Source organism: Lissotriton vulgaris, chromosome 3_1 (genome assembly GCF_964263255.1).
Source record: "Lissotriton vulgaris chromosome 3_1, aLisVul1.2, whole genome shotgun sequence".
Lineage (NCBI taxonomy): Eukaryota > Metazoa > Chordata > Amphibia > Caudata > Salamandridae > Lissotriton > Lissotriton vulgaris.
The window spans coordinates 78,962,567-79,250,924 of record NC_141689.1 but is presented as its reverse complement, the minus strand read 5'-3'; positions in this window follow the sequence as shown (position 1 = coordinate 79,250,924).

The window sequence follows — 288,358 nt, the reverse complement described above, 5'->3', positions numbered from 1 at the left end:
ATTATTTATTATTCTTTTAAATTCTCTGCCGAAAGTCATCCAACTCCACTTGAAGGATCATAAAGTTGAATGTAAATTAAAATATACATTAAAAATATGATCCCTCTGTGGAAATGAAAGATAAACTCAAGATGATACCATTTCTCCTAATCATTCCCTTGCACATAGTAATTCCTTAATTAACCTATATTTCTTGTAATGGTTCTATCGTCAACTCGTTACTATATTCCATTTAAACTTAAACAGACTACATTCTGTACAAAAACACAAAGAGAATGGGTTTGCTCATTTGATCCGCACATCTACTAACATTCTAAATCCATCGCAAGATTGTCTAAATTCCACTTGGTAAGAGGTGCTCACAAATGGTGTTTTACACCCACCCACTGGGGTGTCAATCAATCTGTAGATCTAAAAGATCCAGACCTAATATTATGTACACTACACCGAGCACACCCAATCATTATTTCTATGATCCAATCAAAGCATATTACACATGTTAGTGGATTACAAGGAGAATTTTTTTTCATCATAGTACAGTTTCCAAAAAGTCCTTGGTCCAGTTTTCTGAGAGTCAAACTCCAAAAAGTACTCTGATCACACTTCCAAAATAAGGTCTTGTGTATTTTATTTTCAGACATAAGTGTAGAGACAGCAGCAGCTGACGCGCGTTTCGCCCGCAGGGCTTTTTCAAGGCTGCAGAAAGATATTTATCCAGTACTTTTTAAGAATATTGTCTAAATTAACAATATCTTAGATACAGACATACAGTTTTACTGTCTCAACCCCTCCATGTGTGTGTTACAACAACACATGATTACAACCAACCTTAGGTTTTTAATATTTACAAAACATTTGTGACTTATTAGGTGAGACTCTTCATGGTCAACAACTCATGGAGAACAATCCAAGTCATGTTAGTAGAGTGAACCTTAATCTATATGTATCATCAATATATCGAATCCAATGTGAAACTCTATTTTGAGGTCAGAAAAAGTAACTATTCACCTATAGCTGAAAATACTTGATCAGTTTGATCTGAATAAATTTAAAAACATCTATGAGCATTTGGTTGTATGAAAAATCATTTTTAGGGCAGAATGTAAGTCCCACAGAAAGTAGCTGTTCCTCAGCCGTTGATAGTATGACATCAGTCAGGTTTACAACTGTGTTTTCCATCGTGGTGGTTATTTTTTCCAGTTTCTCCATGCATTGCCTCGCGATGTACCTCTGTTTGTGTTTGCGCCTCCTATCGCGCCGGCTCTTGTTGGTACTTTTCCTTGCTTCGCCAGAGGTTGGCGGGGGCGCAGGGAGTACCTCCGGTCCTCGCTCACAAAATTCAATTCATCTACCACTGAAAAATTCATCATGTCCAACTGACCCGTTGATTTACTTGGCCTGAGATCATCAGAATCGCTATTTGATGTTAGAGAAGCAGCTTCTGTGTCGATTTCACCTGGTGCAGCAGTGCTCCCAATTGCCGCGCCAGTGCTTTGTTTTTTTGTGACCTGTGAGAGCTTGGCGCTTGTAGTTGTTGCATTTTCTAGCGAATGTAAATATGTGGCCAGTAGCATAGTCATTTTGGTCATGGGCAAATTTGAATATTTTGCGCTCTTTTATAGTTTTCTCATACTTCGAAATGCGTGCTTCAATTTCTTTCTTGCTTTTAGTAATGAGGTCCACTTCGCCAGTCGCATCTAACAAGCCATTGATTCGTTCAATTTCAAGCAACAATGCCTCCCGATCTGATTCAGCAAATTTAATCAAGATATGTACATATATATATATATAAATCCAAGCAAACGATCTCAAACCTCCAACCAGTGGCAAACAAAGACCAGCGAATCCCAAGGTAAGGCAAGATGCTTTATTGCACCAGTTTCAAAAAGTACGCAGCGGACTGACGCGTTTCGGGAAGATGCCCTTGATCACAGTTATGTGTATATATGTATATATATATATATATATATATATATATATATATATATATATATATATATATATATATATATATATATATATATATATTTATATATATATTCACTTAAAAAACCATAGGTTTCAGGCCTTATATAGTTAGGAATTAGCATTTAAAAAACCATTGAAATTGCTCCTATATAGTTAGTTGTACTAACTATATTTCGCGCACCCGCAATCCACTGCTGATGATGTCACATATTACATCATTCATGACATGGTCAGTGACATCACTGATGACATCTCAAATGACATCAATGATGACATCACTGATGACATCTCATTACACCAAACTTGGCAAAATGGTAGTGCCTTTTCTATATTTGATGAAAATCCCTAACTATATAGAAGCAATTTCAATGGTTTTTTAAATGCTAATTCCTAACTATATGAGGCCTAAAACCTATGGTTTTTTAAGTGAATTTGCAAGGAGTACAGGGGTATTTTAAGGGTTTAGGGCTAGGTTTGGGTTTTGGGGTACAGAGGTATTTTAGGGTTCAGGGGTAGGTTTGGGTTTTGGGGTACAGTGGTATTTTTAGGGTTCAGGGCTAGGTTTGGGTTTTGGGCTACAGGGGTATTTTTAGGGTTCAGCTGTAGGTTTGGGTTTTGAAGTACAGGGGTATTTATAGGGTTCAGGGCTAGGTTTGGGTTTTGGGGTACAGGGGTATTTTTAGGGTTTAGGGATAGGTTTGGGTTTTGGGGCACAGGGGTATTTTAGGGTTCAGGGCTAGGTTTGGGTTTTGGGGTACAGGGGTATTTTTAGGGTTTAGGGGTAGGTTTGGGTTTTGGGGTACAGGGTAAGCATGAGCGAATTTTGCGGATCTCGCGTTCGCGAATTTGCGGATTTTTGAACTCGCAATCCGCAAAATCCGCGAATTCTTGCGAATTTGCGGATTTTTTTTTTTTTTTGTGTTCGCAAGGATTTCTGCCAGTTCGCGAGGGTTTCGTACCAGTTCGCAATTGCGAACTTACATTTCGTCGCGCAACGGTCGCGAATTATGTTGTTTCTACGTCTGGTTCATCATCACAGGTTCCCAGCACCCTCTGTTTCACCACTGCAACCCTCTGTTACATCAATGCCACCCTCTGGTTCATCATTACTGTAGATTATGGGGGGGAAAAGCAAGCACACCATCCCTGCTTCAACTCAGATGAATTAATTTGGGGTTAGTTTATTAATGTGTCACTGTTTTAAAATTCCAGTCTGGCACCTGCTTCCTTATCTGTAATTTTGCTTTCTGTTGCAGTGCATTTTTTTTCCCCAGGACCTTCTTTGTGGCCTACTTGTAGCTATTGTATGAGCCTGCTGTGAGGGTCAGAGCAGGGTCATACAATTGTTGCAACTAGCAACTGAATTCTGGAGGGGCCCCAGTCAGGAAGCACTACCGGGAATTGTTACTAATGATGAGTTTGAACTCTTGCCCCTGCCGAGTGCTTTCACTTTTGAAAAACTCGTTTTTCTGCAATTTCGCGGGGTTCGCGGGGTGCGAACACGCGCAAGATCGGATTCGGAAGCCGCAAATTCGTGCGAATATGCAATTTGTTTTTTTTGCAGCGTGTTAGTTGGCAAGGTTTTGTGCGTTTTTGCGAGCCGCTCGTAGCGCAAGACGCGAAGTTACCCTCGCGGTCGTGCAAGGGCGCAGCCATCTTGTTTGCCTGACGTATTTCCGTTTCCGGGCGCGAAGTGTAATCTCGCAAAGTCCGCGGTTTGCTAGTACAGTCTCGCGCGTGTTCGCAAGGAAAATCTCGCGCGAACTTACCCGCGCGGTCGTGAACGGGCGCGGCCATCTTGTTTCTCATTCATTGCTATGGTTCTGGGCATGGTCTTTGTATCCTCTGTCAATCTCTGCCATCCTTTGCTTGTTTGAAGTTTTTTTTTATCTATTTTACTTATTATCTATCCCTCTATTTTTCTAGCCCTATATTTTTGTGTTTACTGCTACTTTTGGTTAATTTTAAACTACTTTTGTAAACTCTTTTCTTTTCTTCTCTTCCCTATTCTATTTTCTTTATTCCTTTCCGCCCAGACCATGGTGAAGGGAGCCGGGAAGCATCCCGAGAAGGGGAAGGGTCCCGCACCCCGTGTCCGGCTCCCGTGCGGGCGTTTGAGGGGGGAGCTAGTGATGCCACGGGAGATCTTTACCCCGGAGGAGGTGGGCCAGCTCATTTTTTATGTTCAGCGCCGCCTCCCCAGGACCATCATGGGAGGCGGCAAGATCAGTGCCGGGTACGGGGCCCGGGAGCGCCGGAAGCGGTGGGAGAAGGTGTGCCAGGCCATTTACCACCACTCTCGGGTCTGGCGCACCTACAACCAGGCCACCCACCGCTGGACGGATGTCCTGACCCGTGAGCGAGATCTGCTCGACCTCCTTGGCCTTGAGATCCCCGGGCTTGGTGAGTAGTAGTAGCTATGTCTTTACTACTATGTTTTCTCCTGCTGTGTTATTATATTGCAAATTTTTGTTTTTTTTACAAGAGCAATAATGCTGCTCATTACATTGTAGGTACATTTTATTTCAAAATCTTCTGTGCATTTCAGGTACACTGCTCTCCTTCTCAGTAGTGTTGCTACTATGCTTATTTGTTTTAGATTTTGTGTTCATTTCATTGGCCTGTGAAATTATGTATGAGTGTAGTTGAAAGAACTGCGCAATGCTACACACTAAGGTTCAGATTTTTAATTACCGGCGCATCCCTGCAAAGTTGCAGGGATGCGCCAGTAATTGTGCGTCACGCCACCATCACCCATGGTGCGCCGTATTACAATGCGGCGCGCCATGGGCCCAAAACGTCACCAAAGCGTTACGCATCTGTGCCGTAAAGGTGGCGCATTGCTGGAGTTGCGTCGCAACGATGGTGCAGCTCCATCAATTCTCTGGGGTGCCCTATCTCCCCAATGCTGCGTCAAGCCGTACGTCTGCTTCAAGCAGGCGCAGGGTTTGAGTCACGCATCATTGTCCTCAAAGTGACTGATTGAAATCTTGTAGATTTCCCTCAGCCACTTTTAGGATGCGTTCCTGCGCAGGAACGCCCTCCCTTGCGCCGGAACACCCCTATTGGCGCAGGGCTTTACAACGTGATGCATCTCCCAGATGCGTCACGTTGTTAATATACGCCGCACCATTGCGCCTCTTATGTGCTGTCGCTGCGTCACAAAAGTCACGCAACAATGGAGCAAAAGAGCCGCAAGGGCCTTATAAATCAGCCCCTACAGACTCAAGTCCAGTCCTTCCTTTGTACACATGGCGATAAGAAGAAATAGTGGTGGTGGATTAATAGTTTGAGTATTTTAATGACTGGTGAATGTAGTAGGAAACTTTAGTGTTGTCGCTGATCTTCAATCACAATGGACTTTGGCTGTCACTTTGCGTGCTGCGGACTGCTGCCTGCCAATCCTAGGCAAACCTTTTTAGTACTTTGTTTAGTGAGTTACATAGGGTAGTTTCCAATTCGACGGTCCGCAAATCAAGCAATACTAAAGTAATGACGTAGTCGACCACATGAGATTGGTCAATAATATATCCCGTGGAGTCGTTCCCTATTTGCTATTTCGCAAAAATATTTTGTTACTTTGTTAGTTCTTTTTTAAATGTTTGATTTGGTTGAGAAATAAATATCATCCATGTTTTCTGTTTTTCTTTCTTTCATGTTGTACATCAGCTTCCCCCAGGGGCAAGAGGAGGACACAGGAGGAGGAGGAGGAGGGTGCTGTTGTCGATGCAGGCCAGGACCGGGCAGTCGAGGGCTCCTTTGCTGGCCCCAGTAAGTTTTAATTTTAATATAGAGTACTTATTTTTTCCTAGCGTTCCTCATTCGATTTTTTCTAAATCGTCTTTGATCTTCTTGTAGACAGGATCTAAATTCTTATCCCTATGACTCCGTGTGGTATTACTAGATTATTCTTATTAGTCTGTCTGTGTAGCTAACTAAGATTGCACATTTGGCATTTCCATTGGACTCCCATTCTAGTCAGCAATGGCTCTATGCACTGAGTGTAGTCCTCTGGGATTGTCCATATTGTCTTTTCAAGTATTCTAAATGTTTATGCTTTGACCATTGCCAACAATAAAAAGGTGAATGACCACCACCAAGAAATAATAAGATACTACTTTACTTTTGGTTTGGATAGGACAATCCATTCTACTACTGTTGCAGGGACAAATCTGCACAAACAGAACTATGGACACTAAATAATGCATCGCTTAGCTTATCAATTATAATAGGTGCTGTAACTGTTAGACTTTCCACATACCTCAGTGATAACAGACTTTGTAGTTGAACCCCGGCCCCAATCTCCTTACTGACTAGATAGTGTGGCAGAGTCATTTAGCTCCCAAAGTCACCGATGGCAGAGGCACGGACTCATGCTTGCAAAAATTCGAAAACCTTTAGCTCATCCACTCTAGTCTGGAGGACCAAAAACCACAGACTCTATTTAAGTTTAAAAGCTTTATTAAAAGTAAACACATTTATTAAATTCAAGTTTGTCATAAAAGTGAACGTGTAACTGAAAATGGAAAAGTGCTTAGTGCTGACGATTAATTGGACACATTTCTTGTGGTCGAGCCGAGCTCTCACCTGGTTTGAACTTGATCCTGCTCGTGTTCTTAGAAGTCAAGGTTCTGTCTGTTAGGAGAAAAAGTGGTGCGTGTTAAAAAGTAAAAAGCAAACATTCATCAGTTGTGCCAAAAAGTGCAGCAAGACAACAGCCTTCCCTGGAAAAAGGGACCTTTTTACTCTAGAGTAGACAGTCAAAAATTATTAAATTGTACACTTTTTTTCACATTTCTTTCTTCCTCCTAGACCAAATATTATATAGTAGTGAGTGGTGTATTCTAACATTATTAAATGTACTTTGTAGGTGGAACATCTGGAGACGGGGCCAGCGCGGAGGTGGTGGCATTGGACGAGGAGGACAACTCTGGGGAGGAGGCGGTGCAAGTGCCGGAAAAGGACATGCCTGTGAGGGTTCACACGGTGGTGGCGGGCAGAGGTAAGCTATACATTCCTTAGTCATTGAGATTGAAGACTGCAGAGTGTGCTTTCTGCACGGGTGTATTATAAAAAAAGCAGGTAGTAGCCTCCTCTAAATGTACTTCGACTTAGCTGTGAAGTTTTTGGCGAGAAGAATCCCAATCAGATCTGAGGTGAACTTGATGGATGGGATGAACGAAAAGCGAAAGAAGGGTGTAAGTAAGTGTGGAAGCACGAGAAATGTAATGATGACTGGCAAAGAAGAATGATATGTGTTTGCTTGGTCCCCGAGGTGGCTGGGAAGGTAAGAAAATGGTATGGTGCATGGCTGGGTGAATGATGAAGCAAGGATGGGTGGAAGGAGAACAGCCTGGGTGGGTGAGACAGAAACTGTATGTGTGCAATATACTTTGAATGGATGGATGCCTGGATCATTCATGGTACTATCTGACTCTTAGATAGCATATGTGAATCTAGAGAGAGTAGACGGTCACTGGATGAACTAAGTGTTACTTTGAAGAGCATGTAACACCGCACCCGCACGTCCGTTCCAGTGTAGGAAAGGCAAGGAAAAGAAGTTGTAACGTTGTCCAAAGACTACCATGAATAGTAGCAGTAGTTTGTATTGCAACTGCAAGCACAGCATATATCCAGTTATTACGGTGGGCACTCCCTACCTCCCTTAATAACTTTAGTTTAGTAGTAGTACGTCATTCATGTGTGGGGGTATCACTGTTCACTCAATAATAAGCAAAGCACCTAAAGTCATCCCATATGTCATCAAATACATCCCATGTGAAGTGATAGATAATCAGATAATTTAGCTTCTTCATTTTCCTTTTCTAATACTCATTTGCACTGTAGGGTGAAAGCTAAATTAATTAAGCAGTAGCCCTTTTAACAGAGTATTCTCAGTGCCACCCGTAATAGAAAAGTAAGAGCTTCACCACCTGCATGTACTGGACCGGTACAGTAACGCAAGTCTGTCTCACTCACCATGGTGTGCGTCTGTTTTTCTCGGGTGCAAGTTCACTGCGCTGGCATTATGCCGGCTTGCATAAGATAACGTACCAATTGTCCTAAACAAGAGAGAAGAAGAAGAATAAGAGTGGTGTACTGTCATAGTCGACTGTAATAGAAGTCCATAGTGCTCGTAGAATTTGTTCCTTAAACTCCCACTAATGTTAGAGCAAGGATGAAGAAGTCGGAGGTTACATAGATACTGTCCTCAATAGTTATGCACTGTGCTTTCAATTTGCTACTTGTACTGTGACAACTTTCTGCTCAATCATTTTGTGTTAATCTTAAGGAGCATTGGTTACAGACTATGTCTTTCTTTTTTCATGTAGTTGCTCCTTCCAAATCCAAGACACCATCAAGGAGGAAGGAGCAGGCTCGAATGGCCCGGCAACGGAGGCTGGATGCCACTGTTGCTGAATATCGGCGGCTGGTGGCCCTGGAGGAGGAGGAGACGCAGTCTGGAACAACAACAACGTCCACTGGGACAGCTGCCTCCTCCTCCGTGCGGGCTGCCAGCCAGCGCAGTGCTCCAGCGGTACGGAGCCGGGCTACCAAAGCCAAACGCCACCGCCCAGCAGCAAAGAAAGCAGCTGCCCCTCACAGGAATTGCAAGGCACACCGGCGCCGCTTATCCCTCAGACTGTCCTACCTGGAGCAGGAGGTCCATAATTATAAGAACGTGGTGGAGGGCCTCCGCTTCGAACTTGCCACCCTCCGCAAGGAGCATGATGCCCTGGCTGCTAATTCCAACAGCACCCTGCCATAGTGTCCCTTGCCCCTTTTTTAGAGACTTTTGGGGGGTGGGAATTGGGAGTTGTGATTTTTGGGGACTTTTGAAGGACAATCGTTGGGGTTAGGGAGGGTCTTGCGGGAGATTCTTTTGTTAGGGCTATAAAAATATACTTTTTGAAACTTTATCTGACCATACCTGTTTTTTACTGCTTTTGAGTCTGGTGGGTGGGGGTTTAACATAACAGTAAGTTTGTTTTCCTGAATAGTCCTAGGACTTTAGTAGTACTACCGTCAATCAAATCTCTCGTCTCTCCTAATACTCCATTATACTACCTCCAACCAAACGCCTATCTTACCTGTAATTTCTGTTTGCAAGTAGGGCTAGGCCCAGGGCTGGCTCCACGGGAAACAGCAAATAAGGTTGGCAATCCTGGGCGGATAAAATTTCCTCATAGCGGTGGTACTAGTGGTGTGACACAGTGGCAGTTGCTTGCCTATGAAAAAAAGAAAATGAAATCTGGTTTGTGCTCCTGAGCAATACAAAGGTACAATACAGAATATAGCAGGTGACAGAAGTACACTAGAACAGTGCCACGTTGTAGCCTAACAAATGTTAAAGTATAACTAATTCGGTTGAAGTTCTTTGACATTAGCCATGGGTCTTTGTCAAGCAGAGTAAGAATATATCATCGGATTTCTTCACCAGCCTGTTGCTATCACCTTATCCTCCCCAGCAAGTGTGTGGATTTATTGCTGTAATTTAGTCACACATCAATCAAAACCACACAGCCCGGGGGAAGAGGGTTAGGGTTTGAAAAATGGATGGGTACGGGGGTTTTTGGGAAAGGTTTTGGGAGACAAGAAAAAGTAGCACAGCATGGACGAACAATTGTGAACATAAACAAATCTTTGGGTACAAACCTATCCATCAATCTTTGAAAGTGCATACACTACTGTAACTGCATGCATGTCAGTTAAAAGTAATTAGTACTTTCGACAACTGTGGAAGAAAGAATGCGACAGTACAGGGCGTGGGTGGAAATATTGATAACTATATTCAACATAAGGTCTCTGTAGCCAGATACCTGAGAGCCTTGCTGGTCACTATAAATCCATTCACAACAACACTCAATGGGGTTGGTCTGGAAGGTGTCAGGTTTACTCCCCGTGATCCAGTCGATGCAAATATGGTTCCACTTCCAAATGTCACCAACACCCAGAAGTGTAAACACAGGGTGTTCGAGGCATTAGGCGGGGGAGAAAAATAACAAACTAAAATAAAAAATGTGGGATGGGTAAAGGTAGGGTCAGCAGGGAAAGGATACCTGTAACAGAAGACAAGACAGGCATCAGTGAAGTGCTGTCCTAACATACAAGGGTACTCTCATATAGTCTCACTAAATAGTCTGCAAGTCTCCCGCCTACTCATGGGAAATGTAGTTTCATAGTACGGTAGGCGCTTAGGGGCTGCGTAACCTGACAGAAGGTATAGTAGATAGAAAAGGAGAAATTGCTTTTTTTCTAGGTGTCCCCTCACTCACCAGGGTTGCCCCTTGGTGACATGCTTCATCATTGGGGCCATCCCAGTCCTCTACGGCCTGGGGCGTGCTGCGACTTGCGAATTACGTAGGAGCACTTACAAATGACTATGTGTGGTGCAGATGTGATAGTGGAGTGGACTAAGTGATGTGTTAAGGGATCAATGTAGAAGCAGAGAGAGAGCCAAGAAATGCAGTCACAGTCAGAGAAAAAGGCAAGGGATACTGTATCTATGTGGTTGTAGTGGTCCTGTTGGAAGTGGTAAGTAAGTTGCCCGCAGAAAAAAAATCCTCCTATTAGCGGCACTCCTCCATTGCAGCCGACGCTTCGTCCATCGATGTTGGTCACCAGAAGACACCCTGTCCACTGCCTGCCTGATGCTGAATTGTGGCTCGCTACTGTGAAGCCTGACTCCATCCTTTTTTCCCCATTGCAGAGACTGAAACCCGGCCTGTAATTATTCAACGAAAAACAGGAAGTGATATAATATTACAACACCACTGATAAATAAATATAAGGCATGTAGGCTGTGGAGTGCAAAAAGTCACAATTTGTTTTTCCTAGTAGACAGTACAATGTTTTTGAAAGTGCGTACTCTGAGTCACCTTTTGAAGGATGTATGGGCAAATTAATGTATCGGATCTTGCCCCTCAAGCTAGGTGTACTGTAAACTGTGTTTTAGAACAAAATTAGATCTTCCTAGCAGTGCTCCCACCCAGACCCTTACTAAAGCCAGTCGCAAAAATGTAGAAGACCCCCAATCAAATCTCAAAAAACGAGGCCTAGCAGAAAACTGGTGACAAAACTTACTTTGAAAGTAAAAGTAGGCCGAAGTACCCTAATTACCCATTACCCACCGTGGATTGCATTCAAACCACTTGCAAGCAACCAAGCAAAAGTAGCCATAGCCAGCATCGCTCCAAGACTCGAAATCCCCCCCACTCAAACACATGCAATAGAAATACTGCTAACCCTAACGAACCCTAAGTTAAGAATAGTGGCAAAGGCTTTCTTTAACTATGCCAAATCCCCCCTTTCCCACCATGGATTTTCTTCAAATGACTTGCAACCAAAATTACACATTCTCACGAGTGCTCTAAGACCCCAGAACTCAGTTTGAAAAATCTAGAACACCCCGAAACACATGCAATCCTGCTGCTAGGGCTAACCCTAACGAACCCTAAGTTACAAAAAGTGCCAAAACTAAAGGCTTTTCCGCGCGGATTTTGTCCCAACCACTTCTACCCGGTATTAGACCTTCCCAGGAATGCCCCAAGACCCGGCAACCCACCCGCCAAGAAGCGTAACACCCCCAAACAGGCCAAAAGCAAAATCTCATACTTGCAATATTTCTGGGCCTTCGGTCCAAACGCGCTGCGTAGCTAGGCCATAAGTCGGGGTTGGCACGACGGATTTCCTGAAAAGCAAATGCAATCAAGATTAGAGTGTCCCAGCAGTGCTCCCAGACCACGAAACTCACCCGCAAACAGACGGAACCCCCCCTAAGAGCACCTCAAAGGCAAGCAAGTCATCAAAAACACAAAAAAAATTCCGCCTGGGATTTGGTCCAAAACACTTTTATCCGGTATTAGAGCGTCCCAGCAATGGCCCCAGAGCCGTCAACCCAGGAGAAAACGAGTAGAAGACCCCCAAACAGCCAAAGAGCAAAAGTACAAAAATGGGGACTTAGTCACTTTTTCACAAATTTCCCAAATCACTCCGCGCGCGCTCTGCAGCTAGGCCCTAAGTCCCCTCAGCCACCATGGATTTGCTTCAAACCTCTTGCAAAGTAAAGTATATATAGCCAGCAGTGCTCCCACACCACGAAACTCACCCGCAAACACCAGGAAGCCCCCCAAACAGGCCCCCGAAAACGCTACATAGAGCAAAATGTCAGAAATAGCCCAAAAAAAAATCGGCCTGGATTTTGTCCCAACCACTTCTACCCGGTATTAGACCTTCCCAGGAATGCCCCAAGACCCGGCAACCCACCCGCCAAGAAGCATAACACCCCCAAACAGGCCAAAAGCAAAATCTCATACTTGCAATATTTCTGGGCCTTCGGTCCAAACGCGCTGCGTAGCTAGGCCATAAGTCGGGGTTGGCACGACGGATTTCCTGAAAAGCAAATGCAATCAAGATTAGAGTGTCCCAGCAGTGCTCCCAGACCACGAAACTCACCCGCAAACACCAGGAAGCCCCCCAAACAGGCCCCCGAAAACGCTACATAGAGCAAAATGTCTGAAATAGCCCAAAAAAAATCGGCCTGGATTTTGTCCCAACCACTTCTACCCGGTATTAGACCTTCCCAGGAATGCCCCAAGACCCGGCAACCCACCCGCCAAGAAGCATAACACCCCCAAACAGGCCAAAAGCAAAATCTCATACTTGCAATATTTCTGGGCCTTCGGTCCAAACGCGCTGCGTAGCTAGGCCATAAGTCGGGGTTGGCACGACGGATTTCCTGAAAAGCAAATGCAATCAAGATTAGAGTGTCCCAGCAGTGCTCCCAGACCACGAAACTCACCCGCAAACACCAGGAAGCCCCCCAAACAGGCCCCCGAAAACGCTACATAGAGCAAAATGTCTGAAATAGCCCAAAAAAAATCGGCCTGGATTTTGTCCCAACCACTTCTACCCGGTATTAGACCTTCCCAGGAATGCCCCAAGACCCGGCAACCCACCCGCCAAGAAGCATAACACCCCCAAACAGGCCAAAAGCAAAATCTCATACTTGCAATATTTCTGGGCCTTCGGTCCAAACGCGCTGCGTAGCTAGGCCATAAGTCGGGGTTGGCACGACGGATTTCCTGAAAAGCAAATGCAATCAAGATTAGAGTGTCCCAGCAGTGCTCCCAGACCACGAAACTCACCCAGAAACACCAGGAAGCCCCCCAAACAGGCCCCCGAAAACGCTACATAGAGCAAAATGTCAGAAATAGCCCAAAAAAAAATCGGCCTGGATTTTGTCCCAACCACTTCTACCCGGTATTAGACCTTCCCAGGAATGCCCCAAGACCCGGCAACCCACCCGCCAAGAAGTATAACACCCCCAAACAGGCCAAAAGCAAACTCTCATACTTGCAATATTTCTGGGCCTTCGGTCCAAACGCGCTGCGTAGCTGGGCCATAAGTCGGGGTTGGCACGACGGATTTCCTGAAAAGCAAATGCAATCAAGATTAGAGTGTCCCAGCAGTGCTCCCAGACCACGAAACTCACCCGCAAACACCAGGAAGCCCCCCAAACAGGCCCCCGAAAACGCTACATAGAGCAAAATGTCAGAAATAGCCCAAAAGAAAATCGGCCTGGATTTTGTCCCAACCACTTCTACCCGGTATTAGACCTTCCCAGGAATGCCCCAAGACCCGGCAACCCACCCGCCAAGAAGTATAACACCCCCAAACAGGCCAAAAGCAAACTCTCATACTTGCAATATTTCTGGGCCTTCGGTCCAAACGCGCTGCGTAGCTGGGCCATAAGTCGGGGTTGGCACGACGGATTTCCTGAAAAGCAAATGCAATCAAGATTAGAGTGTCCCAGCAGTGCTCCCAGACCACGAAACTCACCCGCAAACACCAGGAAGCCCCCCAAACAGGCCCCCGAAAACGCTACATAGAGCAAAATGTCAGAAATAGCCCAAAAGAAAATCGGCCTGGATTTTGTCCCAACCACTTCTACCCGGTATTAGACCTTCCCAGGAATGCCCCAAGACCCGGCAACCCACCCGCCAAGAAGTATAACACCCCCAAACAGGCCAAAAGCAAACTCTCATACTTGCAATATTTCTGGGCCTTCAGTCCAAACGCGCTGCGTAGCTGGGCCATAAGTCGGGGTTGGCACGACGGATTTCCTGAAAAGCAAATGCAATCAAGATTAGAGTGTCCCAGCAGTGCTCCCAGACCACGAAACTCACCCGCAAACACCAGGAAGCCCCCCAAACAGGCCCCCGAAAACGCTACATAGAGCAAAATGTCAGAAATAGCCCCAAAAAAAATCGGCCTGGATTTAGTCCCAACCACTTCTACCCGGTATTAGACCTTCCCAGGAATGCCCCAAGACCCGGCAACCCACCCGCCAAGAAGTATAACACCCCCAAACAGGCCAAAAGCAAACTCTCATACTTGCAATATTTCTGGGCCTTCGGTCCAAACGCGCTGCGTAGCTGGGCCATAAGTCGGGGTTGGCACGACGGATTTCCTGAAAAGCAAATGCAATCAAGATTAGAGTGTCCCAGCAATGCTCTCAGACCATGAAACTCACCCACAAACAGACGGAACCCCCCCTAAGAGCACCTCAAAGGCAAGCAAGTCATCAAAAACACAAAAAAATTTCCGCCTCGGATTTGGCACAAACCACTTTTAGTGCTTCCCAGCAATGGCCCCAGACCCGTCAACTCACCTGCAAAGAGGTAGAACAACACCCCCACAAGTGCTGAGTCTTTCTTCATTGGGCGTAAACCAGCCCTCTGCTTTGATGGAAATAGGAGTCTGGAGGAGGAGGATAGAGGAGCATGTTCTTCTGAACTTGTGAACCTGAGGAATGCAGACTGCGGCACCTTCAAATAAATTAGCAAACAAGTGAAGACAGTTCTGCTGATGGGCTTGTCTTTGTGATTATCTGATTAAAGTTTGAATTATATTAACTGTGCACAACAAAGAAAGACAGACACACAGGAATAAAAGTGAATAAGGATGAAAAAGAAAGTTATTGATTCGTTGTCTCATTTTCAGGGCTCGAAGTCGGAATCACGGTCCAGGAATAAGAATAAGGCTTCGTCATCATACTCTGCGAATTCAGCCCGGGTGAGGTCAGTGCCACCTGACAGAGTAGAAATTCCCTCATCTATGGTGCTGGCCACCTCCTCTTCATCCGGCACGCTCTCTCGTACTCTTATATCTGGTGGTATGAGGTGCTGATTCATCTTGATCATTGTTAACCTCTCCACATTTTTGGGCGAGAGGCGGCTCCGTTTGGGAGTTACAATCCCACCAGCCGCACTGAAAACCCGTTCAGAAGACACACTTGCGAGTGGGCAAGACAAGTAGTTTAAAGCCAGGTTGGTGAGCTGTGGCCACAATTCTTTTTTCCCATGCCAATACGCCAATGGGTCAGAATTAACATAGACCTCTGTGGAGTCATTCAGATAGTCCTTCACCATCGACTCAAGGTCCTCCTCCAAGGTTCCTCCACTTTGCGTAGCTCTTGCTGTGCCTCTGGCCTTTTGAGAACCAAACCCACGCAGAGCTAGCCAATCCTCTTCAGCCTCCAATGTTTCTGCTGTCTTTCGTGCAGATGATGCGGTTGCCGGTGTCTTTAACGGCTGAGAGGTCACTTGTGCCACAGCCACAGGTGCAGAAGTGGATTGTTTTGACTGGGGATGGCCTGCTGATGTACTGCCATTTCCTTCAATTTCCAGCCGTTCTGTTTCAAACTTCTTGGCTGACAAGGCTAGCCAACGTTTGTACTTTGTAACATCTTCATCAGCAAAAGGAAAGAATGCTCTGCCTGCCAGCGCCTTTTTGTAGCGTGGATCCAGAATAGTAGCACAAATGTAATGCTGTTCTGAGTGGATCTTTTGAAGACGTTCATCACCTTGTAGGAGCTCTAATAATGTCTCAGCCAGAAGCAAAGAGTCTTTCTTTTTGTCATCTTTTCGAAACACAGAACACACCTCCTTCAGTTGGTCCTCCAGCATGTACAACAATGGGATAGCTTTTCCCAAATTAGAGTCCTCCTTGCTGACTGCACGTGTGAAGACCTCAAAAGGACGAAGCATGCGTGTTAGGCTTTCAACTATGTTCCATTGCGGCCCACCCATCCTCAGCTCCTCTATACCCTCTTTCAAGAAAAATTGATCGAGTTGCGTATACTGCTCATACAGACGCTCAAGCATGTAGAAGGTTGAGTTCCAACGTGTTACCACCTCCTGGATGAGTGCTTTCACTGGCATTTGACTTTGATATAGCATGCTCCTCAGCTGCTTGCGGGCCTTAAAAGAATGCCTGAAATGCTTGCAAATTTTTCGGCAGTTCTCCAATACACTGTACGCTGCACTGCGTTTATTACCCAAGAATTTTTGGACAACCAGGTTTATACAGTGCGCCAAACACGGCACTCTGAAATAGTAACCGTCCCTCATGGCCTTAACTATATTGGAGCCATTGTCTGTGGAAACATAACCAACCTTGCGTTTTAGTGGGGACAGACAGTTAAGGACCTTTGTGTTAAAGACATCCAAAATGTTTTCTGCTGTGTGACGTTTCTCCAAACCAAACATGGCTAGTGTTGCATGTTTCCGAGCACCTTTAAAAACAATGTTAGTGTCAACACCTGAGTTTAGCTTTGCTTTAGCCCCTGAAAAAGAGACCCAGTGTGCAGTGATGCACATGTAATCAGCGCCTGCGCCACTGGTCCACATGTCTGTTGTCAGATGTATAGTGTGAACAGCACTCTTCTGCAAAGCTGCCCCAATCACCTTCAGAACATCTTCATGTAGTGCTGGAACCGCAACTCGGGCAAAATAGAACCGGCTAGGAACCTTCCATTTAGGGCAGAGCACTGTCACTAATTCTAGAAAACCAACCCCTTCTACAAAAGAAAAAGGGAGAAGGTCCAGAGCTAGCATTTTAGCCAGCTTAGTGTTATACAGACGGGTCATTGGGTGGTTGCGTTCATATTGCGCTTCTGTAAACAACATCTTTTTAATGTTGCCCTGGACCAATGATTTACGGGATGATGATGATCTCTTCGACCCAGTTACGCTCGCTGATGAACTTTTCCGCATTGATGTCTCACTCTCTCCCACACTCTTAGTGTGGCTCCCATGGGGTGTGCTGCTGACATGGGAACTGGGTGTAAGTGAAGTGTTTGAATCGTCTTCTACCTCCTCGTCATCAGCAGATGACAAATCAACGTTTTCATTACGTGCAATTCCGGCTTTCTTGACCGCCTCTAGGTGCGGAAACCATTCGACAGGGTGCCTTCTCTCAAGATGACCTCTCTGGCCTCCGGTACCATAGTTAGAACCAAGCTTACCACGACTAAATCGAAGCTTACAAAGGCTACAAATGGCTACGTTTTCCTTTTTTGGGCAAACACTAAAGAAGTCCCAAACTGGAGACTTGAAATGTCTTCGGGGGCCGGAGGAGGCGGCGATACTGGTGGTGGTGGTCCTGCTGCTAATGACAGATGAAGTGGAGGATGTGGATTGCCGAACTTCAGTACGTTTTGCACTTTCACCACCACGAATTGAGGTCGAGGACGAGGTGGGTACCTTCTTGCGAGGAAGAAATATGGAAGCGGTAGGTTTTGGTGTACTACTTAACTCCAAATCTAATGATTCCATTTCCATTGCCTCCTCGCCGACATCATCATCACGCTCAGCAGCTTCTCGGGATAGGGTCAAAATGTCTCTTTGCTGCATGCCCGGTGGGGCTGCAGTGACCTTTGTGATGACTGCCTCGTCGTCATCGTGAGAGGCTTCATCACCAGCAGTATCTGTCACTTCTTGTTGAGCCTCATCACACTCCATAGGTTTGAGTTTTTGGACGACCTTCCTTTTACGCTTAGGTACCGGTGGCAGATCATGGTGTGCCTCTGCCTCACTGTCAGACCGCAGTTGTCGTGGTTCCCAAGACAGATCACTTGCACCAGAACGAGGTGGGCTTGAAGAAGATGTAGACACCCCCCTTGATCTTTTCCTTGCTAGGGATGTGGAAGACAATGAATGATCATCAGGAGGAGTGGCTTCCAATGATACCTCAGCTTCATTGTCGATTTCCAAATGTGCCCCTACTTCGGGAGGAACAACTATTGTGGGCACTTGTGAACGTCCATGCACCTTTGCTTGCGCATCTCCTTTTGCTGCCTCTCCTTCCACATGTACTTGGGCGTGTACTTGCACATGGTGTTGTTGTTGCGGCTGTGGTTGTTCAACACTTGTCAGATGAGTTACAACAACCTGTGTTGATTCAGGGACATTGCTGCTACTTTCTTGCGATGAGCCAACATCACTGGTCGATGGTGATTGGAGAAGTACACTGACTGCCTCTGAAGCACTCAAGGGCTTTGACTTAAGTTGGCGTGGTGGTGGAGGCACTGAACCCAATGGAGCAGGGGTGCTGCTCTCAGGTTGGTCCCCAGCAGATCCTGCTGCTGCAGGCGTACTTTTTTTTTTGCTCCCAAAAAAAGTGGCGGGTGGCACACCAGCCTCCTTGGTAACTTGCTTCTTCTGCTCCTTACTAGCAACTTTCTTGCTAGAGGAGCTACGGAGAACTTTCTTTGGGGCCATCTTCTTCAGAGCAGGTCAGACAGCAGGCCGCAGTTGCACGAATTGTAGAGTTGTCTGAGGCCAGACGTGACGTCGCGTGACGTTATGCTGCACACACACACCGCTGCAGGACTTCTTCCTGGCACTGGTGGTTCTCTTGAGTCTTGTGCACCTAAAAAAAATGGAAGACAGAGGAACATCAGTTCAGTTATAGAGCACAAAAAAATCGAAAAACACTGCAAAATCAGCACAATCCCAATCCATCCATGCCCTCCATAATGTTTAAATTCAAGACAACCCACAGAAAGACTAGGCCCATGCAAGACTCACTACCCCTGGGCATAAATAAAGGTTGAAAAGTAGGCAAAATGGTTGGAGGCCTAACAACAAAGCCTGCATTCAAAATGGCCACTTGCCTGCCAAGCACATGGCCAGTGCCTGTAGCTGCACTCAAAATGGCCACCAGCCACATGGCATGTCCCTCCCCATGAACACCCCCAAAAATCGAAAAACACTGCAAAATCAGCACAATCCCATTCCATCCATGATGTTTAAATTCAAGACAGCCCACAGAAAGACTAGGCCCCATGCACCACTCACTACCCCTGGTCAAGGCCCCAACAACAGGTCAAAAATCGAAAAACACAAAATTTTACAAAAAAAAAAAATCGAAAAACACAGAAAAATCAGCACAATCCCAATTCATCTATGGCCTCCATGATGTTTAAATTCAAGACAACCCACAGAAATACTAGGCCCATGCAAGACTCACTACCCCTGGCATAAATAAAGGTTGAAAAGTAGGCAAAATGGTTGGAGGCCTAACAACAAAGCCTGCATTCAAAATGGCCACTTGCCTGCCAGCACATGGCCAGTGCCTGTAGCTGCACTCAAAATGGCCACCAGCCACATGGCATGTCCCTCCCCATGAACACCCCCAAAAATCGAAAAACACTGCAAAATCAGCACAATCCCATTCCATCCATGATGTTTAAATTCAAGACAGCCCACAGAAAGACTAGGCCCAATGCACCACTCACTACCCCTGGTCAAGGCCCCAACAACAGGTCAAAAATCGAAAAACACAAAATTTTACAAAAAAAAAAAATCGAAAAACACAGAAAAATCAGCACAATCCCAATTCATCTATGGCCTCCATGATGTTTAAATTCAAGACAACCCACAGAAATACTAGGCCCATGCAAGACTCACTACCCCTGGCATAAATAAAGGTTGAAAAGTAGGCAAAATGGTTGGAGGCCTAACAACAAAGCCTGCATTCAAAATGGCCACTTGCCTGCCAGCACATGGCAAGTGCCTGTAGCTGCACTCAAAATGGCCACCAGCCACATGGCATGTCCCTCCCCATGAACACCCCCAAAAATCGAAAAACACTGCAAAATCAGCACAATCCCATTCCATCCATGATGTTTAAATTCAAGACAGCCCACAGAAAGACTAGGCCCCATGCACCACTCACTACCCCTGGTCAAGGCCCCAACAACAGGTCAAAAATCGAAAAACACAAAATTTTACAAAAAAATCGAAAAACACAGAAAAATCAGCACAATCCCAATTCATCTATGGCCTCCATGATGTTTAAATTCAAGACAACCCACAGAAATACTAGGCCCATGCAAGACTCACTACCCCTGGCATAAATAAAGGTTGAAAAGTAGGCAAAATGGTTGGAGGCCTAACAACAAAGCCTGCATTCAAAATGGCCACTTGCCTGCCAGCACATGGCAAGTGCCTGTAGCTGCACTCAAAATGGCCACCAGCCACATGGCATGTCCCTCCCCATGAACACCCCCAAAAATCGAAAAACACTGCAAAATCAGCACAATCCCATTCCATCCATGATGTTTAAATTCAAGACAGCCCACAGAAAGACTAGGCCCCATGCACCACTCACTACCCCTGGTCAAGGCCCCAACAACAGGTCAAAAATCGAAAAACACAAAATTTTACAAAAAAAAAAAATCGAAAAACACAGAAAAATCAGCACAATCCCATTCCATCCATGGCCTCCATGATGTTTAAATTCAAGACAACCCACAGAAATACTAGGCCCATGCAAGACTCACTACCCCTGGCATAAATAAAGGTTGAAAAGTAGGCAAAATGGTTGGAGGCCTAACAACAAAGCCTGCATTCAAAATGGCCACTTGCCTGCCAGCACATGGCAAGTGCCTGTAGCTGCACTCAAAATGGCCACCAGCCACATGGCATGTCCCTCCCCATGAACACCCCCAAAAATCGAAAAACACTGCAAAATCAGCACAATCCCATTCCATCCATGGCCTCCATGATGTTTAAATTCAAGACAACCCACAGAAATACTAGGCCCATGCAAGACTCACTACCCCTGGCATAAATAAAGGTTGAAAAGTAGGCAAAATGGTTGGAGGCCTAACAACAAAGCCTGCATTCAAAATGGCCACTTGCCTGCCAGCACATGGCCAGTGCCTGTAGCTGCACTCAAAATGGCCACCAGCCACATGGCATGTCCCTCCCCATGAACACCCCCAAAAATCGAAAAACACTGCAAAATCAGCACAATCCCATTCCATCCATGATGTTTAAATTCAAGACAGCCCACAGAAAGACTAGGCCCCATGCACCACTCACTACCCCTGGTCAAGGCCCCAACAACAGGTCAAAAATCGAAAAACACAAAATTTTACAAAAAAAAAAAATCGAAAAACACAGAAAAATCAGCACAATCCCAATTCATCTATGGCCTCCATGATGTTTAAATTCAAGACAACCCACAGAAAGAATCAGTCCACCCACCACTGAGTACCCCTGGGAAAAGGCCCCAAAACAGCCCAAAAATCGAAAATCCCAAAATTTTAGTTGCAGCAACTGTAATGCCCCAAACAAACTTACTTGTAAAATTTCTAATCCAACAGTGATCCAAAGAAAGTCAAAAAGGCCTCAAATCCAAAGATCCAGCAGCATCCACAAAAGGTAATCCTTCCAGGTCCACATCCGAATGAAAAGTGACCAGGAGATGGACAAAGCACTGGGAGGAGCCTGCTGAACAGGAACAGGAAGTTGAAGACTATGGGGCACTTCCTTCCTCCCACCCCCCTGCCCCCCTCCCCAAAATGGACTCCTCGCTAAAAAAGTGCAGGCAAATGTCAAACTAAGGAGTTATTCACATAAAAATCATCATTTCTAGAAGGTTTATGCTGCTTGCTGGTGGATTTCTTGTGCAGAATTGCAAATTTATATTTTCGCGCGCCGCATCTCAAATCTCGCAATTGCGAAGTACCGCGAGACGTGATCTCGTCGTACTCGCGTTGACAAACTATCGCTGGCAAGCCGCGATGACGTAATCGCGCTCGCCAATTCCCGCGGGATCACACAGCAAGATCCAAAATGGCGCAGCACTCGCAAACTATCGAAAAAAACAACTCGGCAAACGATGATAAACGCCGCGCGCCGCAAAAATTGTATCACCAACGCCGCGCGCCGCCAAAAAAATCCGCTGCGTGCGAATTTGCGGATTTTGCGGGAAATCCGCAAATCTCGCGGATTGCGGATTTCCCGAAAATCCGCAAAATCCGCGAGCGGAACGGATTTTCCGCCCACGCTTAGTACAGGGTATATTTATAGGGTTAAGATAGGTTAGTGTTTAAGGGTGTTGGGGTATTTTAAGGAGTGAGGGTTGGTTATGCTTATGGGGTGCAGGGGAATTTACAGGGAGCAGGGTGGGATTAGCACACAATATGAGAAATGGCATGAAGGGTGGAACGTACCACATGCCCCCAGCGTTTGTCACGCCCCCCAGCACATGCCCACAGCACAACACAGACACGGCCACAAGGGACTACTTTGCTGGCATGGTTCTTTTACCTTTTAAATGTATATGGTGGGCATCTGTATAGCCTATGTCCTTCTGCTGCAAATGCCCTTTCCAACGCTGTATTGGGTGTTCTGATTGGTGCTGTGGTTCCTGAGATTACCCGCCTCAAAGGTTTGGGCTCTCTCTTTATTATATTAGTATTGATAATTTTGTAAATTCATTATATATATGCTTTTTAAAGGTAGAACAAAATAAAACAATGCTGCAGCATTATTAAACTAAGTTTGAATGAAAACTTTAAAAATGGAAATATATTAAATTAAATAAAAATGATGTTTCTAATGTTTAAATATAAATGTCTTGCATAAGAAAATAAAACATCAATGCTCTCCCTACCAAAGTTCACCTCATGTACCACCCACCAGGAAGCAATCAATACTTTGTTGAACAGGTTACTGGGCTTATCTAAGAGGAAAGCACTGCCTTTTCCAAGATATTTTTCTAAGTAATTTCAATTTATACTGGGGTGCGAAACAATGAGCAATGTCTCACAACTCTATGGATTCCTTCTAAGAAACAGGTGTATTCATCACTCCAATCACCAAACTGAAAAAAAGGTTTCACCATTGACCTCCTGATTGCTAAAGCTGAATCTGACCAAGGTTCCCAACCGACTGATCGAACCATTTCTTAGTCCAAATCTCCTACATCTCCTCCAGAATAATAACCAAAGGCAAACAAACAAAGCCGAAACATATCAACCTAGTTGCCCTATCAGATTAAATGTCCTCATCACTATGTGCCATAGGTATGTCCCAACTGGTTGATCATTCGACCAGACTTTCCTATACAACATGTCCTAGATCAGGGATGAAGGTGCCTCTAAAAAATCAACGTGGAATAATCCCAAATTATTTGCACAAAGGTTCTTGAAATAACTGTACCTGAGCGGAAAAGCCTTCAGAGCATTATAATGGAAGAGACGGCCACACACTTCCGTAGATGACTGTCATAATCTTTACAATGAAACAAACAAGCATTTACAATGCGATGGCCTCGGCTTTGTTAAAGTTAGAGCTATTGGCATTGCAAATGGCATTTTTTTCATTTTTTTTAAAACATAAATAAATGGTATTGTCATTTACAATGGCAATAGGTGAGCATTAGAGAGTAGTAGAGAGTATTATCAGGCACAGAGCCCCCCGACACACACAGAGCACAACACACACACAGAGCCCAACACACACACAAGCACACACACACACAGAGCCCAGAACACAAAGAGAGCTCCCCCCAACAAACACACAGAGCCACACACACAGAGCCCAACACGCATTAACACACACAGAGAGCCCAACACAAGCACAGACACAGAGCCCCCCACACACACACAGAGCCCCCCACACACAGAGCCCCCCCCCACACACAGAGCCCCACACAGACACACAGAGCCACCCCACACACACAGAGCCACACACACACACAGAGAGCCACACACACACAAAGCCACACACACACACAGAGCCACACACACACACACAGAGCCACACACACACACAGCCACACACACACACACAGAGCCACACACACACAGACAGAGCCACACACACACACACAGACCCACACACAGAGACCCACACACACACAGACCCACACACACACAGACCCACACAAACACACAGACCCACACACACACACAGACCCACACACACACACACAGGCACACACACAGACACACACAGAGGCACACACAAACACACACACAGACCCCCAAACACACACACAGAGACCACAAAAAAAACACACAGAGACCCACACACACACACACAGAGGCCCACACACACACACACACACAGACGCACACACACACAGACCCACACACACATACAAAGACCCCCCCTACACACACACACAGACCCACACACACAGAGACACAGAGCCACACACACACACACAGACCCCAACACACACACACAGAGCCACACATACACACAGAGCCACACACACACACACAGAGCCACACACACACACAGAGCCACACACACACAGAGCCGCACACATACACACACACAGAGCCACACACACACACACACAGAGCCACACAGAACCAGGACAACTTGCAGCAGAGGACACACAAGGACTGAACCTCCAACACAGACAACTATCTGCAAGAAGCGCCCAAAGCTGCTGCCAGAGGGAGCCCAGGCCAGACCCCCCTCCTCCAAGCATGCCCAGAGACAACAACCAAAATGTGATATTGCACCTCCAAGAAGGGAGACCAATCCGGCGAACACACACACCATCAGCAGCGTACACCCCACTATTCCTGAAGCCTCTTCCCTTCAAAGCCCAATCACCCGCCTAGATAGAACCCAGAACCTGCACATTCCCTGTACACAGCCAGAGCCGGCGATCCTCGAGTGGAAGGTGCGGCGCTAGCCCACAGAGGGGCCCACAGCTGACCATCTCAAAGCAATGGCCCAAAGGAACCTCAAGGAGCAACCTCGGGCCAGTGCATCACCAATCAGCAGCCCAACTCCTAGGCACCCCAAGCAGCGACTCAGAGCCGGAGCATCCACACCCTGTGGAACGTGGCAAATCATCAAAACGCCGGCACCAATAAATACAGGACATCCTTCTGGACTGGATTGCACCTCCAGCAGGGAACAAGGGAAGGACAAAACTTCTAAAAGCCAGGCTGAGAGAATACCAATTGGAGGAGCTAGAGAAAGACACTCCATGTGCAAGAAGTAGAGGCAGAACAGCTGCCACCACCGACACCCCTCGTCCCCCAAAAAGGAGCCATCGTCAGCAAGAAGGAATGGCAAAAATAACCCCCCTCAAGCAAAGAGGCAGGGCACGGCAACTCACCTACAAGAAGCTAGGGTAGGACAACCCTCCATGACAGAGCTGGAAACTCGGAGCCAGAGCAGGCAATGCCCCATCAGGAGCCAAGCTGGACCACCCCCGGCAGGGTGGAATGGCCTGGACATCTCCCAGCAAAGACCCGGGGCAAGAGCACCACCAACCAAGGCCAAGATCAGCAGCCCCATCCGGGTGCTGCTGCAGCCCCCAGCGGGGGCCCAGATCCGAAGCCGGCAAGACCCCAGACCTCGAAGCCCCCCTGCAACCCCAGGGGCATCAGGGTAAAGCACCCCAGCCACGGGCCCAGGGCTGGGGCATGTCACAGCAACACAGCACCGCCAGCGGGGGCACAGGACACCCCCGTCAGAGCCCCTGGGGCTACAGGAGCGCCCTCGACTGAGCACTCCATGTCTCACCCTACACCCCCCGGTGCAGTTCCACCCACCCCACCGCACCCCAACACCTCCCATCTGAGCAACACCCAGCAGCCGATCCGAGAGGCGGGGCCAGGGCAGGCAGAGGCGAGGAGGAGGGAGATAGGCGCAGGCGCCATCATAGAAATGGGACGGCCCTCCTCAGGACTCCAGGCGAGCCGGCGGCCATCTGCCAATGGTGCCATCTGTAGTGAATGACAAGCGCACCAATGAAGATACCAAAACACTTTCTACAAGATACCATAACCCATCAGATAGACCAAAAACGAATATACTTCCGCATCGCAAGAAAGGTGATGACCATCTAAACTTTTAAACTCTCATATTTCAGAACCTCAACCGATTGCAAAACCACCATATCCAGCATCACACAACAGAACATTTTTAACACTTTGACAATCTCGTAAGAGAGCAAAGTAGACACAAGACCGTGTGAATGTGACCGCCGCTCCCCTGAAACCCAAGATGCAGCCAGAATGACATTCCACTGCGATCATGTTACGAATCACTCGAGTGCCCGGGGTGTAGTCAGAGCCCAGCAGCAGCGGCAGCCAGGGAGTGCATCGGCCAAGACAGGAGGGAGAGAGCCCAGGAGAAAGGAGAGGAGAAAGGCGAGAAGAGGGGTGGGGGAGAGGAGGCAACGTCATTTTTGGAAGCTAAGCCCCGTCCTTTTCGGATTGAGGGGCGTGTTTTCTCGAGGAGAGAAAGAAAGGAAAAAATACGCCCCTCAATCCGAAACGGACGGGGCTTAGCCTCCAAAAATGACGTCACAGAACCCTCTTCTCCATGGCTGGCCGCCGTTTAGGCAGCCAGCCAATGGAGAAGAGGGGCAGGTTCAAGCTTTGCTACTCTGGAGACATAAGAGCTCGCCAGCGAGACTGCGCATGCGCAGCCTACACTAGCCGAGACCTAAAAAGTGCAAACATGAACTGAGAAACATTGCTGCCCCTGTCCTGATGACAGTGCTGTTAATATATTACTAAAGCATGATGTGGTAACACATTGTAATTTAAAGTCAGAACATTTTCCACTGAAATGGCCACAACATTTCTCACCGACATGCAGTTTTACTGATAAAATTAGACAGCATACAAATAATAGTGTCTTGAAAACGGATCTCTGCAAATTTGTATCATTTGCACATCACCAAGTAATGTTACAATCTGTTATAATCCAAATAAAATCATTGCTCCCATCCCACTTACAAAAAAACAGTGCTTTCCAATTTGCCCCTTATTTTAAATATTTGCACTGTTCATTTATAAGCCTTTTAAATGTATCCGTTTCACAACGACTGACACCAATCTCCAGGATAAAACAAGCAGCAATTTGCAAGAAGACAGAAGCTGACATTTGACCACTGCCTTTGAATGCACAGCAAATATTATAAAAGCAAGATTTAAAGGCCTCTTTATTAGTCATTCACTTTGTGAAGGAGCAGGACCCCTGTTAATTGTCATCTCGAGCTCTCTCCTTAGGCCCTAAAATAGCTCTCCCTTGAATCATCGACTCTGCATAGTGAGTCGGCGAGTAGATTTTTCGAGTCCTGATGTAGATTTTTTGCTTTTGGACCACCAAGTTTTTGCTGCAAGTCTCATAAACTGATACTCTTCAGCTATAAACTCTTGCAAAATGCTTTGAGTCCAAATTATCAGTGGCCATCTTTTAAAGTAAGGTCTGCTGCTGCACAGCTTAGTAAGGGGTACAAAGCTGGTTACATGTGATCATGTGTGCACACGCGCGTACACTCAAATGTAAGCTGAATCAGTGGGGTTACTGTATTACTCAGCCCTGCATCAGAGCACAGGTAGCCTTTTCACTGATGGAACCTTTAATGAATTATTAATGGCCTATGCAGGCCTCATAATTGAATTGGGCCTTAAAAAGAAGTATCCCCATTGTCATCATGGTGTGAGGTGCAGTGCTACATCTGTATTGCCTTTCTGTTTTTCCAGGGTAGGTAAAAACTGCCCCAAAATAACAATTACACATTTAGTTGACTTAGAGAGAAGTTCAACATGTGCTTTCCCTGGTTAAAAAAGGCCCAGAGTGGAAATATAACATTAATTTGGCAATGGTTGAACTCCTTACCATAGTGTGGGGTTGCTCATGTTTCTCTGAGTCACCTCTTAATTGGATTCAGGCTTTAACCTACCCTGCTAGGCCAACTTGATTACTCTACTGGCCAGCAGGCAGTCAAAGCTTTCCCCACACAATAGGTCCATTTGGAGGGGATTTGTTATGTCCTGGGAGAGGATGAGGATGAGAGCAGATTCTGTATCGGTTAATTGATTTCACCCTGTTTGACAAGCCTGGGCTTACCCTTCCCAAACAAACAACAGGGGAGCTGACAGATTTCTATCTCCATTCTCTCAAGGAGACCACTTTGATGTTTTGGTGGGAAGGGGCCAGTTTGGCAGTGGCGCTGGGTGCAGGCCTTAAGCTCTCCGAGAGCTGTGGCCATTGGCCACTTGAAGTTAACTATTTTGAGCAGTCCCAAGAGAATGTATGACGTTACAACGCCTACTTTTACAACGCATACCTTTACAATGTATTTTTTACAACGCAACATCCATTACAACGCATTCCATTACAATGCAAGCCATTACAATTAATTTTTAAAAACTACCTTTACTAAGTCTTCAGGATCCCAGGAGGAAATTACCAAGGTTACAAGCACCATTTGAGCTTAGATGTCTAACTTTATGGGTCTACCAGTACAGGGGCCTTTGTTTCTAGGTTCTGTGGCTGCTCTAAAGCAGTTTTAAAGTTAGAAGAAATACTTATATACTCCATTATATTGAACATTGAACACTTTATTGATAGTAACAGTATTGAATTATTGCACATGGTCAATGTTACAGGATGTTGGTATCATCACAAAAATATTCTTAATACTAATTGCACTGTTTCTGATCTTATAATGCTGCCTTTAACTATTGTGGTGACACCAAGACAAACCCAGTAGACCTGGCTTTTATTAACTATACCCGCCATGTTGTGATAGCTTCATGGGGTTTTTCTGTTTTTGGATTCAAGGTTCTATCAGAATTTAGCTCTATCTTCCTGGATATAGTTTTTTAGATTCTAAGTGCTACTAAATCTGGGGTACCAGATGATCCTTGTCTTGCTCGTATTTTCTGTTGCTCCTTCAATCTGTCAGCTTATTAACTCTGTTCTTTGAACTGGATCATTAGCCTGAGAGGAAAAATGCTTGCTTTGTCGCCTTACTAAGGAAATTATCCGTCGATCCTGTAATTCCAAGTAAATATTGTCTCATTTCAATGTTTACCCTCTGTGCCAAAGTAGCCGAACAGATGGTTAAAAAGCAGCTTTTTGGAGTTTATCACCACTAATTCTCCCATCAATCCACATTTACAGTCTTTTCATGGCAGCATTAATTGCAGTGCACAGCGAACGGCACATTATACTAGATCAGGGTTGTACTGTTACCATCATCCTTCTCGGCACCATGCAGCTTTTCATACCATATGCCATACCATGAGCACACTTACCTCAGAATAGAGCATCCCAGATACCCATGTCTTTATACCCTACCAAAGGTACGTCACTGCTCTTTATACGAGCATCCAATATGACTTGGTTTTGCAGGCATTAAGACGCATGCACAGCTCTCGCCCGGCTAGCCTCTGGGAACACATAGGCATGTTACTGGAAATTACAATGTGTTCCTATTCAAAGGGACATGGTACAGACAGATACCTGGAGTGGCCATGAGTTCTACATTTTCCCCATCATACGCCAATCTATTCATGGGGTGGTTGGAGGAGAACTGGATATGGGGCACTAAGGGCAGTGAATGGAATGACTCTATCCTTTTTTGGGGCAGGTACATTGATGACTGCCTACTTCTCTGGATGGGCAACAATGACAAGCTGACTAGATTCATAACATATCTCAATAGCAATGACACCAATATTAGATTCACCTACACCTATAGAAAGACCTCCCTCATCTTTTTGGATGTGGAACTCTTTGTTTCTTATGATAAAATCAAAAGTAGACTATACAGGAAGACCACGGAGTGCAATAGTGTGTTACATGCCACTAGCCCGCATCCTAAACACCAGATCAATGCTGTCCCCTATGGGGAATTTGTACGTGCTCAACGAAATTGCAGCATTGATGATGACTTTATGGGTTGTCTCAAAAGCATGGGGGACAGATTTAAGCGCAGGGGCTACAGCCAGAGAACGCTACATAATGTACTGAGCAGGATTTCATGAGTAGAAAGACAACAAACACTTCAAGATAGAGGCAAGCGAGGGGCCCTAAAACTATTTGGCTTGTCACAGATTACAATGTGGGCAATATGACACTCACCAAGAGCATGCGAAAACATTAGCACCTACTGTGTGATGATGAAACATTGGAACCTTTTATCTCTTCTAGACCAGAGGTGACATTTCGTAAGGGCAAAAGCCTTAGGAATCTATTGAGTCCCAGTTACCCGAAAGCGAGTACTCAGATACATTCGATATCGACATATGGTCTGGGTTTTTACAAGTGTGGATGCTGCTCTGCATGTAGATGGGTCTCAGATATAAAAAAGGAGTTTTCTGGCCCCATTCAGCACACTTACAAAATAAACACTAACATCAACTTTCAGACCAACCATGTGGTTTACGCAATGGTATGCAAATGTCAACAAAGATATATTGGCAGCACTATCAGGGCCCTGAAGGGCGGTCAAACAGGCCGACATAAGATACACCCTGGCAATGCACATAGTGAATATCCTGCTCAGGAGAGCCACAAATCCTTCTCTTTTTACGGATTTGACACTGTACCCAAATATGTGAGGGGTGGGAATAGAGAACTTATGTTGAGAAGGAGGTAAGCAACTTGGATCATGCGATTGAGAAGTGTAGAGATGGGCCTAAACACAGACAATGAATTACATTACTTTTTGGGGGACTGGCACTCATGGTCCAATTGTGTGGATCATATCACCAGGACCCAATATGTATCAGCTACTGTATACCACACTACTTATGTGGGCACGTAACTATCCCCAATGTTTTTCCTTTTCCAACTTGGCTCTCTTATGCTGACCTTTCTTTCACTTACTTTCAATTTTTTGCTGTTGTAAATGTTACCAGAAAATTGGCAACCTGCTCTCTTGCTCACACGTGTAGACAATTTTAAGAAATGAGGTACTATTCAACTATGTTATATATGTTACAACCTTATTCCTAATATAAATTTGGTTCTCCTATGTTGATCGACCTCTCTTTTACTTTCAACTCCCTACTGTTATCATTATTGAAAAAGATTGGCAACCTGCTATCTCCTTCACACATGTAGCTCTTTTAAAAAAATTGTCGCACTATATGAATATGTAATGTGTTACACGTGTTACAACCCTTTGCTTTTATTCAGGCACCAATGCAGATTTTTATTGAAGTACGTTCTGAAGGCAACTCACAGAACTGTGTCTGTAGGTCCTGTGAGGGCCTAATATGTGGAAATGCCATCATATGACTACTACTGCTTGCACTTTTTGCCCTAGAACATTTTTGACACACTCTCACGAGATTTGAAATGTATTCCCTCGACTAAGTTTCAATGTTGCCTCAGTTAAAGCACCGGTTCCGAACTCAAATTTTTAAACTACTCTTTTACTCAATACTGCTTTGGTATGAATAAGATATGTGGAGCTTCACTATTCCAAGATGGCCGACGGTTTCTGTATACTGTTTCGCTTCGGTTTCAATGCACACAAATTGGTCGTTAGACAAAATAGCCCCTCACACTATTTCTTCTGACCATGCAGGAACCCCAGGACGCCTTAACATGATCTTTCATATACGTTGGGATCAATGGGCTGCCCTGTCCACTGAGTCTTTTGGAGAAAGTGGTGCAACAAACATTAACTCTATTTCATTTCACGATGGCCGACGTCATCTCTAGCATCTACACGAGAGGGCGGGTTGGAGTCCTATGACTATGTCCGCTGTCCGCCGGCATTTAGGCGGGCTTTTCAGAGGGCCAAACTTAGTTCCTTCTGTGGACACGCCAGAGGTGGCCCTGCTACAGAACAGAGGTAAGCACCCATGTTAGGATACCCGTAGTACTCAGCAGTGGTACACTATACACTCCTGAGACACATCCCCTTACATGGGGAGACGCTCTTCATTAATTGTACTTTGAGAATGTTTGCATTGTCATTGTGACAAAGTACCTATCTTCCCTTTATTGTGTTTACGGCTTATTTACACGCCAGCAAACACTTGGTTGCAGGTACGAGGGACATACTTAGCCCCCAAGAGTGAGTTTACTACACCACGTAGCTGTTCTTCTAGATGGATTAATGACTTACACACACCAGATCCTATTTAAGGTACGTGGGGTTTCCTAACGACATCTATGAATGAGGCGAGAACATGCCCTTGCTCTAGTAAGGTGTATTAATAATTGTAATTGGCCCTGTTCCGTCTTTCTTTTTCGTTAATCCCCAGAAAAGACTTCTGGAATACACAACATTTTTGGACACAGTATACCCTGATGCATGTTACTGTGTAAGTATCACTGGAGCTCTAGAACCCATTCCGGGTCGGAAATACAACCGGAATTAAGGTTGGTTTCCTTGCAGTATATGGTCAGAACTATCACTATCCACCATTCCTGGTTGATTTGAAATTCTAAATAGTATGTTTCTTTTTTTCTTCTTTTTGACCCTTTCTCCATTTAGGGTCCATACAAAGAGAGTATAGATATTTTAAATTGCAAATGTGCCTTTTCTTAATTTCAGGCAACATTGAGGGGTGCCGTTTTTTCTTAAATCCACCTTAGAAAAGTCACTGGTAACTGTTCGGTGATTGAATGTCACAAAATAGGTCATCAACCAGAAATAGACTTATCTTGCATTGTGGTCGATTCTGTATGGATTAGCACTCATTTTAACTGTATAAGTGTGTCCTTTGACAGCATTGGTTATATGTTTTCTAAAAAAAACAGCATGGGTTTCCACAGGCTCGAGGATTAGGATTCAATCAATCAATCAATCAAGGCATTTATAGAGCGCACTACTCACCCGGAGGGTACCAAGGCGCTTGGGGGGGGGGGGGGGGGCGCTACTGCTCGAACAGCAAGGTCTTGAGCTTCTTCCTGAAGGAGAGGTGGTCTTGGGTCAGGCGAGGGTCGGTCGGGAGGGTGTTCCATGTCTTGGCGGCCAGGTAGGAGAAGGACCTTCCTCCTGTTCTCGCTCTTCGGATGCGGGGGACGGCGGCGAGGGCGTGGTTGGTCGATCGGAGGTGGCGTTTGGGAGCGTAGAAGTTGAGGCGGTTGTTGAGGTAGCTCGGGCCTTGGTCGTGTAGGGCTTTGTGTGCGTGGGTGAGGAGACGGAAGGTGATTCTCTTGTTGACGGGGAGCCAGTGCAGGTCTCTCAGATGTCCGGAGATGTGGCTGCGTCGGGGGATGTCGAGGATGAGTCTGGCTGAGGCGCTCTGGATCCGCTGGAGTCTCTTCTAGAGCTTGGCGGTGGTTCCGGCGTAGAGGGCGTTGCCGTAGTCCAGTCGGCTGGGGACGATGGCCTGGGTGACCGTCTTCCTGGTCTCGGTGGGGATCCACCGGAAGATCTTCCGTAGCATGCGCAGGATGTTGAAACAGGACGCGGAGACGGCGTTGACTTGTCTGGTCATGGAGAGGGAGGAGTCCAGGATGAAGCCCAGGTTGCGTGCGTGGTCTGTCGGTTTGGGTGCGGTGCCCAGGGCGGGGGGCCACCAGGAGTCGTCCCAGGCGGAGGGCGAGGAACCCAGGATGAGGACTTCCGTCTTGTCTGAGTTCAGTTTCAGGCGGCTGGTCGTCATCCACTCGGCTACGTCTTTCATCCCTTCGTGGAGGTTGGTTCTGGCGGCGGCGGGGTCGTTGGTCAGGGAGAGGATCAGCTGGGTGTCGTCGGCGTAGGAGATGATGTTGAGGTTGTGTTGGCGTGCGATGGCCGCAAGGGGGCTCATGTAGACGTTGAAGAGGGTGGGGCTGAGCGAGGAGCCCTGAGGAACGCCGCAGATGACTTCCGTGGCTGCAGATCTGAACGGTGGTAGGCGGACTCTCTGTGTCCTTCCAGCGAGGAAGGAGATGATCCACTCCAGTGCCTTCTCCTGGATTCCGATGTTGCTGAGGCGCTGCACTAGGGTGCGGTGGCAGACAGTGTCGAACGCCGCGGAGAGGTCTAGGAGGATGAGGGCCGCTGTTTCACCGTTGTCCAGCAGGGCTCGGATGTCATCGGTGGCAGCGATGAGGGCGGTCTCGGTGCTGTGGTTGGCTCTGAAGCCAGACTGTGAGGGGTCGAGGGATCCATTTGTCTCGAGGAAGGCGGCCAGCTGCTTGTTGACGGTCTTCTCGATGACTTTGGCTGGGAACGGGAGGAGCAAGATGGGGCGGTAATTCTTGAGTTCGGTGGGGTCCGCTGTTGGTTTCTTTAGTAGAGCGCTGAGTTCGGCGTGCTTCCAGCTCTCAGGGAAGGTGGCGGTGTCGAAGGAGGTGTTGATGATGTCCCGCAGGTGGGGTGCGATGGCAGCGTCGGCTTTGTTGAAGACGTGGTGGGGGCAGGGGTCGGTTGGAGATCCGGAGTGGATAGAGTTCATCGTGCAGATGGTGTCTTCTGTGTTGATCTGGGTCCAGGCGCTGAGGGTGGTGGTAGGGGGCGTTGGTGCGGTCGTGGGGAGCGTTGTTTGCGGGCTGAAGCTGTTGTGTATGTCAGCGATCTTGTTGTGGAAGTAGGAGGCGAGGGAGTTGCAGAGGTCTTGCGACGGGGTGATGTCGTTGTTTCCGGCGTTGGGGTTGCAGAGCTCTTTCACGATGTTGAAGAGTTCCTTGCAGTTGTGTGCATTGTTGTCCAGCCGGTCCTTGAATGCTGTTTTCTTGGTGGCACGGATCAGTTGATGGTGCTTCCGGGTGGCGAGCTTGAGGGTGGTCATGTTGTCTGGTGTTGGCTCCCTTCTCCAGGCTTTCTTGAGGGCTCGGCAGTTCTTCTTGGAGTTCTTGAGTTTGTCGGTGAACCAGGGGGCCTTCTTGCTGCCGGGTCTGCTAGGCGGGGTCCTCAGTGGGGCGAGGTCGTCTGCGCAGTTGCTGATCCACTTCGTGAGGTTGTCGGCGGCCTGGCTGGGGTTCGCTGAGCTGGCGGGAGGGTGCTGGCTCAGGGAAGCGGCGAGCTGGTCTGCTGTGATCTTGTTCCAGTTTCTTCGAGCAACCTGTTGCTGGTGGTGGTGGATCGTGGATCTTCTGAAGGTGAAGTGGACGCAGCTGTGGTCCGTCCAGGTTAGTCCGGTGGCGTGGCTGAAGGCGATGTCCTTGCTGGAAGAGAAGACAGCGTCGAGTGTTTGTCCGGCGAGGTGGGTGGGGGTGGTCACCAGCTGCTTGAGTAGCTCTTTGCAATAGACACACTGTCACAAAAGGTAACTGACATCATATGCAAAGTTATAGATATCTTTTACTTCCAACTTCTATACACTTGTTTGTTTCATATCTCTGAAGAAGTCGCTGCGCACAACCATTAAGCGCAACGAAGCACGTGGTGGCTAAGGATTTCAAGATTAAACTGAAGTGACTGTTTCAGCGGAGGAACAAGCATGTTTTTTGTTACTGTTAATGAAATATATAACATACACTGTTGGCGTGTGCAAGGGATTGCTGCTTTAAAAAAGCATTTAGGAGTGAAGGTGACAGGACAGGCTTTGTTGGCTTCTGTTCTTCCATAGATAATATAGTCAGGCACTCTTGTCGCCTCCATTCCGATCCTCAACCAAACCTCTGTTCTCCAGTGTCCCTTAAGAGTGATCTCTGAGTAATCTTCAAGTGGCCTCTTTAGGCCAATCTCATTAAGAAATTTCAATTTTCATGCATGTGCTGTGGGGCCTACACAAATATAATCCTGAGAACAGATGGTAAAGGGAATTCTGTACGGATTACTTTTCTTACGGGTCTGAGAGCCATAGGCTACAGTGTGTCTACCAAATGCCTAAAGTTAAATTTGGGCAAAACAGAAGTGCTGATACTGGGAGACTCTTCTTCTCTCTGAAATCCTGACTGGTGGTCTGAAGCTTTTAGCATGGTGCAGGTTGTGAAAAACACAGGAGTTATATTTGATAAGACATTCTTTTTCTCCTCAAATCGAGAACATTTCTTCCACTAGTTTTCAACATATGAAGATCTTAAAGAAAGTTCTTATGAACCTCCCCAATTGGTGCACTACTCTACCATCCGAGCCATGGTGAGAGCTGACTTGCTTATTCTGAAGCCCTTTATCTCAGACTCCCAGCATATTTGATTCAACTTCTCCACTTGATGCCGAACAATGATGCTTGTATGCTTCTCAACTTACTTGGCCTTGTACTGATTTCAAATCACTTGTGGATTCTACACTGGCTTTCTATTGATAAATGACCCAAGACCACCTCTCCTTCAGGAAGCAACTCAAGACCTGGCTGTTGGAGCAGTAGAGGACCCCCTTCCTTCAGCGCCTTGAGACCCTACGGGTGAGTAGCACGCTATACAAATGCTTTGATTGATTGATTTGAAAGTCTTTGTATTTTGTTAAGGCACTGCATATTTGTGGCCCTAGGCCACAGGTATTCCATCGTGTCATTCTACATATATTTGTAAATTTGTTTGTAGTAGTTAAAAGTGTGTGTATTTAAGTACTTTTCCTTTTCATAGGAAATAGCACTTGCTGGACAGTGGTTTATTAAGTACTGTTCATAGCACTGGAGAGTGCTGATTCTCTAGACCACAGCACCTGCACCTGAGTAAGCCTTGAAATGCTCTGCCTCGCACATCGAAAAAGGGATACACAGTTCCACTTAAGGAATCCACAGTACTGGGGTCCCAGGACACCTGTGGCCTAGTTGTTACAATTACAAGTAATGGAGACAGACACACTCTTCTTTATCTCCTCCAAAGCACACCCTGAAATCCAACCGGGCGCTCCTTTGTTGCTGTGAAAATGTAACATTACCAGTATTTAGGTCTAGCTTGAAAGCACTGTTGTCTCATTATCACACATTCAGGTTGGTAGCTCATCCATGCATTGAATACTGAAGGTAATCAATGTAAAATGTTTTCACTGCAGACTTTTTGAATGTTTATTCCACCACCGTTAACACCACCACCATTGTCCCTACCTCCACCACTATTGCTACAAGCATTATCACAAAGACTACCCCCACCAAAGCAGAGGTGCATGCCTGTGTTTGTATAAAATCTAGACCTATTGGCTTTGTCAACATTGTAATTTCTGAAATGTATTTTCACCGCCAGGTGTAGCAAATAAATGAACCATCTGGTGGTCTCTGGTTACTAGATTTGACACCTTGCATCGTGCTGGCTCTGATTAATTAACTAAACCATACTGGTACCAGAGCAGCCATTTTAGGTGCAGTAAAACCAATTCAAGACTCGAAACGTTCGTTACAATAAACAATAATGTATCTGATTGAATACATCTGACAGGTATAACAGGCTTACAACAGGCTGTTTCAGAGTTTGGCAGGTAGTCTGCTTGTCACAAAAGTGACGTATATCCTGGTATCACATGTGCCTTTGGATATAATCAAGACCACTGGAATTATGTGGTAGAAGAGGGCCAAATTATGCGGCAGGGTTAAGTAAATTATGCAGCAAGAAAAGGCAAATTAAGCGGCATAATGCAGCACATTTTGCAATAGTATCACTTCATTATTTTGTCATTTTAAACTTGGTAATACTATCTGGGCATTGGTTGCCCTTCATTAGTGTCATTTTAATAACCAAATATAGCAATAAGCTAGAAAACAAGCATTTGCAATGCAATAGGTCTCGCATTTATGAGAGTTTGAGCCATTGGCATTGCAAATGATAATGCCATTTATTTATGTGTTGGTTTTCAAAACCGATAAAAAAGGCATGGTCATGAACAATGCCAATAGCTTAAACTTTCGCAAATGCAAGACCTATTGCATTGCAAATGCTTGTTTTATATAAAGTTTAATGCATTTAAATAGCCTTTTTACCTGTGCTGTATAGAAAGATACAAAAACATATGTACTCTCTGAAGATATGTTTGTGCATTCCTTTTGTAAGGTATATACAGGACACTGGAATTATGCGATTCTGCAGCTCTTTTCACACAAGTTTGGTTTTGTCGCATTTTCCACAAAATCCATAATCTGCTGCATAATCTGTAGATATTAACAAAAAAATCGTGTCTAGCCCAAAGGGATCAAAAGTTACTAAAAACATGAGAAATGCTTTTACACGCAGTGGAAGGCCCGTCACAAAGAGTTAATGGTCATTTTTCAGATATTTATTTCTGTATTTGATTGCTAAACTGGTACTAATGGTGAAGTCTTTACCCAGATAGTATTATTGTGTGTAAAAATATCAAAATATTGAATTATTCCTCTCATAAGGTGTGCCGCATAATGTGTCCTTTCCTGCTGGATAATTTAGTCAACCCTGCCGCATAATTTGGTTCTCCCCTGCCGCATAATGCCATTGGCCCTGGTTATATAGCATAAGACATATTTAGGAGTGGGTCACTTTTTGTTTTGGGCTAGTGGCTCCTAGATTTGTTGATATGAAGATAGAACAAAATATTGAAATGAAATACAACTCATAGAGAAATAGAAATGAACAATGAAAAGAGTGAAGGGTAGAGGAAAGTAGGCATTCATGACGTAAGATAAAACACAGATAGAAATATAAGGAAAACAAAGGACATAATCAGTGAGGAATGAGTGTTTGTATGCATGAGGTGTAAAACATGGAGGTCCCTGCAAAATAAACTGGAAACAAAAAGTAATAAGATGGCATAGGAGGACAAAGGTTGAGAGAAAGAGCACTATATAAAGTATGAAAGATAGAAAACAGAAATTGATAGAAACACAAAGAGGAAAATGACATTGTCTACATAAAATAAAAATGGGCACACAGTGATATCGAAGGTGTGAAGTAAAGAGTAGTTAATAAGAATAAAGATCTGAAAATATTGAGAAAGAAGTGATAACAAGAGAATAAGAGAAAAGAATGAAGAGTGAAAAAGGCAAAAAGGCAAAAATAAACAAGAGCATGGAGAAGAAAGAGAAAAGAAGGAAAGAAACAAAGAATGAAAAAGTGAAGTATTTAAGAAAGTGCGGGATGAAAGCGAATTAAATAGAAAGAGCAAGAAAATAGAGTGAATCAGCTTGAGGGAAGTATTCAAAAAGACAGTGGAAAACAACAACACTTGAAAGAGGATTCTAGTGAAGAAAGGACAAACTAGTGGAAATGAAAGAGGGGTACAGGATGGAAGTACAATAAAGCAAGTGAAGAACGGGAGAAGAAAGGAAGGAAGAAAACCAAACGATAAAAGTGGATTCAGAAAACAGATGAAAGAGAAATGGACTTGAGGCTATAGAAGGGATAGAAATGAATGGCTGGATAATCTAGAAGAGAGACATGCAAGACGAAAGAAAGGAAATGGAAAGAAAGATACACATGATGAATAAAAGCTGAATGAGGAAACTTCAAAAGAGAAAATCAAAGAAGAAAGCAATTACCAACAGGGACGGGCAGTGGAAGTACTGAAAGAGAAATATGATTGAAATAAGACAAAATATTAACGAGAGAAGGTAAGGGGTGCAGCGATAAGTAATTTAAAACAGAATACAAAAGAGTGGAAAGGGAGAAGGAATATTGAAGCAAGGGAAAGGAATTTAAGAAAAGGAGAGGAAAAACAGGTCGAAAAAGCAGAAGGAGAAATTAGAGAGAGTAAAACATAAAGGGAAAAAAAGAATAAAAAGAGTGAAGGTGGAGTGAAACGAGAACGTTAGCAATCATTGACTTCATAAAGCCGCTTAACACCAAATAAGCCCTGTATTTATTTATTATAAAGCGCTGCGAGCCGCTAATACGTGACATTGCGGTGCTCTATAATGTGCTTCTTGTGCAAGCCTGTCAGAGACCTGCTCCCTTATCACCTTTGGAAAAAAACTGTCAAAATCCAGTTTATACTTCCTGTGCACCTTTTTCTCCAAGTCAGAAGGCACCTTGAGACCCCCACCCGGCCCACTCCAGGAGCTGAGCTCCCAGAGGCGAGAAATGTAAAACACAAACCTGAAATGAAACACCCAAAATACAACTAAACGCAGCGCGTCTTCTATTCAGGGATAAAGTTGTTGTGTTCCCAGTTAGCTAATGAACTGGCCCACGTGGAGCAGTCACCCTGATGCCCACTCCTCACCCATCTGTGTTATTGGTGAGGCAACGCGATGGTGGTCTCGAGTACATTTTTCTTTAAAAAAAAAACTGCCTCTGCAGCCGCTCCCGCCCCGTCCAGTCTCCCATTAAAAATCCGGTTGCAATACTTCCGAGAATAACTTTCTGAGTATTATGATAACCTGTGGAATTTGGAGAAACAAGACGAAAACACGTACTAAGAAAAATAACACATTATTGACATGGCAAAGAAACGTGGTAAAATGTTTTAATTTAAGAGCGTTAACTAAGCACACATTGGAAACATATGTAGATCATGTAAAGGAAGAGAAGAATCTACAATAGCAGGAGAAAGAGAGTCATACATGGCACGTAAAACAGCAAAAGGAAATATGCAAAGAAAGCAGTGGAAAAGACAGGACTATGAGAAAGAAAATAGCGAGTATTCATGAGGAAGGACAAACAAGAAAGAAAGAGGGAGAGAGACTAAAAGGAAGAGATAGAGAAGCAAATAAAAAAAGCAGAGGAGAAAAGAAAGTGTGAGGCGCAAAAAGAGGAATGAAAAGAAATGAGACCTCGAAGAGTGAACAGATGCGAGTTTGTCAAAGTGGTGCACACAGCGCATTGAAGCTACCTGTTTCGGAGTTGCTGGGCCTGTTACCAAGAGCACGCCGTGGGCTGTGGGGCATCTTCAGTCACAAGTCCTAGAGTTTACTTTCGCTTTTAATGATCCACTGTGTTTCTGGCTATTTCCAAGTACTCGCCATGAATACACATCGGCAGAAAAACACAGAGAAACAAGCTGTCTCCGTGGAGCCGACGGGGGGAGATAAAGTGAAAGCGAGCTGTGTAACGCCAGCCGATGGGGACAGGAGATGTGCACGCGTACGGAGTGCACATCTCCTGTCTGCGCGTGCCACCTCCGGTCTCCCTTCGGAAGAGAAACCTGTGACTATAGGTCTCACCAAGGCAAATAGCGCATGCGCTACATCGCTAGGCGAGACCAAAAAAGATAATAAGTCCAGTTTTGCGAAGGGTCTTTCTCTGCGTGGCAACATGTGTTGCTGCATTTTTAGTAATTTTTAAAGCGTTTGAGCTAGAATCTACATTTTCTTGGGTAAATATCTGCAGATGATGTATTATGTGACAAGTGTAGGCAATCTATATTTATGAGAAAATCATGGCCCTGGATATAATGCACTTGTAATATGGTGGACTGTATATCCGTCATGTTTGTGACAGAGTAACCTATCCGTAAAACTCTAAATCAGCCCATAGCTTTCTATGTCAGAACTCAATTGTCAGTTCTCATTTTAGTTTGAGTGTAGCTGAATTATTCTGACATAAAGCCTGTAGAGCAAGCTAACCATCCTCAATTTTGCCAACCTTGGTAGGCCGCTCACAAATGGTCTCCTTGTACACTGTGTGATACATAAGGATCTGGTGGCGGACTGCATTCAAGAGCTAACACATAAAGAACAGCATCAGCTCCCATGAACTCCATGCGTCAGCGACATCCATCATCTCACGAGAACATGCCGCGAGACAACAGCCAAAGCTTGAGGTTCGTACAGCTTTATCATTGGCTGAGCATTGCAAATTAACTGCGATGGCCCAGACTTTTCAACATCTGTCCCTGCAATTGTCCTAGTTTTCTGAAAGGGTTGACTGAACACAGAGGGAGGCAAGTTTCTGTATGTTCTAGAGCAGAATCAATCACCAGCAGAAAGAACTTTTGTTAGCAGAGTTAATAGTTCAAAAGCTGCATGTAATTCCCTTTAGTGCCTAAAAATCATTTTTTCTGTATTGATGAGTGTAACACAGGCCCCTTCCCCCAAACCTTTCAGAGGGAGCTGGTCTGCCCAAGGACAAGTAATATCTGTGAGATATGGGAGACTAAGGGCCTCCACTTCAGATTCTGCGGGGCAGTTCCCACCATTTTACCTTACCCCACTGGGCAGTCAGCCTTTTGACCCTGTATTAAAGGCCGATGCCTATTTTTGGACTGTACTCCTTGTGTTGTAGGCTGGTTTTACATGTTCCTGTACGGTGGGGGAGGGGCCCAGAGATATGCAGGGGTTTGCAGTCCTTCCCGTCTCTTTTAGGGGACTACTTGAGAATGAGAGGTTTTTAGGCGAGGGCAGGGCCACCTTCATGATTAGGTTGCTTGTTATATCCAGGGTAGAGTCACTTTGTATCCAGCCAGACCTGGCTCTTCAGACAAGCGTATGATAGGTTTTTGCCTACAGTGTGTTGTCTATGTTACCCAGCGCCCAGAAACCGGTCATGTGATCGAGCGCTGTATTAAACCCTGTAACATAACATAACATTCTGGCCCAGTGCATGTGCCACCTTCTGCCTCGTCAGCACCATCTTTTTCACATTGCCAAGAAAGAGCACTGCCTCCTAAGGCATGCACACTGGCCTGAGATAGAATAGCAAGAGCACAGCACAGTGGGTGCAGCGCGTGCAGAGAGCACTACAGCGACATCAGAGTTTCGGGTCGGTACTGGAGCACAGAGGGTAAAGGTGGACGCCACAGAGACCGCGAGTGCTGTTTAACCCTCATCTCTCCCTTGTACATGATGATACAACCCTACTCAATGCCCTTCTGTGCAGAGTCCAGACAGGCCCTACCCCGTAGATTTACACATCCATTACGGTAACACAGAGATGGTGGGAAATGAAGAACTCTATTACAACTGGGCAGGTAAAACTCACCTCTTTAACTTCCAAGGTGTCACTAAGCAGCCAACAACAGAGCTCTCACGTTTTTCAGGCCCGTGCTCACTCATATTTTCACAGGTTTTCTTTTTTTTCTTTTAGTATACCAGTACAAAGTTCAGTTCTTTTTTTATTATATGTTATTTATTTGTTAATTTTTAGGAGTATTGATACAAGTGTTATACAATCTATTCATCATTTACTTTCACTTATTTGCTGATGATATTAATATATAACTGTATACTTGTATTTCCATCTGAACGGAATATTATATTTGTATTCCTGTGTTATTTATCTCTAATAAAAATCATTTAACTAAAAAAAAGAAATAAAGAATCCACAAATGAATTTTCCCTCTGAAAAGGACAAAAAAATAATAATAGGGGAATGAGGGCAAAAATGCACACAGGAGTGATGACCACAAAGAAAAAAAATTATTTTCCCGGTGATGAAGGAAAATATGCACACACAGTGATCGATGACGACAGTGAAAAAACAAAAGAACAAATGCGTTGTGACATATCTTTCTCTCAAAGTCCCTGACAATACTACGATAATCATCAAGCACAAATTAAATGTATACTGTGATCTAAAATCACACAAATATTACAGCACTACTATTTAAAAAAAAAATCTGGAGATAGAAAAATAATTCCGACCGATATTTCTGACCGAATGCCTCTTTCCGATGCCCCACTCCTCAAACTCCACCACCTCTGACACCCCCAAACCCCACCCTACACATCCAAAAACACATGTATTTCTGGCTACGGCCCTAGGGACGATAGAAAATATAATAAGGACCCACAAAAGGGTATTGATAGCTCACAATTAGCATTGCCTAAGAGGCAGATTGCCATCTGAGTCCAGCCTATTAGAACTTCAGGATGGATAGAAGCTCCTGTCTCTTGAGCTTAGAGGGCCAGTTCCAACATTTTAGCTAAGGGTCCAGGAACATCAAGGAGTTTATCCTGGCAAGCACGAAGTGCTCTATCAATACCCTTTTTTGTTAATTGGAATATGAGCGGCGAAGCTGCAGGCATACATACAGAAAACAGTCCAAGAAAGCATTAGAATTATGTATTATCTACAAAATAGAGAGCCACTTATCTTGACTGTGGCGCACCAAAGAATGCCGGACCCCGGGGGAAGCACAGTCGCATACTAGTTTTCCCCCGGGGTCTTTTGCGCAGGATAAGACAGGCAGGGGAAGGGGAGGAGTTTAGGGGGTGGGTATAAGACGCAGGGGAGGAAGGGAACTTCCTCTTCCTGTGCCTGGCACCATCGGGAGGGTAGCAAGAAAGGCCTCCCACCCACCCGGCAGTTGGAGGTGCGGTTTGGGGCAGTCTATGGCATTGCCAGTTTAGGCGAGAGCTGCTTTTAGGTGGTACTTTGAAGGGACAGGGGGGTCAAGAGCGGGCACACCCATCCCTGGGGGGGGGAGTTCGAATGGCGGATAGAGGCATGACTGGAAGGACACAAGGAGCGGGCTGGATGACAGGTGATTGCTGGGTATGAATAAGGTATGGTATGGGGCATGTAGGGGTTTGTGATGAGGTGGAACGGGTGAAACGAATGAGAGGGGAGTGTGAGTGGGGGTTTGATGTTATTTACCTGTTGATGTTTATTGTTTTGTAAAGATTACGCAGCCTGGTCTAATAAAATGGCCTTTTACGCTGACACACTGCGTGGTCTGTTCATTGCGCGAAGAGGCAGGAAGATGGTGCCCCACTATTTTGTAGAGTATAACCACTGTTGATTGGTGGGTTTGATAGACGCGCGTTTCAAAGTCTCATGGGAAATGTAGTATTTTGTGTTTACTGTTTTTTACTGGCTGCTGTTTTTTACGAATAGTAAAGATTGATAAGAATAATCGGAGCCTCCGGTCCTGCCATAGAATTTGCGATGCAATGAGTCTGTGATTACGGAGAGTGATGTGGACGCACCCGTGCCGCATGTTCGGCAAACGCTGTTGGCACATGAATCGAACACTAACAGGATGTGGCACAGTGGGAACCCCCTTATTGTGACCGCAGCTGCAGTCAGACTGGAAAGAGTTACTAAAATGCTAATTACCCCACCCCCCTCATTTGCAGGGACAATGTTTTTACCAATAAATTATTTGGGTGTTCAAGGGTCAGGCAATATTCACAGGGATGCGAAACTGACCGTGCACGATAATGCACTTTTCCACAGTGTGCCATAAACTAGTTTTATTATATGACAGTGTCAATGGAGTGCCGTAAAAGCGCAATGGCTGCAACCAATGACTTTTGTAGGTGTTGCTCTGTAGTCATGAAACAATAAGCAATTTGTGGGCCGCTTTCAGTGCTTCCGATTGGTGCTTGCTAAATGGAATTAATTCTGATTTGTCAATGGGCTTAAGGGAAATATGAATATCAATTTAATTGTTAGCCCCTGTTACAAAATGCTTTGCTGTGGTTTCCACACACATACAGGAACTACGAAGTAAATCAGAGTGAGGCATACAAAAGTTTGCACCAGTGCATGGGGGGAACAGGGGAGCAAACAAATTCACAGGAAGAGCTGAGCCAAGGGTCTGCTCTGGCGCATACAGCCCCTGCATGAGTTCGAGTCCTGAAAACATTTGGCACGGCAATCATGCAACAAACATATTGGAAAATGATATGCAGCCACATGCATCTCACTCCACGGGCGCCATATTGGAAGGGGGATTGGACAGCGCTCTAGTGGCTGGGCGACTTCGCCCCAACCACTACAAAATGAAGTCCTCATTTCGTCCGCGCAGCGGGCGGGCGCAGCGGGCGCGCCGATGGCGCGCCAGAGGCGCGCCAGAGGCAAGCCCGTCTGGGCCCGTCCGGGCCAGGCCGGGCACAGGGCCATCCACTATGCCCAATTTCCATCAAGTTCGAATTGTCCACTCTCGGGATTACCTCTTACAATTCGACACAGCCACACCTACTGTTACCCCTTCACCCCCGACATCGTGCCAACCTCCCCAGACAGTCACTTGCTACTCTCCTTACACTGTGAGCCTTGCCCTTCTTAATTGTAGATCTGCCTGTAAACACTCCCTAGAAATTAATATCCTAATCCAAGAAATTAACTTGGACATACTTTTCCTCACGGAAACTTGGTTTACTCCCCACTCTGATTCTGACATGGTGAATATGCTACCCAATGGCTATCTCATTCTACATATTAACAGACCTAAGGGAAAAGGAGGCGGGATAGCGATTATCTACCGTAACTCCATTAATTGCAGAATACAAGACGGAGGAATCGATGACTGCGAAAGCACACTCTTTTCCCTCCAAATTACTCCTAACAAATCCCTTTCGGGCTTCCTCATTTACCGACCACCTAGTAATTTAGGTAATTTTGCAGGCTCTCTTCTTGAGGCTATGACATCATCCTGCATCTCAACCCCTAATTTTATCATGCTGGGTGACCTGAATCTCCACTTTGAGGACAGTTCAGACAGCACCGTAAAGGATATTATCTCCGAACTCAAATCACTGGACATACACCTCTTAAATTCTGAGGTAACCCACATTAAAGGTCATCTGTTAGACCCGATTTTCTCTAACCTGCCGAAAATAGAAATACGACCAACTCTTCCACTACCTTGGTCAGATCACTTCCTTATCCCGTTTACCTGGCAAATTGACCCTAATACCCCTCCAACGTCATCAGTCAGAGAATGTGACAGAATCTGGTCCAAACTCTCTTTTGAACGTTGGACTCAAGAGTTGATCAGCTCGGCCCCCTCTGCTCTTCCCGATCCCATAAAAGCTGATGAAAACTTTACTAAATGGCTCATATCTACTCTGGACACAGTTGCCCCCAAAAAAATCATCACAAAAAAAACCATCACCTTCAAATCCCCATGGTACTCTCAAGAATTGAAAAATCTTAAAAAAATCTGTAAGATCAAGGAGCGGAATTGGAGGAAAAATTGGGATCCTATCATTAAAGACGAATATAAAAAAGCTATGAGAACCTACAAAGTAGCACGAAAATCAGCACAATCATCCTTCTTTAATGAAAAAATAAAAAATGCATCCAACTCTTCTAGAGAGACCTATAAAATCTTTAAAGAGTTACTCAAAACCCCGAACCCACCTCCCTCTGAACAACCCACAATCTCCAGATGCAATCAAATTGCATCCTTCTTTCAGAATAAAATCATCAACATCTTACAATCCCTCCCACCCATAACAAACCATGATCCCCCGGAGGATAAGGTGCCCCCCACAACTGGTCCAACCTTAGATAGTTTTCATCCACTGTCTAATGAAGACTTCTTGAAAACTCTGTCTAGCATGAAAAGTGGCTCACCCATTGATCCTGCCCCCATCCGTATCCTTAAACAAATTGGCCCTGTTATTTCACACCTAGCAACAAATCTTATCAATGCCTCCCTCACCCAAGGAATTGTCCCCCCAAACTGGAAACATGCGATCGTCAAAGCCCTTCAAAAAAAGCCAGGCCAGGACCCTTCAGATTTCTCGAACCTGCGCCCAATCTCTCTCTTACCAGGTGTGAGTAAGATTACAGAGAAACTAGTCAACCAGCAACTATCTAAATATCTTGAAAGCAACAATCTCCTACGCGCTTCACAAACAGGTTTTCGTCCCGGCCAGGGGACAGAGACCGCCCTGTTAAAGGTAGTCGAGGAAGCCAGATGCATCTTGGATTCAGGGGGATCGGTTTTACTGATCCTCCTGGATCTAAGCGCTGCATTTGACACGGTGGACCATAAGATCTTGATCCAGCGACTACTCAACCTGGGAGTGAGAGACAAAGCACTCAGCTGGTTTTCTTCGTTCCTGAAGGACAGAACTTTCCAGGTCTGTGAAGGCAATATAAAATCTGACCCTTTTTTCCTCCAGTGTGGGGTTCCACAGGGCTCTTCATTGAGCCCTACATTGTTTAACACCTACATGGCCCCCCTGGAGGATGTGGTAACCCCCTTTGGGATAAAAGCGGTAACATATGCCGACGACACCCAAATGGTGGTGTCTTTTTCCCTTGAAGGCGAGAAAATAAAAAACCTCCATGACTGTCTTGAGGGAATCTACAAGTGGATGTCCAAATCAAGGTTAAAACTCAATGGCTCCAAGACCGAGCTTATGCTGCTGGGTCACCAATCGTCACCTCTTCCGTCCGCCATGTGGCCCTCCTGCCTAGGTCCCCTTCCTCAGCCCAAGACGGAACTAAAGAGTTTAGGCTTCTGGATAGAACAGGACCTATCTATGAAGACACAGGCCAAAAAAACTGCTGGCACCTGTGTCGGCATACTCCGCTCAGCCAGGAAAATCCTCCCTCTACTCCCTGTACAATCTCAAAAACTACTTATACAGGGACTAATACTATCGAGGTTAGATTATAGCAACGCCCTTTTCCTGGCAGCCCCAGAGGCCACTTTTAATGTCCTCCAAAGAGCACAAAATGCCGCTGCTCGGATGCTGACAGGAACATCTCGGAGACTCTCGGCCAAACCAGCACTAAAAGTACTCCATTGGCTGCCGATTCGAGAAAGAGTTACATTTAAGGCCCTATGTACCACCCATAGGGCCCTGCAAAACCTAGGTCCACCAATGCTGAAGACCATGATATACCCTTACAAACCCAACAGGTCCCTCCGCTCCTCTCAAAGAAACCTGGCTACGGTCCACAGAGTAAAGAAAGCCCGCACTGGAGGACGCCGATTCTCGGTTACAGCCGCTACCCTTTGGAATGCGCTTCCAACTCAGCTCCGGGCCGAACCCAACCACATGAAGTTCCGAAAATTGCTTAAGACGCACCTCTTCCCACAATAATATTTCCCTTCTTTCTTTCTTTGCACTCCTCTTTTTCCTCACCTCAGTTATAGTTGCAATCTCAGCGCTGGGACGCTCACGGGCAGCCATGCGCTATATAAATCCTGCTTTCATTTCATTTCATTTCATTCATTTCATTTCATTTATTTAGGAAGTGCAAACGGTGCGAATCGCTAAATTCGGCCGTTTGCGTTTCCTAAATAGGTTTTTGGGATGCATCAAGCATTTTTGGCAAAATCGCTATTTTTAGCGAATTCCAAAAATGCGATTGCTTTTAAGGAATCGCAAATTTGCGATTCCTTAAAAGCAATGCATGATTACTTTTAAAATTGCGAATTCTTAATTAGGGGTTGCAAATTACCACGAGGTTGAACCTTGTGGCAATTTGCGAAAATGTGTTAAAATGCTCAAAATTGCATTTTCACACACTGTCATGTTACAGACACACATGTCCTTAGGACATGTGTGTGTGAAACATGCACTTCAAAATACATTTCAGGGGTGCAGGGGGGGTCCTTTGGACCCCCCCTGCACCCATGGAATGTATTAACATTTTGCGAATTCTAATTTGCGATTTCGCAATTCCCATTGATTCCTATGGGCCTTTTGGCCCATAGGAATCAATGGGAATTGCGAAATCGCAAATTGGAATTCGCATAATATTTGGGATTCGGTAAAAATTGCGATTTTTACCGAATCGCAAATTTTATGCGATTTAAATCATGCATCCCGTTTTGCCATTCCTTATTTGCGATTCCCTAAAAATCGCAAAATAGGAATCGCAAAACCGGACTTTGATGCATTGGTCTCTTCAAAATTCAAGAAAGTGTATTTCTTTTCCATATAGAAGCGCTTCACCATAATACATCAGATTATTTGAGAACTATTTATTAAAAGTGAGAGTTTTGAAACATTCCGGCCTCTGCACTGATGAGAATACTAGTAGTGAACTAAGAGGCAAGTAATGGTCATGTGTACTCTGTATGTAGACTAGATTTATATTACAGATCAAGCAGCATTAGAGATTAATAAATCAAACACAAGATTTTGGCACAGCATCCACCCTGAAGTCGATTGTTTGCAGTTAGTCTCATAAATGACAGGGCCACTGGAAGTATGCAACAAGGGAGGGCCAAACTATCAGCAATGGTTGAGTAAATTATGCAGCAATAAAAAGCAAATTATGCAGCGTAATGCAGTACACTTTGTATTGGTAATACTTAAGTATTATTTCCATTTTTAGGTGTCGCCTGCACTGTGTGAAATTGCTTGTATTTATCTCAGAAAAATGGCTCTTATCAGTTCCCGCAGCCGAATTACTGTGTTCATTCGCTTCAGACGGTGGGAGCAATGCAAGAAGTCCTCCAGTAACCCGCCGCCAGAGACGAATTACCCAGGAAGCAAAAAGGTAAGTATAAACAATCGCAGGATTTGGTCATTTTCACAGACGTGGCTTTTGTAAACTGCGGTGTCCGAAAATGCCCGCCATTCACTTGAGAGCACCCTCTTCCGCAGCAATGCAATCTCCCAGTAAGTGCAGCAACACACTGGATGCGGCCCAATGCACAAGCCTGGATCCACCCCGTGTGTCATAATGAGTTCTGTAAGGCCCCATGGATCAGCGCAGTCTGTGTGTGGCAGGGGGGCACTATCGACAGAACTTCTATATCAAGCAGTTACTGGTTATCTTTGGGGCAATCCTGCCAAACACCGTGATGGTCAATTGGAGATGGTGAGATCCTACCAGTAGTGGCTCGTGGAGGGAGTGCCGTGGGGCGGTGCGGCGGCAGAGGGGCGGCAGAGGGGCGGGGTGGGTGGAAGTAAACTCCGGCTCACAGCCGAACGGAATAATGGAAATAAATAAATAAATAACACTAATTTCATTGCGCGCGCTGAAACGCCAAACTAGAAAAACTCAGCCATTTCTCCCTTTTTTACTGATAAAGATTGGAGCAATCCCAGTTCCCTAGATGCCGTTTTAAGTATATAGTAAACAGGGCGCAAAATGTGTTCCATTTTTACACAGGTGCAAAATGTATACGCATTAATATTTTTCTCTTGAATATCAGCGGTTGAGCAATAGCACATGTTACATAAAGTTTTGCACAAAAGCCAAGGCTCAAGCTATTCTGGAAAAATATCAACCACTGTGGGGGGTTTGACTGGAGGGGGGGTGGGGGTAGCTCAGGCTCCACCTTCCAAAACGAGAAGGAACCTGTGGAAGTCACAAAGCACCACTACTGCATGCAGATATGTGCTACCCTCCTCCAAGCACACTACTATCAGCCCTAACTTCACCCAAGTGCACACCAATATATTCCACTTGTAATTGGCGGAAGAGACAGAACACACATAATGCCAGATTAGACTTGACAGTATATATCGGGGCTTATTTACAACCCCCTTGCCCCACCCATACATCCCTTTTCCTATATTACAAATGATGCAAAAGTGGCACAAGGGGCTTGCAAATAAACGCGTTTTATCAAGGAAGAGAGAGAGGACTAGGTAGCTAGTCTGTATCCCCAGGGATTTATATGTAATCAAAGAGGACTAGCCTATTGTGAGAATTTACAGGACTCAGAGCTGTATGACAAAGTGCAAACCATTAGGTTTTTTCATGAAGCCCTCACCCATCAACCTAGTTGGTGGCATGCTTCATCATCGGGCCCATCCAGTGACACTGAAAGTGTCCCGGGTGTGCTTCGACGCCTGATTACAGCGGAGCAGGTATGTAACTGAGTATGCAGTGTGGTGACGTGAAATGTGAAGGTTAAAATGCTATACGGTGGTCCCAGTACCCGAGGGTAAATTATATTTTAATAGCTGGGCCTCTGTTAGCGTTTAAAAAGGCTGGTGGATGTGATAGGAGTATATATTAAGGCCTCCTGCATCCAAGTGTGGTCTACATGTTTCAGCCAGAGCCTTTGGGTTAAACTGGCTTTCCTCAGGACCGTAAAAAATGTGTAAGTGCAATATTTTATTTAAGTGAATGTGTTGATTATGATATGTGAAGCACTCGCTAAGGTGTTATAAGTGTGCGAGGGGATTCCCTCACCAAGCATAACTGGACATGCAACATGTATGACAGTATGAACCATACAGGAAAATGATTCTTAGCATAATTCACTTATTATCACAATGAACATGTAAATTGCCGATTTTAGGTGCAGCGTGACGACAAAAAATGCGGCAAAGGTGTAACCGTACTGGTGGTACAGATAGCGCGATGGTTATCGGGATATATAGAAAGCCTCTACACCAGCCTCTCTCCAGGTCCTACATGATGTCCTTATGCAAACCCCTTGGACATACCATACACCCAGGCACTTTATCCTGGATTGCGCAGCTCTAGCGCTCAAGTGGAGCTACTTTGAATATGAGGGGACCTATTACCTGCAGACCAACGGAACAACAATGGGCAGTGTTTTTGCTCCCAGTGTCGCGGGGCTATATGTCCACCATTTTGAGCAGGTAAACATAATGTCAATTATCAACCCCTATTCAGGCAACATAAAAACATGGCGCAGATACATAGATGACATTCTTGTGATTTGGGAAAGAACCCAAGACACTTTGGCCACATTCCTTACCTGGCTCAACAGCCGTGACCCATACCTTAGGTTCAGCAGCACCGCTAGCTCTACTGAACTGGCATTTCTGGACCTCAATATCACTGTAAAACAAGGCTCCCTGACCGCCACCACTTACTACAACCCCACGGCAAGGAAATCCCTCCTGCAGTTTGACAGTTTCCACCTCAGACCACTGAGAGAAAACCTCCCATTCGGCTAGTTCCTGTGAATACGCAGGAACTGTAGTCAACTGGCAGATTTTAAGAGACAGTCAACTGCCCCAACACACAGACTGCAAAAACGCGGCTACCCCACAGGAATCATTAGAAAAACCAATAAAAGGGCCTGCAACCAAAACAGGGAAGCGCTACTTGAAACAGTGACAAAGGAACCTCAATGGCCACCAATGACGTGCGTGACAACCTACAACACCACCTCCAACCAGGTCACCAACATCATAAGCAAACACTGGCAAATAATAAACTCAGGAACGAGAAAATGGGAGACTCCATGCTTTGCATACAAATGTTCCAGCAATTAAAAAGATCACCTGGTGTCAACACGTCCAAGACCCAGCCCAAAACCTACAGGCAACACCATCATCAACACCTGGGCGCTCCCGAAAGTCACTGGCCACTACCTGTGCAACAACTGCACCGTGTGCCACCTCACCAATCACATCAAAACTCTGGACCTTGAACCAGGTAATATTTGGACACAGCGCCAACACACCAACTGCAACTCCAGCAATGTGGTGTACCTCCTGACATGCCCGTGCGGTCTCCGCTACGTTGGCATGACAATGCGATAAGTACGCATCAGAGTGGTTGAACACAGGAGTACCATCACATGTAAAAAGAACATCAGCAAACGAACCGACCCCTTTTTACACCACCAGCACACCCCAAACAACATGACCTGGATGGTCATCGAACAGTTCAATGCACATGAACTTGACAATGAAAAAGTCCTACTGACCAAGGAGCAAGGATGGATCTACCGTCTGTCACTCCAGCTTGGCGGCCTCAATGATTCCATACCAGCCAGTTTAACCCAAAGGCTCTGGCTGAAATATGTAGACCACACTTGGATGCAGGAGGCTGGTGGATATGATAGGAGTATATACTAATATACTCCTATCACATCCACCAACCTTTTTAAACGCGAACAGAGGCCCAGCTATTAAAATATAATTTACCCTCGGGTAATGGGACCACTGTATGGTATTTTAACCTTCACATTTCACGTCACCACACTGCACAATCAGTTACATACCTGCTCCGCGGTAATCAGGCGTCAAAGTACACCCGGGACACATTCAGTGTCACTTGGTGGGCCGATGATGAAGCATGCCACCAACTAGGTTGGTCGGTGAGGGCTTCATGAAAAAACCTAATTGTTTGCACTTTGTCATACAGCTCTACGTCCTGTAAATTCTCACAATAGGCTAGTCCTCTTTGATTACATATATGCTTGTAAATAAGCCCCATAGTATATATTTACAAGAGCACAATTGTTCTCTCAGAGGCCAGACAGTAACAACACAAGGTGTGGGTCAAAGCAGATCAGAAGGATGCAGTGAGGACATGCCTCTTAGAAATGATAAATCAATCAACAAGGTGTGAGAGCCAGCTAATACTAGCAGGGCAAGTCCACTGACCGTGCCCAAATGTATTTCGTTCTAAAGAGCTTCTTTAACACAGCCGGGGTGTACAGGTGGTCACACCTACCTGAAAGGGCTTTGCTGTTTTCAGTTTCTATTTGTTGTTAATTCTGGTGGCGTTTTTTCAGTGTTTTCCAATATTGTAAACAGTTATGAAAATCAGTGGTTATCAGTCTTACTTCTTTTTACACCACATAAAAATTGATATTCCAATGTTTCTGAAGAACTTTGCTTTTATTTCCTTCCTTCCTTTGTACATTCAAATGATCAATTCTACCATCCTTCTTTCCTGCTCATAACTCCCTTCTCTGTACCCTCTTCTTGAATTTGCTCTTTCAAGAAACTTTCCATTATGTCTCTCACCGCCATGCCTGTCTCATTTACCCGGTAATTAAACTCTTCTTTCCTGCAGGGCTCCCTCACCATGTTAAGGATGAGCTTGGATGGAGATATGTTTGCACCTGTGGGAGATTTGATTGGTGCAGATAAAAGGTTAATGGTGGGCATCTAACAGTTTCCTGCTGCTCTATTTTGAAAGCCAATGGCAAATATATTTTCTGCTTAGGATATGAGATGCTTATTTGTGGGAGCTCAGTGCTCTGTTATTGTTACCCAGTTTTACCCTGCCATGTTCATTGACTAAAGATAACCATGCATTATTACTGTCGGAGTCAGGTCTATACCTTCGCTACCGTAGAGGAGGAAGGCAGCTAATTAATATGCATACTGTTAGCTATAGGAACTTCAGGGACTACAAGCTGTGCTGCTCTAGTAAAGAAACATCATGATCTACAGGATGCTTTGAGCAGTTGCGTAGCTAGCCCTTTGGCTGCCCATGGCGGTCCCTAAGTTTGCCGCCCCGTGGTAGCCAGAGTAAAGAGCATGGGTGGTAGGGTGTTGGTGGGATCTCCTGCGGCGACCAATTGAAGAGCGGGGAGGAGGGTTGAAAAGCCCACCTGAGACTGCAGGTAAGAGCGGTGGAAAGCTACCGTTCCCAAAACTCATGCTGCTCGGGTGGACCGCCCCCCAAGCCCCCTACACGCTACGCCTATGGCTTTGTGTCAAATGCCTGTGCATGTCGCCTTCTGCCTATGTGATTTTGTGTTCACTGAAAGCCAACAAGAGGACTGCTTAGCATTGACTGCTAACAAGCATGGGAGCCATTCCTTAATTGGAAGCAGCAAAGAGATTCTGTACTTGAGTTCCACATAGCACTTTCCCTGTGTGTTCTGTACAGCGTGTACTTTTCTACTGCATTTCTTTTGTGAAAGAACAAGCAACGCTCAATATGTTTCCATTAATCATGATTACCGGATCGTACAGGTGATGTTGCCAAGTGTTTCAACACCATAGGTTTTACGCTTCATTTTGACATGGATGAGTAGAAATGAAAGTTGAAATGGATAATCCTGATGCTGTATGATGAACATGTTTTATACCAGTTAACAAGCTCATAAAATCCATGCATCTGTTTTTTGTCACATTGCACTGTCTGCCGCACGGGCTACACATAGAGTTGTGCCTGCCTCTTCATCTTCCTGAGCTGTACTGTCAACAGCTCATCCGCCATCTTGTACATTTTCTGAGATAATGTTTGCACCTAAGGCAGGGAAGCTACAGCAAAATCAGTGCATGGACTCAATATTAGCCTGTGCATGTTTGCGGAATATGTTTATCCTATGGTCTCTGACACTGAGCGGACGCAACTCCTATAGGAATTCTTTTCCGAACATCAGAATGTAAAGCCAAAATCAGCGGTGTTGGGTGAACTACTTTATGGAAGGACTGATTCTGGAGGCGTCTGTAGGCTCAGTGATATTTGTTTGCCACAATCATGATACCAGAGCTTTTTGCTATGAACCTGCTGGCCACTAGACAGCAACATGTAGTGACCAGTAAGCTGAAGCCATATGAGGTGAGAAGTCGTGCTCCTATGGAAGAATGGAAGAAGGCCCTTGGGGTCCCTGGACCTTGTGAATGGTCAAAGAGTGTATAAAGTGGTTTACAATGATAGCAAGAGAATATATTACCAAAAAGAGCTTGGAGGTAGAGTCTGCACTTATAATGCTTTGGCACCTGTTAACCATATTAAAGAATGCTCACTAGTGAAAAGGCACCAGAAGTCGCAATTCTGAGGAATTTTGGCAAAAGTTAGTAAAGGCCATAGCAATCCTGAAATCATATGGGTGGTTAGAGAAATCCAACTACAGTATAAGAGAGGGCTGGTTCTACCATGAGAACCTACTATATGTCCCCACTCCAGAATTCAGAAGCTAGTGCTATTTTGGTCCAAGGATGTCACAACCTTGGGCCAGCGTACCTGTGATCCTAACAAATCAAGCTCCTCCTCCAGGTCTTGTTCAAGTAATGCCCATTCCACCGGTTCCTTCAGCATGGGCCCATTTTGCCCCTTTAAATAAAAAAACCTCTGACTGCCACGGAGTTGGTCAACATCTTTAATCAAAAGATACACCGGTTACATGGGATTCCCTCAGTTATCATTTCACATTATATAAGGTACAAAAAGATTTATATGCATCTTTGTCAGTTTGATTTTTGGTCTGATGCTATCTTCTCTTCAACTTTTAATCAGAGTATTTCTCCTGTCTCAACTCAGTAGAGCACCGAGGAGCATGAGATCTAAACAGAATTTTAGATCCTGTTTTAAGAAGCGTGATGCTTCAAATGCAGAATTTAAGAAATTATGATATTTTGTTAGAGCTCGGCGTTGAGAACTCCAACGATTGACAGAAGAGTCAGGGCCAATGACCATTGTCTTGAGGCTCTTTTGTCGGTGTTCTTTGGCCTGTCTTTCCCATCATTTTTAGGAATCTGGAAACGGATCATAAAGTGATCAGTCCAGATGAGAGGTGGGGGGCGGGGGGTCACTAGTTAAGAGATTGGAGTTTATGAAAATTAAATCTAAAGTATAGCATCCTAAAGGGGTGGGGACTTTAATTATCTGGTGCAGTCCCAGCACCGCCAGATCCGGAATGAGTTGCGCGACTATTGGCTTGGAGGAATCTTCCCCGTGCTAGTTAAAGTCAGCCAGTAAAAGAAAGTGCTGTGTTGACAATACATATGTAGCAATGTGTTCCGTTAAACGATGGCTAAACATTCTTTTGGCTCCTGTGGCGCGATATACAAGTGCTCCTTTCCACTAATCTACAGAGGAGAACTTAATTTTAAAAATGCATAATTCTACCCAGTCTGTTATTAAACTGTCAATAAGAGCGACTTTGATTGTGTCTTGCATTGTGATTACACAAAAAGGGGGCTTAAGGAGGTTTAAGGACCAGCGTGAGCTAACTCCCCACTCTTAAATCATATCACAGAAAAAGCCACGGGTCTGAGAAGCTTAGAGAGGTCAAAGTTTCTAGCGTAATCCACTCATCCAAGCGGAGGGGGAAGTCCCTTTTCAGGACGGTTCCCCTCACACACAAAGATGTCATGCTTCATCATAGGGGGGCCTCCTCGCGTAAGATACCTAGTCTCTACACGGGCTACAATCCTCCTCTCTATGAGGGAGGAGCTCAGGGATGTGTTAGTTATGGTATGGCGGCTGTACTAAAACCCTATGTGAGCTTGGTGTGGTACAAAAGTGCAGTGCTGGTGTTTATGTGGATTAAAAGTGGCTACAGGGTTAGCTTAACAGGCACTTTAATACACTACCCAGTGTCAGGATTAAAAACTAATCAAATAGCTTGTCACACAGATATCGCTATTAGGAGTGTCTGTGTTGATATAAGACCAACATGTTTCGGCCTAAAGACCTGTTCAAGTGTCACAGCCTTCTTCAGGGTCAGATATTCAGCTACAGCGATTCTAGGTGTTGTACATACACTGGTGAATAAACAATGTGCAATAAAAAAGTGTTACACCGAACCAGTTGTGTGTCCGTCGAGTATGTTCATTCCATAACCACTGTTGGTTATAGAGTTCTCTACATCAGCCCTGGCACATTAGCCAAATGATACATGCGCCAAACCGCAACTTGCAGTTTGTGGTCTGTGAAGGAGTCTGTCCGTGGAACTGGAGTATAGCTTCCTAAAGTGGTGAGGCTTTAATTATCTGCTGCAGTCCCAGCACCGCCAGAACCGAAATGAGTTGCACGACCATTGGCTTGGGGGAATCTTCCCCGTGATAGTTAAAGTTGCCCAGTAAAAGAAAGTGCTGTGTTGACGATACATGTGTAGCAATGTGTTCAGTTAAACAATGGCGAATCATTTTTAGGGTCATGGGGGGCAATATACAAGTTCTCCTTTTGTCTAATCTGCAGAGGAGAACTCAATTTTAAAAATGCATAATTCTACCCAGTCTGTTATTAAAGTGTCAATAAGAGCGACTTTGATTGTGTCTTGGAAAATGTTGCCAATGCCACCAGCAGTTCTGGCTTCTCTGTCAAGTCTGAGCATACTGTTGTTTCCTGGGAGTGGTAACGTAATAGAAGGTAGGGTAGTGGGACTCAACCATGTTTCTGTGAAAAAGATGAGATGAGTTCCCAGAGTTCCATTGTGTGTTTCGTTAAGCATCTTTCATTACAGAGGAGGCTATTGGGCCAGTCTAAAGCCAGGGGTGGTGAGGGATGTACGGTGGCTCCAGCCATCTCTCGTATTGTTTTTCCAGCCGCACAAGTGGTGTTGTTAGCAGTTCTTACTCCCTGTGTGTTAACTTTAGGAGTAAACAGGTAAAATTACAAACTGAACAGGTTGTAGGATATTTTAAGCAGTGCGGGAAACGACAAGTCCAGTATTTGGCCTGAGTTGTGAGAGACATAAACAGGTCTGAAAAATAGGATAAGGCCATCAAAGTGTAGCAAATTCTAGTGGGGTGACTGGCCTCAATAGTAAAAGGAGAACGGGTCCTGACAACATTCGGGTGCAGACGGGCTTGCCTTTGGCATGCCTTTGATGCGTCATTGATATGTACACTGCACATCTAAGTTGGCATCCACTTTTATGATGTGATATTGTGAGCAACTAGGTTGCTAACCTTTAAATTCACGGACTTATTTTTTATTTTTTTTATTTTGTGTTTTATAGAGCGCAAACGTGACCCGTTAGGGTATCAAAGAGCTTTACAAGGGTCATACAGTTATACAAAGGTTATGCATCACATAATATTCACACAGTGCAGGAAATATGATATTAGAGGACAAGTATGTACAGATTATATTTACAATTACACAAAAACAGGGCCCCAGGTATCTTGGGGGAAAAACTAGGTAGTCAGGGGGAGGACAAAGCCAGATGTTAAACAGGGTCTCGGTGGTGGTTGATGGCAAAAGTTACAAAAGCAAGATATATCCTAAGCTAATAGCAAGAGTCAATAGAGTTCTTCAAATAAATCACAAAGAAGATGATCTTCATATCTTCATTTATTGCGATGTTGTTCTTCTTAAGAGAATCTAGCCGCGAAAACGTGTTTCGTCTTTGGTGGTCTAGACCACAGACTTCTTCAGGGTTATTGCTATACTAACGATTTATTGTTGATAGGAAAGTGATATCGGCGAGTAATAGGACGTGTTATCAGCATTAAAAGGCCCGGAGACTCTTGGTTCAATCAATCGCGATTCAGGCAAAAACATCAAAGTCACAGTAGAGCCCAAATTGACCTCGGACTTAGTGCGATCCGACACTGAGACCAGGAACCGGCCTGTTTTTTTTCATTACCATTTGGTTGATGGTAGATCGCCATCACCTTCCTTATCCTTGGAGCTTTCCATACAGTAATCTCAGATTTTTTCATATCCCAGCGCAACCATTACTCAGCTATCCTTCGTTCATTGTGATGGCAAAAATTAAGCAAGGAATTTACCCATAAGGTAGTTTTTGGCTTCCTTCTTGAAGCGTGCCAGAGAAGGGATTCTTCTAACTGCAGGTGGGAGAGAGTTTCATATTTTTGGTGCTGCCCCGGAGAAGGCCCGATTGTACGTTTTATTTCCCCGAAAACGTGCAGGTTGGAGGAGGAGGTTGCTGGCGGACCAGGAGATTCCGCTTCCTCCAGATATCATAGGTTTCTGTGCAAGATATGCTGGGGAGTTTGCGTACAGATCCTTGTGCGTGATGCATGCCAGTTTCAGCTGTATCCTGGCCTCAAGAGGAAGCCATGTCAGAGCTTTCTGGTGTGGAGTAATGTGGTCGAACATCCTTGTGCCGTAAGTAGTCTGGCGGCCGCGTTGAGCCAGGCTTTCAAAGGTGCCAGGGAGGTCAAGGGTAACCCAGAGAGAGTGGAACAACCACATTCCAGTCTAGAGATGACAAGTGCTTGGACTGCCATTTTTAGGTCAGGACCGTCGAGGAAGGGATTCAGTTTCCTAAGGTAGGTCATGTGGAACCTGGCTGATTTGGCCATCGAGTTGATGTGATCTTGCATGTTTAGATTGCAGCCCAGAGTTACTCCCAAAGATTTGGCTGATTCTACGATGGTCGGTGGGCAGTTTAAGGCTGTGATGGACTTTACCCATAGCTGAAGCTCAGGATTGATTTTTGTAGGGGAGATTAAGAGAAATTCAGTTTTCTTTGAGTTCAGTTTAAGATGATTGGAGGCAAGCCATTGGACAGTCAGTTTCAGGGCCTCATTCAGGGAGAGGATCTCCTCAAGAGAAGAGACTTTGATGTATTTCTGGGTATCGTCAGCATACCTATGTTAGGAGATATTTGCAGTGCGTAGAACATCGGTAAGCGGTTCTAGATAAAGGTTGAAGAGGGTGGGGTACAGGGCTGATCCTTGAGGGACTCCGACCGTGACCGGAGAGGGAGCAGACATGTTACCGTTAATTAGGAATCTCTGTGATCGGTTTTGTAGGAAGGATCTAAACCATTTTTAGAACAGAGCCATCCAATCTCATCCTTAGTTTAAGGCGTTCCAGTAGCTTTTCGTGGTTGACCGTGTCGAAGGCTGAGGATAGATCTAGGAGGATTAGGAGACTGGGTTTGCCTTGGTCTAGGGCTTGGAGGGTATCATCCACTATGTGGAGCATGGTGGTTTTGGTGCTGTGCCCAGGTCTGAACCCAGATTGGAAGTCATCTAGTAGGTGGAAGTTGTTGGTGTGTTGACTTAGCTGTTGTTACACACACTTCTCCAACACTTTGGCTAAGAGAGGCATGTTGGAGATAGGTCTGAAGTTATCGGGGAGGCTGGATCTAGCGAAGGTTTTTTCAAAATGGGGAGGACTTGGCCAGCTTTCAAAGGATCAGGAATCGATCCCTGCCAGAGAGAGGTGTTAATTATTGCAGTCCAGCTAGGAATAATTGATTGGGCGCAGTTGGAGGGGAGAGGGTCATTAAAATGGTTATTAGGGTTTAAGGTGGATAGGATTTTTGAGATGGAGTCTTCTTCAAAAATTTGAAGTCAGACCAATGTGCTTGATTTTTAGGTGAAGCCATGGTGGGTGGCGTGGAAGGAGGAGGTAGATCAGTAAGGGGTTGGAAGTATGTGCCCAAACGGAGTTCTTTTCCTACGGCTGTGATTTTGTCAGTGAAGCAAGAGGAGAATTCCTCGAATGAGATTAGAGACTTGGGGGTTTCTTTAGAAGTTTTGGCCAGTTTATTAGAGAGTTTGTGGGGTCTGTTCTTGGTGCTCCCCAGTTTGGATCTGAAGAATAATTTTTTTGAGTTGAGGATGTTCTTGTTATAGGCATTTGTGGTCTGGCAAAGTAGTTTTAGATGGGCGGCAGAGGGGTGTTGTCTCCAGATTCTTTCGGCTTGCCAGAGGGATCTCCTTTCATTGTTGAGGGATCCAGTGAACCAGGGGTTTCTGTCTTTAATTTGGTTTCTTTTTAGTTTTAGTGGGCCTAGATCATCCAAAATGTTTGATATAGTCGTAGAATAGTGATCATTGAGGTCACTACCCGTAGTGGTAAATGAGTAGGGGTGGGCGGCCAGCTATGCTCCGTGCACGGAGTGTGCGTAGTGCCGCCTACTCCGCATTTTGCGGAGCGGGCGTAGCCAGGCGGCACTACGCAAGCTCCGCAGACGGAGCATAGCTGGCCGCCACCCGCCTCCCTCCCGAGAAAATGCGCATGCGCAGCCGCCCGCGCATGCGCATTAGTAAACAAGACGGAAGAATGAAGATAGCGAGCCCCGGGGACGCGGCGGGCAGCGGCGGGCAAGGTAAGTGCGTTTTAATTATTTTACACTTTTCATTTAAAGTATTTAGGGAGGGCGGGTGGCGGCCAGTGGTTCGTGCGTAGTGGGGCTACGCTGAGTGCGGAGGTGGGCGTAGTTTCGCGCCCACTTCACGTAGCTCCGCGAAGCCCCACTACGCCCAGGGCTATAAATGAGGGGGGAGGTCTGATTTGCAACGAGCCTCTAGTTCCCTGTGGTCCTCGGTTCCTGGTGTCTCTGATCCAGCGTTTGGGAATCACCGGTTCTGGTGCCTTTGTCTTGTGCGTTTTAATTATTTTACACTTTTCATTTAAAGTATTTAGGGAGGGCGGGTGGCGGCCAGTGGTGCGTGCGTAGTGGGGCTACGCGGAGTGCGGAGGTGGGCGTAGTTTCTCGCCCACTTCACGTAGCTCCGCGAAGCCCCACTACGCCCACTACGCCCAGGGCTATAAATGAGAGGGGAGGTCTGATTTGCAACGAGCCTCTAGTTCCCAGTGGTCCTCGGTTCCTGGTGTCTCTGATCCAGCGTTTGGGAATCACCGGTTCTGGTGCCTTTGTCTTGAGGGTGCCAGATAATAGGAAGGCGATGGCATGGTGGTCGGACCAGTCGCAAGGTTCTATGGAGATGAACTTGACTTTTGATTCCTTAGAGATGATCAAGTCAAGAGTGGCCCCTTTTGAGTGAGTTGGGAGTGAGCAGGCTTGGGTCAGGGCTTAATCGGCAATGAGGTTTTTGATGGCATTGACATGAGGATCCTTGGGGCCGTTCCAGTGTAGGTTAAAATCTTGCCAACAACCAGGAAGTGGAACAGTTCTAACATTTTTTCTCCTCACAATCAGTCTAGGTCTGCAGTGGACCGGAAAGCACGTGGTGAAAATGAAAATCATCAGAAAATGTAATTAGCATGAAAAAGTTACATCCTCAATCAAATCAATAAAGCACACAATTAATTTAAAGAATTATTTAAAGTCCTCAATGATTTTGTCACACCTCACGCCTGCTCTCAGGTTATCCAGGCCTCGCAAGAATCATGCAAGTCCTTTGTTGATTTTATCTTAGAATAAAATAAAGCTAAGCGATCCGAACTTCACTTGCCCTTCTGATGAGTCTGACAAAGTGCCAAACTACAACTCTCCCCCCTCACAATTGCTTTTGAACTCTGGAAAAGTTTGAATCTTTTTCACTCCAGCACATTTCAAAGACATTAGAAAAAGCCAAATCTGGCTCTCCTTTGGATCCATGCCCTCCAAGAATTACAGCACAACTCTCTAACCAGATTGCACCTGCTATCAGGTCATTGGTTAATTTATCAGTAGACACTGGGAAAATCCCCCAGGCCTTGAAATCAGCACAGGTCTGACCTAAACAAAAGAAGACCAATGCTACTTCCACTTCTGGGTAAGTTGTTGGAATGCCTAATAAACAAACAACTTTCAGCCTATAGCGAGGAAAATAATATCCTTTCTCCCTTCTCCTGTCACCCGACTACTTGGTGCAGGACTCCCCCACACAGCGGAACGAGCGCTGACAAGGGAGAAAACCGCCATCACCCACGCCCAAACTGGTACACGCCCACTCTGAGGCCACGCCCCCGCAAACAGCTTAAATACGCACTGAATACAAGAGCGCGACAGACTGAAAGAACCTCCTGAGGCACAGCCGGGAGTTAGGCAGCAGAACAGCGTGTTGATCGTGTTTTTAACTTTGCCATTAATTGTTTTTAAAAATTGACTCACCCTTCTCCTGTCACCCGACTACTTGTTGCAGGACTCCTCCACACAGCGGAACGAGCGCTGACAAGGGAGAAAACCGCCATCACCCACGCCCAAACTGGGACACGCCCACTCTGAGGCCACGCCCCCTGGACCTTCTCCACACTATAACCATGTGTATGTACCGGAAGCGCAGCGGAAGAGCGCAGCGGGCGCGACGATTGCGCGCCGAAGGCGCGCATAAGGCAAGCTCGTCTGCGCTCGTCTGCACTCGTCTGGGCCTAGGGCCAGGCATTACAACGCCGAAACTCTTCTTAGCCTAAGGCCTCCTGTTACGAACTGTGCATGGCACCGCTACGCAGCCGAAAACATTCCACTATCATGTCCCAAATGTAATTCAACCCTTAAATCTAAACCTACAGCTGCATTAACCCACGACTACAATATGCTCTTGTTAAATTGCAGATCCCTGCCGAAACATAGGACAGAAATTGCTCTGCTATTAGAAGAACTCACTCCGAACATTGTATTCCTAAACGGAAACTTGGTTCACCACAGAGTCCGATCCTGCCTTAGCTACCGCCCTCCCTCCTGGCTTTCAAATAACTCGGAAGGACCTGCCTGATGGGAGAGGTGGAGGCCTAGCAATTATCCATAAAGAACAGTTTCAGTGCCGTGTTATCCCCGAAACTATCCCTGATTGTGAGAGCCTCGCATTTAGCATCGACCTCTCACCGAATAACTGTTTTTCTGGAACTCTTATCTATCGTCCCCCAGGTCCCCTCAAACAATTCCACCTCCTTCTTCCGCAGACTGTTGCCGAACGCGTGAGCACCGCATCTTGTTTTACCTTGATAGGCGACCTTAACCTGCACTTTGACTCCGCATTAGATCAGGCAGTCACCACGGTGGCAGATGACCTAGCTGCACTACAACTCACACAATACGTCACAACCCCTACCCATGCTAAGGGTCACCTACTGGACCCAGTTTTTAGCAACTGTGCTTATTTCTCAGCCGACCAGCCAATCCCGCTCCCGTGGACAGATCACTTCCTTGTGCCCTTCACATGGACCACACTCAAGCATCTGCAGGCTGGACCCACCACCAAAACTACCCAAGCCTGGTCCCGCCTTTCAATAGACGACTGGTCATCCAAGCTTGCCAACAATCAACCTCCCTACATCGACGACCCAGGCCTAGCCAACCAAGCCTACGCTGATTGGATCACGCACACTCTTGATAATACCCTTCCAAAAAACAAAATTACGCTAAAACACGCCCACAAAACTGATCCTTGGTATTCTGAAGCTCTAAGGGACAAGAAACGCCTATGTAGGAAATACGAAAGACGTTGGCGTCTAGACTACTCTCCAGAAAGAAAAATCCGCTATAGAGAATCAATTCGGGACTACAAAGAGGAAATCAAAACTGCCCAGACCTCTTACTTCTCGAACAAAATCCTCCTGGCCAAACAAAACCCAAAGAAATTTTCCAAATTGTAAAAAAACTATCAAAACCCCGCCCAGCCTGCACGTCTCAAAATCTATAACTCACTGCAACGATGTCGCTGAGTTCTTTCACCAAAAAGTTAATAACATCTACTCCACCTTTCCCCCCAGCAAGATCACCCCCCTAACCCAGTTCAACGCAGCTCCAATCACCCCCTCCCCTCAGCCTCAACCTACTCTGGATCACTTTCCTACTCTGGACCTTGCCACTCTAGAAACCATAGCTCGGAAAGTAAAGACCGGCTCACCTGACGACCCAGCCCCTCCAGACATCTTAATGTCAGCTTCCCAAATCACTCTCCCAATCATCAGGGATGTACTCAACGCTTCCATTGCCTCGGCACAGTTCCGCCAGCCTGGAAACGAGCCATGGTCCGCTCACAATTAAAAAAGCCCAATCTGGACCCGCTAGACCTCAGCAACTACCGGCCCATCTCCCTGCTCCCGTGGCTGAGCAAAATCTTAGAAAAAAGCATTAACCACCATCTGGTCAAGTTCCTAGAAGACGCCCAGTTGTTAGACCCTTCCCAAACGGGTTTTAGACCCAAACATGGGACCGAAACCCCTCTCCTCATGGTCACGGAGGAATCTAGAAAAATCCTGGATCAGGGAGGATCAGTGGCAGTGATCCTCCTTGATCTCAGTGCAGCCTTCGACACGGTCAGCCATGACACCCTGCTGCACCGTATGTCCAGCATCGGCATTAAGAACAAAGCCTGGCTCTGGTTGAAATCCTTCCTGGAGGACAGGTCCTTCCGAGTCTTTGACGGTTAAGCGATGTCCACCAGTAGACCACTGAGGTGCGGAGTCCCCCAAGGCTCCTCTTTAAGTCCCACCTTGTTCAACATCTATATGAGGCCACTGGCCGATGTCGTCCGCCGTTTTGGGATTAAGATCATCTCTTACGCGGGCGACACACAGCTGGTGGTCTCACTGGCGCAGGTAGCCCACATACCTGCGTCAGATGGACTTAGAGACTGCCTAAAAGAAGTAAAGAGCTGGATGTCCTCATCATCTCTTAAACTGAATGGGGACAAGACGAAGCTGATGCTGCTGGGCCCCTCCGACCCCCTCCTCTTCAACTCTCTGTGGCCCTCTGATCTAGGCCCCCCTCCAACACCCAAGGACAACATCAAGAGCCTTGGGGTATGGCTGGACAGCTCCCTCTCCTTCAAGACTCAAGCCACTAAACTCTCTGCAACCTGCTTTGGCATCCTTAAAATGCTTAGGAAAATCGTGCCCCTCCTTCCTATGGAGGCCAAGCAGGTAGCAATACAGGGCTTGATACAGTCGCGCCTGGATTTTAACAATGTGCTATACCTTGGCGCCCCAGACTACACCCTTTGTAGACTGCAGACGGTACAGAACTGTGCGGCCCGTCTTTTGCTCGATCTCCCCCGCAAACAATCAGCAAGGTCTGGTCTGGTCAACCTTCACTGGTTGCCAGTGCGTCAAAGAATTCGTTTCAAAGCCATGTGCATTGCCCGTCAGGCCTTTTGGGACACGGGTCCTATGATCACCCGGGATCTAATCACCCACTACATACCCACCAGAAACCTCCGCTCTAGTCAGACCTTTCTGGCTACACCCCTCAGAATAAAAAGGACCAGGTCGGGCGGTAGGACGTTCGCCTACAATGCAGCCAAGACCTGGAATGCGCTCCCGCTTCATCTCAGATCCAACCCTAACCATTCCTCATTCCGTAAGCAACTAAAAACGTATCTGTTTAAACCTCCCCTCCTAAACCCTAGGCAGCCACTCTATGAGTTTACCCTTTACAGTCCTTCAGCGCTTGGACGCCTCCGGGCAGCAATTCGCGCTCTACAAATGCACTTCCATTTCCATTTCCATTTCCATCCTGGACCCATCGCAGTCAGGGCTCAGATCCTCCTATAGGACATAGACTGCCTTGGTTGCGGTCACTGACTCCATAGGATGCTCTCTTGATAATGGTACTCCATCTATGCTGGTGCTCTTGGACTTGTCTGCAGCTTTTGACACAGTGTCCCACACCAGGGTGATTCAAAGGCTGCATGAGATTGGCATTTTTGGGACAGCTCTACAGAGGATCCGATACTTCCTAGAAAACAGGACAAAGACAATTTCTCTTGGCACATTCAAGTCTTGTACAAGGTTGATTGACAAGGGGGCCCCAAATAGCTTGTGCTTAAGCCCCACATTGTTTAGCATCTATGTGGCCCCCCTTGCCAAGATTGTTAAATCCTCTGATTTCGAAATACTATCATATGCAGATGACACTCAGCTAGTTATCTCCTTTGATAAAGACCTAGATGAAGTTAAAGACTATTTTTCTAAAGGCAAAAAAGTGATTGCAGAATGGAAGACAACACACTGCTTACAGTTAAACGCTTACAAAACAGAGATCCTGAATGGTGGCCTCCAGAGTTAGGTACCGCTCCCACTCCCTGGCAAACAGTTAGGAATCTTGATGTTAAAATCGATCAATCTTTATCCATGAAAGAACATGTTGTATTCCTTAGTGGTACCTGCTTCAATAAGATGTGCCTGCTGAGATAAGCATTTCCTTTCCTTCCTCTCTCTGCCAGGAAAACCCTTGTCCAGGCACTGATTATTAGCAGGCTAGATTATGGTATGCAGTACCTGCATCAGTGAATAAAACTTTAATGCCCAAAATGCAAGTAGTCTAAGGCACAGCACATGGCCCATTTGTAATCTTTCTTCTGGCTCTACATCTGCACCTGTACTGAGAGAAGTATACTGTCTAGCAGTCAGGAAAATAACAATCTTCAAAATCTGTTGCCTTACGCACAAATCCTTAATAGGAAAAGGTCCCATCTACTTACATCAAAAGCTTAGTTGTCATTGTCCAGGTAGGAATTTGAGATCTAACGATAAAGCCCTACTCGTTGTCTCCCACATTCAACTTTCAAGCAATACCAAGGAGCTCAGAGCGAATACGGAAAGGGTCGCCCTCCACTCACAATCTACAATTCAAATCAGGACCCAATCCAATGGCGTGCGCATATATCAGTGACTCACAGGGGGGGTCCAAATGTCCTGCTCCCCACTACACTCTTATACACATTTTAAGGAGGTAATGCACTGTACTCCGCCCACGTTAAAAGACCTGTTCTCCAGGGCAACACCACAGAACACCCACTCAAAGTGAGCCAACCCGAAATTGGTCACACAAGTCCACATCAAACATTGAACACTACTCTTAATAGAAGAAAAAATGTGCGAGAAGCAAATGACCCCTCACGGAAACACCACCATCGGGGTAACTGGTATGCAATTTCCAGCCAGGCCCCTGTCTCATCATCGGTGGTCACTTGCTTCTCAAAGAAAAGTGAGAGGAAAGGAAAGACGTGTCCAAAACAAACAACAAATCATGTGACAAATAGTGAAGTGCAGAAAAATCTGCTGGTGACAAACAAACACAAGTATAACTGAGTGCCTAAAAACACACACAGCACACCAGTCCCTTAACCAATTTTATTCATAGGGCGGTGATCGTGTGCTGTTGAATATTAAAAAGGCTGGTAGCTAATCATGCATACCATTACCTACTGCCAGTGCCGACATGTTTCACTGCTGTGTTTCGTTAAGCAGTTTCATCAGGGCTGCACTCAAATGCTGCCACTTCACTTTTTTGGACACTAGTTCTGTAACGTGCTGCCAGGAGAGAACAGGTGAGAAGACAAATTTAAAAATATGAAAAACCTAGGGTGGCAAAAAACACACATGGGGGATAGTAAGTATGGTAATGTGTGGAATATTACCAGGAGACAGCCAAGCTACTCATACCCGCCGCTCCGGAATCAACAAGGTCACCGGGTGCTTCTAACGTAAGTATGTCCCTTGATCCTTGGAGAAACTTTTTATCTGCAGGGAGAGAAGACGTGCAGGGGCTTGTATAATGTATTGTCTAGAGCGCTATTCTGCTGTCTTTCAATGTGCGCAGTCATACATCATGTTGGATACATATCATAAGTGCCCTTTATAGAGCAAACAGCAACCAGCTCCCTCATTGCTACATTCGTATAGAGATGTACGGGAGAACTACCCCCTCAAAAGGTTCATGGCCGTTGCGCTGTTACTCGTACCACCGGTTTAAACAACCTAACCACTGTGCCCGCCAGTTGCTTGCTAGTGAGTAAAAGTGCGATCGTAACAGACTATTACATTTAAAACAGTCACACTGCGCATTCAACTGACAAGATGTGGAGGCAGGTCTTTCTCTTACCTGGCCCCTTCCTATTGGAATGACTTACCTTATTACATCCACACCTGCACTGACCATGTCATATTCAGGAAACTGCCTATGAAAGTTTTATTTTAATTTAGCATCCCAAATTGCTTTTGTTTGTCTACAGCACTGAGATACTCCTCTGAGGGCTATTAGTGAGCTATATTAAATTAAATTAACATAACACATCACCATTTTGGATCGAGGTCCCCAATTTGACTCCAATTTTGGTGCGGGTTGTGTTCATCGCTCACACAGACCTCTGGTTGTTGTCCAAATATCATCCCAAAATGGATGGGTCAAGTAAAATTGTTAATCAGTACTTGGAACAATCTCTACGATGTTTGCTATCTACATACACTAGCAATTGGGTCTATGCCCTCAGTTTGGTTGAGCATGCATACAACATTATGCACACCGCGACTGGGCTCTCCATCTTTTTGTAATGTTGGGTACCACCCTAGAGTCTTTCCCTAGGAACTACAAAAAGGGACCAGTTATGTCTTTGGATGACAAACAGACCAGGCCATCCTGATAAATATTTTGAGAAGGCAAAAGAACACTTAAAACAAATACAACATCATGGTGAAAACACAAGCTGATCAGCGATGGAAACAAGAACCGGCCTACATGGTAGGTGGTTTAGTATGGTTGGCCACCAGAAATCTTCACTTAATAGGACCACAAAAACAACAACTATGCTATGTAGGTCCTTACCCAATATAAAAAAGCATCAGTCTGGTAACCAGGAAACTCGCCTTGTCTGACTATTACGAATACATCCTGTCTTCAGTTTGTCCCTTCTCAAACCCTACTGATCAGGTACTCATACAAATCACACCTCCCACCCTGTGATGGTTGCTAAACACATTGAGTATAAGAACCACAAAATGTTAGAGTCTAAGGGCCAGATGTAGGTAAACGTGAAATACCGATTAATACTGAATTTTACCGATTCGGTATTAAGGAATCGGTATCTCCGATGTACGTAAATATTCAGTAAAATTTAGCGAATCGGTAATAATCTGTAAAAATTACAGATTCGGAAGCAATCGGTAAAAAAAAAAATCCGAAACCCCAATACCGATTCGTAAATACTGAATCCAATACCAATTTGGTAAATACTGAATCGGTAATTTAAAAATTCCGTTTGTGATGAATCAGCCAATCCTGTGCATCCCAATTACCTTCCAAACAGGAAGTGGCCACACCCAGGCAGCTGCACTGAACCTGGAGCCTACTGTGAGGCAGGTAGCTGAGCAGAGGAGCCAGGAGCAACACAGCCTCTCATCTTTGACAACAACAAAAAAACCTTGGAAAATGGCAAACCAGGAGAGAGAGAAGGAGGGAGAAGAAAGAAAAAGGAAGAGGAAGTTTAGTGAAAAGGAGCTGGAGGTCCTCATTGAAGACGTCAGCAAGGACCATGAAAATCTCTTTGGCAAGCGGTCCCCCTTGTGCCAGAGTCTCAGAAGAGACAGATCTGGCTTGGGGTCCAGAGCAAAATAAATTCAATTGGGGTCACTCAGCGCTCCATAGAGGACATAAAGAAAAGGTGGTATGACCTGAGGAAGACGGCAAAGGCAAGGATGGCAGAGAGGCAGAGGCAGGCCAGCAAAACTGGTGGAGGGAAGAGCAGAGCACCTGCACCAACAGCACTGGAACTCTTGGTAGAGTCCAAACTCCAGCCAGAGAGTGTGAGTAGCGTGGGAGACGCAGACAGCTCTGCCAGAGCTGCCAGAAAACAAGGTAAGATGCATGCCCAGCATGCTGTGCTTCCCCTTCCCCAACCCCAATCTCCAGAGAGGCATAGGGACTTCCACTCCAGTCCATGTTTTACTCATTACCTGCAATGCATCGTGGGAGATGTAGTCTTAGGAAACGCATGTTCAGAACAGTCAGTCTAGTAAACCCAATAGCATGTGATAGCAATTAGCAAGCAGAGGACAGTCAGTGTGATTGTCAGGCGTAATGTTTAATGCAATGCATATGCAGTTAGATAAGTGAGTATATCTACATTCTGTCATTACAGGCGAGACATCTCGCAGTGCAGCAGAGGGGAGCGGAGGGAAGGCACCCTGGCCAGAGGGGAGACAACAGGAGGAGGACCAGTCGCCTGCAGGGCACACAACCACCGCACCACCAACAACAACTTCTCCATCCCCACCATCACCACAGCTCCAGACAGCGCCGCCATCACCACCAACTCCATCCCCACTGCCACAATCACCACCACCACCACAGTCAGACAGGAGGCATGCCATGGCCACCCTCCAGCAGATGGAGGTGTCAGAGGAGGAGGGCACAGGGGGCCAACAGTTTCCAGTGAATGAGGACGGCAACATGGAAAGGGCTGAGACACCATTAGAGCGCGCCCACACATCCTCCAGACGCCACAGGGCAAGGCCAGCCAGTCCTCCAATCTCGGCGCAAGGCGATAGTGTGTTCGCTGGGCTGGAGGGCAACATGCTGAAGGTCCAGCGCCTGCAATGGAGAACGATGCGGTCAATGCATAGGGAGATGTCGCACATGAACGCGCACATGCACAGAATAGAAAAAAGGGAATAAGTGCAATGAACAACACCATGTCTAAGGGCATGAGCGGCGTTGTGACGGCTGTGAGGCAGCTCTGCAGCAAGTTGGAGGAGGACTGCCTTTCTAGGCACAGGGAGAGGCAGAGACTTGAGGCTTATACCAAGGCAGTGAACCGGCTGTCCACTGTTACCTCCCTCATGTGCAGACGGTCAATAGCCATGCAGGAGGAGATGGCACATTGTAGTAGGGATGTGGTTAGGGGGGTGGTGACAATGACCTCAGCACTGGAACTGCTGCAGAATGAGAAGGTGGCCACTATAGAAGTGGGGGGGACAGTGACGAGGCTACTAGCCGTTGTAGCATTACGCCCTCTTCCATAGAGAGCAGGAGGCGCAGCAAACGCCACAGCGCTGCCCAGGAACATACAGGCAGTACAGACAGTGGGGCCAAGGAACGTGGCAATGCAGCGCATGGGCGCAGGAAATAGAGCCAACTAGAATTTTGGACTCATTTGATGGGTGATGTAACCCATGTCTGTATGGACACTGGTTTTGATCTTGGTGATGTGCTTATTAAACACCATCACACAAATACAGTAACTAGCTCTGTCTCTTTACTCACTCAGAAATAGTTGTGTGTTATCTCAGCCCGTCTGTGTCTCCCATTCGGTTCTGCTGCCACACCAGCTGCGCAGGGCTCTGGCTGGGGATTGTCCTCACCCTCCTCCTCAGAGTCAGTTAGTTCCACTGCTGTTACTTTTTTTGTGGGAAGGTTATGTAGCATTTCCCATGTTGCTATTATTTTGCAGCATTTGATGGGGCTGTACTGACATGCACCTCCACTTTTGTGGAGGCAACAGAACCTGCTATTTAGCAGTCCAAAGGTGCGCTCCACCACGATGAGTGTGCTCTTATGGGCCATATTGTATCTTCTCTCCCTTGGGGTGGATGGGTGAGATATGGGGTGAGTAGGAAGGACCGGAGGGCATATGCGCTGTCACCTAAATGTAAAAGAAAGTGCCATTAATTTGTGTCACCAATAGGTTAATCCAAGGTATACATCAGGGTGTTGAACGCACTGTTTCCTTCGAGATCAGTGTCTCTCCAGAGCACTCTGTGCTAAGTTCAATGATTTGTTCATAAAGTGTAAACCAAGTTTGATTGTACGATTAGATTTTATTCTTTAAATTGTTCATTTTAAGTTCATCACATGATTGTTCTCATAGTTTTTTGACAAGTGGCCCGGTGGCCCTTGGACTTTCGTCCTCCTGGATTAGTGAATAAATTCATTTGGAATCTTCATCTGTAAACGCCAAGGTTTCGGCTCTTTGGTCCATTGAGTGTATCAAATCTTCAAATTGCATGGTTGGTTGGGTGCAGTGTCCTCTGTAGTACAGTAGTTTAAATGATTTAGACCAATGCGGTTCGTGGGATACACACTCCTTTTGTTGTTTTATTGTAATCAAAGTCAATATTGGTAGGTGGTGTCCGTGGAGTAGAACCTCCTATACTTGGGGTTGAACAAGACTGTTGAACACACTGTTTTCCTCGAGATCAGTGTCTCTCCAGAGCACTCTGTGCTAAGTTCAATGATTTGTTCATAAAGTGTAAACCAAGTTTGATTTTACGATTACATTTTATTCTTTAAATTGTTCATTTTAAGTTCATCACATGATTGTTCTCATAGTGTTTTGATAAGTGGCCCGGTGGCCCTTGGACTTTCGTCCTCCTGGATTAGTGAATACATTTGTTTGGAATCTTCATCTGTAAACGCCAAGGTTTCGGCTCTTTGGTCCGTTGAGTGTAGCGTGGTTTACTTCTGCAAAGAAAAGAGACTACGCCGCAGCGATGGTCCGCACCCTGCCACGTGGCTGCTGCCATGACTGTGTGCCTCCTCGATACAGGCCCATTCCGAACTCAGCGCCACAGCACTGCAGACTTATGTCTCTATCGACTACTGTCTTCGATCTACACTGCGGACAGCAGGGTTTACAACTTGAATTCAACTTTGGATCTAAATTTGTAGTCGGTATTTGTGCTGAGTACTGCCTTCAATGTACTCTGCGGCCAGTAGAATTGACAACTTGATATCAGTTGCGGATCAGCACTACAGAAAACATTGAATTCTGTCTTGATTTATTTAAAGCAGAGACAATTGTACTATGTCCTCAGATTTTGTTAAAGTTTGAACAGTAGGAAATTCAGCCTTCCTTTATTTAATGCAGATTCATTTACGGACAGCATTCAACTTAGCCTTGATTTATGTAAGGCAAAGACAATTTTGTTAATGGATGCCACAAAAAACATTCCTAAATGTCTGTATTAAAGTACTGCCTTCAAATGTACACTACGATCAACAGAGTTCACTACTTGATACCAGAAGCACATCAGCACTACAGACAACATTGAATTCCTTCTCGATTTATTTAAGGAGGAGACAATTCTACTGTGTCGTCAGATTTTGTTAACGTATGCAACAAAAAAGCATTTGTCGAAGTTTCTCTGGACTACTGCCATAAATGTACTCTGCGGACAGCAGGGTTCACAACTTCAATTCAGCTTTCCAGCTACACTACAGACAGTAGGGAATTCAGCCTTGATTTATGTAATGCAGAGACAATTCTACTGTATGTGTTCAGGTTTTCTTTTAGATAAGTCACAAAAATCATTCGTCGATATCTATGCTGATAACTGCCTTTGATCTGCATTGTGAGGGCTCACGATTCAGGTGGAATGGTGATTGCACATGAAGCATTCTAATAGCCAAGAGACATTGTACCAGTGCGATCCACCCGAACCACGAATCATCGCAGGGTGCGCACACGCTGAGTTCTTCATGTACCACTAACTCACTGCACCGCAAGTCATCTCCACGTGGCCTTGTTAAAGCGGAATTCACTAGGCAAAAAATATTGCTCCCAGTGTGGCCTGCCCGGACAACGCATCATTGCATGTTACGTACACGATCAGTGCCATAGGTACCAGTAACTTACTGCACCATAATTCATCACCACATGGCCGTATTCAGGCAGAATTCAATAGAGAAAAGACATTGGTCCAAATACTGCCCCCCCTTTACCACTCATTATCGCAGGGTACGTACAAGCACAGCGCCAAAGATACTACTAACTCAGTGCACCATAAATCACAGCTAAGAAGAGTGAATAGTTTTATGTTAACAATGAGGCATAGTATCACTTTTAAATGGAATTCATGCAGAATTCAATAAACAAAAGACATTACTTCAATTACTGTGCCTCCCCCCCGACCACGCATAATTGCAGGGTACGTACACGATCAGCGCCAAAGGTACTACTAACTCAGTGCACCAAAGATCATCGCCACATGACTGTATTGAGTCAGATGTCTTATTTGGACGAAAATATATCATAGTTTTTGGAGATCTACTGCAACGTACTCCAGTGAAAGGGCAACCAATATTTATAAGAAAACTTGATTTTAAAGACTTTGCTACCAGTGCGTCCTGCTCGGAACACACATCATTGCAGGCTTCACAGAACTTTGTTGCTTCAGGTGCCACTAGCTCTGTGCACCACTTATAATCGATGGCTGCACACACACTAAATTACCAATACTGTGCAGCTCTAATCAATGCCACGTGGTCGTGGGCTCTTGCTAACCGCTGCCTCCTGCCTACACTGCGGTCATCAGAGCTCAAATTAATTACACTGTTGATTTATTATTTGCAGAGTACAATCCCAAACTAAGTATAACATTTATCAAACCCTATACAATATCCCTTTATTATGCTTCCATTTCCATACAACTTCTTTTATATCACTTATAGATTTACTTGAATAATGCATTTCACGCTGCAAGTGCAAAGGCACACTTAATGATAGTCTACACTGTGGATAGCATAGGTCACAATTCAAACCTCACTTTTTCTTCATTGGAAACCTAAATTTCTTTCTTGGCGACAAAAATGGCTACACCACTGGAAGAATCATCTGATTCTGACCATTTTGTTGTTGAAAAATTCATAACCATCGATGGTACTTTTTTTTCCCCTCAAAGTACATACAGTCCAGTATGCAACAGTCATTGCTTTGAGTGCAGCCCGTTCACACCACGCATCATCGCAGGGTGAGCACACACTAAACACCAGACGTACCACTAACTCAGTACACCATAAATAATCACCACAAGGCTTTATTAAAGCAAAATTCTGTAGTCAATAAACATTCTCCCCAGTGTGGCCTATCCGGACCACGCATCATCGCACGTTATGTACAAGCTTAGTCCCAAAGGTACTACTAACTCAGTGCACCATAATTCATCGCCACATGGCCGTATTCAGGCAGAATTTAACTGATTCTTGATTCATTATTTATAAAGTGCAGTACCAAACAAAGTAACGTCCCTCAAACCTACACAAAATCACCACATGGCCTTACTAAGCCAGAATTCACAAGACAAAAAACATTACTAACAGTACGGCCTGCCCAAACCAAACATCATTGCAGGGTCCACAGAACCTTGTTGTTTCAGATACCACTAACTCAGTAGAAACCAAACTAAGTATGACACCTATCAAACCCTACACAATATCCCTTTAGTATGCTTTCTTCAAAAATGTTTTATATCACTTATAAATGTAGTTGAATAATAAAATGCACACTGCCTACATGTTCTATCTTCCACTTCAATCATAATTGAAGATGATGCACTCCACCCTAAGATCTACACTGCGGACAGCAGGGTTTACAACTTGAATTCACCTTTGCATCTACACTATAAACAGTAGGAAATTCAACCTTGATTTATTTAATGCAGAGACAATTATACTGTATGTATTCAGATTTTGTTAAAATAAGTGAAAAAGCATTGCTCTATAACTGTACTGACTACTAGCTTCGATGTACACTGTGCACAGTAGGGTTCACAATTTGAATTAACCTTTTCATCTACACTACAAACAGCATTAAATTCAGCCTCGATGTATTTAAAGCAGAGAAAAAAATAGTGCTGTTGCACTGCTAGTAAGTGCAAGCACCTTCAATAGCTGCATTGTGTGAACTATGATAACATAGACTGTAGATGATTGCGCCAAAATGTACCTCCACCACCGGCAATACCAAGTACCTCTGGGGTATCACCTTCAACATCGCCACCAGACATACGTACCCAATTTGTGAAAGTTACAATGCACTGCGTGATGTGGAATTGTTTAATTTGTTATGGGGAGCAATCAGTACACCTAGTTTTCACAGCAATTGATAACCATTGATACTAGGTTTTTTTCCCCCTCAAGGTTCATATAGTCCAGTATGCAACAGTGAATGATTTCAGTGCAGCCCTCTCAGACCACGCATCATCGTAGGGTGAGCACACGATAAACACCAGACATACCACTAACTCAGTACACCATAAATAATCACCACGTGCCCTTGTTAAGGCAAAATTCAAAAGTCAAAACACATTTTTACCAGTGCGGTCTGCCTGGACCACGCATCATCGCAGGCTTCACACAAACCGCCCCTACCTCAGTGCACCACAGCTCATGAACTCTTTACGATAGAATTTTCTGTGTATTATTTCACATACAATGCTCCTACCTTTGTACAGCAGAAGTCATAAACTGTTTATGATTAAATACCTGTATATGATATCATGATTACTATTCTACTTGTTACCAACAACAACATAACAAAATGGAGTCGAGCACACGTGCCCGTACCCACTTCAACTATCTATCTATGTTTGTGTATTTATTAAGTGTGGGCTATTCCTCCTTTTTTTTTATAGCATATTAATATAGTGCAAAATCAACCCAAAACTATATAAGCAATTTACATGAGCACCGTATTTACAATATATTTTCAGGCACGCGTACATTACGTCATTACTCTACAATAACAGGATGTGGACACAACTCCGAGCCTCGAACACTGATTTCCAACACCAAGTTCTACAGTGTGCCTGAATAACCACATACGTATATATATATGAGGTGCCCTTCATGTGCCAAAAACTGCAACTGAAACCTTTCACAGCCCTGTATTACTACAGCTACAACACTCCACTGAATGTACAACAAACATTCATAATTTCAGAAATGCGTCATGCCCACCCTCTTTTCTGTGTGCAACTATGAACGAATATAGAGTCAGTGATACCCCGTACCTTCCATGTTGGCCAAGTTGTGGTACTTTATAGATATAATGGTTGGCCAAGTTGTGGAACTATACAGATATAATCACATATTTGCTTTTAAGACCCGGGTGACGTCAGCACTACAAAACAGACACCCGAATCACTTGATTTCTCATAAAACTCATGACGGGACCACACCCAGAGCTCAGAAATTATGGTTTAGAGCCTCGCGCAGCACTGGCATACGTCAGGCCAGCCCACTCCACTTACGCTACCAGGAAAAAACAAAAACAAAACATTGGCCAGATTTCTATTGTAGCGATTTCTTAGTTCCAGGTCTAGTTGTCAGAACGGCACATACACACTCCCTCATGGCTGGCATACACCCACACCACACCCATCCAGCTCAAGCGTCACTACACATGTGACCCTACCAACAAAAAAGACAGGACCACGTGCTGTACGCCATTTTAGAGTTGCTCCCATCGCAAGCGCTGTGATGGCCCGTCCTAGTGGTTCGGACACATCATGTAGGCCCGAACCACCGAGTACAAGGGCCCACCACTACGTGCGTGGCCTTTTTGGTCACTGAGTTAGTGGTACCAAAAGGACTGAGCGGGTGAAGAATCGGCGATGTTGATGGGAGCACAAGTATGTTGTTAGCCATACCGATATCAAGACTCGGCACCATATGTCAGACTTCTTGGTGGCAGAGCAGGACTGCATGATGTAGAAGGTGTCCTGTCCACGAAAAGGTGAGCAGTGAGGCGATGGGCTGCAGCAGACTGGATACAAAAAATCGACGCAGCGATTGAGACAAACGCAGTCCTATATACCGAATCTTATTCCATTAATATTTTTATTTTCCAATAACAGGAACGTTTTTATAATCAGTCAAACGTCCGGAATATAAACTATACAAATAGTTGTTTTCAAATGCGAGAGGGAAGGTGTCTGAAAGGGCGATGTTATTCAACTCCACATTAAGATAGTAACAAACACCAATCATAACATCTTTCTTTTACTATCTTTTATATGTAGAGCATCAGGGTGCATTATGTCCCGGCACGTGGTGAAAAACACACCGGTGACAGAAAAGTGAGCTCCGAATATTCTTTTCAGTCACTCTCTCACTTCCTCTCTCCTTTGATAAACAAATGACACACAATGTTAACTTCCTTTTTATCTTACAGGTTGTGTTTCACAAATTGGTGTCATCCCCCCCAAAACACCTACAAAGCTCTACGTTTGTGGATTCTGCGATGATGCGTGGCCATCGTAACAACGTCTTAGAAACCTGCTTAGACACGTTGTGCACCCTCTTTGAATCACACCAATGGCACAAGGTGAGCATAGAAGCTTGTTTCCGAAAAAACGACAAGTCATCTGTGAAAGGAGCGAGTGCGTAGTGTGCAGCAGCTTGACTGCATAGGAATGTACAATTACCTCTGGGCAGTGAGAATAGATAGGTTATAACAGTCTGAGAGGCAGATCTACAAGCCCCTTGCGCCACTTTCGTGTCACTTTTAACATGGGAAAAGTGGCGCAAGGAGCTTGTAAATCTGCGTCTGACTTCACAACAAAAACACTCACCTCCAGACTCTGCGAGTCAATGGGGTGCAATAGTCTACGTACGCAATATTGAGAACGCCCCGCTATGCAGTGGGAGTGCATGGGATATACTTCTTTAGAAGAAAAACAGCGCACAGACACCTCCTTACAGTGGAACTTGATAAAATACATTATCCTGAGTGTACAAATAAATAAAACAGAAATATACATGTGCAGATGTATGTACAATGCTATTACTAACTCTATATACTATCTTTCAGATCACTAAACTGGAGGGTGCACTATGAACCAACACGTGTTTGTACACACAACTGAGGCAAAAGGTGAGCTACGAGTATTTTCTCCAGTATTAACTGCTCCATCTATAACTTTCTCTCTCTCACAGTTTTAATGTCATTTTTTCTCTCTTTCTCTCTTTCTCTCTCTCACTCTCTCTCACAAATCGTTTCTCTTTCTCTTTTAAAGTTATGGATGCTGCTGTCAACTGCTGCTGCCAACTCTGCCGTGTACAACCAAAGTTGAGTTCAAGTTGTGATTGCTGTTGGTCACAGTGTTTACACAAGGTAAGCAGAGCGGCCTAGATATACAATGCCTCAGATTAAATGCATTATAAATAAAAGAGCTTATTTACAAGCCCCTTGCGCCACTTTTGTGTCAATTTCAACATGGGAAAAGTAACACAAAAGTGGCGCAAGAGTCTTGTAAATAAGCCCTAAAGAATATTGTCCTGCATAATGACTTTATCTCTCACCTAATTTTGTCTCATCTCTGAATCATTTTAAAGACCTGTTGTTCCAGTGCCTACTGCGTCAGTGTAAATCTGACGCAGTAGGCACTTTCATACAGACACCTCTTGAACGCGGGCCTATAAGACAGGTGAAATGTATCAGACACATTGCAGACGTACAAATAACTACATTTCGCCAAGTGTTATCTTAACTTGTAATGTTTTACCTCATTTAGTCACATTGATCTAATTTTGAACACACACTTATTTTCATTTTTGTTTTGGAGATTACCCACCCTACTTCTATTGGAGTCCATATCACATTTTGTGGAATTGCTTTTTTAAAGTTATGTTTCTAGTTATTTATTACATTGTTATCTTTAAATTACGTGTCCAGTTATTTATTATTGTTTTAATAAAAGTTAATTAAAAAAAAGTATATATGTCTTCTTTTTCTGACATTTCACTATTATTTAGTGTGATAAAGATATAGTTAGAAAACATTTCAAAATAGAAATGATATGTATAATTTGAACTATAATACTGAGGCTATAGGAAGAGATGGTGCACCAGAATTAGAAGTCCAGAGAAGTTGTAGTATTTAGAACAAGTTCCTTTATTGTTTCAATTCTTTAAAAAGGCCTCAGCCAACGCGTTTCGTTCCCGTAGGAACTTCGGCAGGGCTAGATTCTTTTATGGAGTCCCATGAAGCAGCCAAGTAAATACAAATCAGCAACCTTCACGTTATGGGCAGGTCAACTTCTTATAATAAATAGAAGAGACGTGATAAGTAAGATTTCACTAGGCCAATCGTAATTGCAAGGGCTGAAGTAGTCGCAGTCCAGGAAGAAAAGAATAACAGTGGTAGTTGATCAAAATATGTCAGTAAATGGGTCAAAGTTGTCGACGTATCAGTCAATGGACCGTGTAGTGGAAATACAACTGCAATTAACCAAAAAACAAGATGAAATAGGGCATATATAACCCCATATCACCAAGGGAGTAAAGTCCTCCCCGTCTGCGTTGGTATATTCTGTCTCTATCAAGACCGCGTCTACAAGACCGCACTTCAAAGTTACAATTGGCCTAGTGAAATCTTACTTATCACGGTGTACCATCCCTTCCTATAGGATTTGGCATCTGTCTCGACAGTGGAGTTTCTCTTTGGCTAGCTCCGGATGTTTTTGTGCACAGCCTCTTACTAACTATCCGATACTGAAACTTAAGTGCAAAACCTTGGTCAGCCACAGTGTTGTTGCTTCAAAACTATAATACTGAGGCTAACTCTTTACCAGATCTTTACCAGAGTCTATAGCTACGACTAACGGTTCCTATGGAAACGTTTTAAAACTCCAGCACAGTAACTGTTTCGATTAGCAACATAGTGTGGTGAACTTCTAACCTCTGTGCTCATTTAAGTGTTCCATGAACAGTTACAGTTACAGGCAGAAAGCCGTTTGGGGGTAGGGTTTAAAGATAATTACTGTTCAGAAACCATTATATTTACCCAGGATCTTCTACATTACCGAAAGGAAAGCAAACTAAAACAGAACACTGTGTACCAGATTTACAACCCCCTTGCGCCACTTTCGCGTCACTTTTCCCATCTTAAAAGTGATGCAATAGTAACGCAATGAACTTGTAAATCTATCCCTATGCACATTACAAGCAAAACAAGTACACACCTCATTTAATTCTTTATCGATCACAATTAGACAGTGTTGCTTCACGATTCACAATGAACTTCAATAAATACTTCGTGCCTATTTAAATGGAAGACGAGATTGTAGACATTACAGAACTTAGTGGCATACTTACTAAAACAGAGTTAAAATTGTCGTCGCTTTAACGCCTGCAAACTACAATAAAAACGCCAAAAATGGACTTCAAAATCCTTTTTATCTTACCGGAAGATTTTCTCAACATTGCTGTTTCCTATACAAGACTGAGAGCTACCCCCCGGGCTATAAAAAAATAGTTGTGGGGGCACGAAAGCCCGACCCCCTGCAAAATTAGAAGTGTGGGGACCTCAAAGACCCCCTTCAAGCCCCAGGAACCAATGTCCCCGGGGATTTGTGTGTTGTGGGAGGCAAACTGCATGGCCCTCCCCTGGAGCCCTCAAGGGCCCTGGGGACCACCAAGCCCCAGGGCCGGCTCCTGCAGTGCCCCGGGGTGCCTACCCCCGGGACACTGCTGTTTGCTACAAGAAGGTGGGAGTCTCGCGGCTCCCGCCCTCCCATAGCAAACTTAGTTTGCATTTTGAAAGACTCAGCAGTGAAATCTGTTCTCACTTTCACAATCCAAACCAGATTGCTTTTCCACATGCAAGTTAGCATCTCCCCATGTGGAAAAGCAATGCCGGCTACCGAAGGACGCGGGGAGCCGGCAGGACCGTGGGGGAATAGTGGCTCCCCCTACGGTCCCGATTTTTTTTTATAAGACTCGTGGGATAGGGTCCTCGGAGATATTAGAAATTACTGATAGGGGCTATTTTTTTATGGTAAAATTAAAAGTCATGCACCCAGCACCCCCTGGTGTGCACGCGCTGGATGCACGACTCATATTCTGTAGAGTGCGCGACTCCAGTGCCTTTGGTGCACAAGTTCTATGCGTTTGGGAGCTACTAACATGCAGCTCCCTATGTGGAAAAGCAATCTGATTTAGATTTTGAAAGAGAGAACAGATTTCCTTGCTATGGGAGGTCGGGATGGACACCCGGGACACTGCAGGAGCCGGCCCTACCACAATACATAAAGCCTCGGGGAGTGGTGGTGGTCCCCGCGGCTTTAGGGACCTTGGACCCCTCCCCTCACCATTTTTGTTTTTAGCCCTGGGGGTGACGATCTCCGGGACTGGGGGCCCCCCCATAACATTTTATAATTTTCCCCCAAGTATTTAGCCCCCAGGGGGCTAATTACAAAAAAATCTCTGTTTTATTTTATTTATTTTACGGCAGAGTCCGCGCACCCTACACTCACCTGCCGGGTCTTGTAAAAATAAAATTTGTGGGCCCTGGGGGTCCTTCTGGGACCCCCTAAGTAGGTCTAGAGGGTAAAATATTTCTGCCGTGCCCCCTTTCTACATTTTGCACTCATATTCCACTGACTTCAACAGCCTAGCTTCTACCGAGGCACAAAATGGCTGGCAAAAGTTCCTGGTTTTGAATGTTGACAACCACTTGACAGCCAATTAGCATTCAGGGCATGATCGGAAGGGTGAGTTTATGGTACGATGACGATGCACGCAGACTCCGCGGATCCACCGCACCCATTGATATATAAATGATTTTAACTGTAATTTTCTCGGTAACTACTGAACAGATTGACACCATTTAAGCAAAAGGCACAAGTCTGAACTGAGGATGACCTCTTTGCCAAATTTGGCGTAATTCCTTTCAGCAGTACAAGCTGTAGCTGTGGCTAAAGGTCCTATGGGAAATTGCATGGGGAAAACATGTTTTGGGACCCCCTTTCTTTCTCGGCCCCCGCTTGACGAATCACTGTGAAACTTTCAGGATAGGAGCGGACCAGAGCTAGCCAAAAGTTTGGAAAATTTCGCAAAGATTCAACAATCGGCGCCAAAGGTATTGGGAATAGAATGTTGCGGATCACGTGAATGGAGACAACCAATGCCAGCAAACATAAATAGTGTAAAAAGTAATCAGCAGCAAAACAGGACTTGTATACATCTTGTGGCAGACATATTAAACTGGTGAAAGATTCAACATGTCAGTATCACAAATGCACTTGCATGTACCCAGCACATAAAAAAGAAATTTCAGCACATAATTATTTTTTTTCTAAGCTAACATCCGTCATCGATTTACCATGTCTCTCAATTGATGCTTTAATACTTAAGTATTTCCACAATGTAATCTTTTAGTTTGAGACCAACACACATTGAAATTGTCATGCTTGCGGTGTATGTATTTTAATGGATTCATCCATCTGTGCTCGCACGCAAGTAAAATACTGGTATATTTGTGTTAATCGCCGGGTGCACCCAATGCCTACCTTGTATGAAAATAGGAGTCCGAGGTCGTTAACTTAATCAATTAGATATAACATGGTGTGTTTTTCAGTTGATCAGTGTTATATCTGGTCTCAAGTATGTTAATGAGGTTCAAAGAATATATTTTCTCACCCCAGTATGGACAGTAAGATAACCATTATGCGAGATCAGTGTGCGCTCACGATTGTCAATAAATATATATTGAAATCCCTGTCAAATACTTGGAGCACACTCTCGCCTCATGTACGTCACCTCGGTGTACCATAATACATGTGTCAGGAATGATGACATGTCCTGTGGGGTCCATGGTGTGTTGCTACTGGTCAGTAAAAATACATTGACCACACTCTTGTACATAGTGTTATGCGTAGGTGAAAAGAGTTCGAGATATGTTAAACTCACTGTAACAGTGGTCAGAAGTTCGGGTAGATCAAAAGTCTCTACTGCAAAGACAACGAATGAATCGCAAAGTGTGTCTCAAGTCATTCAGGGTACGATGACAACATATTGATTCAATGTCTGTGCTGACCCTGTAGGTCTGTATTGATGATATATATATATATATATATATATATATATATATATATATATATATATATATATACACATATATAATATATATATATATATACATGGATATTAAAGTCTCCGAGCAATAGGAAATTTTTGTCCATATTGACATACGGAGCCAATACTTCCACCAGGGAGATAGAGACTTTTTTTGTAGGGCCTGGAGGGCGATACACTAATGCTCCCTTCCTGCAATAATTGGCGGAAGTACCAATTTTAAAAATCATAATTTCAAAATCAGAATTGCAGCATTGGTCTAGAATGGAAACAACTATACTACATTTATGAACAATTGCTATGCCCGCTCCTGCTTTAATAGGCATTCAAGCTGACCCTCGTTGAACTTCTATAAAGGGTGTGCCGCCATCCAATTTATTGTGTTTATTCACTTGTGCAAAGACATAAAACTCTGCCACAGCGAAGGTCCTCACCCTGCCACATGGCTGCCACCATGACCACGTGCCTCCCATATACAGGCCCATTGAGAACTCAGCACCACAGCACCATAGACTTATGTCTGTATCGACTACTGCCTTCGATCTACACTGCAGACAGCAGGGTTCACAACTTGAATTCAGCTTTGGATCTACAATACAGATAACATTGAATTTAGCCTTGATTTATGTAAGACAGAGACAGTTGTAACAGATGTCTTCAGATTTTGTTAAAGGATGTGACAAAAAGCATTCTTCGATGTCTATCCTGACTACTGCCTTCGATCTACACTGGGGACAGCAGGGTTCACAACTTGAATTCAAATTTGGATCTACACTACAGACAGAATTGAATCCAGCCTTGCTTTATTTAAGGGAGAGACAATTGTACTCTATGTCCTCAGATTTTGTTAAAGGATGCGATAAAAAAACATTCCTCAATGTCTGTACTGACTACTGCCTTCGATCTACATTGTGAGGGCTCACGATTCAGGTGGAATGGCGATTGCACATGACGCATTCCAGTAAGCAAAAGACATTGTACCAGTGCGACCCGCCCGAATCATGAATCATCGCAGAATTCACTAGACAAAAAATATTGCTCCCAGTGTGGCCTGCCCGGACCACGCATCATCGCAGGTTACGTACATGCTCAGTGCCAAAGGTACTACTAACTCAGTGCACCATAATTCATCGCCACGTGGCCGTATTCAGGCAGAATTCAACAGACAAAAGACATTGGTCCGAATGTGGCCCCCCTTGGACCACGCATTATCGTAGGGTACGTACAAGCTCAGCGCCAAAGTTACTACTAACTCAGTGCACCATAAATCATCGCAAAGAAGAGTGAACAGTTTTATGTCAGCAATGAGGCATACTATCACTTTTAAATTGAATTGATGCAGAATTCAACAGACCAGTGGTTCCCAAACTCTTGACTCCTGAGGACCCCCAGTAAGTCACTACTGGCAACTGGGGACCCCCAAGCAATTTGTACTAAATGTCAAACATTAATACAGAAGTCCGTGAAAAATACACAAACAAGTGCATACCATACTAATACTCTTATAGCTAAAGATTTGATTATATTATATTAAAAAAATTGGCAAACTAACTTTTCAATGTTTACTTTTATTTTGCAGTATGAGGCTCCTGCTTCTGGCAGGGCTGTAATGGAAACCCAAGGCAGCCCAGGCTATTGTTGTCAAAACAGTCCCTCCACTGTGCGCACCAAGTGTAGCGAGTGAGACTAACCACTACAAAGGGAGCATTGGGGAGCTGTACACCCCCCCCCAAGAAACCTTTGAAAAAAATTGTACATTTCACATACATTTGTCTTTATATATTGAATTGTATTTGCTTTTAAAGCATAGTAAATGATGACCTCACTGTGTAGCAGGATATTTATTTATTTATTTATTTTGAGATTTATAGAGCGCCTGGTGACCCGAGGGCATCCCCGCGCTATAAGAATGTGAAATCCAGGACGGGGAGACCAGGAACTATTTGGGGAAAAGGAGGGTTTTGAGTTTTTTGCGGAAGAGTGCGTGACTAGGTTCCAGGCGCAGCATGCGAGGAAGAGCGTTCCATTTAGAAGCGGCCTTGACCGAGAAGCGGCGGCCACCGGTGCGCGACTTCTTAAATCTTGGGACTGTGGCCAGATGCTCGTTGTCCGAGCGAAGGTTTCTGTGGGCTTTATAAGGTGTAATCATATCTTTGAGGGCGGCAGGTCCAGCCCCATTGATGAGTTTGTGCGTGGTGCACATGGCCTTAAACTCCACTCGCTCGTGGACCGGGAGCCAGTGCAGAGATTTAAGGGCCGGTGTGGTAGGGGCTCTGGGAGGAAGGTTGAGAATGAGTCTCGCCGCGGCGTTTTGTGCACGCTGGAGTTTGGCCAGGGTAGTTTCAGGAGCGCCGAGGTATGCGGCGTTCCCGTAGTCCATTCGTGCTAGTATGAGCCCCTTAACAAGAAGTTTCCTGGACAGGGGGGGCAGGAGGGGGAGGATCTTGCAAATTGAACGGAGAAGGCCAAGGCAAGTCCCCGCGGTCTTGGCTGCCTGGGTCTTCAAGGAGAGGTCCTGCTCCAGCCAGAAGCCCAGTGTTTTTATTTCTGTCTTAGGCGTGGGGATGTCACCGAAGGAATCCGGCCAGACTGAAGGAGGGACGGAGGACCATTTATTGCCCAAAAGCATGATTTCTGTTTTTGTCCCGTTCAGCTTCAGAGAGGATTCGCACATCCAGGTATGTATGTCTTGCAGGCAGTTAAGTAGGATTTCTGGATTATTGTCCAGCTGGGAAAGAGAGACGACGAGTTGGGTGTCGTCGGCATAATTGACTATTTTTATCCCATAGGGGGTAACCACATCCTCTAACGGGGCCATGTAGACATTAAACAGGGTGGGACTAAGCGAGGACCCCTGGGGCACACCACATGTGAGCGGGAGGGGGTCTGAGCGGGAGTTGCCGTCCCACAACTGAAATGAGCGCCCCGAGAGGAAGGATTTGATCCAAGCATGTGCGGTTCCCACAATTCCTGCCTTGGCCAGGCGATGGAGGAGGACACGGTGGTCCACCGTGTCGAATGCAGCACTGAGGACCAGCAGGATCACTGCCACTGATCCTCCCGAGTCCAGGATACACCTAGCCTCCTCGATGACGGAGAGGAGTGCGGTGTCTGTGCCATGACCCGGCCGGAATCCGGTTTGGGACTGACGCAGGATTTTATTTGTCTCGAGGAATTGGGAGAGTTGCACATTGACTAATTTCTCAGCCATCTTACTGATGCAGGGAAGGAGCGATATGGGTCTATAGTTGGCCATATCGTCCGGGTTCAGGTTGGGCTTTTTCAGCAAGGCCTTGACAACTGCGCTCTTCCATGAGGGGGGCACTGTGCCTTGGGCAAGAGATGTGTTAATCAGGTCCCTAATGGTAGGGGAAGTGCTGGGAGAAACAGTTTTTAAGAATCTGACGGGTGCCGGGTCCAGGGGGATCCACTTCTCATTTTGGCCAGTGTGGTGGTGACCTCATCGAGGGAGACTCCTCTGAAGGAGGACAACCGCGGGCTGGTGGAGCAGGCGTCTAAGTCAACCGGGATGGGGGGGCTGATTGGGGGAAGGGACTCCAAAATCCGCGTGATTTTGGAATCGAAGTATGAGGCTAAGTCCTTGCATCTGTCCGGAGGGGGAAGGGAGGCAGCGGGAGCTGAGGGGATGTTGAGCAATTCCTTAACTATCAGGAAAGATTCTTTGGCCGAATTGGCCGAATATTTGATTCTGTTGTCGTAGAATGTGGTCTTGGCTAGTTTAATGGCCGATTTGTAACGATCTTTTGTTGGGGCTCCTCAATGATTCCCTCAATATCACCCTCCAACAGTGCCTCTTATATCTCCATAGCTCCTCTGTCACATCTATTGCATTTGTTTCATAGCATCTCTCATACCAGTGTAGGGCAGGGACAATGAATCATATATGTGCAAATCAGTGTTTAAAAAATGTTACAAAAGGCAAAGGGTACTTCAAGGTGTGGGATTCATGTCACATATACTGGTAGGCATTTTTTAAGAGCTCTTGGTCTGGAGAAGCACAAACTCAGGATTCAGAACATAACAGTGGTTAGCATTGACGTAAATAATAAGACTTTATTTGTACCCAAATAAACCTTTATTAGAAGCATCAGGATAGTGAAAGACTGAGGGAAAACATATCTTGTACCATGCAGTTTGAATGCAGCTCTTTGATGGCAGTTCATAGCTCACTGTGCTAGTTTACAATTGTAATTTATGAACTGCACAGTAACAACAGAAGCTCAGTGACAAAAGCCGTAACCCACTGAGCTGTGCACATAAAATATTGCTTTTTTAAATGTATAGTACATTTTCTTTGCAGCAGGCATATTAAACCTCTTCGCTTCCTTAGAGGAGTCAAAGCTGCTAATAGACAAAACTACCATCTCTCTCTCCAGCAGGTACATTAATCACCGGAGTTATCTTGAAACTTTTATTGTTGCTTTGAAAACTGTTGATTATACAAGGAACTTTGCAGTGCTTTTAAAACTGCTGCCTGGGGACCCACTGGGAATGTGTCACGGACCCTTTGGGGTCCAGGGACCTCAGTTTGGGAACCACTGTAATAGACAAAAGACATTACTCCAATTACTGTGTCTCTCCCCCTGACCATGAACACGCTAAGCGCCAAAGGTACTACTAACTCAGTGCACCATAAATCATCACAACTTAGCCTTATTGAGGCAGAATTCAGTTGGCAAAAGACATTGCTAATTGTGTGTCTTGGCCAGAGCATGCATCATCGCAGGCTCCACAGAACATTGATGCTTCAGGTGCCACTAACTCAGTGCACCACTTATCATCGCTGGTTGCAGACACACTAAATTACCAATACTGTGCAGCTCTACTCAACGCCACATGGACGTGGGCTCTTGCTAACTGCTGCCTCCTGCCTACACTGCGGTCATCAGAGCTCACAATTAAATAGACTCTTGATTCATTATTTGCAGAGTGCTGTACCAAACTAACTATAACGTCCCTCAACGCCTACAAAATATCCCTTTAGTATACTTCCTTCAAGAACTTCTTTTATATCAGTTATAGGTTTAGTTGAATAACAAAATTCACCCTGCAAGTGCAAAGAAACACTGAATGGCATTCTACACTGCGGACAGCACTGGTCACAATTTGAACTATAATGTCCCTGAAACCTGCATATTTCGACAATGTATTCCATACATGTTTTGTCTTTTATTTGAATCGTGATTACAGATAATGCAGTCCAGTAGGCAACAGACAATGCTTCCAGTGCAGCCCGTTCGGACCACGCATCATCGCAGGTTGAGCACACGCTGAGCACCAGACGTACCACTAACTTAGAACACCATAAATAATCGCCACGTGGCCTTATTATCAGTAGTCATTTTTCATTTTTATAAAGCTTTATTCGGTTCATGTAAAAAAATCAACCATAAAAGCACATAAATAGAAGGACATCATTATACAATTTGAAAGACTTAGGGGTTGATTATGATTGCGGTGATTTCGCATCCTCCGGGCCGGTGAAAGCCACCGCCGGCCCGGAGGATGCGGAATCACCGCTGCGGACCTTCAAAACACCCACTGCCAGATTATGATGGCGGTGGGATCAGCGGCGGAAGGCAGGTCCGTCCACTGCTGATCCGCGGGGTGTTGGCCGCAAGAGGTGCAAGAGGAGCAGTTAGGCCGTCTTCTAATATACAGATGGTTAATTGATAAGCCACTAAAGGAGGACTTCAACCATAAGCAGCTCTGTTATTACGACATACAGTCACATGCGCAACCCAGGTCTTGTCCCTTTATTAGTTCTCTTGTGAAACAATACAGACCTCGGTGGCTCCCTTGCACATACGTACATCGAGCACACCTGAAAAATGTTAAGGTTTGCTAACTCAAGAGGATATTTACTCCGTTCATTTGATGGAACAAAGTTTATGAAATCCAAGAAGAGAGCTTCAAATTATCATCAAGCCTCGAACAAAAACGAATTGATGAGAGAAAACTGTTCTGATGAAGGTGTAAAACCAAAAACCGAAACGCTGCGTTGACAACCTGTTTTTTCTGTTTTAATATGCCTTTGTGTATTGACACATTTTTTACTTAATTGTATTTTATGGTACTTCTGTGCAGAATTATGTATTGTATTGCATAAATTGGGAAAAATAATTTATGACCAAACCATACTGATTGATATATTATTTCTTGATTACGATAATGCAATGATTTTTGTGGCACTAGTGGTTTCCTGACTGTTCGTAATTGTTACACACATTAGTTTTGAAAAATCAGACAATGTCAACTACCCAAATATTGGCCATTGTTTGAGGCGTTTTTCATTTGGTTGTAGTATTCCACACAATGCTAGTATGCCCTTAAGTTTGATTTTATGGAAGAAATGAACAAAGGGGAGAGGGATGAAGAAACAGGAAAATGTATAAGGCAATTAAATACAACTTAAAGAGAGAACATGGGTAAATGTAAAATACATAAAGAAAGTAAACAATCATCAAAATTTCAGAAAAAAGCAATTATAACGAGCATGAAAATAGCATGAAAAAAGCAAATACGCAAACGGTAAATGTACTGTAAGATAACATTGTAGATAAACATTTGAGGAAAAGGGCGGAAGGATGTTCATGGGGGTTTGCTTACATCAGCTGCAGCAAGAACTAAAGGGGAATGTACAGGAGCAACGGAAGCGAGATAGGTTACCAAAGGTAGCCAGAGAAGATCCCGCTTAATTGCTAGGGAAATAGGGGAAACAAAATTGGTGTGAAGTCGGTGATGAAAACAAACAGCATTCCACCAAGAACGATAGGAAACATCTGTAGAGTGTTTCCAATTAGAAGTGATAATGTGAAAAGCAACAGCTAACAAAAGATCTAGGAGTTGATAATGGCGTGGGGATTGTGGAAGGATCGGGGAGAGAGAACCTAGAAAAATAAGAACGGGGGAGAAGGGGACTTGAAATTGGAAAATCTTTTGTATTTGGGCCCAAATTGATTTCTAAAACATGGATATAGGTGGGCAATCAAATAACATATGTTTGAGATCAGTAGAAGGACAGGAGCAGGACCAACATGAGGGAGCAGTCTCTGATGAAAAACGTGACAGGGCAAGTGGGGTAAACAAAATTCTGTTATAAACAAAATATAAAGTTTGGGTGTTATTAGCAGCTCTAGAGGTCTTATGAAGTTTGGACCAAACCTTGTCCCAAAGAAGAACCGGCCAGTCTTGAGAGAGATCCGATTCCCAAGCGACTTCAATCTTGGATTTCACTCTGTCCATCGTATATCGAAAAGAGTTATAAAGGGAAGACGCAGAGGGAGTAGATTCCAATAACGAAGATGTGGGTTGACGATCCAGAGGAATATCAACGGAGGACGGCAGAGATTGGCGAAAAAGTGTAAGAGCAGGATAGAGCAGATCATATTGAGAGCGGGTCCTAGAGGGTAAGGAGAAAGAAGACTGGAGATCCGAAAAAGAGAGAGGAACACCATCAGAGAGCAATTGAGAGATCCAACATAGACCTCAAGAGTGCCAAACTTTCCAATAAAAAGTGCGGTTGCGAATTTTAAGAAGTGAATTATGCCAGATAGGTTGTTCGTGAAGGGAATGAAGAGAGGGATAGGATGAAGTCAAGAAAGGATGGAGAAGATTGCGGCAATGGGAGATAATAGGAGTATGGTGACGCGCCGGATAAGACGAGAAGGACAAAAGCTTTTGAAATTTAAAGGGAGAGATGAATGAGGATTCCATAAGAAACCAGATGGGGGGATAGAAAGGAAGATCGGAGGAGAGCCATTGAGTAGTTTGCTTCAGAGAAAAAGCTCGATGATACTCTCGAAAGTCAGGGAAACGGACACCGGCTTGAGCCTTATCCTTAGCAAGGAGGCTAGAGCGATCCGCGGGCATTTACCATGCCATAGGAATTTTAGTAGTAAAGAGTCAATCTTTTTAAAGAGAGAGACCGGGATACGTATAGGGAGCATAGAAATAGTATAGAGAAGAAGGGGAGAAAGCATCATCTTTATAGAGTTAAGTCGTCCCCACCAGGAAAAAAAGAGTGGGTGCCAGCGTGTAATAGCTGTCTCCATTTTCTTAGAAATATACTCAAAATTCAACTTGAGGGTGTCAGATAGAAGCGGGGCGAACCAAACTCCCAAATATTTGATTTTAGAGGGTTGCCAAGAGAATCCAGATTGTGCGAAAAGGTGTTTCTGGCAAAGAGTGTTCAAAGGAAGGATTTCACATTTGTCAACATTGAGGCGGTAACCAGAAACCTTGGAGAAAGAAGAGACCTGCTGTAAAAAAGAAGGCAGTGAAGAAGAAGGATCAGAACAATAAAAAAGAATGTCATCAGCATAAACTGAAAGCTTAACCTGCTGAGAACCAAATTGAAAACCAGAGATATTGTCATCTTAAACCCCTGCATTCTACTGAAAAAGTGGTCATCTCAGTCATGGACAAGCTGCGTGAAGGCATCGACATCAACCTTCCGCAAGCCCTGATTCTCCTTGACTTATCCGCCGCTTTTGACACGGTGGACCATACCATCCTCCTTAACCGTGTCAAGGCGGCGGGTGTAGAGGGCCTAGCCTTTTCTTGGCTGGAGTCCTTTCTTGCTGGGAGAACACAAGGAGTCCACTTGGCTGGTTTTGCAGCGGCCTCTCGTAAGGTAGAATGCGGGGTCCCCCAGGGTTCATCACTTTCCCCTCTTCTGTTCAATCTTTATATTTTCCCCCTCATTTTTATGTTACAGCAACTGGAGGTCACCGTGTTCAATTATGCGGACGACCTCCAGTTAATCTTTAATCTGTCCCATTCACCTTCATCTGCCCTGAACGTTCAAACTACCATGACCCTCATTCAAGACTGGATGAACTGCAGCCACCTCAAACTCAATCCGGACAAGACCGAGCTGGTCCTGACCGGAGGTGGCTGCAGCCCCTGGTCCCCTTCCTTCTGGCCCCCCTCCCTTGGTGCCCCTCCACTCCCGGTGTCCAAAGTGAAAACTCTGGGAATCTTTCTTAATCCCCAGCTCACTGTTCACCCACAAGTCAACTCCGTGGTTTCCTCATGTTTCTTTTCCCTCAGAGTAATCAGGAAAGTTTCTCGTTTCTTTTCCCCCTCAGCCTTAAAAATCATCATGCTGGCCATGGTACTGTCCCGTATAGACTACGGTAACATAGTCTATAATGGAGCCCCTGCGTACATGATCCATCGACTACAACTGGTGCAGATTCAGGCGGCCCGCCTGATCCATGGCCTCCCCAGATATCATCGGGTCACCCCATTACTCAAAACACTGCATTGGCTCCCCATAAGAGAGCGTGCCCTGTTTAAACTCGGCTGCTTGACATATCAAGCCAGAGCGGGCATTGCTCCCGAGTTCATCTGCTCTCTTATCAAACCATACTGTCCAGGCAGAGAACTTCGCTCGGCCCATTTGGCCCTCCTTACCATTCCTCGCTTTAAAAAGCAGAGGGCGGGCGGAGCAAGATTCGCTGTCCTGGCTCCAACTTTTTGGAACTCCCTCCCGGTTACTCTGCGCACCTCACCTTCCTACCCCCTGTTCCAGAAAAATCTTAAAACTTTTTTGTTCACACAAGCCTACCTCTAATCTCTCTGCTGCTGCTGTTCCACTGATCACCACTAGCGCCATGAAACCGCTGGGTATGCGAGCGCTGTACAAATGTTTTTAAATTCAAATAAATTCAAATCTTGACAAATCTTGGTAAGAAAGGGTTCTAGAGCTAAAACAAATAATAGAGGGGATAAGGGGCAACCTTGACGAACACCTCTATGTAGAGGAAAATAATCAGAGGTCAGACCGTTAACAAAAATTGAGGCTTGGGAGTTAGAGTAAAGTAAAGAAATAATAGAAATGAAGTTGGAGGGGATACCGATCCAACGGAGAGCTTGGAACATGAAATCCCACCCAATCCTATCAAAAGCTTTCTCCGCATCAAGGGAGATAGCTGCTAAAGGAAGGTCTAAAGAGGAAGCCCTACTAATAATATTATAGAAGACACGCGAATTATCGGAAGAAAGACAGCCTTTAACAAATCCGGATTGTTCGGGCCGATTAGATCTGGCAAAAGAGGGTCCAAGCGCAAGGCTAGAATCTTGGCTAGTATCTTGTAGTCCGTGTTAACCAAGGAGTTGGGCGGTAATTCTTGCATAGTGTGTGGTCCTTGTCTTCCTTGGAAATCAAGCAAATTAAGGCCTGTTGGAAGGAACCAATCGAAGATCCTGCTGCAAGAAAAGATTGAAATAAAAGAAGAAGTTTGGGGAGAAGAAGGGAGGCGAAGTGACAGTAGAATTCAATGGTAAAGCCATCAGGGCCAGGAACTTTCCCACATCTGAGCTTAGACACAGCATGGGATATCTCTGAAAGCGATAAGTCTACATCCAAAGAGTTCAGATTGATATGGGATGACGGAAGAGAAGGAAGAGACTAGAAATAGGAGAGAAGTTCAGTAGGGGTCGGAGTTTGTTCAGGGTTATAGAGAGTGTCATAGAATTTGACAAATTCAGTAAGAATTTCCTTATCCTTGAAGTGAGATTCGCCAGAGGAAGTCCGAATGGATTCGATCTTCTTGCGTTCCCTCCTAATTTTCAAATAGTTAGCAAGGAGCTTCCCCATCTTATTCTTACCACCATAATATCGGGAGTTGCATTTTAATAAGAAGTTAGAAGCTGCTTCGGTTGTGAATTTATTAAAAGAAATGTTCGCCTCAATAAGTTTTTTAAGAGAGGAATCTGAATTGGAAGAGTGATAGTCAAGTTCCAGACGTTTGATGTCGGCTAGAATTTGAGTAGATTTGGCCTCTCTGATTTTTTTCCGTCTCGCCACGAAATTGATGTTAAAACCTCTAGAGGCTGCTTTGAAAGAATCTCAAACCATAACAAAGGGAGAGTCGGGGGTTTGGTTGAGAAGGAAAAATTCTGTGGCAAAAGAGAAGAATTCAGAACAAAAAACAGGATCATGTAGTAAGGCATTATTGAAACGCCATCTTCCTGAGTGAGGGGAGAAGGGAAGGAGATCCAAATCCACAAAAACGGGGGCATGGTCAGAAAGTAAAATGAAACCTATTTCAGAGCGAATGGCATGTTGGGAAAGGGATTTGCTAAGAAAAATATGATCAATACGGGATTGGGATTCGTGAGGAGGAGAGAAAAAGCTATATTCTCTAAGGTCAGGATTACACAGTCTCCATATATCCACTAAAGCGTTGGTCTGAGTGGTTCTGACAAATTGGGAATGCATCTTGGAGGGTATAAACTTAGCTTTTGAGCGACGGTCAAGGAAGGGGTCCATTATTTGATTACAATCCCCACCAAAAAGGATATAATCTCCAGAAAGGGAGGCTAACTTGTCAGAAACAGAGGGCCAGAAGGATCTATCAACTCCAGTAGGGGCATACACATTAAAGAGAGTAAGAGGAATATTATCAACAGTCAAATTAACAATGACCCAACGACCATTAGCATCACATTCATGAGAGAAAGAAGAAACATTTAACTTTTTGTGCAATAAAATCCCAACACCATTTTTCTTATCAACAGTGGGGGAGCAAAAAACATGACCCACCCAACCACGCTTAAGATTTAAAGCCTCAGCCTCCGGGAGATGAGACTCCTGAAGGAGGGCAACATCAGTATGAAGTCTTGCCAAATGTGATAACACCCTTTTCCGTTTAATAGGATTATTCAAACCTTTAATGTTCCATGTCATAACACGGAATGGAACGATTAGAGAGAACAACTAGCAACAACATGCTCATTAAATTCAAATATAGAAAATAAGTGAATAGAGGTAAAGCAGGTGATATTAAAGCAAAGATAGCACAAAAGGAAGGGAAAGATAAGGAGATGATGAAGGAAACGAGTAAGAATGAGAAGAGAAAAAAGAGGACAGGAAGAAGAGGGATGAAGAAAGATAAAAGAAAACAAGAAGACAGTACAAGTCCAAAAAAGACGACTGAGATACATACATACTAAAACTGAAAACGCAGACAAGACCAGGGGTAGAGGCGCCAGAAGATGACGACGATGACACCAAGAGCGCGGACGCCAGACCTCAAACAACACAGTTCCAAAGGGCAGTGTATAGAAACAAGGTATACATCGGGAGTGAATAAGAGAGGGAAGCATCTGTAAAAATAAGAGGGAAAGAGGGTAACATATGGGCTGAGTAGAGAACATAAAACAGCAGAGGGCAGTAACACAGAGGTAATGTATAGAAGGGAAAAAAAGACTATTGTAAAAAAGAGCTACAGATAAAGAACAACATCAGCAAAATTACAAGATCTTCATGAACAATCAACCAGATCCGGAGACATCCATAACATCAGGAGCGTGCTGGCGAAGGAACGCTTGAAGTACGGCAGGATCCTCATAGGTAGTGGTTTTGTCTTTATACGTAACTTTGAAGAGACAGGGATGCAGAAGTCCATATCGAGCATTGAGGGCTCTGAGTTGCGTGCGCAAGTCCAAGAACCTCTTCCTTCTGCCGGCAGTGGCTTTGGAGATATCTTGAGACAAATAGAGACGATGACCTTCCCACAGAATTTGTTTTTTGACTTTAGCAGCTGAAAGAAGCTGCAAAAGATCCGTATACTGAAGGAATAGCATGATGACTACTCCAGGTTTAGCAGAAACCTTGGGACCTAGGCGATGGGCTCTTTGAATGTTGATGGAGGCTAAGGCTGGGGCATCCAAGATCTTTGAGAGAAAGGATTGGAAGAAGGCAGTAGGATTGGACCCTTCCGTAAATTCAGGAAGACCGTATAAGCGGAGGTTGTTCCTACGATTTCTATTTTCCAAATCCTATGTTTGCTTTTTAAGAAGAAGAACCTCAGCCTCCAATGAAGGGATTCGAGAGCAGGAGGATTGAAGAGAGTCTGTTGACTGTTCCAGGAGGAGAACACGACCATCTAGGGAGGTCCATTTCTCTTGCATGGCCTGCATGTTTTTAGTAATAGCTTCCATGAAGGGTTTAAGAGCACGTAGTTCTTCTAAGAAAATATCCATGGATGAGGGAGAAGCAGAGCATTCAGGTGACGGAGGATCTTTTTTAAGGCATTTGGAGGTTAAAGTGGATACTGCTTTACCACCATTCTGAGACTTAGGAATAGCGCCCTGTGTGACCTCAGACCTGGACATTGTGGCTTCTTCTAGCTCCTGAGAGGGAGTATCCGAATCTGAGCCAATAGGTACTTTGTTGACCGTAGAAAGCTTCAAAACGCGGTGCTTCCCCATGTAATAATTAGTGAGCAACAACTAACAGAAGGGCGACTGAGTCAAATGACGTAGAGGAAAGCTCAGCATTAAAAATAGAAAAACATGGGAGAAGTTAAGGCGCAGATTGGAAAAAATGAGTAAGAAGGCGTTAGTTCTCCATCAACAGAGATAGATAGGTCAGAACATATCACCAAAATAAGGAGTACCAATGAGTAACTGAATACAGGAGTATAGTCAACATCAAGCAAATTGTGGTATATAAAGGAAGGCTGAGAGCCAGAGTCAATCATGTGTCAGGTCCAAACAAGAAGAGGAAGCATGTTAGCAACAGGCTCAGGTAAACGCAGACAGACAGGTGAAATGCAGAAGCGCCAAAAAGTACTGAAAGCAGTCCAAAAAATGCATATAAAGGCAAAAGCGCATAATAACTTTGTTGTTCACTATAAGCGCTGCACCAGTGTAGCCAAAGTCACAAAAAGCATTGAAAAACAACAGTAGGAGGCATTGTAGTCAGCAGTGAGGGAAAGTCATTAACAAAATGGCGGCTGGTCAGAAGCTTTCGAATCGCGGCAAAAATAGAGCAAAGTTAGGCGTTTTAAGAATATCCTGCTGCAAGACGAACTCACCGCATTAGGGGACAAGGTGATTCCTAAGGGCAGCAGACTGTTGTGCGATTTGTAAAGGAGGAGCGCCTGATGAGAGAAAATGCGCAACGCGCATTGGAACCGCAAAATGGTGGCCGGGATACGAGAATCCGGCCGGAATGAGCAAGTCCGCCAAACAGGCTTCTAAGGTAAAGTTGGTGAGGACGCTGGGCTCACCTCACATTCCGGAAGCAAATGGTGTGTGCGGCAAAGCTCGGCAACCCAGAACACCGCCGGAAATTGCGTGAATCCGAGGTCGGCGCCGGAGCTCCGAATCACGCCGCCATCTCCGTTGGCGCGTTGGCCACGCCCCCCCTAGTATGCCCTAGTTTGAGGCTTTGAGTGGATGTGGGTTTGCATAAACTACGGTGTTAGCACTGTTTCCACCGCGTAATGCCCATTTTACATATGTTATGAGGGATTATGTGCTATGCAACTCAATGCCATGTAGTGCTGTATTTAGAAAGACACAAAAAAACAAGCATTTGCAATGCAATAGGTCTTGCATTTACGCACGTTTAAACTATTAGTATTGTAAATGACAATACATTTTATTTATGTTTCAAAACTCAAAACATAAATAAAAGGCATTGTCATTTACAATGCCAGTAGCGCAAACTCGCGTAAATGCGAGACCTGTTGCATTGCAAATGCTTGTTCTTTCTTGCTCTAGTGATGAAAAATGAGTCGCATCCCAAGAACACGTGTCAATGCCGGTTAGAAACGACACACCCGGACCATAGACTGAATGTGCAACACCAGGCGTCACAGTGAAGCATAAACAGGGACGAAGCAAGCAAAAATACCCAACATGGCGGCCTTCCACTCAATAGCCATCCACTTTGAAGGTCGCTGATTTTAAGCAGCGGGGCTTCGACACTTAGTCTATCGGCAATTACCTTAATGACAGACTGGCGAAGCCCCACACCTTAGATTTGTTCTCTCCCCACAGCAGACTCTCCCCAATATTGTATAATGTTTTATTTATTTAAAAAAGTTCATAGCTCAATGTGCATTAGCAGAACACTAACGAAGCACACCGCTTTTATTAAAAAAATCTTCCTAAAACCTCATGATATAAAACGCTCGGATACAGAAGGTCAAAATGTACCTGTGACTGCTTGATGACTACCCTGTCCAATAAGCAAGGAAAAGATGTATTAACTATTGCTTCATGGGGCATAGGGTGGATTTTTGTTAACGAGATTTTTTTTTTTTTTAAACAAGCCATAGCGAAAACCTCTTTTTATTACCATCCTGCATGGGATACAAATTTAGGAATTGCAAGCCTAATGTTTTCCCGCCAAAATACCTATTAATACACATACATTCAGTGACTTTTGGTCGGCCTTCTTCATACATTGACCTGTTCAGGTGTCACTCATATTTTAATTCCAACCACCACAGTACACAGCACGGGCAAGGGCTGTCTTGCACAGTGAGAGAGCGCATTTTGTGTGATCTTGTGCATGGCTGTTTGAAATGGAGTGCACTTCATTGTCAGGGCAGGTGTGCCTTCGTTGGTAGGAAACATCTTTATTGTTATGTTTTTACCATCATTTTTTGCATATTTCCAAAGTTTGAAATTTAAAAAAAAAACTAAAGAAGAAATTGCATACTCGAAAAGACCAGACATTGCTTATTGGCATTGCCAGTGTTTGTTTACTTTCACATTCCACAAACATGAAGAAAAGAACTGCAGAATGTTTCAACATGTAGTTTCCCTCTCTACGAGCTTATAAAAGCTTATTGGCTGTTAATTCTGGGATTCCCGGTGTATACGGAATGGATTATGGAAGAATAAGGGCGCGAATAAAGATTTACTCCATCAGCTTTATTAATTCCTATTAAATTTATTCCCCCTTCAGGTTCCTTTGCCGATTCTTGTAAGCCCTTCAAACACCTCATACTTAAAACACGGATCCCCCACTCATTTCCCTATGATGGAGTGGACTGACATATAGACTGGGCTTTGTCTGCTATGCATGAATATGAGAGCGACGCCGGGTGTTTGGATGAACAGGAGTACACTGCACATCAAACGACTACACCAAAAGTGCCAACAAAACAAAAGCTCAGGAGGATCAGACCCAAAGCAGATTTGCAGAAATCCACATTACGATAAATCTACAGACAACAAACCTGAACAGGGCACTTCTACATCCAGAAAATTAGGCACAGCTGGCCCGGTCTTGGATATCTCTAGATTAATGGCGTCTGAATACTAGTTTATAACAAGGTATTACCCGTGAAAGGAAACCCGGGGAGGTGTCCTGGCTTTCTACGGGCAACAGAAACCCGAGCCGCCCCTTGTTCTCTGCACTGACTGAGCAGACAACGGCTGTCAGGGAGGCATTTCAGCGCAGCAGCAGTGAAATGGATCCAAAAAAAAACAAGCAGCACAGAAAGCGATTGCTATAGTAAAAACTAGGAGGAATACGATGTACCTTTCTCTGCTGCATTCCCATTGTTAACATTTGTTGTCACAACAACCCACATAAGCATAAGATGGAGGATGGTTCTCTGTCGCTCTGAAAGCAACACGTAGATGTGAAGTACCGAGACCGGCTGACATTTGCTATAGGCTCACAGCTGTTATACATTTGCTTTTGTAATTTGCGCACTTGTAATTTTCTCCTCGTGTATCTTTACTGTTCCTATTGTGAAGCGCTCTGACGCCTTCGGGTAAAGTCCGCGCTATATAAAAACTATATAAAAACACTAAAATTAGTCGCATGAAATAATAAAAACTCACCGCCGCAGCCCGGCTTGAACAGGAAGCCAGGCAACCTGTGTTGGGACAGGGGCGGGGCTGCAAAAAGACAGGAAGCAGACGGGAGCCTACCCCGCGCTCCTGAGCTGAAGCGCTCCTGTGCCCGTCATCCGGAAGATTTGCGTGTCAGCTAGCGGGGCTCCCGTGCTCGTGGAGAGCCCCGCCTGCTGCTGAGGATGACCCGCTGCCTGCCGAGGGAGAGAGGGACACACGAAAAGAACTCGGTGAGTGGGGTGTAAGGGGGGATGTGTGCGCGCGCACGTGTGTGTGTGCGAGTGTCTGTGTGTCTGTGTGTGTGTTTGTGCGCGTGTGTGCCTGCATGTGTGCCTGTGTGTGTGCGTCTGTGTGTGCGAGTGCGTCTGTGTGTGTGTGTGTATGTATGCATGCATGCATGCGTGCGTAAAAAGAGCCGATGACTGGTGGGGGGATGGAAAGTGAAAGTAACCAGCGCGCGTGTGTTTCAGTCTGTGTGGTGGCTGGCTGTGTGCGCACGGGAGCATGGGCACGGCGCCGTGCGCGCCCACGAGGAGGAATCTGAGACAGCGAGGCGCGTGGGCGATCGCTGTCTCACATTCCACCAGATACGCCAGCAAAAGGTCCATCACTACGCTCGACTTAAAAACTCTTGTCAGCAAACGTTCGCTCACGCTTTTGTCCATGTCACTTTGCATTTATTTGCAGCATGCGAGCGTCTGTGCAAAACTAGTAAATGTGACCACTGGTGCACAATACAATAGCTCTACAAAAGGTAAACTCGCACAGAAAAAGTCTGCACTCATTTTCCATTGTGCATTGAAAAACATCTACAAAAAGTAAAATTACTCAGGAAAACACTCCATTTATTATCCACCTTGATGGGGTTTTATTTTTAAAGTGAAAACTATTTTGCTAGATGGTGAAAATGATCCTACTATGAAAAGAAAATAATTTTCCCAAACAAATGCAAAGGATAACCTAAAAAGCTTGCAAATTTCACAGACGAAATTCAGGAACTTGAGAATTCTGGACACCTCCAAATAAAGTCTCACAGCAGTAAATGAGCACAGCAGACCTGCGCGTGCTCTGATGTTCGGATTCCACAGATCACAAGCCATTTATGAATCCCTTCCCCCACCACCACCACCTCCCTTATGATTCCTGGCCAGCAGACTGCGTCACTTTTTAGTTTTTTACAGTATTAGTCTAAACTCGAATCAATCAACCTCACAAAAACATGATAATGGGAGAGGGAACCGGGGTAATGGTTCCCTTCTGTCTCCTGAGTTTATAGATATCAGACGTGCAAAGGTTTGGTTAGCGGGTGTGGTGGCCACAGACGATAAACCGCAAAATAACTGCACAGCAGTCCATATGCCACTGGAAACTTCCAAGTGATTCCACATTTGCCTTATAGTTTCTGACCGAAGTAAAAGCCACAGCTGCCCTTGAGAAAGGCGCAGACACCCTGACCCCCTTTTAACTGAATCTGTACAGTAAGGCAGGCTGGAATATTGTTATCAACTTTATTGGCAGCACTGTATGTAGGCAGGTTTAGATGTGTGAGAGTGTGTGGTGTTTGCATACATCTTTGGCACACAGGAGTGTGTGCTTGTTTTGTAAATGAACATCGACAGGCACAGGAATTTGTATTCAGAACTTCAGGCGCGAGGTCAGGTAAGGCATGTTGAAACACAATAGTGTTCGGTTCTTTTCCAAACTTGAGATGGTCCTGCTGTTGTCTACTCGCAGGGGTCAGGTTGGTGCAAGCATCTGGGATACATGGGCCCAGGATTCTCCCATCAGCACCCCAAACACGTATAAAAAATGTCTGAAAGACATACGTGAAATGTGTTCAGAAAATGAACATTTGTGTGGCTTATCGTTTGCCAAAGCATCAATCTACAATGTTACCTGACTCTCCAAATCTTAGCCTTCAAATGTTAGCTTCTTAAAGGTTGCCTTTCTTTCTTTCTCTCTACTGAACAACGCTACGCTGATTACAGTTGTAAGTTAACTTACCACATATATTCCCTTAAAAATGCCTGCTTTATGCTCTGCAATATGCTTCACTTTATGATTAAAAATAAAGAATGTTTGCAACATAAAATGATGTATATCTGAAAATGGAGTCATTTAATTGTCGTTTCTGAAAGAGCATGCATTTTTGCTATCAAATACACTCTTGGTTTGTATTTAACAATAAGCTGTGTTCCATCCTCCCATAGTTGTCCCCGGTGTCAAGGAGAGGAGGCCGATCTTCTCCATATGCTGTGGGCGTGCTCGAGAATACGCAGCTATTGGGGGAAGGTCCGACATACCCTACACACTATCACAACCCTGCAGATCCCGGAAGGGGCACTGCCTTGCCTGATAGGTCACAGGAAAAGGACCAAGAACCACAAAGCGCAGCTGAAGTTCTTGGACTTAGCACTCCTGTTAGCAGCTAGAGCCATAGTATGAGGTGGAAATCAGCCAGACCCCCGAGTGTAGAGATTTGGCGTTCCGACCTGCTAAAGTGGGGCAGGGCTGAGGGTGTGGTTCTGTGCAGGGAGGGGGAGAAAGGTCTCCTGAAGCGTCCGATCGTACAGGACTGGTAGCGGATGCTGGTGGAGATAGAGGAAGAAGACCTAGAGATATCACAAGGGCCTGTCCCGGGCCCAGAAATATAGGAGGGGGAGAGGGTGGACCAAGAAACAAGGAAAGACTTACCGGAAGCACAGGATAGACAGCCACTTAGAACTGCAACAATGGATAGTACACGGTTGTCATGCCAAGAGTTACAGTGCCTAACTGATAGAAAGCTAGGAGACGGGGAGAGGATGGGAGGGACGGAGTTTTGTTAAGAGGTGATAAGGTAATACAAATGTAATGCATTTCTTGTTATAATAACATTGAGACAACCTACACTAATGTCAAATGAGGGAAAATCACTTGTACATTACCTGGAAGTTAAAGGGAGAAAACTCGAAAAGACTGCTGAAGACTGATAAGTATAAGTGTAAAATGTAATATCTGCTACAGTCATGAATAAAGAGTTTTAAAAAAAAACTGTGTTCATCAAACAAAAGCTTATCATTTCCATGAAAGAAACAAGACACATTTTCATGAAAGACCACCTTTTCATTTTCACTAAATATATGTTCACTGCCCAAACATCAATTTTTCATTTCTCTTATGTATTGTATAGTAGCATAGCATTTATATAGCGCTTACTACACTACGTGCACATCTGAAGCCCATACCCACACAGATTGCAAGCTATACCATTTGGGGGTGGGGGGGGGGTTTGGGAGGGTTTGTGTTTGTTTTGAGCCTATAGGGGGCAAGTGTTTTAATGTAGTGCTTGATGACCACGAGGTACAGTTATTGTATGATCGAACGCCTCGCATGGTGGTGTGATGGGGGAGGGGGTGGGGTAGACCTGCACATTTTCATTATAATGAGGACTAACCAGCTTGGCCAAAGAGGCAATGGGAGGCTTTGTGCCTGTACACCATGAGGGCTAATGTAAAAAGAGCCAGTAAATCAGGCAGCGACGAGTGCTTGTCAGCGATGCTGCAGCATTAGTAAAAGAATCCTTGAAGGGCACATGGGAATTGATGACGTAAGCAGTAGCCAAGCACCATTTATTTTAATTAATGCATTTGTATTTTTTAAAAGACAGGGACACTGTCTACTACTGAACAAATATATCCTTTGAAGGATTAAGGGTGTGGAAGAGCAATCAAGGCTGAAAACCTGAGCAGAAACTGCACAAACTTTAAAAGGCCCAGATTTCACCTACTCCTACTAGGCAGATGGAAGACAAACTTTTAAGCAGAGGTTCACATCCAAGCCCCTCTCAGGCTCTCAAAGTTGGGCGAGCACCAACTGGTCGAAGCCTAGCAGGTTGTAGCTCAGCCCCCAGTTAGACTGTCACCATACACATGCAAGAGTGAGAGACATAGCGCTTGCTAGGTTGCTGCCCTGACAGCGGAAGAGCGAATTGGCTTGCCGGGTGTTACCCTGCTGTCTCCTCATTCCTCCATTTCTACCCAATACTTCCTTTGGATCCCAGAAACCTTTTTCTTTCTAGTTACCAACATGTACTTCTATCAGCCCTGATTGACCTGTCTTACATGGCACTGTTTCACCTTTCATCATGGCTTCCCTCAATAAACCAGGAATGACCACTATTGTGATACGGCCAGCAGTATATAAAGGATAGCACTGGGTACCACTCTGCCACGGATGGCATCATCCTGCCACACATAATCACTGATATACCAAAGTCAGCATTTTTCCAGAGTATGCATCATACTGCTACAAATTTCCCTAAAATGGCAAGAATTGTCACCTATTTGCCTTGGGTAACCCCAAACTGTTAAGAATTGTCACCAATTTGCTAGGACCAGTAATTTGTCTAGTAAGAGCGCCATCCGCCCATGGATGGTCCTACACAGCCGGGGATTACAATAAATATGTCATGGTTCAAACAACAATGATAGGAATTACGGGCACTAAACCACAGCCAACATTTAATCCAGTGAAGCCATAAATCTGCTACTGATGGCCCAAAAACCACATACACATTATTTACCTTCATCTCCTTCTTTTGCTGGTGCACAATTAACCCTCTGAGTAGACAAGACACACAGCTTCCTCTGTGTTCTTTCTTGTGCACCATCTGGCTCTGGTACACACACCTCTAGGATAGGAACTTGCCCAGCCCTCTATACTGTGACCTCGGGTCTATAATGATGCACTGTGCAAGCTCCAACGTTCAGCTTCCTTCTGCAGAGCAGGCCCTCGCTTTGTCAAATCACCCGATGCCAACTCATCATGGGTTGGAGCCAGTGGGTCTTTAAGGTCCCACTCCACCAGGCTGATTGGTGTGCAGCCTTGGCACTAGAGTCCTGAAGCCTGTAGTGCCAGGACTGTTTTTCATAAGAATCTGCTGTTCCTCATGAATGGGTTGGGGGTCTTTAGGCATCGCTGGTCTCTGAGGCCAGGCTTGCAACTTAAGCATCCAAGCAAAATCCATGCAGTGGCTAACACTGTCTGACCCTTACCTAACCCAAGGATAGGCACTTTTTAAAAAAAAACATCAAGCTTCCCGCTCCTTCCTACTGAGCCATGCCATCAGTTTCCCTGACTTGTCCCCTACGTCATACAGTCTGTGAAGTGTGGCCAGTGCCTGTGTGTTAGCCTCCCCTGTCGCCGCCTCTCGGTACTGTTGCTGCACGTCTGTCAGCGATCTGAGGGTCCTTATCTCCCCCGATGCCTGATACCTACGCTCCAGGTCTAGTATTCGGACCTCCAGCGCCTCTATCTCTGTTGTGAGTTTCCTCCTCTCCCCTGCCAATCTATTTTGCATCCTGTCTCTCATGACTGTTTTAAGCGCCTCCCAGAAAACTGTCCAGGATTGAACCGTCCCTACATTATCCGAGATATATATCTTGACGTCCGCCCTGATACCTTTCAATATAGTAGTATTCTGTAAGTCCCAGGCCGTCAATCTCCAGGAGCCTCTACTGTCATGTCTCCCACCTCCCACCTGTGCCAGGAGTGGGGAATGGTCCGAGATCCCTCTCGCCTTGTAATCTGCTACGTTCCGTACCTTCAAGTTTTGTCTGGGCAGAAAGATATAGTCTAGCCTCGATTACACTTTATGGGCGCCCGAGAAAAAGGAGAAGGCCCTGCTCTCAGGGTGCAACCACATCCACACGTCTATCAGCCCTATTTCAGCTATTGTTTTGGATAGTGCAGTCTGAGTCCTATCTCTAGAGCCCAGTCCCATTCTGTCAAGCGCTGGGTCCATGACGTCATTAAAATCTCCTCCGAGAACCTGTATGGTGTCAGCCGTGTCCAGTAGTATCGCCGCAACCCCCCTAAGCGTAGCGGCTTGCAGTTTCGGAGGAGCATATGCCGAGATTATCATGTATTCTGGTCTTTTCCACATTCCCTTTACACTGACATACGTCCCCAGTGGGTCCGTCCACGTCTGAGCAGTGGCGAATGGTGTGGTCTTCTTGATGAGTATGGCCACCCTTCTCGAGCCCATAGTATATCCTGCATGCGCCAATGCTTTATATTGACCTCTAGCTAGAAAGGCGCAGTGTGTCCCTTTAAGGTGTGTCTCCTGTAAGAGTATTAAGTCAGGGTTTAGCCTTTTTATGTATGCATTCACTAGACCCCTCTTTATCCTGCTGCCCAGGCCGTTCACATTCCACGTTAATACCGTAAAACCCTCTCTCTCAAGCTCCTGTTCCTTCGTATCACCCAACATCCTGCATTGGTGTCTGGATTATAATGCCGGTTTCTTGTGTGTGGCTGATGTCTATGGTGTCAGATCGTGCGGCCCTCATGATATGAATTCCACTCCCTTCTCCCCCCCAACGTCCCCCAACTCCCCAACCCTCCCTCCCCCTCCTGCATACAGCCCAAGCATTCTGACCCAATGAACAACCCCAACTTCTCCCCGCTCCCCCCTCCCCACCTTCCTCCCCCTGCAGTCCCATCGTCCACCCCCCCTTACGATAGGACTTACTGGTAGGAAAAGGTCTGTCGCCCTCCCTGATACCCCTCTTCTCTACCGACCTACCCCAACCTGTCTGTCAAAAAACAACTGGCAAGGATATAGTCCCACAAAGTCCGCAGTTCTATGCGGCAGTTCGGTGGCAAAAGAAGAAAGGTAGAAAATCAAGCAAAAAACAATATATAAAATAAAAATTGGGGAGCGTTTAAGTCACTTGCGTGCTACTAGTCCTCGTAGCCGATATCTCGTCCATCCAGCTCCTTTTCTGCTCACGAGTGAGGGCCCTTGCTCTCGCCCTGCACTGGGATCCCTTCAGTGTCGGGATCTCGCTCCAACTCATTGATGGCTGCCACCAAAGGGTGAAGGGACTGGTCCTCCTCCTCCTCGCTTCCTGACATGCCGCCTCCTGTGTCCTCCTCTCCTCCAGAGCGTTCCGGAACTTCTAATGGGGGAAACTAGAACCTGCTTGGGTGTCTGGCTGCGATGTACCGGGGTCTTGCTGTGTCCTGGAAGTCCGGTTGTGTGAAGGATACGGGGTCGTTTGCGTCTTCCTCGTCCCCCTTATTCTGCGTCTCCTTTGTGGTTTCACTAACTCCCAGTGGTTCCCCATTGTGGGGCCCCCCACTTCCACCTCCCGCTCTCCCTCCTCTCATCTTCGCGGTGGTGGACGTTCCTCCAGCCACTGCCATGCATCATCCAGATGTGTAAAAAAGTATGTATTTTCTTTATATATTACTTTAAGTTTGGCTGGAAACAGGAGCATGTATTGGATCTTTAGGTCTCTAAGTTTTGCCTTCACCGCGTCGAGAGAGCGTCTCAGCTTCTGCACTTCTTGGCTGTAATCTGGGAAGATCATTATCTGCGAATTTTCAACCCTTATCTCGCCCAACTTTCTGGCTTCCCGTAGGATTACATCTCTGTCGGCAAAGTTTAGGAATCTCGCAATGATAGGCCTGGGCCGTGGCCCCGCCATGGGTTTGGCAAGAAGTGCTCTGTGCGCTCTTTCTATAATGAAGCAATTGGAAAACGTCGCTTGGGGTAGTGTTTTGACCAGCCATGTTCGCAGGAACTCCGCCATGTTGGACCCTTTAATTCCTTCCCTAAATTCCACAAAGCGGAGGTAGTTGCGTCTCGCTCTATTTTCTGCATCGTCCACCTTCCATTGCAGCTGTTTGTGTGAGTCCTTCAGTTCTTTAACATCCATCTGTAGGGCATGTATGACGTCCTCCGCATCACTCAACCTTGTTTCTGCCGTGGTGACTCTCTCCGTGAGGTTTCGAAAATCCTGGCGTAGTAGGTTGACCTCTACCCCCACTTCCCCTATCTTCACCTCCAGGGCTGAATGTCTTCCCTAGAAGTCTGTATCGCTCCCATAAGAAGCGCCATATCCGAGCTCCCTTCCTCCATGGCGTTCAGCTGCGGTGCCACTGCGAATTTATCGATAGGGCATTGTTTCGTGACCTTGAGGGCTGCCTCCTTCTTTCCCATGCTTGACCGGTCCCTCAACCGGGGGGGAGAGGGGGGATATCTGTGTGGCTCGTAGCGTCCCGGTGCCCCCTCCTGCCCTCCACCTCGACGCTTCTCTGCCGGCCCTGTCCGGTGGTAGTGAATCAGATCTCAATAGCTGTGTGCGTCAAGCGTAGTTCCCAAGTCTTCCACACCTCCGCACTCTCCCAAGGAGTCGGTGGGATCCCCTTCGCTTCTGGGCCACGATGAGCAGTATATCCGGTCCGGAGGTCGTGTGCACGGACGTATATTGGTTGGGCTGCGTGGGTTGGTTGGTTCCCCTGTCCCAGATTGAGTGGTATCAGGTGTTCTCCTCACTCGGCCTTCAAGTGAAGCCACCTCAGACTTCCCCCGGGCCCTACGCCAGTCTCAGAGCGGTCCCCCGATCAAGGTCTTTCCTTCCCACTGTAGCTGTGCCGGGCCCACCAGTCGGCACGAAACATGGAGGGGGCGATGAGGGACCCCGTTCACTCTCAGTCGGTCTCAGAATCGCCTCCCAAAAAGCCCGGGATGTTGCTGGGGCCAAGCGCCGCCCGCCCGCAGCCTTTTCTCAGCTGTGTGTCTTGGTCCGTCTTCAGCGCCACCTCTCCGGCTCCGCGGGTGTTAGGCGGGGGGAGAGCAGGAGAGCGGCAGGCACGCCGCACAGCACACCCGGCCTCTGTCAGCCCCTCGGTGCGCCTCTACAGCTCCGGGTGGCTGGGGGGGAGAAAAGATGCCCGTCACCCTCTCCGCCGCTGCGAGTGGTGTCCCTGGGCAGCCGCACCCTCCCGTCCGGGGATCGCTGTGCAGGGCGTGGGTCTCTGCCTCTCAGTGTCCTCACAGGATCGTGCTCCCTGCTCGTTGGCTTGGCCAGGCTCCCCGGGGTTCACCTACTGTTATGCAGCACCCGGATGCCGCGGCACTCCTTCCCCGGTCTCCCCGGACGATCGCCGGGCTCGGTCTCCGGCTCCGCTCTCACTCCGTGTCGGGCGCCGCCATCTTGGATCCGGCTCTGGGTGCTGAAACTTTTTTGGCAGTTTTCCACCTCTCCCCGACCTCCGGGAGACATCCAAGGCAGCCGCCGATGTCTGCGACCCTCTCTCCACAACTCTGGAGGACCTTTCGGGCGGCTGGATGGGTAAAGGAACGACGGATAGATTCGGCTCATCGGAGCTGCAGCGCCGTGCGACTCACTCGGCCATGCAGCTGGCCACGCCTTTTCTTTCAATTCTTTATCTTTTTTCCTTTATTTTATTCAATACTAGCAGCCCGTCCCGACGTTGTCCGGGTATGAATTGCTGCCGGCCAGTAGTATATTGTTTTGTAGGATTTTGTTTTGATGGCATTTCTTATCTGTGACAGGCCTGTGAAACGCTCCGATTCACAGTGCACTGCTGATGCACTTAACAGTGCGCGTTCAGTAGTGTGTGAACTCGAGTTTCCCTACTTTAATTTTCCTTGCAATATTATATAGCGCGAACTCGACAACATAGCATGAGCACAATATACATTACAGAAGAACACATTAATTTGTGGTAGGCACGGGGAGACAAAGCGATTTGTCTGGAATCACAGGATGTTGAGCTGATGCCGAGATTCAAACGTAGCTCCCCAGCTCTAAAGTTCGTACTTCTAGAACTTGTGGCGGGAGGTGTGTCTAAAAGTGTATGTCAGTGCTGGCCATCAATGAGAGAGACCTGTGCATTTTTCAAATGGGTGTTGAAAAAATATGAGTATGTTGCTGGAGATGTGGGCCGCCGTGCCACGGCACCAATGTACTTACCGGGGGAGAGTAAACACCCATTATTCCGCAACTTTCTTTCCGCATACCATCACTCCGCATACTTTCATTACGAAAGTACCATGACTCCGCAATGCCATTATAACGCATGGCAATATATTTTATATGCTTTTACCACGCATACATTTACAACGAAATTCGTTGTAAATGCATGAATGGTAAAAGCATGTTTTTTTATGTTTGGATAAGGTAAGTATGGGTATAGGGGTATATGTTTTGGGGTACTGAGGTATATGTTTTGGGGTGTTTGGGTATTTTAAGGGTTCAGATATAGTGTTGGGTTATGGGGTACAGGGGTAGTTTTAGGGTTTAGGGATAGGTATGGGTTTTGGGGTACAGGGGTATTTTTAGGGTTCAGTGCTAGGTTCGGGTTTTGGGATATAGGGGTATTTTTAGGGTTCAGGGGTAGGTTTGGGTTTTGGGGTACAGGGCTATTTTAAGGGTTTAGGGCTAGGTTTGGGTTTTGGGGTACAGGGGTATTTTTAGGGTCCAGGCATAGGTTTGGGTTTTGGGGTACAGGGGTATTTTAAGGGTTCAGGCTAGGTTTGGGTTTTGGGGTACAGGGGCATTTTTAGGGTTCAGGGCTAGGTTTGAGTTTTGGGGTACAGGGGTATTTTTAGGGTTCAGGGGAAGGTTTGGGTTTTGGGGTACATGGGTATTTTAAGGGTTCAGGGCTAGGTTTGGGTTTTGGGGTACAGGGGTATTTTAGGGTTCAGGGGTAGGTTTGGGTTTTGGGGTACAGTGGTATTTTTAGGGTTCAGGGCTAGGTTTGGGTTTTGGGGTACAGGGGTATTTTTAGGGTTCAGGGGTAGGTTTGGGTTTTGAGGTACAGGGGTATTTATAGGGTTCAGGGCTAGGTTTGGGTTTTGGGGTTTAGGGGTATTTTTAGGGTTTAAGGATAGGTTTGGGTTTTGGGGTACAGGGTATATTTATAGGGTTAAGATGGGTTAGTGTTTAAGGGTGTTGGGGTATTTTAAGGAGTACGGGTGCGTTATGAGTATGGGGTGCAGGGGTATTTAAAGGGAGCAGGGTGGGATTAGCACACGATATGAGACATGGCATGAAGGGCGGAACATACCGCACGCCCCCAGCGTTTGTCACGCCCCCAGCACACGCCCACAGCACACTGCAGACACGCCCACAAGGGACTACTTTGCTGGCACTGTTCTTTTAACTTTTAAATGTATATGGTGGGCGTCTGCATAGCCTATGTCCTTCTGCTGCAACTGCCCTTTCCAACGCTGTATTGGGTGTTGTGATTGGTGCTGTGGTTCCTGAGATTACCCGCCTCAAAGGTTTGGGCTCTCTCTTTATTATATTAGTATAGATATAGAAGATTGTGAGTATACATTATGGCTTGAAGTTCCTCTAATTTAAATCCAATAGTACCTTTCTTTGCACCAATAATAATCATTTTTCTGTCATGCTTCCATACCTGTTCGAAGTACGCATGCCTAAGATGGAGCACCCATACATTTCTATTTAATTTATATGCAATGGTTATTTTTAATTTGATAAACTACCAGAATATTGTCTTTTAAATATTGTGTCCCCTTCCATTCACGTTTCTCTCCTCCCTTTCTGCCATTCCATCTGTTCTATCCCTCATCTACTCCCCTCGTTGCTTCAGTGTTCTCACTCCCTTCTTTCTCTTCCTTCATTTGCATCTTCTCTTATTTTGCTCCCTTTCTCCCACTCAGTCTTCTCTTCTCTTCCGCTCTCTTACTCTCTCTTTCTGTTCTCTTTGCTTGACTCACCTTTTCAATACAATGCTAACTTCTAACATTACTTCTCATCCATAATTGCTGCACTCTCTTATCTCCTCTCTCTTCGGACTTTCTCTTTTCCATTCTTCCCACCTCTTTACCATCTTCCATTATGTCCTTCCTCAAATGTATTCCTCACTTTTGCATTCCCTTCTTAAACCCCATATTCTGTTTACTCCCTATTATTCTCTACCTCCTTTTAATATGCTTTACCTTATTTCCTCCTCTTACTTCTTCTTGAGCCCTCTCACCTTCCCCCTTCCCTCTTCACTCTTTTCCTTTCTCTCTTTTCACCCTCTCTGATTTCCTCTTTCCCTTCTCTCATCCACTTATTTCTTAGATTGTTTAAATGCATGTATGTATACAGTATTTCTATAGGGGAACCTAGCCCAAAGCTAGGGGAAAGCTGTACATTATCAAAGACAAGCATAAATTCAACGAGTTATAGGAGTGGTAGCTGAGTTAGGGAAGTTAATGAATTGTGAGGTAGTGTTCATTAAAGAGGTAAGTCTTCAACTCTTTCCAAAATTCGAGCAGCACTGGGGTGGTCCCTCTGGATACAAGGATGTTGTTCCAAATCCAGGGAGCATAGTTGGACCCCAGATCTGGATCCTTTCCTCTTCCTCTCTCTTCCCTTATCTTCCTTTCCTTCTCTTGGCATCTCCTTTTGCCATCATCTCTGTCCCCCATTCTTTCTACTTCCATAGCCTTACTTATCTTCCCTGCATCTCTTTTTTTCACCAGCAGCGCAGCAGTTCAATTCCACTACGTGGTTAAAAAGTAAAAAGCATTTGCAATGCAATAGGTTGAGCATTCGTGAGAGTTTAAGCTACTGGCATTGTCAATGAAAGTGCATTTAATGTGTTGTGTTTCAAAACAGATAAATAAAAGGCATTGTCATTTACAATGCTAATAGCTCAAACTCTCGCAAATGAGAGACGTACTGCATTGCAAATGCTTGGTATTTCCTTGACCGGCAAACCTGTTTCTTTAGACAAGCCACAGCTAAAGAAATGTGTGTGGCAGCCATTAAAGTGAAAGAGCGGTATGGTGCCATTTTACATAAAAAGCGTTGGTTTGTCAGGTTGACAAACAAATTTGTTTTTGTAAAAATGCTCCATGCTGAGCTTTCGCTTTAATGGCGGCCGCGCCTCTTTCTTTAGACGCGGCTTGTTTAAAGAAAGGAGCGCAGGTGGCATTAAAGTGAAAGCGCAGCATGGGGCGCTTTAACAAAAAAAAGCATTTTTTTTTCCATGTGAAGGACTATTGTTAGTGAAATTAAGCAATTTAACAGAACTATTTAAATCATAGATGCAGATCAGCCAATCAGACGCATGCAGCAGCACTTAATTCAATATAACCAGGGTGCACTGCTTCCACCTATCAGCAAAGTGGAATGATCCACGCTAAATACATGGGGAAAATGTAAACTATTCAGGTCTCACACTTGCTTGTTTCCATCCACACCACTCAAAACATGTTACGCTAATTGAGCCAAAACTCTCATTTCCTGGCTCAAGTAGTCTTGGGACTGTAACTGGGATAATAAACAGGATGCTGTAGGCCCCTCAGAACCCTGAACATGGAATACTGTTATACCGGCGTACTAATGATAGCTCACTACATATCTACCACCAAGGCTTCCATACCCTCGTGCGAGGGGAGCGCACATCACTTGCCTCTCCCCTCATCTTCCCACTAGTGCTCAGTTGGATTTTGTGCTTAATTTGTAAAATAATGACTGCCTGTGCCCAAAGTGCTTCTCATAAGCCAGCCGCCGGTGCTATTAAATGTTGCTGAACCAAATTCCAAGGTTGCGTAGTCCTGAATCCACCTAAGACCTCTTTATTCTACTGCCCCTTTATCTCACTCTTTTAGGTTCCTGCTTTCTTCATTGGTGATTTCTTTTATCTTTCTCTTCCTCTTTCTTTCTCGTTTGTGTGTTTTCCTCTCTCGTGCTCTCGGGAAATGTGCGGTGAGGAAAAATACGTTCCGGTCCAAATAATTTGTACTGGTGGCCACCACTGGCTTAAATTGAGCAGTGGTCAGATTTAAACTTGAGCTGTACCAACCCTGAGATGCCACCAGTGAGAAGGTGATGGTAAAGGACAGCTGTATGCTTAAATGGAAACATCACAGGTACAAACGCTAAGACGTGGGCAGAAACTGAGGGCCACTTTCACAAGGGTATACCTGCACTTTTGTGTACGATTACGATTTTTTGCTTTTCAGGAACAAAATTGTCTGTGAATAAAAAAATTGTTACTTACACAAAAGTATCATTTGCCTTAGTGAATCAAGCACTGAGTGGGGAATTGGAGTAAATGTTAATTGTGTTGGGGCAATGTTGACCTGTTTTAAAATGGAGCTCTAAACGCCTTGGTATTTTGGGTAGTGGTACCAGGGCTTTAAGTGGGATGAAAAAACTGGGGGGTCACTCAAAGGGGCGTGGCCAGTGTAAGGGGAGTGGCTTTAAAACACTTGCGCAAAAAATCTTTGTTTAGCATAGTGTGCCGTCCGACTTGAATTTTGCTGTTTCTGTCATTGCATCCAGATATGTGATACAAGTAACATCATACCTACAACAAGTAAGGACTATTGGCTTTGTCAATAGTTATTAGTTGCATAAGATAAATAAGCTACAACTATGGCTTGTTACATATAATATTGAAAAAGCTTTCAATTAAAGCCCTGGTGACCCTACCACAATGTTGCTGCTCTTGCGTTTTAGAAAGAGAAGGGAAATCCAGAAAGAAATTGACTCTTTAAAGGATTTCCCTTCCCCCACAACGCTCACCTGGCATGATGTCATGCCATAACTTCTCCACTAGTGAGAAGTGAGTGATGTGGGCAGCGCACATCGAAGTGCATGATGTCTCGAAACGGGTCTCTATCGGGCTGTTTGGCGCCATGGTACTTCTTTCCAGACTGCAGTGTCACGGCAGTCTGGAAAAAAACGGACCGCCTGTGCCAGGGCTCAAAACAGAGCCCGATAGAGACCCGTTTCGAGCCCCCCTTAAAAAAACTGCCGGTGCTCAGACCCCCTGAGACCCGGCCCACTTAAAGCCCTGAGTGGTACCATCCATGCTAAAAAATGAAACTGTGAGGTGTTGTATTTATGGGGTTGCCACATTTAACAGAGAAAAATACTGAAATGCACATTTTATAATACCACAAAGGCCTAAATATGATTCTTAATTAGAACTTTACTTAAAATTGTCTGTATTAATTTTTAACATCTTTTCTGTCTTGTTTTTTTTTAATGACTTTAATTATCAGTCAGGGACCATTAAGGCAGCTCTAGAACACATTTGAGTTCTCCTTACGCTTTCAGTTTTTTCCCATATTTACTGATAAGGGGAAAAAACAGGTTTGGGTGATTTTCCAAATTATTACACTAGCGTGAATATGGATAAGCGCCAGGAAAAGGGGCCTTGGCTGCCAAGCAAGGCCTGCCCCTGTGACCCAATCGACTGTACTGCCCATAAAATTACCCTTTCCGATAAGACTCTTGCTCCAGAGGTTGCCCAATCAGGGCCTTCTTTACAAGCCGGAAGGGCCAATGGCAGCGCCGCAGGCGCTGACCTCCTCACCCTGCGGCTTGGATCAGTGTCACGTCATCCTCCGCGCGCCTTTGATTTACGCGGCTCCGCGGTCACCTCGCCGACCACACGTGTTCTCTGGTATGCCTCGGTCACTTCATTTCCTGGGAAGTCTAACAGCGGGGGATACTGTCGGTCGACACGTTTCCTCAATTACAGGCAGGGGGACATACGGGTTCCATTAAACAACACCACGCTTCGAGGTCCCACGTCACGCAGGAAAAACACAGGAGCCGTTTGCACCACATGGAAAAGTCGTGAACTCGGAATTGGGAAAACTGCAACATTCGTTCCCGGCCTTATACTCATGATGAGTGTATCCAGCCGCCTGCGTCACTGCGCGTGCGTGCGTCACTACCGGGCACCTGACCGGTCCTGCAGCAGGGACATTCCATCTTGGTGCATGAGCAATTTAACGCAGCTTTGGTTTTTATTGCATGGTAAAACAACATGTTATCCCGTGTCCTGAGCTGCAAATTTTGGAATGATGGTTTAATGTTGGCTAGGTATGGTGTGGCAAACAAAAGTTGAGGCTGCAAGACATATTTATTGGCCACCTCAGGACGAGGGTCTAACTATTTTTTTACAAAATGTATCTTAAGTCAAGTCACCCTTCAAGATTTTTGACTGGAGTGAGGAAAAGCCCAAAAACAATACACACACAATTTGTGGTTACAAAATGTTCCACTGGCCTTTGTGATGGTTGCAATAATATTTTTTACAATTTCTCAAGCATTTTGTCATAACAAAATAATTGGTTTGCTGTAATGTGATTATGTGCTCCAAGACAACTTTGGAACGGAAACAAAAAAATATAAAGCTGGATAGAGGAGGCGCTTAAATGTGGAGATTAGAAGGATGTGCCTAAAAATAGGGTTTATTACTTTACTTCTGACCTTTCAAGGGTAGTAGTTCATTAGGCAAGTCTTAGAAAGTATAACTTCATTAAGAGTGCATTATAGCTTGGCCAGGTAACTCCTTTATCTACCTGGAGTTAGCAGTGCTGTGAGCAATGGCTGATCCGTGGAAGTGGAGGTTACCAGTTTGCCCTCTTAGAAATTATGATTTACCAGGTAAATCTGTAATTTCTGTCCTGATTGCCCTAGTTTTTCCTCATCCTTCATTCCGTCTCAGCCAGGGCTGGACTGGCCATTCTGCCAACATGCATTTCTACTGTAGGCTGCAGGTCAGGAGGCTGCTTCCAGATGGCCACTCTTGACCCAGCCTGTCTGGTTTGAACATTTTTGCATGGGTTGATTTTGCCCCTGCTCACCCTGGAATGGCACCTGAATTTAGCAGACAAAAGAGGCCTGGTCCAAGAAGTTACAGTCTATATCATAATTTCTTTGGGGTATATAAGCCCAGTTGTCGGCCCCTTGGAATTAAGAGGCCACTTGCGATGAGGGCCTGAATGTTTTTGCTGAGCTTACACAGTTTGACTAGTCTTCACAGACACTCTTTTAAGAACAGAGGGTTGGCACCCTTAGGTACCACATGTATCAAAAATCCATTTTGCATTCCTTAAATAGCAAATTTTAGGTAACCACTATTTAAGGAATGCAAAATGGTATGGAATAAAATAGCGATTACCTAATAGCGATTCCTAAAGATTTATAATCACAGTTAGGTAAGTGGTATTAAGTAATACCACTCCATTTGTTCCTACGGGCTCCGAATGGGTTTGCATTCCCTTATTTGCGATTACCTAACTGGTTATCGCAAATTAGATAATGCAATTCTATGGGTGCCCCAGGAAGCACCCCAAAAAATAAAAAATGCACTTGCACTTCGAAAAATGCATTTTTTAAAATTTTACAATATTTGCTTTTGGTTACCGCCGACTAGGAGTCGACGGTAATAGCATTTCCTAGAGGCCCAGTTTGCATTTAGAAAATGCTTAGTACATGTGCTAAGGGAATCCCAAATTGACCGCAAATTGCGATTCCCTATTTGTAGTCGCAATTTTAGGTAATCAACATTTTTGCGATTACCTAAAACTGCGACCTACAGAGCCTTTCATAAATGTTGAACGGCTATTTTGCATTTGCAAACGGGCGAAATTACTGATTCACGCCATTTGCGAATGCAAAATTGTTTGATACATGTGACCATCAGTAACCAACAGGTGCACTTGTGGCCATGAGAACAAGATTACATCTCTACATTTTAATTGTGAACTGTGCAGCTTTACCACTCTTATTTAACTTGAGTTATTTATTTAAACAAAATAAATTATGCAAAATCAAATTCATTGAACAAAGTCGTAAGAATAATACTAACTTCGCTACTTCACAATGCTGGCTTCTTTGCAAATCTTTGTCTGCAGGAGAAATTCCTAGCACTTTTCCTTCTTCTATCTCAAAAAAAGGTTTTCTGCATGTTTTATATGACTAACATTGCTAGCTGAAGGTTTCCCCCCTGCCATATTATATACTATATAATCTTTGTGTGATTGGGGTGAAAAGAATATTCACAAAGTTGTCAAAAGCACCCACCTCCGCCTTACTCAGAACCACATCGCCTTCAGAAAAGAACTTAAAACCTGGCTATTCGACAAATATTGAACCCCTTCCCCTAGCGCCTTGAGACCCTCTGGGTGAGTAGTGCGCTATACAAATGCACGAACTTGAACTTGAACTTGAGTAAGGTCTTCAGATCACGTCATGTCATTGGGGGATACTCTGCTCTAACCCTAGACTTACATTTTTGTAATAATTGTTTTCAGGTGTCTTCTTAGTGCAAGTGGTTTAGGTGATGTGAACCAAGACTACAACTCCCAGAATGCAGTGAGTTGTTAAGGAACAGCCCAGGACTTCAGAATGTATTTCTCAAGTATACACTGTTGTAGAACAGGCCCATAGCCATTGATGTAAATGGGCAAGCAGTTGCACTGTAGTGTGCGGCAGGCGAGGAACGAAAGAGGGATGTACGGGTATTTTCTGTAAGCAGGTTTGCTAAGCAGCATTAAGTCCCCTTTTCCTGATGAGTATTAAAGGACAGATATAATTGGAGCCTTGTGGGATGCTCACTCCCCTGGGCCCTGGTCTCACTTCACCTGCTGCTTTATTGGTACCTAAGCCCCTGTACTGAAAAAAATTAGGATTCAACATAAATCCGCTTTATCTTAACCCTCATCCCCCCGTCCCCCCATTAGCATCTGGGGTATGGCAGCCTTTGGGCTTATCTTTGTTGTACTGTTCTCAGATCAAAACTTCATCACGCAAAACGGGGAAACGGTAGACTTTTCATTTCAAGACTTTGTAATCGTCAATGCTGTATTTTAGCAAACCCTTCCCCTAATGTAGTCAGTTGTTTGCATTTATTTCCCTTTCTTGAGCCACAAGGCTCACACAACCTTCAGGTCATTAGTTTTGATCCATGACAGGGCCAACTCAGCCTTCTATCCTGCAGAGGGTGATAGATTGCATATTTTTAAACTGGGTAACGTTAAATCCAGATTTGTACAGCACTTTCAGATACATCTGTGTAACTGCAGTCATGAGCACTGTTGAAACAAGCACTGACAAAGCACATAGGCTTGATCTCTTTTTACAGTGCATGCACAAGGGCAATAAAATCCGTGAATACACTGACAGAGATAACACATAAATGCAAATAAGTAGATGGAACAAACCACCTGCATATCTCCTTTTACAGATGTGCCAACACATTGCCACCCGTGTGCACAGGCCAGCACACAAGCATACACCCGCGTGCACAGGCCAACAGACAAACATGCACCGTGTGCACAGGCTAGCTTACAAACATGCACCGGTGTGCACAGGCCAGCAGACAAACATGCACCCATGTGCACAGGCTAGCTGAAAAACATGCACCTGTGTGCACAGGCCAGCAGACAAACATGCACACGTGTGCACAGGCCAGCAGAGAAACATGCACCCGTGTGCACAGGCCAGCAGACAAACATGCACCCATGTGCACAGGCCAACAGACAAACATGCACCGTGTGCACAGGCTAGCTTACAAACATGCACCGGTGTGCACAGGCCAGCAGACAAACATGCACCCATGTGCACAGGCTAGCTGAAAAACATGCACCTGTGTGCACAGGCCAGCAGACAAACATGCACACGTGTGCACAGGCCAGCAGACAAACATGCACCTGTGTGCACAGGCCAGCAGACAAACATGCACCCATGTGCACAGGCCAGCAGACAAACATGCACACATGTGCACAGGCCAGCAGACAAACATGCACACGTGTGCACACGACAGTAGACAAACATGCACCGTGTGCACAAGCTAGCTGACAAACATGCACCGGTGTGCACAGGCCAGCAGACAAACATGCACACGTGTGCACAGGCCAGCAGACAAACATGCACCAGTGTGCACAGGCCAGCAGACAAACATGCATCGGCGTGCACAGGATACCAGACAAACATGCACCCGTATGGACAGACCTGTGGGCAGACTACTTGGCCTCCAGTCACCCATATACACAGACCAAGCGCCGTGTGTTATGTTTGTTGGTGGCATAGGCGACTTGTTTAGGGAAAGGCTGTTTAAAAGAGCGAGATGTAAGAGTGGAAAGGAGGGAATAAGGGACAATTAGCATGGAAAGTGCCCAAGGAGTGACATAAACTTTCCCTTCACGGAGCAATAGTTTGTATTCAAATGGAGGTGTCTGGGAAGGAGAATAGATTGAGAGAAAGCAGGTAGGGCACAAGGGGGGTAGGAAGTAAAAGTCGAAGGGGAGGGGACCAACCTTGTAAGGAATCAGGACCTAACTGCTGTTTATGAATGGTAGATTGTTAGATGACAGGTCCACCCTGGAAGAAGCCACACACAGACAAGACCCCTTTAGGCACACACACTTCCACACAAGCGGGCACATAGAGGTAAGCAAGGTAACAAGTGGACCAGAAGAAGAAAGGACAGATGTATGAATAAAGTTTCTTTGTCAGCTTAATCTTTACAGTCCATGCTGACAACATCAGATTTGAGGCAAAGTAAAGGTCCGTGCCAATGTCTGAGCAATACCTGCCCTCTCTTTAGAGCGATTCCTTCTACTGGGTGATGGAATCACCCATTCAATCTTTGGCCTTTTTGCAATGATCACCAATCGTAACAATGTGTATATGTGGGGATGCATTTGAGCATTGAAGAAGAGGGTGCGAGCCCAGGTACATTGCGGGAGTATCACAATGGTTCTGGTGTGGATAGGGATGCTCCAGGTCCTAGGTGTAAAAAGCCTTGTCTTCTCGTATTTGCCTTGGTTCATTTCCTTGTTCATAGCCTGGCTGTGTCTTGGCTCCTGTTCTGGTGCTGTTCTTCCACGGTGACTAGGATCTTGGCCATGTCTGTTAGGGATTCCTTTTTGATTGCCTCTTAGGTGATGCAAATAGTGATGCAAATAGTCAAAGATGATAGCATCATCTTTGACTGGGGCAGCCAGGGAGGTTCCTTTAGTGAGGTGAAGATGTGGTTGAATTTATTGTGGGCCTGAATGAGAGAGCTGTGAACATGTAGGATGCCCTTATTGGGTGGTGTTGATCTGAAGTCAGTTTTAGGTAGGATGGGCTTTGCTTTCTTTTTAGAAGGCGATGCCACACTGTCCCATTCCATCCTTGGCCTCTTTTCTATAAAAATTTCAACAAAAAGAAGAGAGAGAGAATATTACCTTGAAATGGATTCGTTCTCCCTGAGTTATATTCTTTAACAAGAGGAATCCATTAGGAAGTGGGTAGAAGGTGTCCCTACTGTGGTTGGGAACACACTAGTTGTTTTTGGGTACCCCTCACACACCAACAGGCCCCCTGGTGTCATGCTTCATCATTGGTGTCCTCGCACCCCTCTACGGGATGCGGCGTGCTGCGACCGACGGTTGCGTGGGAGCACTTATTTGACTATGTGTGGTGTTAGTGAGGGAATTTATAAGCGAGTGCTGTGGTGGGGTTTAAATAGGGAGTGGGGTTTAAAAAGTGCCTGGCTCGTGGGGTAGCAAAAAAACTTTAATTGGCCCCACAGGCTGGTACTAGTAAAAGGGTGAAGGAGGAGGTATTGGCGTAACCTGTGCGCGCCACCTCCTATGTCTGTGTCAACATGTTTCGATGTAAAAACATCTTCTTCAGGACTGGGGTACACAAATCCCCACCTTGCTCACGTTTTTCTATTTTTAGCTTTTTCTATTTCTAAAAAAGTGGAATTCAGAAGTGCAGGTATATCAATGTACCTACTGAACAACCGCTATTTAGCTGACCTGTAAGGAGAAGGACAAACATTTTTTTTCAGGTGGTCCATTCCTTGAAAAACCAAAGGTATATTTATCCGTGGATACAGTCACAAAAAAGGAGTGCGGTTCAAATTTGTCAAGACACGTTAGTGTCATTCTACACATGAGGAACGTGCCTATGGTGAAAATTATTTCACATATCAAAAAACACATACAAGACAGACACACATGTAACATAAAACACACACGCTAATGATCATGGCAGAATCGGGTTGTAGTCAGCCCATGTGATACTTGTTAAGTCATAAACTTATTGTGAAGAATAAGAAAATTCTGTGAAGCTCACAGTGGGCATAACATACTGTTTTGTTAGGAGTTTATTACTCAATGAGACCGTACTAACGCAGGGGTTACCCGTGCTTCCTTGCTGCCTGTGAGGGAGAAATACAAATACTGCTGTTTGTCATGCTACTTACATATTTGTAGAGGTGGTAAGTTCTTTTGTTTTTTGGTGGTATTACTCACGAGTCTATAAGGAGAATCCCTCTTCGCTGCCCCTTACGCCGGCTCCGTTGGTTGTGCCGGGGTGTTTTCAAAAGGGCCCTATATATACTATCGTTGTCACGCCATTAATTGGATTATTGGTAAGGTTTGTAACCGGGGATATCCATATTTGGTTCGCCGGTAATTGGGTTTGCTTTCTGCTTCTCTTCCGGATCGCGCATGCGCGATAGTTAGTTTCACCCGGTTGCGCATGCGCGTTGGGCTGCAGTGACCGCTTCTAGACTGCTCCGAAACGACTAGGGTTTGTGCCTGCACTGAGCATGTTATTATCTTTTGAAAATCGGGGATTTATCTTCAAAAAAATAAATATAATAAATAAAGCAAGGATTTTACAAACTAGGGTCGTATAATGAAATCTGGGCAATTTGTTTATAGTTCAGATATTAGTATATACAGTCAGTTCAGAGGGGGATGAGAGAAGGATAGCGATATTATGTAAAACTAAAGGAATTTCGTTCATCTTTTTGTTTACCTCATCTACCCTACGGGCTGTTCTAGATTTAGTACATTCATGGATTTCGCGGTAAATGTTCGTATTCGCAATTTTTGTTCGGACTTAGAAGGAGGTGAATTCTTTTATATAAAAAAGAGGGGAGGGGAAAAATATATATTCAGGATGGTAACCTTTTTTTTATATTAGTCGTTTAAGGTTTTAATTGGCCTCAGGGGATGGCATCATTTAATCCAGATATGTGGTACCTAAGCGGAAAACCCAACGTTGCCCCAATGATGAAGCATGACACCAAGGGGCCTGTTGGTGTGTGAGGGGTACCCAAAAACAACTAGTGTGTTCCCACTAACAGTAGGGACACCTTCTACCCACTTCCTAATGGATTCCTCTTGTTAAAGAATATAACTCGGGGAGAACGAATCCATTTCAAGGTAATATTCTCTCTCTCCCCTTTTTGTTGAAATTGGTATACAGGCAGCGTACAGCTGCGGGTGCACCCCTATCCCAACCAAGACACATACTACCAACACATTATATACATAGAACACAGGCTCAACCACACCAATATGGAGTGAGAACACGGACTTAAGTCCGGCGAGGAAGTTGTAGACGAGATCCTGGCAGCCCTCAACCCTTTTGAAGGACTGAGCAGCACAGATCCAGGACCCATTGTTGTTGACTGGGATGAACTAGTCAATCTGAGGAAGACATAAATAAGGGCAGCATTGCATGGCCTTTTAATGACCGAGTACCTGAGGAACAAGATAGCACCACAGGGTCTTTTGGCCAAAAATGAGCCCTTCATTTTCCAGAATGACAACATTTTCAAAAAAGAATGGTCACTAATCTTGTGGCACTGTACATGGGATTGGTTGATGCTCATAGTCAAAACCGCCACACAAATTACACAAGAATTAAAATTGGACATACAGAAGATTGAGGTACAATTAAAAACCTGCAGAACTCAAAAGGAGGCTGGATGAACTAAACCAGCAAATGGCTGATTTTGAAGCCACACTGAAACAAAGCAAATTTAAAAAACTGGGTAAGGATAAGGACCGTTTCACTCCCGAGACAGCATATCCTTATACTAAGGATGATTACACCTCGGGGAATGTGAACACTGACAATGATACTGAGGGCTCCGACAGTGGTTCCTCTGGTTCTAGCACCCGCAGCAACCAGCGACAGAGGGGCTACCAGAGACGACAAGGCCAACTTTACCCGAGACAAAGAGGATGGTGAGGATACCAACCTCAACCATACTTTCCACATTTCACAGAACCAACACCTTTCACACCATTCAATTTTGGACAAGGACCAACGAGACCCATGTATCAACCATGGGGCTCTGAGTTCGACCCGAACTTTTACAACAACCAGCCTTTTTTAGGCACCCGCCAAGGAACAAATAGAGGACAGAACAGAAAAGTCAACACGGTGATGTGGCAAGACCCCAACCAGGGAGACCTCAGAGTGAACACGAGGAGCATGACAGGAGCCCTGCAGAGCAACCCATCAACCAGCCGCAGAGGGACCTAGTGGTAAACATCACATCATGGGAACTTACACCCACCCAGAAGGATGTACCAAACAAAGGCCTTGTTTCGTCCCAACTAATAATAACTAAAAATAAGAAAAATCAAGTTACAGGTTTTCTTCAAGAACAAAGAGAGTGTCCCAGAGTCAGACACAGGATTGAGACTGAAGTCGACCTTCACACCACCAGATGCCCTACTACCCATAGAGGTTTTGACCTTCGAGAAGGCAGTAATGACAGATCTCAACAAATTAAAGTCGTCGGAACGCACCGTTTTCCAGAACACAAGCAAGGTGGAACAAACGGCCAATCGAGAACTGACCAGCAACCGTGATATCACCCTCTGCCCCCACGGAGAACCTGGAGACCAAATGTAATAATCTGGCGGAATATTTTAACACAAAAATAGAAAAAATTCTTACCTCACTTCCCCCGCCCAAGATTGGACCCGAGCGATGGGAGGAGGAAGGGTGCCCCCAGATAACTCTGGAATCGTTTGGACCAGTCAACAGGGATGAAGTCCTTAAAACCCTATGTTCAATTAAGAGTGGTTCCCCCCGGGACGTTGCCCCTATGAGAATTCTCAAACAGGTTGCCCCCTCCATTGTGGAGCCTATTACTGAAGTTATTAATGCCTCGTTAGGCACGGGCATTGTGCCACCTAACTGGAAGAGCGCAATAGTGAAAGCCCTTCTGAAAAAACCCTCTTTGGACCCTTCAGACATGGCCAACTATAGGCCCATTTCGCTCCTCCCAGGACTGAGCAAAATCGCAGAAAAATTGGTCAATGCTAGGCTTTCCAACTTTGTGGAGACCAATGGTGTGCTAAAATGCTCCCAAACAGGCTTCCGCCCGGGCCAAGGCACTGACACCGCCTTGCTGGCAGTCATGGAGGAGGCACGCTGCATTCTGGACTCGGGGGAATCAGTGGCAGTGATTCTCCTGGACCTGAGTGCAGCGTTCGACACTGTGAATCACCAAGTGCTACTCCAGAGACTTTCGGACGCCGGAGTGAGAGGGACAGCGCTAAACTGGCTTAGGTCATTCCTTAGTGAAAGATCTTTCCAGGTATGGGAAGGGGACGCACGGTCGGCATCCACCCACCTCTATTGTGGTGTGCCTCAGGGCTCCTCTCTGAGTCCTACACTATTCAACGGGTATATGGCCCCCTTGGAGGAGGTGGTGGCTCCATTCAACATCAAGATTGTGAGCTACGCCGACGACACCCAATTGGTGTTCGCCCTCTCCCAATCCTTGGAGAACTCCCAGACACTCCATGCCTGCCTCTCACAGGTCCACTCCTGGATGGGGGACTCGGCACTCAAATTGAATGGGTCCAAAACTGAGATCATGGTGATGGGACCTAAAAATCCGTCCTTTCCCAGCCTAGCCTGGCCCAGTTGCCTGGGGTGTCTTCCGGAACCTAAGGATGAGATCAAGAGCTTGGGCATCTGGATGAAACGAGATCTCTCCCTCAGAACCCAGGCATCTAAACTGGCGGGTGTCTGCTTTGGTCTTCTCAGATCAATACGTAAGATACTGCCCCTCATCCCTTTCACATCGAGAAAGCTCCTGATTCAGAGTCTGATTATGTCCAGGCTGGACTTTAATAATGCGATTTACCTTGGGGCCCCTGAAAGCACTTTGAACAGACTCCAACAAGTTCAAAACGCGGCTGCACGAACACTCTATAACATCCCCATGTCCTGCTCTACTAAACCAGCACTGAGGGCACTACATTGGTTGCCAATACGGGAGAGAGTGAAATTTAAATCCCTATGCCTTGCACACAAAATCTTGCAAGGCAAAGGCCCTCCCATCCTTCAGAAGATGGTGACCCCGTACAAAGCGAGCAGAACTTTACGCTCAGACTGTCAACACCTGTCTGTCATCCCCAGGGTAAAAAAGGCCCATTCAGGAGGAAGGAGATTTTCAGTCAATGTTTCCACCCTCTGGAATGCTCTCCCCATAGGTTTGCGCGCGGAACCGTGTCTTTTGCGCTTCCGTAAACAACTTAAGACCCTTCTCTTCTGTTAATTCATCTTCATTCACGCTATTTCTGATGTGGTTGGTGGCAAAAGCGCAGGGATGCTCCAGGGTAACCGAGCGCTATATAAAACCGATCTAATAATAATAATAATAATAAAACCCGCCAACAAAGGCGGAGCTACGGTTATACAAATTACAACAGCATACAACCAGGAATGTCTAAGATTGTTGTCAGATAGACAAAATTACATGATATTGACTTTTGACCCGACCGAATCCCTGAGAATAACTATAGGAGGGATGGTAGAGGAAGCTCTGGCACATAACTGGCTCTCTAAAAAAGAGTCAGTGTTCCTGATACAAAAAAACACGAACGCCATACTTCTACTGTATCCCGAAAATCCACAAAAACCTGGACAATCCACCAGGGAGATCTATTGTCTCCGGGATAGGTTCCATTCTAGAGCCTCTCTCAAAGTTCTCAGATGCTTTTCTGCGCCCCCTCATCCAAGCAGCAGATACGTATCTGAAGGACACAAAATCAGTTTTGCAAATGCTAAAAGATCTCACCTTTGACCAAGAAAAACCAACTCCTGCTCAGTTTAGACGTTGAGAGCTTATATACAAGCCTCCCACATGATGAGACCCTGGCAATAATCGAAGAAGTATTGTACGGCACACACTGGCGATACCAGATTCCTAGGGGAGTAGTAATGGAGTGTATTGCTTTAGCTCTGACCAAAAACTTTTTTGAATTTGATGAGACAATTTATTTACAGAGCCATGGAACAAGCATGGGGAGCACATTTGCGCCGAGCTTAGCTGGACTGTATGTACACTACATGGAAACCAATAAAATTCTCAATCCTAACAGACAACACATACTAACCTGGAAAAGATACATTGACGATATCTTTGTGATCTGGCAGGGGGACCACGAGACGGTCATCCACTTCATGGAGTGGCTCAATACCCAAGACCGCTTCCTCAAATTCACGCATTCAGTTTCAAATGAAACACTAGTTTTCCTGGATCTCAACATTTACCACCAAGATGGAAGACTAGAAACCACTACACATTTCAAACCGACAGCAAGGAACTGTCTACTCAGATACGACAGTTTCCATTCACGTCATCTCAGGATGAACCTTCCAAATGGGCAATTTCTGCAGCTTAGGAGAAACTGTACCCAAGTGGATAACTATAAATCACAGGCCCTAGATCTCAAATTACCGAGACAGAATGATCAATGCCGCCATGAAAAGGGCCAGGAACATTAATCGAGACGCCCTTCTGTAGGACAAAATTGAACCAGTCCCCAAACAAACAAGACCAATATGCATCACTACATATATCCCTCATTCAAATGAGGTGTCAAAAATAGTGAACAGACATTGGCGCATTCTGACGTGCGGGACTGTGGAGATTGAGAAACCAATGTTGACATTCTAGTGCACACACGCCCAAAACCAACTCCACAACAACAACCTTCAGTACAAGGAATACAGGGACATTTTCCCTTTGGCAACTGTGCTAGCTGCCACCTAACCAGATAAAGTAAGCAACTGACCTTCGCCAATGGCACAAAATGGGACCAACGAAGAATGACAAACTGCAACAGCAAGAATGTTATTTACATGATTTTGTGGCCTTGCCACTTGGAGTACGTTGGCATGACCACCAGAGCAGTGAAAACGCGACTCAGTGAGCACAAGAGCAATATCCGCTGCAAAAAGAGTACCACCAAGATGGCGGCTCATTTCCTGGAGATGGGACATTGTGTTAATGACATCTACTGGACTGTAATTGAGCAATTACCCACGGAACAGGGTCTCTTTGAAAAAGAGCAACGTTGGGTTTTCCGCTTAGGTACCCACATATCTGGATTAAATGATGCCATCCCCTTGGGCCAATTAAATACTTAAACGACTAATATAAAAAAAAGGGTACCATCCTGAATATATATTTTTTCCCCTCCCCCTCTTTTTTATATAAAAGAATTCGCCTCCTTCTAAGTCCGAACAAAAATTGCGAATACAAACATTTTCCATGAAATCCATGAATGTACTAAATCCAGAACAGCCCTTAGGGTAGATGAGGTAAACAAAAAGATGAACGAAATTCCTTTAGTTTTACATAATATCACTATCCTACTCTCATCCCCCTCTGAACTGACTGTATATACTAATATCTGAACTATAAACAGGTTGCCCAGATTTCATTATATGACCCGAGTTTGTAAAATCCTTGCTTTATTTATTATATTTATTTTTTTGAAGATAAATCCCCGATTTTCAAAAGATAATAACATGCTCAGTGCAAGCACGAACCCTAGTCGTTTCGGAGCAGTCTAGAAGCGAGTAGAAGCTGTTTCTGGGCATGCACAATTAACACCAGGTCACTGAGGCCCAACGCGCATGCGCAACCGGGTGAAACTAACTATCGCGCATGCGCGATCCGGAAGAGAAGCAGAAAGCAAACCCAATTACCGGTGAACCAAATATGGATATCCCCGGTTACAAACCTTACCAATAATCCAATTAAGGGCGTGACAATAGTATATATAGGGCCCTTTTGCAAACACCCCGGCACAACCAACGGAGCCGGCGTAAGGGGCAGCGAATAGGGATTCTCCTTATAGACTCGTGAGTAATAACACCAAAAAATGAAAGAACTTACCACCTCTACAAATATGTAAGTACCATGACAAACAGCAGTATTTGTATTTCTCTCTCACAGGCAGCAAGGAAGCACGGGTAACCCCTGCGTTAGTACGGTCTCATTGAGTGATAAACTCCTAACAAAACAGTATGTTATGCCCACTGTGAGCTTCACAGAATTTTCTTATTCTTCACAATACGTTTATGACTTAACAAGTATCACATGGGCTGACTACAACCCGATTCTGCCATGATCATTAGAGTGTGTGTTTTATGTTACATGTGTGTCTGTCTTGTATGTGTTTTTTGATATAATAAATCATTTTCACCATAGGCACGTTCCTCATGTGTAGAATGACACTAACGTGTCTTGACAAATTCGAACCGCACTCCTTTTTTGTGACTGTATCCATGGATAAACATACCTATGGTTTTTCAAGGAATGGATCACCTGAAAAAAATTTTTTGTCCTTCTCCTTACAGGTCAGCTAAATAGCGGTTGTTCAGTGGGTACATTGATATACATGCACTTGTAAATTCTGCTTTTTTAGAAATATAAAAAGCTAAAAATAGAAAAACGTGAGTAAGGTGGGGATTTGTGTACCCCAGTCCTGAAGAAGATGTTTTTACATCGAAACATGTTGACACACACATAGGAGGTGGCGCACATAGGTTACGCCAATACCTCCTCCTTCACCCTTTTACTAGTACCAGCCCGGGGGCCAATTACATTTTTTTGCTACCCCACAAGCCAGGCACTTTTTAAACCCCACTCACTATTTAAACCCCACCACAGCACTCACTTATAAATTCCCTCACTAACACCACACATAGTCAAATAAGTGCTCCCACGCAACCGTCGGTCGCAGCACGCCGCATCCCGTAGAGGGGTGCGAGGACCCCAATGATGAAGCATGACACCAAGGGGCCTGTTGGTGTGTGAGGGGTACCCAAAAACAACTAGTGTGTTCCCAACCACAATAGGGACACCTTCTACCCACTTCCTCTTTTCTATAAAAACATATATTTAGGCCTGTACTTGAGTACCTCATTTTCTTCAAATAATGTGTCCCATCTAGGTATTGCATCTACACCGATATATATAGGAGCATTAGTGAACATGTAGACATTTGAGAACCAAAGCTGGAAAATTGTATTTCTACATGTTCTTGGTTTGTACTTTCCAGTGAAATGCAAATGATTGGATTAGGAATTTGGAGCACCAATAAAAGTAACTAACTGTTCAGACTTATGTTTAGGTCGAAGCCTACCAGACACCATAGACATCTTGGAGACATTCAGAAAGCATCCCTGGGAATGTATTCCACCCATTACTTACCATTGGCTTTGTGGTTTGTAACTCACAATTTCTGTCTTTCTATTTGCTACCTTTGTTTGTTTTAGGCTGTCCAGGTTCAGTTCATCCATACCAAGAAAAAAAGCCTTTTCACACTACCTCTACTTGTTGTATTCTTCCACGGTGCTCTTCTCTGTAAACATACCAGTAAATATTGTTTCCATCCCCCTTGTGTCTAAAAGGCTCCCTGACGAGCTCAGGTCTGAGATTCACCTGTGTGCCTGTGAAGTGGTACTGTGACCTTTGAAGACTTGGGTAGCATTTCAACAACGCCAGATGACTTTTCTCTGCTCTCTACTACTTCTGCATTCTACCGATGAAGGGCTAAACCCAGAAACACTTGTCTAGAGATACCAGCACTACCTGCACCAACTTTGGGGGAAAATGGCAGCAACCTTGAAGTAAGCATACTGCATCCAGAGTGCAATGGGGTGAACTGTGCTGGGAAGAGAGCCAGGATGTCCCCGATATAGTGACCTGACAGGGCACTAGGATCCTGCAGGACATGTAGTGGACACTGAGAAACCGGACACCACATCCGGTCAAGGGTGTGGGAGGGGGCAGTCAGGCATAGCAGATGGAAGTGGGCAGACGTGCTTGGGCACTTGGCTAGCACATAAGATATAATAAAGTTTTTCAGACCCTGTCTCCTGTGCATCTGTGGGACGAGGACAAGACAACTGGCGATGAGAGTGGGATCAGTGAAGGAGAAGTGCAGTACATTTGCCTGTTCCTGAAAGAGAGCAGAGCCAGGAGCCCACCCTGCTCCAAATATCAGCCGAAGAACGCGACGCGGGAACCCATCCCAATCGCTGACACTGGCGAGAGCGCTGTGGAGGCGTAAGTAATAAGAGGAGCACCCGCCGGTGAGCGGTAAACAGAAGTGCTGCACGCATCCATGAGAGCCTGTAAATCAAAGCTGAGCACGCAAAATAAAGCCAACAGAAGAAAGAAAGACGCGCGTTAGTTTAACAAACTATCGCGAGATCACAGCGGCCATCTTAGAATCAGGCGGATCGGGCCAATCAGAAGCCAGGAACGAGTGGCGGCCATTTTGAAAGGTCAGGCAAAGCGAGAGGAGAAGGAAACATCGTGAGAATACAGCGGCCATTTTAGAGTCAGGCGAATAAGACAATCAGAAGCACAGAATAAGAGGCGGCCATTTTGAAGTCAGGCGGCCATTGGAAAAATTGGAGACAGTGAAAATAGTGGCAGAAAAGGCTAAAAGGAAGCAAAATGAGAAAGAAAGCACAATAAAAAGGAAACAAAGAAAATAAATAAATAAAGAAGTAAAGGATATAAAAGGAGGAGCTGAAGTAATGAGAAAGAAAGCACAAGAAAGCAAAATAAAAGGGAAACAAAAAATAAAGAAAGAAATAAAGAAGTAAAGGAAACAAAAGGAAGAGCTGAAATACGGCAGGGAAGGAAAATGAGTGACAACGAGGAGAAGCAAGGCACAAAAGCCATATTATGCAGGCCATTACCATTCAGCTTGGCGGAGCCGCAAGCAGGTATCAGATGGAAAAGATGGGTCAGGAAATTTGAGCGTTACATGGACGCCACGGACGTCCCAGACAAAAAAACAACAGCACCTACTACTTAACCTCGCAGGGGATGAAATAGAAGATCTCTTACTAACATTCCCCGTTGACCAGACTAAGGATTTTTTGGGAGTCATGCAGTGTATCACGAACACATTTGACCTACAACGCAACATCGATTTTGAAAGATATACCTTCAACACAGCATGCCAACAAGGAGTTGAGAGCCTAGATGATTTTGCAACGAGACTAAGGAAGCTGGTCGCATACTGTTAGCTTGACAAATTCGACAATGAGCAAGCAATTAGACTGCGCATCATCGAAGGTTGTCAATAAGTGGAGTTCCAAGCTCGTGTTCTGAAGGAACCAACGACTCTGGAGAAAATATTGACGATGTCTCGCACGGAAGCACGGGCCGCGGAACAAGCAAAGCAGATGGAGATGGGAAAAGAGAAGAGAGTAGCGGCAGCGCATCGCGTCACTGGGAATTTCAAGAAGAAAGAATTCCAGACGCCCGTCCCACAAAAGAAGGGCGAACACACGTGCTATCGTTGTGGCCTTGAATTCCCGCACGTCGGTGCCTGCCACGCAATGGGACAAAAGTGCAGAAAGTGTAACTGAGACAACCATTTCCCGAGCACGTGCATGACAAGACAGTTCAGTAGTGAAAGAGGCCAAACAATGAGGCCACGGATGACAAGCAACAGATATGCACGGCACATGGAAACTGCCAATCGCAGCTCCTCAGATGAGGCGGAGGAGACGGCATTGCCCGCAAGGGATGAGAGACTATATCTGATGTCCGACACACCAAGAGAAGACAAAGAAACAGAGCACGTTCACCTCGTAAAAAAACGACAAATAAAGAAGACAGCCACTGTAGACATTGGGGTAGGAAACCACCAAGCAAAGTTTGTGCTTGATAGTGGAGCAATGTGCAACATCATGTGCATATCAGAGTACCATAAAATGGAGGTGAAGCTACCGCTATCACCATCGGCCGTGGATGTGTTCACGTGGGGCTCCCGATAGCCGGTAGAAAACATGGGAAAGTTCAAGGAAACTTTAACGTACAAAGGCAAAGTATATCAGGAAGAAATACATGTGCTTATGGGTGACATTCCAACACCATGCCTGCTCAGCAACGTGACAGCCCAAGTAATGGGGCTACTGGCCATGACATATCACAAGTCTGAAACGGAAAACATCCTAAAAGAGTACCCAGCCATACTTAAGGGTCTGGGGAAGCTAAGAGGAAAACAAATAACCCTACACATCAACGAGGCGGTCAAGCCGGTGGCCCAGCATCATAGGTGAGTATAAATACACCTACAGTCACAAGTTGAGGAAGAAATAACAAACCTGCTAGCACAGGACATAATTGAACTTGCGGAAGGACCAACACCTTGGGTGTCTCCGATTGAAGCCGTCCCCAAAAAGAACACCTCAAAAATCCGCATCTGTGTGGACATGAGGATCCCAAATACTACGATCACATAGGAACGACACCCGGGGCCACACCTAAACGACATGATCAGTTGCCCCACTGGGGCCTGCCGGTTTTCGAAGATGGACCTGTGCAAAGGGTATCATCAATTAGAACTGGACCACAAGACAAGGTACATTACGACGTTTTCCACGCAACTGGGCCTGTTCAGATACAAGCGACTGAGTTTTGGAATGTCTTCGGCAGAGATATTCCAGGAGACCATAAGACAAGTGATAAGACCAATACGAAACAGCTAAAACTACAGCGATGACATTCTGGTATTTGGAAAAACGGACAAAGAACACGACGCAGCTCTACATCAAGTGTGCACACAACTGGAGCGAGCAGGGCTAACGTTAAATGAAGAGAAATACGAGCTGGCAAGAGGGGAACTGGTGTTCTTCGGACACATTTTCTCCAAGCAAGGGATGAGGCCAGATCCCAGCAACGTGGAAACACTGAAGAATGCAAATGCACTGACGGATGCTGCAGAGGTACGGTCATTTCTGGGCCTTACCAGTTATTGTGCGCAATACATACAAGATTTCGCCATAGTGGGCACACCATTACGAGAACTAACAAAACAAGGACAGGCATTCATATGGTCTCAGGAAGGCAACAACGCATTCGAGGAAATAAGGTTAAGCGATAGTGACAGTGGAGCATCTCTCGTATTTTGATTCCCTACTGTGCACTGAACTGACTGTTGATGCCAGCCCAGTAGGGCTAGGAGCAATACTAGCACAGCACCTGCCAGGGAGAGACTCACAAAGGAAGATTGTTGCCAATGCGAGTAAAAGCTTAGTGGACATTGAAAAGGCATACTCGCAACCAGAAAGAGAGAGCCTAGCAGTGGTATGGGCGTGTGAACACTACCACATGTTTGTCTACATAAAGTCATTTACAATCATAACTGACCACCAAGCACTAGTAACGATCTACGGCAGCCCATCAGCCAAAATGACACCCAGGTTTGAACGCTGGGCATAATGGATTATGACTTCACGATTGTACACAAGCCAGGGAAAGAACACAATCCGGCGGACTACATGTAGAGACATCCACTGCCGCTAATACATGAGACAACATCGATGGCGGAGGAATACCTGAATTTCGTACTGAAACAAAACACCCCGGCGCACATAACGATAACAGAGCTGGCCAGGGAGACCAAGAAAGACGCCACGATGCAGACGGCCGTGGAGATAATGAGAAGGCAGAAATGGAGGCATGTTAACAATAATTGCACCTGGGGAACGGGAGTATGCAAGGAAGAAGTACTAGATCTAAAGAAGATCCATGAGGAAATGTCAGAAACAGACAACAGGATCATGGTGAGAGGAACAAGAATAGTGATACTCAGCTCACTCAGGAGGCAACTGGTAAATCTGGCTCACGAGTCTCACCGAGGGGTAGTAGCAACGAAAAAACTGATAAGGGAGAGAGTGTGGTTCCCTGGCCTAGATCGCATGTTAGAAGGTACTGTAACAACATGCCACCTCTGTCAAGTAACAGGAGCAATGACCAGAAATGAGCCTTTATAAATGTCGGAACTTCCAAGGGCAGTGTGGACAACGCTAGCAGCTGATTTCTTTGGGCATTTGGACACAGACAATTACTTGCTCGTGGCCATCGACGAGTACTTAAGGTTTCCTATAGTACGACACGTCCCCTCGACATCAGCAACAGCGACACTACCGATACTGGATGACATCTTCGCAGCATGGGGTTCACCAGAGACACTAAAAACAGACAATGGTCCTCCATTCTCAGGGGAAGACTTTGGCAGATTCATGACGTACCTGGGGATAAACCACAGGAAGATAACTCCGCTGTGGCCTCAAGCGAATGGAATGGTGGAGAGATTTATGGGAAACCTCAAGAAGGCCGTTCAGAGGGCCAGGGTGGCCAAATATCACTTGGTCAAGCTCTGTGCCAAATCCTACGTGATTACCAAAACACACCGCATTGCTCCACGGGGAGATGCCCAGCAGAGCTCGTACTGGGAAGAACAAGCAGAACGAGGTTACTACAAATAGAGGCAACTGCAGCATCTGATCGCAGCGACATTGCAGAACAAGATAGAGAGGCAAAAGAAAAGATGAAGCGATACGTAGACGCCAAGGGACATGCCAGTGTGCCGGACCTAAAGAAGGAGACACAGTGGTAGTGCGTCAAAGGCATCAAAGAAAATCAGACAGCATGTTCTCCAAAGACCCGCTTGTAGTGACGAAAGTAAAGGGACCAATGATTACAGCAGAGTCAGAACGTCAGCAAATTACACAAAACAGTTCACATTTCAAAGAACTAAAAGTGGAGAAAGGAGAGGACCAGGATGAGGAAACAGCAAAACAAGGAGAGCAAGAGCCCGCTGAAAAACAACAGACCGAAGCAAGCCTTAGAAGAGTTTGTAGACGTCCAAAGAGATTAATAGAAGAAATGTGATGAAGTGAGACACACAGACCTGTACCTTTCTCTACTTCTATCTACACACCTCTGTGTTTCACTTTTCTCGTCACGTCTTTGTGACAATGGGGGGAGATTGGGGGGAGATGTAGTGACCTGACAGCAGGGCACTAGGACCTTGCAGGACATGTAGTGGACACTGGGAACCGGACACCACATCCGGTCAAGGGTGTGGGAGGGAGCAGTCAGGGATAAAGGATGGAAGTGGGCAGACATGCGTGGGCACTTGGCTAGCACATAAGATATAATACAGTCTTCCAGACCCTGACTGTCTCCTGTGCATCTGTGGGACGAGGACACAACAACACCCTCCACCCTCCTCTGTAAATCCTCTTCTTAACTTGTCACATTTTCTGTGCATTCAAAGGCAGCGGTCTTATATCTCTGTCTCCCAAGGGAGCTTGGTATTTACTTTTCTTTCTCTGACTTCAAATGAGAGGATTTATGTGACTATCTTGCTGGATACTGGGGGTAGGGGAAAGGTTTTTTTTCTAGCACACAACAACATTTAAGTGAACTGCAAGTATTTCAGAACATATCAGACTTAGCAAAGCACAAATTGAGCACATTTTTATAAATTCTGAAATGTTTTGGAAACAAATACTTTAATATGATCAAAACAAGTCAATACACTAGGTGATGCAATTTCCACACATTATTGTTTGTGCGCTGGATAGTTTCATTAGTAAACCTTTATGTCTGTGAATGTAATGGTTATTTACTTTTGACAATGTGTAAAAAAAGGGGGGTGGAGGGGTTTTGTCCAAAAAAGCGACGCCAGGTATGGACGTATAATTATAATTATGAAGAAAAGAGCAACCTTGGGCCTGATGTAGGTAAGTTCATTTTACCACTTCTTAAATACCGAATCATACCGATTCGGTATTTAAGAAGTTATAAAATGGAGGGGGGGGGGGGGGGGGATGTAGGTATTTCAGATTCGGTAAATACCGAATCGTTAAGATTCGGTATTTACCGATTCTGTAAATACCGAATCGGTAAAGCCCATTGATTCCTATGGGCATTGAAGCCCATAGGAATCAATAGTCATTACCGAATCGGTATTTACCGATTCAGTAAATACCGATTTTCACAAGGGTGCAGGGGGTGTCACTTTGACACCCTCTGGCACCCTGAATTCAGGCACTTGTGCCATGTGGCACACAGACATGCCTTAAGGGCATGTCTGTCTGTCACATGGCACTGGTGTGCATGCACACATGTGCATGCACACCTGGATTCGGTATTTTACCACCCAATAGGATTGGGTGGTAAAATACCGAATCTGACTGGCCTGTGGGACTCAGAAGAGTCCCACCTACATATGGAAGTAACCGAATCGGTAAAAATACCGATTCGGTATTTTACCGATTCGGTAAATTTACCGATTCGGTAAATTTACTGAATTGGTAAAATGGTCCCCTACATCAGGAATGACCATTTACCGGTCGGTAACAGCCGAAATCGGCCGTTACCGGTCGGTAAATGGACACCTACATCGGGCCCCTTGTGAGGAGCCAAGGAAGGCGAATCTCAATATGCCTTGCATCCAAGCAACAGTATGTTGTTTTAGGTTTGAGTCAAGACACATTTTAACCACACACGATTCCTTTCGGCTTAAATTCGGCATGACTATTTCACTCAAGTCACTAATTAGTTCGCTGCCATGCTGTTTTCCTAAATATTTTCTTAAGTATTGTATTCATTTTCGTAACGGTCTCTCACAGACCACTGTCATTTTCCCTCCCTGTTATTTACCCCAACAGGCTATTATTACTTTTACCAGGCAAATGTAATTTATTTGGTCCTGATGATCATCCCGAGAATTATTGAGCGATGGGATCGAAACGTCAACACTTGTAAATAGCACCACAGTTTTCCATTGTGCCTAACCTGTGTGGTTTGTATTTCTGGTTAAACTCTCTGCATAATATAATACATGCGAGTGACTACAGCTAAAAGTTTTTGCCTGTATCTATGTTTATATGTCTTGTTTGATAAATCTGTAATGTTCTACACACTCCTTTTCCTATATAGGGTACAGGCTTTTGCCCTATTATAAAAACCGTTGTTTCAGAATTATTGACTATATTCTTAACTATTGTTGAATAAAACTCCTCAGCCGGCTGGACTGTGGATTCATACATTACTATTCTGCTGCACAGCTCCAGTGGCCAATGAGATGCTTAGCAGGTGCTCAGGTGACAGAGGTGTCCAACTGGGCAATGTCCTTAAGATTAATAGAATGGATATCGGGCTTCACCACTCTGACACAAAAGAAGCAAGTTAACCTGTTAATGATGGCAACCAGACATAGCTGGCTACGTTACGTGATGCCTAAGAGCCAGGCAGAAAATTACAAAAAACAATTTGATGGACAGAATGTAGATCAATGTCTTACATTCACCCCAGTACAAGGATCTGGGCCTAAATCCATTGTTTTTTGCACTCCACACCACCCTGGGTCAGATAATAGCTTTATGCAAATCAGCTCTGACCCTGTGCCCCATGGGAACAGTCCAGTCCGAACTACAACAGCCATATCTTTCCCAGACCGGAATCAAGCATCCGAGGACCGGACCGGTTTCGAGGTAACACCTCTCATCAGCCCGGCTAGCTTGACTCCAGTGGTGTGGAGGCTCTGGGACCCACGTCTGAGCTACCCCAGTACACTCAGGGAGAAAATTACAAAAAACAATTTGATGGACAGAATGTAGATCAATGTCTTACATTCACCCCAGTACAAGGATCTGGGCCTAAATCCATCGTTTTTTGCACTCCACACCACCCTGGGTCAGATAATGGCTTTATGCAAATCAGCTCTGACCCTGTGCCCCATGGGAACAGTCCAGTCCGAACTACAACAGCCATATCTTTCCCAGACCGGAATCAAGCATCCGAGGACCGGACCGGTTTCGAGGTAACACCTCTCATCAGCCCGGCTAGCTTGACTCCAGTGGTGTGGAGGCTCTGGGACCCACGTCTGAGCTACCCCAGTACACTCAGGGAGAAAATTAAAAAAAACAATTTGATGGACAGAATGTAGATCAATGTCTTACATTCACCCCAGTACAAGGATCTGGGCCTAAATCCATCGTTTTTTGCACTCCACACCACCCTGGGTCAGATAATGGCTTTATGCAAATCAGCTCTGACCCTGTGCCCCATGGGAACAGTCCAGTCCGAACTACAACAGCCATATCTTTCCCAGACCGGAATCAAGCATCCGAGGACCGGACCGGTTTCGAGGTAACACCTCTCATCAGCCCGGCTAGCTTGACTCCAGTGGTGTGGAGGCTCTGGGACCCACGTCTGAGCTACCCCAGTACACTCAGGGAGAAAATTACAAAAAACAATTTGATGGACAGAATGTAGATCAATGTCTTACATTCACCCCAGTACAAGGATCTGGGCCTAAATCCATCGTTTTTTGCACTCCACACCACCCTGGGTCAGATAATGGCTTTATGCAAATCAGCTCTGACCCTGTGCCCCATGGGAACAGGCCAGTCCGAAGAGCCATGCAACACCATATGCGCCTATGCTACCACTTGTGATTTTACTGGGTTCATTTGCTTGCCACGACCGTTTGGAACTAGAGTCCTGGGCAGCAGTGGGATTGGATGTCTGGTGCGACTTATTTGTGGCTACACAGCTACAGAGCCTAGAAGAGTTGCTAGAGGACTTTGGATCACACAGGGTACCATCATGCTTTATGCGTTACTAGCGCAGCAATTCTTCCAAACATGGGGAAACATCATGAAAGAACTAGACACATCACACTTGCTGCAGACCTTGCTTACACATGGGAAGGGCAGACATGTGGTGACAGCTAAATATAGCTCCCTTAGACCTGGTCCTAGTTCCCTACTGGTAAAGCTTTGTGCATATTGAGATTCTGAGTTGTCAACTACCACGAGTGAAAAGCAGTGGGTGCAGTGTATAGGGTACCCCAAAATTATATCCACGAATGCTAGACTGAAATTTACACAGTTTAATTATTTACATCATACCTATTTAACAACACACAGACTGGCACGTTTGTATCCCACATCTGTCGAGATATGCCCCCACTGCTTAAGATCAGACGCAAAGTTCCTCCAGATGGTCTGGGCATGCCCTTACCTTAGTGCCTACTGGAACAAGATTGCGACGACACTAGGAGAAGCAACCAACACTACAATACCTGTGCAAGGTTTACACTTTTTACTTGGCATCTGAAGCAATCAAGAACGCTTTCAGTAGTTTGAATGATTTATTGATGACAGCAGAGTAGAAACAGTCTACTACAACAGGGGCCCAGAGATGTAATGTTATGTTATGGTTGGTTTCATGGTGCTGTAGAGAGGAGAGAGTACGAACACAGCAGAGCTTGTGGTTGTGTACTTGCTTTTACTTGTATGCTTGCTTATAGAGCCAGGTCTTAAGTGCTCCTCTGAATTTCATGAGGTCCGAGTAGACTCAAACCTCGAGAGGGAAAGAGTTCCAGAGGTGAGGGGCGAGTGTCGCAAATCGACAGCCGCCTGTGCGCTTCCGTCTGAAGGGGGTGTGTGCAGGAGTGAGAGATGTGCTGAGCACGGGTTACGGGTGGGGGTGTGCCTAATTATCAATTTGTCTATGCATTTGGGACTTTTACAGTGCAGGGATTTGAAAATCAAGCAGCCTGTTTTAAAGGTGCAGCATTGGGACACAGGTAGCCAGTGTAGTTTCATCAGCAGTGGGGTGGCAGGTTGCCATCTATGTTGGCTCAGGAGTCACATAAAACTCAAAAACTGAATTAAAAGCCTGAATATAAAAAGTGGAAATCCAGCTGGAATGCCTGATGAATGGAAGCTCTGTATCCACCAATGTTAAAATATTAAAAAATATAATGAAACTGACTTTTGATGCAATGTGTTAAACGGTTCACATCAGTTTCTAATTTCACAATATGGCACCTCCCATATAACTGCCTGTCTAGGCATTCCCGAGGGGTTCGGGTTCCATGATAGAGCAGCATTCTAGACGTACATCACCACACTTCTCCCTCTTTCCAAATGAAGAACACATTAAATAGATGTTCTTCCACTTTACACAACATTCCACTCAGTGTGAGAGGTGACCTTTCTGCTATGCTCAATGACATGTGTTCACAGGGCATTATTGAAAAAATAGATGGAACCCTGTGGTTATCTACCATAGTTTTAGCGAAGAAAATGAATGGAGAGCTACGCATGTGTGTGGATATGAGAAGCGTGAATGAAGCTATTTGGATAGATAACTACCCACTACCTAGGACTGAAGATCTTATAACTAAAGTTGGTCAGGCCAGTATGTTTAGCAAGTTAGATCTAAGGGCGGCTTACCACCAAGTAGAATTAGATGAAAATTCTTGTCATTTGACTGCTTTTGTTACTCCTGATGGAGTTTTCCAATTTTGTGGCATGCCATTTGGCATTGCTTCTGCTGCCGCAGTCTTCCAAACACTTATGTCAGAAATGTTTACTGGTAATGATCACGTTGCAATTTTTCAAGACGACATCTTAATATTCGCTGAAGAAGAAAACGAGCATGATCTTGCACTGAATAATGTTTTAGAAACCTTATGAAAAAGAGGTGTCACTTTACGCAGAGACAAATGTGTGTTTAAAACAAGAGAAAATGAGTATCTAGGACATGTATTTTCTGAGCAAGGTGTAAAACTTAAACCTAGCCTGGTAAAAAGCATTGTTGATGCGCCTGCTCCTCAAAACCGAGAACAATTGTTATCTTTCTTTGGATTATGTGAGTTTTATGCAAAATTTATGCGAAACTTTGCTACTGTTACTGAATGTTTTTAGGTTCTACTAAAGAAAGGGGAAACATATGTGTGGTCAGATCTTTGCCAACACACTTTTGAGAAAATCAAAAAAGACATTACTTCAGCACCTGCACTACAGTCTTTTGTAGAAGGGAGAGAAATGTTGTTACTGTAGACACTTCTGTATATGGGTTAGGAGCAGTTTTGAGCCAATTCAATATGAATCGTGAAACAACTGTAGGTTTTGCCTCTAGAATTTTGCACACTCCAGACCGTAAATATTCTGTTATTGAAAAAGAACTTTCAGCATGCGTATGGAGTGTTGAGAAATTTAGAGCCTATCTCTGGGGAAGACCCTTCACTCTATCACTGATCATCGTCCTTTGGTGGGCATTTTATCAGGGAAAAAGTTAAGACGCACTACTGCTCGAACAGCTAGACTTTCTGCAAGGTTACTAGAATTCTCCTTCGCTGTAGAATACATTCCAGGCAGAAAGAATTCTAGAGCAGACTGTCTTTCTAGACTCCCAATTAGTGATGGCGATGATTATGATTGGGAGTCAGAAATAGAAGAATGTTTCATTGCTTACATTGGCGATTCCAACATTTGTAAAGATGAGGATGATTTGGTACAAGAACTTCACAATGATGTCACACTACCAGGCACATGCATCAAAGCTTTTTGCCATCGCAAACGGTGCGAATCGCAAAAATCGGCCGTTTGCGATTGCAAAATCAGCTTTTGGGATGCATCAAGGGTGAAGGCCCTCGCAATTTGAGAATTCGCAAATATTTGAGACTTCTCAAATTGCGATTGCATTTAAGGAGTCGCATTTTGCGATTCCTTAAATGCAATGCATGAAAGTTTTAAAAATAGCGATTTCGCAATTAGGGGGAGCAAAGTACTATGAGGTTGAACCTCATGGTAATTTGCGAAAACTTTGAAAAATGCATTTGTGTGCATATTTCAAAGTTTCATGTTGTGCACACACATGCCCCTAGGGCATGTGTGTGCACAACATATGTGCACAGATTAATTTCAGGGTGCAACAGGGTATCCTTTGGACACTCCTGCACCCTTGAAATCGCATTCTCAATTTGCGATTCGCTAATTGCGAATCGCAAATTGATAATGTTTTCCCATTCATTCCTATGGGCCTGTTAGCCCATTAGAATGAATGGGGAGGCATTCCTTAATTGCGACTCGCAATTTGCGAGTCGCAATTAAGGAATGTTTAGAAATCGCAAATTTTTCAGCGATTTCTTCATGCATGTCAAGTCAAGTCAGAATATTTATATAGCGCGCTACATACCCAGAGGGTCTCAAGGCGCTTGAGGAAGGGTGGGGAATTACTTGTCGAATATCCAAGTTTTAAGTTGTTTTCTGAACGCTAGGTGATTTTGAGTGAGACGAAGGTGAGTGGGAAGCGAGTTCCAGGTCTTAGCTGCCAGGTAGGAGAAGGATCTGCCTCCCATGGTGGTTTTGTTGATGCGAGGTACGGTAGCAAGGGCTTGGTTGGAGGATCGTAGCTGGCGGGGGGGTGTAGAAGGAAAGTCGTGTGTTGAGGCATTCGGGTCCAAGTTCGTAGAGTGCCTTGTGTGCGTGGGTTAGGAGGCGGAAAGTGATCCTCTTATTGACGGGGAGCCAGTGGAGGTTTTTCAGGTGACTGGAGATGTGGTCTTTACGCGGGATGTCTAGTATGTGTCTTGCTGATGCGTTCTGGATGCGTTGGAGTTTTTTCTGGAGTTTTGCGGTGGTACCGGCGTATAGGGTGTTTCCGTAGTCCAGGCGGCTTGTAACCAGTGCATGGGTGACCGTTTTTCTGGTTTCGGTGGGGATCCAGCGAAATGTTTTTTTGAGCATGCGAAGAATGTTGAAGCAGGATGAGGAGACGGCGCTGACCTGTCTGTTCATAGAGAGAGAGGAGTCCAGGATGACGCCCAGGTTCCGTGCGTGGTCCGTCGGGATGGGTGCTTTTTCAAGGGCCTCTGGCCACCAAGAGTCATCCCAGGCGGAGGGGGAGGTGCCTAAGATAAGGACTTCTGTTTTGTCTGAGTTCAGTTTCAGACGGCCGTGCTTCATCCACTCGGCAACTTCTTTCATTCCTTCATGTAGGTTGGTTTTGGCGGTGTTAGGGTCTTTGGTGAGTGAGAGGATTAGTTGAGTGTCATCAGCCTAGGAGATGATGTTGAGGTTGTGTTGGCGTGCGATGGCCGTGAGGGGGCTCATGTATACGTTGAAGACGGTGGGGCTGAGTGAAGATCCTTGAGGTACGCCGCAAATGACTTCAGTGGCCTCTGAATTGAATGGTGGGAGGCGGACTCTCTAGGTTCTTCCGGTGAGGAACGAGGTGATCCATTCCAGTGCTTTTCCTTGGATTCCAATGTTTTTGAGGCTCTGTAGAAGGCTGCTATGGCAGACTGTGTCGAAGGCTGCGGAGAGGTCGAGGAGGATGAGGGCGACTGTGTCTCCATTGTCCAGTAGAGTTCGAATGTCGTCTGTTGCTGCGATGAGCGCGGTCTCAGTGCTGTGTTTGGCTCGGAAGCCGGACTGTGAGCGGTCAAGGGATTTGTTGGTTTCGAGGAAGGCGGCGAGTTGGTTGTTGACAGCTTTCTCGATGACTTTGGCCGGGCATGGAAGGAGCGAGATGGGGCAGTAGTTTTTGAGTTCGGTGGGGTCCGCTGTGGGTTTTTCAGAAGGGCGCTGAGTTCGGCATGTTTCCAGCTTTCTGGGAAGGTAGCGGAGTTGAGGGAGCAGTTGATGACGTCTCGGAGGTGTGGTGCTATGATGGAGTCTGCTTTGTTGAAGATGTTGTGAGGGCATGGGTCTGTGGGGGATCCTGAATGAATGGAATTCATCAGGCGGATGGTGTCCTCGGTGGAGATTGGGTTCCAGTCATTAAGGATGTTCAAGGGGGGTGAAGGTCCTGCAGAATGTTGGGTGGGTTGGTCTCCGGGTTGGTTGTCGAAGCTGTTGTGGATGTCTGCGATTTTGTTGTGGAAGAACGAAGCTAGGGAGTCGCAGAGGGCTTGAGAGGGGGTGATGTCGTTGGAGTTGGCTGAGGGGTTGGTGAATTCTTTGACGATGTTGAATAATTCCTTGCTGTTGTGGGCGTTGTTCTCTAGTCGGTCTTTGAATGCGGCTTTCTTGGCAGATCGGATTAGTTGGTGGTGTATGCGGGTGGCGTTTTTGAAGGCGTCTCTGGTGCTGGTGTTTGGGTCTTTTTTCCAGGCCTTCTCGAGGGAGCGACAGAGTTTCTTCGATTTCTTAAGATCATCGTTGAACCAGGAGGCGTTTTTGCTGCCTCGTTTGATTTGATGTTTTTTCAATGGTGCTAGGATGTCGGCGCTGTTGGATAGCCATTGGGTGAGGTTAATGGCTGCTTGGTCGGGGTTAGAGGAGTGGACAGGGGGGTTTTGAAGAAGCGATGAGGAGATCTGGTCAGTGGTGATTTTGTTCCAGTTTCTTCGCAGAGAAGGTTGAGGATGGTTGTGAGTTGTGGTCTTATTGTAGATAAAGTGGACGCAGCTGTGGTCCGTCCAATGTAGAGTTGTGGTGTGACTGAAGGAGACATGTTTCCTGGAGGTGAAGATAGGGTCGAGTGTGTGACCTGCGATGTGGGTGGGGGTAGTGACAAGTTGTTTGAGTCCGAGGTTTGCGAGATTGTCCAGAAGGGTGGTGGCGTTGCTGTCATCGCTCTTTTACAGGTGAAAGTTGAGGTCTCCCAGTAGAATGTATTCCTCGGAGGGGAGGGCGTGAGGGGTGATAAAGTCAGTGATGGCATCGCTGAATTGGGTGCGGGATCCTGGAGGTCGGTAGAGGAGGGTGCCTCTGAGTGTGGTCTTGGGATCGGTTTGGATCTGGAAGTGAAGGTGTTCGGCGCTGGTAAGGTTGACGTCTGAGCTGGTTGAGATGCGGATGGAATTTTTATGTACGATAGCGATGCCTCCTCCTGTTTGGTCGGTACGGTCCTTACGGATGATCTTGTATCCTTCCGGGATGGCAATGGTGATGTCTGGAGGCGTTCATCCATGTTTCTGTTAGGAAGGCGACGTCGGGAGAGATGGTGTCTAGTAGATTCCAAAGGTCGATGGCGTGTTTGTGGACCGAGCGGGTGTTGAGCAGGATGCATTGTAGGTGGTTGGAGTCAGATATCTGTTGTGTGTTCGTGGATGAGGAGTTGTTCTTGGTGCCGTTGAACTTGCAGGAGTTGCAGGAGAAGGGTCCATGGGTGTGTCCAGGAGCGGTTTGGACGCAGTTGGGGAGACGGCCGGGGTTTAGGGCTAAGAGGGTGGTGGCGTCGTATGTAATGCGGGTGGGGTGGGTAGTACGAGGGCCAGGGGGTCTGGCGCTGGGCGCGGTCCAGGCGCGGACGGGCATAGACGGGCTTACCTTTGGCGCACCTTCGGCGCGCATGGGGCGCGACCGCTGCGCATGGACGCTGCGCGTTTGGACATCTGTCATAAGTGGAGAGTGGAGGGGGCGGAGCGTGGGAGGGGGAGCTGGGAGGCGTTAGCGAAGGGGGAGGGACGGTCTGCAGGCACAACAAAATGGTGGGCACAAAAACAACAACAGGACGCTATGCGAGGTCAAAGAACATACAAATAAGCAAATGCGAGGATTCCAACAGCAGCGCTATGCACACATGTCATCAATTACAATTGTTAAGCCCTGAAATGGTAAACGACAGTCAGCAGCGCAATGCACGTCGGAACAAATGACACCAAATAACTACGCAAATGCGGAGCGCTACGCTGGAGGCTGGGTGCTGAATCAGTACAGAAAATGTAAAAAGGCTTTGCGATTTCTTAATTGCGATTCCTTAAAAATCGCAATTAAGTAATCGCAAAAGCCAACAATGATGCATGTGCCTATATGAGTGGTCATACAAATGGTTACATCTGGTTGGCCGAAAGAAAGAAGTTTACCTGATAAATTACAAGCTTTCTGGAAAGTATCTGATGAACTGTCATTAGAATGTAACAAATTAATGCGTGTTGACAAACTGATTCCTCCCACGTGTTTCCACAAACATATAATTAAATTAGCACCTTCTGGTCATCTAGGTTCCACTTCCACAAAAAGAAAAGTGAGAGAAAATGTTTGGTGGCCTAAAATGGATTATGAAATAGACCTATATGTACATGATTGTGGAAAGTGTAAAGTTAGTGATAAAGTTCTAATGGATCAATCGATTTTCCCACTGTTTGTCCAGGAAGAGTGTGGCAACGTGTGGGTGTGGATTGTTTCCTTCCCAACCATATGAGATATTTGATTGTTATGATTGATCATTTATCACGGTGGGTTGAAGTCAGAGGTGTAATGGAACCCACAACAAACAAGCATTGGAAATGCAATAGGTCTCGCAGTAGGAAAGTTTGAGCTATAGGTGTTAATTATTTTTTTGTTTTTTATTTATGTGTTGTTTTTTCTAAATAGCTAAATTAATAGCTTTCTTCTTTACAAAGCCAATAGTTATAATTTTTCTAAATGTGACACCTCTAGCATTTGTAAAGCAACATGTTTTGTATTAACGGGACTTATATGTGACTTATATGTATTGATATAAAAAAAATCAATGGCTTTAAAAAACAATAATTAATACGTAAATAAAATGGATTTTATTTTATATTGCCAATAGCTTAAAGTGTATTAAATATATTTAGTGAAGATGCTGTGGTTGCGCTGAGTGAGGGTGAGGGGTTTAGGGTGAGGGTGGGTGAGGGTGAGTGAGGGGTTGAGGGTGAGTGAGGGTGAGTGAGGGTGAGTGAGGGTGAGGGGTTGAGGGTGAGGGGGTGAGGGTGAGGGGGTGAGGGGTTGAGGGTGAGTGAGGGTGAGGGGTTGAGGGTGAGTGAGGGTGAGGGGTTGAGGGTGAGTGAGGGTGAGGGGTTGAGGGTGAGTGAGGGTGAGTGAGGGTGAGGGGTTGAGGGTGAGTGAGGGTTAGTGAGGGTGAGGTGTTGAGGGTGAGTGAGGGTGAGGGTGAGGCGTTGAGGGTGAGTGAGGGTGAGTGAGAGTGAGTGAGGGTGAGTGAGAGTGAGGGTGAGTGAGGGTGAGGGGTTGAGGGTGAGTGAGGGTGAGTGAGGGTGAGTGAGGGTGAGTGAGGGTGAGGGGTTGAGGGTGAGGGGGTGAGGGTGAGGGGGTGAGGGGTTGAGGGTGAGTGAGGGTGAGGGTGAGGGGTTGAGGGTGAGTGAGGGTGAGGGGTTGAGGGTGAGTGAGGGTGAGGGGTTGAGGGTGAGTGAGGGTGAGTGAGGGTGAGGGGTTGAGGGTGAGTGAGGGTTAGTGAGGGTGAGGTGTTGAGGGTGAGTGAGGGTGAGGGTGAGGCGTTGAGGGTGAGTGAGGGTGAGTGAGAGTGAGTGAGGGTGAGTGAGAGTGAGGGTGAGTGAGGGTGAGGGGTTGAGGGTGAGTGAGGGTGAGGGGTTGAGGGTGGGTGAGGATGAGTGAGGGCGAGGGTGGGTGAGGGTGAGGGGTTGAGGGTGAGTGAGGGTGAGGGGTTGAGGGTGAGTGAGGGTGAGGGTGGGTGAGGGTGAGTGAGGGTGATGGGTTGAGGGTGAGGGGTTGAGGGTGAGTGAGGGTGAGGGGTTGAGGGTGAGTGAGGGTGAGGGGGTGAGTGAGGGTGAGGGGTTGAGGGTGGGTGAGGGTGAGTGAGGGTGAGGGGTTGAGGGTGGGTGAGGGTGAGTGAGGATGAGTGAGGGTGAGGATGAGTGAGGGTGAGGGTGAGTGAGGGTGAGGGTGAGTGAGGGTGAGTGGTTGAGGTTGAGGGGTTGAGGGTGAGTGAGGGTGAGGGGTTGAGGGTGAGTGAGGGTGAGGGTGAGTGAGGGTGAGGGGTTGAGGTTGAGGGTGAGGGGTTGAGGGTGAGGGTGGGTGAGGGGTTGAGGGTGAGTGAGGGTGAGGGTGAGTGAGGGTGAGTGAGGGTGAGGGGTTGAGGTTGTCGTATTACAAGCTGTGCTGTCATCTATGTGTGTACTCTGGAAAGGGAATTGCTGCACACTGTGTTTTTTTTTATTGTCTCAATCAGCGTTTGCTTTGAGCAACGCATCAACTGGGTGGTTGTCAGTGCCCATAATGTTTCTTGGGCGTGTTTTTACATGCCGCCTACATGCGGTGTGCGACAACTTAAGGGACACACGCAATGCTTTTGACTACTTGGTCTTCTTATCGGGTGGCCAGAGGGGGCCTTCAGAGGTGAGACAAATATTGTTATTTATTTCTTAATTATTGCAGATGACTTGACTGGGGGCGGTTTAGCCGCTGCGGCTTGACGTCTGAGTCACGAGCCACTCTGAGCGCGCACAGACTGACCTGCTCCATGGGGTCACATGAAGGTGCTGCAGGGACTTCTTTGTCGTCTCAGTTGCAAGGCAGCACTGCGAGCCACCAATGGACTTGTTTCAGCATGCTCCCACCTTCAGCCACCCAACGCTGTTGTGACTGCGTGCCCACATTTTGGTGTTGGAGGCAGCACAGAAGCACAAGAGCTGCGGAGTGACCCGTATTGTCTTTAGCCTGTGTCCGATCAAGTTCGGCCAACCGCAAGCTGTGGGAGTAAAGAAGTACGGAAGTTTAAAGCCGACCGGGCATGTCGCAGGATCCTGGTGTACTTCTGCTCCGCACTTCGTTCTGAAGAAAAGGAACGATTTGGTAATGTACCAGTGTCTAGTGGCCACCTTTTTCAAACGTCTGACAGTGGATTTGCAATTAGACAGCTCAGAAACACACATTTGAGGCGATTTCATTCAAGCTCCCTGCTACGTAATGTTGACATTTTTCCAGTACATTCCTCTAGGGGTCACTACACGTGGGAGAAGAATTAAAAGACCAAAGAAAAACATTATAGGAAAGATGGGCCATTGTGGTATGACACAGGTGAGAGGTCGCTCACTGGTGAAGCGTTTTGTTGTTTTCAGTCATTCTTTTGTTTTCTTGCAAGTGAAAAAAAAAAACGAAAGAGAAAGCAGGGTAACCTGACCCAGGAGGGGGGAGCGGGGAGGAGAAATGCGTCTTGGCCGTAGCAGGGGGCGGAGCAGGGAGAGCGGGCTTTGGAATGTAATTCACACGGCCGGCCGGTCGTGAAACTGAAAGCATGGCCGGCCGGCCGTGAAAGCCTTTGATGCGGCAGGGGAAATGCGAGACGGCGGGAAGGGGAGGGGGCGGAGCGGGTAAACCAAGACGGACGTGCACGCGCTTTTAAGCTCAATGCGCATGCGCATTGAGCTTAAAAGTCACGGGCACTGCAAGGAATCGCCACGATTCCTTGCAAGTTGGGGAAAGAGTGGATAAGTCCCAATACTCTCGCTTGCTCGATGCGCATGCGCATCGACAGGCGAGACCTAAAAATGTAATTAATTTCTTTAAAGATGTATTTAGTAGGGAAGGTATTCCAGGCGAAATTTTAACTGATAATGGTGTTCGGTTTACATCTCTTGAAATGAAATCTTTTATAGAAAAATGTAACATCAAACACATCAAGACACCTTTATATAATTCGCCAAATTACTGAAGCAATCAAGAACGCTTTCAGTAGTTTAAATGATTTATTGATGACAGCGGAGTAGAAACAGTCTACTACAACAGGGGCCCAGAGATAACTGCCTGTCTAGGAATTTCCGAGGGGTTCAGGTTCCATGACAGAGCAGCATTCTAGACGTACATCACCACACTATCACCAAGCGCACTGCAGCGCGGAACAACCGTAATAAATTCCTTGACCTAGCATTGGTGTTAGCAAAGCGGAGAATAGCTATATCCTGGAAATCGAGTGCTGCTCCCAACACACGCATTTGGCTGTTGGATCTCCGCAAGGCGCTGGTGGCTGAGCACTCGATGCAGACACTTAAGGCCCCCCGTGACCCACCAGAGACTAACCCCATGTTATCTTTTGTGGAAGGCAAATTGAATACACCTAGTCCCTCACAGGGATGAAATGGGTTCCTGTTCTGCGCATTAGTAATAACATACCAATATATAGATGCGTGCAAGTTGGGCCCCTCATCGGGCATGTCCTGACCTAACTGGGCAAGACCTCCAGCTTTCGCGGGCACGCGGTGATGCGGTGCATGTGGCATACCCCGCCCCTTCCTCGCTGCTCCCGCTGTCCCTAAAAAGTACACACATAAGCAGTCACCCTAGCTCATATAATACCCGAATTAAATAGTACATGTGGGTTAGTTGAGATCATATAGTTCTGTGTTCATTGCAAATTGGTTGGTGTGAAAATATAGAGACAAAGCAAGTCTGTTGCTTTATTTTACGATTACAAAATGGATAACATACATAGACATATACAAAATGTTAGATACGGTTTTATTTTTTATTTTTTCACCCGTATGCAATGCAGCCTGGTTCCCCACCAAGTGTCAAGTGTTTAAATGCCATTGTACTGTTCTGCATAATAAAGCTGGCAGATTGCGTTATGCATAACCTGTAAAAAAAACAATAAAGACGACTCAACAAAAAAAAAATGAAGGTAAGTTTCTAAGGATAAGAAAAGTTTTACTATATATAACTCCAAACATTTGTAGCATGGCGATATATATATGCAAGGTACATAGATACTTACCTATTTGTATTTATCTTCTTGATATTTAGGTCGTCAACATTTTTGACACAATATTCTGTCCACACAATATTTCTTTTTCCAATATTCTGTCTGTGATCCATATGCCAATGCACTCTACACCACTCTACTCTACTCCACTCTACTCCACTCTACTCCACTGTATGCCACTGCACTCTACTATACCCCACTCTAATTTATGCCATTGCACTCTATGCCACTCTTCTCTACTCTACACAACTGCACCATACGTCATTGCACTCTACTCCTACTCAATGCCACTCATGCTACTCTATGCCACTGCACTCTGCATCAATTCACTCTATGCCACTCTACACCACAGCACACTATGTCAATATACTCTGCAACACTGCACACTATGCCACTGAACTGTACGCCACTCTACTCTGCACTACTGCATTCAATCTGAATGCGTTCTACGCCACTCTACTCTGCGTCACTGCACTCTATTGCACTATACTTTACTCTGCATTACTCAACGCCGCTCGACCCTGCACCTTTCTACACCTTTATACTATGCACCACTCTGTGCCATTGCACTCTATGCCACTCCAATCTTCACCACTGGACTCTACAACCACTGTACTCTACTATGTACCACTCCACTCTATGCCACTGTACTCTACTATGCCACACTCGAATCTACACCACTGTATTGTACGCTGCCGCATAGTACAATGCTGCTACCCTCTACATCGCTATACTTTGCAACACTCTACATCAAGGTGTTTAGACAGAATATTGAAAACAAATATATTGTGGGGCAAAATATTATGTCAAGAATATTGAGGACAAAAGTATTGAGGAGGTAAGTTTCTATAGTTAAGCAATGTTTTGCTCTATATAACATCATATATATGTACCATGGCAATATATATGTCTTCAAGGTACGTAGATGTGGAGTTAAGAACAGTAAGTCTATACTTACCTATTTGCACTTACCTTCTTGATATTTTGGTCTCGAAAGTTTTGACACAATATTCTCTCCACACAATATTTTTGTTTTGGATATTCTGTCAGTTCTCTCTACGCCAATGCACTCTACACCAGTCCATTCTACACTTCTCTATACCACTCCACTCCACTCTACTATACGCCACTGCACTCTACTCTACTCTGCCCCACTCTACTCTACGCCACTCCACTCCACTCCACTGTTTTCCACTGCACTCTACTCTAATCTGCCCCACTCTAAATTATGCCACTGCATTCAACGCCACTCTACTCTACACAACTGCACCCTATGCCACTGCGCTCTTCGCCTCTGCACTTTATTCTGCACCACTGTACTCAACACCACTGTACTCTATCCTAATCTACACCACTCCACGGTACTCCAATGCACTCTGCTCTACTCTGCCTGACTCTACTCTATGCCACTACACTCTAATCCACTCTACTCTATGCAACTGCACTCTATGCCACTGCACTTTACTCTGCACCACTGTACTCAATGCAACTGCCCTCATGCTACTCTACACTTGTGTATGCTACTGCACACTATGCACTCTACTCTGCAACACTGCACTCTAGACCACTGAACTCTATGACACGCTACTCTGCACTACTGCATTCTATGCCAATGCACTCTCTGCACCGGCACTCTATGCCACTCTACCCTGTTTCACTCCAATCGATGCCACTGCACTCTGTGCCCCTGCACTCTACGGCACTATACTATACTCTACTCTACACCACTCTATGCCACTCTACTCTACTCTCCAATACTGGGCTTTACACCCCCAGTACTTTACACCACTGTACTCTACTCTACACCACTGCACTCTACACCACTACACTCAACGCACTACAGTCTACTATGCAATACTCAAATCTACGCCACTGCATTCTGTGACGCTGCATTGTATGCCACTGAATTCAATGCCGCTGCACTCTAGACTACTACTCTCTACTCTGCACTACTGTACTCAACGCTACTGCACTTTATACTACTCTACACCACTGCACTCAATGCCAATCTGCACTACTGCACTCTACGACACTCTACTCTGCAACACCACAATCACTGCCACTGAACTCTACGTCACTCTACTCTGCACTACTGCATTCTATGCCAGTGCACTCTATGTCACTCTACTCTGCATCAATCCACTTTGTGCCACTGGCCTCTACAGCGCTCCACTAAACGCCACTGGACTCTACAGAACTCTACTATACTCTGCACCACTCTAGCCTGCACCACTCTACACCACTGCACTCTATACCATTCTACACTACTCTGCACCACTGTACTCAATTCCACTTTACTCTACGCCACTCTAATCTACTCTGCACCACACCACTCTATGCCACTGCGCTCTACTATGCAATACGCCATTGCATTGTACGCCGCTGAATTCTATGCCGCCACACTCTATGCCACTGCACCCTACAACACTTTACTCTGCAACACTCAACGCAAATGCAGTCTACATCATTTCATTGTACTCTACGCCATTCTGCTATATCCCACGCTACGCGACTCCACTGTATTCCACTACAATGCACAACAGTCTTTGTCACTCCACTCTACTACACTGTACTCCGCTCTTTACCATTCCACTCTATGACACTACACGGCATTCTCCTCTATGTCACAAACTTTTAGTCATGCTGAATAGCAGCCACACTGGTGTACAACATGGCTAAACCACATTGGCAAAGCTAAAAGCCCTTGCATATGTGAGACCTATTGGCTTGGACAATGCTGTTTATTAAAGGTGATGATTCGATCCTCCAAATGAGGAGCAGTTGAAACCCAGAAATCTTATGATATGTGAAACCTTTGCCTAAACAAGTATTGACTCCTAAAGTGGATTGCCACTGATGTTATGGGCCGTTGGGTGTGTAGAGTTTGTGCAGGAAACTGGTGCTCACTGATTGGGTGTTGGCATGTTTTTGGGTGCACTTTGGACCTCACACTTATGTGTACCAGTTATAAATACAAGGTCAATGATAAAAAGAACCTTAAGCAAGTCTTCAACTGAATTAATATTGAATCTCACTCAGTTTTCCCAGGAGAACCTCAAACCTCCACTTAAAATGTTATCAATACTATTCAATTGTTTGCTAGCACTAGTATTTTTTGTACATATTAATTGGGGAGAAATGCCCAAATACACTATTTTCCCAAAATGTTCTAAAATATTCTGGGGGTGAGGGGGAGTGAATAATAATATCAAAATCAAAAAATGCACACAATAAATGCATTGTGAGCTTTAAACGCTCACGGTTATTGGTTTAAGAGGTAGAATTTAATGCACTGTGAAGCCAACCGGAATCTTCCATTCATGCCTTTTCTGGGGTCACGCCCTCAAAACATAATATTCCTGGCTCGGATAGGTGGAATAGAATAGAGAGTAAAGTGTTAAAGCTTGTGATTCGTCAGGTAGTTCTAGGTCAAAACCAATCAGAACTTTAGACACATACTGGGGACACATGTTCAGTTAAAGAGCAGGAACAGAGCAGAGCCCAAGGTATCCACCAGGGTTGTAAAGCCACATTGGCTTTAGGCCCCAGCTTTAGGGCTGTTTGTGTGTTTATGAGCACATGCTAATCACATGGCAATAAATGTTTGTCTCCAGCATGTCTGAGTAAGAGTTCTACCACTCACATGAAAGGCTTGGCCTCCCCAAGCCAGCATGCACCCAGAGAGCTGGAGCTCAGCTATGTCTTACAAATCACTTTTAAAGTATTCCTGCTGTCGAGGGGAGAAAAAAATACTACTTTTCGAACATTTGTCTTCTTCTGTGCTCAAATTTGGAGATGAACTCTGGATGGGCTTCCAGTTGGCCGGCGTCCAGGATATTACTAAGATGTCTGGCAAGCACAGGGAGGCTAATAAAAATATGATGTTTTTTTTTTAAAACTCCATTATTAGAAGATCACATTTTTTAAGTCAGAGCCTCAGAAGATGCCAAGAACATCCACAACGCGGGGATCATCAGCTACAGTTGGGTCCGCTTCGGTTGCATAAGAATTTAATTCCAATGGGTTTGGACGCAACCTGCAGAGTTGGGTTAAACCCCGGGCCATCTTTTAAGCGGCTGCAGTCTTAAATGAAAGGATCATGTGATGCATCAGGTAAGAGTTGAGAAACAATAGCACTACCTGGCATGAAATCTGTTCCACTCCGTGCGCCAGGAGCACAGGTTTATCCCCCTTGGCCTTCGATGCAAGGGATCAAATGCTTCCTTTCCCTGGGATTACATGTGGAACTAAGTGTGGCGGAAGGCTAGAAGAGTGGATATGGTAGCCACGTGTACAAGGGAGAAGCGCACACAAGTTTGCCCAGTTCAATCGACTTATGTCTAATCTACTCCAGGAACTTCTAAAGAGCACGGAAGTTCATGCAGGGGTAGAACAAGAGGTGACTGAAGTCATCATCCGATGCTATAACTAGAAAATTACATGACAGATGGAAAGACACCCGGAACGCTGTAAATCATCAGCAAATTCTAAATCATCCTGTTTCTGAAGTCAAAGGACACTAACTTCCCAATTGCTCCACACAATTTATACAGTACAATGAGCATGGCCAACAATGACATGAATCCATGAAATGGAAACACAATTTTAGTATATGCTAATAAACATTCTCTAATAGTGAGTTGAAACCGTCAACAAAATCAGTGTCATACACATAGAAGTAGTTGTGAAAAAAAGAGAAGAATTTAATTCAAAAATTGGTACTGGACTCAAATGCACGGTAATGTTGACATTATTAGGGATTTTTGAGAAGATGTTGAGGTAGACACAATAGGCCCTCCTGTTAAGTACTCTATTATTCTATAACTAAAAATGTAGAGATCTTACCCCCGCAACTTGTTAGGGTACCCCAATGTAGGCTTAAGTAGTCACCTGACCCTTCACCTACATTTCCCGTACCATTGTACTACATAACAGGTTTTGATATTGACCTTTTACCTAGTTAAGTGCTGTATAAATGTTGTGCGGTTTTCCCAGAAAACGAGCCTCATTTATTATGCATGAGGATTCTCATAATCACAGCAGGATCCCCATCTTCTGCATAATAACTATGGGGTCATCCCTTCTGTCATCCTGGGCCGACATGACACAGCGAGGTAGATTCCCCTGAGGGTACCTACTGGGTATATTGGGTATATATACACCATGTCTGTGCCGGGGTAGGCAGAAGAGAAAGACTTCCATGCTGACACACTGACGCGAGATGCTGAGATTCCTGCACGCAGACACTCCAACGTGCAGTGGTCTGACATCCTTCGCGGGGCATCCATCTCGAGACCAAGACGGGGTCCTTCATTCTCTCGCACCAGGTAAAAGGTTTAGCCTAATCCTAGGGGGATTCTTGGCTATACGCCTACATACATGCTAGGTATACTTAGGTGCATCTAGTTAGGGTTGCATCATAGGAGTACGCATTATTGCTGTCATGTATTTATATGCTTGCATATATTTACTGTTTTAGCAATATGGTTGAAATCTACCATCCATTTAGTCTGTTGGTGCTTATAATAATTTTTACTCGTTTCTGTCTTCTGGTTGTTTCAGCACACCTCTTTTATACTAGAATGACACTGGTTCAATAAATGCTTATTGAAAACATCCCTCACGTTTATTCTGTGTATCTCGCTGAGACAAAGTGAGCACTAGTGACTGAGCAAAAAGTACTGTACTATTTCTACGATCCCTGAGGGACGGGTTGTCATGTTCGATAGTTGCCAGGAACTATTCGCTCCTTGGTAAGAGGAGCGAATAGTGCCACTGTGAGCTAGCTGGTATACAGGCGAACATATCCAGTGGGGGTGGCTGGAATCAGTCTTGACAACAATCTCAGTTTATGTTGTCTAAACGTGCAGATCCTAAATAGATTTATAGGAACTACATGACACACTCAGATGACCATTATCATCGCAGAGGGTGCCTTTGGCATGATCAGGTTCATATAAGATGCACTCATCAGTTGATAGTCAGGGCGTTTCGACCTCTATGATCATGGATAATGGAATTTCTTCATAAGAACGTGTATGGTTCTCATAAACTAGCCTCATCTGAAGAGTACAAACATGTTTGAGTTAGTGTGTATGTGGTTTGAAAAAAAATGTATTTGAGTTGATTTCTTGAAGAGAGTGGATTCATTCCCATTGCCCTAGTGATGTTGCATGTCTTTGCCAAAGCCTGTGGCATGTATTGTGGGATTTTACAAAGGGCATTCATTGCCATATTGTCATTTGTGGTTAAGCATCTCTTTGCAAATAATTAATTGCTTATGCTTCATCACTTTCTGGAAATTCAGCATCGGTTGAAATACATTGTGTTGGCTAAGCTAGTGGTGTTCTTCATGCTGTCATATTAATACTGCAATAAGATGTGAATCTTCACTATAGTCAGTGGTTTTGATATCATACATCCTGTTATTATACATCTAGAGCTGTCATGATAATGATTTTAGTACTGCAATTGATGGTTTCAGTAGTGAATCGGTGCAATTATACATGTGCTAACAGCATTGGAGGGAGCCTATCTGCACAACGATTTGTATTTTTTGGACTGCACAGGAAGACAATGCACACGGGCCTTGTACAGCAGAGACCACTTGGATGGGGTAAGTTAGCAATTATGGAGGGTAACCATGTGATGTTGCATGGCCAATCTGTAATGAAAGCCTCCTTAAAGGTGTATTGCACTTATTTGGTGTCAATGCTGGTTGGCCTGGAGTGGCGGGATTGGGGGGAAGGGCATGGACCTGGGTACCTGGTGGTAAGTTGAAATGCATTGGTGTATTTGCCTCATAGTACTGTAAAACTCTGTCACAGTTTGCACTGGTGGATACAGTTACACATATCAATCATTTCCTTTAGACCCAATTCCACCATCTGTAATCTTAAGATCATACGATGCATTAGTAGACTAGTTGACATTCATATTTGCTATGAAGATGTGAAGAATAGTTTTAACACATTCAGGAATGGTCTACTTCTGTTTAGATTCACTTTATTCTTCCTCTAGGATGGATGCCGTCATGCTCTTACATTGGATCTGGAATTTATGTGGAACGATCCAAACTTTACTTCCTGGCTCTCTTTCCCACAAATGCGGGGCCACAAGGACAGATGATGGTTTAGATAACATTTCTTGTCAAGCAATTTGAGAAGGTATAATCCGTCGCTTTCACCCCTCTATCAATAAATACAGTGGCACTAATCAGACAGATGGTGTCCTTTTATTCGAGGAAGACCTAAGGCATAAAATGAAGAAAAATCGGCCTTCGTTGCTTTGAAATCCAAAAGGACGAGGCTTTGTTTAATATTTCTGCCCATGAGTAAAGTTAGTATAAGTTTTATTCATGTCCTTGAAATAGACTCAACAGGCGGCAATGTATGATCATATATTTATTTATTTATTTATTTATTTAGAGTTTTGTATAGCGCAAACATGACCCAGTTGGGTATCAGAGCGCTTTACATACAGTTGAGGCAGATATAGGAAAACAGCTAGTGGAGAGAAATCAAGGAAACTGTGGGTCAAAAAACAAAAGGAGTAGGATAAAATTAAGGCAGACATAGGAAGCAGGTTGGGTGAGAACATAGGCCAATATAGTTACAACAAGAGCAAACCAGATAATATGGCCGGTGACAAAGGGTCGCAACAAGTGATATGTTTACAGTGAGCTAGAGGCAGGAGGAGCAAAGCATCCAGTTCAAGGTATTTTTCATTAGTAGAGCTTTAACTTCCCTTTTGAAGACAATTGCAAAGGGAATCAATCTGTTTCCACTGGAAGGGAATTCCAGATTCTCGGGCGGCGCCAGAGAATGAGCGCTTGTAGGTTTTAAGCTACATCAGCCAGAAACCTGGGCGTGCAATTCGATTCTTCCCTTTCTTTTGATGAACACGTTAAGATCACCGCCGGTCGCTGTTTCGGATTAATAAAATCTCTGAAGAAATTTTTTGATTTCCTCCCAATTGCAGCCAGAAAGTCAGTCGCGGTAGCTCTCATACTCTCTCGACTTGACTACTGCAACGGCCTTATGGCCGGAGTGAAAAAATCTACTCTCAGAAAGCTGCAGAGCATCCAACATGCTGCAGCTAGACTGGTCTTACAACTCCCCAGAAGGTCATCTGCGTCTGCAGCCCTGAACTCGCTTCACTGGATGCCATTGTACAAAAGAATCCTTTTCAAACTGCTCCTCACAGTCTTCAAAACCATGCAAAACACAGGACCCCGCTACTTTGTAAACCGTTTTACGCGCTATAACCCCTCGCGTTGCTTGAGATCCTCTGGGACAAATCTGGTTCAAATTCCCAGATTCAAATATAAGACCAAGGGCGGAAAATCCTTTAATGTTCTGGCAGCTAAAGCCTGGAACACCCTACCCGCCAACCTTAGAGCCATAGACAATGAGAACAACTTCAGAAAACTCCTCAAGACATGGGTCTACAAATTACCAGACTCCTCTGTCCTGGCTGCTATTTAGTTCTCTCTTCCACTATACTCCACCTTCCCAGTTATTTCTCTGCAGCTCGCCTAGCGCCATGATGCTCCCCTGGGAGCGAACGTTAGCGCTTTACAAATGCTCATAAATATCAAATAAATAAGCTTATTAAAGTTCCTTGGCTTGAGCAGCAGTGTGCTGGTGCTCCTTGTGGACCTGGAGCCCCCGAATAGTTCCCGCTTATCAGGTAGAGTGGGGTGTTGAAGTGTAATGATCTATCAGTCATGCAAGCGATTTTTAGTTGGATCCTTGCCTCAAAGGGAAGCCACTTGAGCGAACTCAGGTCCGGCGAAATGTGGTTGGTCTTCTTAGAACCCGTGATGAGTTTAGTAGCAGCATTTAGAGATGCTCTTTTGGGGGCTAAACTGACTTTTGGCAGCCCACATAGAGTAGCACTGCTGTGTCCTAGTCTAGAGATGACACGTGCTTGCACAGCCGATTTAGAGTCGTCTTGGGGAACGTAGGGTTTGAGTTTTCTAAGGATGCAGAGTTGGAAGTTTGCTCCTTTGGTCGATGATCTGATGTGGTCTTGCATGTTTAGGTTCTTGTCTAGCGCAACTCCCAATGATTTAGTGGAGTCAATGATGTGTGGTGTGCAGTTGAGGGCAGTGAGGTTACAGAGATATTTCACAACAGTGGTGGATGGCCTAGCGGGTGCAATGAGGAGGAATTTGGTCTTGAGGGTGTTTAATTTGAGATAGTTGGAGGTTAGGCACTTTAGGGTTTTGAGAAGGGTTCCGTTGAGAGATTTGATGTCGTCGGGGTAGGAGATTTTCATGTAGAGTTGGGTGTCGTCTGCATACATGTGATATTGGATGTTGGAGGCTTTAAGAATTACAGTCAATGGTTCCAGGAAGAGGTTAAATAGTGTGGGGGAGAGTGAGGATCCTTGGGGGACAACCAGTGTGCAAGGACTAGGATTGAATAGAGACTGGTTGGATTTGAGTCTTTGTGTTCTGTTGTTGAGGAAAGAGGATAATCATTTAAGGACTGTGCCAGAGAACCCCATCCTGCGTTCCAAGAGGTAGAGTAGATTATCATGTTTGACAGTGTCGCATGCAGATGAGAGATCGAGCAAAATTAAAAGGCAAGCTTCATTTTGAGAGAGTGTTGTCCATTATGTGATTGATGGTTGTTTCAATGCTGTGGCCAGTGCGGGAGCCCGATTGGAATAGGTCGATAAGCTGGAATTGTTCAATGTGTTTGCATAGTTGTTCATGAACACATTTCTCCAGCAGTTTTGCCAGGGTGGGTATGTTTGTGATTGGTCGGTAGTTGTTCAGGTCAACAGGGTCATCCGAGGGTTGATTGAGAATAGGGAGCACTAGGCCTGCCTTCAGGCAGTCCGGAATCTCACCTTGAAGTGAGGTGTTGATGATCTTGGACAAGAGCGCTGTTAGTGATCCTATCATTTCTTTAAAGAAGTTGGAGGGGAGGGGGTCATTAAAGTGATTTGAGGGTTTAAGGGTCGAGAGAATATTGAGGATTATAATGTCATTGAGGGGAGTGAATTGACTCCATGAAACATTGTTTTGAGGGAGAGACAATGAGGCGAGGTCTGGTGTGTGGAGACAGAGGAGTCAAGAGAGGGAGAAAGATTGATTGCAGCAGACCTTGGATCTGCTTCGATTTTGGTTGTCTTGTCGAGGAAGAATTCAGCAACTGCATCGCAGTTTGGTTGCGGGCGAGAGAGGTCCTGAGATTGGGTTGAGGTGTTGTTAGATTGAGGTTTAATCAGCTCAAAAAGACGGTTTGGGCGATATTTGGCTTTGTCCAGTTGGTGTTTGAAGAAGGTGGCTTTCTCTGATCTAATGAGTTTGTTATATCTACTTCTTTTGAATCTTAATGTTTTTAGAAAATCAAAGGAGGGAGTGGATCGCCAGGTACGGTCCACTAGTCCTAGGCTGCGTCTGTCCGCATTTAGTCTGTCATTGAACCAGGGTTTGCAGTCTTTTATGGGAATTCTTTTAGTTGAAGGGGGGCTGGGGCATCAAAGGCAGGAAGCATGGCATTGTTATAGTGTTCAGTGAGATCGTGAACATCGTACATGTTTGCAGGCGGTGGAAGGGAAGAATTGCAGCGCTCAATGAGCTCATTAACGCTTGTGTTATGGAGAGATCTTTTCCAGTGCTTGAATTTTAGTGGTTGTGCGCTTTTGTGGTTCCAACTTTCAAGAATCAGGAAGTTGATATAGTGGTGGTCAGACCAGTCACAAGGGAGAATGGATTCGAGATGGATGGAGTTGGGTTGGAGATGATTAGATCCAGTGTTGAGCCTAAGTTGTTTGTGGGACTGTCACAGAATTGAGTCAGAGAGAGGTTGGTTAGGAAGTTTTTGAGGGTTGTAACCGCCTGATCATGAGGGTCATTCGAGTGGAGATTGGAGATTGAAGTGGAGATTGTAGTCCCCAAGGAAGACCTGATGGCAGTGTCGACCCAGGTTGGAGGAAATGGTTTCCATAGTTTGTTCAATTAGAGGTAGGTTATCACCTCTGGGTTGATAGAAGATGTGAAGAGAGTAAGAGTCTGTGTGTACTAGTGATATCGATGCATAGGTATTCACAGGATGAGAGATTGGCTGAGGGGGACTGTTTTGCTGTGAGAGAGTTGCGAAAGATACAGGCTAAGCCCATCCCATTTTCTTAACTCGGTCGAGTCCGATAATGTTGTGACTGGGAGGGACTCATAAGTCAAGGATCGGGCCAGAGGAGTCGTTGAGCCATGTTTCAGTGAGGATAAGGAGGTCTAGATCTTGAGCAAGGATGAGATCAGCAAGGTCTGTGGCATGTTTCACCGCTGATCTACAGTTAAGTAACATGCATTTCAGATGTGATTTGTGCAGGGTGTCTGTGAGCGCGGGCTGTGTAGTGGAGACCAGCATGAGGTTAATATTGTTTATGGAATTTGCGTTGAGTCTTGGAGCTCTATGAGGGTTGGGTGTGATGCTTTGGATGGGTTTCGCATTAGCATGTTTAGGAAATGTCGAGCTAGGGGCAATTAGTGGAGCTGGTTCTGAGGATCCAGTAGGGGCTGTAATGGCCAAATGAGGAGAGGTGTACTCAAGGAGGAGGGAGAGAATATCAGGTTCTGAGAATGGGTTTTTGGATCTGGCCAGTCTAGAGGAGTTGTTGGGGTAAGGAGTGGTATTCCAATTCTGGTCAGGGGGTTTCGGCTGGATCAGAGGAGGGATCTCCTGTGAAGTCCTGTTGATTTTATAAATGTCATATCCTACTGTTGAGACATGTGAATTCATGTGAATTCTGGCTGGTCTTGAACTCAAATAGTGTCTCTCTCGGTCTATACCAGACTTGCTTTAATGATCTTCTCAGCACTCATGTCGTCGATTATTCCTATTCTTTCTGATTCCCCAGGAGACTGGAAGCATTGACAAAATAATCATTCCTGGGAATCCTCAAGAACAGACCATATGGTAAAATCTGTGGATGGAAGCTCTCATATCTAAGAGGGCAATTTTATCAGTTTCTTTTGGATTCAGTGACATTATTAATGATCTGTCCTGATGGATGATGTTTAGGTCAACAACATTAATTTGGGATTGGCTGTAAGTCTTCAGCTAAGGTACATAAAGAGGTATTTGTGGGTCTTTATTGTTGAGAATGTTATGTTTTTTTTTATACATCCAACACGCTTATCTGGTCGCGAAAATAGTGGAATAAATTTCAGTGAGCATCATGGTGTGCAATGTCATGCCAGACATACTAAAAATATACATGTCTCAAAAAGAGGATATTTTGTTGCAGGGCCTTCTTGATTTTAGCCCCAGAGTTTTGGAATTCTCTTTTCTTGTTCGTTTGATTGGTATCTGAGTTGCTTCCTTTCAGAGAGAATTTCAAAGCCTGGCTCTTCTCCAAATACCTTGAAAGACACTCTCAAGTAGCCTTTATTATCTGATTCCTTATCTTACTAGTGCCAAGACCCTTATCGAGGTGGGCACATCTCTTTAAAAAAGATTGGTTTGGTGAACTTGTAAAGCATACAACTAAGCACAAGAAGTATTGAAAACCATGCTAGAATCTCAAACAAATATTATCAAGAGCTCCTGGGTTGATCCCTAGTTGAGAGCATAGGACTTTCACCCACAAAGGGTGCCATGCTTCATCCTTGGATCTTCGCCTTCATTTAGTGTTTGCCATCCACCTGAATGGACTCACTAGGTTGGGAGCTCTTAAAAAGAATATCTGAAGGGGGACTCTAACTGTAATTCTAAAATTATCTAGTAATTACCATGATTATTCATTTCAGCTCTGAGAAGGTTAAAATACAAAAGTAAGTTTGACATTTTCATTACTCCTTCGTTTTTTAGGCTAAAATGTTTCAGCCATCATTCAAGTACTCATGGGTCAGTGGCCTTCACCAGGACCCCGCTCCATACCCTAAACTATGTGTGTTTGTGTGTGTAGGTCTAGGTATAAGGAGAAAACCACTATGCAACACTTATGAAAGATAAAAGATAAAAACAGATGGGTTTTTGTATACTCGCAGTTCAAAATGGCCCCTTTACAAAAGCACCCCATACAGAAGGGGGTAACTACCCCATAGAGAAAAAGATGAAGTACCTCTCTTTATTCACCCAGACTTCAAGGGATAGTACCTGTTTCCAACCTATGTGCCATGCTCCTTTTGCATGATCGAATTCTGAACTGCAGTACTTTGATGCTGCAACCAGTATCTTGCTACTGGAACTTGTGAAAACCTTGGCAATAGTTTTTTCCAATTTGAAAGCATGTTTGGAAAATGAAGCTGAACACAGTACAGAAAGGCATTCTGAATGATTTATGTTATGTTTGGGAAACAAACTTAAATAGCCTGAGGTTCTGACTCTGAGCTTACCTAGAGGGAATATAGAACTGCATTTTTTATTTCCCATTTGTGGATTCTATATAATTTGAGGAATCAGAAAGGATCAGCTTAATCTTTAAAGACTGTTCAAATGTTCACAATGCTTATGCTGTGTTTAAGGTAGTCATAGTAAAAAGGGAAGTGATTAATTGTCATTAGTGATCACTATATCATTTTCATGAATGTTTGTTATATTACAGCTTTATGATTAGGCAACCTTGAAAGTATATCAGACCCAGAGAGCGTGCATCCATACAAACTAAAGGTAGTTATCTTAGTCAGCCAAAGGTTGAAATACATTACTTACATAGATAATGTTCATGTTCTTTTTTTAGGCATGTCACTAAAACACAGAGAGTATGGGACATGCAGATTATCTGAAGGTATATAATTCTATGGCAAGTGATAGATTAATCACTATAGCGACAAGCTACTAAAGATATTAATCTTGTCCTTAGATATTATCTACTATGACCAGTAGACGTCAGTGCCCAGCAGAGTGAGGCATCAGAGTGGTACTTGGCACACTTTAAGATTATGATAGAGCTAGACACTTGGGGCCAGATTACGAGTTTGGCCATGCGGGAGCAGGACCGCTCTGCTGTCGCACAGCTGAACCCGCGTGCGCATCGCCCGCCATATTATGACTTTTTTAGTCACTGGCAGGCGGTTCATTTGTATTCCCACGGCGGTGCGTATGAAATAGACACCCCAATGGGGACGTCAAATGGAGTACCTGCGCGACATGGACTGGTGCAGTCCATGCCATTCAGGCTGTGCAGGTCCTGGGGTGCATGCATACAGGTGGGCACAACATGTGCCCCTCTGCATGCACCCCATGGCCTAGAGGCAACAGGGGGCCATGTAGAGCCCCATTTGTTTCCTCTACGCCACGGTTTTCATGGAAGAGGAATCACCATAAAAACCGTGGCGGAGAGGAAACTCGTAATCTCTGATCCCTGGCAGTTGCGGCGGTGAGGTGGCAGTCCGACGGTCCTAGACATAATAGGGTGGTCAGAAGACCGCCACTGCCTTTTTTTTTTTTTAAATATATTTTTATTGCAGGAATCAGTAAATATTTACAAAGCGGACCAGCATTATAAGTTCAATCAAAATTAGTAGGATACATCCCATCGTCCCTCAGCAGGATGGTCCATTACACAGCCATTTAGCCCACAACCCAAGGGTCGGGCGGCGATTACCAGTGGGGACTCAACAGGAAGTCGAAGCCGGTCCGGACGATCCACTATCCGTCATCTGCTTTTCTAAACCATCCTACAAAAAAAAAAAGGCCAAAAGAAACCCCCCCCAAAACACTATGAACCAAACAGAGCCCCCCCCAACCCCGCCATCAGTGCATGGTAACAGCCATAATAGGATCCATGAGAGGACCCCCGGGGAAAGCACCAGACATGTAAAGTGCAATCGTCTATCGGGACTCGGGGCGAGCTGCATCCTCACTTTCGGAATCGCTGGGGGCGCAATAATCCCTGAGGGCCTGCACTAATGTCTCCCATTCTAGCGCTGCCTCCTGCGCCTTCTCGTTGTGTTGTCTCCTAGCTAACTGGTATCGCAGCGTGCTTTCCCCCGCCGCCCATTTCAAGAGTTCGCTGTGCCATCGGACCCCCGTTGGACCAACCCGTGCCTTCCAGTTCCTGGTCACCTCCTGCTTAGCAAGGAGAAGCCCCAGATCGATGAATTTACTAGTGATTTTATTTTTGGGGGTATGCGGAAACCAGTGCAGGAGCCCCACCGCCGCATCAACTGATAAGGACCTCCCCGTTACCTCCTTCAGGGTATCCCCCACTTCCAGCCAATAGGAGGACAGCCCCGGGCAAGACCACAACATGTGGAGGAGGTCTGCATCAGGCGCATGGCACCTGGGGCAGTCCGCAGAGTCCGTGGCAAAATATTGTTGGATCTTCGCCGGGGTCAAATATGCCCTGTGGAGTACATAGTAGTGGACCAATTGAAAGCGGGCGTGGCGCGTGCCCTTCCAGGCCCGCCTCATGAGTTGGGACCAGGTCGTCTCCGGGATCTCCTTCCCTATGTCCTCTTCCCAACGGGTTCTTAAGGTAGTGAGGGGGGCCAACCCCTCATTGATCAGTCTGCCGTATAGGCAGGTAACCGCCTTAACCGTTCCCGCGGACATCATGACATACTGGCACACCGGAGATGTAGGAGGTTCCTCCATTCCGTGTTTCCAGTGCGCCTGAATCGCTCGGACCAGGGCCGTGTGCAAAAGAAAATCGCCGCGGGGAACCTCGAAGCGGTCAATGAGCTCCTGAAAGGGCAAGAGCGCCCCGTCCTCGTAAAGGTCACCCACCAACTGTAGACCCGCGTCCTCCCAGTCCGCCAGTCGTGACCAATCACCACCATGAGGCAGGGCCATCAGCATACCCAGAGGCATTTCGGGCGCATAAGGTATCCGCAACTGGCCCTGGGCGTGGGCTCGGTTCCAGCATAATCGAATGGTCCTCTCTTCGAGCGTCAGGTCCTGCAAGGCCAAACGCTGTTGCAACGCTATGAAGGAGAGAACATGCCTAGCCATCCCTGTGCCCCTCCTGTCCTCTGGGCCTCGGAATTCTCTGGCGACCTCCTGGGTGAAAGTCTGCAGCTGCGCTGCCAAGTAATACTTTTCAAAGTCCGGCACCGCAAGCCCACCCTCAGCTTTCGGTCTCGTCAGGGTCTTGAGGGCCGCTCTTCGGCGGCCAGAACCCCAGAGAAATCCCACCACCATTGACCTTAACAGTCGAAATGTGGCTGGTGGGACCCAAATCGGCAGCGCCCGGAAATAGTACAGCAGCCGGGGGAGCGCCACCATTTTAAGCAGAGCGATCCGCCCCGCTACCGAGAGCGGTAGAGTAGCCCAGATGTCCATGCTACCACGCAGCGCGCGAGTGCTGCGAGCTATGTTCCCATCCAGGAGGTCAGACGGTTCATGGTAGACGTACACCCCCAGGTACTTAAAGCAGTCGGGTTCCCACCTAATCTCTCTGCTGATATCAGGGCTGGGTGTACCCTTGCGAACCGGGAAAAGACAGGTCTTAGCTCAATTTACCCGAAGGCCCGAGACCTCCCCAAATGCCGTGAGCTCCGATGCAGCCCCATTCAAGGCAGCAACCGGGTCCTCAAGAAAGAGCAACAGGTCATCGGCGTACAACGAAATATAATGTGGGCCCGAAGGTGTCCATAAACCATTATAGTGGGCCCCCGACCGGAGTAGCAGCGCCAGTGGCTCCACCGCTAGCGCGAAGAGAAGCGGGGATAATGAACAACCCTGCCTCGTGCCTCTCTCCACCAGGTATTGCGAGGAGATCAGCGGGCCTGCCCGTACCCTGGCCGACGCCGAGGCATACAGTACCGTGGTCCATCTAACGAAACCCTCACCGAGGCCGAACCGCAGCAATACAGTGCGCAGGTAGTCCCATTCCAGGCTGTCAAAAGCCTTCTCCAAATCTACCGAAAGGACTACCGGGCAGGGGGCGTCCACGAGCGGTTCTCCCAGCAAGCGGAACAGCCTACGGATGTTCATGGTCGTGTTCCGCTTGGGAATTAATCCAGCCTGGTCCTCGTGTACCAGAGAACTCATGTGACCTAGCAATCTCGATGCTAAGATGCTGCTCAGTATCTTATAATCGACCGTCAACATTGATAAAGGACGGTAGGACGCCGGATCGGACGAGTCCCTTCCCGGTTTGAGGAGGGGAACCACTAAGGCCTCGCACATCGAGCCGGGGAGCCGACCAAGCCGCTTCGCCTCTCTGTAAACTATCAGCAACCTCAGTGCCAGGAGATCAGCGTAGGCGGCATAAAATTCAACCGGAAGGTCGTCTAGTCGCGGGGTCTTATTCCTCGCCATCTTTTTAATGGCGCTGCGAATTTCCCCCAGTTCAATGTCGGAGCCCAGGGCTTTCGCTACGTCAGGCTCCACCATTGGGAGCTCTAGGGGTCGCAGGTAGTCATCGATCAGGTCGGGGTCCCTGGCAGAGCGACTGCGGTATAAGCGTTCATAATAGCGCAGGTAACAACTCAAGATCTCAGGCTGAGTGTGCACTTCGGCCCCTTCCGCCGTACGCATGGACGTCGTTAGAGAGGTCTGGCGCGTGGGATTAGCTAGCCACGCCAGCAATGCGCCCGATCTGTCCCCCTCCGCGAGCGACCTAACAGTATAGGCCTTATAGTCGAAGCAGCGCAGCCGCTCGACCTCCGCCGCTACCGCCTCCTTCGCCGCTGCCGTGCGCTCCCGAAGTTCAGGACGCCCAGGGCGGCGGAGTTCCAACTGACGGAGTTTCCGATCGGCCACAGCCAAATCATCAAGGATGAGTCGCCTCATGCCCACCTTTTCAGAAATGCAGAAGCCCGTGACCACCACCTTAAAGGCGTCCCATTCCAGCGCCCTCGATCCCGCAGTGCCCCCATTGGACGCGAAGTATTCCGAGATCTTATCTCCTAGGTCCGCTTTGAAGACTATGTCCTCCAGGATTTCGGGACGCATTTTCCAGGTGGGTACAGCAGGCACCCCAGGAAACCAGCGAAGGTCCAGCAGGAGAGGGTTATGATCTGAGATGGTCCTGGTCAGATATTCAGACCGGACCGCTGCTGACACCAATTCTGCCGAGCCCAGAAACCCGTCCATCCGGACATGCAACTCGTGCAGGCCTGAGAAGTAGGAATAGTCCCTAGTGTCGGGGTGCTGTGCCCTCTAGATATCCGTAAGACCCCAGTGCGTCTGCCAGTCCTTCCTACCTTTAGCCACACGGCGAACCGGAGAGTCAGGGAGGGGGGGGGTGCGAGCGGTCAGCCTCCACATCCACTATTGAATTGAAATCCCCGCCGAGCAGGAGAGGCCCGGAGAAGAAGTGGGCCAACCAGCCCGATAACCTGGAAAGGAAGGCAAGCTGGTCCACATTAGGCGCATAAACACAGCAAACATTTAGGTCCCTCCCCCCCAGTGTGCCCGAAATGGCCACGTAGCGACCCTCCGGATCCACCACTGATTTCGTAACCTGAAAAGGAACCCCAGCTCTGATCCAAATCAGCGCCCCCCTGGCATACGCGGAGTACGAAGTGCAAAAGACCTGCCCTCTCCACCTACGCTGTAGCGCCGCCCCTTCCGCCTTGTTAAGATGGGTCTCCTGCAGCAGCGCCATTTGTACCCCTCTACGCACTAAATAAGTGTGGACTTTGTGACGTCTAGACATAGTGTGAAGCCCCCGTACATTCCAAGTGATGCATTTCACATTAGCAACATCAGCCATTGTCCCATATCGTTTGTGCAAAGTCTCTCCACCCGGGTCCCAACAAAGAAAGAACAACAATCAACCCAGCACTGATGGCGGCCATTTTCCCCAACCAAAAAACAACAACCCCCGTTCGATCCAAACCTTTGCCCACCCTCCCCAGAACAGGACCCAAATAGTACCATCTAGTTCCCATCCAAACCATACCCCCAACAAACCCACAGTTCTCAACTAATCCTGCAGTCGCCACCGCAGGAAGGCCTTAAGGGCTAGGTGCAGGCTGGGCGCCGGCAATGGGCCCTCGATTCTCGGGCTACCGAGACTAAAGTGAGCCCAAAACAATAGAAAAACCCCCCATGTCACGAGCAGGGCACCCCACCTCCACTTCACCGGAGTTCATGAGCAATCGCCTACCCCCGCCACCCCCGCTGCGGGCCCCCACCCAAACGGACTCAGCTCACCCCGTCATCCCTGTCCATCCAAAAGGTCCTCAACCGAGTTCGGGGTGATCACCGGTGTGTGGACACTGTCGGTCACCGATTCCTCCGAGTCCGTTGGTGCCCCCTCGTCTCCAAGGTCCGCTTCCTCTTCAATGGGACCATCTCGTGAGCCAGATAGCGTAGACAACACCTCCAAGACTCCCTTCCGCTCCGCCGACGTCTCCACAGTCGAAGGTATGCCTGACTGGCCACGGCGACTCCGAATTCTCTTGGACCGCCGCCGCTGTCCAGGCTCCACTGCCAGTTGAGATGAGGAGCTAAAGCCATCCTTTCCGGCTCTATAGAGTTCGAGCCAGCTACAGACGTCCTCCGGGGAATCAAAGAACTGAGTCTTGTCATCAACGATTATGCGGAGCCTTGCAGGAAACAGGAGCGAGTATTGGATGCCCTCGCTCCGGAGCTCGCGCTTGACCGCCAGGAAAGAGAACCGCCTGCGCTGGGTCTCATATGTGTAGTCCGGGAAGATATTCACCTGGCTATTCTCCACCTTGTAGGGGCCATTATGTCTGGCGGCATTAAGGATGAGGTCTCTGTCCCGAAAGTGCAGTAAACGTGCCACCACCGGTCGCGGGGCACGGCCCTGCTGTGGCGGCCTCGCTGGGACTCTGTGCGCTCGCTCCAGGGTGTAGAAGGAGGATAGGCCCTCTGGGGCCACCGTGTCCCGTAGCCAGGCTTCCAAGTAGGCCACCATGTCGCCATCTTCAATCTTCTCCGGTAGGCCCACCACTCGAATGTTATTCCGCCTATTACGTCCCTCCGCATCTTCGGCTCGCCGCTCCAGGGCATCAATCCGGGATAGGGCATCCTTCATCGTCGCGGCCAGGGTTTTCTGTGCTGGCTCCAAGATCTTTACCGAGCCCTCTACTTCCTTGACCCTATCCGAGAGCTTGCCGTGGTCCGCTCTAAGGAGGTCCAGGCTCGTCGCAACCTGGGCAATGTCCTGCTGGAGGGCCGAGCGCGTGGTCGCTATCGCCTCCAGGACCCGGTCAAATTGTTGCTGCAATGGCGCGCCACCAGAGCTCTCTGGGTCCCCACGTTCATCTTTGTCCGGCGCCTCCGAGTCTGAGGCGGCTGGGGTGGTCCCCTTGGCTCCCCTCGGTTTTCCCATGGCGCAGGAGTCCCACGGTGGAGAGTCAGTCCGAGGTGCCACCGAGTGCGGGTGTCGACTATGTCTCTCTCGGCTGGCGGTCTTCGGGCCAAGGGCCGACGATCTCCGTGTCCAGGGCCTGTTGGTCCTCCACAACCTCGGGCCGCGCCACCACCGCGTCGTCGGAGGGTACTGAGGAGGAGGCGGGGACAATCGGCGCCAGGTCGGGCAGGCCCGTCTGGCCGATGAGGATCTGGAACGAGGGTCACCAACACCACCGGAGACTTTGTGGCGCCAAGGCGCCGTGCTGCCCATGGAGGTCAGTCGCTCGGCGGGATGCAGCCGGGTGCGGCTCAGGGGGTCGGCACCGCAGACAGGGTGGCCAGGCGTCCGTGAATCGAGGTCCGCGATAGTGTGGGCTTCCGACCATCCAGGAGCGGTCACCGCGTTCAAAGTCCGATCAGAGCGACACCCAGACCATCACATTACAGGGAGATAGAAGGTGGAGGGTGCGCTGCAGCCAACGGCGCTCCTCCAGATTAAGGGTCCCAGCCAAGGAGACAAAGAGGTCCGGGCGCCATATTGGTCCTCAAACTTCGATTTTCCGTCGGATCAACCCGTGTTCGAATTGCACCGGGTGCCTCGGCAGGTCCCAATCGGTCCGATCAACGGTTTGCGGGGGCTAGGGTGCCCCGCGGACTCCGATCTGCAGGATAATCACGGGCTCAGTCCCGGAACCGAGCTCTCAGGCGACCATCGCCATCGGCGTCCAAGCCACGCCCCAAGACCGCCACTGCCTTGCCATGGACTGACATAATCGCAATCAGCCCTTGGTAGAAATAATTGCAGAAACCCTGTACTTCTTGCCATTGGCTCTTTGTCTCATGGAATATCATTGATAGTTTAGGAGGGCACCAATGACCCTTCTGTGGTGTGAATTTTTGGGGGGTTCTGATTCTGTGGTTGGTCCTGTTGGTTGACTCTGATCCCTGATGCTTTCGGAGTGACAGTGATCTTAAGAAATATGTAAATGGATCATCTTTATTGATCATGAATCCTTCTTCTGTGGTGCTGAGTTTATAGATCTTGGCATGGGAGAGAGAGTTGCAACACTTGTCAGGGTCTTCACAACAAAAGGAAAAGATGCCAGTAGGCCCCACACGCATTTAGTAACATGTATTCTGGAGCTTTTTAAATGACAGCAAACCTGCCGTCCACCTCAATCAGTGGACAGCTTACATGACCATACCACTGTTACAACGCATTTTTTACTCCGCACTACCACTACAACGCGGGCATTACAACGCATACCGTTACAACGCATTGCGCTGGGGGGCGCTCTAGGATAAGAGGTAAGTTTAATTTACTATCCAACACCTTCCCTAGGGTCCACGGGGACTGGAGTTAGAATAGTAAATTATACTTACCACTATCCAGCACCCCAAAGCGCTATGCGTTGTAGCGGTATGCGTTGTAAATACCGCGTTGTAATGGTACGCGGAGTAAAAGTATGCGTTGTAACGACATACATCCCACTAAATGGCGCCAAATGCCACATTTTATTTTCCCCTGGAGTTCGTTCTTCAATCCCTATGGCCTGGCCCCTGTGGCACCTGGCAAAAACAGAGGACGCGTCCAGAGGGCCCCGCATTAAGCTTTTGCCATTTTACAATCCTGCCCGCTGTACTCTGCATTCAAGACCATGGAGGGGGACTAAAAACAAGTGCCAATCTATTGATGCTGGTAGAGTTGGGCCTGTATATGAGAATGAAGATTGCATGAATGGGCGCGTTTTAGGTGAATCCACCCTCTGTCCCATTTTAGTTCTCAAAAACAAAGTACAAATGAGGTGCCCGAAGGTTTGCACGTTTTCCAATGCACACAATGAGTTAAAGCAATTTCCAAATCTACACATGAGGGACCATAAGACAAGAAAGAACTAATGAGAGCCACTGGAACTGTTCAAACTTTAGTAAACTTGAGTTAGCATGAGGCAGAGATTGGTGCTTTTGTTGATGTTCATAGCTGAACAAAATTTTATGAGGTTTAGAAATACAATTATTTGACAGAGGAGAGCCATAAAATGCTACTGTAACCTTTAGACAGCTTAAGTACACAAACCATTGAAAAAGCAAGTCCACATTGCTGACATTTCTGGAACGTTTTCCGACTTCTAACCCACCTCAGAGAGCAGGAGAAGTTCAAGCCCTGCATCTCATATGGCCTCCAGATGTGAGTCCCATCTTCGCTCAATTGGGACCAGAGAGGGGAAACAGCAGCAGAAAGCCTTCAGTAAAACTGAAAAGACGCAAGTGCCATGGAGAAATAAACTTTACTACTGGAAGACTTCCAAGCAGCCTGAGACAGCTGAAAGCAGGGGACTCTGGACAGCGCCTGTGCATTCTTTAATTGCTGCTGGGTTTGTATTTCCAAAGTTCATTAGCCTAATTCTTATTCTGCTTTTCAAGCAAGAACTACTTTTTCATGAGTAAAATAGCTACAATTCGAGAAAATGTGTTTGTGTGTGTGCTTGCGTGTGTGTGAGTGGGTATGTGTTTAAATGTGTGTGTGTGTGTGTGTATGCACACACATCATGTAATTAATTGTCAGCTAATACGTGTGTAGGGTTAAACAAACGTTTTTATCAAATTAAATTTCTGCAAAATTAACTTTGTTTAATTTTGCATCCTGAGCGTAAGCAATTGCAGGAGATCTGTCGCCTAGACAGATGAAGTCGCTCAAATAAGTAAGTTTATTAGGGTCATAGGGATAGCTGGGACGAAATGACATGCCCTTTGACCCAGCCCCCACATCAAAGGAAGTAACATCATAGGCCATTTATTTTTTACAACACAAAACGTAAAAAAAGGTGGAAGTGCTTAAAAAATCGTGTTAAATGGACGGTAAACTGGCCTCATGGACGTCAATTGGGGTCGCGAGAGGTAGCAGCAGCTACCACTGGTTTGCCCTTTGCGACCTCTGGCACAACTCTTGTGACCCTTGGCATAATGATCGCAGAGACAGACCCATGAAATAAAAGCAAACACACTTTTTCAAGAGGAACATTCACGTTTTACACTTCTTGCTATTATGGTGGTATCCATCACACTTTGATAAGACAAATAGGATGAAAGGTTAACAGTCGGCACAGCTGGGGGGCTAAGAGAGATGGAAGACAGAATGTGTGGGATAGAGAGAGGGCGTTAGAAGAAAGACCGCAGTCGCAGTCTTCCACTCTCCAAGTGCGACATTCACTCACGACTCAACAGATGTCAGCATCAAGAGGGTGATCTCAGAAGCAAGTTGTAAACCCTCTGAGATATCTAGTGTGCTGCATAAATTCTTCAGTATTCATGTATGGTATTGTATATAATTGTATTGTAATTGCATTTATATAGCGCTTACTACCCCTGACAAAGCGTCAAAGCACCTTTTCAGTGAGTAGCACGCTACTCCGGGACCCATAGAGGATTAGTGTTGAATCAATATAGTGAAACATGAAAGTAATTTTAAGTGGTGGATAGGTTAGTCAGTTATTTGAATTCAGAAGGATAGCAGAAGGCTAGAAGAGGAAAAAAGGTTTGTATTTATATAGCGCATGTTACCCCTGATGGAGTATTGAAGCACTTTTTTTTTGGGGGGGGGGGGGGGGGGGGGGGGAGCGAGTAGCATGCTACTCCAGAAACCCATAAAGGATTAGTGGTGAATTAGTATTGTGAAATATGAAAGTAATTTGAGTAGTGGATATCAGTCAGTTATTTGGAGTGAGAAGGATAGCGGAGGGATAGAAGGTGAATAGCACCTGTTACCTCTGATGGGTGTTGAAGCGCTTTTCTGGCGAGTAGCACACTACTCCGGAACCCATAAAGGATTAGTGTTGAAAATTAGTTTAGTGAAATATGAAGAAATTTGAGTGGTGAATATGTTATTCAGTTATTTGGATAGAGAAGGGTAAGTGGCGGGATAGAAGAGGGAAAGAGGTTTGTATTTATATAATGGTTGCTACCCCTGATGGAGCTTTGAAGAGCTTTTTTTGGCAAGTAGCACGCTACTCTGGAACCCATAAGGATTATTGTTGAATTAGTATGGTGAAACATGAACGTAATTTGAGTGGTAGATATGTTAGTCAGTTATTTGGATTAAGAAGGGTTAGGGAGGGGTAGAAAAGGGAAAAAGGTTTGTATTTATATAGCACTTTATTGGCGAGTAGCACACTACTCTGGAACCAATAAAGGATTAGTGGTGAATTAGTATAGTGGAATATGGAATTTGAGAAGTGAACATGTTAGTCTGTTATTTTGATTGAGAAGGATTGTGGAGGGATAAAAGAGTGAGGATTTGGATTTTTATTTTTTTGAGGTCGTAGCAGTAAGAGGAGGCTTTTGGATGAGTAAAAAGGAGTTTTTGAGGGGAAGAGCTTAGAAAGGTTTTTTGAGGGTGATCGGTATAGTAAAAGAGGTGTTGGATGATGGAAGGAGGGGTAGAGTAGGAGAGAGTCTAGAAAGGGTTATTATGGGGATCATAGTAGTATTATGGGGTATGGGGTACATGAGATAGTGGATGTAGAGGATATATTGATGGATGTATAGAGTGAGAGATATGGTAGTGCATTGGAAAGAGTAGTAGAAAGAAGTTTGAGGTGAGTCAGAAATTAGGGCTAGAAGATATATTGAGAGAAGTATAGGCTGAGAAATAGGGTAGAGCATTGGAAATTATAAATTAGAAGAAAGTGATAAATATATAGATCCATAAGTACATTAAAAGTATATAGATGCATAAAGGAGGTAAGTTTATGTAGATTAAAGATATTGATAGAGGTACATGATGAGAAATAGGATAGTGCATTGGATATGCTTTTTCAGTAGAAAAGTAACAAACACACAGATCCAAGTACCTGGAAGGTACATAGATGCACAGTCGAAGCAAGTACATGTAGACCAAAGATGATTTTTATTTTTTTAACAACATAATTATCCTACATGTTTATACAAAGCAATATACAAAGATAGGTACATATCTATAGTAAAAATAAATGCTTATATACAGAGGGATATGCTGTAAATTTCTGTTTGCGTATGGTGCTTATGTGGGGAAGAGCCAATTCTTGAGTAGTTTTCTGAAGATAAGGTGGTTGTCTGTGGATCTTATGTTGGGGGGTAAAGAGTTCCATAGTTTGCCTGCTTGAACAGAGAAGGATGTGACACCCATGTTTTTTCTTGTATCATGGGATTTTGAGGCGAGATGCCCCTTTAGAGCGGAGGTTCCTTTGTTGAATGTGTTTGATGATTTTATTCCTGATGAAGAGCGGTCCCATTCCATGTATTGCTTTGTGGGTGATACAAAGTAGCTTGAACGTGGATTTTCTGGCAACCAGTAACCAATGCAGGGCTTTCAAGGCAGGGGAGATGTGGTCTCGCGGTTTGATATGCAAGAGTAGTCTGGAAGCCGCGTTCTGAATCTGTTATAGTCTATTCATGGTCGTTAAAGGTGATCCGTGGTAGAGGCTATTGTCATAATCGAGTTTGGACAGAACAAGGGAGATGGTAGCTTGGACCTTGTGTGAAAATTCCAAATGAGGGAATATACGTTGCAGCGTTTTTATGATGACAAAGCTTGATCTTGCTATTTTGTCCACTTGGGCATTCATTGATAGCTTGGAGTCCAAGGTCATTCCAAGGTTTCTTACTCCCTTTGATACTTTAGGTGGTGATCCCAGTTCATCAGGCCAGGCGGCAAGAGGATCATAGTGTTTCCAATCGCCACACAGGAGTATTTCTGTTTTCGAAACATTCAATTTGAGATGGCTCCAAGTCATCCACTGATCCATGGCTCTGAGACAACTGAAAATTGGAGATTTTCCAATGTCTTTGGGGTATTCCAGTTGAAGGAATAATTGCGTGTCATCTGCCTAGTTATAGCATGTGAGGTGAAATTGATTGATCAGTACCGGTAATGACTTCATGTAATGTTGAAAAACATGGGCGATATGAAAGAGGCTTGAGGGACCCCCGCTTTTGTGCAATATGGTTTGGACGAGAAATGTGGGGTATGGATGACATTAGTTCTGTTTCGAAGGTAGGGCGCAATCCAGTCTAGAGCAGTTCCCTCTATGCTGGCTTCATAGAGTCTTTGTTTCAGAGTGTCATGGTCAACCGTGTCAAAGGCAGCTAAGAGGTCCCAGAGGAGTAGCTCAGCAACCCCGTTGCGGTATACTGTATTCTTCAGGTCACCCCAGATGTCAAGAAGGGCAGATTAAGTGCCTCTTCCCGGACGGAATCCTGTTTGAAAGTCTGAAAGTATCTCATTCTCTTCAATGAATTGTGACATCTGGGCGAACGCTGCTCTTTATATCAGTTTGCCCAGGAAAGGTCCATATGTAATGGGTCTGTAGTTGTCAGGGTTCAGCGGGTCCAAGTTAGTTTTCTTTAATAAAGGGTGTATGTGTGACTTTTTGAGATCTTCTGGAAATATTTCGGTAGTAAAGGAATCGTTGATTCTTCTTCTTACTGGAGTGGCAGCAGAGGTTGTTAAAAGAATTGTCTTGACATTTTATGGTGGACACGGGTCAGAAGGGTTGCCGGCAGGCCTGCTTGCCATAAATGTATTGTGTGATATGTGTTGGAAGGAACGGAGAGGCTGGGTTAGAGTATGAGTCCAACGTGTCTGCTTTGTCCGTGTAATGATTTGCCCGTTTGTCTGTGAAACCTTGAGTAACAGGATCAGTTCCTTTTAGGCAATTTAGTTTGTGAAAATTCATTGAGTATTTTATAGAAGTCTTTATTTGCACATTTAGCATTTTGAATTCTGTCTAAATAGTACCTTTTCTTAGCTTTTTTGACAGCTGACTTGTATAATCCATTCATTTTCTGTAGGTGAAGTTTGTCTATTTTGGCGTTTGTTTTTAACCAGGTACGTTGCAGCTTTCTAATTTGTTGTTTTATGTCTTTTATTTCTATGTTTCTACAAGGCGCTTTTTGTTTCTTTTGTTCTGTTGTGTGGTTTTGAGTGGTATCAGGATGTCAAAAGCTTTCTGAAGCCACTCTTATAGATTTTGAACATAATTTATTGTTTCCAGATCTGTACTGGATGTTAGTTGTGTTTTTAAGTGTTCCAAATTTTGTTTGTTCCACCGCCGATAGGTGGATGGATGTAAGGTAGTTTTAGGTGAGTCGCTTAGTGTTGTTTTATGGTGGAAAGCAAGCAAGTGGTGGTCTGACCATGTGACTGGAGTTATAGTTTGAAAGGTAACTAGATCATCACAAAGGCTGAGCTCCTGGGTAAAACAGCCATGTGAAACAAGCACATTTCCCGTGCAGCAATTAATAAACAGTTTGCCACGATCCTTTGTTAATTGTGTAAGGTAGACTTAGATATTTTCGTTACAAAAATACTAGTAAGATGGCCTAGTAGAAAATAGTTCAAGAACTACTTTGAACAGGTTCACTAATGTTGATCTACTATATACTTTTATTAAATTAAGACAGCTAATCAGTTTTTTAAAACACTGATTTAAGAACGTAAATCGAATCCTTATACGTGATTTGTTTTTCTCAGAGGTAAGCAGTAAACACAACACTCCACATCGGAAAAGGATATATTTTAGCTGCAACGGTGAACAATACAATACAGAATGCATGTTTAAACAAGCATTGGCTGAGCGAATACTTCTTTTCCTAGGTGAGCTTTTGTCAATGTTTTAGTTATGTTGCACAGCAGTGCGGGTGCTGTGCAGCATGTCTGAAAGTAATTTTTTATGAAAAGCACTATGACGCAGCTAGTGCTGGCTACGTTGTAAAGCTCTTTTTTTGAAAATTTGCCTGGTTAGGCATCTACACACTCCATGTTGGATGCCCTCCTTCCCTCCGGGATGCCTTCCACTGCTTGCTCCTCCTGCCAGCAATTCAATAAAAAAAACACTGTAATGCTGCCAGCAGTGGCAGCCTCACAGCGCTTTTAAAAAAAAAAGAAATCTTTCAGCCATGCTACACAGCTGCCATGATACTGTACAACCTAATGACTTTGCTAATGCTTGTTTTCCAAATTTTTGTTTTGAAGGCCCTATCCTCAGCACAGAGTATTCTGAACCTCAAAATGCATTCCATTAAGCTGCCTAGCTTTTTAGACATTCTTTTCTGATGACCATTGTTTACTTTGTGCTATAAGTAGATTTGCTAAAGTACAATTTCCACTATCAAATGGTTCTCTCAAATATCTGACCACAATGCACAGTACTAATAATGAACACATTTTCTAATATAGTAGGCCCTGTGATGTTTTGTGATTCGTGGTTGGCATCTCGTTTGATTGGAAACTTCTTTCAAGTAATTTTCAATTACCATGTAGGCATTTTTTATTAGCGAAACTCAGGAGATGCACATTTAAGAGAGGTAGTAAATTCCTCCCATTGCCTTCTTGTGCAATGTCATAAAGAAAGCCCATCCTACCTAAGAATAAATCCCAGGCATCAATCCGCGTGACTTCGATAGTTGTTTAAACCTAGGACAACAGCAGTTATCTGCAGCGGTGTCATTATTACAGTAGTTCACCTTTAAACACCTATAAACACCAATTTGCTATCTTAGACAGTGTTTTTTTTTTGCATTACAGCTGAAGAATATAACCGAGCACAAATTGCATTTGTTTGGGGTTGAGTCCACTTTTACTACTACCTTCCAGACAATTGCAAGTATGTTCCCAGCCCCCCTTACCCATAAATGTTATGAACCTGTGTTGAAAGCAAAAGACAAGTTCCTCCCTCTACCCGACATCTGCTGCAAATGCTTCTTGAACCCAGGTTTTATTGTGCCCGTATTAAACAGGTTGTAAAGGACATGGAAAACCTACATATTATGGAAAGAAAGACTAAGTCTTATTGGTACAAATGAAATTAAAAACATGCTTGTCTTTCTCATTAACAGGGATTTTCACCAAGCCTGATAAGAAAGCAAGCAAGGGGGCTGGAGTGATGAGGGTAACAAGCAATAGGGTGGGAAGGGGGACGATGGGGCAACAACTAATGGGTGCAAAGAACAGTGGCAATAAGCAACTAGGTGGGAGGAAAGTTAAAAAAGTACCTCAATCAGAGGGCTATTAGCGGAAGGACAAATATAAGTAAATCAGTCAGTACTTGGTCAATGCTCCATTGAAGGGACAAGCACACAAAAGCAATGCGAAGCCGGATACGATGACTGAACAAAATTGACCAATGAGAGCAACATAATGAGAGTGATGATGAAGCTAACCAAATGGGTAAGTTAAAAGCCTTTTTTATTTTTTTTTTACCCAAAAGATCTTGCATGCGACAGCGCACATGCTCTCTCAGGTGAGACCTAAAAAAGTATATGTTGTTGATTTTGGTAAAAAAACTAAAAGCAGTTTTGTGAGCAGGGAAGGGCCCATGGAGAGGTGTAAACTTGTGTATGTTTTTCTAGAGAGTAAATACATCGCCACATGTGATAATGTCAAAGGCTCTCTAGCGGCTGGGTTTATGTGAGCCTCGGTCAAGGGGCAAATCTTGTGATTTTTCATGAAGGCTTCAAGCGATTGGGAGGTGTGTAGGTGGAGTGGGAGTACATTCCAGAATTTGGTGGTGGTGAGGTAGAGAAGGAACACCCTCTGCAGCGGCTCTGATATATGTGGGGAGCATGAGCCAGTGCAATGGAGGAGGAGCGGAGCTCTCTGGTTGGTAAGTGGAACATCATGCTGTGGTTGATGTCGGTGAGTTTGCGATTGTTGAGGGACCTGTAGGCTTGTGTGAGGAGTTTGAAGTGGCATTGTTTTTGAACGAGGAGCCAGTGGAGAGCTTTGAGGTGAGGGGTGATGCTGGTTCTTTTGGGGAGGTATAGGATGAGTCTTACTGCTGAGTTCTGGATGTCTGGAGGTTGTATAGGAGCTGTTTGGTGGTTCCTGTGTAGAGTGCATTGCCGTAGTCAAGACAGCTGGAGACGAGGGCTTGGGAGACCAATTATCTATTGGAGATGGGGATCTATAGGAAGATCTTGCGAAGCATGTGGAGGGTGTAGAAGCAGGCAGAGGAGATAGCATTGATCTGTTGCTTCATGGTCAGTTGGCTGCCCAGGACAGTTCTGAGGTTGTGTGTGTGGTCGGTGGGAATTGGTGCGGGCCGAGTGTGGTGGACCACCATATGTCATTCCAGGGGAAAGGCTTGTTTCTGAAGATGAGTACCTCCGTTTTGTCCAAGTTGAGCTTTAGGCAGTTGAACTTCAATCAGGTGGCGATATCGGACAAGGTGTTAAGGAAGTTTGCTCTGGTGGTGATGGTGTCTTCTGTGAGGGATAGGATGAGCTGTGTATCGTTGGAATATGAGATGATGTTGACTCCATGGGCAAGGGTGATGTCAGCAAATGGGGTCATGTAGGTGCTGAAGAAGGTGGAGCTAAGGGAGGAGCTGTGGGGTACACCAGAAATTATGTTTTTGGGTGCAAAGGAGAAAGGTGGGAGATGGATCCTCTGTGTACGGCTGGAGAGGAAGTAGGAGATCCAGTTGAGAGCGTTGCCTTAGATGCCGATGTGGTGAAGTGTGGTGATGAGGATGTGGTGGGAGACAGTGTTGTAAGCTGCTGAGAGGTCTAGGAGGATGACGGCAACTGTTTCACCTATGTCGAGGAGGTATCTGATGTCATCCATTGCTGCGATCAGGGCGGTCTCTGTGCTGTAGTTAGGCAGGTACGCTCATTGGAAGGTGTTGAGCAGGTTATTTTCTCAGAGGTAATCTGTGAGCTGGCGATTGATGGCTTTTTTCAGGATGTTGGTGGGGAATGGATGGGACCGAAGTTCTTAAATTTGCTGGGCTTGGTGGAGGGTTTCTTCAGGAGGGGTTTGACCTCTACATGCTTCCAAGCACCGGGAACAGTGGTTGTAGTGATGGACGTGTTAAGAATATCCGGAGTGGATGGAGTTCATGATGGTGATGCTGTTTGGGGTTGAGAGCTGCTTCCAGTCAGTGAGCCTGTTGGTGTAGTTGGCGTCAGTTTAAGGGCGGTGGAGGAACCCGCTAGGAAATCGCAGAGGGTTTGGGAGGGGGCGGTTTGTATTTTCTGAGGTGGGGACAGGAGAATTCTCTGACCTGATTTGTCTTCAGCTGATTCGCAGAGATGTTTACCCACCTGAGGTCTGTAATGGAGGCATTATTGTGTTTAAAAGCACTAACCCCTGTGTAAGCACCTACAGGAGACTAAGAGGATAATATGATCTATAGAAATGTCCATTATTATTATCTGCAGCAGTAAGGAGGTGTTATGGTCATTAGTTGTTTCCAATTAAAGGACAGATTTCGAAGATCCCAAATAAGCTCTCTATGGATCTTTATTCTATTATTTTGTCTTGTTGAGATTTAAAACACTTTCAAATTTCATTGAATCAGGGACATATAACATCCTGCAATATATTGGCTTGTGATCCCGGCATGGTCGCGGCATGACTACTCAGTGTTCTGTGTAAGCCAAAACGCATTAAAAGGGCTTTCAAAACATTAAACTAAAACGTATTTTACTAATTGTGCACTTTGTTTCCACCGTGCACTAATTTCTTCTTTTTTTAAACTTCTATAACTTCATTAGGTTCAATTGGTGAGATATGTTAGGATGTCACTTCCTGTGAGGTCATCATCAGGTCAAAGCGTGTATTATTTCACTTCCGCTAGCTTCATAGAAGACTTATTTCCATTCGCCATACTGTTTATGTGTAAATTGTGACTATCATATTACACATGATAATTCCACATTACTGCTCTATGTGACTGTTGCCGTGCAACTTTAAATGCAGAGAATATGTGCAAACACTATATCTGCTCAGCAGTCAAAAGTGTACCTCCAGCTGAATGAGCATACCATGCAATTTGAAATGTGCAGTCATTCACAATTAAATGATACACAAAGGAAATACTGGTAGGCTACCACCCACCATCTATGATGCAAACATGTGCATTTCCACTTACACAACTTATACAGTCATTCACTATTGTAGGTTCCGTATGGGACTCCGATACAAAAACTCAGAGATACAGTGTCCCCCAGTCTTTCAATATGATGTATGAAATGTCACAAACACTAAGGTCCATATTTATCAGTATGTCATGCAACACAGCACAGCAAGCACCTTGCGGTGCTGCGTGAAAGGGAGAGGGCAGAAATGCACCAAATTTAACATTATATAGCGCATTCCTGCTCTCTGTTTGCGCTGGTGCACTAACTGCTGCCTCTGGCCAACACAGGCATCCTTGCACCAGGTGAACATCCTTTACGACGCAGTTGTTACTCCGCGCTACCATTACGACGCGTCTCTTACAACGCAAGTCGTAACCACGACTTGCGCTGGAGGGCGCTCAAGGACAAGGAATAGTTAATTCACTAATTTACTATTCCAACACCTTCCCTACTATCCACAGGGACTAGTGTTGGAATAGTAAATTAAACTATTCATAAGTCCGCACCTTAAAAAGCAAGTCGTGGTAACGACTTGCGTTGTAAAACACGCGTTGTAACGGTACGTGTGGTAATAGCCCGCGTCGTACCATCATACATCCCTTGCACCATGGTACAAGGGTGCCTGCATTGAAGGTAAGAGTGCTTTTGTGCAGGAAGGGGCATCTTTTTTGACAAAAACAATCCTCAGAGGCATTTTCTTCTTTCTAAGTGTGCTACAGTATGCAGCACACTTAGAAGGAGGAAACAACAAGCAGAAATAAATATTTTCACCTCGCTGCACCTGCGGTGGTGAGGCCTGCAATTCTGACTCATTAATTCTGGGAATGCACCAAAATCCATGGGTGGAACACCCATGCATCCACACAAGGAATGCCTCCCTGAGGAAGAGTAAAGTAAGTCAGCGATTTGCGCTGCCATGCGTTATTCTGCCTTTACCAACCTTGTGTGGCTTGATAAATCTCATTTAGGTTTTGTGTTGCTCTTGCATCCCCTTGTGTGGCGTGAATACAATGCAAAACCTTGGTAAATATGGGCCCAAGTATCACAGTCTGGGGTTGGGTACAATTGCAACAGATTTTAACTCATGACATCCCCATGTGAACATCAATTTTCTGCTCCTTCTTCTTGGTCTCAAGAGCCATTATCATCCTATGTGAAACAGAAAATTCCTTGACTGGTTGCTAAATCAGGAATGTAGACTTCATAAAATCTCTTATCATATTTGGGAGATCACAATCCAATTCTCCAACATCAACTTCCACATCCACACTACTGTTTCTGATATTCTTAAGGCTGTAAAAGCCTTTGTTAAAATTAGAGACAACACCAATGGCACTACAATCGATTTCTGAAAATAGGTCTGCAAATTTACCCACTGCAATGCCCCAAACCATTCCTCCATCATCTACTCACTACCTAGGGTCTGGATTCATACAGTGTTTGAATATCATTACTTCAAATCATATCCAAAACCACTCCTCCAGCTCCCTGATAGACACATGGCTGCAGTTGCTGACCCGAGTCAGAGCCCCGAGCTGGCATCACCTCTCATGTGATGCTCTCTTAGACCTTAGCTCCCAAATCCTTAGCCATCTTGTTAGTCCTCATGATACCAATTTTGATTCTATACATCCTCCTTACTAAACCGTTCACAGAGCAATGAGACAAAACAACATCACACAAACAGGCATTCCATCCCCCAAACAACCATGATCAACCATATCCATGATGCCCTTGTGATGTGTTACTGCGACTACACTACTAACCACTTCAATAGCCCAAATTACTAATCTCCTCTTAATTCTGTCTCATTGCAAGTTATCAGACTGAAGCCGCACTACCTACTAAGCAAATTGAAGTCCTGCAGAATACAATCTCCATCTCTTTTTCCCACTATATTAACATATTGCATGCTTCCCTTCTTGCTCACCCAAAAAACCCACCCGTGGGCTTACAAACACACCTACTTCGAGGCTTTCACACATCCATCTGCAGTTACCCTGATCAAACTTGCACAGAGACTGGCTTAAACACAGTTGCAAGAAGTTGAGGTACTGGTTGAGGGGGGTGTGTATCCTCCTCAAATATTAACCACAACCATTGTCTGGGTGAATCCTTGAAGTCACTAAATTAACCTGAGCTCAACCTCCTGCTAGCTATGGCGCAGAGTAGACAGGCGTAACGTAGAGGCATTGTGTACAGTATTTATGCAAAAACAAAACAGTAAGAAAGTCAAAACACATGACAAAATCCAATTTATAAAAAATAGAGTAAATTCGAATAAATATTATGACACCAAAACAGCAGAAATCTAATAGGGGAAGCCAATGTTATGAATTTTTCAAGTTTCAAGTTTAAAGTGAAAATAGCATGAGCCCGCATTAAGCGTCAACTGTGGTTATCTTTTTGCACTTATCCGGTACCTAGGCTCAAGCTAAGGCTGATTACAACGGTCTCTGTCTAAATCCAAGATGGTGAAACCCTTCTCCCCTTGTGCAGAGCCTCTCCAGAGGCGTGGCCAGAGAAATGACCAAACCTTCCTCTGTGGTCACTGTAAACCAGTTCTGGCTGCAACTCCTATCCCACTGGGATTGGTGTCTGCCTAACTGGGGGAACAAAGAATGGCCCTGCATAGGTGTCAGCTAACATTTGCTTGTGACAGGGTAGACCTCTGTGAGGTTAATCAAGCTCCTGGGTAACGTCCAGATGGTTACACTGCCAGAAGAATAGAGCACCTCCCCACATCCAAGCTCTGGGAGCAAGTTCACACATCATCAGTGGGTCTACTCTGCTGCCTTGAGAAAGGTGAAGCTCAAGTAAATGGGTCTATGGAGAGGCAGAGAAAAGGTGAATTTCTAAAAGCACCCTTTCCAAATTATTTATTACAGAGTTCACCAGTGACTTGGGCATGTAATAAATATTTAAAAAATCCCAAAATTAAATTTGTAGCTGTTTCCTAGTCGGAAATAACATTATATTAATAGTGCATCCCAATGCTTTACTGTGAAACAGCCAACCCTACTATGGTGAAAAAAACTTTTAGGGACTTTTTACTGTAAGGACATGTTCAATGTTAAATTTTACGGATCACTGACAAAATATCAACCTACAAATTATCCACCTACAGGAATATCGATGCAAAAATATCGAAGGCAAGAATATCGACATCCTATCTACAACATTGTAAGTACAAAAATATTGAAAATAAAATATAGATGTAAAAAATATCGATGTTAAAAATATCGTTTGGAGGAGCTACGCGGGCATCCAAGATGGTCGCGTGAGCAGAGAGCTCCCGAGACCCGCGCCGCCCTCATCGATCTATCCTTCCGATATCCTGGTTACTTTGATGGGCTTTTGAAGTACTTCTCTTGCTGATACTGCTGCACTTTTCAGGGCTGAGATCGGACTTCGGGAACCATCCCTACGTCGTCCTAAGTTTTCTGGCCTAGCCCCGGACGGGACTGGGGTCTCTGCTGCTCTGGATGGCCGAGCAGTAATTCAACAACAACGGTCGCCTGGCATCTGCTCAACCGGTGGTGTTGTCACTTTCACTTTCGGTTTCCATTCCACCTCCGGGCTGACTACCTAGGGAGCACTCTGCATTCCTGGCTCCGGTAGTCTAGCCAGCTGTGCGTTCTGACCATAGCCCTGGGCCGGCAGTATACGATTCTTTGTGTAAGTGCTGCTTTGGAGACCAACGGATCGCTGCTATTTTCACCAGAACCGGGAAGACTCTTCGGGGCGCTGATTCCAATATGGCGACAAAACCAGAGACGGAGAAACGCAGGACAAAAGTTACTACTCGTGGGGGATCAGTCCAGTCCCATGTAATAGACCGTTACACTCAACCAAGAGGCTCCCCCAGTGCTGCTGGCCGTAGTCTTGAGGACGCGAGGACGGACCTGACGGCTACATCGGAGGTGTCCCTCCAAGATCTCATGGCCGCCATTGCTGGGATCAAGACAGATATGGGTCAACAGTATGAGGCCATTGTATCCAAGATAGACACGGTGGCGGTTGATGTTACCCTTATTAGAGCTGACTTGGCTAAGACCAATGAGAGGGTCAAAGCCTTGGACCTTAAAGCCACCAGTCTGGTTAACGACATGGCGGACGCACAATCAGAGATCGGTAATCTGCGGTCATCGCATGATGCTGGCCAGACGTATGGAGGAGTATGATAACAGGGCCCGACGGAACAACATTCGCCTGGTTGGGGTACCGGAGGACAGTGGCGCTGCTTCTATCGATCTCTTGGTCGAAGAATTAATTGTGACCAAACTTGCTCCCGCAGGCCTCAGCAAGTTCTTTGCGGTTGAGCGTGCGTACCGCTTCCCGGGTGGACAGACCAAGCCGGGGGCTCCGCCGAGGCCTATTATTGCTAGGCTATTCCACTTTCGGGACAGGGATGCCATCCTCCAGGCCTCTCGCAGGCATGGCCCGCTGAAATTTGAGAACAGCTCCATTTCTATCTACCCTGACTTCACTCCTCAAGTGCAGCGGCAACGATCGGGATTCCTGGGAGTGAGGCGCGGACGGAGGTCCATCGGCACAGGAATGACATTTTGGGTCCTGAGGTCCGATTCTGGGTCGTAGTTATCAGCAGAGTATTCTCTATATGTTTTTACTGTTAGGCCCGGGGGTGGGGCGGGGTGGGGTCGTCTCTCCCTTCCTCCTCAGGGGTTCTTTGTGTAGATTTTCATGAAGGGGCGACAGGCACACTGCAGTTTGGGGTGGCTTCTGAGTCAGCAGGGGTGCAGGGTGGGGGGTTTTGTAACAGGTTCTTGGTTGGGGGGTGGGGGGAGGGGTTTTGGTTGTTTTTTGTGTTCTACGTTTTGTTTCTCACATGATACTTTTTCATCTGCCTGTATCCTTAGCTCTGAGGTTCTGGGAGGGGATGGTTTGGGGGTACTACGGGGATGGGGGTGGGGGTGATATGAAAGTGCTGTCTTGGAACGTTAATGGTCTGGGAGACAGGATTAAGCGTGGTATGGTGCTTCAATTTATTAGACGCTATTCCCCTGATGTAGTTTTGCTGCAAGAGACCCACTTGATAGGGAATGCTTGTAAAGCCCTAGATCGCCAAGGCTACCGACTGGTGGCGCACGCTGGTTTTACATCCGGTTCCCGGGGGGTTGGTATAATGGTGAAATCCTCCTTGCCCCTTGAGATAGATGAAGTCGCTCTCGATGATCGGGCCGATATGCTGCTGTTTCGGGGAGATGGGAGGGGATGCTGATTGTAATTGTTGCTGTTTATGTTCCTCCGGGACTCCAGGCTACCACTTATGCTGACCTTGGCAAGACTCTCCTGGGGCTTCCGGATGGTGTCCTTATAATGGGTGGGGACTTCAATTCGGTGGTGTCGGGCGAATGTGACCGGCTACCCCCTAGGGTTTTGCCGTTGTCCCAAATGTGGCTGACTGAGCTGATTGAGACTTTTGGGTTAGTAGATGTCTGGCGGATGTTGCACCCAACACAAACTCAGTACACTTTTCACTCTGGTGCCCACGGCAGCCTCTCGAGGATTGATTACTTTCTGATGTTAACTGCCAATACCTCCTTGGTGCGTGGGGTCCGACATCTCCCTAGGGGTATTTCTGACCATTCCCCCCTGCTACTTGAAGTTTCGGTGGGGGTAGGGTCCCTCCTCTTCATCCCTGGCACTTTAGGAATCCTCAGCTTCGCTCGGACCTGGTTAAGGCCATTGACTGTTATTTTAATGAGAATGAGGGATCAGTCGCTTCCCCTACTACCTTGTGGGAGGCTTTCAAGACCGTTATACGGGGTTCCGCGTTGTCCCTTATTGCGGCTGATAAGAAGGCCAGGAGAGAAAATGTGTCAGCTCTTGAGGCGGAAATTACTACGCTTGAAAGTGAGCTGGGTGGTGATGATACACCTGCAATTTTGCACTCCTTAGCGCTGAAACAGGCAGACTATAGAGCCTTGGTGACTGACGCTGCTAAAGTGATGCGTATGAATCAGCTGGGCCGGCTTTATGATGTGGGTGATAAGGCTGGTAAGCTTTTGGCGTGGTTGGATAAATCTGAGAGACTGAATCGTGTGGTGCCCGTAATAACCTGTGAGACTGGAGTGTGTGTGACTGATCCGGGGGAGATTGTCGAATGTTTTGTGGACCATTTTCAAACAGTATACTGATCTGTGAGTGATCGAGATGAGGCTGACTCCAACTTGCTTTTGCACTACATCGCGCTGCCCGGCGTGTCGGAGGAAGATAGATCTGCTCTAGACGCGCCTATCACGGTGGATGAGATCGCTATTGCCATTCGATCCTTGCGATCAGGCAAAGCTATGGGGCCCAACGGTTTACCTATCGAGCTATACAAGCTGCGACCGAACAAAATGGCGGCCCATCTGCGCACTATGTTTGTTGATGCATTTGAGGCGGGCCTCCTTCCTTCCGACCAGCGTCTGGCTACTATAGTAGTCATCTACAAGGACGGCAAGCCTCGTGATCGATGCACCTCTTATCGCCCCATCTCGTTGCTCAACGCCGAGCCTAAGATTCTGGCTAAGGTCCTTGCTAATCGCTTACTGACAGTTATCTGTGACTTGATCCATCCGGATCAATCCGGTTTTATTCCTCATCGGAATACAGCGCTCAATCTCTGTAGACTCCACAGCGTTCTCGCGAGAGCCGAGACCCTTACTGAACCTGCTGTCGTGGCCTCCCTGGATGCCACGATGGCATTTGACACCATTGAGTGGCCATATTTGTGGGGGTGGCCCTTTCGAAGTTTGGTTTTGGCCCTAACTTTATTGCGTGGGTGCGGCTTCTATATGAACAACCGTTGGCCCAAGTTGTAGTTAACGGCAGAGTTTCTGAATCGTTCACATTGGGACGTGGCACCCGTCAGGGGTGCCCGCTCTCTCCACTTCTCTTTGCTTTGGCACTGGAACCACTGGCGGCGTGGCTTCAATGGGAGCCCTCGATTAAGGGGATCCAGTGGGCACCGGACCTGGAGGATCGCGTCTCGCTATACGCAGACGATATTCTTCTTTATTTTACCTCACCTCAGAAATCCCTCAACATGCTCTTCGATGTTCTCACCTTTTTTGGGAAGAACTCAGGGCTCGTTATTAATTGGACCAAATCGTGTGTGTATGTTATAGCGGGGGAGCTGTCTCCGCTACCTCGTAGATTCCCGATCCAAGTGGCAGATATTGGATTCAAGTATTTGGGAATTTTCATTTCTATGGATTCCTCTGTGCGCTATGACCGTAACCTCTATGCTCCTCTTCGTCGCCTTAAACAGGATGTACGGAGGTGGCGTGGCTTGCCTCTGTCCCCATTGGGACGGGCGGCACTTTTTAAAATGATGTCCCTCCCTAGGTTTTTGTATGCCTTGCAAAATTTTTTTGACCCTGTTCCCTCCCGTTACTTCCGTGAGGTTGAAGGCCTTCAGAGACAGTTAATTTGGGACGGACGAGCTCGTATCTCCTTATCTAAACTCACGCTCCCATGGTACGATGGTGGCATAGCCCTACCGGACATCAGGCATTATTACTGGGCCTCGCAACTAAGTGCGATTAACCACGTGACGTATTCCCCGGGGCCCACTCCCGCCTTCGCTATGGATAAACTCCTGTTGCCGGGCGGAAACTTTAATAGGGCCTTATATTCATAAGCACCGCTCCGACTTCTGACTGGACCTACGAAATGTGCCGTGCGTGCATGGAAGGATGCGACTGTGGCCACAGGTTGGAGTGATAGATTGACGCGAATGACCCCGTTATATGACTCTGAGCGGCTGGGTAGCCTGTGGCGGACGAAAGGGTTTGACAGGTGGGACATGATCGGTATTAGCAAGGTGGAGGATCTTTGGGCCAGAGGCACAGTAAAGTCCTTTGAGGCCCTGAAGGTAGAGTATCAACTGGATGATAAGAAGTATTTTCGTTATCTTCAGATGCGTCACGCCCTGCTCTCTGCCTTTCCCCCTGGGATGGAAATCCCCCAGTCGTCCCCGCTGGAGGATCGGATTCTGGACGGCCATGTGCCGGACAGTACGATTTCTCTAATTTATAAAAAGCTTATTAACACCAGGGCTGATCTTCTGGTGAAACTCAGGACCTCTTGGATAGCAGATGGCCTCGAACTGGATGACGAGGACTGGCAAATGGCGATTTCCTCCCCCAGGGAGGTGGCTATTCCGGCTCGCCTTCGTTTTGTGCAGTTGAAGATCCTCCACCGAGTCTACATGACTGGTACGCGTCTGGTTCGGATGGGGTTTTCGACTGATGGGTTGTGTAAGCGTGGCTGTGGTATGGATGGCACCTTTCTTCACATTCTATGGGAATGTCTGGTTATTTCCGCTTTCTGGTCTAGAGTGCATGATGTAATGGGACGAGTCACCGGGGTCTCCCTCCTCCCTGAGGCGAGGCGCTGCCTGCTTAATGTGTGGGAGCCTACGGATTGTCAGACCTTTTGGATCACTCTAGGCAACATGGTTGCCAAGAGGGATATAGCGCAACTCTGGGGCTCCCACAGACCACCTGGAATAAGTGCTTGGAAAGACAACATGGATTGGTGCATGTTTCGGGAAAAGACAGTATATGAGGCTCGGGCCGTCCCAAGAAATGGGGTAGGATCTGGTCACAATGGAACGAATACCGTGGAGACATCTGTACCCCACCACTTGATTTCACTGCTAATATTCCCTCGTCCCCGTAATTGACGTTCCCTTAGACTGGCTACTATGCCTTTTTAATGCTCCTCTTTGCCGTCTCCCCGCCCCTCAGAAAGCTGTCTTTATTCTTAGAGATTGTTTTCCCCTTCCCCCCCCTCCCATGCCCTAGACATTGTTTTCACCATGTGAGTGTTTGTGTTGTTTGTTTGAACTTCATCAAAATTATAAAATGAAACCTACGTGATCCTTCCTATGATGTTTGATGCCACTGCACCGTAGTGATGCGATTTATGGCTTTGTCCGCAGCGCAATGTGGTTGGTTACCCTGTCGATTGTCATAGCGGCCGGCCCGATTGGGTTGTAGGCAGACGCTGCGTACTGTGCATTCGATAATAAAGGTTTTAAAAAAAATAATAATAATAAATAAATATCGTTTTTTTCTGTAAAAATATAAATGTAAGATAAAGTAAATAACACTAATAAATAAAATCAACAAAGTTAAAAATGTTTAAAATTAATAAATAATACATATATAATAATAATACATTAATTAAACATATACAGAAAATATTTAATATATACGTACTTAACAATAAGTTGTAATAATTATTTTAATAATTTATAAATTAATAAAAAATATTATAAATTACAAATACATTTACAAACATAAAACAAAAACATAAATAAAAAGTAAAGAATTATGTTTAATAAATAAAAAAAATGAAATATACTTTTGATATTTTTAAAATTAATTGTATAAAATGTTGGATAGTGTAGGAGTAAAAATTACTATTCCAACTCCAAAAATTGCAACAGTAGGGAAAGCGTAGGATAGTGTAGGGGTAAAAATTACTATTCCAACTCCAGAGAGTGCAACAGTAGGAAAAGTGTTGGATAGACTAGGGGTAAAAATTACTATTCCAACTCCAGAGAGTGCAACAGTAGGGAAAACGTTGGATAGCGTAGAGATAAAAATTACTATTCCCACTCCAGAGAGTGCAACAGTAGGGAAAGGGTACTGGTAAAAATTACTATTCCAACTCCAGAGAGTGCAACAGTAGGAAAAACGTTGCATAGCGTAGGGGTAAAAATTACTATTCCAGCTCCAAACAGTGCAACAGTAGGAAAAGCGTTGGATAGCGTAGGGCTAAAAAATTACTGTTCCAACTCCAGAGAGTGCAAAAGTAGGGAAAGCGTTGGATAGCGTAGGGGTAAAAATTACTATTCCCACTCCAGAGAGTGCAACAGTAGGGAAAGCGTTGGATAGCGTAGGGGTAAAAATTACTATTCCCACTCCACAGAATGCAACAGTAGGGAAAGCCTTGGATAGCGTAGGGGTAAAAATTACTATTCCCACTCCAGAGAGTGCAACAGTAGGGAAAGCGTTGGATAGCGTAGGGGTAAAAATTACTACTCCCACTCCAGAGAGTGCAACAGTAAGGAAAGTGTTGGATAGCGTAGGGGTAAGAATTACTATTCCCACTCCAGAGAGTGCAACAGCAGGGAAAGTGTTGGATAGCGTAGGGGTAAAAATGACTATTCCCACTCCAGAGAGTGTAACAGTAGGGAAAACATTGGATAGCGTAGGGGTAAAAATTACTATTCCCACTCCAGAGAGTGCAACAGTAGGGAAAGCGTTGGATTGCGTAGGGGTAAAAATTACTATTCCCACTCCAGAGAATGCAACGGTAGGGAAAGCGTTGGATAGCCTAGGGGTAAAAATTACTATTCCCACTCCAGAGAGTGCAACAGTAGGGAAAGCGTTGGATAGCGTAGGGGTAAAAATTACTATTCCCACTCCAGAGAGTCCAACAGTAGGGAAAGCGTTGGATAGCGTAGGGGTAAACATTGCTATTCCCACTCCAGAGAGTGCAACAGTAGGGAAAACATTGGATAGCGTATGAGTAAAAATTAGTATTCCCACTCCAGAGAGTGCAACAGTAGGGAAACGTTAGATAGCGTAGAGGTCAAAATTACTATTCCCACACCAGAGAGTGCAACAGTAAGGAAAGCGTTGGATTGCGTAGGAGTAAAAATTACTATTCCCACTCCAGAGAATGCAACAGTAGGAAAAGCGTTGGATAGCGTAGGGGTAAAAATTACTATTCCCACTCCAGAGAGTGCAACAGTAGGGAAAGCATTGGATAGTGTAGAAATGAAATATAACATACTTATAAATATCTGTTCTAAATGAAATAATAAACATTTTATTTTTAAATAACTACATCATTTGCAAATCCCCATTGATAATTACTAAAAACATAATTACAATTAAATAATTAATTAACAATAAATTAACAATAAATACCAATAAATATTAATTAATAAATATAAATAACCAAATAATATTGAACACTACAATATTTTTTTAAACAAAAACATATTAATAATGAAAAATTGATTTACAATTAAAAAACAGTAAATTTATTTTTGAATAAAAAGTATTTTTTATAAAAAATGATTTACCAATTCATAAAATAAATTGCCAATTAATAAAAATTAATTAACAATAAAAATTATTTACCCATTTCAAAAAATTAATTACCAAATAAAAAAATTGATTGCCAATTAAAAATTGTAATTACCAATTACAAACCTTAATTACCAACTAATAAAATTAATTACCAATTAGAATAATTAATTACCAATTGATAATTAATTAGAAATAAAATGATTATCAATACCAATCAAAATAAATAATTACTTAATTACAATTAAATTACTTCCCACCCAATTCCCCTATAAACCCACAACCCGCTACAGAAATTAAACGCAAAAATTAATAAAAATTAATTTACAATTACTAAAAATGTATAATTAATTTAATATAATTAAATTACTTCCCACCCTATTCACCTATAAACCCACAACCCGCTCCAGTACTAAAACATAAAATTACATTAAAATAAAATTTTTAATATATAATAAATAGTGCACATATAATTTGAAACAAATAAAATACTTAACAAAAACATATAACACATACATATAAAATACATAATAAAATACATAACAACAAACAAATATCGATATTAGTCTCATCGAAATTAGTGACATCGATATAATTGATATCGATATTACTAACTTCGATATTACTTACATCGATATAAAAAAATCGATATTACTTACCATAGGGTCGATAGACTGTCCAACGATATTCTTGACCTTGATATTCTTCACCTTCGATATTTACAACACGATATTACTGTAGGTCGATATTAGGGAATCGATATTTTGACTGTGCACCAAATTTTACATATCCTACTTTTAAATACAGTGAACTCTGCATACTAATGTTTACGGGGAAGGTTTAGGCCTGTCAAAAAGGCGTTATTGCTGCAAAACTTGGTTACAAAAGGTAGGCTGCATTCATGTTTGCATTGTCACTGCAGTGGGTGGCAGAATGGATGCTGTAGTCCACTGCGTCAAACTTAAGACAGAGGTGCTAGAATTTTGTTGTAAAGTAAGACTAAAACCCTATTTTATGGACAACCCATTCAGTGCACCAATGGAGACAACTGGACTAAAAAATAAGTCAACATTTTGTCCCCCGTCAAATAAAGTTCCTAAAGAGGTTCTCACCTTTGAAAAGACAATCCTATTCGGAATTTCGGATATGGAAACCAAAAAAAACTGGATTACACACAATATCACTAAAACAGAGTCAGAAGCATTAATTAATCTAAAAAAGGACACATCGGTTGTTATCAAACATGCCGACAAAGGTACGTTTGAGTTGGGACAAAAGGTAGATACAAATACCAATCTTTCTGATTCTTTTTTCTCTCTTCTCTCCAAGAGGCATTCACGTGGGGTCCACCACGCTCTTTTCATAGATTTCCTTAGTAGTTTCTTAGAATAGCCACGTGATCTCAAGTTATTTGTAAGGGTTTCAGCATGTTTTTTGTATTCTTCCCTGTCATGACAGTTACGGCGAATCCTAAGATACTGTCCGTATGGCAAATATGCATGGTCGAATTTTGCGAATCTGGCGTTCGCAATTTTGCGTATCAACTTATACCAGCAGCACTACCACAAAAAAACCCCACGTATTTAAGAACAATGCTAAGCTTACCACCGATCCAAGGACACCACAAATGTGGTTCATGCAACTGCTGCAGTACTACTGTTGAAGGGGCATTCTTCAGTCATAACAACATAGGATGGAAGCATGAGGCTTTTACTAACTGTAAATCAAGGTATGTCGTTTATAGTATCAAGTGCCCATGCGGTCTGATCTATATAGGCAAAACCAATCAGGAAGTCCGTTCACGCATCCTACAACACAAATCAAGAATCAATAAGAATGTGCTAACAGCCCCATTGGTTAATCATTGGCGCATACATAATCACAAGGATTCAGACCTGATGTGAACAGTGATCTCGAAAGTGGAGAAAGACATAAGAGGAGGTGATCTGGACCTCAAACTATCCAAACGTGAGGCAATGCTTATTGTCAAATTTAATGCTGCGACACATGGACTCAATGAGCTCACTGAAATATATAAACTCAATTAAAACATAGCGTATCTTGAGAGTTTCGTATGTTTCATGAATCGACAATGTTGTGCCAAGTGCACAAGCAACTTATACCATCTTCATGGACCACAATTGGAGGGTTGTTGTTATCCCAACCCAAAATGGCCGAAACACTCTGGGACTTGACGTGGTAATTCATCAAACGGACAACATAACCCCTAAATAATCAATGTACTACTACAGATTCTGTCAAGTAACACTTATGAATTTATAATTTAAGTTTTCCGATCGATATTCCAATTTTCATACTGCTATCAGAATTGAATGGGATATGGACTTATCCATCACAATAATTTGTCCCCAAGCGGATTTGCATCTTCCCGATATTTTTCAGAAAATAAACAAACTTTTTAGATCGGGACTACGATTCCCATGAGCCTTTGCGGTACAGGAAGTGTGGCGCATATTGAGACGGGAGCTTGTTTCCTTCCCAGTGTAAGAATTGGCTTTTGTAGTTTGGTTTGCCCTGTTCCCATCATGCACTGGGACAGGAACAGACTAATTTGCATACAGCCAGGTTCTGAAACTGGGATGGTGCAGTGAGCTAAAAAACGGTGTTGGATCTAGCCCTGATCTCTTGACTGGGTGAGAGCTTTCTGCTTAATTCAGAGACTCTGTCCCTCACCACCCCTTGTTGTAAATACATATTGAGACGCGGCTTCATCGGCTGATACGGCGCGATTGGAACTGTGGCCACACCAGTCAAGCGGGTCAGCTAAAATGACGTTTGAACCAGGTAAGGACAGCCTGCATGGGTTGGTATCAAACAAGGGGAATAAAAGTGGACGATTTTTAGTGGGGTCCAATGTACTCGTCCTAAGAAGTAGTGAACAAAGAGATTGTACAGAGTTCCCCAGTGGGAGCCAATGGATTAGCTCAAGCTAGCTTTTCTCTCACTAATTATGAAAAGGTAAGTGCATGGTGTAAACCCTTTTCGGATAGGTTTTACACCATGCACTTACCTTTTCATAATTAGTGAGAGAAAAGCTAGCTTGAGCTAATCCATTGGCTCCCACTGGGGAACTCTGTACAATCTCTTTGTTCACTACAAGGACAGCCTGCATACCATGAGTCTGTAAACGGCTGCTGCATTAAAAACGGCACGAACTTAAGAAACTTACTAAAATTCCTCTCACTTCCCGTTTTAGAGCTCGCCCGCCCTCTATGAATCCCATTGCAGACAGCGACTTTGAAAAAACAAGTAAGTACTTGTTTTCAACAGTTTGCTAATTAAGTCCTGTCCGTTAGACCGGTTTACCACATATGCACCCCTTCTTTCAGGGAAGTTTGAATCTCCACGCTGCATTAAAGAAACTGTACCCTCCTCTCCCCGAACTAAGCGGGTCTGAACAAACGCTGCACGATCAGGTAAGATCGATATTAGAACGTTCAGGGAATTAGGCCAACGCGTGTACAAAAACGGGTTACTTCTTACCCATATTACCTCCCTACAGGGTCCACCCGCCCTCCAGGATCCATTCACGGACACCAGCCATCAAATAATAAGTACGCACCAGCGAATCGTGCTCCTAATATAAGAGCAATGCGGTATTGGGTATGAATCGGACAGTGACAATCCCCTTACTTTTTACAGGACAGGCTACATATATGCAACACAGTCCTCCGTCATCTCAAGTAAGTCCGTAGCAAGAATCCACTCCAAATCTTTCATTAATACAGCTTACTTGACACTGATTAGTACATTTTTTTGAAAATAGTTTGATGTTCCATTGACTAATTGATTGTCCCGTCTAGTTAGTGCACAACCCTCAATTAGCTTTAAAGCTTTTAGAGGTAAGAGAAGGAAGCTTGAGTGATGCAGGTTGGAGCTAGGCGACCATGATTACAGTTATCTTCCGAATAGAAAGGTTTTGCTCTCCTTTTCTTTTACAGCTTTGTTGTCCTGATGAGAACTCCCCCAGTCCTGTGAGTTCGAAATGTGTAGACAATTTATGCCATCTAAATAAAAGGAGTAAAACTTAAAACTTTTTTCAACAAAACTTTGTTGATAGGAATGTATTTTGTATGGCTTACTGTGAATATTTCAATTCCAGTGTGTATGTGTATTGAATGATGAATGGCTGTGCGTGTATGAGAGTACGATTGGATTTTTGAATATAATATATCTATATTTTTGTAATTGTATAAAGGTCTGTTTGTAAATACTGTGTAAAATGATATATTGTGTATAGGAGGGCTTGTAATGTACAATGAATTGGTGAATTAATAACCAAATGTCTTTTTTGCGAAAAATCTAAAAATAAAATAAAAGATTCACTCAGACATAACCATGTCACAGTACCATAGTGTATAATTCGTATGGTTCTCAGGATTTATTATTAAAAAATCGAGACAGTACTGGCATCTTTTTGTTCAATTGTAGTCCACTTGTGACATTGAGTTTACAGGCCCTTGGCACACTTTTGTACCATGTACTAGGGACTTATGGGTAAGATAAATATGCCAATCAGGGGTATGCCTATTTCATCATGTTGAAATGGAAGCATGACCACTTTACCCATAGTTAGTGGAAGCTGGCTGTTTCATCGAAAACTCTGGAATACAATATTAAATATTAATACTGTATCTTGGGAATGGAATACGTTAGAAACATATTTACACACATATGTGTAATAGTGATTAAATCCTATTTTAATGGTGAAATCCGAATTTTCTATATATTCTGGAAAAGTAACTTTTAGAAAGTTGCCCGTGCCCTGCCTGAAGTCCCTGGAAGCTAAAACTGCATTTTGCTTTCCCCACTTCAGCTAGCCAGTAATTAGCATTTCAGTAGGTGATAATGAGGTGTGAATTTGCTTTTAGAACTTGGGTATGTGGAGGTGGTGTTGTGCCCGTGACAGGAGAGCCTGTGGTTTGGGCCCAAGTACTTGATTAACTTCAAAGAGGCCTACCCTGTCACAAGAAAATGTACCTAACACCCAAGACTTCGCCCTTCTTTTGTGCCCCCAGTAAGATGTGCCTCTATCACAGTGACCCTTTTATCAGGTTGATAGGTCTTCTGAGGGTTTACATACTGAAGTGCAACAAAAAATCCAACGAGGTATCACTAAGATTATCAAAGATTTATCAAGTTTGTAGATAGTGCTGATTAAAAAACATTGTATATTTGTACATCTTGCTGACTATGTACTTCAAATGCTGATCACTTGACCTGACATTTCGGGCACCAGAATTCTAGGCTCCTCAAAGGCCTCTTCCTCATGTATGAATATAGCATGTTACAACGTGTGCTTTTACTACTCGGTATGTAACAACACGTTCGTTACAACAATTGCAGTGTTACGACGCAATGCCATTATGACGCAAGTCATTACATCGACTTGCAGTAGATGGCGCTGTAACATTAGGAATGTATAATTCACTATTCCAACTCCAGCCTAGGCAACAGTAGGGAAGGTGTTGGAATAGTAAATGATACTATTCCTTATGTTAGAGCGCCATCTACTGCAAGTCGATGTAATGACTTGCGTAGTAATGGCATTGCGTTGGATTTAGGCCCAGATCTCTGTACTGGGGTGAATGTATGACATTGTTCTGCATTCTGTCCATCAATTGTTGTTTTTGCATTTGTCATCCCGAGTGGGGTGGGTATGCTAAGACGTGAGTCCCATGCTCTCCACTCCACTGCAGTCAAGCTATCCTGGCTGAAGACGGCTGATAGCCAGAAACCGGTCCTAGGATGATTGATTCCGGTCAAGGAAAGACATGGCTTGGCAGTTCGGGCTGGACTGTTCCCATGAGGCACAGGGTCAAGGCTGATTTGCATATGGCCATGTCTGAACTGGGGTGGTGTGGTGTGCAAAAACACGATGGATTTAGGCCCAGATCTCTGTACTAGGGTGAATGTATGACATTGTTCTGCATTCTGTCCATCAATTGTTGTTTTTGCATTTGTCACCCGAGTGGGATGGGTAAGCTCAGACGCGAGTCCCATGCTCTCCACACCACTGGAGTCAAGCTATCCTGGCTGAAGACGGCTGATAGCCAGAAAACGGTCTTAGGATGCTTGATTCCGGTCTAGGAAAGACATGGCTTGGCAGTTCGGGGATGGACTGTTCCCATGAGGCACAGGGTCAAAGCTGATTTGCATATGCCATGTCTGAACTGGGGTGTGTGGAGTTCAAAAAAACGATGGATTTAGGCCCAGATCTCTGTACTGGGGTGAATGTATGACATTGTTCTGCATTCTGTCCATCAATTGTTGTTTTTGCATTTGTCACCCCGAGTGGGGTGGGTATGCTCAGACGTGAGTCCCATGCTCTCCACACCACTGAAGTCAAGCTATCCTGGCTGAAGACGGCTGATAGCCAGAAATCGGTCCTAGGATGCTTGATTCTGGTCCAGGAAAGACATGGCTTGGCAGTTCTTGCTGGACTGTTCCCATGAGGCACAGGGTCAAGGCTGATTTGCATATGGCCATGTCTGAACTGGGGTGGTATGGAGTGCAAATAAATGATGGATTTAGGCCCAGATCTCTGTACTGGGGTGAGTGTATGACATTGTTCTGCATTCTGTCCTTCGATTGTTGTTTTTGCATTTGTCACCCCGAGTGGGATGGGTATGCTCAGACGTGAGTCCCATGCTCTCCACACCACTGGAGTCAAGGTATCCTGGCTGAAGACGGCTGATAGCCAGAAACCGGTCCTAGGATGCTTGATTCTGGTCCAGGAAAGACATGGTTTGGCAGTTCGGGCTGGTCTGTTCCCATGAGGCACAGGGTCAAGGCTGATTTGCATATGGCCATGTCTGAACTAGGGTGGTGTGGAGTGCAAAAAAACGATGGATTTAGGCCCAGATCTCTGTACTTGGGTGAATGTATGACATTGTTCTGCATTCTGTCCATCAATTGTTGTTTTTGCATTTGTCACCCCGAGTGGGATGGGTATGCTCAGACTTGAGTCCCATGCTCTCCACACCACTGGAGTCAAGCGATCCTGGCTGAAGACGGCTGATAGCCAGAAACTGGTCCTAGGGTGCTTGATTCCGGTCCAGGAAAGACATGGCTTGGCAGTTCGGGCTGGACTGTTCCCATGAGGCACAGGGTCAAGGCTAATTTGCATATGACCATGTCTGAACTGGGGTGGTGTGGAGTGCAAAAAAACGATGGATTTAGGCCCAGATCTCTGTACTGGGGTGAATGTATGACATTGTCCTGCATTCTGTCCATCAATTGTTGTTTTTGCATTTGTCACCCCGTGTGGGATGGGTTTGCTCAGGCTTGAGTCCCATGCTCTCCACACCACTGGAGTCAAGCTGTCCTGGCTGAAGACGGCTGATTGCCAGAAACCGGTCCAAAGATGCTTGATTCCGGTCCAGGAAAGACATGGCTTGGCAGTTCGGGGATGGACTGTTCCCATGAGGCACAGGGTCAAAGCTGATTTGCATATGCCATGTCTGAACTGGGGTGTGTGGAGTTCAAAAAAACGATGGATTTAGGCCCAGATCTCTGTACTGGGGTGAATGTATGACATTGTTCTGCATTCTGTCCATCAATTGTTGTTTTTGCATTTGTCACCCCGAGTGGGGTGGGTATGCTCAGACGTGAGTCCCATGCTCTCCACACCACTGAAGTCAAGCTATCCTGGCTGAAGACGGCTGATAGCCAGAAATCGGTCCTAGGATGCTTGATTCCGGTCCAGGAAAGACATGGCTTGGCAGTTCTTGCTGGACTGTTCCCATGAGGCACAGGGTCAAGGCTGATTTGCATATGGCCATGTCTGAACTGGGGTGGTATGGAGTGCAAAAAAATGATGGATTTATGCCCAGATCTCTGTACTGGGGTGAGTGTATGACATTGTTCTGCATTCTGTCCTTCGATTGTTGTTTTTGCATTTGTCACCACGAGTGGGATGGGTATGCTCAGACGTGAGTCCCATGCTCTCCACACCACTGGAGTCAAGGTATCCTGGCTGAAGACGGCTGATAGCCAGAAACCGGTCCTAGGATGCTTGATTCTGGTCCAGGAAAGACATGGTTTGGCAGTTCGGGCTGGACTGTTCCCATGAGGCACAGGGTCAAGGCTGATTTGCATATGGCCATGTCTGAACTAGGGTGGTGTGGAGTGCAAAAAAACGATGGATTTAGGCCCAGATCTCTGTACTTGGGTGAATGTATGACATTGTTCTGCATTCTGTCCATCAATTGTTGTTTTTGCATTTGTCACCCCGAGTGGGATGGGTATGCTCAGACTTGAGTCCCATGCTCTCCACACCACTGGAGTCAAGCGATCCTGGCTGAAGACGGCTGATAGCCAGAAACTGGTCCTAGGGTGCTTGATTCCGGTCCAGGAAAGACATGGCTTGGCAGTTCGGGCTGGACTGTTCCCATGAGGCACAGGGTCAAGGCTAATTTGCATATGACCATGTCTGAACTGGGGTGGTGTGGAGTGCAAAAAAACGATGGATTTAGGCCCAGATCTCTGTACTGGGGTGAATGTATGACATTGTCCTGCATTCTGTCCATCAATTGTTGTTTTTGCATTTGTCACCCCGAGTGGGATGGGTTTGCTCAGGCTTGAGTCCCATGCTCTCCACACCACTGGAGTCAAGCTATCCTGGCTGAAGACGGCTGATTGCCAGAAACCGGTCCAAAGATGCTTGATTCCGGTCCAGGAAAGACATGGCTTGGCAGTTCGGGCTGGACTGTACCCATGAGGCACAGGGTCAAGGCTGATTTTCATATGGCCATGTCTGAACTGGGGTGGTGTGGAGTGCAAAAAAACAATGGATTTAGGCCCAGATCTTTGTACTGGGTTGAATGTATGACAGTGTTCTGCATTCTGTCCATCAATTGTTGTTTTTGCATTGCGTTGTAAAGGCATCGCAGTCTAGTGACCGCTATGTAAAGGTTGTTTCCCCTCATGTATGTGTGCGTGAATGGAGTTTGGCGGAATCCCCTTTACATTAGTTCCTACTTTAACTAAAGCATTGATGCTCAGTAAGTTACATGTTGTGTGCAAGTTTGGGATCTTCACTATTGGAAACACAGCAAATCTGACCACCATGCGGGATGGACTGCACATGAAAGTGCATTGCACTATTTGTCAACAGATCTTTTTATGATTCCACAGACATGTTGAAGTGGCTGTTTCGTGGATGCCTGTTGGCATGCCATTTGCTAGTGTGTGGACTACAGTGGATGTGGCCTTGTATCTTATTTTATATATGTACTAGCAGCCCGTCCCAACGTTGTCCGGGTATGAATTGCTGCCGGCCAGTAGTATATTTTTTTGTAGCATTTCGTTTTGATAGCATTTCTTATCTGTGACAGGCCTGTGAAACGCTCCGATTCACAGTGCACTGCTGATGCACTTAAGAGTGCGCGTTCAGTAGTGTGGGAACTCGAGTTTCCCTACTTTATTTTTCCTTGCAATATTATATAGCGCAAACTCGACAACATGGCATGAGCACAATTTACATTACCGAAGAACACATTCATTTGTGGTAGGCACGGGGAGAAAAAGCGATTTGCCTGGAATCACAGGATGTTGAGCTGATGCCGAGATTCGAACGTAGCTCCCGAGCTCTAAAGTTCGCAATTCTAAAACTTGTGGCGGGAGGTGTGTCTAAAAGTGTATGTCAGTGCTGGCCATCAATGAGATAGACCTATGTATTTTTCAAATGGGTGGTGAAAAAGTATGTTGCTGGAGATGTGGGCCGCCGTGCGTGCCACCAATGTAAACACTCATTATTCCGCAACTTTCTTTCCGCATACCATCACTCCACATACTTTCATTACGAAAGTTACATGACTCCGTAATGCCATTATAACACATGGCATTACATTTTATATGCTTTTACCATGCATACATTTACAACAAAATTCGTTGTAAATGCATGAATGGTAAAAGCATGTTTTTTTTAATGTTTGGATTAGGTAAGTATGGGTATAAGGGTATATGTTTTGGGGGTACTGAGGTATATGTTTTGGGGTGTTTGGGTATTTTAAGGGTTCAGATATAGTTTTGGGTTATGGGGTACAGGGGTAGTTTTAGGGTTTAGGGCTAGGTTTGGGTTGTGGGGTATAAGGGTATTTTTAGGGTTCAGGGGTAGGTTTGGGTTTTGGGGTACAGGGGTATTTTAAGGGTTCAGGGATAGGTTTGGGTTTTGGGGCACAGGGGTATTTTTAGGGTTCAGGGCTAGGTTTGGGTTTTTGGGTACAGGGGTAATTTAGGGTTCAGGGGTAGGTTTGGGTTTTGGGGTACAGGGGTATTTTTAGGGTTCAGGGGTAGGTTTGGGTTTTGGGGTACAGGGGTATTTTTAGGGTTCAGGGCTAGGTTTGGGTTTTGGGGTACAGGGGTATTTTAGGGTTCAGGGCTAGTTTTGGGTTTTGGGGTACAGGGGTATTTTTAGGGTTCAGGGGTAGGTTTGGATTTTGAGGTACAGGGGTATTTATAGGGTTCAGGGCTAGGTTTGGGTTTTGGGGTACTGGGGTATTTTTAGGGTTTAGGGATAGGTTTGGGTTTTGGGGTACGGGTATATTTATAGGGTTAAGATGGGTTAGTGTTTAAGGGTGTTGGGGTATTTTAAGGTGTAAGGGTGGGTTATGATTATGGGGTGCAGGGGTATTTAAAGGGAGCAGGGTTGGATTAGCACACGATATGAGACATGAAGGGCGGAACGTACCACACGCCCCCAGCGTTTGTCACTCCCCAGCACACGCCCACAGCACAACGCAGACACGCTCACAAGGGACTACTTTGCTGGCACAGTTCTTTTACCTTTTGAATGTATATGGTGGGCATCTGCATAGCCTATGTCCTTCTGCTGCAACTGCCCTTTCCAATGCTGTATTGGGTGTTGTGATTGGTGCTGTGGTTCCTGAGATCACCCGCCTCAAAGGTTTGGGCTCTCTCTTTATTATATTAGTATAGATAAACAGCATATCACTTAATCCCTTCAAGATATATTCTCACATTGCTATAAACTGTGTTACATGGAGTGATTCAATATTTGACATGGTACTCAAATCAGTTCCAACATGGAGCATAACTGTAGAGTAGAGGGGAAAGTCACTCTCAGGTGACCACAGTTCTGACCCTCTGAATGACAGCCATACTGTCTACCCTACAACACTCAGAAAGTAGTTTCGGCCCAAGCTGAGGTGATGTCCTTTGCTATCTTCTTGTGCGTAGGGAAAGGAGAAATCATGTGTAGATGTTCTTGTGTGTAGCGAGGCTAGTGGTTTAGAATTCAGTGTTGAAGGTTCTGTGCTGGTGACATTTTGCATACTGTTGTCATGTACATTTGTTCCTTCAACAGCATATCTCCCCTGCAGTATTTCAATGTGATTAATGATAAGTTATCTCTGTCTTTAATCAATAATGTAACAGTTTCAACCTACAAACCCATGCCAACCACAGGATCTGTTTCAGGTCCTTCTGTATTAATCTGATTATTAGACTAGACCTTTTAGCAATTCTTCTCAGACATTCTAACTCAAAAGCTGAATCGTTTTTCTAAGATATATAACTCCTCACTGCATGGCTGGTACACAGCCAGGCTAGGCTTTCCCTGTACGTAGCCTGATTATTACATTTACACAATGAATTTTAACTGCAAATGATGAATCCATCTCCAGACTGAAGATTAAACTGATTTTTAGAGCCATCATTAAATCACAGCTGCTGGTCAGTAGATTGTTACAGCAAGGCTCTAAGGGGAGCACCCTATCTGAAAAGGTAAAAGTGGTAAATTATTTCACAATAGCTAGCTGCATGGCTGCAGGGTTGTATTCATCGAACCCAACCAATATTCTAGTGTATCCTTGGACAATAGGAATGGGAAGATTTCAGTTATTTTTAAATTAATATGTAAAAAGTTAGTTTTTCAGTATGAGAAAACTTAGATGAAAAACACATTTTACAACAACTTTGAACTCTACGAGATATTTCGCTTGTAAGCAGACTTCATGCGAGCCAGAAACCCTCCATTATCCTCCCATTTAGAATGGAGGTCTTGGCATGCGAAATGCAATTTTATGCATCATAAAGGATAATGTCTTGCAGGCAATGCGAATGGAAATGTTATTTCAGTGTAAGGTACACAAATTATTCATCATGACAGGATGCCTCTAAGCCATGTGCCTCTGGGTTCTTAAGTTTTCTTTCGGGCATGGACAGACCGACGGAGAGAAGCCTTAACATTAATGGTCACTGAACCTTAAACCTAGGCCAGGCTCAACGCATAGGATAGGAAGCCAGGAGACTCACTGCAGTAAATCCAATTTTGGTCTTTTCAGAAAGTGATATCTTTTTAGGTTTTGCCTGCGCAGTTGTGGATTTTTCTGTTAGGTTTTGACTGCACAGCGCTTGTGCTGTGCTTGGGAAATCTCTTGAATTTAATATAGCATTATAGCCCGCCGTACCGGCTATTAAAGGCCCGAGCCGAAGGCGAGGGACTTTAACAAGGCAGCGGGACTTTAATAGCCGGTATAGCCCTGCTACGAAGTCTATAAGGCTATTAGAACATTCTGCCACTAGAGGGCAGAATGTTCTAACAAATAAAGCAAAGCCTACAGGGTACGCGAGGGGATTGAAATCCCCTCAGGCTCCCTGAAGCCTTTGTTCACATCCAGAGCTGTGAAAAAAGAAACATTGGAATGTTGGAGCTCCGGGCTTATACCAGCCAATATAAGCCCCAAGCACTCCATTGTTTTCAATGGAGCTACCAACATTCCAATGTTCTAATATTTCTTAAAAGGGGGCTTTTATCAGTTACCATAGGCAAATTAGTGTTCATTCACTTTTGTGTGGAACTTTCTTTTTTGTTGTTAACTTTGCCCGGCTGCATGCATTTGCGATGCTTCTACTAAAGCAGTTAACGCTGTTTAAGCCCCATTCACTGTCAAGAGAAGATCTCTTCCCACGGAAAAGGCAGACAGCTTCTAACAGTATTCTGGAATGCTTGTTTTTTATTATGTCGTTGTGTAAAGCAGGTGCATTAGCCCTAAACTTTTGTGGCATCTCCTAATCATGCCTCAGTACCTTTCTTTGCACTTTGTAGGCAATATCGAATTGATTTTTTCAACTTAATCTATTTGGTCATTATGGTCAAATTCTAAATGTTGTAATAAACATTGTACGTTAAAAATAAAGTTAATATGCAAGAGCTATGCTATAATTTACTACTTAACAGGCAGTCACAAGTGCAGTTACCTTGCAGATAACAAGGTTGTCATTTCAATTATGCAGCAGGTGCAGTGATACCAGGACCAAAAGCTCTAGCACCCCACTAAATAACTAACATTCCTATATTTTACTACTGAACAGGTAGTCACAAGTGCAGTTACATTGCAGACATGAGGGCCATGATTTGAATGGTGCAGCAGGTGCCCAGAAGTTATCAGAACTCCTCTAAACTTCTAATGTTGTTATATGTTACTACTATATAGACTATCACGTTTGCAGATACCTTGCAGTTGAAAGGTGCTTGATTTAAATGGTGCAGCAGGTGCAGTGGCACTGGGGCCAAAAGATGTCATAACTACTCTAAACACCAAATATTGCTATATTTTACTACTAAACAGGCAGTCACAAGTGCAGTGATCTTGCATGCAACAGGGCCATTACTTGAATGGTGCAGGAGGTGTTGTGGCACCGGGCCCAAAAGTTGTCAGAACTCATCTAAACACGTAATATTGCGGTATTTTGCAACTAAACAGGCAGTCATGAATGCAGTTATTTATTGATTCTAATTGTGCAGCAGGACCGGGACCAAAAGCTCCAGGCACCCCACTAAACACCTAATATTGCTATATTGCATTCCTAAACAGGCAACCACAAGTGCAGTTACCTTACAGACAACACGGTCATGATTTGAATGGTGCAGCAGGTGCAGTATCACCGAGCCCAAAAGTTGTCAGAACTCCTCGAAACATATAATACTGCTATATTTGAAAACTAAACAGGCCGTCACAATTGCAGTTACCTAGCAGTTAAAAGGGACATGATTTGAATGGTGCAGCAGGTGTAGTGACCCTAGTGCTAAAATCTCTTGGGACCCCACTAAACCAAGATTATTGCTAAATCTCACTACTAAACAAGACCGTCACAAGTGGATTGAGCTAGCAGGCTATATGGTCATGATTTGGATGGTGCAGCAGGTGCAGTAGCACCGGGGCCAAAAGCTCTAGGGAGCCCGCAGAATAGTGCTAAACCTTGCTACTAAACATGCAGTCACAAGTGCAGTTATCTAGCAGGTACTAGTGCCATGATTTCAGTGGTGCTGCAGGTGAGTGGCACTGGGGCCAAAAGTTGTCAGAACTCCTCTAAACACCAAAGATTGCAATATTTAAATATTAAATAAGCAGTCACAAGTGCAGTTACCTCGCAGGCACTAGAGTAATGATTTCAATGTTGCAGCATGTGCAGTGACACTGGGGCCTACAGTTCTAGGAACCCCTCGTGACACCAGATATTGCAATATTGTCCTACTCAACAGGCAGTCACAAGTGCAGTTCTCATACAGGCAATAGGGTCATGATTTGAATGGTACAGTGGTATCAGGGCCAAAAGTTGTCATGACTCCTCTAAACACCAAATATTGTTATATTTTAGTACTAATCAGTCGGTCGCAAATGCAGTTATCTTGCAGGCACTAGGGCCATGATTTGAATGGCGCAGCAGGTGCAGTGGCACTGGGTCAAGAAGTTGTCCTAACTCCTCTAAACACAAAATATTGCAGTAACAACAACTTATTCTATTATTTTCCTCTTTCATTTAATTTTTCAAAATGTTGCTATTACTTACCCGCACTATACCACTAGTAACAGTACAATATATTGCTTTTTTGTACATAAACAAGCCATAAGACTTTAACAGACTTTCTGTAACTTATATTGTACAACTACTCAGCAAGCTATTATTTACTACAAAAAACTGCTTATTATTATTCACATAGGTAAAACCTAATGCATTTACCAATGCTTGTTGCATTTGTGTCGTATTTTTTTTATTTAAATAGAGTCATAGAGGAACACTTGGTACATGTCTTTCTTTTCATATTTCACTGCCTGATGTCCATTTACAAAATGGTTTTGTTGCACATCGTGGTTATTCAGAGGTGTGGAAAATGTTTTTTCAATCATGCCTTTGGAATACTGTGGAAGGGAGTTTCAGTGAAAAAATAAGTAGAGAATAGGCGTTCCACAAAGTGGAACAGTGAGCAAAAATGTCTACTAAATGCATTGCCACACTTTTTGCTCATCTTTTTGCCCCAAATTCTGGATCCTGTTAGGATGTAAAAGTGACACCATTCAAAACTAATTATGGCATTTTCCATCAAGAGCTGGATTTTGTATCTGCCTCCAAATTAGATAATTGTTAGCATGACAATTTTACATTTAAATGGATGGTGAAGGCAAATACATTGGGTGAAAGTACATAACATTTTCATTGGTGAAAAATTGAACAAATGCTTTTTTACATTATTTTTGCAGTTTTCCTTCCAGAAAAAAACGGCTCCCTAAATGTGAACTTTTGCAGTGGAAACACCTAGGCAGCTGTTCTGACCATTGACATGGTCAAGGATGTCACAGTCTGTTAAGATTATTGAGTAAACCAGCCCCTCCTAGTGTTTACAGTACATGTGACTCAAAAGGCTGCTGGGGCTGGAACCTTCAATATAGTTTGTAAAACATATTTAAAGCACACACAAGGAGATGATGGATGGAGTGCTGAAACCTTTCAGACACTCACCCCCAGTCACTGATCTGGGTTGAATCCATCATTGTTCTTTATCTCACTCTGCCACCCCAGTTCAGACCCAGCTATATGCAAATCAGTCTTGACCCTTTGCCTCATGGGAACAGTCCAGCCCGAACTGCCAAGCCATGTCTTCCCTGGACCGGATACAAGCATCCTGGTACCGGTTTCGGGCTAACAGCCCTCATCAGCCAGGCTAGCTTGAATCCAGTGGCAAAGTGAGCAAAGGACCCGTGTCTGGCATACCCTGCCAACTTAGGGCAAACAAAGCAAACACAAGGAGACGAATAGAATTTGCTGAAATTGTAGTCACGCACAAGACTGATATGGCATTAGTTACCGAAACCTGGGGGACGGAACGTCCAACCCGGATTTAGTCTTAGCCATTCCTGCTGGCTTCACGATTCTCAGAGCAGATCGAACAGACAAGCGGGGAGAGGGGCCTAGCCATTATCTGCAAAGATAACTTGTCAGTTAAGGGATCCACAATTGGACGCACCGCAGACTGTGAAGTGCTGTCATTTAGGATTACTCTAAGCAAAAACCTTTAAAGGACTCTTGTTATACATAACCCCTGGCCCAATAAACAACGTTGTGAACTTTATCAGCCCCTTTATTAATCTAGCATTGAAACTGATGATTTTTCGATTCTGGTAGATTTCAACTATCACCTAGAAAAATGGGAGGACTATGATACAACCTCTCTAGTGGACATGATGACCAGCTTCTCTTTGAGACAGATAGTCGAGAACGATATGCATGCTGCTGGAAATACATTACATGGCATATTCACATCAAACCCTTCTTTGAAGGTCTCAGAGGATCTGCCAATACGTTGCATCATTTACTGCGTCCCCACAATCCCTGTGGAATACTGAAAGGTCATGATTGGAGGAACATTGACCCTCTGGCGTTACAGACGTACCTAACCAACTCAGAGCCGGACATGACAACAGACTGAAACACAGCTGCCTTCTGATTCTCTGATTAGATCAAAGCAGCAGCTGATTCCCCAGCCCCGGAAAAAAACCTTCTCTACTAGACAAAATAAATCCTCAGAACCCTGGCTCTCTAATATACTGAAAACCCAGAAACAATTATACCGAAAGATAGAGAGACAATGGAGAACAAATTACGGCACATTGGAAAAAATAATATACGCACAAACACTGTCTGACTACAAGAAAATGATAGTAGAAGACAAAAGCAAGTACTTCTCAGCAATAATCCTGCATGCTAAAAACTCTAGTAAAGAACTCTTTGCAACGGTCAAAAGCCTAGCCAAATTACCATAGCCTATTAGCATATCAAGCAGTGACAAATTTTGTAATTCGCTAGCACAGTTTTTTAAGGATAAGGTGGAGACTGTGTCTAGGTCCTTTATTTATAGAGATACTGGTTCAAATGGAATCACTTCAGCTGCTGCCTCCTCCTTACCATCTAATCAGTTTGTTTATTTTGGTCTACCCAATGTTGAATAGAAATCTCAGGTAGTTTAAGACTTCAAATTCTGGAGTTCCATCGGATCCATGCCCCCAAAAATACTACATCTTGCTCATGATCTTATCAGCGTACAACTGGGGGCAGTATTCAAAGAGGTTTTTCCTGATTCCTGCAAAATAGCCTCGATCCTTCCACTTTTAAAGAAACCTAATCTGGATCCAAGCGATCCTAGCAGCTACAGACCAATTTCCAGGTTACCTTTCCTGGCAAAGGTACTGGAAAAAGTACTGAATTCCTAACTCACAGCCTTCATCTCGTCTGCGGATCTGCTAGATCCCTTTCAATATGGTTTCCAGGAAGGGCATAGCACTGAGACGGCCTTGGTCATGGCAGCCGAAGAGCTCAGAGCAATCTTGGACACTGGTGGCAAGGCCCCCCTGATCTTATTAGATTTATCTGCAGCTTTTGACACAGTGAACCATGATATACTGATCAAAAGGCTTTTAGAGGCAGGGATAAAGGAGACAGTCCTTAAACTGATGGAATCCTATCTGGGCAACAGGGTTCAATTTGTTCGAATCGGAGCCTCCTCCTCAGAGCATTTTATGCTCCCCTGTGGTGTGCCACAGCGTTCTTCATTAAGCCCTACGTTGTTCAACCCCCTTGACCACCTTGGCTAAAATAATCAGGCAGTTTGGTTTCTCTGTGGTATCCTTCGCAGATGATACCTAGTTAGTGGTGTCAATCTCAAGTAAGGTGGAGGAAACAGCAGACCTATACAACTGCTGTATGGCCCAGGTGAATCAGTGAATGAGCTCTAACTGCCTAAAAGTGAATGGGGGAAAGACGGAGTTACTCTTGTTGGGTACGGACACCTCCTTCTGGTAGCATAGGTGGTGACCAGCTGGTTTGGGAGATCTTCCAGTCCCAGTCAAAAAGGTGAAGAAATTGGATTTTGTATTCGATGATAATTTGACATGTAAACACCAGATCAGCAATTTTACCTCTACTATCTTCTTCATCCTAAAGATAATCAGGAAAGTTCATCCTTTTATACCTCTGAATACCTTGCAAACACTCGTGACAGCATTGGCCATGTCCAGAATCGTTTACGGAAATGCACTTTACATGGGCATCCAAAAGCATCATTTACTTAAGCTGTAACGCCTTCAAAATGCAGCGGATAGACTGCCGTTGGCTATTCCAAAATGTCAGCCAATCTCCCATGGACTAAGAACGCTTCACTGGCTCCAGTTGACAAAAGAATCACATTTAAATCTTTATGCCTAGCTTTCAAGGCATTGCATGATGTTGGTCCGCAGTACTTGAAACAACACCTAACCTGGTAACTACCCATCAGAAATCTAAGCTCATCTCATAGCCAACTCTTACAGACTCCCAGATTCCAGTAAGTACGCTGGGGCGGAAGAAGCTTTTTCCTGGGGACAGTTAAATCATGGAACTCGCTCCGGACTGACATAAAGAACAGCCCAAAACTAATGTCTTTCAGAAAATCACAAAAAACATGGCTCTTTGCCTACTAAATCTCTGCTCCTACTCCTCTTCAGGCAACCTTTCCATCTAGCACCTAGATGCCCTTGGGCATTTGTGCGCTATATACGTTTCAAGTCAAATCAAGTCAAATGTAAATAACACTCATTGTGGAAGTAGATACTGTTCACTGCTAGAAAAATCTCCTCCGTCAGGTCACCACTGGCATTGGCAATTAGTTTATTCCCGTTATAGAAAAATACTGCCCAAAAGTGATGCCGTTTACCTTTTAAAGTAAGATCAGACCTGAACTGTTCATTAAATGGATGAGAAAACCCATAATGAGTTTCAGTAACATGAAGCTTGATTACATGTTGTCAGTGTGTTGTCAATGATTACCCTTTTTGAATAGGGGACCAGGAGCTTGGGAGGTGCTAACTTACAATCAAGATTATTAGAAACATTAGTTGTTATACCTGTCAGCCTTAGGGTCCTCTTCCCAAAAGCAGTTGGCCTGTGTACCTCCATGTTTGTGCTGAAATTCGTTTTTGCTGGCCTTAGGAGTCTGTGTTCTTTACTACTGTTAACCAGTACTAAAGTACTTGTGCTCAATCCCCTAAATATGGTTTAATTGACCTATTTAATGTACTTTTAAGTTAATTGTAATGTGGTATACCATAGACCCAGGGCCTGTAAATTAAATGCTACTAGTGGACTTGCTGCAAGTATTGTGCCACCCAATTAAGTAGTACCAAAGGGCATACCTACCATTGCAGCCTGAATGTAGTTGTAAACCTGCAATTCGACTTGGCAATATAACTCCCATGGCAAGCCTTAAACTCTACTTTTACTGCATATATGTTACCCCTAAGGTAGGCTGTAGCTGTCCCATAGGGCAGAGTGCATTGTAGTTAAAAGGTTGGACATTTACTTTTAAGTTGTACATGTCCTGGTAGTGCAAAACTCCTAGAATTTGAATTGGACCAGGTACCCAGCTCATGTTTAGTTTCTATGAAAGTGTAATGAAAAATTCTCTTAATATGGTAAAGTATGATGTCTATTTACAGTTTTAAAAATGCCACTTTATAAAGTTGCCATTTTTCTTCCTTTAGCTCTTAGGGATGCAAAAGGCTCCCAACATCTTGAACACACACCTGGACCCAACCTGAGTGAATCCTGAACCCCTAAGAGGTGTCCCACCAGTCCTGGAACCTTGGTTGTTGCGCTTAAGATTCCCAGATGTCCAAGTACCAAAATTGAGGATTTAAAATGTTTTTGACCAAAAAACTGTTCTGAGAACCAGGTGGAGACCGGGACCAATCTGTTGCCTATCCACCTGAAATGCATCGCCCGTCAGATTGATTTCATGGCTTCACCCAATACGTTCATCTCCGCACCAGCAAAACCTGTTCAGTGGGCCTGCACCAAGAGGTGCCCGGCCTCATGGAACTGTCTTCGGCTACAGCCCTCTGCCACATCCCGCTGGAGATTTTGTGCCCGGCCTCATGGAACTGTCTTCGGCTACAGCCCTCTGCCACATCCCGCTGGAGATTTTCAACTTCCAAAAGATTAAGGGGCAGATTTATCATTCTTTCATTTAGTGCAAAGCAACAAGCCACCTTGCTGTGCTGCGGGAAAGGGCAGGAATGCTCCATACTTACCATTATACAGCACATTCCTCTTCTTTCCTCGCTCTGGCATACGTTTGGCTGCACAAAAACAATCCTGAGAGCCATTTACCTCTTTCTATGTGTGCTGCAGAATCCCAAAAAGGGGAAAGCACTAATTTGAGTGTTCCCTACATTGCTAAATCGGTAATTTACCGATTCCTTAAAATACCGAATTGGTAAATTACCGAATTAGCAATTTGGGCACCTACATCTCAGTAGCCTAATTCCGGTCGGTAATGGCTGAAATTCGGTAATTTCGGCCATAACCGACCGGAATTACGCTTCCTACATCTGGCCCTAAATAGCGAAACCACTCACTTGTCACCAGAAATGTGACAGGCCATTGCTGAGAGTCGTTTATCGCTCTGCTTGATGCTACGTATGGTAGACCAAAATAAATTATAATCCTTGCTATTGGCAGCTAATAAGTGGTGCTCCCAATTTTCATTGTTTAGCTCTGCTTTTCTTCTTGTAGCATTTGTTTAGAAGATGAACAAGATGAAGGATATGAGTGGGTGTTCTTGATGGTTTTAGTAGAGCAGATTTAACATAATTACACACTTTTTGAATCAATAACAGAGAGGAGTTCCACCTGCCCTTGAATCAGTAATGGTGTGGAGGTCCACCTGCCCATCAATCAGTAACAGTGTGGAGGTCCTCCTGCCCATGAATCAGTAACAGTGTGAAGGTGCACCCGCCTATGGATCAGTAACATTGTGGATGTCCACCTGCCATTTAATCAGTAACGGTGTGGAGATTCACCTGCCCTTGAATTAGTAACGATGTGGACGTCCACCCGGCCTTGAATCAATAGCGATTTGGAGGTCCACCTGGCCTTGAATCAGTAACGGTGTGGAAGTCCACCTGCCCTTGAATCAGTAATGGTGTGGAGGTCCACCCGCCCATGAATCAGTAATGGTGTGGAAGTCCACCGGCCCTTGAACCCGTAATGGTGTGGAGATCCATCTGGCCTTGAATCAGTAACGGTGTGGAGGTCCACCTGCCCATGAATCAGTAACGGTGTGGAGGTACACCTGCCCTTGAATCAGTAATGGTGTGGAGGCCCATCTGGCCTTGAATCAGTAACGGGGTGGAGGTCCACCTGCCCATGAATCAGTAACGGTGTGGAGGTACACCTGCCCTTGTATCAGTAACGGTGTGGAGGTCCTCCTGGCCTTGAATCCGTAACGGTGTGGAGGTCCACCTGCCCATGAATCAGTAACGGTGTGGAGGTACACCTGCCCTTGAATCAGTGATGGTCTGGAGGTCCATCTGGCCTTGAGTCAGTAACGGGGTGGAGGTCCACCTGCCCATGAATCAGTAACTGTGTGGAGGTACACCTGCCCTGTAATCAGTAATGGTGTGGAGGTCCATCTGGCCTTGAATCAGTAACGGGGTGGAGGTCTACCTGCCCATGAATCAGTAACGGTGTGACGGTCCACCTGCCCTTGAATCAGTAACGGTGTGGAGGTCCACTTGGCCTTGAATCCGTAACGGTGTGGAGGTCCACCTGCCCATTAATCAGTAACAGTGCGGAGGTCCACCCGCCCATGAATCAGCAACGTTGTGGATGTCCACCCGCCCATGAATCTGCAACGTTGTGGATGTCCACCTGGCCTTGAATTAGTAATGGTGTGGAGATCCACCTGGGCTTGAACCAATAACAAAGTAGAGCTCCACCTGCTCCTAAATCAATTACATCAAGACAGTCTTCTTAACCATGATAGCAGAGTTTAGTGTAATCCCTTCCCCTGTGCCGTAATCAATTAATAAAAACAATCTACAAAAATGACTGCCTCGAGTCGTGTTATTGCTTTATATTAAGTCAACTTGAATTATACTTAACAATGTATAATACTTAACAGATGTTGAAAAGCAAAAAAAAAAATCACATAGATATATTAGTCTAAAAATAATGTTGGATTTATCTGTGTAAACCCCTGTTCTCACACATGCGGTGGAGCCGGGGGACCTCTAGCCTTAGATGATGTATTTTAAGCCTGTGTTCTGGACTCATGACAGCTCTGCATAGCTGGGGCTGCAGCTCATGAGTAAGGAGGGACCTTTGAACCATTGGCACCTCATTTGTTTCATTGGCCAGCGCCCTCTTGATCTGAGTGTTTCCCTTCTGTGAGGGATGCTTTGGAATCCCTCATTCATGCATACTTCTAAACCCCATCGGATCTGAGCCCTTTGCTCTTGTATGCTGCCCAGCATATTCCTTATATTTCTTCTCACATGTCCATGACTTTGGCTCAGCCCTCTCCTCTGTAGACTTTGTTACAATGGAGACCTTCAGATAAACCGAAAATAAGGCCCTGAGCCACAGGAAGTTGTTGGGAATTTGCTTCTGGTAGGTTGCCCTATATTTTGACCACTAGAATATTCTCAAATAATTCCATACCTCTTCCTGGTAATGGGCAAAGGTCACAAATCTACTTTTGAAAATTCCTTTTTACTACCATCTATTACCCTTACACATCGCTATGTGTAATGCAAAAGCACAAACACACTTTAAAACTTTTTTGTCCGCTAGAGGAAATTATTATTCCAGGTGAAGTGACCCTTTTACTACACATTCAGAAAATGTAGGGAATTCCCTCCACAGATACACATTTAAGGCGGCCCGTGGGGAGATTTCACTGCTGCTGAGTTTCAGGCCAGCCTTCTGCACAGTACCAGATAACAGGGTATTACGTAGAGGTCAGCAAGGGATCCACTGGTGACCTCCATGAAACCCCTCCCAACTCCTATGGATGACGGCACTTTAAGATGATGCAACTGTTTTATTTACGTCTATTATATTTCCTAGCACTGATTATATTGGATCAAATGTTTTATGATGTCACTTCCTGTTAAGTCATTAGGTCAAAAGTCCCTTCTCGTGAAGGCAAATGGTATCTGAAGTCCCTTTTAACTCTGTGATGTTGAAATGATGGAAGTGAACTTAAGGGTCTCCGGTTTCAATATAAATTGACTCCTGGGGAGGACAGTAGGTCTTTGGCGTTAAATCCAAAATCAGCAGATTGGCCCAGATGAAACCAGGGACAGAAGGGGAGAATGCCTGTCCCCCAAACAGACAGCAGCATGAATAGGGTGGAGAGTTCTTGCAGATACTTCTAGAAGGAGAGGCTCTCTCCTGGTTTCACAATCTGGTCATTCTTTGCTGCTCGTTTTACTCTTTCGAATGGGAATGTGGAAAACTGTGAAACTTTACAAAGCTTTAAATGTTATTACCTTCGCATAACTTAGTCAGTGACGTTTCTTGAAAACAGGAAAAAACTGTGGGACAATTTGCTCGGGAAAATGTGAATGGCTTGAGCATTCTCCTGAACAAAAAGCAGGGTTAGTGGTCTGTTTCTTCAGCAAACCTTAATTAAGGCAACATTTTCACACTATTTTTTCTTTTTGAGGTTTGCATTTTTCACACTGTTTCTTTTAAAACGTTAATAAGATTGTACATTTAGAAACGTTTAATAGGAAAAAGTCAATAGATCGGAGAGATTTAACTTTTCTAACATCTCAAAGTTCTTAGCACTCATTCTGTGGGCCAAAGGAATCTTGATAAAAACTCGAAATCAAATGTGTATTGTAAGATTTGCAACATTTATAAGTTTTGTTATATAGCCTGTCAAATTTTGAGCAGCGAAAATCTACAACATTGTGAATTCTGCACTGTGGAACTGGTGAAAACGATCAGTGTTACTGCATTATTACCTTTTCTGAAGTGGGGTCATCAGAATGATGTGGCTTTATGGCACATAGTAAATACCACAACCGTAGTCAATATTTACCGCTGCACTATTACCACACCAAAATACCAGCCAATTAAAAATGAAAGCCCTAATAACAAAGGGGCCGATTCACAGAACTAATCTGAAAGAAAAACCTAAATTTACTACTTTTGGTATTCACAGAAGGCATTTAGGGCCAGATGTAGGTGGCCAAATAGCGAGCGGTAAAGCAGAGTGCAATGTAGGTGAGTTTAAATCTACTTGCAAAATAAGGAATCGCTAAATAGCGATTCCTTATTTTGCTCTTGCATTTAAGGAATCGGAAATACTGATTCCTTAATGTAATGTACGAAGCACTAAAAAAAGTGCACTTCAGACTTAAGGAATCGGTAATTATCACCAACTTCAAGTTGGTGGTAACTAGCGATTTCCTTTAAAAAGCAGTTTTTTGCTTTTTTAAATGTGCTATGTGGCACACATTCACATTTCAGGGGTGCAACAAGGGTGTCCATTGGACACCCTGGCACCCTTGAATTAGCTCCAGCTATTAGCTATTCGGTAATACCGAATCGCTAATTGTGAATATCCTCCGATTCATTCCTACGGGCCTCCTGGCCCATAGGAATGAATGGCTAGGTATTCCTTAATAACGAATCTCAATTACCGATTCGTTATTAAGGAATATTAAGGAATCGCTAATATTTTAGTGATTCCTACCTACATTCAATTTAGCGAGTCCTTAATAGCGATTCGGTAAAAATCGCTATTAAGGACTCGCTAAATTAAATTTACCTACATCTGGCCCTAAGTAGTAGTAAAGTTAGTATGTTGTCTTAAGTTTTTGTCTTAAGATAAAATCCTAACTTAAGACAAAATACTAACTTAAGACAAAATACTAACTTTACTACTACTAAATGGCTTCTGTGAATACCAAAAGTAGTAAGTTTAGGATTTTGTCTCAGAGTAGTTCTGTGAATCGGGCCCCAAAGGGCCTGGTTCACAATGACTGGTGAATGAGCGAGTGTTACCTATTTCTCTAGAACTCCTGCCTTACTTATGAATTTGAAGAGTAAGCCAGGAGTATCACAGGAGCCTGTCTTACTCCAGTCTTACTCCTGTAATTCAGGAGAGCTAAAAGCAAAATATGTGTGAATTGAGCCAAAACTGTTTGGGTGTATTCACTAAAACTTAAACTTTCTGTGGAGATTCCTGCAAGAGTCACTTGGGGCTAAAATTGGGTGTTTCTGTGTTTGTAAAATTCTCAATAAACAATGTACACTGATTGCTCCCATCTGCACAAGAGAGGCGTGTATCGAAAACAGTGGCGGCTTTAACGCTTGTGAAGGGGGCTGCTTCCTGAGCCCTTTACACTGCGCGTCATTGCTCATTATTCTGACGTTTTTCAGGACATATTCCAAGTGGGCTGACACACCACCCCTGAGAGAATCCAGAGAGCTCTGGATCACCAATAACATGGTAGGTCACTCAAGCATGACAGTTCCTACTGCAGTCAGTCAGTATTTTACTAAGAACTTTTCCGAAAACATCTTCAACCAGCCATGTCAGACATTTCAGTGAATGCAGGGTGGAAACAACGTCAAAGCACAGAAGCCATATGGTAGAATGGTTCAGTCTGGTTTGTGTACGTATTCCACGTTCCATTTTAGAACCACTTGAAACGATGAACAATAGACAACAACTCACAATTTGTTGTTTTTCCGTCTAGAAATGAATATTTACATACTTAAAATATTCTCCGGTAAACTACACCAGTATGTTACCACAGTCTTCCAGTCAGTCTTTCCCCTTCTTTTAAATGTAGGCGCATTATTTCTGCTGTATATAAACTATGCATCCATTAAGTCAATCAATCACTCAATCAATCAGGGGTTTATAAAGCGCGCTACTCACCCATGAGGGTTCACAAGGCGCGAGGGGGGAGGGGTAGCGCTCCGGATCAGTCGAAATGCCAGGTCTTGAGGTCCTTGTGGAAACGTGTGCAGGGTCGGGGAGCGTCTGATGTTCACAGGGAGCTCGTTCCAGGTTTTGGCTGCGATGTAGGAGAAGGAGAAGTCCTGATGAAGGCCCTACTTAAATTTTTCCTTGGGCCGAAATGCTGATGAAATTCAAAATGAATATGGGCAGCTTGATCTACTTATACCGATGTACTTAAAATGTCAGTTGTTTGCAGCCAATACCTTTAATGCTAGGAGTTGTTCTGAGTTGTTATTCTTCACTCTGTCGCAGCTCACATTCTTATGGAGCACTGTATGCCTTTTTGTACTATGAGTAAATGTTGTGGGATCTAAGTTGAAGGATCCCAGCGGTCGTCTCAATGATACTGAATGTCTTCTTTCAAAGGAACCATTGTTGTTTGATACCATGTAGATTACACAGGTTCTAAGGGTCACATGGTTTCCCCTTGTATTAATACAATTACAAAAAGCATAAAATCTAACAGGGTTCATTTGTAACCTTTGACTGACAAATGCGATCAGCTCTACTTTTTTAGTGTACAAGTAACCTGGGCTGAAAAGCTAAAGTAACGAAATCAGCGTCAGGTACCATATACACTTTTAACAGTTTGGATATTATTATTATTATTATTAGCAAAAATGTATAGAGCGCCTGGCTACCCTTAGGCATCCCGGCGCTATCAGCAACAATCAGGGCAGGAGAGAGAGGTCTTAACTATGGCAAGCTCTGAAGAGCCATGTCTTTAATTGTCTCCGAAATGAAAGATGGTGCATGGTCGACCGCAGCTGGATGGGGAGAGTGTTCCATATCTTGGCCGCGTTGAGGGAGAACATGTGACCGCCTGTACGTACTCTCTTTGTTATTGGTATCACTGCCAGAAATTGATAAGTTGACCGAAGACATCTTGCTGGGTGGTAAAAGGCTATAAGGGAGTGAATTATCTTGGGATCTGTCCCCCACAGCATTTTATAAGCTGTTCATAAGGCTTTGAACTTTATCCGTTCACTTATTGGCAGCCATTGGAGTTTTTTTAAGACAGGCTTGGGTGATTGCCGGCAGGGAGTGTGATAAAGCAGCTTAGCTGCACAATTCTGAACCACTTGTAATTTTAATCAATCAATCAATAGAAAACTTTATTTTGGTCAATTTGACCTTAAAAGTACAGCTGAGATTATATACATTTCCTTTCCAAAATAAAGGCATTTACAGTTTTGTAAGGGGAAGAAAGCAGAATAGGTCCAAATACATAGAATGGAGACACATGTATAGAATATATAGGATATAATCTATCACATTTATATAATATAATCTATGCAACCGATTCCACATATAAATATTTGATCATAAAGACTATTTAAATAATTTTTTGGGTAAAAGCAATTCTAAAAGACAAAGTTGATATACAATAATGCAAGATATAGTATCAATCAATCAATCAATCAATCAATCATAACACTTGTATAGCGCACTACTCACCCGGAAGTGTCTCAAGGCGCTTGGGGGAAGGGGTCCGCTACTGCTCGAACAGCCAGGTCTTGAGTTGTCTCCTGAAGGCGAGATGGTCCTGGGTCAGCCGAAGGTGGATGGGGAGGGAGTTCCATGTCTTGGCCGCCAGGTAGGAGAAGGATCTGCCTCCAGCGGTGGCTCTTCGGATGCGTGGTACGGCGGCGTAGGCGAGGCTAGTGGACCGTAGCTGGCGGGTGGGCGTGTAGAAGGTCAGGTGGTCGTTGAGGTACTTGGGGCCCAGGTCGTGGAGAGACTTGTGTGCGTGGGTGAAGAGCCTGAACGTGATCCTCTTGTTGACAGGGAGCCAGTGCAGGTTCCTCAGGTGGCCGGAGATGTGGCTGCGTCGGGGGATGTCCAGGATGAGTCGGGCGGAGGCGTTCTGGATGTGTTGGAGTTTTTTCTGTAGCTTGGCTGTGGTTCCGGCGTAGAGGGTGTTTCCGTATTCCAGTCGGCTGGTGACGAGGGCCTGGGTGACCGTCTTCCTGGTTTCGGTCGGGATCCATCGGAAGATCTTGCGAAGCATGCGTAGGGTGTGGAAACATGATGAGGAGACGGCGTTGACTTGTCTGGTCATCGAGAGGGAGGAGTCCAGGATGAAGCCTAGGTTGCGTGCGTGGTCTGTTGGCTTGGGAGCGGTGCCAAGGCCTGGGGGCCACCAGGAGTCGTCCCAGGCGGAGGGCGATGGTCCCAGGATGAGGACTTCCGTCTTGTCTGAGTTCATTTTCAGGCGGCTGTTCTTCATCCACTCGGCGACGTCTTTCATCCCTTCGTGCAGGCTGGTTCTGGCGGTGTCGGGGTCTCTGGTGAGGGAGAGGATCAGCTGGGTGTCGTCGGCGTAGGAGATGATGTTGAGGTTGTGTTGGCGTGCGATGGCAGCAAGAGGTCTCATGTAGACGTTGAAGAGGGTGGGGCTGAGTGATGATCCTTGCGGAACGCCGCAGATGACTTCGGTGGCCTCGGATCGAAACGGGGGGAGGCGGACTCTCTGTGTTCTACCGGCGAGGAACAAGATGATCCACTCCAGTGCCTTCTCTTGGATGCCGATGTTGCTGAGGCGTTGAACTAGGGTGCGGTGGCAGACAGTGTCGAACGCTGCAGAGAGGTCCAGGAGGATGAGTGCCGCTGTTTCCCCGTTGTCGAGCAGGGCTCGGATGTCGTCGGTGGCTGCGATTAGGGCGGTCTCGGTGCTGTGGTTGGCTCTGAAACCGGACTGCGAGGGGTCGAGGGATCCGTTCGTCTCGAGGAAGGCGGCAAGCTGTCTGTTGACGATCTTCTCGATGACTTTGGCAGGAAAAGGGAGGAGCGAGATGGGGCGGAAGTTTTTGAGGTCGGTGGGGTCCGCTGTTGGTTTCTTCAGTAGGGCGCTGAGCTCGGCATGCTTCCAGCTCTCCGGGAAGGTGGCGGTGTTGATGACGTCCTGGAGTTGGGGTGCGATGGTGGAGTGGGCCTTGTTGAAGACGTGGTGGGGGCAGGGGTCGGTAGGAGATTCGGAGTGGATGGTGTTCATCGTGCGGGCTGTGTCTTCGGTGGTCACCGTGGTCCAGGTGCGGAGGGTGGCGGTGGGGGGCGTTGGTTCGACGGTTGGGTGCGTGGATGGTGCGCCGAAACTGTTGTGGATGTCAGCAATCTTGCGGTGGAAGAACGAGGCGAGAGAGTTGCAGAGATCTTGTGAGGGAGTGATGTCGTTGTTGACGGTGCTGGGGTTGGAGAACTCCTTGACGATGGTGAAGAGTTCCTTGCTGTCGTGGGCGTTGTTGTCAAGTCGTTCCTTCAGTGATTTCTTCTTGTTGGTGCGGATGAGCTGGTGGTGCTTGCGGGTGGCGTGTTTGAGGGCGGTCATGTTGTCATTGGTCTGGTCGAGGAGCCAGGCTTTCTCGAGGGTGCGGCAGGTCTTCTTGGAGTCCTTGAGTTCGGCGGTGAACCAGGAGGCCTTCTTGCGTCTGGGTCTGCTGGGATAGTTCTTCAGTGGTGGTCAGCACACTAGAGACTGCTTCTTCTGAAACAGACAGGTCTCTTCCTCTATTTGCAGCTGACTGCTTTTCCGACCCGATAATCTGTGGCTCCTCAAGGGTTAACTCTTTTAGCATGCACTTACAGCGTGGTAAAGTAGAGGCGGAGAACGGCTCCCGTCACTTCGAAATCCTGCTCCAGCAGCGATGCGTCTACCAAATGAGATCTGCAATGCCGCCTCCGACCAGCGGCCTCCCCGCGGCGCCGCCTCTCCTCTGACCGCCACCTCTACACGCCTGATCAAGCCACGCCGAGCTGAACTGAGCCGAGCTTGAGACTCCGAAGCTCCACCGGCACCAACAACCATGGGATGAACAGAGACCGGAGCGTAGGACACACCGTAAATCTGATTTTCCCTACAAAATTCTTACTCCGACCCTTCTCTAAACAACCACATTCATTATTACCATTATTTCAAAAAATGCCTCGTCTGTGACAGAGCCTCCGGCTGCAGCTAGCCGACGGAATCCATTTTCCCCCTCCTAACCCTAGGCGACCCCCATTGTTGAAACTTCAGCATGGAGTGTTCAGTTTGACCAAGAGCAGAACAAGTGACAACGCTCCAGTCCTGACATTGGTACATGATTCCTGAAGCATAGAGAGCCCTGACCCAGCCTCCACAAATTTTCCCTTGAAATCCATCTCCTGGTGGATCAATGACATAATATGGATTATAACTATATAATTTCACAAAAATATAAACTTCCTGTTTTTAAACACAAAATCACAAATATTGATTACCAAGATATTGCAGTTTAAGGATATCCCATTTTACTTTTAACAATAATAAAGTTATTGGAATCAAAAATGCATTTACCTTTAAATAAACATAAGTTGTCTCTGCACACAAAACTGACTACATTAATATCACCAAAAATAAAGACATTCCATAACAAATCATTAAAATACCAGCATTTTACGTTAACCAAAACAAAATTAATTAAAAAGCATTTATTAATAACCTAACACCAGTATGGCAATTTCATATAACTAAGATAAACTTCAAACACCCCCAAAAAAGTATACACTTCAATACATCAAAATAATATAAAACATTAGTATATTCACAACAAATACTAAAATATAAACATTAACCAAAAATAAATAACAATATATGTAAAATAATGCACAAAAATATATATATGTAACATTAGAAGATAAACACTAATTACTGTTCACAATAATAGGCAATGATACTTTTCTAAAAACACTAATGAACACTAACCAATAAAATCGAACTGTAAAGAGAAGTAACCAATACAATTGTATTATCAATTAAACTAACGCTAGAAAAGGAGCACAAAATTACTTACTACACCAAAAACCATGATACTCTGTTGGATTTGCCACAGAAAATCTGAAAACAGGAAGTAGAAAAACCACTACATTCTAAAGTAAGTAAAACAGTTAATGAAACTGACTTATAAACAGCTTAATTAAAAAAAGTAAACTAATAAATAAGTAACCAAACACTTAATTTTCTTATGTTCTAAACTTTACAAACTACCGAAAAATTGCTACACTATCAACGAATCGCAAGGCCACCAAGAAACCACAACGATCAGGTACCTGGAAAGAGGCACACAAAAAGTAGGTAAATTAAATACCTTTCTAAATATCAACTCACCCTCAAACACTACAAATAAATATAGAACACCCCTACCTGCACTCTACAAACAAACATTTAAAATAAAAGGAAAACATTGTTTTCCCCAATAGAAAGGGAGCCAACTGACCCACATTACAACACCCTCATAGAAAAATCAGAATATAAAGACTGCAATTACCAGCAACAATACTTAGTGAGGTATAAAATAGAAACCAATAACCATAACTTTGTATTTAGATTATAAGTGTGATGGAATTTTTTAATCATGAAACTAACTGTATTATTACATTATTTTTAGGCATGACGGCCGAATGAGCATGATATAGCACACCACAGAGAGGGAAACAATTCCTCACTCATATGGGCTACACTTACAGCCAAGAAAGTCCAAGCACTGAAACTTTCAATTTGAAATGTACAAAATATATTACTCTAATGCGTGGGGGGGAGGGGGGAATCCAAAAATGAAGTTGTTATTAATGTAAGAGAACACAACCACCCCCCCACATGTCACCAAAATTGAAGGGAGGCATGTGCTACATGACTTAAGGGAGAAAAGCACCAGTTAACAAGAGCCCACGACTAAAAGACTGAACAAATAAAATATAGACTCCCTAAAATATGTGAACACGTGAGGCCGGCTATCAGCTGTACCCACCTTCAAATGTTTAATAGCACAAATTAAAAAGCTACCAGTGATACTCATCCTGCCCCTAGAAGATACCAAGATATCCAAATTCCTGGACACTTAAAAGCACAGATAATAATCCTTTTACATGATAAGCGTAACAATGATAATCACATTATAATATTTGCTACAGCAGATAACTTATTGAAACTAATAAAAACAAATGATATTAAACAAACTATTATTATATATCAGTCAAAACAACATACAAGTAAAATAGCAAAAAAGATTGATGCATAAAAATAATATGTATATTCATTAGTAAAAAACAAAGTTGACAACCACAAAGCTCACAATTACAAATACAATAAAATTAAACCAATTAAATACAACACATAAAACACAGTATAAGACCTAGCAATCACATCAAATACATATACATAATAAAATAGTCATTTATTATACACACTCACTAACATGTTAGTATATTTGGGGAGGGCGCCAATCCAATCTAAACCATGTTAGGGAAGGTGTTGGACACTAAAGGGATTACATTTACTATTCCCAGCCCAATCTAAACCCTTTTAGGAAGGTTTTGGACAATAAAGGGGTTACATTTACTATGCCCACTTCAATCTAAAACATTTTGAGGATGTTGTTGGACACTAAAGTGGTTACATTCAATATTCTCACTCCAATCTTCACCGCTTAGGTGAAAGTGTTGGACACTAAAAGGGTAATATTGGCTATTACCACATCAATCTAAACCATTTTGGGGAAGGTGATGGACATTAAAGGGGTTACATTTACTATTGCCATCCAATCTACACCAATTTGGGGAAGGTGTTGACACTAAGGGGGTTACATTTGCTACCCCCACCCTAATTGAATCCATTTTAGGAATGTTTTAGACACTAAGGGTGTGACAATTACTATTCCTACTTCAATGACCTACAATCATTTTAAACTAGACTGCTACAACGGTATGTAGGAGCTCCTCTCCCCTTCCTCTTAGCCCAGCAACTGATCACCGAGTCTAGTGCTGTTTTTATTAAAGTGTATTTGTGACTGCTGTTACACTGCTGTCCCACCTAGTTTTAGATTTATCTTGTCAAGATTGCCGGAAGCCCGTTTTAAAGACACTTGTTTTTTAAAATACACTGTCTCACCTTAATTAGCACTTTGTTCACCTGCTCCGCCATTACTGCAACTTCCCCGGGCCACCACGGAGAGTTCCGATTGTGTGGAGGGCATTGAAGCAGAAGGCGGGGGCAGGCATCCGATCAGCAGGTTAGGAGGTGGAGCAACTGAGTATATGACTTCCCTGCCAGCGCAGAGGTGGGCTCCTAAGGCAAGCCCGTCCGCGCCCGGCCAGGACCAGGGGCCAGGTACCCTGTCCCTAACGCAAGGAAACCTCGATACACAGGCCCACAGCTACTTGCCCTACAAGAGGAATTGCATGGAAATTGCACCCATAATAATAATATATCAAAGGACATAAATCCTGTTCAAAATGCCCCTTTAAAGCTGAACACCCTCAGTGGGGTGCAGTCAAAGTGCAACATAACACAGAGCTAAAAATGCTACTCTTGAACTGTAGGTCCATGACAAAGCACATGCCTGAAATCAACCTACAACACAATAAGGAACAGCCAGAGGCACTATTCCTCCCTGAAACCTGGCTACATGAAGATGCAGACCCAGATGTGGTTGAGGCACTACCACCGGGCTAATTCATCTTTAGGAAGGACAGGAGAGTAAAGAAGGGGGGAGGGATCGCAATCATTTTGAAAAAAAGTATCAACAGGCGAATAACCCCTGATGAACTCTCTCCTTCTCCCCGACCTGCACACTGTCAGGTATCCTGATATATTGTCCCCCTGGCTCCTGTGGGATGTTTGTTGAATCCCTTACGGACACGGCAACATCCATGGCTTGCTCAGCATCTAACTTTATGATCCTCGGAGATCTTAACCTCCACTTCGGAGACCACACAAAAGTGGATGTACACAATGACCATATTTGACCGTTTGGGACCGTATTTGACCCTGAACGCTGGGCAGATACACTAGTTAATACGAGCCCAACAGAAAATGTTAACCCCCAGATTTACTCACAGAACTTCGAAGATTGGATCACGTCCTCCTTAGACACTATCATCCCACATAAATGGAGAACAAATAAACCAAAGGAAAACCGATCTCCTTGGTTTACCCCGAAAATTAGAGAAGTCAAACAAAAATGCAAAAGGCTCGAGCGGGCCTGGAGAAAAGACTACAGTCCCGATAAGAAAAAGATATATAAAGAAACTATTAAACAATATCAAACTGATATTAAAAAAGCACAGGCACTGTATTAAATTTACGTGGAGAAAGTTAACAGGTTCACTAATGCACCTAAGGAAATCGCTAGGATTGTCAAAAAACGTATTAGTCCCCCTCAGCCTGACACTCCATCTGATTCCTCACCACAAAGATGCACAGAGCTGGTAGAGTTCTTCAACAATAAGAATTTGAAGATATACAATGCCTTCCCTCCGATCACCGTATCTGATAACTTGTTCTCAGCTCAAATGACGGTAGAGAAGCACTCCGCGGTTCTAGAAAAGTTACCCCTGATAGATCCCTCTATGCAGTCCCAACTTTGGAACTCAATTAAATCAGGTCCCCCCTGTGACCCAGCCCCAGTACATTTGCTGAGCAAAGTAAAAAGTGCCATTTCCCCTCCTCTTTTAGATGTTCTTTATGCCTCCATCCTCACCTCACTAGTGCCCAAAACATGGAAACACGCTATGGTCAAAGCACTTTAAAAAACAAAAACTTAAACCAAGAGGTATGGAGCAATTATCGCCCAATCTCTCTTCCCATGACGTGGAAATTTCTGGAAAAACATGTCAATAAAACTCGTACTGATTTTCTAGAATCCCACGCAATTCTGCACACCTCCCAGACTGGTTTTTGCCCCAATCATGGGACAGAAACTGCGCTGCTCACAGTGACTGAAGAGGCACGCCAATTGCTCGATCATGGAGGTATGGTGGCAATCATCCTGTTGGACTTCAGTGCCGCTTTTGACACTGTAAATCATATAACCTTAATAGACCGACTCAAAGCGGTAGGAGTGGTTTAATGTGTATCTTGAACCTGACCTGGTCCTTCTTTTCGGAGTGCAGATCATGACATACGCAGACTACACACAACTCGTACTGTCCCTAACCATCCAAAAAAACACGAGATTTTCCTAGAAACATGTCTGAGTGCAGTAGCCAATTGGATGACTACTCCTTCCTCAAATCGATTAGGGGAAAAACGGAGCTAATGATCCTAGGGAACATTATTAACAGCTCTCCCCAACTGAAATGGACCAGCAGTGTAGGAAATCCCCCTCTCCGAAAGAGAGAATTAAAAGCCTGGGAATATGGCTGGACAAATCCCTAAATCTTGAACATCAAGCACTACAGGTTGCGGCCACCTGCTATGGAATTCTAAGACAACTACAGAAAATTCTGCCTTTTCTCCCAGACTCAGCTCGCAGAACCCTAGTCCAAGCCCTGGTATTGCCACGACTAGATTACTGTGATTCCTTATATCTGGGTACCCCCAAGGCTACTATGAGGAGATTGCAGGTGGTACAGAACTGTGCGACTAGACTCCTCCACAATGTACCCAGGAAACAATTGGCCAAGCCAGCACTCAGGGCTTTGCACTGGTTACCGATCTTAGATCGAATAAAGTTCAACTCACTATGCATAGCGCACAAAACTCTGTGGGGTACGGGTCCAAAAATCCTCCAAAATGTACTGTCCTCCTACTTACCAACCCGAAACCTGAGATCTTCCAATCTCTATCAAGCCACGGTCCCCAAGATCAAGAGGGCAAGAGCGTACAGCCGTCTGTTCTCAGTTAATGCCTTTGCTCTTTGGAACACGCTTCCAACCCAGCTCTGCTCTTTGAACAATCTCCTCCAATTCAGGAAGAGGCTAAAACCTTGGCTCTTCATGAACTTGCAGTGAGTCTCCTGTTTGGGATGAAGGTTGGCACTGAGCGCTGGGATGCCTAAGGGTAGCCATGCGCTATATCAAGATCGCATTAATAATAATAATAATAATAATCTAAACTATTTTGAGGAAGATGTTGGACCCTAAAGGGGTTACAATTATTATTCACACTCCAATTTCCACATAGGGTAAAGTGTTGAACACTATAGGGGTGACATTTCCTAGTTCCACTCCGATCTAAATAATTTTGGAGAAGGTGTTGGACACTAAAGGGGTTACCATTACTAAGCCTACCCTCCTCTAAACCATTTTGTGGAGGTTTTGGACATGAAAGTGGTTACATTTAGTAGTCCCAGTCCAATCTAAACCATGTTAGGGAAGGGATGACGTATTATTTTCACTCCAATCTAAAACATTTTGGGAAGGTATTGGACAGTAAAAGGGTTACGTTTACTATTCCCACTTTAATCTAAAACATTTTGAGGATGTTGTTGGACACTAAAGGGGTTACATTTACTACTCACACTCCAATCTTTACCACTTAAGTGAAAGTGTTGGACACTAAATGTATGATATTTGCTATTCCTACTCCAATCTAAACCATTTTGGGGAAGGTGTTGGACACTAAAGGGGTTACATTTACTATTAACATCCAATCTAAACCAATTTGGGACAAGGGTTGGACACTAAAGGTGTGACATTTACAATTCTCACTCAAAACCCAAACCAATTTGGGGAAGGTGTTGAACACTAAAAGGATGACATTTACTAATTCCTACTCCAATCGAAACCATCTAGGGACAAGTGTTGGACATGAAAGGGTTGACATTTACTATTTTCATTCCATTCTAAACCATTTTGGGGACGGTGTTGAGACAAACACCGTCAGAAAGGGGGAAACAGGAACCTGCAAGAGTGAGATAAAAGGGAAGGCACCGTCTGGTAGTGGTTTAAAGAGGCATTAGGTGAGTTGCAGAAAACGCAGCCTTGTTATTTCGTGCGCTGACATTTGATAGCACCGATGTGGGCTTCTGAGCACAGCTTTGGGCACCGGCACTCATTCTTTTACAACTTAAGCTCTGGACCTCCAGATGAAATCACAGGATTGACCTCTTGAGCAGCCTTAGCCCTTTAACAGCCTGTTTCCCCAGGTACTTTCATGGCAAAAGCAATGTGTGGAAGCCACAGACAATGTTAAAGCCCCCGTGAGTTTCTGTTCTTGCTTCTGCCGTCTAGATCCCCTGAGACCAGGAGCCACAAGGACAGTGCCAGGGAATACCAAAGGGAAAGCAGGGGCCAGCTGCGTTTTACATCTTTTAAAAACCAAGGGCCCGATGTAGGTGGCAAATACCGGTCGGAAACGGCCAAAATCGGCCGTTTCCGACCAGTATTTGGCACTTTGAGATGTAGGGGGCCAGTATTTACCTATTCGGTATATTTACCGAATCGGTAAATTTACAGAATCTGTAAAATACCGAATCGGTATTTTTACCGATTCGGTATCTTCCAGATGTAGGTAGTCCCACAGGCCTTTCAGATTCGGTATTTTAACACCCAATCCAATTGGGTGTTAAAATACCGAATCCAGGTGTGCATGCACATGTGTGCATGCACACCTATGCCATGTGACAGACAGACATGCCCTTAGGGCATGTCTTTGTGCCACATGGCACACAAGCCAGTATTGGGGGTGCTAGAGGGTGTCAAAGTGACACCCCCTGCACCCTTGCAGAAATCGGTAATTACCGAATCGGTAAATACCGATTCGGTAATGCCCATTGATTCCTATGGGCTTCAATGCCCATAGGAATCAATGGGCATTACCGATTCGGTATTTACCGAATCGGTAAATACCGATTCCTTCCGATTCGGTAATTTTTAAAATAAAATTACCTACATCTGCCCTTCTCTTTTTTACCACTTCTTAAATACCGATTCGGTATGAATCGGTATTTATGAAGTGGTAAAAAAGATTTACCTACATCGGGCCCCAAATGAGAGAGATGAACAAATATTGTCTTTGACCTCAATATTTTCCTCCAATCTGTGATCCTGAATGACCCTTACTAGAGAAAAATCTAATAATTCACAGTAACACATCCATGACACTCTTATCCTGTGGGAGGCTTATTACATCCGAACGGAATGTCCTCACAGGAGTCAATGTCCTGAAATTCTAAAAGAGGATTACATCACAAGACACTTCTTGAGTGGAGCGTGACCCCTCCGGTGACAGTGAGATCAGAGGATTATACATTAAATAAATGCATAAAATACACTGGTCTCTTAAGTCCAGGGTTACCAAGGTTACAATGTCTGAGTCAGCCCCATGTGTGCTTTTAGTAAGCCCATCCAAAATATTTATGACTTTCCTGTGCTGCTCTCATCAGCAGTGAAAAAGCAGAAATTGTTCTGCTTCTCGAATGAAACTTCTTCTTGTGCCGGATATTTTTTGCAATCATGGTCTGGGACATTTCTAACACAGGGGTAGCCCTATCATTGCAAAGGGCAGCTTTGGCAAAGGGCCACTTTTGACTCATCTTAATATATTGAAATATGCCAGTGGTCAGTGCAACGCAAAGGTCAAATTACGAATTTTAGGTCTGGCTTGACAGCACAGCTCTCTGTCTTACATATGGTTACCAGTTCGTTAAAATATACTTTGAGTTATTTTTGCTCCACCCAAAGGAGTATCACTTTCTCACCATATGCTTTTGGCCATCGGGTGTATCAATTCACAATTCAGGAAGTGGACGATTAGAATTAGTGAGAGATTATTTTATATCTGAAAAGGGCATTCCATCATGACCTTTGACATTTGTCACATTCAGTTCTTTAACTCTTATACAAATTCTGTATAGACAGCAGTCCTTCTTTGCTACTTTTTAGCCAACAAAGGAAAAGCCAATAGTACAGACTTTGGCATAGTGAAAAGCATTTGTGCATGCCTGTCTTCAAGTGCATTGGTGTGCACCAATATGCAGTGAAGGGTGTGCCCTGTAGTACAGCTCAGATGCACATACCGACGCCATACAAGCATTGCACACACTATCGCCAAGGTACCCACCATCCCCATGAGAATGTGAACACCTCGAAGAAGGGCCAAACCCCGAAAACCACTGGGGTCAAGTATAAATGTGTTATTGTTCGCTATCTCTAGATTGTGAACTTGTTAATTACTCATCAATCAATCAAAATACTTGTAAAGCGCGCTACTTGCCTGTGAGGGTCTCAAGGCGCTGAGGGAAGGGGATGCCACTACTGCTCGAAGAGCCAGGTCTTGAGGAGACTTCTGAAGGTGAGCAGGTCTTGGGTAAGCCGTACGTGGGTGGGGAGGGAGTTACTGGTCTTGGTCATGAATTTGGAAGCCAATCTTTATAGAACATTGGAATGTTGAGAGCTCCATTGAAGACAATGGCGTGCTTCGGGGTGCTAAAGGCCAGTAGAAGCCCGGAGCTCCAACATTCCAATGTTTGTTGTTCACAGTTATTGCTGTGAACAAAGGCCTCATGGAGCCTGAGGGTATTTAAATCCCCTCAGGCTCACTGGGGTCTTTGTTTTATTTGTGACAACATTCTGCCTTCTAGTGGCTGAATGTTCTAATAGCCTTCGGGTCAGGGCTTTTACACTGAAGTGGGCCTTTAATGGACAGTATAGCCTGCTACGGAGGGCTATAAGGCTCTATTGATATGCTGGACGTAAATATGATGCACTGATTCAGCACCTATGGGGATATAAGCTTTGCAGCAGGAGTAGGGTTGTAGTGTAGTTCCTAGTTTCCCACTAGGCCCTGCGCATTGGAATAACATAAACAGTAGTATCGACGTGGAACTGCTTATATTCCAGGCCTCCACTGACTATGCTAAACTTAATTGGGTTGTGTGACCAACTAGCTCAGAGGTCACTGGAAACTTTCTTCTCTGCATAGGAAGTGATCAGCTTCCTTGGCACAGACAAGAAGGGATTCAGTTTTCCAACAACCGTGCAACATGACAACTTTGCTCCTCAGATCAAGAGTCAATCTCTAGGGTCGTGTGAAACAATAGACATAGATTTCACTCAGTCAGTCTAGTGCAGTTTACTTTCACGGTATGTAGAGAATAGAGAGACGGGCGTTTGTCAATAAAGGGTTAACATTTATTGAACAGTCTTTCTTCTCGTACAAGAGAAATGTATTGCCACAATTGCAATAATTGTTATTATAAAAAGTACGTACAGTAAGAAAAGTATTGCGAAATAGAACTGTAAAAGCATTGATATGGTTTCTTAGCCATACAATGGTTTAAAAGTAATAAAACATATATACAGTCATATATACATTAGGCTAACATACTCAACTGGTGCTTCTAACTAAGCCTACCCCAGTGTGCCTGACCTAAGCCTAACACGTGAGAAGGGGAGTAAGTAAGTAGCTTAAGTTAAGTTGGTTTTGCCAAGGTTTGTTTCAAGAATTCTCGTCTAAGGGTTTAGTCAACACCATACCTCTGAATAGAATGATGGAGGATTGGTATCTCCTTCAGGGGTCTCTCTCGATATCCCAGTCACCCGCGAGGGTAAACCGGAAGCGCCGGGACTGGATTTCTCTGCACGAGAAAGGCAGCGGCTCTCTTCAGCGTGTCGAGGAAGGAGGGGTGACAGCGTCCGCGGGCAGCTGGAATCGGCTGGATGTCTTCGCAGAGGACGGCTGTTCAGCTCCTTAAGCGTACTGAACCATAGTTCGCGCTGTAGCGGCGATAATGGTAATCAGCAGCTTCACCACCACAGGATAGCAGGCTGCAGCGACAGAGTGCTAGTTTTTACCAACACAGGGTCATGCAGGCAGCTGGCATCAGCAACAGTACCTTGCAGCTCACAGCTCACAGCTCACAGCTCACATTGCTTAAGGCAACGTTGGTAATATTTATACCTGACAGGTGCCGGGTTTGACGCAAGTTTGCTGGACATAAGACGTCAATTAAAGATGTCACTAGGAAGTGACAGTTATCAGTTGCTCATTAGAGTTCCATTACTAATCAAAACATAGCAAGCGGGGATTTCCAGGTTTGCTAAGTTTTTATCTTGTTGAAGAACTCGGAGTGTTATCTAGGAATATCAGATAGTGACTGCTGCACTGTCATTGCACTAATTGGTCGCAAAGGAAGTAGCAGAGAGTCATGCTGGAATGTGGCTCTGTTCGTGTGAGGCCAGAGATGACTTTTCAGAAAATCGCACTTGAACGGTTATGCCAATATAGGGAATAAAGGGATTTATAGCCGAATAGGGGCATAAGGTCACAGTATCGATCAGGAACCTAGATAAGCACGCAACACCCACTCCACGTTTTCATGTCCATCAAAATTACTAAAACTAAGCAATAAGATGCATGTGTAACATTGCCCACCCCAAAATACATAAATGCATTCGAAATAGGCGTACTTGTAATACATGGAATTTAGGTACTGTACGTTTTTTAAAGCATAGTAATCATTCAAAAAATTATTGCATATGAAATCAATGAACGATTATGCATAAAGAATTATACATGAAGTATCTCTGACAGAAGAAATGCGAGATAAATCATCACATAAAAATGCATTGTAATAACATGTGTGCTAGAGGCTGGTGTAATGTTGTTATGTCTCTAGATGTGTTTAGAAATAGAAGTGCGAAGCTTCTGTTCTCTAAGAATAGTTTTTACGTTAAGCAAAGAATTGTTCGTGCCAAAAAGGGTGAATTATTAAAAATGTCCAATTCAAAAAAGGAATAGATTTCCAAAGCTCCTGGCAGTTTTTGTTGATCAAAACTGAAGGCCGAATTCAGAGTTCATGGGAACGCTGTGTGTCGGAAAGCTTCTCAAAAATTATTGTTTCTCTATGGGTGAGAACATCGTATCAGACAGGCTCGCAAAGAATTGGTCTACAAATTCAGGTGATAGTTCAACCAAATTAGATAGCGCTGTAACTTGGCAGGTGTGAGAATGATTGCTGTCATCGAAGGCAGGACCAGCAATGCTCACAGAACGTTGTACCTGGATGATGTTGCTATTGTCACTCGCTCCACTGTTACCACTTGGCTGTAGTACAGGAGTCTCCAAGAATGCCGTCATCAGGATTGGTAGCCGCTGGGGACAACACAATGCGTAAGCCGTTATTGGACTGAGCAAAGTATCGACGTCCATTGGTACTGCTGATGGAAGTGAAAGACAGATGTCCAACACGCATTCATCGCCGCAAAGCATACACCGTAGCACAGGTAAAATGCAATTTTGCCATATCGGTCTGAATGAAAGGAACCAGGTCATGTTTAGATCTCTCAGCCTGGCCAATCCGAGGACGTTAGCTATCCTGTCCCTGTAGCGCACTGCTAGGATTGTCTCTTCCATTCCCATGGGAGCTATGTCTGAGCCGAGGCTTGCCATAACGTAGCAGGAGGGTCAAAAATAGAATCCCTGCGATGAGTCCCAAAAATAGTGGTATGCCGCCAAAAATGGAGTGCACAAAATTGGGAAAGATTCCCAAAATTGCCTCGAAGGGTGTTAGCAGTCCCGTAAAGACTGTCTTAAATATGCCTGGGATGCTTATCGCACTAGACATGTTAAGGAGGTGGCTGAACATTTCTACGAAATGCACGGGGCAATTTGTTGATAAAAGGTAATGGACTTCAGTAGCCGTCCTTGCGACTAGAAGATCATACGTCTCTCTAGATGACGTTATAGGCACTGTTGTCTGTAAAAGCACAGATTTCATTTTGCTTAATGTATCAATTCGTATAGAATAGAGATTCAGACGAGGCCAGAGGGGAGTCACTATGTCTGGAGGCCCGCTCGGAAACAATGCTTGCATACAACATTTGACCATGGACGTAACTTGTACTAGATAACTTTTCCCTGGCGCGAGGCCACAACACCTGTGATCCGTTCTAAGAATGTAACTCCCGTTTGCGAGTTGCATAAAGAAGGGCTCTATCTGAGTTGCAGGTGTGACTAGCTGGTGGCATGAAAGGTTGTTTGAATTTCCATCACATGCTCCGTGTAAATTAATACCCTGACACAAAAGTATACCGCTTAGTGAATGTTTACAGTTGTCACCACTAAGAAATACATTTTTGTCACTGTCACTATAGCAAGAATGAGTGTATGGTAATTTCCATTCGGATTTTACATATCCTTTACCCAATTGTTCATATTGGCCAGCAGGTATGTACTCAAGGCATTTATGAAATCGGAAAGTTGTTATCGGAATTGTGATAATTCCGTGTATTATCCATTCAATGACAGGACTCTCTGACATTGTCAATAATAATCTCTCGAGTTTTTCGATGCTCAGGATTGTATAGTCTGCTCCTTTCTGCGCCAAACTGATCTGTTTATCAGTAAGGTTAAAACTGGAAAATAATGACGTTGTGTTGATTAAACGCCAAGGCACATAGCCTGAACGAAGATTTTGCAGCGTCCAGCCTAATTCTATAATAGAGCGTAATTGAGACTGGCCATGTTGTAACATTAGCAAATCTCTGTCTATCACATCAAAGGCAGAGGATACAATATTGTCCAACGAATATATTCTGGAAGACAGAGTCATTAACCCATTGTCTACCACAGAAAGTGATTTCTCCAAATTAATACGATCAATTTCTCGTATTTTTTCAGCAGTTTCAATTTGCTTTACTTTCCAAGCCTCGTTGTAAGCAGCATAGATGCTGGTCGCTATGAAACGCTTTTGACGCTGTTTGCGTGGTCCAAGAATGAAATCGCGCAAATCAGCACCATCTTTTAGCAAAGACAAGTGTTGCTTAATTTCAGCCAGTGTGGATGTAGTTAGCCATTCAAGGCAGAGTTTCCCTACACTGTATGTTGTTATAATCCCTGGATGTTGTCTCTGGGAGTATCTAGGGTCTAATCTGGTCATTTTTAAACCCTGTGTTTTATTCAGGAACCTATCTTGACAGCTATTTGTGTCTGTAGGCCAGATTAACCACTTTTTCCAATCAGGATGTGTTCTGTTGAAATGTAAAATTTGTGACACGTCTAACTCAATATCAGCTGTTGCATTTTCAGGTATTGGCTTTGGTATAGACGGTGCTTTAAGGTCTTTGATCTTAGCTAGGCCAAGACAAGATGTTTGGTGTATTGTGTCATTTAAAAATAACATTTGTTCTGGTATCATGCAGGTTCTAAATAGTGCTTCTATGCCTTGCACCTGCCAATCTTTTGTACCCCAAATGGTTTTCGTTTCAATATTATTTTTCCAATAATCAAAACCAAATGTCATCATTTTGTCATAAAATGCTTCTGAATATATCAATTTAGAATTTGTCAGCATTGTTTTCATGCCTGTTTTATCTAACAGTTTATAATAAAACGTTTCTGCATCACTGGTGTTAAACCCTGAGAAGTATTTGAATTTCTCAAAAAATGCTTTAGAACTGCTTTTAGGTGGTGTAGCACAATGTTCCCATTGATTATACATAAAAACATTTCTAGGCTGTGCAGATTTATGCAAGTAATGATCCCCATAGTGGGTGTAACAGAATAACTGCTCATAACTAGATGAACCTTGTAAATAATCATGATCTGTGAATCTAGCTGACATTACTAAATCAGACATCATGTCATTAATACTGTTAAAGTCCCAATCATCAGAGAATGTACTAGGTGTCAAAAAGTCACTTAAGGAAACCTTTAGTTGATGTGGATACTTCAGGATTTCGACCGGACCATAGATCTCATAGTCTGTTTTCTCCCATACTACCCCACCAGGTATTGGAATTGCTGTGACATTTACTGTTGACAGTTCTCTTTTCTTCACGTGGGATGATCTGTGTGGTTTCAGGACTAGGTTGATGTTCTGACTTGCTGTGTCCATTCAATTGTAATGAACTTCCCTAAAATTAAAACTAAAATTAGGCATAGTAGGAGTATGAAGACTCCTGAGATAATCCAATGCTCAATCAACGGTGAATCCAGATATAGTTCTTTGATTTGTTGAAGGAGTCCTGTTGTATTTTCTTTAGAAATCTTTTTTGTTTCTGGCATTACTTCGGGGTCATTTAAATCTTCAGAGAAGTTGTCGAAGTTGATGAAATAACCAGAGGCAGTTCTGTCAATTGATGGGATTGTTCTTTCAATCTGTCTCTCGGTAGCACTTTCTGATGCCACATTAGTGTAGACTGGTGTTGTTTCTTGACGAACCGTTTCAATCTGTGTTTCAAGAGGCACGAGTTCCATGGCTGTATTGCATAGTCCTTCATTGTGCACTGCAGGCTGATCGAATGTGATTAGTCTTTCAGTTTGAACCTCTTGGATTGTTGCAAGTTTGGGTATTCTGTTGTTTCTTGGGAGTCCACTGGGCCTACTGTTGATTATAGGCCACATGCTTGTGATTTTACCAGATCGATAGACACGACTCTGTTCTCCTTTTTACCAGCAAGGGGCGGTAGCACAACTGATCTTGTTCCGGTGACTGCTAAGACAGGTACTGCGTTTCTGTAAGAAGGCCCAAATTCCTTCTTAACCGCGATCTTTTCTCTGACTAGATCCCCAATCTTTGGAATCCAGACAGGCCTTGCTGGGGCTGTTGCGGGTGGTGCCTCGTCAGTGGTACTTGGCTGTTGCTTTAACTTTATGTTGCTTAATGATTTTCTTGTTTCATTCAGTTCCTGTAAAACAGCCAAACGATCCTTTACATCAAAGTCTGTTGTTTTTTCTTGTACCACTGACATCTGACTATCGAGGTCCTGAACGTTCATTCTAATTCCGAACAATAGTTCGTATGGGCTGAAACCTTTTAGAGAATTTCTTGGCATATTGTTAAGACTAGTCTGGACACTTATTAAATGTTTGACCCACCCAGCGCCTGAACCTAATACCTTCGCTGTTATAGATTGCTTTATGTCACGTTTTTTTCTTTCTACCACACTATTCCCTTCGGGGTGCGACGGACAAGAATACCGCAACCCAATTCCCATGCTGGCCATGGTCTCCCTATAAGCTCGAGAGCTGAAAGCAGGACCCTGATCAGAATGGAACGTGGTAATTGCGTATGTGCCGATAAAGATTCGCAAATCTTTTATAACCGTTCTAACGTCAGCCGAGCGCTGGAGGCCTCATTTTTTAAGTGCTTTTCGTCTTAATGGTGTACACTGGGACGCGCTTCTCTTCTTTGATTGCGCAGATAGACCGCCTTATGCTGTCTAGAAGGGATCCTGAAACTACACTGGCCTGTTCATTTCTGCGATCTCTGTTGCAGTTTTCACAATTTTGAGCAAAACATTGCATATCTATACTCATTCCTGGCCACCAGTACTCTGATTGCAATTCTTTCAGAGAGGCTTTGATTGTTTGGTGTTTCAGACCCAACCCCATGTGTGCTTCCAGTAAGAGGAAGCCCCTCCTGCTCCTGTTTGGAATTACTCTGTCCCCCACTCCAGGGATTCGAGCAAAAGGAACGGAGTTTGCATCGATTATGTATGCATATTTGAGTGGATAGTTTACGGGTAGTGCTGCACAGTCGCCTTTTACGGTCGTTTTTACTGCCAGCATGGTTTCCCCGTCTATATACTTATCTGTACGCTTTTTTGTGGCTACGGAAGCCGGTTTAGTTACTTCCGCGGTGGCTGTATTAGCCAATGAATTCCCTGAAACGTGAACGCCATCACGTTGAAGACTCTGTGCGAGAATCACGTGAGTCTTTTGTAGTTCTTTACTTAAAAGAGCTACCTCGTTCCAGAGCTTTTTATGCTTTATTGTGGCACCTGTGTCATCTTTGTAATCGTTTTCGATCCAATTCTGCAGTTTATTATTGTAAGAGTTGACGCAAAAATGAGAATCGCACACGATAAGTGTGGGGAATTCGCGTTCTGCATTTTCGAGCGCCATCTTTAAAGATCTGATTTCAGTTCTTTGAACCGAACAGTACTTTACTGATTCGGTTTTTGTTATTTTTGGTCTGAATTTACCGCACAGCCAACGACCTTTAATGATCGCACATGCTGCATTGTAGGATTTACTCTCTACATTAAAATGCTGTACAAAGCTATCTGTATAGATTATACAGGCGTATTGTGGGAGAGGCAGGATTTCGATTGGCAGAGGATATTCTTCTTCATATTCTAAATCATTCAGTTCTTCAAATTGCGGAGCAAAATAGTATTTCACGTCTTCCGCTCCTAGAGAATCTATGCACTGTATCCATTTCGGATCCAGTGACACTGTAGGCAGGTTTACTGGGCTGAATAGCGCTTCGAAGGCGGATTCTGCTGTAAGGATATTAATCCGTTTGCCGTGTGCTAGTTCTCGTTCATTTGCTAATGCGATTTGCACTGCGTTCACAGTTCTTTCTGTGTGACTGAATGTTTTTTCTGCTTGTGTGTACAAGTGAGATTTAATTGAAATTGGTACCTTCTCTCCCTCATTAGAGGTTAGGTATGTGAATCCGCATCTTCCTGGGATGACTCGGATTACAAGATCGATCGTGTTGTCACGTGTATCTAATTTTGTTTTTTCTAACATGTCTGTTTGCAGTGATCTCAAAATTTCTGTGTGTTTTTGAGTCCAATTGATTTGTTTTAAATCAGGTTTTATTAGTTCGTAGAGAGGTTTAACCCTCTCTGCGTAATTTAGGATGTAAGTTCTTCCGAAATTCAGAAAACCTAGTATTGATTGTAAATTCTTCAGCGTTTTTGGAGCTTGGAGTACAGCGCACTTCTCTAAGAAGTTGTCCGCTAGGCTTTTCCCTTCACTTGATAATTCGTACCCTAAGAATAGTACTGTCAGATGGGCAATTCGGGACTTTTTAAAGTTGAATTTGTAACCCTCTGCTGCGAACCCAAGTATAATGGTGTTCACTCTTTTCAAGTGAGTATCCAAGTCGTCGTCTGTGAGATAAATATCATCTACGTAAGATAATGCTTCATCATCATAGATTTGTAGTAACTCTGTTACCCTAGCTGAGAATAGTCCTGGGCTGTTCTTGAACCCCTGTGGGAGTCGACAGAATTTTTTCTGCGACCCAAATGCAGAGAAAGCGGTCAAATATCTGCTTTCCGGTGCAATGTTTTGACAAAAGAAACCATTAGAAATGTCTAATGTCGTTTTGTATTTTTTCCTAAATATGTTATTCATTAGGGCTGCACTATGCGAGTTTTGTACCGCAAAAGTTTTGCAACATGTATTAAGATGTCCGTAGTCCAAAACTAGACGATATGAATTGTCTGGCTTGGAGACAGGAAACAAAGGATTGTTCATTTGAGAGGTGCATGTTTCAATCACCCCCTGGTACTCAAGTTGATCTAAGATCTCCCTGACTTGTTTTTTAGCTTCTTGCTTTATGGGATACTGCCGTTGGGCAGTTGGTTCACTTTTTAGTTGGATTTTGTGAGGCGGTGAATCCTCATCCCATCCTACATGATTTTTATATAATGCAGGTGCCTGGGCCACTGCCCATTTCCTTGCATATGTATATTTTTTGTGAATCGGTATATGATTCGAGAAGGCAGGCATAATCACTTCTTCGCCACGAGGGCACTCCCTGACAAACTCTGGGGGCCAATCTTTTTCAGCTAACAGAATATCATAGCCTTTTGAGAACTTATCCCAAAATAGACCCTTAATTTTCCTAGTCTTATCACCCTCCATACGCAATGTTATTTCGTATATTTTATGGGGCTCGCTAAGTCTGGCGTCGGCAGTTTCAAACTGAATGTATTCATTCGTGTCCACTGTCTCCAGATGACTCATCAAGATCTTGCGCGCTATACTGATTTCTGCTGCACTGTCCAACATTGTCAATGCCCACTCCCCGTTTTTCAACTGTGTCCTCAGTATTCTCGGCATGGTTGATTACTCTAATACTGGCTACCTTCTTTTTCTGAAATTGAGATTTTTTACTCTGAGCAGGTTCCTTGTCTTTGGACTTGGTGTGCTCTCCTGGGTCTGACCGTCCTCTTCTTTCCGAATTCTGTGGAAAAGATCGAGAGGGACGTGTATCAATACTTTGATATCTATCAGGTTTTTTCAGATTATCCCTATTTCTAAGGTTATATCTGTTCTCAGAGGGCTCCCGTTGGGGAGACTGGCGTTCTCGAGTCGGAGTTCTTTCCCTCCGTCGAGGAGACCTTCCTCTGGACTGGAAAACTTTTTCCTTGGGAGTGGATTGTTTATTTCCATCCCAGCTCTTTTTAGGAGTGTTTGAATTATTTTTAATAAATCATTTTTCAGGATTTTCGAGCAGTTGGGGCTTAACTGGTTTTCCACCCAAGCTGTCTCTACCTAATTCTTCATAGCATTTTTCTATGATTTTTGCAAGCTCAACAGGATCTTTTATATCTGTTTCCCTCAACTTCTGGTGGATCGCCACAGATGCTGCTTCTCCCTTTATGTTGGCTAATAATATAGCCGTGACCTGCTTGAAATCTTTCAGTAATTTCATACCTAGATTTAAAGCGGGCTCTGGACCGAATTCATTTTGAATCTGTTTTAGCACTTCTGGTATTACCGCCATGGACGGAACACCGTGTGTTTTTGTGTAAATGGAAGCAAAGACTGTACCCCAAGTGTCACAGTCCTCCACGTGTGGTGCGATTCCCATAGGAAGGCAGATGGTCAAGATTCTGTGTTTCTCAATAGGGGTAGTATCAGGAAATACTGCCTCTATTTGAGTGATTTTCTGGGCTAACCAGAAAGGAATTTATTCCCGTTTCACGGGTGTTTTACCAAGACATGACTGTATGTTCTGTGGTGTAATTTTATTTGTGTTCCCCTGATGAGGGGTCAGCTGTGGTGTATTAACAGCTGGCTGGACTGTTGCAGTCCACATTACATATTGGACTAATTGCCTATGTATTTTTATTAATGTGTTGAGCTGTGCTAACAGCTCTTCCTTAGACATGTTTGCAATGTCAGGATGTGGTGTGTAGCTGGCTAGAACCGGCCACGTGGCTCCTGGTCTACCTAGTGGACCGAGCCTGGTTATGTGATCATTGTGTTTTAGGGCGCCATTAAACCAGAGCAGGTGCTCTTGAAATTTAAGTGGAATTTTAATCTCCTCGAAAGGAGCGTACTCTCCCGGAGGTTCCTCTATTTTGTAATAGTGAAACTCTTTTGTTCTAGCGTTTACCGCTGGAAAGTTTATCCATGAATAGAATACCTCTGTCTGACGATATTCGTGAGCCTCTATCACGAAAATTACTGTACCACCTTGAGGTGTCAGTCCGTTTACTATAAGTTTTGAAGTTATAGATTTTCTTAAGTGGACCGGGATGATAATAGCATCCGGGTCTGTGTATTCAGGACCTTGCTGAGTCGCATCTGCTGCGGCCCCAGAGGTTCCGTTTTCTGGCATTGTAAAAATGCGAGGTTTGCAGAGTAGGTCTCCAAGGAGACAAAGATTAGGTGCACAATATTTTGGAACACTGTATCCTTCAACGTTGAATAAACCAGAGCTTTACATAGGAATCTCTTCCTACTAAGGTCGGGCGGATTTTAACCTTTCACCCACTCCAGACGTCTATTGGAGTATTTACGGGAGAAAGGGGTGTGAAATATGCACGACTGAGTTACTCTACAAGTCTTGCGTTAGTTTATCGCCTTACCAAACGTTTGGGCGCCATGTAGTGTAGTTCCTAGTTTCCCACTAGGCCCTGCGCATTGGAATAACATAAACAGTAGTATCGACGTGGAACTGCTTATATTCCAGGCCTCCACTGACTATGCTAAACTTAATTGGGTTGTGTTACCAACTAGCTCAGAGGTCACTGGAAACTTTCTTCTCTGCATAGGAAGTGATCAGCTTCCTTGGCACAGACAAGAAGGGATTCAGTTTTCCAACAACCGTGCAACATGACAACTTTGCTCCTCAGATCAAGAGTCAATCTCTAGGGTCGTGTGAAACAATAGACATAGATTTCACTCAGTCAGTCTAGTGCAGTTTACTTTCACGGTATGTAGAGAATAGAGAGACGGGCGTTTGTCAATAAAGGGTTAACATTTATTGAACAGTCTTTCTTCTCGTACAAGAGAAATGTATTGCCACAATTTCAATAATTGTTATTATAAAAAGTACGTACAGTAAGAAAAGTATTGCGAAATAGAACTGTAAAAGCATTGATATGGTTTCTTAGCCATACAATGGTTTAAAAGTAATAAAACATATATACAGTCATATATACATTAGGCTAACATACTCAACTGGTGCTTCTAACTAAGCCTACCCCAGTGTGCCTGACCTAAGCCTAACACGTGAGAAGGGGAGTAAGTAAGTAGCTTAAGTTAAGTTGGTTTTGCCAAGGTTTGTTTCAAGAATTCTCGTCTAAGGGTTTAGTCAACACCATACCTCTGAATAGAATGATGGAGGATTGGTATCTCCTTCAGGGGTCTCTCTCGATATCCCAGTCACCCGCGAGGGTAAACCGGAAGCGCCAGGACTGGATTTCTCTGCACGAGAAAGGCAGCGGCTCTCTTCAGCGCGTCGAGGAAGGAGGGGTGACAGCGTCCGCGGGCAGCTGGAATCGGCTGGATGTCTTCGCAGAGGACGGCTGTTCAGCTCCTTAAGCGTACTGAACCATAGTTCGCGCTGTAGCGGCGATAATGGTAATCAGCAGCTTCACCACCACAGGATAGCAGGCTGCAGCGACAGAGTGCTAGTTTTTACCAACACAGGGTCATGCAGGCAGCTGGCATCAGCAACAGTAGCTTGCAGCTCACAGCTCACAGCTCACAGCTCACAGCTCACATTGCTTAAGGCAACGTTGGTAATATTTATACCTGACAGGTGCCGGGTTTGACGCAAGTTTGCTGGACATAAGACGTCAATTAAAGATGTCACTAGGAAGTGACAGTTATCAGTTGCTCATTAGAGTTCCATTACTAATCAAAACATAGCAAGCGGGGATTTCCAGGTTTGCTAAGTTTTTATCTTGTTGAAGAACTCGGAGTGTTATCTAGGAATATCAGATAGTGACTGCTGCACTGTCATTGCACTAATTGGTCGCAAAGGAAGTAGCAGAGAGTCATGCTGGAATGTGGCTCTGTTCGTGTGAGGCCAGAGATGACTTTTCAGAAAATCGCACTTGAACGGTTATGCCAATATAGGGAATAAAGGGATTTATAGCCGAATAGGGGCATAAGGTCACAGTATCGATCAGGAACCTAGATAAGCACGCAACAGGGTGACCACCTCACTCCTCGCCATTACAGATAGTCTCCAGTTTAGAATTTTTAACTTACAAATCATTGATATCAGGTGTCTTCATTTCATTAGTCAAATGGAAGCCAAACAAGGCTACAAAACTCAGAACTCATTAAGCTATCAAAAAAATATCGAGGGCTGGAAACATTGCCTGTGATGTCCGGCAGGAGGGGATCTTCCCAAGCAGCAGACACAGATCACTGGCTGCTATGTGCTCCACGGATTTACTACAGGGATATCAGGATGAATGAATACAGTTTGCTAGCACACTCATTGGGTTATTAAAGGATCATTAGAACATTAGAATGTCGGGAGCACCATTGAAGACAATGGAGTAGCTCCGGGCTGGTATAAGCTTGAGGCACCAATATTTCAATGTTTGTCTTTATGTTTATCCCTTTTTATTTTAGTACTTTCTACCCTCAGTGGGTGGAATGTTCTAATAGCCTTATAACCCTTCTGCCTCTGGCTATACCGGCTCTCCCTCATTATAGGCCCTCACCTGCAGCCTATTACAACCGGTATAGCCAGAGGCAGTGGGCTATAAGGCTATAAAATTGGTTTAACATTAGCAGAGAGCACTTTCTGAAAGGTAAAATGTTCTTTATTGAACACATGCATTCACACATTAAAGCTGAACCGATTGCTAGTATTGCAAACCTTTCCTTGTGCCTTACAAGGCCATATATGTTTGAGGGGCATTCGACCTAATAACCCCTACTGAAGTTGCTTTCCTTAAGTTCCTTACCCTCGTTGCATTGGCCAAGCATGGCACTAAGTCTGTCACCCTCAACCAGGTAGGAGAGGCGACGGAGGCCAAATTGGGTCAGAACCACCTCCTATCCCTGCTGTCTCCTTTCAGTCTGCCCTGTGGCCCGGGGATCTTGAAGCCTCATATGTGTCCAGTTGTTGGCTGCGTCAGAGGACTCTAGGGATAGAGAGCATGTATGTAAGTGGGATGTCTGGCACATGGTGACATTCTCTGTTATATTAGGAATAGGTCTGACATGTCATGGTATTGACTGAAATAGGGGAGCCATCTGGGAAAATAATAGAACTGACTGTCATTGGATAAGGAATAGCTGTGCACATGCTGCCTTTTATGGGCATATGACGAGACTGCCAGTACACATGGTTGCCATGGCTGGCATGTGATTAGTGTTCACTGACTAGTGGCATTGATTGGCATTATGAAGGTACTTGAGGTACATCATTATATTTACTAGCCAGTATACCTGGCAGCATGTTGGCATGATCGGAACATGGGAAATTCATGGGTGATCATTTTCACTGGTATTTGATGGGAAAAGGGTGGACTTAACTGGCAAATGTGCAATACTTGGGGACAAAGGGGCATTCCCTAGCATTGCAAGGCATATGGGGATACCATGGTATATAGGTTACTTAGGGCGTGTCATGACATTGGCTACTATAAGGTGGGTACCTGGGAGCATGGTGGTCTTGACAGGTAGAAGAAGGACACTTGAGAACACAGTAGGATTAACTGGCATGTGAGGGACATCTGGGCACCACACATTGAGCGGTATATGGGCACATGGTGAGAATGAATCGTATATTGGCATATCTGAGCGCATGGATTCACGTGGGATTAAATAGCATATGATGGGAAGGTAATTTGGATATCATGACATTTATTAGTATATGGGAGAGTTTGCTTGACAAATTATGACATTGACTGGCATTTCAATCGTTGCTACCTGGATTTAAAATGGTATTTGCTGGCAAATATGGACCATATAATGAGGTACCTGAGCAGAAAATGGCAAAGATTTCATATGATGGGAAAGACATGATGGCATTGATTGACTCATATCTATTTACTAAAAAGTAGAATATGTTGTTTGTCAACAAAATGCTCGTAATTGTGAACTAAATGTGTCAATTTTCACAAAAATGACAGAATGATAATGAGGAAGAACAAACGTACAAGGATTGTAGCTGTAAACCCTTCCGGTTGCCATAAGTGGGCATGAATGGATTGCTGATGCTCGATAGATGTCCACCATTGAAGCCTCCACCCCGGCGTTCACCTGTACCAAGCCCAAGCTCCACTTCTTTCCCATCCCTCAAGTGGGTCTCAAGTAAATGCAACTTAATGCATTTGTAAATGTTGTATATGTCAAACATAATTTAAATTTTAGGTTTATTGAAAACTTCCCATCAAAAAAACCTGGTGGGTAATGTGCCAGTCGGATAGAAATTTAAGTGCGGACCTAACTACTGATCATGGTTGAGTCTTAGGAAACATGGAACAGTAGGCAGGAACTCACAATAAAGATAACATTCAAATCTCTTTGGCTTGTTTATAGATATACTGATAAAACAGCACTTGTTTACCTCCAAAACAAAAAATCACATACTGCTACTTAAAATGACTCAACTTCTTAAATGAGGATTTACTGGTATGAGCAAAGACCCAACTCCCCATCCAGGATAACTGAGCGCTTGCTAACACCCTCCTTTTATATCTTCCACTGAAAACATTGCATTCCAAATTCAGGTCACTTTAGATGCCTACCTCTACCTCTTCTTACAAAACTCCTAGTCTATGTTCTTCAAGGGTAAGTTTTAACAGTGCAAGATTTAGAGGGTTTTTTTGTGAAGCATGCTATAGACATTTAAACTCTCACTCACTTACAGTACACTGCCATCAACTAACAAAGTATCTACAAGTAAATACATTTAGGCAAGTACAGGTTTAGTATATTTAAATACCCATATATGTACATCTTCAAGGGGCTTAGATGTGAATTTAAGCAAAGTAACTCTATAATTACTCATATTGACATACCTTCACAATATTTTGGTTCTCAATATTTAGGCCACTATATTTTGTATGGCTATATATCTGTCATTCATATCCTGACATACAATGTCACTCACTGACTGACTCACTTACAATTATTTTCACCCATACTAGGTCGCTACTGTAATTTCCGTTTCCACATTAATTGAAACATTTGATGTAATTATTATAGCAAACATTATAACCAAGTTGAATTTCAAAGAAAATGTCAACACTTCTTATATAGTGAACTTGACCCGGAAGTACTAAATACTGGATGCAAAATATGGGTCACAATTAGAAAACAGTATTTTTGCAGCTAGTTCTGAATTTCACAAGCCAACATACATATTAATAGGTTGATTCGTAAAATTTCGAACTGGAGTTGGTCATAATCTGACCTACCGCACTAATATTCATGAGGCAGGTCACAAATTGCGACTCACTCCAGTCGGTGAGCATCACTGGGATGGTGGCATGCAGAGTCAGCAGACCACCATGCCTGTGATCACCTTTCAATAAACTTAACTTTTCTTTTAAATGCAGATGGTTTTCCTTAAAAGAAGCTCAGCTATGTTGAAACAAGCATTTGCAATGCAATAGGTCTCGCATTATTTAAGTTTGAGCTATTAGCATTGTAAATGGCAATTGTTTTTTGCTTTATGCTATAGTTTTTTTTTTACATAAAAAGCTTCATATAAAATATGTTTTATTAAAGTTATTTATGCAGTATCTAAATTTTGTTTGCATAAAACAGTATAATAATATCTTAGTAAAAAAGTCAAATATTTTAATGGAAATTCACCAAATGTTCATTTATGTGTTGGTTTTGAAAATAGCTAAATTAATAGCTTTGTCATTTACAATGCCAATAGTTATAACTTTCGCAAATGTGACACCTATAGCATTTGTAATGCAACATTTGTATTTACGTGACTTAGATGTATTGATATTACAAATAACAATGGCTTTTAATTTTTTTTAATACTTAATAAAAGTGATTGTAATTTATAATGGCAATAGCTTAAACTTTTGTAAATAACTTTTGTGAAGATTATGTTCAGTGTATTTTATTGTAACAAAATCCAAGAACAGAAGTGAAATATTAACATCTTTTTGTGACATTTGTAATAAAGCTTGAAACATTGAGAGAACATATTTGTGCTGTGGTGGTGCTGAGTGATGCTGTGGTGGTGCTGAATGGGGCTGTGGTGATGCTGAGTGATGCAGTGGTGGTGCTGAGTGGTGCTATGGTGGTGCTGTGGTGGTGCTGAGTGATGCTGAGTGATGCTGTGGTGGTGCTGAGTGGTGCTGTGGTGGTTCTGAGTGATGCTGTGGTGGTTCTGACTGATAATGTGGTGGTGCTGAGTGACTGTACTCACTGTCACTCTGCACTCACTGTCACTCTGCACTCACTGTCACTCTGCACTCACTGTCACTCTGCACTCACTGTCACTCTGCACGCACTGTCACTCTGCACTCACTGTCACTCTGCACTCACTGTCACTCTGCACTCACTGTCACTCTGCATGCACTCTGCACTCACTGTCACTCTGCACTCACTCTGCACTCACTGTCACTCTGCACTCACTGCCACTCTGCACTCACTGCCACTCTGCACTCACTCTGCACTCACTGTCACTCTGCACTCACTGTCACTCTGCACGCACTCTGCACTCACTGTCACTCTGCACTCACTGTCACTCTGCACTCACTCTGCACTCACTGTCACTCTGCACTCACTGTCACTCTGCACTCACTGTCACTCTGCACTCACTGTCACTCTGCACGCACTCTGCACTCACTGTCACTCTGCACTCACTGTCACTCTGCACTCACTGTCACTCTGCACTCACTCACTCTGCACTCACTGTCACTCTGCACTCACTGTCACTCCGCACTCACTGTCACTCCGCACTCACTGTCACTTCGCACTCACTGTCACTCTGCACTCACTGTCACTCCGCACTCACTGTCACTCCGCACTCACTGTCACTCTGCACTCACTGTCACTCTGCACTCACTGTCACTCTGCACTCACTGTCACTCCGCACTCACTGTCACTCCGCACTCACTGTCACTCTGCACTCACTGTCACTCTGCACGCACTCTGCACTCACTGTCACTCTGCACTCACTGTCACTCTGCACTCACTCTGCACTCACTGTCACTCTGCACGCACTCTGCACTCACTGTCACTCTGCACTCACTGTCACTCTGCACTCACTGTCACTCCGCACTCACTGTCACTCTGCACGCACTCTGCACTTACTGTCACTCTGCACGCACTCTGCACTCACTGTCACTCTGCACGCACTCTGTACGCACTGTCACTCTGCACGCACTGTCATTCTGCACGCACTCTGCACTCACTGTCACTCCGCACTCACTGTCACTCTGCACTCACTGTCACTCTGCACGCACTCTGCACTCACTGTCACTCTGCACTCACTGTCACTCCGCACTCACTGTCACTCCGCACTCACTGTCACTCTGCACGCACTCTGCACTTACTGTCACTCTGCACGCACTCTGCACTCACTGTCACTCTGCACGCACTCTGCACGCACTGTCATTCTGCACGCACTCGTCACTCTGCACTCACTGTCACTGCACTCACTCTGCACTCACTGTCACTCTGCACTCACTCTGACTCTGCACGCACTCTGCACTCACTGTTTCTGCACGCACTCTGCACTCACTGTCACTCTGCACTCACTGTCACTCTGCACTCACTCTGCACTCACTCTGCACTCACTGTCACTCTGCACTCACTGTCACTCTGCACTCACTGCCACTCTGCACTCACTGCCACTCTGCACTCACTGCCACTCTGCACTCACTCTGCACTCACTGTCACTCTGCACTCACTGTCACTCTGCACTCACTGTCACTCTGCACTCACTGTTTACAAAAGCATTAAAAGTCGATTTAGTTAGTTGTGTGCCTTGTGCAAGAAAGCTTAACTGTGCACTCACCCAGTATGCTTTCAAACGCTCATCAACATCAAGGTTGTCACTGTATGTGACCTTTTTCCAACAAAATACCAAGCCTCATAGGTTAAAAACACATTTATCCCACATCAACTACGTGCAAAGGAAAAGTAATGTATGTTGTACGTCTCTTAACAGCAGCTAAGTGGCCCCATTTCAAGTATGACGCCTTAAGCAAGTGCAGGCTGTTGTTAAGTCAATAATAAGTAGCATTCGGGGATTTGTCTTAACTTTGGACGTTTGTAAAACTCCTGAAAAGTGCTGGTGGTTAAACGACTAGGAGTGAAACTCTGCCTGTGATAAATAGGCAGGATGTTGTCTTTGTCTGACATTTATGTGGGAAAATCTGGTGTTGTATGGAAGCTTGCACTGAAAGAGCTTTGGCTATGTTTTGTAGCGGATAAAGCAGTCACAAATCAAAGACCATGTGCTTAGCGTGTATGTACAACTCTGAGAAAATGACAGGTGTAAAAAAAGAACAAACGGAAAAGCGTTTTCAATCTGTTATATTAACTCATAAGTGACGGTCAAAGTGTTCCGGTAATAATATTGTTGTTGTTCCAAATTGAGAAGTGGGCCATGAATGACGAGGTATTTTACTACAATCATTCTTATCTAATAAATATTTTAGCGCCTCGCCAGGCATAATTAGCACTATATGTAGTAAATACTCACAGCCCGGTCGGGGTTCTCGAAGCGGTGCGGTGGTCGGTCTCGAACTTTGTGAGACTCAGACTGCTGCTGTTCTTAATCAGCTGGATTGTCTGATCGCTGCCTGTAAATCGCTCTTCACTGCAGCGAATCCACTAAAGAGAGGCCATGGCGGTGGTGCTCGTAACTAGTATATTTTTCTGTACAGCGCGGGGACTGGCTGAAAAAGATTCCCAGGGCCGTCATTAGCGCTTTCGCGCGCTACCAGATTGACGGCCCTGGGATCCACATACACTGTAGGCCGAGCCCTGCACCACCACTAAGGTAGGTGGTGCAGTATTTGCAAGCATGTGCGCTTGCACTTTCCAACACGTGTGCAGTGCCAGCTGCTCAGTTATAGCCGGACGTCGGGGGTGACGGGTGACCGGCTTGTACATCACTGTCCCTTTCAGTCCCGACTGACTCCCTACCAAAATCCTGCGCAGCCGCCGCCCGCAACTTAGTGCCGCCTGGGGCGGACCGCCCCCCTCGCCCCCCCCTAGCTACGCCAGTGGCTGGAGGGGACGCGCGCATTTTTTATGCAGCGTTTTGCGCCGGCCTGCGACCAGGAAGTCAGGCAGGCCGGGCGGGACAACCGGAAGTAGGAGGGCGGGAGCCTACCCCGCCTCCCACGGAAGAGCCGCGATTGTTTGGCGCACCGGAGCAGGCAGGAGCCTACCCTGCGCCCCGGTGCCGAAGAAGGGAAGAAGAGTCTTGCTGCCGGTGGGAGCCGCTGCACTGAGGATGCCGGTGAGTGGGGCTTCGCCTTGTTGGGGGGGGGGGCATCTGTGTGCGCGCGCGGCGGCGGACTGTGTATGTGTGTGAGCGTGCATGTGTGTGTGTATGTGTCCTGGAGTCTGTGTGTATGCGTGTGTGTGACGGGGGGGGGGTTTGCCTGTCTGGGTGCCTGCGTGTCTGTGTAAGTGTAAATGCGTGTGCGTGTGTGTGGAGCCGAGAGGAGAGGGGCTGGTGTGTGTGGAGGGGTCTCTGTGTATGCGTGTAGGTGACGGGGGTGTGCGTGTGTATGTGCGCATGCGTGAGTGCTGTGTATGCGTGTGGCTGTGATGTGCGCATGCGTGAATGTTGACACGCGTGCACGCAGCTCAATCCAGCCAGGATAAGCTCGTCACAGTTTCTTGTCCCTCATTCCCCCGTGTCAGGCAGCTTTAAGTCTCCAGCCTGGACGCATCCTTCGGATGCGATGTCCAGGCGAGACCTAAAAAGGACATTTTAAAAAAAAGTTTGTTTGACAGTTGGCAGTGGTCCCCTGCACCATTGCCTACTGTTCAACAAACTTTTTTTAAAAAATATTTACAAAAGGAAAGAAGTCCCATGGGGACCCCTTGCCTTTTGCTGATGGTTTACCATTGCAACTGAGGAGTCTGAAATGTTTCTATTTTTGTGACTGTCAGTCAGTCAGTCAAAATATCTTTATTCGGCTCATTAAAAGCCATACAAAGAAATGAACAATAAAATACATTTCATGCAAAATTTATCATAATACACATGATACAGAAGTCTAGTACAATTTTAAAATTTATATTTTTGTGACTGGATTTTGGTCACAAAACACTGACACATCACATTCCGATTCGGTATTTGGAAAAGACACCTACAACACCCCCTTCCAAATGCCTAATCAGTAAGCATTCTCAATCCCATGTTAGGGGTCAGTAAAGCTTTAAATAAATAGTACGTTTGGCCCTTAGTTCCCAGGGTATACACAGCTGGGACATGTTCTTGTAATGGGATTAATGAGAGCTCAGGGAAAACAGCTTTTCCAGGGGAGCTCAGATGAGGTAAGCAGGGAAACAGGAATTATGTGGCTCTGCTGCCACTGCTTTTTTCACATAATTATAGATTTGCTAAATTGGCCACATAATTCATCATCTGCTGCATAAAGCGCATATTTTAACAAAAAATTGTTTCTATATCAAAAGTTACTAAAAAAGTGTTGTGGCGTTTGCATGCAGTGGAAGACTCTTTGCAAAGGTTAACTGGACATCTTCAAGTTTCTTATTTCTGCATTTTGGTTGTTAAACAGATACTACTAAGTTTAAATGATTGCCCTGACATTACTACCATATCTAAAAATGACAAAATAATGAAGTAATACTATCAAAAATGTGCTGCATTATGCCACATAACTTGGCTTTTCTTGTCACATAATTTAGTAAATCTTGCCATATCATTTGGTGCTCCCTTGCCACATAATTCTGGTGACCATGGCAATAAGTAGCCAGTATTAGTTAGCTTAATGAAGGCAGAATTATGCAATCTCTTTACTTCCTGAAAATCTATTCGGATGGCATTTCAATTGACTCTTGAAGGCTTTGGGACTATTTACCTGTACATTTAAATGTATCTGTAAATATTATCATATTATACCACAGCAATGTAGCATAGAAATGTTATTTTTGGTTCCTTTAATCACTTTGACATTAATCATGGATGATTAATCCTGGTTTAATAAATCTCAGGGATTTATTCTTAATCTTACTTAACAATAATCTGTGGACACTTTTCAAGATTTGAAAAAAAACACTGATTTCCTCCTTTGCTTTGTTTTTGCACACTAATCTTTTCCCTTTTATGAACAACTAGCTGTACCCTGCCAAGCGTTGCTGTGGCTCAGTCTGGTTAAATGGAAAAAAAAGAAAAGAGTAAGCACACGTTTCTAATATGTTCAATTTCACAATGCTTGTGAGCACATAATATGTTTTTGTGACTATTGTCACGTTGTCTATATATATAAACACGTGCTAATGTTGCAAAGTGAAACAACTCCTCCCCCCTCCCTCCACCCACTTCCCGGTCTGCCATCCTGACACCAACAGTCCATCCTAATATATGTAGACTATTGTCTCTTTGCGTCCTTTGTAGTTTTTGTACAGCAACCAAATCGTTAGGGTCTGTTCGGCCTATCGATTAAAAACATGCGCGTATTGGACGCACGCGTATTCTAATCCCACTTTGTGTATATATAAACACGCGCTTAATCAAATTCAGCGTTGTGTCATAATTTCAAATCAATCAGTGAAGAACTTTCGGAGATGTAAGATTTTGAACAAAGGAAAATTTACATTTTTATGTGTCTATTCGGGCTTTCGATTAAAAACACGCAGGTATTCGACACGCGCGTTTTGGAATTCAACGTTGTGTATATAAAACACCTCCCTATTCGAATCCAATGTTGTGTCAAAATTTCAAAGCAATCGGTGAAGAACTTTCGGAGACTTGTGATTTTGAACAAATGAACATTTACATTTTTATTTATATAGATAACCCTTAACCTTGTCATATTCACTTCCCTCAGACTATCACTATCCCTAGTTTATCCCTCACATTAACAGTTATCCTAGTTGTTACCGTATTAGTCATCTACCCCTAAATCCACCCCATTCTAACACTTGTAGTAAACCTAACCCTTGTGTTAACCCTACCCTGGATCCTAAGGAGTAGGGTGCTACCTATTTGAAAAATGCTTAAGCGCCTCGTCAGAAGTGGGAAATGCCATTTAAATACCATTACTGTAGCAGACCTAGCCCTTACATGAAATGTGCACCTACCCTCCTTCCTAAACCCAATTCACATCCTTGTATCAACATTTATGGCCCTCAATAATTTAGGCCCAAGATAAATACATTTGACTCCAGGCATGGGTAGGGCTAGCCATAGTGTATGTATCCTAATAGGAGGGTGCCACCTGATGTATGGGATAGGGATCGCCTGTGAATTATTTCTTATGGTGGGTTCTATTGTTGAACTAACATTAAGCCTGCTCGTCACTAACGAACCAACATTACTTCTGTGGAGGCGTGAGTTGTTGTGACACCAGAGGTCCACATCACAGCTTAAGGCACATTTCCGGTTCCAAACATTGAGGAGTGATTTGCAGAGCCAGGGTGCCGTTGAAAAGGTGGAATGGTATGGGAAAAGCAATGGCATAAGACAACATCTTAGATGCCAATTAATGTGGGACTTTAATGTGATGCAGTGGAAACATAAATTGTCGAAACATATGTAGGTCAAACAGTAAATGACCTCATTTACTTCAGGAATCACAAATCAACAATAAATAACCAGGAACGTGTCTACCATGCAGACAATTCCCTGTAAACTGGCAGATCATTTGCAATTAGACATTAAGATTCTTCTTGTGGAACAAGTCTTCAAGAAGTGCCACAGAACTCCAGGCATAGATCCTTAAAGGAAGCAGATGGTCTGAACATAGTGATAATACCACCTGGTCACTCCATATCTTGATAGATTGCAGGGCTTGACTTATTCTACATTCCAAATGTAGTCTTCAGTGTAATGAGAGAGCTTTTCACTGAGTCCAGTCTTTGATAGAAGACTGGACTCAGTGAAAAGCTCTCTCATTATAATTTTGATCCCCAAAGAAGAGGGCAACAAAACTTCAAAAATGGCAGAAAAAAACTTTCTGTGTAGTTTGCAGAATTCTTGATTGTAGTTTATAGTTGACGTTGAGGTGTAAAAGTAAGGCACCAAATTCAGGGTTGTGAAAGAGATAAGCATAAGATCTTCGAGAAGAGAGAATCGCGGAGGTATCATGCCATACAAAAAGAGACCCAATACCCAGCGACAAATGGTAACAGAGTGTGTGATAAAAACAACTTATCAAGCAACAAATGCGTTGGAGCACATTCTTCTCAAGCTCATGCCTCCTTTTTTTCGTTTTTACAGTTTTATTTATTTTATCCATTCTACTAAGAGCTGTATTCATACACAGCCATCTCGTTCTGTAGATCAATTACTTCGCGTCATATTGCACATACACTTAAATACAAAAGACTACAGCCCATGCTTAAGTCACCTAATCTTACAGTCCTAACTTAGTATGATCTGTCTTGTTTGCCACCCTCTTTCATCTGCTTAGAAGTAAACTTAGTTGACCATCTCCTCCTTTTCTAGGCATCTCAGGTTGAATTTTCTGGTGTGCTCTCCTCCATACCAAATATGTGTATAGTAGGTCTGTTGTCACTAGGTCCCAACTGTCTAGGAAGCAGCATCTATCAGAACATTGGAATGTTGAGAGCTCTATTAAAGAAAAAGGAGTAGCTCCGGAGTGATAGTGGCTGGTATTAGTCCGGAGCTCCAACATTGCAATGGTTGTCTTCATGTTTCTCCCTTTTTAATTTAGGACATTTTATCCTCACAGGTGCAATGTTCTATTAGCCTTATAGCCCTTCTTCCTTGGACTATACTAGTTGTTAAAGACCTTTTCCTGGATATAGCCCCCCCTCCACCCCCCCCCACTTGTGTTCAGGGTCTTTAACAACCAGTCTATGCTTTGCCAGTGGGCTATAAGGCTACAATACATTTCTCTTTGATTGTTGAATTAGATCATTTCTTATATCCAGCTGTCAGTGGTAGGAAGTGGTCACTTATCCCAATGCCTTGAAACAACTTTTTGGGCTAACAACAAGGACTGCGCAACCAACCTTCTAGTCTTCTTAGGGATGTTACACATATAACCCAATAAAGCTATTAGTGAGAAGGGTAATAATTCCAGGGCAATAAGCTCTGTAAATATTTCTCTCCAAAATGTTCCCACCCTAGGAGAATGTAAGCTAGATGCATAAAATCTGTTGGGTCTTTGCACTGTCCACATTTAGCATCAAGTCTCAAACAACTATCCATAAATGCTGTGGGGTGTAATGTGTACTATGTAGGAATTTATAATGTGTCTCCCATTCAACGAGACAGCACCGGTCTGTCTGCAGCAATATTTGCACTTTGAGTCTGTTCGCGGACACCAAGATGATTGCCCGAGCTCCCCCTAACTCCCTAAGGACACGCCAACATACCACTTTGTGATGTTTTGTATAGTTTGGAGCTGCTATACGAAGGATCATCAGCAAAGCAAAGATAGTTTAATACTGTCAGTGCCGGAGGTTCCACTGGAAGTTTAGTGAATTTGGATTTAAATGCTAGTCTTAATCTGAAATGCAAGAACACATCTGGCGATGCCCTCTCATCGTCTAAGTGGTATATATCCCCAATCACCTGTTTGCCAGGTTCTTCTAGCTGCTGGATGGCCATGGGTTCAGTGGTAGGCAGGATCAAAGGATTGTTAGTTAGTGGCACATTCAGTAAAAATAATCTCTCCATCCCTGCTCATTTACCCAGTATGACCCGTGCCCTGGCAGTGCATCTGTCCGGTTTGATATAGCTAAAGTTACTATAATACGGACTGCATAGCATCACCTTCAGGTGGCAATTTATGGTTATATCTTTTTTCACCACCACATAGGGTACAGCACCTGCAGGATGATACCAGTAGTAGGCAAAATGTGCCTGCATACAGAAATATTATAATTCAAAACCATGGAGTTCCAGCCCCCCTTCTTTATGGGGTTTGATCAGTGTTGTCCATTTAATCCTAAATTGCTTCCCCCTGCACTAGCTGGCTCAGCAAGAAATGTAGTGTTGCAAACTATTGACATGTTAGCCTAGAGTGGAATGTGAAATAGATTGCCCCCCCCATTTTTATTGGAACAATTCTGCTTATCAGCATCAAAGGAAGCTTGATCCAGCGGTTGCCTCACTCCTCCAATTGTGCCATAGTCTCACCTTAGTTGTATCTAAGCAGTATGCCTATGTCATGATTGATTGCTTTCTCCAAATAATTCATGGAGTCTAGTGCCTAAAGAATGGATATTCTAGCCGGTACTGGTGTGTTCCTGGTGTGAAAGGAAAGAGCAGTGATTAGTCCTAATTAATGTTAAGACCAGCTATTGTGCCAAATTATATAAACATTCTAATAAGGGGCAAGATATTAGTTGCTGGCTCCCTAATAAAAAGCAGGACATTATCTGCATTTAGGGACAAGAGCAGCCAGTGGAACCCTTGATGGGAGTGTTATTGGCCTATTCTGCATGGTAGTGTCTCTATCCCAATTGCACATCAGTGGTGCTTGGGGACATGCCTGTTGGGTACCTCGAGATACAGACAGCCGGCCTGAAAGCATGTAATTTCCAATTACAGGGGTATTGGGTTGTGTAAATAATAGTCTGACACAAGACTAGAATTCATCACCCAAACCCATCCTTTATAATACTTTAAAGATAAAGTTCCGCTCAAGAGAGTCCAATACTTTTGCCACTTCTAAAAACACTGCCACCGCTTGGAAATCTGGGTCCAACTAATGTAGCATTGCAAACAGTGCGGGGTGGAGGGGGTCAAAGCCAGCCTGCTCTAGCAGCACCAGTTGAAGCATCAGAGGCATCAATATTTTGCTAGAATTCTGTGATCCAAATTTATCAGGGACACAGGATGAAATGAGGCGCATTTTGTTGGATTTTTGCTCTTACAAGCTAAATTAATAATGCTTTTCGCTTAGTAAGTAGTAGCATATTAACTCTTGGCATGCACGCATGAGATGCGGCGCAAGTATGTCAGCATTCTCTTTATAAAACTCAGCTGGGAATCCTTCCTGGCGCCTTACTTTCAGGTAGTATTGTAATTGTTTGATCTCTACTTCCAGAATTGGTTGCTATATACTTCCTGAGTGAGTTTTCCATCCACACAATAGCGCTGCTTCCTCCAAGTATTTCTCTATTTCATTCTCATTACATGAAGAGTGTGATGTGTAGATATCAGCTTAAAATTTTGGAAATTCATGGAGTATTTCTGCATTGTCATATATTCTCTCCCCACTTTCCTTATGTAGCTTTGTTCCCCCATCTGTGTATTAGGATTGTAAGTCATTCTTGCTAATGTCTTTCCTGGTCTCTCTCCCTCTTCTACATGTGTGCAGTATCGTACTTATTCAGATATCGGCTCTCCCTGTCGGCTGTATTCACATATTCACTGGTGAGTTCCAGTATCTGTTTTTGTATTAGAAAAAAATATTGGGTGACTATTTTGTTGGGTTGACTGTGGCGTTCACTATTCCTGGGTTTCTATAATGGACCTAGTATCACTGGTGGTGCTTCTAGGGAAGGAGGAATCCCCCTACCTCCTTAAATGTAGATCCCATGGTTCATCAAAACAGTACAACCAATACCCTGAGCCCACACCAAATTATATAAAAATGTATGTCAAAAGTTCAGTGCACATGAGTTTCTTCTGTGTTCTTTATTTCTTAACTTCTTATGCTCAACCAACACAGGTTTCGTCATATAGGGGAGCTCACCACGACTTCTTTAGGGCTGTCTTCCTTTCTGACTGTATACATTCAACTGCCAACAGTATGAAGCATACTTGCCGGGATTTGCGGATCATTGAGCGTACTCGCTAACGAGGAGCAAAACACTTGTCACTAGAACAGGGAGAAGGGTGGAGGCACCCAAGACATGAAGACATATTGCCGTACATTGGGAACATTGGAGGTGAACAAAGGAAACGAGAACTGGTCACCAGTTGAGCGTATATAATGTGATGTCATTTGTTTTTGTTTGTCTGCATCAGTTTTAGCTAGATATAGTGCCTCTTTTTCTCTGTGAGATGAACAAGTTTGGCTTGACCCTCAATGATTTAAATATCCCGGTATGTTTAGCAACACAGATACCACAGATATATACCTTAAAGGCTTCCCATACCACCCCTAGTCCAAGGCCCGAAGTTGCCTTTATTTTGAAGAATTCTAAAAAGATGTTATGTACCTTATTTCCAAATATACAGCCTGCCTAGTAGCTACTCTGATGGAAATCACCAGGGTTTACATTGTGCTACCAAGCCTGACAGTGTTGCAGGGATTCTTCTCAGGAACAGAACTATGCTTGGGACCATGGAACGTCAGTAGGCAGGGACTGAGCCACCAGATCACCTCAGTACCATGAGCCCAAGTCTGACCTAGCTTAGGACAACCCCCGCGCCGCACGGCCACCAGCTGTTGCGTGTGCCCCCCGCCTGCCTCGCTGCCCCTGCCGCCGCCGTGTGACCACGCCCCCTGCCACCGAGCGGCGTGGTCTCCTGAGGTCTAGCACTGTGCTCGCCTGATACTGCAGGCTCCTGTACCCCGTTTTCTTTGCTGTGTGCCCCTCTGCCTGTTTAACTTTTATTTTGTATATTTGTATTGTGCTTGCTGTATTTTTTCTCGCCTGTCCCCCTGTTTTCGCTCCCCCCGGTCTCCTCCCTCCCCGCTCCCCGCTTCCCGCCTCCGTCGCTAACCACACCCCCTTTTCTTTCTGTGCCCTCCCCGCTCCCGCCTCCCAGCTGCTCCGCCCTCCCTCGCACTTCGCCATATATGGCGACCGTGCGAACGCGCAGCGGTCACGCGCAGCGGGCGCGCCGATTGTGCGCCGAAGGCGCGCCAAAGGTAAGCCCGTCTACGCCCGTCCGCGCCTGGACCGCGCCCAGCGCCAGAACCCCTGGCCCCCGCAGAGGCCAGCCCACCCGCCGGACGTACACCGCCGCCACCCTCAACGCACTCAACACCGGCCGAGTCCCGGGATGCCACCGTGCCACCCGGAGACGCATCCACGGACCCTTCAGCTGCCACACCTGCAAGTTCACCTGCATCCGGACCTGCCTCGCACCAGCACCCGCCAAGCCGAACACCAGCAGCAACCACCTCAAGTGCATCCTGCTCAACACCCGCTCCGTCCACAGACACGCCATTGAACTCTGGAACCTCCTCGACACCACAGCTCCTGACGTTGCCTTCCTCACGGAAACCTGGATGAACGACTCCTCAGCACCCGACATCGCCATCGCCATCCCAGAGGGATACAAGATCACCCGAAGAGACCGCGTCAAACAGACGGGAGGAGGCATTGCCATCATCCACAGGGACTCCATCCACATCACGACCAACACCGACGACACCCTGACTACCGCCGAACACCTACACTTCTAGATCCGCACCGACCCGAAGACCACCCTCACAGGCACCCTGATCTACCGACCCCCGGGACCACGCACACAATTCAGCGAGGACATCGCCGACTTCGTCAGCCCGCATGCCCTCCCCTCCGCTGACTACATCCTCCTGTGGGACCTCAACTTCCACCTGGAGAACAACAACGACCGCAACACCATCACCCTGCTCGACAACCTCGCCAACCTCGGACTCAAGCAGCTGGTGTCCACCCCCACCCACCTCGCCGGACACACACTCGACGCCGTCTTCTCATCCAGCAAAGACATCGCCTTCAGCCACGCCACTGGACTCCACTGGACGGACCACAGCTGCGTCCACTCCACCTTCAGAAAAATGACGATCCACATCCACCAGCAACAGGTTGCTCGAAGAAGCTGGAACAAGATCACAGCCGACCAGCTCGCCGCCTCCCTGAGCCAGCACCCTCCCGCCAGCTCAGCGAACCCCAGCCAGGCCGCCGACAACCTCACGAAGTGGATCAGCAACTGCGCAGACGAACTCGCCCCACTGAGGACCCCGCCCAGCAGACCCGGCAGCAAGAAGGCCCCATGGTTCACCGACGAACTCAAGAGCTCCAAGAAGAACTGCCGAGCCCTCGAGAAAGCCTGGAGAAGGGAACCAACACCGGACAACATGACCGCCCTCAAGCTTGCCACCCGGAAGCACCACCAACTGATCCGCACCACCAAGAAAACTGCATTCAAGGACCGGCTGGACAACAACGCACACAACTGCAAGGAACTCTTCAACATCGTGAAAGAGCTCTCCAACCTCAACGCCGGAAACAACGACATCACCCCATTGCAAGACCTCTGCAATTCCCTCGCCTCCTACTTCCACAACAAGATCGCGGACATACACAACAGCTTCAGCACTCAACCGACGCACGCCACGACCGAACCACCGCCCCCCACCACCACCCTCCGCGCCTGGACTCCGATCAGCACCGAAGACACCGTCCGCATGATGCACTCCATCCACTCCGGATCTCCGACCGACCCCTGCCCTCACCACGTCTTCAACAAGGCCGACGCTGTCATCGCACCCCACCTGCGGGACATCATCAACACCTCCTTCGACACCGCCACCTTCCCGGAGAGCTGGAAGCACGCCGAACTCAGCGCCCTACTAAAGAAACCTACAGCGGACCCCACCGAACTCAAGAATTACCACCCCATCTCGCTCCTCCCGTTTCCAGCCAAAGTCATCGAGAAGACCGTCAACAAACAGCTGGCCGCCTTCCTCGAGACGAATGGATCCCTCGACCCCTCACAGTCTGGCTTCCGAGCCAACCACAGCACCGAGACCGCCCTCATTGCCGCCACCGATGACATCCGAGCCCTGATGGACAACGGAGAAACAGCGGCCCTCATCCTCCTAGACCTCTCCGCGGCATTCAACACTGTCTGCCACCGCACCCTAGTGCAGCGCCTCAGCAACGTCGGAATCCAGGAGAAGGCACTGGAACGGATCATCTCCTTCCTCGACGGAAGAACACAGAGAGTCCGTCTACCACCGTACAAGTCAGAGGCCACCGAAGTCATCTGCGGCATCCCTCAAGGATCCTTGCTGAGCCCCACCCTCTTCAACATCTACATGAGCCCCCTCGCGGCCATCACACGCCAACACAACCTCAACATCATCTCCTACGCTGACGACACCCAGCTGATCCTCTCCCTGACCAACGACCCCGCCGCCGCCAGAGCCAACCTTCACGAAGGGATGAAAGACATAGCCGAGTGGATGACGACCAGCCGCCTGAAACTGAACTCAGACAAGACGGAAGTCCTCATCCTGGGCCCCTCGCCCTCCGCCTGGGACGACTCCTGGTGGCCCCCCGCCCTGGGCACCGCACCCAAACCGACAGACCACGCACGCAACCTGGGCTTCATCCTGGACTCCTCCCTCACCATGACCAGACAAGTCAACGCCGTCTCCTCGTCATGCTTCAACATCCTGCGCATGCTACGGAAGATCTTCCGGTGGATCCCCACCGAGACCAGGAAGACGGTTACCCAGGCCCTCGTCACCAGCCGACTGGACTACGGCAACGCCCTCTACGCCGGAACCACCGCCAAGCTCCAGAACAGACTCCAGCGGATCCAGAACGCCTCAGCCAGACTCATCCTCGACATCCCACGACACAGCCACATCTCCGGACATCTGAGAGACCTGCACTGGCTCCCCGTCAACAAAAGAATCACCTTCCGTCTCCTCACCCACGCACACAAAGCCCTACACGATCAAGGCCCGAGCTACCTCAACAACCGCATCAACTTCTATGCTCCCAAACGCCATCTCCGATCAGCCAGTCACGCCCTCGCCGCCGTCCCCCGCATCCGAAGAACGACAACAGGAGGAAGGTCCTTCTCCTACCTGGCCGCCAAGACCTGGAACTCCCTCCCGACCGACCTGCGCCTGACCCAAGACCACCTCTCCTTCAGGAAGAAGCTCAAGACCTGGCTGTTCGAGCAGTAGCAGCACCCCTCCCCCCCCCCAAGCGCCTTGAGACCCTCCGGGTAAGTAGTGCGCTCTATAAATGTCTTTGATTGATTGATTGATTGATTGACTACCAAGACAAGTGAATCGACACCCCAGAACACAACACTCTCAGGGATCGCAGTAACAGGACACCCCCTTTTACTCTCACACTCGTATTCGTCCAAAATAAGATATAACAGAGACACGAAGGAAGTTTATAATGTTTATTAAAACTATCATGCTCTAGATGCAGTATTCAAGCCACAATTGAAAAATAAACTCCTAGCAAAAATATAGTCAGCATAGTCATTAAACCATATACTATGAAAAGGGAAACACCCTTTACAACGCAGTCATTACAACGCACTACCTTTACATGGCAGTCATTACATCGCAACATCCTTTACATCGCATGTCATTACAACGCAGCCATTACATTGCATGTCACTACAACGCATGTCATAACAATGCATGTCACTACAACGCAGGGATTACATCGCAAGTCATTACAACGCATACCATTACAACGCATAGTACCCTTACACTATCCGACACTAACCCTACTGTTGCACTCACTGTAGTTGGAATAGTAATTTTTACCCCTACACTATCCAACACTTATCCTACTGTTGCACTCACTGGAGTTAGAATAGTAATTTTATCCCTACACTAATTGTTGCAGTCACTGGAGTTAGAATATTAATTATTAGCCCTATACTATCCAACACTTACCTTAAATGCAATGTAATGGTATGCATTGTAAAGGTATGATGCGATGTAATGGAATGCGTTGTAAAGGTAGTTTCTGAAAATGCGATGTAATGGCATGTGATGTAAATAAATGCATTGGAAAGGATGTTGTGATGTAAAAACTGTGTTGTAAAGGCATGCATTGTAAATGTATGCTTTGTAATGTCATACATTTCTTTGAAAAGTCCTGTCAAATTTTTAGACAGATTAGCCTGACTCCCCTCCCCTTCTACAGAAGCGGAATGATTATATAGCAAAGATCTCTGGGATTAGTAGCGGACGACATACCTTAGCAGACACATGTGGATGTTCTACATCTCTGGCATAGCCGTGATCCCCTTCTCAGAATATCTCCCTCTCTATGTTTCATTATTGTGCATGCCTATATGACAAGGCTCATATACTCACAAACAACAGCTGCACTCATGTGTTGTGTCGAGGTGCTAGTGCCTGACCAAAACAAAACAGCAAGGGACATTGAGGCACATGCATCAAGCATTTTACCAGTCACAAACAATTTGCTACTGGTAAAATGCAATTTGCGATGCATCAAAAAAATTAACTTGCAAATTAGGTAATCGCAATTTTTTGTGATTACCTAAATTACAAATGCATTTAGGGAAACGCAAATTGTGATTCCCTAAATGCAATGCTTTTTTGCAATTTGGAATCGCAAATTACCATCAACTTCAAGTTAATGATAATTTGCAGTTCCTTCGAAAAATGCATAAAATTTCATTTTTCCAAGTGTCATGTGGCGCACACACATGCCCTTAGTGCATGTGTGTGCGCCACATGTGTACACGTGCATGTTTTTGTGTGTGCATCAGTGTAGCCTTTAGCATATGCAATTTGCGAGTACTTATTTGGTACTCGCAAATTGCGACTGCTGTCCCATTCGTTCCTATGGGCCTTTAGGCCCAATGAATGGGAAAGCATTTAAGGAATGTGTAGGAATGTCTAATATTTTACTGAAACCTACATGCATAGGTAATTGCAATTCCTTAATAGCATTTCCTGAATAATCACTATTAAGGAATCACAATTGCCTAGCTTGATGCATGTGCCCCTTTGTTCTCTAACCTTGTCTTGGCAGCAGTTCAGACCAGACAACGTCTTGGATTGTCTATCTAGAAAACGGTTAAGTGTAACATTGAAGTTGCCTCCCCATTGGATGCGGCCTGAGTCCATAAGTATCTGCTTGGTAGATAAATGGTGTAAGAAGTCAGTTGAGTCGATATGAGGCCCATATAGGTTTATGAATGTGACTACCTTTCCTTGTATTCTCCCCTGAACTACCAGGAATCGGTGCTTTTGGGCAGTATTGACTGCATTGGGCGCAAACTGCACCCCTTTTTTTGACTAATATAGCCACCCTCCTAAGATATGTTGAATGTGATGTAAAGTAGCGATGCCCGACCATCTGCCCGCAAAGCTCCCTTCCAGCTGCCTAGTGAAGTGAGTCTCTTGAAACATTGCAATGTGGATTTGATGACAGTCTAAGAATGCGAGTACATGCCTCATTTTATGAGGGTTACTAGCAACCCGTCCCGACGTTGTCCGGGAGCAATTAGGCTTCAGGGCCCCCTCCCGCCCCGCTTTTGTAACCTGCAGACGTCACTTTTTTCCTCCTGTAATTTACTTTCCTGTCCCGTCCCCCTCCCGGCCCAGCCCGTCCCCCGCCCGTCCCGTCCCCCGCACGGCCCGGCCTGTCCCGTCCCCCGCTTGCCCCTACATGAGTGCCCTTACCTCCGCTGGCGCTGCTCCCCCCTGTCCGCTCGCACCACCGCTCCTCCCCTGCGCCATGTCCGCCGCTCCTCCTCCGCCGCCAGTCCTCTGCTCCTGACGTCACCGCTCCTCTCCCGCGCCATGTCCGCCGCTCCTCCCCGTGCTCCTAACGTGACCACGCACGTCGCGGCCGGTGCTACTTTTGAGGGACTACTTTTTTTTTTACTCTAACATTTTAAATAACGTTTATTTTTTTAATTTATGTAGCCTATAACCATCTACACACCCTGCCGATTTCAACAGTGTATCGAGTGTGTAGATTGGTGCAGTGGTTCCCGAGTTTACCCGCCTCAAAGCCTGAAAGTTTCTGCTTTATTATAGTAGTATAGATTTAGCCCTCTCACATTCCAAGTTAACCACTTGGCTGCTAGGCGTTTTCCCGTCCTGCGCTGGGTTTTATTCTTTTTCATTGTTTTATGACGAGCTGGCCTTGTCATTAGCGCACGGCAGGTAAGCGCCATGACGAGCCCAGCTCGTCATTAGCCTCGAAGGGGTTAAAGCATTTATCTTCAATGTTACTAGCCGTGAAGTCATTTGGGGCCCGTTAACCATCTTTGGGCAACCATGCAAATAGTGTGTCTGCCAGATTGAAGCTTAACTTCCTTTTGTTCTTCAGCAGTGTTACATACATACCTCCAAACTGAATAGACACCTCAGTTGTCATAATTCTCCCTTGCACACAAGTCTTATTTATGGGGTAAGCATCTAGTCTGTGGTTTCTTCAGGTCATTGATATGCCTGCATGCCAAACGTAGGCAACGACGGTCCAGGTGATGCTTCATCTCTCCTCTGCTATCGCAGCTTCAGTTTGTTCCCAAAGGCAGCAGCTGTTTGTGGCTCCTGGAAGATGTACTGTCTCTCCTGCCAGTTGGTCCACTCAGGATATAGGATGGCTTACAGTACTTCCTTCTGTTAAAGTTTTTTCTTGAGACTGCTCACATAAAATCAGGGTATTAGGCCATGTTAGCATCTTGGTGGGCCAGTGTTTCTTTTTCTTGCACCCTTAAGAATGCTGCATCCCTGTCACGGAAGTTCAAGAGACAAGCAATAAACAGGCATGGTGAGCTCTTGGTGGGGGTTTCTGAGACAATAACCATTGAACATAGGTGAAAACGTTTCTGTGCTACCAGTAGGTTTCCACAAATAACCCAATTGGTCGCATGCAGGTGGATTCTGGAACGACTAAATTCGGAGGTTATTTCTGTGGGATCGGACTTCTAAGTCGTCATTTTTGGTTCGAATGATATCCATGGCTTTTTCAAAGGCTTGTAATCTGGTGTCATAAGCAACATGTAGGTGACCTCATTATCCGGTATTCGGTGTTCAGACACATCAATTCCTGAGACTTGTTTGTCCTTTCTGTCTTTTAATTGATTGAGTCAGATAGCCAACAAGTTGATTTACTAATCAATTGATTTAAGACTCTGGGGCATATTTACAAAGTAGTATTGGAGCGTGGCTTAACTTCAAAATTGCAACCGCCGCGTCATTTTAGAAACACAGTGATGCGACGTATTTACAATAATACGGTACACCCCTGCGTTTCTCACTGTGCTCGCTACAAATTCAGCTGCCTAGTGCCAATGCAGGTACCCTTGCACTATAGTGCAAGGGTAAGTGCATTGAGGGAATGATTGTTTATGTGCAGTAATGTGTCCCTTCCTGTACATAAACAATCAATAGTGGCGATTTGTAACTCTTATGGGTGCTGCATTTTGCAAATCGTCATTTTTTTATGATTGTTTATGTGCAGGAAGGGACTCCTTCCTGCACAGAATCAATCATTCATGGCAATTTGCTGTTTCTATGTGTGCTGCACAATGCAGCAAACATAGAAATACCAAAAACGAGGAGAAATAAAGCAGGTTTTCCCTGGTCTTAATTTTGTCTCTGCCTCCTATTGGCTCCACCCTTGTAAATAGGGGCCAGCGTCAAAATCAATGGGTGTTGCGGCGGAACGCTCACCGCAACACCCATTGCCCTAACCTTTCATGCTAAGTGTAGTGTGAAAGGGGGCCTTATTTACATGGCGGCAATAAGCCACGTTTAGTGGCTTAACGCTACCTTGTAAATAGGGCGAAGTCCCTATCGCCATCACAACGTCACTAAAAGTGGCGTTGTGATGGCGATAGAGGCTTTCAAATATGCCCATCTGTTGCATAGTAAGAGATATTGCTTTCATGCAGTTTTTGCCTGTTGTTGCCTCAGTGTCTCCATCTTCCAACTCATCGCCCTTATCGTGGGGGCTAATCACTTTCTTTGCATTGCATTGCATCAAAAGGACGTTGGGGACCCCCTTAGCGCACATGCGTTTTACGCACCTGTGACACACTTTACACCTGTGCTCTTTCTCCCAATTCAGCCTCCTCCTCAGATCAATGTACAACTTAGCATTTGGCATTACTGTTGACTGTTGTAGATGTGCCGGCTCTGTTACCACTAGTGTCTACAGCAGTCTCCATTAAACCATGCCAAGCTCTGAAGATTCAATGCCCTCTCATCCTGAAGACAGAGGCCTAGATGTATCAAGCATTTTGCGATTTGTTAAGGCCGAAATACGCAGAATTTCGGCCTTAACAAATCGCAAACGGACATTTTGCTTCTTTTGGGATATATGTGAAATTAGCGAAATAAGGAATCACTAAAAATTGCGATTCCTTATTTTGCTTAACCATTTAACACCTTGCGCGCTAGCTGTTTTCCCGCTGTGCGCTGGGTTTTTGAAAAACCCGCGTTACATGACGAGCTCAGCTCGTCATGAGTGTACGAGAGGCGTAACTCATGACGAGCTGAGCTCGTCATGAGCATAGAAGGGGTTAAGGAATCGCAATTTTGCGATTCCTTAAATGCCATGTATGAAGCTTTTTTAATTTGCGAATTCAGGTTAAGGAATCGCAAATTAACACCAACTTGAGGTTCGTGTTATTTTGCGAAATCCTTTCAAAAAGCAAAATTTGGCAATTTTGAGGGTGGCATGTGACACACATACATGCCCACAGGGCATGTATGTGCGCCATATGCACACACATGTAAGTTTCAAGGGTGCAGCAGGGTGTCCATTAGACACCCCTGCACCCTTGCAATAATTCTCAAATTGCGATTAGCAAATTGCGAATTCGCAATTTGAGAATTATTTCACAATCATTCCTATGGGCCTCCGGCTTGCTTGAATCCTGATGGTGCAGTGAGCAAGGGACTCACATCTGAGCATACCCTTCCACGCTTATGGTGGACAAAACGATTCAGAAAAAGGGGGTGGTGATGGACAGAGTATCTGAATTAAGCAGACCACTCCTACCCAGTCCAAAGATCAGGGCTTGATCCATCACCGTTTTTTAGCTCACTGCACCATCGCAGCTCAGAACCTGGCTACATGCAAATTAGTCTGTTCCTGGCCCAGTGCATCATGGGAACAGGGCAGACCAAACTACCAAGCAAATTCTTTTACTGGAAAGGAAACAAGCTTCCGGGAACCGGTTTCTGACATTACAGCCGTCTTCGGCCCGACTTGCTTGAATCCTGACGGTGCAGTGAGCAAGGGACTCACATCGGAGCATACCTTTCCACGCTTATGGTGGACAAAACGATTCAGAAAAAGGGGGTGGTGATGGACAGAGTATCTGAATTAAGCATACCACTCCTACCCAGTCCAAAGATCAGGGCTTGATCCATCACCTTTTTTTAGCTCACTGCACCATCCCAGCTCAGAACCTGGCTACATGCAAATTAGTCTGTTCCTGGCCCAGTGCATCATGGGAACAGGGCAGACCAAACTACCAAGCCAATTCTTTTACTGGAAAGGAAACAAGCTTCCGGGGAACGGTTTCTGGCATTACAGCCGTCTTCGGCCCGGCTTGCTTGAATCCTGATGGTGCAGTGAGCAAGGGACTCACATCTGAGCATACCCTTCCACGCTTATGGTGGACAAAACGATTCAGAAAAAGGGGGTGGTGATGGACAGAGTATCTGAATTAAGCAGACCACTCCTACCCAGTCCAAAGATCAGGGCTTGATCCATCACCGTTTTTTAGCTCACTGCACCATCCCAGCTCAGAACCTGGCTACATGCAAATTAGTCTGTTCCTGGCCCAGTGCATCATGGGAACAGGGCAGACCAAACTACCAAGCCAATTCTTTTACTGGAAAGGAAACAAGCTTCCGGGGACCGGTTTCTGGCATTACAGCCGTCTTCGGCCCGGCTTGCTTGAATCCTGATGGTGCAGTGAGCAAGGGACTCACATCTGAGCATACCCTTCCACGCTTATGGTGGACAAAACGATTCAGAAAAAGGGGGTGGTGATGGACAGAGTATCTGAATTAAGCAGACCAATCCTACCCAGTCCAAAGATCAGGGCTTGATCCATCACCGTTTTTTAGCTCACTGCACCATCCCAGCTCAGAACCTGGCTACATGCAAATTAGTCTGTTCCTGGCCCAGTGCATCATGGGAACAGGGCAGACCAAACTACCAAGCCAATTCTTTTACTGAAAGGAAACAAGCTTCCGGGGACCGGTTTCTGGCATTACAGCCGTCTTCAGCCCGGCTTGCTTGAATCCTGATGGTGCAGTGAGCAAGGGACTCACATCTGAGCATACCCTTCCACGCTTATGGTGGACAAAACGATTCAGAAAAAGCGGGTGGTGATGGACAGAGTATCTGAATTAAGCAGACCACTCCTACCCAGTCCAAAGATCAGGGCTTGATCCATCACCGTTTTTTAGCTCACTGCGCCATCCCAGCTCAGAACCTGGCTACATGCAAATTAGTCTGTTCCTGGCCCAGTGCATCATGGGAACAGGGCAGACCAAACTACCAAGCCAATTCTTTTACTGGAAAGGAAACAAGCTTCCGGGGACCGGTTTCTTGCATTACAGCCGTCTTCGGCCCGGCTTGCTTGAATCCTGATGGTGCAGTGAGCAAGGGACTCACATCTGAGCATACCCTTCCACGCTTATGGTGGACAAACCGATTCAGAAAATGGGGTGGTGATGGACAGAGTATCTGAATTAAGCAGACCACTCCTACCCAGTCCAAAGATCAGGGCTTGATCCATCACCGTTTTTTAGCTCACTGCACCATCCCAGCTCAGAACCTGGCTACATGCAAATTAGTCTGTTCCTGGCCCAGTGCATCATGGGAACAGGGCAGACCAAACTACCAAGCCAATTCTTTTACTGGAAAGGAAACAAGCTTCCGGGGACCGGTTTCCGGCATTACAGCCATCTTCGGCCTGGCTTGCTTGAATCCTGATGGTGCAGTGAGCAAGGGACTCACATCTGAGCATACCCTTCCACGCTTATGGTGGACAAAACAATTCAGAAAAAGGGGGTGGTGATGGACAGAGTATCTGAATTAAGCAGACCACTCCTACCCAGCCCAAAGATCAGGGCTTGATCCATCACCGTTTTTTAGCTCACTGCACCATCCCAGCTCAGAACCTGGCTACATGCAAATTAGTCTGTTCCTGGCCTAGTGCATCATGGGAACAGGGCAGACCAAACTACCAAGCAAATTCTTTTACTGGAAAGGAAACAAGCTTCCGGGGACCGGTTTCTGGCATTACAGCCGTCTTCGGCCCGGCTTGCTTGAATCCTGATGGTGCAGTGAGCAAGGGACTCACATCTGAGCATACCCTTCCACGCTTATGGTGGACAAAACGATTCAGAAAAAGGGGGTGGTGATGGACAGAGTATCTGAATTAAGCAGACCACTCCTACCCAGTCCAAAGATCAGGGCTTGATCCATCACCGTTTTTTAGCTCACTGCACCATCCCAGCTCAGAACCTGGCTACATGCAAATTAGTCTGTTCCTGGCCCAGTGCATCATGGGAACAGGGCAGACCAAACTACCAAGTCAATTCTTTTACTGGAAAGGAAACAAGCTTCCGGGGACCGGTTTCTGGCATTACAGCCGTCTTCGGACCGGCTTGCTTGAATCCTGATGGTGCAGTGAGCAAGGGACTCACATCTGAGCATACCCTTCCACGCTTATGGTGGACAAAACGATTCAGAAAAAGGGGGTGGTGATGAACAGAGTATCTGAATTAAGCAGACCACTCCTACCCAGTCCAAAGATCAGGGCTTGATCCATCACCGTTTTTTAGCTCACTGCACCATCCCAGCTCAGAACCTGGCTACATGCAAATTAGTCTGTTCCTGGCCCAGTGCATCATGGGAACAGGGCAGACCAAACTACCAAGCCAATTCTTTTACTGGAAAGGAAACAAGCTTCCTGGGACCGGTTTCTGGCATTACAGTCGTCTTCGGCCCGGCTTGCTTGAATCCTGATGGTGCAGTGAGCAAGGGACTCACAACTGAGCATACCCTTCCACGCTTATGGTGGACAAAACGATTCAGAAAAAGGGGGTGGTGATGGATAGAGTATCTGAATTAAGCAGACCACTCCTACGCAGTCCAAAAATCAGGGCTTGATCCATCACCATTTTTTAGCTCAATGCACCATCCCAGCTCAGAACCTGGCTACATGCAAATTAGTCTGTTCCTGGCCCAGTGCATCATGGGAACAGGGCAGACCAAACTACCAAGCCAATTCTTTTACTGGAAAGGAAACAAGCTTCCGGGGACCGGTTTCTGGCATTACAGCCATCTTCGGCTCGGCTTGCTTGAATCCTGATGGTGCAGTGAGCAAGGGACTCACATCTGAGCATACCCTTCCACGCTTATGGTGGACAAAACGATTCAGAAAAAGGGGGTGGTGATGGACAGAGTATCTGAATTAAGCAGACCACTCCTACCCAGTCCAAAGATCAGGGCTTGATCCATCACCGTTTTTTAGCTCACTGCACCATCCCAGCTCAGAACCTGGCTACATGCAAATTAGTCTGTTCCTGGCCCAGTGCATCATGGGAACAGGGCAGACCAAACTACCAAGCCAATTCTTTTACTGGAATGGAAACAAGCTTCCCGGGACCGGTTTCTGGCATTACAGCCGTCTTCGGCCCGGCTTGCTTGAATCCTGATGGTGCAGTGAGCAAGGGACTCATATCTGAGCATACCCTTCCACGCTTATGGTGGACAAAACGATTCAGAAAAAGGGGGTGGTGATGGACAGAGTATCTGAATTAAGCAGACCACTCCTACCCAGTCCAAAGATCAGGGCTTGATCCATCACCGTTTTTTAGCTCACTGCACCATCCCAGCTCAGATCCTGGCTACATGCAAATTAGTCTGTTGCTGGCCCAGTGCATCATGGGAACAGGGCAGACCAAACTACCAAGCCAATTCTTTTACTGGAAAGGAAACAAGCTTCCGGGGACCGGTTTCCGGCATTACAGCCATCTTCGGCCTGGCTTGCTTGAATCCTGATGGTGCAGTGAGCAAGGGACTCACATCTGAGCATCCCCTTCCACGCTTATGGTGGACAAAACGATTCAGAAAAAGGGGGTGGTGATGGACAGAGTATCTGAATTAATCAGACCACTCCTACCCAGCCCAAAGATCAGGGCTTGATCTATCACCGTTTTTTAGCTCACTGCACCATCCCAGCTCAGAACTTGGCTACATGCAAATTAGTCTGTTCCTGGCTCAGTGCATCATGGGAACAGGGCAGACCAAACTACCAAGCCAATTCTTTTACTGGAAAGGAAACAAGCTTCCGGGGACCGGTTTCTGGCATTACAGCCGTCTTCGGCCCGGCTTGCTTGAATCCTGATGGTGCAGTGAGCAAGGGACTCACATCTGAGCATACCCTTCCACGCTTATGGTGGACAAAACGATTCAGAAAAAGGGGGTGGTGATGGACAGAGTATCTGAATTAAGCAGACCACTCCTACCCAGTCCAAAGATCAGGGCTTGATCCATCACCGTTTTTTAGCTCACTGCACCATCCCAGCTCAGAACCTGGCTACATGCAAATTAGTCTGTTCCTGGCCCAGTGCATCATGGGAACAGGGCAGACCAAACTACCAAGCCAATTCTTTTACTGGAAAGGAAACAAGCTTCCGGGGACCGGTTTCTGGCATTACAGCCGTCTTCGGCCCGGCTTGCTTGAATCCTGATGGTGCAGTGAGCAAGGGACTCACATCTGAGCATACCCTTCAACGCTTATGGTGGACAAAACGATTCAGAAAAAGGGGGTGGTGATGGATAGAGTATCTGAATTAAGCAGACCACTCCTACCCAGTCCAAAGATCAGGGCTTGATCCATCACCGTTTTTTAGCTCACTGCACCATCCCAGCTCAGAACCTGGCTACATGCAAATTAGTCTGTTCCTGGCCCAGTGCATCATGGGAACAGGGCAGACCAAACTACCAAGCCAATTCTTTTACTGGAAAGGAAACAAGCTTCCGGGGACCGGTTTCTGGCATTACAGCCGTCTTCGGCCCGGCTTGCTTGAATCCTGATGGTGCAGTGAGCAAGGGACTCATATCTGAGCATACCCTTCCACGCTTATGGTGGACAAAACGATTCAGAAAAAGGGGGTGGTGATGGACAGAGTATCTGAATTAAGCAGACCACTCCTACCCAGTCCAAAGATCAGGGCTTGATCCATCACCGTTTTTTAGCTCACTGCACCATCCCAGCTCAGAACCTGGCTACATGCAAATTAGTCTGTTCCTGGCCCAGTGCATCATGGGAACAGGGCAGACCAAACTACCAAGCCAATTCTTTTACTAGAAAGGAAACAAGCTTCCGGGGACCGGTTTCCGGCATTACAGCCGTCTTCGGCCCGGCTTGCTTGAATCCTGATTGTTATCTTCTTCCTCAGGATCAGCGTGTAGATAAAAAGGCCCCCTCCAGATCTATCCAAACCCAGCGTGCTATAAAAGCCTTGGGCTAAGGAAGGATCAGATGAGGGCTGAAGGAACAAACGGGAAGGGAAGGAAGGGGACAGCGGGGAGGGAGAGCTGTAAGACAAAGAACAAGAAGGTTGGAAACTTTTCTTGTAAGAATAATCTGTACTACCAGGTAAGGTCGTTTTTATACTCTCCCTACCTTGATAATAATGAATGGCTGCTATACTCAGGAGATACCTCTCTTCTACTGAGAGCTGGCCTTGGCAGCCTAATGGAATCTTCCCCTCTGAAACACACAATATGATTCGAAGTTTAAATACCAGGCGCCTTAAACCCTTACCATCGACAATATGTAAGTCTAGAATTGTTCCACACCTACCCTGTACTCCTTCCCTCCAAGTCTCAAAGTGGGGTTCTAGGAACAAGGCCTTAACAGTAGTCCACGACAGGTGGGGGTTACGTCACCCAAATAATGTAAAAATAAACGAGTACCTTTTTTGTATGGAGACTCTTGCCAGGAACCTCCGAGAGGTGAAGGAGGGCGCCTCGTTAAATTCACCAGGACCAATTCCCCACTGGAAACGAACAAAGCAAACCCTCTGCAATAGCCGTGGAAAGAAGGCTCGCCAACAGAGGATTTGATAAACAAAGGATAATAAACAAGGAACCGCTTCCGCATTAGCCGTAGAAAGAAGGCTCGCCAACAGAAGAGGTAATGGAACAGGGAAACGACAAACCCCGTTTCCGCATGAGCCGAGGAAATAAGGCTCGCCAACGGAAACGGAATACTCCCCTCGCGCACCCTTAAGTAGCAATTTCCCTCCGCAAGAGCCGTGGAAAGAGGCTCGCCAACGGAGGAAACGGGAATGTTGCGCTTGACTGTTTGCAAAGAACTAAGCTCCACGGAGTAGCGGTTACTAGACCGCCGGCCCTGTTTGCACTCCGAAACCTCTGCAACTCCTCCAGGGTATCAGGTTATTGACAACGAACGACGGGACGGCCAGACTCTTCAACAGAAACCAGATCGGACAAGAAACCTCCGGGTCTAGATGCAGGATATCCGACACCGGGCCTAGGAAGTGGTTGCATATATACCCCGCCTCCCTGCCGCTAAGCATTCTGGGCAATGTAGTTTCATTCCCCTGCGGCTTCACAGTGAGGCGCGATTCGGACCATAACAGTACATCCCCCTTCACCTAGAGCGCCGAACAGGACCAGGACGCAATGGATGCAGCCTATGAAAGTCGTTCACCAGACGGGGAGCATGCACTCCGGACGCCGCCTCCCAGGAGTTCTCCTCAGGCCCGTATCCTTTCCAAGCCACCAGATAACTCAAACCCCTTCCACTCCACCTAGAGTCCAAGATACCACTCACTTCGTACTCCACCCCATCTGGAACAACCAATGGCGGAGGCAGCCGACGCACAACAACAGCTGCAGGCTTCAGTAAAGACACATGGAACACAGGATGAATCCGGAGATGTTGGGGCAGTCTTAGTCTCATGGCCACCGGATTAATGCATTGTACTATTGGAAAAGGTCCAATGTAACGAGGATTGAACACGCTGTATCTTTTAAAACTGAAATTTCTGGTCGACAACCACACTCTGTCCCCCACCTGATACAGCGGGCCTGGACGACGTCGTTTTTCCGCCGAGGCCTTATACGCCACCTTGGTTGCTTTTAGATCAGTCCTGACTCTCACAAGTATGTCCTTGAGCTTTGCAATCCTCATAGCTGCCTCAGGCACCGAATCTTCCCGAACCGGCTGCAAGAAAGGCAGAAACCTAGGATGACGGCCATACGTGCAGTAGAAAGGGGATACTTTAGTGGCCGAATGCGTGGCATTGTTGTACGCCACCTCAGCCAGCCACAAGTATTCCACCCAATTGTCTTTCCCTTGGGATACAAAGCACCGCAGATACTGCTTCAATGATTGGTTGAGCCGCTCGGTCTGTCCATCAGTTTGTGGGTGGGAGCTTGTGGACAGAGCCGTCTCAATGTGCAGTGAGGAACACCAAGACTTCCAGAACCTGGCGGTAAATTCAGAACCACGGTCCGAGACTATAACTGTAGGAAATCCGTGCAGACGCACTACATGAACCATCAGCAACTGTGCCAACTGACCTGCTGTGGGAACCTGAGGGCAGGCGATGAAGTGACCCATCTTAGTCAAGATGTCAATGACCACTAACACTGCAGTACATCCCTGATCTCTGGGCAAACCCACCACAAAATCCAAAGAGATGCGTACGGGACTGAGGGGGAAGGCATGGGACAAAGAAGACCAGCGGGACGCCTATGATCTGCCTTTACGGTGGCACAAACAGTACACAACGATATCCACCTCTTGACATCTGACCCTACAGATGGCCACCAGCATTTGCGAGTAATCAGTTCGACAGTTTTCTCCACCCCCATGTGACCAGCACTAGGTGAGGTATGACACCACCAGTACATTTGTTTTCGAAGAGGTTCTGTAGGGATCAACAAACGTCCTTGTTTGACAGGGAATCCGTCCCTAATTTGCCATTCCGGATATACCTGTAACCACTTCCTCCAGTGCTCTGAATCAAAGCCCGTGCGTATCCCCTGCAGAAAAGCATCAGGTTGGATGGCATCTATAACCCTAGCTGGATTCACTATGGAGGTGTCTATTCCCTTTTCGGGTGTCTTCGAGGATGACTGGCGAGTGAGCGCATCCGCCTTTCGATTATCCACTCCTGGACGAAAGGTGATGGTAAAATTGAATTCCGAAAAGAAAAGCATCCACCTAAGCTGCCTTGGGGTCAAATGTCAAGCAGCAGACATAAATTGCAAGTTTCTGTGGTCAGAATAGACTGTTACCTTATGTTTGGCACCCATCAGAAAGTGACGCCATTCGGTGAAGGCGATCTTGATAGCCAAAAGCTCTTTCTCAGCAATACAGTAGTTATGTTCAGCCCTATTAAGTTTCCGGGACATGTATGCCACAGGATGTAAGAGCCTTGTCTGTTCGTTCCGTTGGGACAGAACAGCCCCTATCGCCACCTCGGAAGCGTCTGCCTCAACGATAAACGGCAACTCAGGGTCAGGGTGCATTAACACTGATGCGGACACAAACGCTTGTTTCAACGTTACGAAGGCATCTTGAGCTTCCTTATCCCACACAAATCTTTGATCCTTGTGCAACAACCTGGTAAGGGGTGCCACAACTCTAGAGAACTGATCTATGAAGCGGCGATAAAAGTTGGCGAAGCCCAAGAAGCACTGAATATCGTTAATGTTCCCAGGCACTGGCCAATCACGCACCGCCTGTACCTTTCTTTCAGACATTTCCTGACCCTGAGGGCTCACCCCCAGAAACTCTACGGTAGACACGTGGAAGTCACATTTTGACAGTTTGCAATACAGTCTATGTTGACGCAGTATCGTCAAGACGGCTTTCACATGTATTTCATGCATGGCCTCTGTCTCAGAATAGATAAGAATGTCATCAATGTACACTATGACATACCGGTCCAGAATCTCCCGCAGCACGTCATTGAGAAAAAACTGGAACGCCGCAGGGGCGTTACATAGCCCAAATGGCATGACCAGGTATTCGAATAGCCCATACCTGGTCTTAAATGCCGTCTTCCATTCATCTCCTGACCTCATCCTCACCAAATGGTACGCCCCTTTTAGGTCCAATTTAGTGAATATCTTTGCTTTCTTCACTTGTTCCAACTACACATTGATCAAGGGCAGCGGGTATCGATTCTTGACAGTTATCTCATTGAGGGCCCTAAAATCCCCACACGCCCTCAATTCCCCATTCGCTTTCGGAATGAAGAAAAGAGGGGATGCAGCAGGTGATTTGGAAGGACGTATGAACCCCAATTCCAACAGTTTGTCCAGGTATTGTCTCAAATGGATGTTCTCGGGTTCAGTTAAGGCGTACAGGCGTCCTGAGGGCACCACCGCCCCTGGCACTAGATCTATCTGACAGTCGTACTGTCTATGGGGGGTAGTTCTTCCGCCAACACATCGTCAAATACTTCCTGGTAGTCACTATAGACTTCTGGTAATACCACCTCTTTTTCAGCCGCGGTGGCCACACAATTCCCATTAGCAAGGGAAAAAGAGGGACTCTGAGTTTTACCGAAACAGTGATCCCTATAATACTCCGAGTTCATGTATACAGTGTCTTTACCCCAATCGATCTCAGGATTATGCCTCCTTAACCCGGGTAAGCCAATGATTATTCCATACTGGGGGGGCGTTTATGATGCTGAAAGTGACCCTCTCACAGTGCCTCCCATATCTCATTTCCGTTTCAGCTGTCCGATAACAAACGGGATCTAAGTCCAATTTTCTACCATCGACTGCATATACTTCATCACAACTCTCGTTAGGTATGAGAGAAATCCCAATTCTCTCCGCCTCAGCCTTATCCATGAATATACCAGTGGCCCCTGAGTCCACCATTGCACAAGTAGGGACTTCTACCATGCTGATCAACAGTATGATGTTTATGAACAAATGATGCGCCCCCACTACGTTTTTTACCATTGAAGGGATACAAACGCGACTCCAAGGAACCCCTTCATTCACCCTAGAGTCTGTCAGTTTTCCGCCGGTTTTTCCAACGCAGCGGATGCCCCTTTGCTAGATCGAAACTTGGAGTACTTGGGTTTTACAGGACATTCCCTAACAAAGTGTCCTTTTTTCCCGCAATAAAAGCAAAGACCATGTTTGCGTCTCTGTTCTTTTTCAATGGGTGTAAGAGCGGCACGTACTGCACCTATATCCATCGGTTCTGCGTTGGTAGTGAGGGGGCTATCCGAGGCTCTAGCAGGGCTTGATACTGGTATGGTTCGGGACCTGGCCTTGGAATCCCCCTTTCTGTTCTTGAGTCGGTGATCCAAGCGCAATACCAAACTAATTAAGTCTTCACATGAAACAGGCTGGGGATCGATTTGAGCAATGACATCTTTCATTTCTTCAGTTAATCCTTGATGGAACAAAGATGTCTGCTTCGCTTCCGGCCACTTAGTCTCCGTAACCAACCTCCGAAAGGAATTTAGGTATGTCAAGATGTCCTGATTTCCCTGTCGGAGTTCCAACAACTCCTTGTCTGCCGTATAGGTGTCAGCCCGTCTGTCAAACACTTTGACGAACTCTTCCCTAAAAGCCTCCCAGTCATGTATCAAGGGATCATTTCGTTGAATCAGAGGAACCGCCCATTGAGCAGCATCCCCAACTAGGTACGATATCACAAACGCTACCTTGGACTGATTCGTGGGAAAGGAGCGCGGCTTGCACGTGAAATGCATCATTACTTGTGTCAGAAACACTTGTACTGTACCGGCATCCCCCTTAAACCGTTCTGGGTTGGCAAGTGGGACGCTGGCCGGTATTTCAATAACCACTGGACTGGGAGGATTAGAACCAGAAGCCCCTGCATTAAAGGGATTTCTTTGCATGGTGTCTAACCGATTGCGTAACTCAGTGGTTTCTTGTCTAGAGGATAGCAGCTCAGCCTGTACTGCTACCAACGCAGCCAAAACATCATCAAGAGAGGCCATATCTACACACTGAACGGGAGGACGTGTATCCTTGGGTCGGATATTCTGTTATCTTCTTCTTCCTCAGGATCAGCGTGTAGATAAAAAGGCCCCCTCCAGATCTATCCAAACCCAGCGTGCTATAAAAGCCTTGGGCTAAGGAAGGATCAGATGAGGGCTGAAGGAACAAACGGGAAGGGAAGGAAGGGGACAGCGGGGAGGGGGAGCTGTAAGACAAAGTACAAGAAGGTTGGAAACTTTTCTTGTACGAATAATCTGTACTACCAGGTAAGGTCGTTTTTATACTCTCCCTACCTTGATAACAATGAATGGCTGCTATACTCAGGAGATACCTCTCTTCTACTGAGAGCTGGCCTTGGCAGCCTAATGGAATCTTCCCCTCTGAAACACACAATATGATTCGAAGTTTAAATACACAGGCGCCTTGAACCCTTACCATCTACAATATGTAAGTCTAGAATTGTTCCACACCTACCCTGTACTCCTTCCCTCCAAGTCTCAAAGTGGGGATCTAGGAACAAGGCCTTAACAGTAGTCCACGACAGGTGGGGGTTACGTCACCCAAATAATGTAAAAATAAACGAGTACTTTTTTTGTATGGAGACTCTTGCCAGGAACCTCCGAGAGGTGAAGGAGGGCGCCTGGTTAAATTCACCATGACCAATTCCCCACTGGAAACGAACAAAGCAAACCCTCTGCAATAGCCGTGGAAATGAGGCTCGCCAACAGAGGATTTGATAAACAAAGGATAATAAACAAGGAACCGCTTCCGCATTAGCCGTAGAAAGAAGGCTCGCCAACGGAAGAGGTAATGGAACAGGGAAACGACAAACCCCGTTTCCGCATGAGCCGAGGAAATAAGGCTCGCCAACGGAAACGGAATACTCCCCTCGCGCACCCTTAAGTAGCAATTTCCCTCCGCAAGAGCCGTGGAAAGAGGCTCGCTAACGGAGGAAACAGGAATGTTGCGCTTGACTGTTTGCAAAGAACTAAGCTCCACGGAGTAGCGGTTACTTCACCGCCGGCCCTGTTTGCACTCCGAAACCTCTGCAACTCCTCCAGGGTATCAGGTTATGGACAACGAACGACGGGACGGCCAGACTCTTCAACAGAAACCAGATCGGACAAGAAACCTCCGGGTCTAGATGCAGGATATCCGACACCGGGCCTAGGAAGTGGTTGCATATATACCCCGCCTCCCTGCCGCTCAGCATTCTGGGCAATGTAGTTTCATTCCCCTGCGGCTTCAAAGTGAGGCGCGATTCGGACCATAACACTGATGGTGCAGTGAGCAAGGGACTCACATCTGAGCATACCCTTCCACGCTTATGGTGGACAAAACGATTCAGAAAAAGGGGGTGGTGATGGACAGAGTATCTGAATTAAGCAGACCACTCCTACCCAGTCCAAAGATCAGGGCTTGATCCATCACCGTTTTTTAGCTCACTGCACCATCCCAGCTCAGAACCTGGCTACATGCAAATTAGTCTGTTCCTGGCCCAGTGCATCATGGGAACAGGGCAGACCAAACTACCAAGCCAATTCTTTTACTGGAAAGGAAACAAGCTTCCGGGGACCGGTTTCTGGCATTACAGCCATCTTCTGCCCGGCTTGCTTGAATCCTGATGGTGCAGTGAGCAAGTGCGTTTTGTCCACCATAAGCGTGGTAGGGTATGCTCAGACATGAGTCCCTTGCTCACTGCACTAACAGGATTCAAGCAAGCCGGGCCAAAGACGGCTGTAATGCCAGAAACCGGTCCCCGAAGCTTGTTTCCTTTCCAGTAAAAGAATTGGCTTGGTAGTTTGGTCTGCCCTGTTCCCATGATGCACTGGGCCAGGGACAGACTAATTTGCATGTAGCCAGGTTCTGAGCTGGGATGGTGCAGTGAGCTAAAAAACGGTGATGGATCAAGCCCTGATCTGTTGACTGGGTACGAGTATTCTGCTTAATTCAGAAGCTCTGTCCATCACCACCCCCTTCTTCTGAATCATTTTGTCCACCATAAGCGTGGTAGGGTATGCTCAGACATGAGTCCCTTGCTCACTGCACCATCAGGATTCAAGCAAGCCGGGCCGAAGACGGCTGTAATGCCAGAAACCGGTCCCCGGAAGCTTGTTTCCTTTCCAGTAAAAGAATTGGCTTGGTAGTTTGGTCTGCCCTGTTCCCATGATGCACTGGGCCAAGGACAGACTAATTTGCATGTAGCCAGGTTCTGAGCTGGGATGGTGCAGTGAGCTAAAAAACGGTGATGGATCAAGCCCTGATCTGTTGACTGGGTACGAGTATTCTGTTTAATTCAGATGCTCTGTCCATCACCACCCCCTTCTTCTGAATCGTTTTGTCCACCATAAGCGTGGTAGGGTATGCTCAGACATGAGTCCCTTGCTCACTGCACCATCAGGATTAAAGCAAGCCGGGCCGAAGACGGCTGTAATGCCAGAAACCGGTCCCCGGAAGCTTGTTTCCTTTCCAGTAAAAGAATTGGCTTGGTAGTTTGGTCTGCCCTGGTCCTTTGATGCACTGGGCCAGGGACAGACTAATTTGCATGTAGCCAGGTTCTGAGCTGGGATGGTGCAGTGAGCTAAAAAACGGTGATGGATCAAGCCCTGATCTGTTGACTGGGTACGAGTATTTTGCCTAATTCAGATGCTCTGTCCATCACCACCCCCTTCTTCTGAATCGTTTTGTCCACCATAAGCGTGGTAGGGTATGCTCAGACATGAGTCCCTTGCTCACTGCACCATCAGGATTCAAGCAAGCCAGGCCGAAGACAGCTGTAATGCCAGAAACCGGTCCTTGGAAGCTTGTTTCCTTTCCAGTAAAAGAATTGGCTTGGTAGTTTGGTCTGCCCTGGTCCCTTGATGCACTGGGCCAGGGACAGACTAATTTGCATGTAGCCAGGTTCTGAGCTGGGATGGTGCAGTGAGCTAAAAAACAGTGATGGATCAAGCCCTGATCTGTTGACTGGGTACGAGTATTCTGCTTAATTCAGATGCTCTGTCCATCACCACCCCCTTCTTCTGAATCGTTTTGTCCACCATAAGCGTGGTAGGGTATGCTCAGACATGAGTCCCTTGCTCACTGCACCATCAGGATTCAAGCAAGCTGGGCTGAAGACGGCTGTAATGCCAGAAAGCGGTCCCCGGAAGCTTGTTTCCTTTCCAGTAAAAGAATTGGCTTGGTAGTTTGGTCTGCCCTGTTCCCATGATGCACTGGGCCAGGAACAGACTAATTTGCATGTAGCCAGGTTCTGAGCTGGGATAGTGCAGTGAGCTAATAAACAGTGATGGATCAAGCCCTGATCTGTTGACTGGGTACGAGTATTCTGCTTAATTCAGATGCTCTGTCCATCAGCGCCCCCTTCTTCTGAATTGTTTTGTCCACCATAAGCGTGGTAGGGTATGCTCAGACATGAGTCCCTTGCTCACTGCACCATCAGGATTCAAGCAAGCCGGGCCGAAGACGGCTGTAATGCCAGAAACCGGTCCCCGGAAGCTTGTTTCCTTTCCAGTAAAAGAATTGGCTTGGTAGTTTGGTCTGCCCTGTTCCCATGATGCACTGGGCCAGGGACAGACTAATTTGCATGTAGCCAGGTTCTGAGCTGGGATGGTGCTGTGAGCTAAAAATGGTGATGGATCAAGCCCTGATCTGTTGACTGGGTACGAGTATTCTGCTTAATTCAGATGCTCTGTCCATCACCACCCCCTTCTTCTGAATAGCACTCTCTTTACAGCCTTCACAGCCCCTCCATCGCCGCCTGATGTGGCCCCCCAGCCTTTCGCTCTTCCCCTCACCACTTTGCCTCCACTTACTACCCATGTCAGCTTCTGGGGCCCTCACAGAACCCAATCAGCAATCCCGTTCCCTGTTCGCCACTGCTGCCCAGATCTTGATTGGGCCATCTGGAGCCTGAAGTGCCACGTCGCTTGTTCCTGTGTTTTCTTACTCCAGGGGCCAGGTCTGGTGGCTCAGTGGACTAATGCATCCCCTGCTGGGGACTGTGTTCGGCCTCATGGTCACAGGTTCGAATCCAGCTGGGTCCACTCAGCCTTTCATCCATTTCAGGTCGATAAAATGAGTGCCATTGAGTTGGGTAACAATATACATCTGTTATTTCAGCGCCAAGATGCCCTGTTGCTGGGGTGAACGTGTGCTTTACAAATACACATGTTATGGTATCTTATGGCCACCAGGCCTGCACCAGTGTCCTAAAGGGACTGTGTGGCTCTTGTGTGGTGTTGATGTGCCATCTGTTACATGGTGGAACTAGATTATGATTAATACATGATCTCCATGGCAGAGCCTCACATTTTTGCGGCCATCATCTTCATGGCTCTCTAGCTCTCTTTTCAATGTCATGCCTCCTTCCATATGATCTAGGAAAGAAATTATGCCACAGGAAAAGAGTCTGGCACCATATTGACTTGGGAACTTCAGATAGTAAACACTGGCTGAAGACAAGAGAATGGCATTTAAAAAATGGCAAACAAATGAAGATTTTCCATCATCCATCTGCACAGGAAGCGACTACTTAATTTCCCATCATCCATCTGAACAGTAAGAAACATCACTGGATTACCCATCATCGATCTGCAAAGGAAGAGACCTTACTGGATTTCCCATCATCCATCTGCACAGGAAGTGGCATCACTGGATTTCCCATCATCCATCTGTACATGGAGTTACCTTACTGGATTTCCCATCATTAATCTGCTCAGGAAGTGACATCACTTCTCCCCCTTCCCAGAACCAACTTAACAACAGTTGCACCATGGACGTGCAGCAGATGTGAGCAGTGGGTGCACCACTGGTGTGCCAAATGGAAGCACATCTACACCCAACTGAGCTTGGGTTCTCCCAACTCCCACTGCTACCCTGCTGTGACTCTGTGCTCTCAACCCAGGCTGCCAGTCCACATGCTGCTGCCTCACAGAGGGAGGGTTCGCCTGCGCTTCCTGCAAGTTTTCATGCACCTACCCACACCCAACACTTACTGCACCAACAGTGACAGCACACAACACACCACTTTCTCACACTCACACAGCCTTGCAACCACCCACACAACACTACGCACTTGTGTACATACTCTTCATTCACCAAACACACCTCAGAGAACCACAGAGATCTGGGACCTGCTGCACGACAATGCCCTGGCCCTACTTTTCCTCATGGAAACCTTACTGAAACCTGCATCAGCACCTGACTAAGCATGGGCGGAAAATCCGTTTCGCTCGCGGATTTTGCGGATTTTCGGGAAATTCGCAATCCGCGAGATTCGCGAATCTCCCGCAAAATCCGCAAATCCGCGAGCAGCGGATTTTGCTCGCACTGCTCGCACTGTTCGCGTGAGTTCGCGGCTTCCCAG